This window comes from Rissa tridactyla, chromosome 6, assembly GCF_028500815.1.
Source record: "Rissa tridactyla isolate bRisTri1 chromosome 6, bRisTri1.patW.cur.20221130, whole genome shotgun sequence".
NCBI lineage: Eukaryota > Metazoa > Chordata > Aves > Charadriiformes > Laridae > Rissa > Rissa tridactyla.
In genome coordinates, this window is record NC_071471.1 from 5,079,013 (window position 1) to 5,367,370 (window position 288,358).

The 288,358-nt window shown below is 44.3% G+C and overlaps 3 protein-coding genes across 3 annotated transcripts; 1 reads left to right on the forward strand and 2 right to left on the reverse strand.

The window, feature by feature from the left end:
- The first annotated feature begins 695 nt into the window (after positions 1-695).
- Positions 696-4,932, forward strand: GHSR (growth hormone secretagogue receptor). The gene is made up of 2 exons (XM_054206504.1): positions 696-1,449; positions 4,470-4,932. Exons 1-2 carry the CDS (start codon positions 696-698, stop codon positions 4,772-4,774), a joined length of 1,059 nt encoding a protein of 352 aa, XP_054062479.1. The 3' UTR covers positions 4,775-4,932.
- A 12,192-nt stretch (positions 4,933-17,124) lies between these two features.
- Positions 17,125-230,927, reverse strand: FNDC3B (fibronectin type III domain containing 3B). The gene is made up of 26 exons (XM_054204807.1): positions 230,725-230,927; positions 191,427-191,565; positions 182,783-182,858; positions 129,602-129,678; positions 121,633-121,876; positions 118,779-119,066; positions 98,010-98,068; positions 91,446-91,603; positions 89,081-89,140; positions 85,636-85,774; positions 85,246-85,299; positions 75,642-75,766; positions 72,833-73,007; positions 72,195-72,281; positions 69,420-69,558; positions 68,763-68,834; positions 68,086-68,204; positions 67,161-67,266; positions 65,037-65,209; positions 62,728-62,841; positions 60,013-60,162; positions 55,608-55,888; positions 46,951-47,163; positions 32,929-33,095; positions 29,587-29,714; positions 17,125-20,748 (listed from the first exon to the last, which is right to left on the reverse strand). The coding sequence occupies exons 2-26, from the start codon at positions 191,535-191,537 to the stop codon at positions 20,437-20,439; spliced, it is 3,627 nt and encodes a 1,208-aa protein (XP_054060782.1). The 5' UTR covers positions 191,538-191,565; positions 230,725-230,927; the 3' UTR covers positions 17,125-20,436.
- Positions 230,928-277,946: 47,019 nt separating this feature from the next.
- On the reverse strand, positions 277,947-285,308 carry TMEM212 (transmembrane protein 212; the record flags this gene model as incomplete). Its single annotated transcript, XM_054205275.1, is given in 4 exon segments — positions 277,947-278,083; positions 279,730-279,906; positions 279,909-280,053; positions 285,246-285,308. Coding segments are annotated over 4 exon segments (522 nt in total), but the record flags the coding sequence as incomplete, so codon positions are not given.
- Between the last annotated feature and the right edge of the window lie 3,050 nt (positions 285,309-288,358).

Sequence of the window (288,358 nt, forward strand, 5' to 3'; positions counted from 1 at the left end):
GTAGGTGGATCACAGGGAAGAGGGTGACCACTGCGGCTTCACTGAACTGGAGCCCTACGGGGCTCCTGCCAAGATCCAAGGGCAGAGCAAAGATGCGGGAGGACGAGACGGCGACCGCAGCCGCCCCCGTGTTTCTACACCCGCCGCTGCCTCTCCGCCGGCCCCGAAGGACCGCGCACCCCCGGCCACCGGCGGTTTGACGCGCGGGGAGACGCCACCCCTCAACTCCCGACCGAAGGAACTTCCCGCCGCTCCCAGAGCACCGCGGCGACAAGCGGGACCCCCCCGTCGTCGTCCCCCCCGCCCAGCGCACCCGCGCAGCCGGACGCGGGGCCGATGGAAGGCGGGGAGCGGTGAAACCCTCCCGGCACCGGGCGACTTGGGAAGAAAGTTTAACAGACGATGCCGGTGGGGATTTTGCAGCCGCCCGGGCTTCGCCCTGCGGCGCCCGACCCGCGCGGCCGCTCCGCGCCCGCGGAGCCACCGCGCCCACGTCTCCTCTGACGCGCCGGCGAGTGCCAGCCCTCCCCCCGGGGCGCGGAGAGAGGCGGAGCGGGGCCGCTCTCCCTTCCCCGCCTTCCGCACCTGCCCCGGCAGCGCGGCGGAGGGCGCGCAGCGGCGCGGAGGCAGGGGCCGGGCTGCGCGGGGCGCGGGGGGGCCCGGCGGGGCGGTGATGCGCAGCCCGCGGCGGCAGGATGCGGGAGGGGAGCGCGGGCGGCCGCGGCGCGGAGAACCGGACGGGTGCCGAGCCCCCGCTGCACCTTTTCCCCGCGCCCGTCCTCACCGGCATCACCGTCGCCTGCATCCTCCTCTTCGTCATCGGGATCATCGGCAACCTCATGACCATGCTGGTGGTGTCGCGGTTCCGGGACATGAGGACCACCACCAACTTCTACCTGTCCAGCATGGCCTTCTCCGACCTGCTCATCTTCCTCTGCATGCCCCTGGACCTCTTCCGCCTCTGGCAGTACCGGCCCTGGAACTTTGGGGACCTCCTCTGCAAGCTCTTCCAGTTCGTCAGCGAGAGCTGCACCTACTCCACCATCCTCAACATCACCGCCCTCAGCGTGGAGCGGTACGTTGCCATCTGCTTCCCCCTCCGAGCTAAAGTGATCATCACCAAGGGGAAGGTCAAGCTGGTCATCCTCTTCCTCTGGGCCGTCTCCTTCATTAGCGCCGGACCCATCTTCGTCTTGGTGGGGGTCGAGCACGAGAACGGCACGAACCCCCTGAGCACCAACGAGTGCCGAGCCACGGAGTACGCCATCCGCTCGGGGCTCCTCACCATCATGGTCTGGACCTCCAGCATCTTCTTTTTCCTGCCCGTGTTTTGCTTGACCGTGCTCTACAGCCTCATCGGGAGGAAGCTCTGGAGGAGAAAGAGAAAGAACATCGGTCCAAACGCTGTCATCAGGGATAAGAACAACAAGCAAACTGTGAAAATGTTAGGTACGACTCTTCTTGCTGTGTTTTTCTGAGGGATGTGTGTGATTGTGTGTGTGTGTGTGACAGAGAGAAAGGCTGGGGGAGCACTGGCAGTTCACTATAAATGCTTTCCTTTGGAAGGAGCTACTGAACGTGTTTCATACGAAGGGCTACACCTCAAGGTATTTGTAGAATAACTCTCCCTCCTTAGATTTATTTCTAACTGGTTTGAGCTGGGGACTCTCAAACAGTCTAATAACAATCACTGACAAGGACAAATGCTACAGCTACAATTAGCTAGTGCCCGGGAGATTTTTTTTGAACGTTTTTTGCTCTTTGGTTGTGGATACCGATGTTATTTACAGAAGGAGAGTTTATGTGATTTTTAAACAAAACGAAACCCTTCTCAAGCCACAAAGTTGAGCCGCAGGCTAAGCAAGCAGGGTGGTGATGTGCACTTCGTTTTATATGAGAAGAGTATCAAGGTTTTAGCAAATTGGGGTTATTTACTGGGGTGGCTGTGTAAGCGTCTGAAAATTAATCTGCGTTTTTATATTAACAAAACACCGGCACATGCTGAACGGGGACCATCGTGTCTCCCTTGAGGTCTGTGATCCTGTAAATTCTCACTGGCTTTAAGAAAACAGGATCGAGACAACAGACGCTGTCGTTCCTAACTTTGTATATTTACGTTGCTGAATGGTTTGAACAACAGTTGTTGTTGGCAGAGGGAGACACAAACGTCAAGGTACAAAGTCAGTGCGTGCAGTGGGAGTTTGATGCACGGAACCAAAAAAGTTGTTCTCCAGTTTGGTGTCTGAAAACGGCAGAATCCTCCTGCTGCTGCCGCCACCGCGGACTTTTATTCCGGCAGAAGGTCCTGTGCAGCGCAAGTCATCCCGTGGATGTGAGAGGGGATGGGATGCTCAGCACCGAGAAGGTTTCACGGGCGGCAGCAGCTCTGCTGTGCTCGTTTCAGCCGGGCGAAAGCCATGGGCTAATGAGCTAGACGAAGAGGCGGCAGCGTGTCCTAACTACCTTAATTACTAAATGGGAGCCTGGCTGATTTTTTTTGTTCGCGTCCTGCTGTATTACTATGCAACAGCAGGCAGAATAATAAAAACTGCGGCATTCTTTGTGCCCTTTCAGCTACATTTTATGATCAACAGAATTACTTCAGTCTGGGAAGCGTGACCTTGGAAGTAATTCACCATTTACACTTCTAGAGTTTCAGGATTTCGAATCTCTACTTACAACAAGTACATTGCTAGCTTATATTACTACCGTGTTTATATTTCTGCGTGCTTAACCACAAAGAAATTTGAAGCAATACGTTTATTTCTGCCCTGAGGTATAGCCGCAGGCATTACAGTATTTCAGACACCTTTTTTTTTCCTTTTTCTTTTACAAAGGCTGAGAACAGCAAGGCTGGCCTCTGACAGAGAGCCAATATTCGCGAAGCGGTAACAGTCTGATGGAAAGATGGCAAGAAAAGAAGTTCGTAAGGGCTCAGTACCAGCAGATGCTCGGTGCTCTCGCTGGGGTGAATGTTCTGCTTAAAATTTAGAAGGCGCTTTCTAAGACTTTACCAAGTCACGGAACGTCGAGTAAATGGGATTAGCATCACCGCTTCTTTTAAATTGCAGAGAGGGGTCCTTAATTAAAGCCCTAAATGTGTAGCCGGACTTGCAAAGGAGCTATCGTACCCCGTTCCCATTGAAATCAATGGGATTCTGCAGGCGTGAAGATCAAACTCTCAAAAGCCTGACCAGGGCTGTGCATGCCTACATGTGGAGATACGGACCATGCCTAAAATCCTGTTTGTAATGACCATCGCGGTAATATTCATTATCCGGATTAAACTCCGGAGCACACTTATGAGCTAGGGAAACATTATCTGAATTGTTTACGTGAAGATACTGAGGAAAAAGAGGAAATGGTTGGCTCGGGAAGATGCAGAGCTGGAAATCAGATACTCTGAATTTCAGCTCTGCGCGTTAGAGTCCACCGTAAGTATCCATTTAAACTCGGGAATGCTTGTTCAGAAAGTTTTTAAGGAAAGGTGCCGACAATCATCCCCCTCTCAGCTCTCTGAATTTTATATCCATCTCCTGTGACTTGACGGGAGGAAGCAGGATTGCTAACAGAAGAGAACAGGTTAACTGGTAAAGAAATGCTTAGGAATGTTAAAAAAAAACCTTGCTTGACTTTTCTGTTTTTTCTCTTTCCGGTATATTAATAGATACACTCAAAGCAATATGACAAATAATAAAGGTCAATAGCAGACAGGAAATGAACAGAAAAAGTTTCCCTTTCTCTAGGATGGAAATTCAAATGTGTTCAAAGACACACACATTCCTTTTACTCTGCTTATATTATATTTACGTATAAATGCAACCACAGTGATAGAGTAATATTACAGATATACTATATAACTATAATCACGCCGTTATATATTTAATTTTACTCTTCTTGGAGTAACTCATATCCCAAAAAACGGACAAACTGGAAGGGTGCCCCGCTGTCTGTTCTTACCTTGGCCATACGCGCTCTACAAGTCCAAATTCTGGTGGTTTGTTTTGTTTTCAGGCCTTTGCCTTACATAATTTTGCTTCCCAGTGATTACATTCTTCATTATAAACCGCAGCATCGAGCCTGTCACGTTAGATGTAATTTGCTTTTGTTAAACACCGCAGATGGTAGATTGTTACACTTTTATTTCGCCACCCTTTTGGTCTTTAATTCTCTCTTTATGAAAGCACTTACAAGCGTCATAGGTCAGAAGCACGCTGCAGCAGGTTAGTTGTGCGGTGTCCGGGCAGCCCGTTCGGATGCGGTCAATGTGTGTTAGGCATTGCTAATTTGGACTCTCAGAGAATATCCTGAGAGACACAAACCCCAAAATTTACGGGATGTATTTTCGCGCTTTACGATCAATTTGGTATAGAAATAGAATTTTGCAGTAGAATTTTGCGGTAGAATTTTGATCACCCAGGTTCTAATACTCATCCTTAACACGATTTCTTCTGCTGTTTTTATTTCAGTTGTGGTGGTATTTGCTTTCATACTCTGCTGGTTGCCTTTTCACGTAGGACGATATTTATTTTCCAAATCCTTTGAAGCTGGGTCCCTGGAGATCGCAGTGATCAGCCAGTACTGCAACTTGGTGTCCTTCGTCCTCTTCTACCTTAGCGCGGCCATCAACCCCATCCTCTACAACATCATGTCCAAGAAGTACCGAGTTGCCGCCTGCCGGCTCTTTGGACTCAAACCCCTTCCAAAGAAAAGACTCTCCAGCACGAAACAAGAAAGTTCGCGGGTTTGGACAGAACCGAGCGTTATCACATGACACGTCGTTCCCAGCGCCGGAGCATCGCTTACACCAGTATTGCCCAGAAAGCCATAGCAAAAGAGAAAGAAGGGGAGAAACTCAAACCGAAAGGTTAAAGCCGTACTCGTGTCATCGTCTGGAGTTGCTGAAAGATGTAACGTAGGCAGTTAAAGATTTAAAACAAAACAAAACAAAAAACAAACGAAACTTTGAGACTATAAAAGGAGACGCGTGGCCACAGAATTTGCCAACACTCAAGTATTGTTTTTCTTCTGCTTTTGCCCATATGATTATTATTTTTTTTTTTGCACTGGCTGTAGCAGGAGAGCTGGGCTTTACCAGCCTTAACAGGCAAACGGCGCCCAGTTCGCCTGAGAGTTGGTGTGACTTCAGGAGCTGATCATTCCAGCCGAATTTTTTCCGGAGTTAACCTTAGTTTTGCTGAGAATCTTGCTAGCGCATAACCAGGCCCTAGGAAGAGCAAATGGAATTGCCTTTTTGGAGTGGTAACCACGGAATTTGATGCAGTTTTCATAATCTTGATTTTTAAATAAACTAATGTTTTTCTCCAAATGAGGAGAATGGTTTCTTAAAAAAAAAAAAAAAAAGTGTGGGGGGGGGAGAAATAAAATGGATAATTTTTAAACGCTTTAAAAATATATGACCTGCATGTCCTGTCTGAGTAGAAAGGCAATGAAAATAATACCTTCACAGGAGTGGCTTAGAACATGACTGTAATGAAATATTTTTTTTTTTTTTTTTTTTTACATCTATATCAGTGGGACAAGGACAGTGCTGACTTCAGGACTGCAGTGACGCTATAAAAATACGGAATGCAATCTCCCGCCAGAGTCATATATATATATATATATTTTTTTTTTTTTTTTTTACTAGCTAGATCATCCGTACTCGTTCTGTTCAGCTTGAGTGTGAACGACTCGACGCGTTTGAACTCGGAAGCTTTTAGCTGTTTCGATGTTTGTAACGAGTCTGTGGCTGCCTGTCCCTCTGCTGCGCACCCCCGTGCCCCCCGAAGGCTGCTAAGGACAGGTCTCCTGCCTGTAAAACACCACTTATTTCTGTTTAAAGCGTATCAACTGGTTCCCAGTACCCCCCATAAAGCCCGCCGTGCAGTTGTACCAGTTTGCTGCACTATCAAATCCAGAACGGTTTTTTTTTTTTTTTTTTTTAACCAACGTGACTTGACAAAGTAATAGAAAAATCTGCATTAAAACACACGGGCAGACGCATTCTCATGCTTGATCCATACAAATCTTAAATTCAATTGATTTTTATAACTCGAGTATGCCACTGAAAAGCAAAATAGAAAACTTTCCGTCCTTTATGCTACTGGGTCTGATGTTGCCTCTATTGTCGCACCGACACGCAGATTCTGTGGCCCAGCTAATAGAGCTTCGGAGCGCGCATGTGAAATGGCAGCTTTCTATTTATTTCGTTCTAGTATTTATTGCCAGGCTGGTCCACAACCCGTTCTCCATAACGAATTGTCTGTTCGCGAAATTCCCGCTGCCTTCAACCTCCTGTTACCGCCGACGGGCCATACTCCGCCGGTTACACCTTCAGCTGGCGGCGCTGCTCGGCTATAACTAAATAGAGAATTTGGCCTCTTCTGTAAATACGGTGGGTTTTTTATCACCCGATGCTTCGCTTGGGCCAGGGGGCCGGTGGCTGCTCCTCGCTGTGGCACCCGAGCCTGTCTCGCTCCCCGCTCGTACCGAGCACGGGTTTGATGTATGCCAGCCGATAAATTAAGGGACTAACGAGGAGCAGCGCTAGAGGATCGTCCCCATCCCGTCTCTAACCACCCTCCGCCTCGTTACCCACTTCATTCTCTCGCTCATTGTGGACCGACCAACCGATCCGATGGCAGATGTCGCGCAACTCAGGGAAACAAGAAATTTGGGAATCTTGAGAAGATCGTGAAGACGGGAGCTCACGCCTGACGTGTCTGTGTAAGTGAACGGGTCACACGCCTAGCGTCACATACGTGTTTCAAATCTCAGCTGTGCCTGTGGTATTAAACGTGAACAGAAAAAGAAATAAAGCGATGAGACCCTTTTATAACCCCGCGGGGTGAGTGGTGGTGGAGGATGCGGGATGGATGCGGGCAGGCTGGCTCGGCGCCGCCACGCACCGCTCCTGGCCCCGCGGCATCGGGATGGGGCACCAAACGGGTACCGAACGGGTACCAGCATCACCCACGGTGTGCGGGACTTCCCGGGCTCGCTCCGGTCCCTGCGACTCAAACCTGTGTCTCAGTTATGGGAAGCAATCCTGCATGGCCAGAACGGTCCCGCAGAGGCTTTTACCTGGCTGAGAAGCTGCATCGTTGGGTTTTAATTTTTTTTTTTTCCCCAAACCTATATAACTAACTTGATTAGGCTATGGGTTTTTTTGTTGTTTTTTGTTTGATTTTTTTTTTTAAAACCAGAATAACTGTAACATTAATGCCCTGTGTAGCCATCTAATTTCCGCGTATAAACTATAAACACACAAATTATTTCGTTTAACCTCACATTTCATCAGGAGAGTCGGCAAATTTTAACTCTACCAGCACTGTGAAATTGCAACAACTTTGTGCGTAGGACAGGACGTAAAAGATTTCATCCGGGGTCACCTAAGTCAGAAGGAAGGGGACTGGCTGCTCATGGCGAGGGAGGAGAGGACTTCTCCCTTCTCACTTAGGAAATGGACTTGTTTTTGCAAGTCAGGGAACATTTGGCCAAATCCAGCGAAATAAATGCATTTCTATTAAAAAAGAGTAGCCACCTTCCTGTGACTCTTGCACAAGCAGGAAAATATTTCAGATCCAGAAACATTCGAGCCTTTAACGCACGCTGCTGCTGTCGCTCCTGCAGCTGGCTCTGTACCATCCCTTAGATTTGTTTCCCTCAGTGCTAAAACCTTTCTACACATCAATGCTAAAATCAGTGGAGTCTCACTTACTGGCACGCGTTGACTCCAGGGTCCGCTTCTTCAAACAGGTACCGGTGCGTAATTCACTGCTTTTATATGGGGGGGAAGAAAAAAAATTAAAATCACCTGGATAACCTCTACTTTTGTATTGTAAAATCAACTATTGTCATACATCTCCGGAAAGATACATCCCTCCCCAGCAGCGCTGATGGGCGAATACGGCCTTGCTCGCCTCAAGAGATATTGCCTAAGCTGTAGGAAATAACCTCATCGGGGGGGAAGCACCGTCAGGATATCGACAGCGTTTTTTACCTCAGAACAGCCGAGTCAGTCCAAGATCGGTATCATGAGTTTATCTCGGGTAGTAACGTGGGGCAAGGCTCCTCCTGCCTTGTCTCCGCCAGGTCCCACCCGGGCAGAGCAGATGCTGCAGGCGGCGGCAGAGCTGGCGCTGGTGGAACCCTCCGGCTCACCTCACGTTCCTGGCGTCTTCTCCCCAAAACCTTCCCTATCTGAAAGGGCAGGGGTGTCTCCCCGGCTCCCTTTTGGGTCTGGACGTGGCTTTTGAGGTCTGTTTTACGTGCAGGGAAGACAAGAGCCCTGGCAGGAGCTGGGCTATCCATTCAGGGCAGCTCCGCAGGAAGATTTCTGTCAGCCATAGGCTGCATTTCTGGAAACTCTTCCCTGTAGGAACAGACTTTGCCAATTCTGACTGAAAAAAAAAAACCACCCATATAAGGGATTTATGAGTTAAAATTTTGCTGTCTTCTCACTGGCCTGTATGTGAGCAGCCCATATAGGAAATAACTGGAGGTTCATTCATTAAACAGCTCAAGTTTTAAAAGCTTTTCTGACTCTGCATTTTGCATCACAGCTTCACGAGTAAACAGGAACAATTTGCCTGCATTTTCTGTCTTGGAAACGTGTTACATTGGTGATGAAATAGGTCAAAAGCACTTTACCAGAAAGCTTCATTCATTTTAGAAAAGTACCTTTGATGGAGGCATGCACAGGCAGAAAATCACGTCCTATTGTATTTCTTGCCAAAAAAAAAAAAAAAAAAAAAAGAAAAAGGAAAAATAGGACTTACATGTCAAATTTTGAGTTGATAGGTAGTCAGCACTTATGTCAGTTTGTGTCAAGTGACATTTGCATAAGCCCTTTCTGAAGCAGCGGCCGTTAGATACCTGGAGAGACCCTCCAGGAGAACCTCCTCTCCACCCTGGATCTGCCGTAGCTGGGGTGCTCCCTCCTCGTCTGCTGATGGGTGGGAGGGTGGCTGCTGGTGCGGATGGTCCCTTTGCAGGTCTGAAGGCAGCTGGTCTCCCTCACCCCTGCCCGAGACAACCCCACGCTTGCTCGCATTGATCAGCGCGTTCCTTATGGGGCTCTTAGTTTCTCCGAGCCCTCAGTCAATGTTTTCTGATGGGCTTCCATACAGTCCGCATCATTTGCGGAAGACCTGTGGCCTTGAGGAGGTAGATTCAGGAGAAGAGGTAACGGGCACAAACGTGACCATAGGAAGTTCCACCTAAACACGAGGAGGAACTTCTTTCCTGTGAGGGTGGCAGAGCCCTGGCACAGGCTGCCCAGAGAGGTGGTGGAGTCTCCGTCTCTGGAGACATTCCAAACCCGCCTGGACGCGTTCCTGTGCCGCCTGCTCTGGGTGACCCTGCTCTGCCAGGGGGTTGGAATGAGATGATCTCCAGAGGGCCCTTCCAAAATTCAGTACAAAAACATCTACCTGACTGCTCGTATCCCAGTGATGCCAGTATTGTTACTTCCAGGCACCCTGAACCGCCCTCCTCACCCCCCGGCTGAAAGCACGGTGAGTAGATTTTACCCTCACAACTTCGGATGAACAATATTAGCCCCAATTTTACAAAACGGGAATTAAAGCACTTGGCGTTCCAACCCCTGGCTCAAACCGCGCTGTCTCAGAGCGATGGGATGCAGGATCCATCCATCTCCCTCCGGGCGTTATTCCTCGGGCTGTGGGCTGCTGCGGGCAGCTCCGAGCACCGTTTCTGTTCCTAAGCCGGAGTGCTCAGCACAATAGCTGGAGATAAGCGTTACATGGGAAATAAGTAACCCCTGGCTGACACCGCGGCCTCCGGAGAGCTCGGCCAACGGGAGCCTGAGCGGGGAAACACAGGCTGCTCTGGCAAAGCCCTGCCTCGGCATCCCTACCGTCAGTAACAACCAGCGAACACGGACTAATGGCTGCGGCAACATCTACACCCCCAGCGGGATTCATATCTACACCTGAACTCTTACACTCATCCCTGCGTCTGCACACATGCAGGAGCTTCCTGGAAAACCCTCTGGATAATCCAGCTGGGTGTATATCCAGCAGATGCAGCTGCAGGAGTTGGCATGGCTTGGGAAGTCCTGGGGTGACCTGCGCTGTTTTACACCATTTGCTGCCAGGCACCTTTAGCTGGAGTTACACACTGCCCAGCCACAACACAAGCGCCCCGAGGAGCTGGAAGCTCGTAGGGTGTTAACGTGAAGTCTCTCTGTGCGTTTCGGCAGGTCCATCAGCCACGTAGGGCAGTGGGACACACACGTACACCCCCCCCCCCCCCCATCTCCCCCCACCTGAGGTACCGCAGCAGACTCCATCCCAGCTCCACACAAAGACCAGGAACTTGTCAGGGGCAAAATAGTTTCCTCACGCAGACGCGCTCGCCAATGGCTTTTCACTCTGAAACATGATTTCTGGCGAGAAACAGGTAAAAACTCCAGGGTTTTGGCTTCAGGTCCCACGCCCTGGGCCAAATTTTGCCAAGAGCAGTTTGTTAGATGGCGGGGTCCAGCTTTGCCAGCTCTATCAGGTGGCGAAATCACAGTTTGGGTTTCCAGAAGCCCCGGCTGCTACTGTTTAGGAAAATAAATAAAAGCGAAAGTTTGACTGCAATCTGTCCTTTACCTCCAAATTGTGATTATGCAAGTGTAGTGAAAGCGGATGAAGAAAAGACAAATTTAATTCATCTTGTATTAATGAAGGTTTACAGGTTGCTGCACAGTAGTCACTTCTGCTTGCTGTTGAGCCTTCGGACGGTTGTCATGCCAGCACGCAATAGAGTACATCAGTATTATCAAACGTAATTAATACATGTGGTGGGCTTTTCACAGGCTTTCTCAGTGCTTTTCTCAGCAGAAGGGTCCCAGTTCCCTTCCAAGCCCAGCGCTTGCGTCCTACTGCCTTTCTCATCCGAGTTGCGGACTGGTGCATGCCGTGACTTGTCAAATGAGAGCAAAATTCAGAGCCCTTCATTAACCCAATACTTAAAAAAACCAAACCAAACCAAAAAAAACCCCAAAAAACCAACTCCCCAGGTACACCTGCTGTTACGGCGTTACCTGGATCCCATCACTCCCATGTTACAAAGGCACTCGCAAGCTGCTGGCCACGAGTAGGCTTGAGGAGCAAACTCAATGTCGGCAAGAGGACTATAAGCGTTGCGCAGTGTCCCAGCAAACCAGCTGGTGGGGTGTGAGCAATCACAGAATCACAGGGGTTGGCAGGGCCCTCTGGAGATCACCCAGTCCAACCCCCTGCCAGAGCAGGGTCACCCAGAGCAGGTGGCACAGGAACGCGTCCAGGCGGGTTTGGAATGTCTCCAGAGACGGAGACTCCACCACCTCTCTGGGCAGCCCAAGTCTCTTTAGTCTTCCCTATGGTTTTTGTCATCCGTGGACAATTACCTCTGTCTTCCCCACATGGGATCGGCTCCAAAAAGACGTCAGTGGTGAGACTGCTGCCCGGACCCCGGGACCATCACTCACTAGGAGGGTACCAACTCCTAAATAGCATCTCAAGTGAGCGCTGCGTGGTTGCCAATTTACCGCGTTCTTGTTCTGTGCACAAAGACATCCGCTTGAAAGCCTGCAGGCTGCTCCTCCAGCTGTGCTCGGAGGTAAAACACTTGGCATTTCATTGCTCTCCACCTTTGCTTCGTTTCCCTCACTGGGAGCGAAATGAAGGTTTGATGACGTGCACGAGTCTGCGAGACAAAATTGCTCTCAGAAATAAAGTACCCCATGGTCAACTTCAGAGGCTGCTCTGAGGGTACAGGAGATGCTCTGCCAGCGTTTGGCCCCATTTTGAATGCTGCTGGAGCAGAAGAGAAGAGCGTCACTCTCTCTTTTTCTCACGTTCTGATTAATTTTCACATGATTGCAGTGCTGTCCACAAGACAGGAAAGGCATGGCGATTTCCAAGCCTTTATTCACATTGTTCTTCTCTGCCCAGCCTCCTTCCATAACCCAGTGCTGCAAATCATCCTTCGTTAGGGCGGGCAGGCGGGGAATCTAACACCACCAGCCCCTTCTCTAATGAGCCCCGCAGCACGACGAGCTCCGAGGTGCAGAGATTTAAATAACTTTAACACGCCGACGTTACAAAAGACAGCAAATCCTCTCACTGCAAACCCTCATTGGAAGTTAAGCCAATATCCACGATCACATGTGGGCGTGGATTCCGCCCCGTCGATACCACCTTGGTATTTTTATCAAGCGGTGACAACGCCATTGATTTTTGTAACAGTGGCTGTGCTGTGCCAGGGGCACCCGCGTGGGGCTGCGAGAGGTGCGATCTCCTGAGCTGCTTTGGCTCGAACACGTCGTTTTGGACCCGCTGAGCTATTGTTAGCCCGTGAAGAGGGAAGCGGGTGGCCAGCCCAAGGGTTTCCAGCTCTGGTGGAGATGTGCTGGAGTGGGGCTCATCCCTCACCCACCTGCCTCGGGTGCTGCCCCAGCACCTCCGGTCTAAGGCCGATATAGAAGGAAACAAACCCATTTCAGATGTACTCAGCTCACAACAGCGGTTTCTTTCTCACAAAAAACCAGCCGACGCCACTCGCAAGAGCCGCTGCCCCCGGTTGCCCCAGCCTCGGCCAAAGCCGCTACTCTTGCTGCAATGTCAAAACCCACGAGAGGTTTGTATTTACCTGCTTTCTCTTCAGTCTTGTGCCTGATTTCCCACATCACAGTGTAATTTGGAGACTGCCACGTAGCCAGAGGAGTGCCATTGCCGTAGGCTGTGGTGAGACCTGCATCAAACGTCCGTCCCTTCCTGCAAGACGGGCTGACACGAGCCGGAGGAAAGGGCTTGGCACCGTCACTGCCCAGGCAGGGATGATTTAGAGAGCAACCAGAGGTTTGTACAGCTATGACACTTTCGATATCAAAACACTGAAGTCGATCGCATCACACTTTAAACAAGAAGGACACGAGACAGAGTCAAGGGAGGCGATTCTGCCCCTCTGCTCCGCTCTGGGGAGACCCCCCTGCAGTGCTGCCTCCAGCTCTGGGACCTCCAATGTAAGAAGGACGTGGACCTGTTGGAGCAGGTTCAGAGGAGGCCACAAAGATGATGCAAGGGCTGGAGCCCCTCTGCTGTGAGGACAGGCTGAGAGAGTTGGGGGGGTTCAGCCTGGAGAAGAGAAGGCTCCGGGGAGACCTTAGAGCCCCTTCCAGTCCCTAAAGGGGCTCCAGGAGAGATGGGGAGGGACTCTGGATCAGGGAGGGGAGCGATAGAACAAGGGGTGATGGTTTTAAACAGAAAGAGGGGAGATTTGGATTATATTTTATGAAGGAATTCTTGACTGTGAGGGTGGTGAGCCCCTGGCCCAGGTTGCCCAGAGAAGCTGTGGCTGCCCCATCCCTGGAGGGGTTCAAGGCCAGGCTGGACGGGGCTTGGAGCAACCTGGTCTGGTGGGAGGTGTCCCTGCCCAGGGCAGGGGGTGGCACTGGATGGTCTTTAAGATCCCTTCCAACCCGAACCATTCTGTGATAATGTGCAGAAGAAATGCCTAACCCCCATACTGGAGAGAAGGCAAAGACAGGAGCAGCAGCAGCTTTAGCACCACGATCTGGAGCAATCACAATTTTAGAACCACACCTAACACCACACAAAGTCCATACAGCAGCATCCCGCGCAATACTCAGCCCTGCTGAGCACAGGGACCCCCCTTTTTCCGAGTGTGCCGAAGCCCCAGCGCTGCAGCGAGGGCTGGGCAGGCACCCAGCAGCATCCCCCCGTGCTGCCCGGGGACGTTGACGTGCCCAGTGCCACAGAGCCCTCCGAGCCGAGGACACCGCGACCGGTTTGCAAGCGTTCTGGGGAAGGGAAGGGCATTTAAGCTATAAATTAATAAATACAGTATTTGCACTGGATTAGGGTGAGTTTCTCAACTCTATTGACATGTCAATCCTCACAAGACTTCTGCATCCCTACTCTTTGCTCCATTTTATTTGTAGAGAATAATGGCTTTCATATGACAGAAAGGGAGAGACATGAGCTAATAAAATTACCAAGAAATGACATTCACTGAGCACGCTGACCCAAGCAGTTATTTATTAACCGTGCTAGCAGACCTAAAAATAGCTTTGATTGCATGCGAGGCCATCTATGCCCGCAATTAGTACAATAAATATAACTACTCAAACTAATAACAGCACATTCACCTCAATAACAGCAGATAGCAGGCTAATCCGCTGTGCTTGAAAGCATCTTGTGAAACCTCTTATTTTTTTTCCTTTTGCTCAGCCAAGGATCTGCGCATTGTGAGAGCGATTGTCAAGAGCAGAAACAGATGCAACCGTTTAGAACTTATTAGATGTAATACCAATGAAACAGCCTTTTCAAGGGATCTCAGCTGGCTTTCTGCTCAGCCGCAAAAATACTGAAACAAAAAGTCCATATCCTCCTCTCTACTGACTTGTGGTTCTCCTTTCTGAGAAGAAATAAGGGATGACATTTATACCTTCACTCCGAGGCAGGTGAATATTAAGGACAGAGAATATAATCCTACACCCCTTCAAGAAATCAGAACACATCATATGAATTCTGCAATGATTCTACAGTTCTAGAATAAGATTTGCACAGGAAATGTAATTTATACATCACATTTCCACAATAATTTCCTTATAACTTTTCTCTAATACCTTTGGGTGCAGACAGGGCTAACAAAACCATCGGGTTCGTGTAGGCGTCATTGATGCTGGGGGGGAATCATCCCGTCTCCCTTATCCGTGAATTGCTCAAATGTTGCTGAGACCTTGAAGGATCCATTCCGGTTTGGCAAGAATGGGTTAAGATTGGGTTGCAGCTGGAGTTTTCTTTAAAAACATGAACTGGTCTGGTTTCGTACCCCTTGTTTAATCCCGAACAAGCACACAGGCACGCAGAAGGGAAAGAGGTTTTGGGCTGGGTCTGGATGGAGATGAGCCGTTCTGCTCCCTCAGCTTCCCAGCGGCCGGTGCTCCCCTCAGGCAGGGACTTGCGTGTGCTGGCAGCATCAGCACTCGTCCCAGGACCGACTCCCAAGTGTCACTGGAGTCTCCTTCTCTGGAGACATCCAAAACCCGCCTGAATGTGTTCCTGTCCAACCTGCTCTAGGTGTCCCTGCTTTGGCAGGGGGTCAGACTAGATGATCTCCGAAGGTCCCTTCCAAGCCCCACCATCCTGTGTGATTCTCTGAACCGCCACCTTGAACTTCAGCAAAAGGCCAAAAATACACCAGGGCCATTGAAAAATGGCAACTTAAACCATCCATTAGAGATGGACACAGGCTGGAGCTGCTTCCTCTCATTCGTCCCTGACCCACGGTCCCGAGGGACCTTCCCCACCGTGGGCCGAGGACCCGCTCTTTCCCTGCCACGCACAGCACAACAGCGTTCCGCGGTTGACAGCGAGGATGAAACACTGAGCTCCCACCACCACCGGCTCTGTCTACAAGGTGTCACCGTCCCTCCGTTCAGGGCAGAAAAGCGGCATTCCCGGGGAATGCTCCTCCAGCTGCAAGTGACCTCCCATGGCTCAGCCAAGCTGCCCAGGGCCTGGCTGAGGACACAGGCCCTGCCGAGCCCCCGGCCCCCCAGGGAGGAGCAGCCCAGGCGATGCTATTCGACACAGCATGCCCCGGGGGACTCTTGGAGCTCCCAGAGTATTTGATTTTCAGGGGTATTTTCAAATAGCTCTGTGAGGCAGAGGCAGGAGAGTCTCCGTCGCCGGATACAAAGGCTGGAGGGAAGATCTACCCCGCTTCAAGCCAGGGCTATTTATAGCAGCCTGAATTTGAGCACCTCCTAAAATTCAAAGACTTGCATGAGTCCGGGAGGAAAGGTTCCCCGCAGGAGGTGAACAACATGGACTGACGCTGCCTCCGGATCCCGTTTGCTCTCGTATTTGTCCCGGGGAGCGGCTGGCTCAGATCCCACCTCCTCTTGCTTTGATACACAGGTTCCTCATACAGAAACCCCCCACTTCAAACAGGGCTCAACTCTCCTCCACCAAACCAAACATCTCCCAACTTGCGACAGTGGCTGAAAAGTCAAAAGCAAAACAAATTCTCCCCATTTTGGTGCTGAGCAGGCTCGTTGATTACCGAGCAGAGAGAGAATTGCTGCTGCTATAGAAACAGCAGCCACCGACCCGGGGACCACGCGCTGCTGCGGGCAGACCCGGAGATTGCTCAAATTGCGAGATGTGCCATGGGCCACATCCAGCTCCCGCACCAGCCCAGAGGTGAGGTGCTTCGTAAGGCCACAAAAACATCTAAAAATACAAGCCCCTGCTCTTTTCAAAGCAGATACATTTTTATACTTCAGATACCAACAGCAAGAGGTGTTAAAATACAACATTTCCCGAGCCTGGTTAACAACTTGCTCCTCATTTCCTTGTAAAACAAAAATCCATTGGAAACTTAGTGCTACTTACCCCACTTCTGCCCAGTTTGGGTGCGGGAAGGAGACCCAGAACCTCTGCACCAAACCTGTGGGTTACAACACGACAAGACAACATCCAGAGCTCAAAAATCCCCAAAAATCTCCTTCCATCCCGTGGGCTTTAACCACCCTCCATCACCTCAGCGGACGCTCACGGCAATACCATAAACCAGAGACTACTGAAAATAAAAGATGTCTTCAGATAATAACCAGTAATTACTATTCTATAGACACATTTAAATGATTTTGTTAAAGAGAGATTGTTTTGGCAAGCACTATTTAAATTAAAAAAAGCTGACCAACGAAACGAAAAAAAAAAAAAAAAAGACTATTTCCTTCAGAAAACCCCACTCATGTTGCAAATGGCAGCAATTAAAGCAAACACACAAAATGTTGTATTTACGCAGTGATGTGAAGAAGAAAAGCTGTTTAAAAACCAAACATTAACGTGTTTGCGAAGAAACACGTACGCATACTAATTTTTTTATGATGACTAATTGATTTTTTTTTTTTTTTTTTTTTTTTTTTTTTTTAACGGACAACGCAAACTCATTCCCGTGACAAACCAGGAACGTCCCGAGTTCAATCTGGGGCTCCCACTCGCGCCTGAGGCTGCAGCAACACCACTGACCTGCTGCAAAGGGGCCCCACGGGCTGGAAAGGGCTGTATCCAGCTAAGAAAACTCCTGGTAATATCAGAAAGAATTAAAACATTTATTGGGCATAAATATATTACATATACACTACAGATACAGTTAAGTCTTACATACATAGTGTAGTATTTGCAAAATCTATACATTAAAATCGATATGGCAGTTTTAATACAATGCATATGAAATAGTCTAAAATTTACAATACAAGAAAACTTATGATTATTATTTTTTTTTTTTTTCTTTTTAAAGTTGAAAAGCTTGGAATGTATGTTCCCATAGTGAGGTAAAAACTTTTTTTTTTTTTTTTTTTTTTTTTCAATTTAAAGAACTGTGCAAGGATAAGATTCATACACATTCAGTTCGGGCACTTCTCAATCGTGACGCTGAATACCGAGCTACCGTAGCCAACAAACAGGAGTAGAAAACATTTCAAGTTCATAAAGAAAAAGGCAGAACAATAGAAAAAACATCTCTCTCCTTCCTTAAGGGTTTTAAATATTTAGTGTTTCATTCTACCTTTTTTTTTTTTTTTTTTTTTTAACTCTTGTTGTGATTTCTCTGAGAGCAGAGAGCCCTCGGGTTGGATTCAACGCCTGCTATTGCTGGATCCAAGGGCATAAAAAGGTGTAGGGGAAAAGACAAGGCATCAGCAAAGGGTGGGATAATGGAAGCGATAATGGAAATCAAACCGGGAATGGTTTAAAAATCGGTGATGCTTTATTTTTTTTTTGTTAATATATGAACGACAATCAAATCGCTATGGCAGAATACACAAACTAAAAGAACGTCAAATTAACGTATTCAGGGCCGGTCCCAACTCCGACGGAATATTTCCTCCGATAATCTCAGGGTTGGGCTGGGCGTTCTCGTTAGCATGATTATGAGGGACACCGGACAAATTAGCAACGACAGCAATGCTTCAGGTGTAACCGATTGCTTTTCGCTACACTTCTGCTCGCCGCTTTTAGTATCATTTCTATTTCAAACTTTCAAAATCCATCAAATCGTCTCAAGCAAAGCGGGTTTGGTTGGTTTTTTTTTTTTTTCTTTTTTTTTGACTGAAGCAGGGTTTTTTAAAAAAGGTGTCAAGCTTGGATTTCATAGCAGCACTGCTGAAACAATATCGAAAAATGAAAAAAAAAAAAAAAAGGGAATCTATTCAAATTTCTGGGTTTCCAAACTAGCGGTCTTTTCATCGTTTTAAAAAATACGCTCTTTTCCCCTCCATTGAAGACAGCTGTATTATGCTTTGCTCACAAAATACAGAGGCAAGGTCACAAAGTTTCATATCACAAATAAATTTAAATAAGATGTAAATAAATTTGACAAGCCATGACTTTGGCAAGAACGAAAAAAAAAAAATATATATATTTAGCTCAATGCCATTAGTTTGCAAGGCTAAATTAAACTAATTATAGTCAATAACAAAATACAGAACATTTCTAATATTTGCTACATCTAGAGAGGCACACAGAATAATTCATTGATCTTAGCACTTTCTTTCCAGAGATGATTATGTTTTTGGATACATGTAAACGTTTGAATCACTGATAATGTGGTTGGTTTTTTTTGTTGGTTTTTTTTTTTTGGCATTTAATGTACTAGATGCTCCCATCTTCAAAAACACAAGAAAATGTAAGAAGATTAATAATACTAGGAATGCTGCCAGGTAAAAAGTCGACCTAAAGTACAACAGTATAAAACAGACAAAATATAACATGCTACGGGGAGGGTGGGGAAGGGGATTAGTACATAAGTACACTTTTTATTTTTTATTTTTTTTCTTTTTACAATAAATAAAAGATTGCACTGTAATTGGTATTTAAAGTACTGTATGCAGTATATAGTATAAATAAACCTAAAACAAAAATAATGTTGTTTTTTCCCCATTACTTTGGTTAAGGGAATATTATGCTAGTACAGGACACTGAATCTTAGACGATGGAGACAGAGCACAAAATAGCCAGGACAAAAGCAAAACCGAGTAGCAAAAATATACAAAAACAAGAGGCAGGAAAATACACTGTGTCTGTTGCACCCTTTTGGAATCTATTTGCACCTCCAGCTCATTTCTGTCCCTGAGGTACTTGCACAACGTTGACTTAATATAAACAATCCAATGAGTGAAGAGTTAAAATTCTAGTATCTCGATGGATTAAAAGGTGTATCGTGGAAGGGGCAGGCAGGAGGAGGGGGGACATTCCCATCAGAGCGGGGCTCCCGTCTGAGTTTTGCCGTGTACCAAGTGATTTCAGTTGACCCTGTGGTAAGAATAGCACAGACGCCCACTGAAGGTATTGAAAATAAACACGCCTCGTTTCCGATACCTCCCAAAACGTTCCATAAAATGGATACCCCTCCGATAACATTAATAATAATAATTAAAAAAAAAAATAAATCAACCGACAGTAAAGTTTGCTTACATCGAAAGTAAATCTCACCTAATTCAGTAGAGGCAGTAAGCTGTCACCAGCTCTAATCATATAAATCAGGATGAACATAATAGAATAATATCTAGTATTAGATTAGGAATAGTTATATACAGTGACAAACAGACAAGTTAAAGCAGCTTTTAAACAGCTGAACATGGGAATAACTAACTATTGCACGATGCCCTCTTACTTAAAATTACTGCTAGGAATCAAAATGGTAAAAAAGAAAACCTATAATGCTTCATAATTTATATGCAGTTTGGTTATTCGATCTCTTATACAGGCAGTTTATAGTGTTGCAACTGTAAAAACAACAGATAACTAAAAAGGTTTTTTGACTGCAGGATATTGTTCCGATTTAAATGCGCTAGACAGTTAAAATAACAATTTACGTTTCGTCTTGAAAAAAAGGGGGGCAAATGTAGTGAATAATTGGTAGGAACATTGCTAATACTGTTCAAGGAAAACCCGGTACTGTTGACTAACACTGCATTCTAGTCTTACCGCTACACACACTCGTGACTAATGTTTAGGAGGAAAAAGAAGAGACAAAAAAGTGACTCATGATTAAAATTTCCTAAATAGTAAGATAAAATAAGAGACTGCATGAACTTCAGCGAAAAAAAACCAACGTTGAAAAGGCAAATTGGTGACAGTTTTGAAACCGTGAAGGAAAACAATCTTGCTTTTGGTATCTGGTTTGCTTGTTTCTCCAGTTTGACCACTTCCTAGTTTTGAATTTCAAAAAGGTGCATCAAAACACTGATTTATCTTTCTTCAAGCTAGAACTGTAAAAACAAGAGAAGTATATAAAATGCATGGTAGAACAAAAGGATTTCAAAAAAAGGAATATCTGAATAAATGTGTGGATTATAATGCGTAGCATTAGTTAAATTTGTATCTCAAACTTCCATTGAATTCTCTACTTCATAAAGAAGTATTGTAATATACAGGCGAATATAATTGACAAACTTGCAAAGCCAAGAACAATGAGGGCTGCAAACTGTTCATCAGTAGGAATCATGCTCTTTATCTTCGGGTCATCTATGCTTCCCATTTCTCCCGCAAGCATGATCTCGTTTCGCTGAAGCATAAAGGCAACGGATGGGCTGAAAGGTCCACTAAGCTCCTGTGAGGTATCCAAGCACCGGCGGCAGACGCAGACGCGAAACCGATAGTCTGTGTTGACTTGAAGGCCTGAGATGTGGAATGTGGTGTCTTCTCCCTTGTACACCTTCAAAACAAAACAGCAAGCACAGTCATGAACAAAGAGGAAGACAACCTCCTCCTCCTTTCGTAGCACCAAACAATTCTAAAGGATTTGGGCCACAAATTTAAATTTCAAGCAATTTAAAAGGACTTGCAAGGATTTGGGCCAAAAAGTTAGATCAAGCCTGAGCCTTGTAACTCAGCTCTCGAGGGAAGAACTCACTAACTCAATGCAGGTTTTGGAAAAACAGAGGCACGCGGAGAGCTACGGAAGAGGCATCCAACCATGAGAGGTCTCAATACAGAGCATTCAACAGAGCCAACGCACACAAGGACAGACACGACTTCAGACAATACATCAGCCGTAAGACGTACTCATCTTTTGTGGGTCTGATAAATACTACAAACGTAATTGCTCTTAAAACGTGGCTATATGCCTAAAACGTGTCTAAGACATAAGCACCATGTTTGGCCCCAAAAAGAAGAAAACCCGCAAACTAAGGTTATTGGAAGACATTCACTGTGTAATTGCAAAATTGGTTACAAATATTATTTTAATGTACTTTCCTCACATTTCTCTCAAGAGTCAGCAATCTTGCCAGAAATTACACTTTCAGAATTGTGGAAACAATAAAATATTATTAAGGTATATAAAAAAAAAGCTCCTCTTGGTTGCATTGTTGTTGGTTCCTTAGCAATCCAAACCCATCACATATTTATGTTAATCAAATGTAGGTACCTCATGACTCAGAGAGCATGAGTCACAATATGAGAAAGAAGAGCGAGAACCAAATAGCTAAGAGACAGTTTTGTGACTTAAATGGAAAAAGACCACTGGAAGCATTTACAAACTCTGAAAACAAATAACCGGTCAACAATTTATATAACGGAGGAGTGTTGAAACTGGTATTTTATGAAACGAAAATCGTCTCACAAAGTGCCTGTGTCTGCTGGAAAAAACCCATCCTCAACTTCAGATACTTCTTCTTCTGCTCATTTAGCCGGTTTCCTTCTCCTCGCTGCGGGAGCGGAAGGCTGAGAGCATCTCTGCCCGCCGGGAGGTAAGAACCCAACTTACGAGAGGGCAACAAGAGGGACATTAAACCTGAGCCGACAGAGGATTTCCTGTGCGTTATTCGGGAGTCAGACATACAGGAGGAAAAGGAAGAGACGCGCTCAGCTAAACACCACTTCAAGAGTCCAGCTCTCCTGCCCCTGAGACTCATCCCTCAGTTAAACACCCAGTCACTGGTTTCTTGAGAAGGTCTGGGACCAAAGATTAAGGCTTTTCTTTCATTCGTTCTCTCCCCTCCTTTTAAACTTCCACATTTTTTCCAAATCCAGTTTGAACAACGGTGACTCTGAGCTTCCAGACTAAGTAGAAGTCCTCGAACTGGCTCATGTTTCTTGCCCCCGAGGCATAAATCAAGAAGCAATGTTTAAACAAAATTACATTACCTTCCTCAAGTACGCTCAGCATCCAGAGGAAGCTCACTCTAGCTCAAGTGAGAGGAATACAACAAATTCATCCCGTAAATCTCTACATTACCCACAGCTATGCACCGTTGCCTTCCTTGTCGTCTTTGCTCGTCTTCCCAACGCCAAGGAGTCATTAAGTTACAGTAACACAGTAATTGCAGGGAAAACAAAAGTGCAAGTGCTGTAGTAGTTCCATAGAAATAACGCGAAACGTTGAAACATCCGTTTGCAAAGCGTACCTCATTCCTAGAATGACTCTGCCACTCCATTTTCCAAAGGCAATTCCATTTCTAATACCCACCTGTTGGGGGCAATTGTCCTCCACCTACTCCATCGTCAACGCTACATCTTGTAGGTGGTTAATACTTTAGTTTACTCCCAAATATAAGCGACCATGCAAAGAGAAGCTGCATGCATTTGGCATGCAAAGGTAGGTTCAGCAAGTAATTAAAAAGGGTTGTGCTCTTCCACGGGACCAGAGTCAGGATTCTTCTACTTGGAGGACTTACCTAACTCCCATTTCTTTAGACTTCGAGACATGGTGACTCAGAGCATCTATTCCTTACAAAACAACCCTAGTCAAGGTATGTTTTCTGGTGCTCTTGCAATTATTAATTTCATTTCAAAATGTATAATCAGAAGACCTCTACGTGCCTTTGCCAAAATGAACCTTTGCAACCAATATGACCACTTCTAAAACAAAATAAAAATCCAGTAAAGTCCAAATAATGACATTCAATAAAGCAGTTACAATCTAATCTTCATAAATTACATTTAACAGGTGCTAGGGATGGGATATGCATTGAAAAAACCTATCCAGTGAATTGTTTTTTCACTTGCTTTGTTCTGTCAGGGTGGTGAATACCAGTGTCATTGGAGGCTCAGTTTGGCTAAATCAAAGACCTGTATCTTCATTACAGTCTAATAAATACAGATGACCACATTCACTCAAGCCAGCTAGTCAACAGCACTTCTCAGAAAAAGGCCAGTCAAGTGAGAGTTGAGTGCATCGTTAAAGTTTGAGAAACAGCTGAATACAAGAATTAATATTCAGTAACGGTAAAGACAAAACATGTCCCACACTAGAGCTGGGAAGGTGGTGGAAACTGTCCTGCTTTCAGTGGTTTAATGAGTATTTACCACCAGTGGATCTATGTCCTTTCTCATTAACAGGTAAAAATTTATTGTGCTTAATTATCATTTACTCTGTATCCTCCACAAGCGGCTGCAGCGAGCACACCTTGGGGACATTACTGGCTCCAGCTCCATAGATACGTGCTTGGTTGACACCACAGTTACACCCTGTGAAGGGGCTTCACATGCACAACAGAGAGGAAAAAAAAAAATAAATTTGGCAATTATGTAGAAGGTCTTTAAATCTACTAAACAAATATTACACCAAAAATGACTGTATAAAGCAGCACACTTTTTTATATCTAGCACATTACGCTTTGGTGGCCAACAAGTCAAAGTAAAGTGGCTATCTAATTTATCACGTTCAGTGCCCAAAAACAGCTTTTCTGCTTAGGTACCTGAGAATATAATAAAAACATGAGCTTTTTCGCCTGGCTCCCTCAATGAAAATATCATCATCACAAGTAATAAACTGCTGCTGAAGCCTCTTAAGGCGTTTGATCCTATTGATCAACCCAGACAGCTCAGAGAATTCCTGTAGGCAAGTATTTCTCAATTTCACCGACGCCACTAAATACTTCAAACCCACTCCACCTTCTCCAAATAATAAAAATGCCAACCAAATAATAAAAATTGCCCTGTAAGCGACACACTGGAAAGCGCAAGATAACCTTACCTGGTTGTTGCCCTCCGCTGCAATGACCAGTCTATTTAATAATTAATAAAAGCCTATTTTGCATGGTGATAAGAAGATAAAGAATCAGAGGCAGGTTTCAATCTATTTAGAAACCACGCTCACTCGAAAGGTTTAATTTCTTCTAAGTCATTTGACACATTTCTCCTTAAGAAACTGGCTTATTTTTTTATCCAAACACAAAATCAGCTTCACTCACTCCACTGCTGAGATGCTCGTAAACCCTCGTTGGGTTGGACGGTCTTGTCTCCTAAACAAAGCAAACAAGAGCCCCTCAGACCACCTTCCGCGAGGTGGGCTGCACTGAAAAACTCTTAGCAAAAGGCAATTATTTGTTCCGTCTCGTGACACGTCAGGAGGCAGACAAAATACTCAATGCAGGTAGCATTAATAATAAATGCCAAGGCGTACTGTACAATTATGTTGTATTTTGGCATGCTACCAGTACAAGTGCCTTTGACTTGCTATTTAAAATAGAGAAGGAAACACTATTTTTTGCTTATTTACACAAATTAACGGTGTACTCAATGGGTTTCAGAGACTGTGTGTCTACAGAGTCTGAAACAAAGGAAAAACAATAATAAAAATTAGAGCTTGGTAAGGCCGACTGGGTTCTCCCAGCTGTCCACCTCTTGGTGCAGACCCGAGCAGGCTTCCCACTGCATTGCTGGGGGATTTCTACACACCCAGCGCATCTACCCAGATCTTTTCTTCTTTTGGAAAGCGTCAGGGGACAGTTTTCTTCCAGAAGAGATGTGGCAGGAGCCACTGAAACACCATGGCCTCCAAATTCTTGGAAATTTCAAAGGCAGAACGTTCTGCCTCACTGGCAAACAACTCAAGGATAAAGAAGCTTTAAAACTCAGCTCTCGTTTCCCAGGGACAGCTCTGATGAAGGGCTGGCTCCTCGGTGACTCCATCGGGAAACTAAAACTTGGGCTGCTGAGTGTCCCGACTGTTATCCCGAGCTCCAGCTCCTGCGCCGCACAGCCCGGCCCGCTCCCCCCGCTCGGGTTAAAGCTATGCAGCACTGGAGATCACTGGAACACATCTGAAAGCCAAGTTCTAGCTGAGTAGGCTTTGCTAGATGAAGCCACAAGAAACAGAAAACCAGACCCGGGCCATCGATTCCCGCGGTCTGCTGTGATTTACGTCCCGATTCGTAAACAAGGGAAATTTGATTTCCTGAAAAGAACTGTAAAGCCATAATGCCATTGCTTTTCGAAGTATCTGAACAGATAAAGCGTACAAATACAGAAAGAGGAACACATCGCTTAAGAAACAGGAAAAGGAATATTTAATATTTTTTTTAACATGCTATAAGGGAGCTAAAAACTAGGGAAACTGTGCTCGACACCGTGCCACTCTGTGTGCACAACTGTTCCACAAACAGTCATGGGATACAGTCACATTATGAAAAGTCAAACACAATCATCATTAAAATTTTCTAAGCCAGTTTTCACAACGATGGGATCTCCCTTTTCCAAACTTTTTTTTGGGCGAAAAGACTAAAATCTACTCTGTAAAGCATACACCATTCTTATTAATAAAACACCATCACACCCGTTTAAAATACATATCGTGGTATGAATGCTACGCCAGTATCACCAAAGTCATACTGTCACCTTCCCAATATGTTTGTCAGAATAACGGTATCTTTGTAAAATTTCCTGGGGGAGAAACAGATTTATATCAAACATTCTCCCGTTCCCTATATAAAAAAAGAGGTTGACACGCATCATCATCTTGATTTCTGCCGTGGAGAGTCGCTTCCACAGATGGCAACGCCAAGTAAATGCTTCACCCTTTAATTGGTTTGTTCTGCTCCAGGAGATACCTGCGCATGAACTCAGGCTCATAAGCTTTTACTCATTTAAACGCTGAAAGCAAGAATTAGGGCTTTAAGATAAAATGAGGAAACTGGTTTTGGTCGCCTATCAGCCGTATTCACCTGAAGTCAATCCACTGGGCGAAGACAGGGAGACGCGGCTCCATGGATTTGTAACATCTCCCTAGACAAAACTGTTCAACGCTTGCCTTAAATAGTTGCCTCAATTGCTGCAAATAAAGCGATCTATTGACAGAATTAAAGGCTTGTTACAGAGAAAACAGCTTTACGCGTTTATTATTTGAAGAGTTTCAATTTTAAGGTAATTTTATAAGTGGATTTTTACTCTATGAAACTCTTCTCATCTGCGTTTGGGCTGGTGTAAAACGTGTCACCGAACAGAGACAACTGTGTCCTGGAGGGGGAGAGAAGGTGAAAGCGCCCGAGGGTGAGTGACCCTACACGTGATATGGTGTCCTGCACTGCCCACAAATAGCTTGAAATAGCTATTTGTCGCATTTATTTCCATGCCAGAGGGACATAAAGAATTATTTCATGCAGCTATTTTTCTTTCCTTCTTGTCCAGCTGTCCTATCCCTGGCAAAACGCCCGTCACTTAAGACGCTCTTCTTTCTCATGGGTGCATTTAATAGGCTGAAAACCTACTATATTTTTCATTTGTGCAACCCTTCAAAACCATCTGCAAAGCTTTTCTAATATAATATGCCCCCTGAGATACATGTGCGAAATATCTATGTCACTTGCAGGGAACAAAACAGATTTAAAAGTAAATTTAGGATTTGCGCTTAGAACCTAGTGAACGTATCACTAAAATTACTTTTCAGCCAAAGAGTAGCAAGTGATCACGCACGTGCCACAGCAAAGGCCAAGTGAAATGCATTAGCCAGAAAAACAGTGAATATATTTAATATATTTTTATCTCCTATTTATATACTTGATATATTTTATCTCCCATTCACCCAACAGGAGGCAAGAGCACGTGCACGCAGCTATTGCAGATCGGCTAATGGAGAGCACGTCAGTGATGTGCCCCACTGCTGAGAAGACACCCACATTTGCGACGAAGCTAAGTAATTTTGATGGGTGAAACCGATCTCTGAGACCATGAAACAGCAGGACTCTCCCTGATTTCCACAGCTGGTTATCAGCCAGCCCAACTACAGAACTCACAGCGTCAGCTTTGAGCATCCCAGCCGGGAGCTTCTTCTAGTGAGTCACTCGTGAAAACTCAAACAGAACACCCCTCAGCAAGGTCACGCTTCGTGAGAAATGAAGACCTTCAACATTAAAACCCTGAAGGTGCTTTTTATTTCCTTTATTGCTGGGCTTTTTCATACCACAAGGTCCTGACTGCGAAGACGAAGCCATCGCCCACCCTAAAGGAAGATGAAGCCATGCCCAATTCTCCCCAAGGCCATGCAGAACATTTGAAGCACTGAAGCTATGCTTACCAAACCTGCGCCGGGAGGTTATACGGCACAGCTACTTTGCAAAGCAGGCAACAGCGAAATGGCTCCACTTATCCACTTACCGCTGACATTTTGAGGCCAACACAGTACATGGAGGTTTTATTACCGATAGCAGCACCAAAAATGTTTCCCGACAAAAACAACAGTTAGGTTTCTGAATCTTTAGCACCCACGTGAATTAATTTATGTTACTTTTGATAATTCATTAATTTGCAGTAACACTGAAAAGTAGATTGAAGAGGAGCAAAGGCAGTTTCAAAGTACCGCCTTATTCACATTTTTAAGAATTTAATTTAAGGCTTACAGTATCTCATTCCCTACGTTGGACTTATTTGAAATCGGTATGACAACGAAAGAAAGGACAGGGGGAAGACGGGCAGAAGGGACAGGTGAGGATGGAGGGGCAGAGGCCTTGTCCTCTACATCAACAAATGGATAGAGGGTGAAGAGCTGTCTCTGGAGAATAGCCATGAGCAGGCTGAAAGCCTATGGGTAAGAATTAAGAGACTGAGGCAACATGGGCAACCATGTGGTTGGAGTCTGCTACAGGCTGCCCCATCAAGGGGAGCCTATGGACGAAGCCTTCTTACTCCAGCTACAGGAGGCATGGTGCTGGCAGGCTCTCGTCGTGCTGGGGGACTTCAACCACCCCAACATCTGCTGGAAATGGCGAGCTCTAGGCAAGGCGGGGATGAAGGGACTTAGAGCAGCCCTGTTGAGAAGGACATGGGGGTACTGGTGGATGAAAAGCTGGACTTAGAATCATAGGGTTGGAAAGGCCCTCTGGAGATCATCTAGTCCAACCCCCCTGCCAGAGCAGGGTCACCCAGAGCAGGTTGCACAGGAACGTGTCCAGGCGGGTTTGGAATGTCTCCAGAGTTGGAGACTCCACCACCTCTCTGGGCAGCCTGTATGAGCCAGCAATGTGGGCTCGCAGCCCACAAAGCCAACCATATCCTGCGCTGCATCAGAAGCAGTGTGCCCAGCAGGGCAAGGGAGGGGATTCTGCCCCTTTACTCTGCCTGCAGTGCTGTGTCCAGCTCTGGGGCCCTCAGCACAGAGACATGGACCTGTTGGAGTGGGTCCGGAGAAGGCCATGAAGATGCTGGGAGGGCTGGAGCCCCTCTGCTGTGAGGACGGGCTGAGAGAGTTGGGGGTGTTCAGCCTGGAGAAGAGAAGGCTCCGGGGAGACCTTATTGCGGTCTTTCAGTACTTAAAGGGGGCTACAGGGAAGATGGGGACAAACTTTCTAACAGGGCCTCTTGAGACAGGACGAGGGGCAATGGTTTTAAACTAGAAGAGGGAAGATTTAGACTAGACATAAGGAAGACATTTTTCACAATGAGGCTGGTGAAACCCTGGCCCAGGTTGCCCAGAGAGGTGGTCGATGCCCCATCCCTGGAAACATTCCAGGTCAGGTTGGACGGGACTCCGAGCAACCTGATCCAGTTGAAGGTGTCCCTGCTCATGGCAGGGGGAGGGTGGTGGGCTTTAAATGTCCCTTCCAACACAAACTATTCTATCATTCTAAGACAGGGCACAGTTGAAGTGCACTGTAAATCACGCAGTCAGAGTTGTGATAGATGAAATATAAGATCTAGCTGTGACTGAGCTGTTCTCTTTCAGGTGCTGTGGGGAAATGTCCACTTGTGATCTCCAATCATGATAGACAAGGAACGAAGGATCAGCCGTACTTCACTCACTCTGTTCCCACATTGCAAGAACGGACAGTTTCTGTGGGGCAGCTGAGGAACAGCAGTTACACATCCTTGCATCGAAATCTGAGACAGGAATGGGATGGTTGAACAAACCAATTAAAAACCGCGTACTTGACTGAAATCCTTCATGGAGGGTCTTGGAATCGGCCTAGTGAATGAGGAAGATAATCTACCCACTTCATCTTCTCATCTTCAGACAACGGTTAGCACCAGCCAGTTCAGAAGAAAGCATGGGCCGACAGAATTGTAACTTTGCAAAGGTTAGTTCGGTTAGGAATAGTGATTAACTATGGACAGAGCGCAAATCACTTCAATAAGATAATGATGTTCTATACACTCCCTCTGGGGACAAAACAACCTATTACGGCCCTTAATTTTGACTCAGCTTTTTACCAAAGTTCAGGTTGCATCACCATAGGGTATAATTCAACACAGTCGAGAGAAGCAGCACAGCAAATGTTCAAAACCATTTCCATTAGATCGTCAATTTAGCAGTATCAAAACAAGACCATTTTCCTACCTGCTTGTATTCAGATTCTCTTCCAACCAGTACCTGCAGAACGTAACCGACGGGGTCTCCCTTCATGGGTGGGACAGTTTCCCAGGTAATTTCACAGGCGTTTCCTCCCAGCTGTGTCACTCGAGGGGCTACAATACAATTAAATGCGTTACCATTTAATATAAAGGCTGCATTGACATCTGGTTCATGTTCCGCGCATTGTGATATACAGGAACATCTTTAAAAGAGAACTTCAGGACATCACAGGGGTTAGCAGCACATAATCCGTACTCTTATTTACGTGGCCAAAAAATCAAATTGCTGTCACCACTGGATGGAAGGAATTAAAACCGGGGCTGGGTTTTTAAGTCACTCAAAAGTCACATTTATTTCAGGACAGTCTTGCCTGATTAAGCAGTTCAGGATTCTTGTGGTATTAAACAATAACAACCGCAGCTCACAGAACACTGCGTGAGATTTAGAGCTGATTAACAAGCTCCTAAGAAGCAGAACCCAAATCACCTCTGCAGAAGGACAGTTAGAGCATCCCTCATCCGTCAGCCGTGTGGGCTGCTGGAAAGGGGGAGTGGAGGTGATAAAACACTTTGAACTTCTAAAATTCAATTGCAACGCGGTGCGCTGATCTTTTCGAAGCAGAAGCCAACACACAAATTACACTGGCATTGACAAAAGCAGCAAGTTCATGAAGTTCTGAGCAAACATCTGTGCCAGTGGAGACGCCTGCGTATTCCTCCCATGCTACGCACCATTGAAAGAGAGGAATAATATAAAACATTTCATTCAGGAAAACGGGAGAAGGAATGTGAGAAGGAAAGCTAAATCACCTTCTGTATTAGGGATTAAGTCCAGCCTGGGAAGCAAAAGTACAAGCACAATTTTAAAGACTTGGACTCACAGCTAACTCTGAGCCTGAAATTCAGATGGTCAGACCTGGTATTTCTAGCCAGGCTCAGACCGGTGCTTTCACTACAACTCTAGAGAAATTCAATTTGTCGGCTGTTACAACGGCTGCCGTCCTTGGGAGAGGGTCCCTCACCAGCTGAAAGCCAGAAGACACCACACTGTGCCCACGGCAGCTTGCAGGTGAGGCGAGCAGGGTACCGACAGCATCTTTATAGGTACAACTAAGCATCTGCCACTGGACGGCATCAACACAACCTCAACAGCACCCAGGGGCCACCAGCCTCAAGCCAGCACATGACCGAAAAAATGAAAGAGGGAGAAAAAAAAACAAAACAGAGCTAAACACTTTACCAAGTGGTTAAACACGTGCACGTGCAAGGAGATGAGCTTGTTAAAGGCAATACAGATTCCCAAACCTACGAAAACAGACAACGGGAGAGTCTATCAAAGAAACAAATGCTTCTGCTGCCGCATACATTACATGAATTTTAGACTAATCCGTTACCACCCAAGAGGAACACATGAATCATATGCGGACCCAAATGTAATCAATACCCATTTGCTTCTCTCTGCACATCTGCCAGTGTTGAGAGACTGATAATAGACGCCTTCATCTCAGATGACAGCAACATTCTCAATTATTTCCCGTCCTCCTTCCCTCCCTTAGCCCAATACACATAGATTTTTGTCTGACACTTACAAAACATTGCCATTAACAATAATGCTATTTTAGGGTTGGCATCACTAAGTGAGCAATTTGGATACTTTATACGAGAATAAACACGTGTGTCTGATAAACTTAGCACAGTTGCTCGCGTATCGCCTACATTCCTTTGTATTGCTCCGAACACGGAAGGGAATCGGCATCATTTTGCCTCAACAGATCTCGCTTCCCTATAGCAGTACCCCCCCCAAGGCAGCGCTCACTAACGGGGTGTTTGTTGTGCCCTTTTCTCTGTGACAGCCAGTGTTTTGCGATGTACCCGTGGTCCCAGCCCACACACCACCCGGCGCCCGCGCCGTATCTCGACTGCTCGAGAGTCAGTCCGGAGCATGAGTCACGTTGAGGAGGAACTAAATAGGCAGACAGGGAGTACAAAACCAAACCCTAGTTGAGATCTGAATTGAATAAAATGGATTTCTAGCCAACGAAATGCAAGTGTGACTACAGCGCACGCAGGCAACCCTGAGCTAGCGTTACCCACTCAACGCAGCTACGAGAAGCAAGGGCAAGATGGGCTCGGGTGACAAGTGCCCGTGCCAAGGCACCGACACCTTGCAGACGATGCTAAAGCTGTGAAGCACATCCTCCCTGCTACCCTCACCGACGCCAACCTGGTTCGCCTAGCATGAGCTCCCTTGGCTTTGCTGGGCTGAATCAGGATAATTCACTGCTGGGTAAGTACAGTTACCCTTGAACATCACGCCAACCACACAGAGATATCTTTGTCCAGAAGCAGCACTGAAGCAAACGCCAAAAGCCAGGGGACAGCCAGATCCAGGTAGGAATGAAGGTGGGATCCTCGCATACGCTGATTTCAGGGTAGTGAAGCCGATGTCCCGATTCAGAGCAGGGACCAGGGAAGCTACACCCCAGCAGGGCTTTCCCTCCCCTCTAAATCTTTGACCATGAACGGTGTCAAAAATCACCAAAGTCAGGTTTTAAAGACAGCAGAGCAAACGAAACCTCTCTGACAAACTACCGGTTGCTGTTTCTCACAGTAAATGGTACCACTTGACAAAGGAGATGTAAGCAGACAGGAGAAAAAGGTGCATCTGGTCTCAGCTCAGCTTATCTTGCCGCCGATACACCGAATCCTCTGCCTTCAGAATAGTTCTCCTTGGAAGGAAGGAGCAAAATTACTCTGAGCAAAATTTACAGAGAGGAAAAGAGGTTTCTTTACAAAACTTCATTTAATTTGGCCTTTTACTCTTCTAGTGGAACACGTGCTAAGTGAGATAAAGAATCTAATGCTTTATGTATGTGACATATCGTTAATAATTTTATAAATCAAAGAAAAATGACTCTGAAGTGCTGTGCTGACCATCACCTACACAACTAAAAACAACACTAAACTTTACTAATGCTTAAATCGGTGTGTACACATATATACTACAGTTGTTACGTCCCTTATAGAAGCGCTGCCGTAATCCAGAGCAATCCCTTGGTAAACTTTATTGTTACCAGCAGCATTTTAGCAGTTTATGTATAATAAAGTGGTTGGCATAACATTTATATTGTTTATATGAATTTTTTTGGGATAATTTAGCTCCCCGCCATAACGTAACTTCACAGAAAAAACACACGCAGTGCAAACTGCTTTTTCACGTGTTAATGCACACTTATGCTGCTCCTTACAAACTCCCTGCATACTTACCAATTACTGAAATAATTACACGCTATTTATGCATGCGTAAAAAAAATAATCTACGACATACCTTTGATTGCCGGTGGGACAGACTTAGTTGTGCAGAAGGTACATATTTCTGAGAAAGGTCCCTCCCCAGCGTCATTGACCGCCTGTATTCTGAACGAGTAACAAGTGGATTCTGTCAGCCGCTGTATCTTGTACGTATGACTTGGTCCCCTATAAATCGGAATAAACCTGGAAACAATGAAAATGAGAACATGTAATTACACTGGAGTGGCACAGGCGCTCCTGGCTGTTACACGTATCGGTGCAAGGTATCCATACCGTGAAAATCGGCTTCGCAGAGCCGCTGAAGGCAAGTATAAAACCAGGGTGTCATTAACACACGAGCAATGATTAGCAGGTTAGGGAAAGCAGCTGGTTGTCTCCTTTGCAGCTAATACTTACCTTGCGAAATGATTACATGAATTATTAGGAAAACGTCTGTCAACGCATTTCTTACTACCCGCTCAGAACAGGTTCAACCTGTGCTCTGCTACAATACACTGCGTGCGCTGCTGGTTTAGAAGCGCGTTTAAAACCAGATGAATACTTTGAATCTTTCACGGCTTGATTTGGACTTTATTGGCACACTAAGACCACATCTTACATTCATCTGTGCCACCTTAAGCCAGAGCAGCTCTATTTAAATCAGAGCATATGGACTGCATAATGGATGCGTAATTTATTATACACAGTTTTGAAGAGTTTACAGAGCGAAGACAGCCCAACAGCAGAGACAGAAAGAGACCGAGAGAGAGCACGTGGCGGTCTACGGGTGCGAAGGCACAGGGGAAGCATGACCACGGCGAGGGGGATCTGGAGGACGGGGAAGGATGCCAGCTTAGGGGCGCTGGGGGACGCTGCACTGACAGCTCTGCTCCAGAGCAGGCTGAGAAGAAGAAAAAGACCCGACATGAAGGAAGTGACTTCCCAAAATACTTCCATTGACAAGCCCAAACATCAGCACACACAAAACTTGTCCAATAATGTAATGCAGAACAAAATCAATGTCACTTAATCTTAAAAAAAGGCAAACCCAAGTACAGTTACTAGAGATAATGTGACTTCTATTTTCAATTGCTCTGCTTGGATAAATGCTTTTCAGCACTAGTCCTGTGTTAGCCAGCAGTTTCTACCTGAGATCCTGACCCCCTGGATGCCGAGCAGAATGGGGATGAGGAAGCACCCAGCATCTTGCATCAACCTACTCGGCCTCCACAGGGGAACAAGGTCTTACTCACAATAGCCCCGAATCTGGAGAACATAAAATTCACCGCGTAGGATCACACAGCGGTTTGGGTTTTGGTTTTTTTTTTTTTTATGATTTAGTACATTTATTCAAATATCTTAACCATTTCAGCGGATTTGAAATCACCAGGAAGCCAACCAAGAGATTTGTTTTTGACCTCCTCATCTAGGTGCTAGCTTTATCCCGGATAAGTCCTTTGGCTTTTCATGAGATACACAGTATAACCAATTTGAGCATTTCATAGAAACTGGGTCTGTCATTAGCTCTCAGGGACAGAAATCAATTCGTATTACATTATGATTGAAATCCACGGAAATACAAACAGAGAGGTCAAGAATCATCTGTAATAAAAAAAGAAATGTTCAGGTAATTTAAATTGCTGGAAATGTACTCTGAGGACTAATGTGACTTACTGCACCCACCGAGTTTTAGTGAGCCCCTCACCTTGATTGTAAATCAAAGGTCTATGCCCACAAGTTTTTAAGAGGAGATTTTGAAGGCAATTTCCAAAGAAGAAGGTGGGTTTTTTCCCAACCTTATGCTCACAGAGTTTTGAGGACCGCTTGCTATCCCACATTTTTGAGGGTCACATAAGCAGCTGCGGCACGCTTCAATAGACTGTTCTCACGGAACAGACCTGTTCTCATGGAATAAAATTTCTTGGGATTCTCTGGGTGATGAAGAAAGCACAGGTATTTAGGACAGCATTAAGACTGAAGAGACAAGACTACCGTCTCCCTCTCCGCTCCTCGTCGCTCAATCAGGCAGCTGGCTCGGAAACCACTGCAGTACTCACAGAAGCGCAGAGACTTGTCTCTGAGCCTCATCCAAGGGCAACAGACAGCAAAAAAAGATGCAATGCAGTATTTTAGACTAATGACCTCTTTGTAATCATCTGCGGAGCTAGGGAAGCAAGGGAGGACAAATACACCTTACCAGCTAATAGACGAGCATACCCAGACCCCAGTTTGGGCTTACGGTCCACTTGCTAGACATATTTATATGGTGAATACCAATGAGTTAGTCCTCAAATTACACTTTCACCTTTTGGATATGACTTAGGTTTCACAAGACTGAAAAAGTGATGTGGCAAAACCACTCGAGCTCCTCCTGTCATTTGGGAACCGGACTAATACTCCCATCTGGTTTCCGTCTCCCCCCCTATTTACTTCTCTGTCTCCACCTCAAAAAGCACCTGTAATGAAAGCAAACATCGTTACGGAAAAGCCCGCATCCACGTTCAGTACACACGACCGTAATGGAAGCACACTTCAACTTCTGAGATTCAACCATCTTTGAAGAAAGAGGGCTTCCAATTTTGGAAGAAGAAAGGCTGATTACTAAGTCAATCAAATTCAACTGCTGTTAGGCTTTACTATGGCAATAATGCTGTGTGATTGTGTTTGAACATGCAGATCATGATGTAAGAAACATAATGAAGATGGAACATTTTAACTTCAAAATACCAGTGATTTTTTTGATAATAACGTAGTATGTTCCTCATGTCTAAAGTAGGCACTTTATACTCCTCCAGAATTATTTCTCCTCTTTTTAAAAATAGTGTAGTTATTTGATGTAGATGGTTTGGACCAATATATCCTACAATCTTTTTCCAGTCTCCTGGGCTTTCTGCTGAAGGACCGCAGTGAACTAAAAGTTGAATCAATCAGTATCATTGCACATTGCTACTGTGATGTGTGCATACATTAAAAATTGTCTAAACTAAGATAATTTGTTCATATTATTGGAAGTTTCATTTTTAAATCTAAAGATTTAGATTTAAATCTAATTTAAAAAGCACATTTAAACGTGAGCTCTATACACCTTTGCCTTGAGGACAAGAGGTAACGGGCACACACTTGAGCATCAGAAGTTCCACCTAAACATGAGGAGGAACTTCTTTCCTTTGAGGGTGGCAGAGCCCTGGCACAGGCTGCCCAGAGAGGTGGTGGAGTCTCCGTCTCTGGAGACATTCCAAACCCGCCTGGACGCGTTGCTGTGCCACCTGCTCTGGGTGACCCTGCTCTGGCAGGGGGTTGGACGAGATGATCTCCAGAGGGCCCTTCCAACCCTGTGATTCTATGATTCTTGGCAAGCCTGACATTGTTCACTGTGTTTTATCCTTGTTCCATACATTTTCTTACGAACAAGCCAGTTTTGAGCTTGTTTGCAAGGACTTAATCTCTTATGCCTGTTAAAGTTGACTTAATCTGCATATAGAAAAGCTCCCATGTTCTCCATCTCCCTCTCATCTTCTTCCAGCCTCTACCCAGTTCTCTGTCTGAACGTGGACAGTGAGTTTTCCTTCTTCACATGTTGCGGGATGTCATAAACACGGTCATTAACAAGACACAGCCATCAAAAGTCTTTCTGGCTTTTCATTTTCAGGGTGATAGATCAACTACGTTGGGGGGGTGGGTGTTTTTTTCTGCATCCCCCTTCACTTATCTAACAGAGCTTTACGTCATTCATAAATGGAATGTGAGAAGACACAAGTCCCAGACTCCACAGGGCAGCGACACAACTTGCACATCAGGCCATGGGAGCTGGGAGGCTTGTAGAGCAGGGACATGGCTCCGGAGAGCCTCCTCCATCCCTCCTCCCCGCACAGCGGGGCTGGAGCTGAGGGACGGGCACATGGTTGGACATGACCAAAATACTGCCATTTCTCGTCCCTTCAATCAAAATCGACGTGCTTTTAGCCGCAATGTTGAAAACGTTAGTTTAAACTTTAGTGAAATCATGCCCAAATACTAATGCCCTGATGTTTGCGGTGAAGGTCCCTTGGGAAGTGTGGCTGCTACGACTGCCCAGCCTCCCTGAGCTGCCTGTCCCCGTCCCTATGATGCTCCTTCAGTACCAATACTTACAGCGCTAAAAGGTGAACTGGATTTGAGAACCGATAGAGGTTAAAAATCTCCGTAAATTGGTAGTCTTATACTGGATTAGTTCCCTGGCTGGTCCAATGTTACAGTAGGACAGTTGTACTGGTAAAACTGTGGGGATAGTACGGGGACTCAAGTGGTTCAAACAAGCCCAAAACGCTCCCGTTCCTATATACTTACAGAAATACGTGTTTTCACTTTGGTTTCCTATTTCTCCATCACTCTCCCCTTCCAAGACAGACAAAACCAGAAGACAAAACATGCTCAGAGTGTCTCAGCCAAGATGCCCTCATCCTCCAACCCCTACCCGCTTTCACGCAAATCCCTAAAGCGTGCTAATAAGCACCAAGAAATTTTCAATTCTAAGAGCTCTGCCCAGTTGAATTTAAAGACTGCAGGCTGCATACCCTAAACTGGTACCCTGTCTTTGAAAAAAAGACTGCCTCTGTGCGTTAACATTCTCAAAACAGTTGCATTATTATTTTTTTTTTTTTTTTTAAGTTTGCACCATCCCCGAGTAAATCTGTATTATTCAAATGCAACGTGCTGCAGTGTTTCCTCTCCTCTCCAGTAAAGGAACAGCAGAAAGTGAAAAGAAAGCAACTTTCTCCAGGGATGGAGACACCCCCCAGAGGCTCCTGCCCCCTCATCTCACTCCAGCGATCCCAGCTCTCCCCTTCCCAGACATTCTCATGTCGGTCACGGATTATTCATTTACCTACACACAGCGGAGGAGAGAGAACGCAATGTCCTAGAACGATTGTTTGGGAGACACCACTGCTGTTAGTTTTTCATCAATACCTTTTTATTCTCAGCGAAGATCTTCTTGGAAATGTTTTACATGTTGCAGGTATTTTGTTTCCTCCACTTCAGTCACTTCCAGTCAAGCAGAGGAATATGAACGTACTCGCTCTGTCTCCGCTCATTAGTTCTCAGCACATTTTAATCAGCAGGTTCCCTTTCAAACTCTTGGGTTTTGTTTATATTTTCGTAACCGGTTCGTCCTCACAACAATTTAATTTGAAAGAAAATCTACCGTGCAGCGCTAAATACGACAGCAATCTTCAGCCAAGTGCACAGGCTAAAATAGCCATCCGAACGAATCTGTTACTGCCTCCCAGAAAAACGTGGTGATCTGCCACAATTTTGGCTGGAGAGAAATCATTAACACAGCACTGGTCTGACCTGGCGACCTGAGGCTTCGTTTCAGTGTACACGGGCAACTGCATAATTAGAAACTAAAGTACATGAATTTCACAAATCAACAGCTCTTAATATTATTACCGCGACATCCCTGTTATCTGCACAATTATAGCCCCCCCCTACTGTTTCAGGCTGCTCCTCTATTTTGTTTAAAGAACATTATCAGACACTCACTTATTTATGTGATTTTCCTCCCCACCAGCAGCTCCTTACATTACAGGGTGGCACCCAGGAAAGCAAAGCTTCAAAACAAAAACATCTAATTCATCCCCCGAGATGGAAAACATCCATTTTTTGGAAGCACTTGAGCAGAAAAAAAGGCTGCCCGGCCCCTCAGCTTCCCTGGCGTTACTGCACCTGCACTTTGTTTCACCAACTGGGCCCCGATCCCCAGAGACCACAGTGTTCCAGTACGTCCCTATCTCCAACGCCAACAGCAAGACCAGCGCTCCCTTCTCCACGCTCTCCATGTTGGAATCTGCCCCCATCCCAATCGCCCCCAGCCAAGGCAGATGGGGAGGTTTAACACCTCTTGGCTTTACGTTGAAGGTTGTTCCTGCTGACGCAAGAAAAAGCATCATTCATCTCTACTACACCGAGATGCCAGAAGTAGACTGGAATGAACTCAGTAAATGGGGAACGATGAGAACAGCTTTTGGTGAGGGTCAAAATGGAGCCATTTCATTTTTTTTTTTCAAGGGAGGCTGCAGAGGAGCTCCTGAAGCCAGGAGCTAAGTAGAAAACATGATGAACTAATACATCTCACAATGCGCTAACTTATCCTTCCCCAGCCATCAGCACCTTGAGATCTCTCCCTGATCCACATCTTGAGTACGGAGTGGACTTTTATTCTGTTAAGCTGGCAGAGATACAGGAAAAAGGTCAACACGCATTTTTTTTTTTTCCATTTGTGCTCTATTTCAAAATCTTCAGCTCGAAGAGAAAAACTGAACGTTTGCAGCATCCCTCACCCCACATCCATCAGGTGATGGACCATGACCAGTACCAGGCTGACCCAATGTTTTCTGGGTGAAGGCCAGCTTTGGGCCACCTTTCCAAGCCACTCTTCGACATCATCTTTTGCAGGTGGGTGCTGAGGGAAGGGAAACACTGGGACAGCGGTTCCCAAAAGAGTTTTGTGCTCCCCCAACCTCCCCCAAAACCTTACTTCCAGCCCTAACAGGAGGCATGGACCAAACAGATGGGACGCCTTGGCCCCTGTTATCCAAAGATCTGTTTTCTAGAAGATACCTTTTGGAAAGCTTATAATGTCTGCTTGTTCGTGGTATGTTTAGAAAGTAACCTCTGCAACGCACCGTCAATATAATCTAGGTTTATAGCCATAAGAATAATAACAGGACCCACAGAAGGGGGCAACTTTTCCTTCCTTACCCTTAGAACAGCAAAACTAAGTGGAGAGCAGAAAAAGGCCGGAAGAGAAGTGATAACAGTCAGATGGGAAGAGCTTTGTTTTCTTCACTGAATTACCTAGCAAATCCACAGGCTAGACAAAGACTACTTGCAGCCAAAAATCGATTTTTAGCTTGCTTCTCCCAGATAATCTTTCACCGGCTGCTGAATTTGAGCACCTAATCCATATTTACCACAGATAGTCACTTGTCAGATGGTTGCGATAATTGAAAATGGAGATGCCTTAACCTACAGAAGCTCTCCCATAGCAAGAAAAATGACGTTTTTTGGAAGGAGCTTCTGGGCACATCCAGGAGGAATGGAAGACAGACCAACAAAGAGCCTGACAGATGATTCCTGCACACAGGCACGTCAGAGGCCAAGGAGAAGATAGGAAGAACAATACTGAGCACAACTGAGTGCGAGTTAACAGCATCTGAATGAAAGATCTGGGAGAAATTAGGGAAAGCATCCAGTGGCCTGTCAAAACTATACAACCAAGAAGAACTAGATTACTAGGCAGATACCAGTACCATGGCTTGCAATAGTATTAATAATTAACAGTAGGTTTAAGTAACAGCAGGCCTAACAAAGCTAAAACCAACAAAATCCACCCCCAAAACGCTCTTACAGTCATGCAGTTTTATCATCTTTGTGCACCATTACAATCCCACTTCCCAGTGTGGCAGCGACTATGTGTCTTTGCACCTGAAAATGAATCTCACTCAGCACATCATGCTCAGAACTATTTACTGACCTGACAGTCCCGGTACTCCGGTTTGGCAAAGCTCACTATGGAAGCAGAGCCCGGCCTCCAGTTTACCAACTTCAGCAAAATGCAGTTGGAACCTAAAGTTGTGCTCTCGGAAAACCGGCCAACGTGTTCCTGTTGCTCCAAGCTGAAACCCATTTAGCACTTTAGCTATTAAGCAGTCATTACTCTGATTAAGGCATTATTTTTTCTTATGACGTTGTTACGGATGTACAGAAAATAGCTTTCATTACAGTGACAGTCTTCGGTCTGGATGCTGCTCTTATTTATGATCTACCATCTGGAATATTCAGTTACGGTCGTGAAGTCTGAAGTACCTGCAGATGTACACCGATCAAAACGTAAGAGCAAATTGCTCCACTGTGTTTCTATGTAGTTTCATTTAATTTCTGCTGAATTTCACACCAAACCAGCGATTCTTTGAACATACTTATGGAAAAGCACCTAATTCTGCACCTCACTAGATTCCTAACGTCTGAAACATCTAAACTCAAACATGTAACAAGGTTTTCTCACGCCTCGCTACTTCTCGGAAGATGACGCGCACTGAGTTAACTCATGTCTACCAAATATGTTGGTTTACACCGGTTTCTAGGAAAAAAGCCGAAATGCACGATCGAGTGAAGCTTTTTACACTTGGAACCGTTCTTCCTCTTTCATTCGCGCAGCACTCCCTGCAGAGCCCCAAGTACCGGCTCAGAATGCTCTCAATATAATATACCTAATACAATATATCCTTACCGTTAATAGCAATACTGCTCTACACAATGCAGCAATACGAAATGAAAACAGCCTACCTGAAAGGCTTTTCTGAGTGTTAACTTTATTTAGCCAGGCTTGCAGAGTCAACTGTAGCAGGCCATGTGTCTTGGCGCTAATTCTTAATTTCCTTTCATCGCCGCTTTACCCAATAGGAAAATGATTTTTCCTGCAGGTTTTCGCGAGGATATGTTAATGCAGCTAATTTTACATTTTAATAGAATTTCACAAGCCAGTAGGCCCAATACATATTAGTAATTGCTGAAGTGGGTGTAAATTGTCTTGATCAAATCATAAGCGTAAACAGTTTTTTTAATTAGACTGCTGGAAACTTGCAGTAGCCAGATAATGATTACGCTGGCCATCAGGCAGAGGCAGCGCGGTTAGCAGTTTCTCTCTCTGTGTTTCTGTTCTCCCTCTCCTCACATTAATGCAAACACACGTGTTGAGGCTCATACATACGACCACTTCCTAACACACAGAGACTGCACTTGGCACAGTCCCTCTGCAAAGACGGCTGCTCAGACCAAACGTCAGACGTGATGTTCCACTTCCGCGGCCAGGGAAATGGCCCTGGACACCGGGACAGATCATCTCCATTTCATTCGTGCCTTCCCTGCGGTTTGTTATACTTCTTCAAGGAGTCACTAGGTCACAGAAACTGTGCTGGAAGAAAGGGAAACCAGTTTCTTCTGCTATATACAACTTCAGGATGCCTGGGGAGAAAGGGTCTCCAGCACCACTGGGTGAAGAAGACACGAGGGTGGGAGAATCACTGGAAGACACGAGGGTGGGAGAATCACTGGAAGACACGAGGGTGGGAGAATCACCGAACCTTTCTGTAGACAAAAATGAGCCCATTTGCACCTCTGCATTGGTTTTACTGTTCAAAGCACATTTTAATTTATCTTGGAAATGACCTCCTGACAAGTGCTTTTTGATTCCTCTCACCTTGGAAAATATTGGCATAGATTTTTATAATATGGTACTTTTCTCTCTTTCTTAGAGGCTTTCTATAAACAAGGACATAGCTTACCGTGCGACTGAAATGACAGTACCGCCAGCAGCATCACTAACATCTGGGTTAGCGGGCACTGAAATGGATGAGATGATACGTCTCCCTTGGCAAACTGGAAAACGTTGCACGTTTTCCCTTCTCATCCCCAGGCTCTAAAGGCTCTGCTCACAACCTACCAAACAGGAGCCAGGGAAGACGACCTGAACCACGGGAAGGCACCTGAGAGCCTACAGCTCAGAGGTCCTCTGCTGCCTACACCAGGGTAACAGGCACTCCTGGGATAAGGAATGCGAGAGGTGATGCCTCCTAAAATAAATATTCAAGTTAAGGTAAAATTCCCCAAGTAGAAGAAATCAGTTCAAGGGATTATGTCATTTGGTTACAAATGTCATTCCTTCCTCGGAGTCATTAGCAGTTTCCAGGACTCCATCGATGTATATCTCTGGCCTTTGGGACATTCCTATCCTCCCCAGAAAAACAGTGTGTACACGATAACCGCACCCAATTAATATTTATAGTCTTTAGGCAAGTTCTGTTTTGTGAGCAATTTTTCATTTATATTACAGAATAGTATCTCCTTAAATGGCAAGCATGTCTAGTTTAGCAAAGTATTTTAAAACGATTTTAGACCCACATAAATAATCTTTCCTATGCTATGAAACGGAAATACTACTATTGTTTACCCAGTGATGTGAGGTCATATCTCATTTATTCAGTAAATAACCATAATAAAAGAAATTTCAGTTTAGAATGCCAGTAAACACCACCTCTGACAATTCGTTTACAAAAGCGGTCTTACTAAGAATTGTCAATGATCCTTCGTCGGTATTTTTAAAGAATATGTTTGAGTTGCTTCTTAGCCAACCTTACCAATGGCTCTCCCTTAAAATATATATTTTTAAATTTGGATTCTGTACACACACAAAAATCACGGAATTCATCTCAGCTGCAACATATATTCATCTAGAAGAAACACAAGCAACTGATAAATGACCCACTAATAACGTACTTGCTAATTCTCTTTTTCAGACTGGATATTGTAAGCATTTTAAGACACTAAGAGGTATAATTAGTTGTAGGAACAACTAAAGACTAATTACCAGTACAGGGGGGGGAAAAAAAAAAATCAAAAGCATTACTATAATTAGGTTCATTTGTTTCACTTGGAGAGGAAAAATCCACAGTATTCTGGATGATTTTCTTGACATTACTAGAGTTAGGAAATGAAGTCACAACGGATAGTTTATTTAAAAAAGAAAGAAATTTTATAGTCCTCTTTACATAAAGGTCAACTACCCTCAACTAACGTTCCCATGTACTGTGCTTTCTAGAAACAGATTTTTCTTCATTTCCACTTAATGCTAACACATAATTGAAAGGACAAGAGATGCTAATTTGATCTTCCTAAATGTCACACGCTGGAGAGCAAATGAGCGCTAAAGCAGGTACATTTCTGATGCGTGCACACCTTTCCAATCCCCGACGTTAATCAGTGTCAGGAGATTTCCAAGTATTTTGCTTCACAGCTCTTGCGATCAATGAAACATTTAGTCTCCAACAACTGGCCTGTTATACCTCATTACCGCATGGAAAAGTTAAAAACAATTCTTAATGACCAGGACACATTCAAGAGCACTGGCTGACCATCACTGCATAAAACCGGAGCGGAATCTTTACAGAAAGGCCATTAAAGCTATCAGGGGCAGAATTCAACTTACTAACTATTGCCTCTTTTAAAAGAATTTGCTCAGCTTTGTATTTCTGTTTGTGAGAATGCTTCAATGGCATTTTAAAGCTAAATCCTATTTCAAACCCCATCAGTAAGCAACGTTTCAATAACCAAGGGCCTGCTCAGATTCGCTGAAGAAGGGAAAATTGTAATACTGAGTTGAGGGATTTCAATATAAAGCTGTTAAAAGTAATTCCAGATGTCTCAGAGAAGACAGTAAGAACATCTGCTGAAAGACTAAGGATATGGCAGGGGTCAGTTCTGAGTTATCCATGTCTACCCCACAGCTTCTTCACCCCAGTCGGGTGCTATCTCTTCTCTAAAGAGAGGAGAGACCACGGAACCTTCCTACAACCCTTTCAAACCATGAAAGACCCCAAAACTTCCTTCTAGGTCATTTACCCAATGTCATTTTTTCACCAGAGATTAGCACTTAATTATTCCATCGGATGGCCACAGCATACCTGCGTGAGTCTGCTCCAGCACTGCACAATTAAAGAGGCTGGTGATGCTCAAAAAACGGTATTCCAGTATTTTTCCCAAGCACACACACATGACGGAGGAACCCTTCGGTCACGATGGGGTTTATTTTATGGGAATGATCTAAGAGAGGTCTCCTACCTCTGTAACTAACTGCTGTTTCGATCAGTTCAGGTGGGGGCTGTCATTCCCTGCTCATTAGGGATGACAGCATACTGAACGTACAAAACTTCGCCGCTGCATCCTGTCATCTCTCGCAGGATCATCGACGCACGCAACGGGGAGCAAAAAGGGGCCGTCAGACGGGGAACAAACAAACAGATCTCATCGCCAAGCCCTGCCAGCTCCAGCTGCTCTCCCAGACGGACCGCAGAGCACCCGTCCCACCCCTCCGCTCTGCCCACGCCGGTACCCACCTCACCCGCCGGAGGGCTCAGGGCTACAGCTCATTTCAGGTATTACCTGAACTAATTGCTACAAACCCAGCCACTTCAAGAGGCTGCCACCAAGAGAAGCCACTTCACGCAAAGGCTCAATTCAAGCAGAGACAATCAGTGCAATGTAGGTCTTCTCTGTTTCTCTGGGAGCTCACGTGGACTATAATGCAAATCTAAAGCTAGGAAGACCTAGCAGACTAACAAGTCCAAATTCCTCCTAATTAACAGCTCTTAAGAGACCACGTGCAGCGGGAAAAGTTGGTGAAAAAGCAAAGGATGATGCTAAAGCCTTATGCAAAAGCAAAGGGGAAAAATCCTTCCTTCTCTGCTGCCAGGTAACGTAACTTATTTTATTCTTACAAGGAAACATTATTTCCTCCAACATAACAACAGGTTTAAAACAATTTACAGCTCTTCCCCATTCCTACCTGCCGTGCTTCGTGAAAGCAAACAAAAGCAGGCTGCTGGATGTTTCTTTAGAGCGGGCTTGATCACACGCTGCTGCAGGTGATGGGCTCCTGCCAAGCATCATTGCGCTCCGAAGAAACTGTTTTCATCAGCCAGACTTTCGAACGGGCATTTATATTCATTGGACGCCTCTCAGTATTGATACAGGGGAGCGTGTACCTTCTCTGCATCAGTACAGTTGAGATGCTGGGAGGTATTTAGGCATTATTCACGGTGGTTTTATTACGTACAATTAAAGCTTTTGGGGCCAGATCTTCAGCTGGCACAAACTCCGTACAGCTCTATTTAAATTAATGGAATCACGCTAATTTACAGAAAATTATGATCTGTACTGAAGGTCTCTAAGGATTATCTACTTGATACGTCAGTTACTTTACCTAATTAAACTAGTTAAGAGTGTTTCTTACTAAATTATGAGCCATCTATGAAATTTATTCACCGAAGAGCTTAGACTGTTGGGCAATGCTCACATATTGTCTTTCCCTCCTTCCCTTTTTTAATTGAATATATCTCATCACAACTTTGGAGCTACATTATCAAATCTTCCCATAGGAAGTTTGCATGGGAAAATACTTTTTGCTGAGCCCTAACTGTTTAACGTTCATTTTTGGGTTTCTTGCACACCAAAAGCTCTCATGGCTTTGAAGAAAACTTCAGGGAAGTGAAACATGGTGGATGAGCTCTTCTGCACTCCTATTTCAGAATTATTGTGTAGCTACAAAGCTGATGCCAAGCTCCTGTTTTCTAATGCTCCAAATGATTGCAGCTGTAAAATCCTGACCACCACATTGCCCAAAAAACCCTTGTTCTGCTCCATTTTGCCTTCCCTAGACCTCTGATTTTGTAACCGTTTGTTTAACTAACACACACGGCACACTGGGTGCAACACCTTTGTTTTGTATATTCCAAAGGGTAAAGCACCGTGACCATGAAACTTGGTATTAACTTTTGTTGGCAAAGGGACCAGGGTTTTGCTAAAATTTCAACAGCGCAGCACTGATTTTGATTGTTCTATAATAACTTCAACAGCGTTGCGATATAATTTGCTCTGTTAGACTACAAGCAGAGAATCCCTATCAAAAGAATATTTTGTATTTACTTGTAGGTGGGAAGTAATCAGGAAAACAACGTTTTTCTTACCGTGATTCACAACTGCATTATGACGAACCAGAATTAATTTTCATCAACAGAAGGAAAAGATTCATAGAATCATAGAATCTTCATGGTTGGAAAGGACCTTTGAGATCATCGAGTCCAACCATACACACACCAAAAAAACCCAAACCCCTACAATCTCTGTCACTAGGGCATGCCCTGAAGTGCCACATCTGGACGTTTCTTAAACACCTCTAGGGATGGTGACTCAACCCCCTCCCTGGGCAGGCTGTTCCAGTGCCTGACCACTCTTTCGGTAAAGTAATTCTTCCTGATATCTAATCTAAACCTCCCCTGCCGCAGCTTCAGACCATTTCCTCTGGTCCTGTCATTATTCACCTGGGAGCAGAGGCCAACCCCCACCTCTCTACACCCTCCTTTCAGGGAGTTGTGGAGGGCAATGAGGTCTCCCCTCAGCCTCCTCTTCTCCAAGCTAAACATGCCCGGCTCCCTCAGCCCCTCCTCATATTGGTATCTCTTACCTTTTATTTCTGTCTTCTATCTGCAAGATGTAGACCATGTCATCGGTGGCGTGAAGCTTGGAACTGCTCTCTCCCCATTTCAGCTTCAGGCTCTGAGGACCCGCTGCAGCACACTCTAACCGAGGAGGTAAGGGTGGTAACGGCCTGGTTTTTGCTTTAATAAAGTGGCTAAATGGTCCAGCTCCAATTTCATTGACAGCCTGGATCCTGATCCTAAAGCAAACAACAAAAAGGTAAGCGTTAAAAGTGCTTTCATGAGGTTCTCGGTATAGAAAAGTCTCAAGAAACAAGACTGCCTTCTGGAGCTGACTGCTCCATCACTAAGAGTGCCTGCTCCCAGCTACCGGGCTGCGTTGTGGCAAATGAAAAGCTCTGTAAACATAAGTATTATCATCCTCTTTATATTATAAGAGCTGCAGTGAAGATATCAAGAACTGCAGCAAGGCGAGAAGATTTGGCTAAGCAATCTCAGAACGCGATGGCAGCGCATGGACAAGGGACAGCAGCATAGACACAACTGAAACCTGGAAAACATGAAGCGTGTAACTATGAATAAAGAAAATGCAGAAGTGTGCTGCAGTTTTCTAACAAAGGTCATGAACTAATTTAGGTGAAATCATTAAGTGAAAGCATTGGTGTCGCTGCCGTGAAACCCACCTCCATGTTGGTAAGTATCTCTGAAGACCAAAGAACAGCATGATTTCACCACGTCAGCACCTCACGAAGCGCACTACTTAAGCATGAAATTCTACCCAGGGCAGCTAACCGAGAAGAAGGTTAAATCCACAAACCTCCTACATCTCTTACACAAACTGTGGAATCACTAACCATCAGTGAACTTCTTATTAGATCAAATAGAAGTTGGACTCAAGTCACTCTCACAAGATGCACAAAGGCTCTCAAGCCATTTGACTCACATTAAGGACAACCAGAAGAAGAAAAAAAGGAGATCACCTACTTCATTTTTAATTTGGAAATATTCTTAAGACTGATCCAATCTTCTAAATTCTATTTCTTTCTTAAGATAATGACTCTCAGCTTCTGTTTTGTCACTCTCTCTTATCTGTCTGCACCTTAGTTTAAGGATTCGCAGAGCGAGAACCTGCTTGTAGGAAGGAGTGAAGAGTAGTCGTCTTTTACTATGGTAACATCAACAGCCACATCATAACAAAAATGTGCAATATGCATTTCGAAAGAGTTTTCACGATTTCAGATAGGAGATTCTGTGTAAATAGAAATATTGGTACAGACAAGCCAGAAAGATTTCCAAAGTTTGTTAAATCAAAACGAAAATAAGAGAAAACAGGACAGGCAAACTAATCCTTTTTTTCTTTTTTTTTTAGCTAGATCAACCTAATTTAGATAGCTGGACAGACGCCGTTTATTTTGGAAATCCTCTGCATAGCAGCCTAGTGTTTTCTCATGGGAAAAGCCTCTCCACAAGAAGCGGTGCTGCATCTCAAAACTATCAGCCACCAAGAAGGCAGAACTCCCCGGGGAAGGCGGCAGGGGGAGAAGGGAGAGGAGAAGAACCTGGTCCCCCCCTACGACTGCCTGCTTCGGAGAAAACCGAAGATAAATAGAACTGTCTTTGGTTGGCATAGCTACTTGTTTTGATTGAAATAGATAAAGTGATGTAAGTTCACGTAAACAACGTATGAAAAATTGCTTTGCTTTGAGCAGCAAGTTTTCCGCTCTACCATTAGAAGAAGATTAGGTGGAGTTTCAGGGATAGGGGATAAACCCTCCAGGGAACACGATTACTAAAAACCCCCAAAACATATTTTCAGCCATTTCAAGAACAAAAAGAGTTAAATGATAAATAAACAAAATTGCAAAATAATAGAGCCTTACCTACTGATTTGGCAGCTAAAGTAATTGCCCAGTGCAGGAATGCACCGTGTTCATACAGTCGAGTGTAAACGCGCGGTTAAACCTTTGCCTATTGACCTGGACATTAACGAGGGCAAAGTATTGCCTGGCGCGGAGCTGCCACTTTTCCTTTTAACCTTCCTTTTAGTTTCAGGAAACGCATCCTGACCACCTTACAAACACGATACGGCATTGATTTCATCCTCCTCTTCCTAAAAGGTGGACGGATAGGAAGAAAGTTCTAGTGGGATCCTCCTCTGCAACTGCTGCACACAAGCGTTTGACATAAAGAGAACTAAAAGCTTCTCTAGTGTCTTAAGAAGTGTAATGAATATAGGCATTGATTTTATTTCATATTATGGTATTGGTTTGCTTCAGACCGAAAAGTCATTACATTAATAGTTAATAGTCTTTCCAGTAAAAGAAGTGAAAACTGCCTGAATTTTTACTGGATTCTGGCAAGTCACCCGTTAGCCCGTACACATGAACAAGAGCAGCTACATTACAAAATGCTACTACCTTTTCGTAGACCGACTACAGCAACACGCTCTAGAGCACACAGCCTTTTTTTTGGGTGCGTTTTATTTTGTATTATTCTAAGTCCCAGTAACAACAAAGCCTCTCCTGTCCTCAAGCACCGCGACTTTAACTCATTTCCAAATGGCAGCCACTGCGCTTGAAAACAAGCAGCGATTGAAACGAATCTCTCTTGAATACCACGCTCCCGAAGCATAAGCCGACAGATGTGCTTTTTAGACATCTGCATTTACTTGTCTTCCCCTCGCCAGGTATTTGCACAAGGTAAAAAAGCGTCTCTCCCTCTCCTCTCATCTGATGCTGCTCCCATCTGCCGCACGGTGTGGCTGCTCCCACCTTCCGACCACACAAATACCCGCAACTCCCCCCCACCGCTTCTGACGGAAACTCTTATGCCTTAAAAATAGAGATAGGCATCTTTCCAAATGAATGAGGACACCGGGAAAGCAAGAATTGATTTACTTGACGGCTCTGGTGAGGCCCCACCTCGAGGGCTGTGTCCAGTTTTGGGCCCCTCACCACAAAAAAGACATGGAGGGGCTGGAGCGTGTCCAGAGAAGGGCGACGGAGCTGGTGAGGGGTCTGGAGCACAAGTCCTGTGAGGAGCAGCTGAGGGAGCTGGGGGTGTTCAGCCTGGAGAAGAGGAGGCTGAGGGGAGACCTTCTCGCTCTCTACAGCTCCCTGAAAGGAGGGGGTAGCCAGGGGGGGTTGGGCTCTTCTCCCAAGGAACAGGCGATGGGACAAGAGGAAACGGCCTCAAGTTGCACCAAGGGAGGTTTAGGATGGATATTAGGAAAAATTTTTACACTGAAAGGGTTATTAAGCATTGTAACAGGCTGGCCGGGGAAGGGGTTGAGGCATCATCCCTGGGGGTATTTAAAAGCCGGGTAGACATAGTGCTTAGAGATATGGTGTAGTGATGGTTTTTGTCAGAGTCAGGTTGATGGTTGGACTGGGTGATCTGAAAGGTCTCTTCCAACCCAGGCCATCCTATGATTCTACGACTCTTAACATGGCTGGATGTGGCTGGCCTTTTTTCTGCTGATGACATCACCACCAAACTCCCGTTTGTAAGTAAATCGCCACTATCATTCCGAGGTCCTGAGCTTTGGCAGACACCCACAACCAACCAGTTCTGGTTTTCTGGACACATGGAGGTGTAACCCAGCCCCAGCTCTCGCCTCCCTCTGACCCACAGCAGCGTTTCCTCAAGGGGTGTTAGGCCTTGGAAATGTCCACAGGGAAGGGGAGAAGGAAGGGGAGAAAGGAAGACCACCTGGAGGAGATGGTGGTGGGAGAACACCTTGTGCCGTAGCATCTCTGCTCCAGCTCAGGCCCTTTCTCACGTCCCTGTCCCAGCCTGGGACACTCTGAGCTCCTCCAGCCGTAGCGGGTAAGAGGACTTCCACAATTAAGTGGAAACCAATTACTGTTTACAGAACTGATACTGGGAAAAAAAAATAAATCCATTTCTGATTAACATAACTACCACACTTAAGTGGAAACCAATTACCGTTTACAGAACTAATACTGGGAAAAATCAATTTCTGAGTAACGTTTTTATTTTTGTTTAGAATTAGTATATAGACATGTAGAAATAGGTGCAATAGGGCCACTTCCTGAATTCCTTTCAACTTTTTCACTAATGGTTTCTAAGTTAAAACACCCCAAACACCATCTTGGAAAGGTGGTTTTTAAAATCTTACAATCACGATTTGAAAGTGAGTTTTTTTGAAAATGTAAAGACTATATTTAGGGATAATATCTAATTCTGCAGACCAATAATATTTCTATTCATTCTCACATTTTCCCACTGCATCTTTTAAATATTTAGAAAAAAAAAAACAAAACAGACTAGGCAAATTTAGAAACCATTAAAAGACCTTTAACAGACCATTCTATCTTATAAGATCCTTGACCCAGGAAAATAAACACACTAAACAGGATGCTATTTTCAGTTGGGTCACAAAATCCTTTGTATAGTAGTCTAACAAACTGAAAAATCACTTTTGAATTAATCTTAGAGTCTGACATGAGAAGAGTTTGATTCGCTAGTTCCCATAAGTGGAATGCCCCCGGCTGCAATACAGGCGGCTGCTGGAAACCTGCGGGAGTTAAAAATGCCACGGACTTCAAAAGGGAGGAGACGCGGGATGCTCCGCCGTCATCATCAGCCTGAACGCGACGGAGTGACGGAGTTATCACACACAGCCTCCAGAACAACCAGTCCCACAGGTCCCCACTCAGACTGCACCCTTCTGGGGCCGGAGCAAGACTTAGTTTTACACTTTGAAGCATAAATTTTATTTTATCACCCACTTAAGCACTGCTAACTTGATCATCCGTGTGCATTCCTCTCTCTCCATCTTGGAAGATCTTTCCCTCGATACAGTTTAGAAACTTAAAATGTCTAGTATTTTTATTCCTAAACCAAATTAAAATTAAGTTTTGCTATTAAAATTTAATAAGGCTATTATGTATTTCTGCAAACTATGTAACTTCCGAGGAAAATACACATTCTTAGAAGTCAGAAGTTGTCTTGCAGTGAAGCATCGCAACAGCACGGCGCAATTAAGTACAGAAAGCGTGGAGCAAAGCTTGGGAACGGCATGTAACAGAAAATTGGTATTTCTATTCCTGTTGAATACTTATTAAGTGTGGAGTATTTACTAACTCACTTCTAGTTACATCAGTTCAGAGAAAACCAGTCCAAGTGTAATTCCCCTAAGATCGGAGCTCCGTGGCTATGTCAATAACACGGAAAGGCAGCAGAACTCGCAGACACATTTCTGCAGCTGCTCGCCAGCAATCATGTTTACACAGTGCTTTTGCGAGGCATCTGCTTTTTGCAACAGGAACCCTGGCCTGTGTCTGACACTGGAGAAGTCCTCTTGAAATCAGCCCTACGCTGGCCATTAGCTCCACGGCAGAGGCATGCCCCAGTTCCTCCTGCCTTGAATGAATTTTGGGATTTAAATCCTTCTTGTGGCATCCCGGCTGGATTTGCTACTCAACATGGAAACCATCGAACTTGGCAGCTTGGAGCCCACCTCCGCAAAAAGCCCGGAGCTTGCTCAGTGTGTACTTGAGTTGCTCATCTCTGGCCATTCCCACGCAGAAGCTGGAAGCAGAGGAGCAATGCCAGACCTAAGCAAACAAGTCCAACGGGGTGGACACACGTAGACACGCTGTTAGAATCACACCGCTATCCAAAACAACGTTCCTTGCCAATTTTGGACTTGGTGGATTCGTAAATACCAAGATTTGCTTTCAATTTTGAGTTCCCACAAACAAAAACATTGACAGTGAAACTCCAACGCAACTAAAACATATAAGCCCTTTGCTGATTTACTCCAAATTCTGCCGAAACTTTGGCAAGAGAGTTCAGAGTCTCAAACCTAGTAGCGTTTGGCTTGTTTAGTCTAGGAAAAACAAGGCCTGGAAGAAAACACATTCACTGCTTTTAAACACAGCAGGGAATAAACACTCGAGAGAGAGAAGAGCTAGTTGAACTAAACAAAGTTGACCAGCAAAGCAAAACCATTGGTGAAGAAATTTAGAGAATGAGATCAGTGATGTTCTGAAACACTCTTCCGATTAAAACAGGGAGGGCAAAAAACCCACTGCCTACAGCTTGATAAACATGTTTCTTACAGATACATTTATCAGGGCACAGACATTCCCTGATGAAAGATGGGTGTCAAGATAGGCTTGAAGAAGAAATATCAATGAAAGAGTTAATGATCGATAGCAAAAACCCTTTGCCAAGTCTATTTTTCTTAGCAGAATAATACTTCGAACTATAGATGAGGTGCTTTTGCAACTCAACTGCAGTCGCTTGTGTTCCCTGATAGGCACGAGATGCAAGATTTGGGGGTTTCTTTATCTTGTTTAATTAAAGAAAAGAGCTTTCATATATTATTACTTCTTATTAGTCATCCACTGGTTTGCGCTCTTTGGAATAATTATTTTTTTGGGGTAGGAACTCAGTTTTGCAACAATATTTAGAATAGTTGCAGTTAATTCTTGTGTTTTAGCCTTTTCATTTCAATCAACGACAAGCAGATTCCCCGACTAAAAATATGTGATTTAATACAGTGCTTTTTACAAAAAAAAGAAATAAGAATGGAAAAAAAAAATCTAAAAAAATCCGGTATGATTTTAGTGTAACAATGCTTTTCATGGCAGCAGGAGTAAGAGCTTCACAGACAAGACTGCAGCATGGTAATAAAGAGTAGTGTCCTGCCCATCCTTCCATTCTGTATTGCCATTTCCAGGCTTTGAAGACAAGGACATTTCGCATAAGGAAGCTGTAGACAACTAAGAACCAGCTAAAAAAGAGACTGAAGAATGTAGATGGTTTATTCTGGCTGTCTTGACTGCATTGCTCAAAGCTCTTCGTCTTGCTTTAGCTGTTTTGACTCTTGATTGAACGTCCGAGGAGAAACCAGAGAGTATGAGACTGCACAAAATGATGCAGTTCCACAGCTGGGTAGCCAGTCAATAGACAAGCTCTTCCACTCCTTGTTAGTTTTACTGGGTTTTTGATTAGCCTTCCATCAGTCGGGTTCCCTGGTCTGGCTCAGAGTAAGATCACACAGGCACCAGCGTTGATACAAGGCAGAGGGTGAGAAACGTGGGAGAACATGGAGATGGAGGAAGGTCAGAAGAATGAGCAACCTGAATTGGCTCAAACCCTTGCGCAGCTTTATTCACGTGCTTCAAGTATGCAAGTATTTTCACAAACACCTTAAACTAGCTTAGGCCAGCACGTCTGCTAGAAGAGCTGGTCCTATCCTCTTCCACCCCCTCCTTTCTCTCTACCCATTTACAAGGTAAAAAAATACTATTAGTTTTCAAGACGACCAGTTATCCCAGTCTGGAATGGTGTGACAGCACTTTGCTGGCACAAAGGAGGGGACAATACAAGGAGGGAAGAAGAGACTTCCTTTGACAGCAATGCTAGCTTAAAGTGACCACAGAACTAGGATCTTCAATAAACAGTAGAAGAAAAAACTTGCATCTCGTTACTGCCTTTGCCATAAAAGATCCCAGTGTTACAAGCCACCGAAGAACTGGAGACAGCGATAATGTAGTCACATCTCCTGGATTTGAGTAATCTGGAATGGAGGGGTTCCAAATCACCAAATTCCTATTTCACCTTCTTTTTTCAGATTGTCAGAGGGAGATATATATATATGTATATATATATAAACCCCTACATCTTTTTTTTTTACTACACAGTTTTAAAGCCTAGATATTCTAGGCAAAGATCAGGAATCACTGCACTAGACACTGTAAGCAATATATGTGCCTTGCTTTAAATAACTTCTAGTCTACATATTTGTACACTTGCTACGAGAAGTTCTCTTTCTTTGGTACATGATAAAATTTGCGAAATAACCTTTCCATTTAAACTCTACAAGACCTGGAGGATTGCGACCCTGAATACAAAGGAAAAAAACAAGGAAGTGTTATAGTCGGTCTGTACCACGTCTAGTTTTACAACTGTGCAATCACATTTCAGTTTTTATTAGAACAGTACTTAAAATAGATTTTCTTCTGTCACATCTTCGGCTGTATTGCTGTTCATTGCCTGCATGGAACCATATTTTTTTGGTTTCCATTAGCAATTAGGAAAAAACCATATCAGCCCGAACATTAAAATAACAATAAAATTCTGGCAACGTCACTTAGAAATTTAGAATCTGAACCCATATAAAGAAATGGTTTTTAAATTCAGATTGTCTTTTCATTAATCTCCATATGCTAGAAATAAAAAATAGCTCTAGCTGTACAAATAAAAGTTCGCTGCGTGCAAATTGCTGTCCTCTCCCAGGGATCAATACCGTTAATGATATAAACCCCTGGAATAGAAGTGCTAAGCATCTGAAAAAACACGAGATGCCACATTCTAATTTTAGTTATTCCCCATTTTTAAAATTTATTTACCTACCAGTGTAACCTTGCCATAGCAGAGCAACTTAAAAAGAAGGAAAGATCAGAGATAACGGAAGGAGAGGAGGAAGAGGAAGAAGGGAGGTGAGGGGAGCAGTATGTGAACATGAAATACTGCAATTCATTCCATAAAGGAATTAATGCAGATTTCTATGCTCCCTAGCTGGTTTTGGGTGTGTTTTGGGTTTTTTTTCCTTACTCTATACGCCATAAACATTTCCCAAGTAAAATTAAGCTGTGTGATCTCATCCCGAGCGCCCTGCACCACACCAAAAAACCGCGGTACTCACCGGTATGAGGTTTCTGGGAGCAAATCATTGATAACATAACTTGTAACGTTTCCTACGGGAATGCTGACGTCACCCAGGTCAATGTTGTATGACGTAATCTCAGCTCCGTTATTGCACGGTTCCTCCCAGGTCAGGACAAGGCACACGGAGGGTGAGAGCTGGGAGGCATCCAGGTGCTCATCCTCCAGCACGGAGAGGGCACAGACGGCGTCGGGCACAGACGCGGGGATCCTGCAGGTCACCAGCTCGCTGTAGGGTCCAGCTCCTGCCTGGTTAATAGCCTGTGTATTAAAAAAAAAAAATAAAAAAATTTACAGGATAAATGTTCTTTCACGTGACTATCGAGATCATAATAATGAACTGTGCAGCCTGGAAGAGTCACATGGATTCTTCAGAGAATACGCACCGTTGACTTATTCTCCAAAGCATGATTGAGGCCCTCCACCAACTCATACCCCTACCTACACCAGAGCAATTAACATCTTCCTTTGTTACTCAGGAGTATCTCTCCGATCAATTGGAGAATACTTCTCTTTTCCCTAACAGCCATTTAATCAAACTTAACAGTAACCTTTTTATCAGCCGCAAACTTTGTTTAGCAAGGAAAAATGTCACGGTCACCACGCTGTCAGAGACAGGTGACATCATGTTGTTCAGCAAATTGGCTACCCGAAATTGTTGAGCTGGCCTTTAGAAAATCCTCAGCACGCTGCAGAGTGCAAGATCGAATGTTTTACGCGAGCAGGGTACCCCTAGACATAAGGGACACTTGGCTCACTGAGAGCTACGCTGGTTCCCAGCTCAGAGGAGGAATAGCTGATTTCATGCTGAAAACTTTCTGATATCAGAATACAGGAACCCAGCACGGCGTTGAGTCTATGACTCCGATTTGCCCAGGAGTCCCGAATCGCTAGCAAACCACCCCCAAAGCACATAGCTCCATGTTTTCCACAAGAGAGGAGAGCAACCAGTTATCAAGCTTCTCATCTTGGCGCACAGATCCAGGATTCCAGAGGAAACCAAGTTTCGAGATCTGGCCCACTTCCGCCCATTAATTACAGATGCCGTTGTCTTTGCAAGCTCGACGTTGCACAATTGTACAGACCCGGGTTTTTAGCAGTTGATGCTCCGTCAGCGGTAAATGCTGTTGCACTGGATTGGCCTAGGAAACAACTCGCATTACCTCCCCAGGATTGTTAGAAGCCCCTGTGCACACAATCACAGAGCCACGACAGCTGGAAGGGACCTTTGGACACATAGGACAGGCTGAGAGACTTGGGGGTGTTCAGCCCGGAGAAGAGAAGGCTCCGGGGAGACCTTATAGCAGCTTTCCAGTATCTGAAGGGAGCCTACAGGAAAGCCGGAGAGGGACTTTTTACAAGGGCTTGTAGTGATAGGACGAGAGGCGATGGCTTCAAACTGGGAGAAGGGAGATTTAGATGAGATATTAGGAAGAAATTCTTTGGTGTGAGGGTGGTGAGCCCCTGGCCCAGGTTGCCCAGAGAAGCTGTGGCTGCCCCATCCCTGGAGGGGTTCAAGGCCAGGCTGGACGGGGCTTGGAGCAACCTGGGCTGGTGGGAGGTGTCCCTGCCCAGGGCAGGGGGTGGAACTGGGTGGGCTTTAAGGTCCCTTCCAACCCAAGCCATTCTATGATTCTATCTAGTCCAACCTGGTACTCCAAGAAGGGTCAAACCTGAACGCAGACCAGGTTGCCTAGGCTTTTGTTCAGTCAGGTCTTGAAAAATTCCAAGGATGGAGACTGCACAGCCCCTCTGGACCACTGTTACAACCCGTAATTGCCTGCACAGTGATAAATTTTTCTTTATATCTCATCTGAACATCTCTATTTCAACCTTTGCCTGGAGCAAAATCGGACACAGTATTCCAGGTTCTCCTGAATGGCACGTAACAGGCAATGCCACCTTCCCTCGATCTGCCAGCTGGGTTCCTCCTGATACAGCCCAGCCTGCTGCTAGCCCACGAGGTACGTGGGGAGCTTGTGATAGCATATGATGGCCCCGGCTGAGCTACAGGAGGTCCAGACCTTCAAAAGCAGCTTTTTACATTGCTCAGCATTGTCCACCATCCACATTTCCTTTGCATTTGGAAAAGTGAGCTCAGCTCCAACAGATCGCAATTAATTAGAAAAGCTGGGTTTACAATGCTGCCACGAGGACTATGATGGCAGGGAAAGGACACGTCAAACAATTTGTGATTTCTTATCTACGCTTAACTGTAGCGAATAACTTATTTCTGTTGCGCACAACACAAACACAAAGCCGCGTTTCTGTTTTTCCAGGAGGCATTTTGTTCCATTGAAGAAAGAGATAATAAAGTTAGATTTGTCAGCCTTTAAAAAGCCCTTCAAAACAAATCCTGCTCCAGGGACATCTTCTATTTAGTGAAACGCTCCTAGAGCTGTTAGAAGTGAGCCTTGTTTTGTGGTCTGACAATGAAATTATTTGTCTTGCCTCTAAACCAGTGTTTGGCAATCTCTGTCTTGCTCCAAGCAATTTATTTTTAGCGGCGCTTTTAGCTGCGTTATTGGACAATCTCATCATCATAACTGATGGGAATTTCTTTCTTCGCTTCCTAGATACCTCCCCCCTTCCAAAATGACACAATATTTCCCTTTGCAAAAGCCACAATTTTTTTCAGGAATATTCATTACAGGGAAAAAAAGTTGAGCAACAGTAAAGACAAATCGTGTGCCCTGTAGTTATATACGCCCGATTCCTCAATTCTCTCTTTTTATTGAGTTACTGTAGATTGAGATAGCAATACTGTGTGTTTATTAGAAGGCAGAGTAAATGTGGTTTGGGCAATCTTTATTTTTAAAAAGTAAAAGAAAGATTTTTCTGTTAAAGCTGCTAACAGATAAGAAAAATAGCTATTATTCTCTCCTTTTTATTTTAAAAAAAACCTAAAATTTCTGAAACTATTTAACTTTCCTTCTTCGTCTGCTAGAGATACTCAGTTCTTTTTTTTTTTTTTTTTTTTGGTAATTGTTTAAATGTTCCAGTGTATCTTATAAAAAAAGTCTTCTCCATGTAATACACAGACCAGATCTACAGGATGAAGCCCTCTAGAACACGTGGGTCACGGAGGGACTTCAATAAAATGTCTTAGCGCTGCTGCGCCGTTTCATTTAACTTCTGCCTACGAACTAAATTATATTGGCTGTGTTAAAACCTGAGCAGATTTGTGCGACGCTTTCGCGGCAGGTAGTTTAGAATGAACGCCCACTTGAAATCAAGGATGCCACCCAGCTGGCTGTTTCCATTTTTAAGATGAAGATCTCCTCTTAGCGCTCTTTTCCGCTTGCCTCACCCATCGGTGCCGGAGCGAGGTATGACCCACTCACAAAATCCAGCTGAGTGTACTTAAGAGGTGTGGGGCCCTGGCTCCTTGGCTGCCGGCCAGCTGCTCGAAAGCTACTCCGTAAAAAAAAAAAAAAATTAAAAAAAAAATGCAACGTTTAAAAAAGAAAAAGTAAGAAGGAAATACTTGACAGAAGCATGTTGTCCCTGATCAAAGAAACAAGCCCGGGTGGTCCCACACGTTGCCAGCTGGGTGGGTACGTGAACTTTTTGGTTGGGTTACGGGTGGGATTCTGTCTTCACATACAAATAAATCTTGCGGAAGAGTATTTTGGGCAAAAATATTTTTACTTCACTCCCACTGACTTTGCTTTCCACTTATTTTTCAGTGGACATCAAGGAGAAAAAGTGCTGTATTGTTATTTTCATATATACGAAATATATATGTTAACTGACACTTTTTACTGAAAATAAAAGGAAAGAAAGAGATCAGAGAAAAAGAAATCATATGGAGACTATATAGGAGATCCGATCCTACAAATGTGAGAGACAAAAGGTAAAGATGAGAACTGACTTTCTGGCCCCTACCATCTCCTACGAACACAATCTACTACTCAGCTGGTTTGCTTTATTTGATAAATGAAACAGATGTTGGAGTTCATTATTTAAGCTTGGGGAATCTTCACCATCCAGTTGGGAGGTAGATGTTGTTTACATCTCATTACCAAGAAAAAAAATTAACTTTTTTTTAAAATTGTCTAGAACATTATCATTTTGGTTTAGGATCAGAGGGCAAGGTGGCTCTTTAAATAAATAAACTGAAAATAAACCACATGAGACATAAGAGCAATTTTTGAGAGCTAAAAGTTATACCAACCCCCCTGTTTATCACTTTGAATCGTGCAGAATCTGAACTCTTCAGTTACACAGCAACAGCCTGCATCATTTAAAATAAATGTATAAATTCCTTCTGACTTACAGAGCACGTAACTTCACAGCGGCTAATGATAACACTAAAAACACAGTGGAAAGAAACTGTTTACATGGCGGATTGCAAGGCATGCGGAAATTCCCAAGTCCCATACCTGTAGCCTACAGCAGTACTGCGCTGCCGCTGACAATTGGCTTATTTCAAAACAGGTGTCTGTGCCATTATACACAACTTGTAGAGATGCCTCGTCTTCTCCCCACTCCAATCTGTATTCAGAGATGTCAGCACCAGAACATTCGGGACTCTGCAACACAAATATTTATGCGGTTCAATTCGGGAACGAGCATTTGAGATCTCCGCGTTTCACTGGGAGTACTGGAATAAAGTACATGGCGGGGGCGGGGGGGAATCCAACATTCCTCGTTTTTAAATTAATACACCATTACTGCTGCAAATGGAAATGCACTGAATTAGTGTTCCCTAATGGGTTACTGAAACAGGCCAATTCTGCACAAAAATTACCTGATAGAAATTCAGAGAAACGAGAAAGTGTACACAGCTCCTTTGCTTTCATCAGGACACTCAGGAATAAATTGTCTCTCCACTGGCCTGGCAGAAGCACAACCATGAAGATGATAAAAAAAAAAAGCATCGGTCCAGCCTGGTCTAGTTGAGCGATAAAAACACAGCCCTGGAAGAGCCGGCCCAGAGCACTTACTCGTGTTACTGGGAAAAGAACAACCTCAACGAATGAGGAGCTCATCCGAGGTTTTCAGTGGAAGTCAGCCATCAAGCTAATGGTCCCAGTATGGGACATGGGAGCGCTGCCCTGGGTATGTTAACGTCCGCAAAAAGACTCCTACGGGATCCATATGTCCTCAGCAATCCTTTATAGAATCACAGAATGGTTTGGGTTGGAAGGGACCTTAAGGACCATCCAGTGCCACCCCCTGCCCTGGGCAGGGACACCTCCCACCAGCCCAGGTTGCTCCAAGCCCCGTCCAGCCTGGCCTTAAACCCCTCCAGGGATGGGGCAGCCACAGCTTCTCTGGGCAACCTGGGCCAGGGGCTCACCGCCCTCACAGTAAAAAAAATTTCTTCCTAATATCGGATCTAATCTCCCCTCTTCCAGTTTAAAATCGTTTCCCCTTGTCCTATCACTACAAGCCCTTGTAAAAAGTCCCTCCCCATCTCTCCTGGAGCCCCTTTAGGGACTGGAAGGGGCTCTAAGGTCTCCCCGGAGCCTTCTCATCTCCAGGCTGAACACCCCCAACTCTCTCAGCCTGTCCTCACAGCAGAGGGGCTCCAGGTGCTTATCACCCTGAAGTCCGGGGGAACACAGAATAAATACGTGAATTTGCTGGGGCAGAGCGTAACGGCACTGTTCCCAAACCAAAATATATTGTGTTTCTCCCAGAACTACCTAGAGCTGTTCTGTGTGGACCAAAGCAGCTGGGGGAATCGCTGCTCTACGTGCAGAAGTGTCGTCTAGGATATGGCAAAGACTTTGTGATCACAGTGCGCAAGGTGTTAACTCCCAGTAAAGGGATCCAGAGCATCGCAGCACGCCAGTGACCGACCTCCCCGCACCTGCGCGCCGGCTCCTCCAGCTCTGCCCCTCAGCTTTCGCAGCAGCGTGCGGAACCGCTAAGCCAAAGTTTGCAAACAACGTGTAAACACGGCATGGGAGGCACCACCGTGTGCTCTACAGGCAAAAAACCGCCACAGTCCTCTGCTGGTTTTCCTTCATGTTTTTGTCAGCCAAAAAATGATAGGAGTCTTTAAGAAAACATAACCACTGCCAACCACATTACTCCTTCCACGGCTTCGTTTTTTAGTTAGAATAAACAAATATATCCTGCATATAAATACGGAGCCTTCCAGAAATGCTGCCGTATTCGCTCTTGGCTGGGGAGAGCAAATGCCTGTCCATACACTCATTTAAAAGCTAACATTAAAAAGTTTAGCGTGACTTCTAGCTTAGCATCCCCAAATGCTGCAAGAAATATTAACAAATACTGCACCAAAACCACCTGTTTCATTATAAAATTAAACTCCGATTACGTTTGTTATCTAGATCTGTTGCCAGCACAATCAATGTGAGCACCTCGTGAACATCAATAACGTCTTTCTCAACAGGGACATCCCTTCATGGGTGGAGCCGACAGATGCAGGGCTGGAACGGCTGCGAGGTTTTCAAAGAAAGTCCATGGCAGAATTACAGCCCCACCGCTCCATATCACCACCTTATTTATAACATCCTTTCCTTTCTGCCTTAATTACGTAATTTTTTTTTTCTTCTAATGACACCAGTCAGCCCCTCAGCATCTCAGCGAAGAACTGTTTTGAGAGTCCGGTGTCTAAGATCCCGGAGAATGGAGAAGGAATGCACACAAACTAAAATAAAAGTAAATATTTGGGGAAGAGACAAACAATTTTTGAGGGGAAGAACCCGACGTTGTAAGCAGTCGTGCAGAGGTTATTTCATATCAGAGACTCCAGCTTCAGCCAAGAATCAAATATTTGCCTTCACGATTCCACCCCAGGACGCTCTAACACGCTAAAAGCCTGCAGAGAGCAGTTCTGAGCGAGCAGCGCTCTGTCACCCAACGCCAGCGTAGGAGGTCTCGCATCTGAATCCTGGCCTGGGTGACCCACGATCAACTTTATGCAATTCTTTGAAGAGGAAAGTAGAGAAGATGATTTTTTTCTGCAACAGAAGACTTTCCACAGATGGTTTTCTTCCACAAAATAAATGTAATTCTAAAGCGGTGAAGAGCTCTCAAGATGGCTTTCGAGTTTTGCGGTGACCACGTTAGTTTGGGAAAGAGTTAAGATGGAAATGAAACGGTGGGGCCAGCTGACTTACCTCCCAGCTCACAAGCACCCGCGCGTCGGAGAGGAAGGAGAGGGAAGGTGCTCTGCACTGCCCGGGCGGTCCCGCTGCCGTGGTCACTTCTGTAGCTTCCGAATACGGCCCGTACTAGAGGGGAACAAGGTGTCTGGGTGTTAATATCTAAGCCTCCACCCACCTCGCGTTCCTCAAAGGCTTTCCAAGAACAGCACGCCAACTTTTTCAATGCAATGAACTGTCTCAAAGACAGACTTCCATCACTCGGCACCGAATATCAGAGTTCTGCGCGAGACCACGTAAATTATTGCCAAGTTAAAATGCCAGGTAAGCTCGGGTAAGAGCAGACGGCACGTACACCCTCCTGCGCGGCCGTGAGCGCCCGTGAAAGCACAAACCACCTCCAATTTACCCAAAAGTGAGAACGTTCACTCAGCAACGGAGTCAGTGAGCAACAGTTTGTGTCCCTCTACCTTACCTTAAAGTAAAGCATTCACATCTGTGCCACAGCCCGGCATAACTCACGGATATAAGGAGGAGCACAGCAACAGTAAAGCACATATTGGAGTCCAAATCCAGCTTGTTTTATATAAAATGCCTGCCACGTTAATTATAAGCGTGGGATGGAGCCCAGCCTGGGTTCAACGTGCCGGGGCACGCTGCACACACGCCGTGCCAGGCTTAGCTCCACGGGCAGCTGAGCCAACAGCTCACGCAACTTCCGAGCCCTCGGTAGGAGAATAATTTAAAGGCACATTAGGAAAAGACAAGAACAAATCTCGAGAGTCTGAAAAACCGGCTTCAGCCAGCAGCGCGAGGGCAGGAGAGCAATAACGGGGGAAAAAGCCTTTCTGAGGCCAGTTGAGCGGGATAATGAAGTTTGTTCAGTACAACCCCAAGCTAATTAGAAATCATTCTCCAGAACAAAGGAACTTCGCTGGAAGCAATTAGAGGAAAAACACTGATATTTACTTATTTTGGAATGCAATACCAGCAAGTATGGAAAAAAAAAAAAAAAAAGAGCCACTCCAAAGGCTGAACGCCACTGAAATGAAGCAGCCCAGGAAACCCCTCAACAGACGTGTGTCAGTCTCTGAGCTATGGAGAAAGGCTAACGCCGATCGCTTTGTCCGAATTACAAAGAACGCACCCTTCAAACAGTCTCATTTATTGACTTCTGCTGTTTTCTTTACCTAACGGGAGGAAGAAAGGCGTTTGCATCTGGTGAAGAACACCTCCCCATTTTGTATCTGGTGAAAAAAAAAACCAAAAACAAAACAAGCAAACCAAACCTGGCCCCCTCATTTAACAACGGTGGGACTAGAAGCGCTTTGCAATTTTAAACACTGTTTTGCCAAAAAAAAGAAGAAAAAAGAAAAAAGAGAGCGGGGAAAAAAAAAAAGGACAAGGTATCTTATATCCAAAGCTACCATGTAGGCAACTGCTTTCATTCCAGCAGGCAAATCCAGTCTCTCCACGTGTATTTAACTGATTTTTCACAAAAATAAAATAGTGGATATTTTAAAGACAAAACAGCTCAACAGACTCGCATATTTTTCTAATACCTGAGTTAAGTTTTACGGGAACTTCTCCCTGTGAGTAACTTTAAACCTTCACGTTATGTTTGTCATCAAGATTTCCTGGGAACAAACACATCAATATTCACCTACTGTTGCTGGGACTGCCTTTATTAAAAAAAAAGAAAAAAAAAAAACAAAAAACTTGGAAAGGGGCAAGTGGAAACAACCCAAAGCTCACAGAATCAACAGGATCTTTCAGCAGATCTCCAGGACATCAGATAGAATTTCTGATGTATTTGGGAAGGCACGTTTCCAAGGAAATCTTATAATAAAAAAAAAATAATCATCAAATCTATAAAGCATGTTTTTTTTTTTTTCAAATTTAAACAAAAAAAAAATCATTAAGAATGCAAGCTTTCGCCAAAATATATCAGTACCTGAGTGAAAATTCAGTAACTGTTTTTGCATAGTTTTAAAACAAAAAGAACACGTGTGGTGGAAGGGGAATAAAGCGATTCCTCCTTGGAAGCAGGTAGGACTCTTAGCAGGGATTCTGCACATTTTGGTGCAGCTGATGTTGTCCAGTTGAATCACCTCAGTCCCTGAAATCCCCTTCCAAAAAGAGTACCAGATTCAAAACTGCAAGCTCTTCCTCCAAAGTTCCTTTAAACATTTCTCACTTTTGCCCATCTCCACCTTTCCGAGCACCGGCACTATCACAACCCGCTCTGCAGAAGGGCCGGTCCCGGGCACGGCACCACCTCCACGGAGACGAAGCCAGAACGCTCCCCGGCCCGCGGCACGTACCCCCCCGTCGTTCAAAGCTCGCACTCGGAACCGATATGTGGCTCCAGGAAGAAGGTTGCTGACGGTGCACTCCAGATCAGGCCCATGATACACTTCAGAAACAACTTCTTCGGGTTCTGTCATTTCCACGCTGTACTCCGAGACGGGACAGCCACTTTCTGATGGAGGCACATCTATAAAGAAATCATACAATTCATTAATAACGTAAGGAACAAATGCCAGGAAGATTAATTTTTTGCTTCACATACCGCAGATATATGTATACATATACACCCACAGGCACAATCAGCAACGATTCAGCCTGGAGAAGAGAAGGCTCCAGGGAGACCTTAGAGCCCCTTCCAGTCCCTAAAGGGGCTCCAGGAAGGATGGGGAGGGACTCTGGATCAGGGAGGGGAGCCACAGGACGAGAGGGAATGGTCTTAAACTGAAAGAGGGGAGATTTAGATGAGATATCAGGAAGAAATTCTTGGCCGTGAGGGCGGTGAGCCCCTGGCCCAGGTTGCCCAGAGAAGCTGTGGCTGCCCCATCCCTGGAGGGGTTCAAGGCCAGGCTGGACGGGGCTTGGAGCAACCTGGGCTGGTGGGAGGTGTCCCTGCCCAGGGCAGGGGGTGGCACTGGGTGGGCTTTTAAGGTCCCTTCTATCCCAAACCATTCCATGATTTTCCTCTTCAATAGATGCCTTACCTTCAATATCTCACCCATGTACATAACTGACATTTATAAAGCAAATAAATACCATAAGGTACAGTCTTCCAGGAAACAACATGGTATATTGGATCCAAGGGTGAATTTTTATACTGGTTTTGAGATCTATTTGTCAGTTAGAAATGGTACTGCCCTTAGCCCTAAACCTTCCCCAGGTCAGACCGTCACATGCGAGAGCAGCAGCTCCCCCAGGGCAATAATCTTTCACCCTGGGAAGTTGCGTTTGATGCCAGGAGGTGCCCAGCTACTTTTTAAGCAGGAGACAGTAGCTACCATCCTCTCCTGAGGAAGAAAAAAAGCTTCTTGGTTTATTTCCCCCAATATTAAAGGTGGTGTCACGTGCAAAAAAAAAAATTGGTCAGTGAGGGGGGAGAGAGAAAAGGTACAGAAAGCTGCACAAAGACTGGGACCGGGGCTGAATACGCTCTTTCTGGGGCAGAGAGAAATGAGGAGGCACACGGCGGCTGGCTACGGTTGGACACAGGCTGAGGTGGGTCATGTACTCTCCAAAGCTACTACTTATACATGGGATTTCTGGCAAAGCCTCATTAACACCCAATAAAAATACACACAACTGCCCTCCTCCAACGTTATTAGTCACACCGCTAATATTTATGAGATTCCGCATCTCTGTACGACGATCGAAACCCTGCGCTTCACTTGGAACAACAACTTTTTGGGAAACTGAATTTGTCGTCTGTGCCTGTATCTGTTTTATTGTGGGCACCTTTTTCCCCATGAAAACAACATATTTGATAATATTTACATGCTGTATTTACAAGCCTGTGCCACAGAATCAACCCGTCTGGGGTTCTGTAAAGCAGTGCTCCGCTGTAACGTACAGTCTTCCACAAACAACATGGTACCTTGGATGCAGTACTGGCTTTGAGATATATTTGTCAGTTAGAAATGGTACTGCTCTAGAATCTACCTTAATGAATGACACCACAAAGACTTTTGGATGCCGCAAGATTATCGTAGTAAAGAAAAAAATCTCTTGGATATCGGCATGTACCTTGTATTCTGAAAAAGGTGCATTTTTGGACAGTTTAGTGTCATGTCCACGGTCCACGTCCTTTGCAAAATTACAGGTGTCCAACAGATTGTGCGTGTTAGACTGTGCAGCGGGGTTTAAATACCAGCCAAAACGCTCAGTGAGTTCTGACGCGAATTTCTGAGAGGAGTCTTATATTAGAAGCACCAAACGCTTCTGCTAAGTCAATACTGCAGAGGAATAAAAGAGATCCTGCATCACGTGGTGTTTTTGTGGTAAAAGGGTGGATGTTCTAATACAGCTGATAGCTTCTAGTCCTGAGATGGAGACAGGTCCTAACTAACACTGAGGGGGGGAGCACAGTTTAGCAACTAGTCATGAAGATAAACGCCATTCGGTAGCGCCCTGCTCCACTGGCTTACCCCATTGCAGCTGGATTTCTTTGTGCTTCGGCTTCCCCAAAACTCTCGGTGGCCGGCAGTGACCCGGTGCAACGCTCAGCGTACGGACAGGTAAACTTTCAGAACACTGGAAGAGAAGAGGAGCCGACGTTAGCTCTCCATCACCGCCCACAAAGCGAGGCATGGCTAGAAAGTGCCACAAGAAATTGTTTTCTGCAACCAACACTTAATAAAAATCAAAATAAACGATAAAGAATAGGAGATGCTATTAAGCATGTTATTTACCAATGCAATTAAAAGTTCTTTCATTAGCATACCCAAAACTGTAGCACAGGAAATGCTGATTGCTAATTTTGTGGGGCTTTTTATTTTCATTTGCCTTGTTTTTAAAATAATAGCAAGGCCTAAAGTACTCGATTATTTAAAAAAAAATAATTGAAGTAGGAGAAGTAAAAGCGTAGGTACTGAAATGATTTTAAATCAAAGAAGGGAATGACAAGAATCAGCGGCTGGAAAAAGGAAGCCAAAAATTCAAAGAATTCAGCCACGTGAAAGGTAATTAATTGTTACAACAAACTACTCCTACTGCACCTTCGCTCACCAGCCTCGGTCACTACAGGCTCATGTACATGAGAGTCCGTGGCCTTTCTCGAGCAAGGGGCCAGAGGAGACAAACACAATGGTCTTCTCTAGTGTAAGTATAAATACCTACAGATTGGTTTTCAGGAAACAAAATCTCACTAAATTACAATTTCCCTGAAAAAGCCCTATCGGGTACACACAGAAGTCTTCCAAAATTCAGCAACTCGCGACATAAGATTAGCTGCGATCGGCGTAGCTTTACCGCGCCACGGGAAAAATACCCGCCTTCTTTTGGCAGCAGAAATAGCAGATAAATCTCTGAAAAATATAAACCCGACAGTCCTTGTTGTTAAATAACACTCACCTGACTGTGTCCGCCAGTGCTGATACAGCAGGCCCGGAGTTTATACAAAGTGCCTGGTTTCAAGTGAGTACAGGTATATTCTGTAGCCGATCCACTATATGCCACTTCCCATTGATTTGCTAAAAAATGAGATGTAGCCGAGTTTAGAGAAGTAGAATGCAACAACTTTACTAGGGGCTAGGAGGAAAGAAAATCCTTAATGCGGTCCTCCACAAATGATGTATTTCAGGTGAGTTGTTAATATTATTGAATATTATTAGTATTATAATAATAGTATTATAATAATACTAATAATAGTATTATTATAATAGTATTATATTATAATATTAGTCGTGAATATTATTCCTGCTTAAAGAAATACATAGACACATATACGAATATATAGACTTACAAATATAACTATTTCTAAAACGTATTAAAAATATAAAATGAAACAGTGCGTTCAGCCATATAACCTAAAATTCCACCAGTATTAGAGAAAAAGAGCATACTTTAAAAAGAAAACACAACGAAAACTCACCTAAACCCAACCCAAACCCTCCCAGGAACTCTGCAAGTACGTAAGTGGGTTGCAATCGTACGTACAGCATTAGTGCATTAATGATAATAACAATAATAGCCCAAAGGGTCGGTACTTCTTTATAGCAGCCGTAACGGACACCTTGTTTCAAGTTTACCTTCCGGACTTCCTTGAGAAATCTCTAATAGATACTTCAGGATTTCCGAACCACCGTTATCCTGTGGAGGATCTGCAAAAATAAGGCAAGTTGTCAGTAAATCAAGGTGAGGAGTGAAACGCTGAGATTACAGAACCTGATTCTGATTCCGCTCCTTCTCCTCCACAAGCTCCCCCGCGCTAACCACACCCTGGAATTTACTGCAGAAGCGGGGAGCAGGCGTTAGCTTTCAGCACGAGTCAGAATAAGGCAGCCGGGAAATGATGCTACAAACAAAACGCGTGGAAAAAGCATTGAAAGAGATGCAGCGCGGAGCCTCGCCCCATCGATAAAGGAAGCAGCTGGAATGATGGACGGGAAATGGAAGGTGAAAAGCCCGAAGATGCACTTGAGTGCAAATTAGACAATGAAGAGAAGCAACATTTTCGATTCTGAAAACATAAGTGCCTCCACACATCTTTTAAAATATTTTAAAAAAAATTAAGCTGTCAAGCCCTCCAAACACGTTCAACTTTGGACTGAGAAGCAGTGTGAAAAAAAAAAACCAAAACAAACAAACAAACAAAAAAATCTAAGTTCTAATACACATTTACGTAATTTGATTTGAGTTTATTGTGACCCAAAAAAGCTCTGCTGTGACAAACTGCGGCGGCTTACCCCATTTCACACTAAAGCCGTGAGATGTTATTGGCCCCTTAATAACGGGTCTGGTGGGAGGTCCTGGCCTGTCCGGGCTCGTCGTACAGACCAGCACTTCGCTGGGAGAACTCTTTCCTTCCACGTTAGAAGCAAACAGCTGAAACAAAACCACAACAAGTTTAGCGTTGTTCACTCCAACTGCTTTTCCTGACGGTTCTGCGTGAGACTTCTTTTAGTCGTTGCACAAATATCATTAAACCGGAAAGAACGTCACATCCCAACAAAGCGTGAGGGATTCTAATCACAGATATTAGATTGTTTCTTTACAAAACACATTGACTCTTCCCCTCCCTCCACTAGCAATAGATCATGACATGTTTAAGGTAAGAGCACTGCCGGTTTTCCCTTTAAAAAAAGAAATTCACATGGCAACTTGCAGTTATTTACTCATAAAAGATGAAAACGATGACAACAGCTATGCTATTTTTGTTTTGGAGGTATTTCAAACTGCTATTTAAAACGAATTAATTCAGAGCATCAGTAATCACACAATTAAAAGCTTAAGCAGTATGAAATGCAAAAGAAGAAATGCATCATCTACAGCCGCTGAAACGAGCGGGATGCGCACAAAATAAACTTTCTCAGCCAAATCCTTGGTCTCCACTCAAGAAAGCCTTCTGCTGACCTGGGGGAGAAGGTTGCTAAGCTGAGAGAAGACGTGAGGACCTGGCCAGGAGACTGAGCAGATCAGGACCGTGCAAGAAACCCCAAACGGTCCAGTGTTTCGTGGCTGCTGAGAGCTGTATTACCTCACGCTAGCCTCTGGGACAGAGGTCTGCTGCCAGAGAAGTGAGTAATAAAATATGTATTATAATTGCTAATTGTAAATATAAGCTAGCAGGAACTTTTCCACTTGGGAAGCTCTGTTATTCTCAGGAGCACTCATTTCTATCCTCTCTTCTAACACAGGCGTCTGAGGAAAACAATTTGTACTTTTTAAGGCCAAAAAAAGTAATCTGAGGTTCTCTAGCTCATACGCTTGCTTTAAACAAGTCACTAAAGCCAGTATCAACTCCTGTGTATCATCTCTTGGTTCTTCGCTGACTGTCCTCCCATTAAGACACCTTGCCATGAACACCAGATACACGGGCTCGACAAATACCCCAGTAACAGCTCTAGGGGGTCAGTGTGAGCTACAAATGTCATGCAACATTTATAAATCAGAGAATCATGGAATGGTTTGGGTTGGAAGGGACCTTAAAAGATCACCTAGTTCCACCCCCCTGCCCTAGGCAGGGACACCTCCCACCAGCCCAGGTTGCTCCAAGCCCCGTCCAGCCTGGCCTTGAACCCCTCCAGGGATGGGGCAGCCACAGCTTCTCTGGGCAACCTGGGCCAGGGGCTCACCACCCTCACACCAAAGAATTTCTTCCTGATATCTCATCTAAACTTACCCTCTTTCAGTTCAAAACCGTTACCCTGTGTCCTATCATTACACTCCCTGATCCAGAGTCCCTCCCCATCCTTCCTGGAGCCCCTTTAGGGACTGGAAGGGGCTCTAAGGTCTCCCCGGAGCCTTCTCTTCTCCAGGCTGAACACCCCTAACCCTCTCAGCCTGTCCTCACAGCAGAGGGGCTCCACCCTTCTGACCACCTTCGTGGCTCTTGGCTGGACCCATTCCAACAGGCCCACGTCCTTCTTGTGCTCCTATTTGTACAGCTACAGATTGCACTGGCCTGGCAGGAACTGAAAAGTCATATTAAATTGATTGTTCAAGTAGGGTCTTCAACACTTTTGCAGAGCCACGGCTTCCCCAACCTGGAGTTCCCCATCCTCTCACTAGGAATAAAAAAAATAAAACTTTATTTGCTTCCAGGCCACTGACAAAATTATGAAATAGCATACACCAGCACTGCTTTTTGTGGAACCTCACTAGAAGCAGCCACTGGTGATTCCCTTCTACACTGACACGTCAAACGCTTCAGAGAACGAGATTCTGCACCTCGCTGTGTTGTGTTTGGCATCGTTGGCCCTTCTGCGCCAAACTCTCACTCAGTACCAAACAAAGGCCTCTACAACCACGTATTACACTACCATTGGCACTTTACTTAATCAACCTTTATTTCATCAAAAGCGTTAGCAGGATGTCTCCTCTGTAAGCACGCGTTGTCTGGCATGAATTAAATCCCCCCCCTTGTGCTTGATGGTTTCAGTAGCAGCGAGCTGGATGTCTGAATTGTCCGATTGCAAAAAGAGTTCAGAGCATCTCTTTTGGGGGATCTGTATTTAGGAGCACCCAGAGAGCAGGAGATACCAACACCTGCTAAAAACACAGCTCCAAAGCCAGCCACGTGTACGTTTGAGATGGGAAAATCTTCAATTTCTGCCTGTCGGGCCCCTGAGCTGGGGAAGGAACCCGTGCTTGCTGGGCTCCTCACAGCGTCCGCTGCATCGTGTAGAAGCGAGGTGGGGTTTGTGACCACGGATCAGGTTTTTGGGGAGCAACGCAGGTGACTACAGCCACCTCAGGCTCTCAGCCACACTTCTACAAGACCGTACCTAACAGCTCACAGCACCAAGAACCATGCCTGTTTCAAAAAGGCTGAGCAATGAGCATCTTCTGTACTAAAAGTAAAAATACAACTTTGGTTTAATCTATTAGGTCTTACTATAAAATAAATTCGTGTTTGATAGCTTGATTTTGCAGGTAGTACTAAACGTTCCCCACAGTGCCTAGAAAAAAGCCCAAGACAGAAAATAGTATGCAATGATGAGAGAAAAAAAGATTTTTACCCTGAATTTATACTGCGTGCTTCTTCTGAGATTCTTCACAGTACAGGCTTGCTCCTCTCCAGTGTACTTTGGGTGAAACACGCTATCCTAGAAAAAACAAAGCCAAACAAATTCCCGTAACTGAGGAGTCTGAGGAATTGCTCTCTGTATTATAGTCTGTAGCTAGAACACGTTATAGCAAAGGGGCTTTACAGTCAAGTGCTTTTTTTTTTAATTATTATTATTGCTTTTAACCTGCAAGGTCACAATAATTTTCTTTCTAGGATGATGGTGCAACTGACCTGAATAATATAATTTTGCTGTAAAAATAGGCCCAAAACCAACCGTGACGGTTTAAGACACGTAAGAGAAAGAGAAGTGGCAGAGGGCAAGCACACCACGCAGGCTGAGCTGGGGAGGGACAAGCTGCCCGAGACCTTACAGACTCCTGTGAAGCTTTGTAAAGGAATCACGGATGACAGCACGGATTTTTAGCTAAGGATTCACAATTCTGCTGCGGAGCAGAACAAACCACACAGCTCCACCCTGCCCAATGCCCAGTACTCCTAAAAACCCCTCCAACCCGCAATCTTCTCGCTGATCTTGAATTAATAAATGAAAACGCAATCTAAGTTACTTTATAGTAACACAGTACTTACGTTATCCTCTTCCTGAATTTCCAGGGTGTAGGAAATCACTTCCTCTGGTGTACATCCTTCCACTTTATTCCACTGCAACGCGATCCACGTCACGCCAGCTCGAACGAGCCTTGGCGCAGAAGGGGTCTGAGGAATGTTACCCGCAGTGTAGCACACCACCTCCTGGCTGTACCCACTGCACAGGGATGGAGAAGGCGAGAGAGGAATATTAAAAAAAAAATAAAAAATTAAAACTAAAAACCCCAAACCTCAGTGTATTCAGAGAAATATTTCACGTTTTCAAAAAAACTGACAATGTTTGAGCAACCCGGTCTAGTGGGAGGTGTCCCTGCTCCAGGCAGAGGGGTTGGAACTGGATGATCTTTAAGGTCCCTGAAAACCCAAACCATTCTATGGTTCTGTATTAAGATTTCCCAGGTAGAAAAGATGAACACCCAGTTAGGAAATGCCAGAACTAAGAACAGAAAAAGAAATGCAGGATTATGCGTGTCCTCACAGTCATTTTTACAGATCTCATCACAGTAATATTGGAAAATATTTGATTGCCTGAAAAATATTAACTTACTATGCACTGTGAGGTAGAGGAAAATCTCATTTAAAAAAAGGGAACTAAAACATTGGAAATAAAGCCTCAAGTTTTCAATTTTGAGATGCAGTTTCACCTTTCAAACTCAAAACACAACTTCTATTCAAGCTCAGCCTCTGGAAGCCACATGCTCCAGCAAATCTAGGCCCACTATTTCAGACCACCCTCCTCCAAAGAAAGCAGGGGAAATCTATCTGGCCATGCCCACACATGCTCTGCATCACGCAGGAGCTGTCTGGTGCAGGCACAGACACCTTCCAACCCTCCAGGCTGCTCCTTTCCAACTTTCCCTGCCCAAAGCTCCTTGCATTTGAAGCTGAGCATAATTCCCACAGCTCAGGTTGGAACCAGAGAGAATATCCATGGCAGAGGAGATCCATGCTCTCATCTTCCCTAAATCCCAGCACGCAATGCCTTGAAACGTATTAGGCAGTTGTGGCAAACAAATACAGGATGAGTTCTCTCAAGATTCCAGGCAGAATATATTGCTTTCAATGGAAATTTGAGAACAAAGTTTAAAATGGACAGATTTTGGTGAATTTTCAGGAGGACAACACCAGAACTCTCAACTGAAGGTAACGTTCTTGCAATTTTCAAATCTCTGTTTCCAAAGTGTAAACGTATTTTGTTCCTTAAAGTCACTGCATGAATTTGATACACACAAGCACCACATCTCCTTTTTCTGAGTCTTTCTCAAAAATAACATATTTCTTGAAATATTCTTGTAGTTAAAAAAATGCACCTATAACTAACACCTGAACAAGACAAAAATCATCTCAAATGGGAAGTCTGCAAGCATTACAACCAACCAAACTCATTTTGTGACACGAAGTGTTAGATGACGTTATCGTGTCATAATTTTGAGCGCTGTCTATAAAAATAAGCCGTGTGCTGTTGGTGCTCATCTCATAGATTAACACAGAGCAGCTGACCGTAACTATAATTCTTTGTCCACTCCCCATTCAATAGCTTGAGAAAAAAAAAAAAAAGAGAGAGAGAGAAGAACAACAAAAAAGGAGGGAGGGTTGAAGCATGCCCTAAGATATCTTAAAAATCTGGGATCTGGCAAAGAGAAGAGATTCCAAAACTGGGAACTTCGCATAAAACTGGCAGTCGCCTCCCTTTTACACTCAGCAGCTCCGGCTCAAGGCTCTCTCTCTCTAGTTCAGGTATTATTTCAATAAGGAGGGAATTAATCTTGCAAGAAGTCGGCAAAAGGGACTCCGCGCATACATGGACAGCCCCAGCATATCTCGGAGGGAGAATACAGGAACATGAATAAAAGTAATTTTTAAAAGATATGTATTACTAAGAGGTTTGTGTTTTGGAAGAGAGAATAATACAGCAATCTCTCGCAGCAAAACACATCATTATATACCACTAGTGTTTCTTTTTCCGGCCTTCTTGTAATAATGATTAGATCCTGTTTAGGTAAGAAGGACAATAAAGGGCTACAACAAGAGCACGGGATGTTTAGTTGCTTCACAGCTAAACTTTTCCCAGCCTACATTCCTTCTGTGAGCACAGAGCCCCTGCAGCACCATGGCTCTTTGGGCACGCTCATTTTAGCCCAGTGCTCCCTAGGAACTCCCAGAGGATTTCTAATTGCTCATCATCTTCAGCTGAGCGCATCTGTTCACGCGCAAAGAGAAGGAAAACTTGAAACCCGTCTTGCAGGGCAGTTGGGTAGACCTGTCCTCTCTCCCCCACCCCAGCAGCCAGCCCTGCTGAAGAAGGAAGGGACTGTGCTGCTGAGAGAAAAAGAAAAAAAAAAAAAAAAAAAAAGACAGAAGGGCTTTGCTTTAAACCAGAAATACAAATATATCAAGATTCCTTTCAAAAATCTGTAACTCAACTTCCTCTTGCTTGTTTTTCTTGGTTCACAGAGGTCCCTAGTGGGAATTTTACATAACAGATGTAGTCTTTTTGTATTAGGAATAGACCACAAAACACCATTTAACACCTCAAAAGGAGCCTATCTCCTTAGGTTAGCCTCATCCCCCTGAAGGTGCACAGCGATTCCCTGGGAGCTGAATGATACCACCAGGAAAGGTGCGACTTACTCTAAAGCATTAATAATAGCGCAGATGTCAGATATTTAAATCAAAACCATAAAGGAAACAAGAAAACACACACACATAACCCCAGAAATTCCACTTTATGCTGTCAATTTTTCAACTAACTCTTTTTTCTCGAGAGAGAGAGCACCTTGGGATAACTTACCTAGTACCGATGTCATTCTGAGCTGCTAATCGGAAGGTGTAACCCAAAGCCGGACAAAGCTTAGTCAACTTGCAATGCTTCTGGCTTCCAAAGTAACATTCTCTGAAACCACTGTTCCTCTTTCCCTAGAAAGAGAGCAATCTGTAATCGGATAGCTATGAAACAAAACCACACCGTGCCGATTAAAAAAAAAAAAAAAAAAAAAAAAAAGAGTTGTTAAATGATATTAGAATTAGATGTTTTCACACAGGCACTGCGCAAAGCATGCAAAGAGCACTGACAGCATCGCTACGCTACCGAAAATAATACAGATCAACACCCTCACTCTGCTGTCAGATTCCTCCTCTTTTCAGATTCTTATCTTCCCGAGATGCAGCTGCAGTTTGTGTCATTCTGTTTGAAATGCAATTTACCCTACTCACCAACAAACAAGCGTGCAAATTAAGGGTGAAATTCATCTCTGAATCGACCGGGTCACGGGAAAGTTATAACCAGCGTTTCTTGCTGGCGCTACCCGAGCTCTGCACCTCGAATCCCCCATAACCCTGCTTGGTCCTTCGGAAGGACGCCGTATCCCACAAGAGGGCTCTCGCTGCCCGCCAGCCGGCCACCGTCACCGCCAGCCCCGCCACCCGAGAGGGACAAGCCTCCTGTGACCCTCTGCTCAGCCCCGAGCCCTCGAGGGCAAAATAGATCTACGCATCACGGAGAGGTATTTAACATGCCAGGTTCTGTACCCATCCCGTATCTCAGAGCACGCGGCACGTTATGAGCAAAGAGGATTTGCTGGAAAGCGTGTGACTTGGTTAAGAAACCTGGATGCCAGAAGTATGGTTTATGGGAGCTTCACGTCAACGTGACCTGGAGCGATGGTGAGCCCTGACAGCGCCAAGACGGCGCAGCAGCAAGAGAGGGCATCGAGACATGGCAGGGGGGGTTGGAACAAGATGGTCTTTAAGGTCCCTTCCAACACAAACCACTCTATGATTCTCCGACACCTCAACCTCTCAAGTCCTTCCTCACGTACATCAAACGCAAACCAGCATGGCTGAGGGCAGGGACATTCAGAAGCTCTCTCCCTTCCCACCACCTTTAAAAAAAACCCCAAAAACCTTTTCAATCCAACCCGCCTTGGTATGCCCAAGGGTAAAACCACAGCTGAGCTTTTCATAGGACAGAGCACCAAGACAATAAAGAATAACCAGCTTCATCGTACACCACACATGGGAAATGGTCACTTTGAAATCTTTCAGGAGAAAGGGCCTGGACTGCTCAATTCTACATAAATAGTATCTATTTGAGCTGTACCAGTTTAAAGGCGTTTCAGTTTCAATACCTGAATGCAAAATTAATGGACAATAACATTATAAAGCTCCTCAAAGTGGGGCACTTTATGAAGTACCCCATGAGCACACCCGTGTGCTCAAACCGGTGCAGGATTACACCCATCTCTGCAGCTTCTTCTGGTGCAAGAGCTCTGCATCATAGCTCTGCTACGCCGTTTATTATTTTTGGCACCTGTCTCTACCGTTTTTTTGTTTTTATTTTATCTCGGTAAAATTAACATCTGCCCATAGACAAGAGTACTTTTTTCACCTGATGTACACCAGCTTGACAGAAGACACGATGGTTCTACACCTAAGCAGAGTATCGGGAAAATGATTTATACGGGTGTCCCTCCCTGCGGCCAAGAGCCTCCCCTGCTGCTGCCTCCTTCAGCTCCGTTTCTCCTCCCAGGCACCGTTCTTCCCCCGTGCTCAATACATCACTTCATCACTGAAGATTTCAAAAATGCCCGAGCGGGACATACCTTTTTCCCTGGCCCGTTCTCCAGGCCCTATCAATTTCCACCTCTTTTCACCCAGCTTGCAACCCAGAAGGAAGAACTCCATAAAATGTTTGTTAGTGAATCTCCAAAATGTGTTTTATCAAGCTAGGAGCGCCCACGCAGACCTCCAGCACGGCACAACCATTTGGAGGCACCGCAGAGACATTCGGCACGCTGGCAAATGGCCATAACTCACTTTTATTTACACGGTGGGATCCTACACTTGTTCTAAAACTTGGTTTTATACACAGCCTTTGACCTCACCCACCCGCTCCAGCTGTATCATTCCTGTACGGCTCACGTAAACTAAAGCGTGGAATTGGAAGAGAATCATGAATCCTAAAGCAAAAGTCTCTTGTAAATGAGAAAACTTGTTCAGATCTAAAATGCCTAGATATAGTTATATGCTAAAACTCCTTTTGAACAAAAATAATAGGTCACCGTACTTCCCAGCTGAGCAATATCATATTTAAAATCCAGACTATACACAACCTCATTAATAATCCTATTTTTCAGTAAAATATCCATTCATCAGTGCAGGACTAAGAACAGATTTCCACCTCCCCCCCCCCCATGCAAACTCTCTTTTATAGGTTTAGATGCATTAAATTAATTTTTCTCTCACTCTTCAACGACTTCACTATTTGTAAACCATTTGAAAACATTTAATCTCTTTTTGTTTTCTGCTTAAGAATGTTTTGGTTTGTTGGGGGGTTTTTTGTTGTGGTTTTTTTTTTTTTATTGTTGTCGTTGTTGTTTGTTTTTTTTTTTTTAAATAATTTTGCTATGTTTTTTCTCCAAGAGAACAAAGTGCCCAAATGCTAAGCGTGTGATTGACAAACAGACGAGCAGTGATAGCTGTCACGGAAAATCTCCGCCGCATCACACAACGCCTGGCCCGAGAGCAACGGACCAAGGAAACGCCGATTTGCCAAACTGGTGGGTTAAAACTTTGCAAAGGTTGCCAAACATTTACGCTACCTTCAACTTTGTAACAGTACAAATTCTGATATTGTATATATTTTTCATCTAGAACTGGTGGTGTACATTCCCCAGACTCGCTCAGAGACCGACTGGTATTCAAATTACTCAGACTGGCTGGTATTTCGGATTCTATTGGCACTAATTGGAGAGGCTGGCCGATATTTCTAATTATCCTGGCATTAATAGCCTGGAAATTGTCTCTCCGCTCCTTCACCTCGCAAGATTTATGAAAGCACTAATGCTGGCATAATTATGGACGGGAACAACTGGCAGGCTGGTACTGGCTGCCACCCAAGAGCCTTACAGCTTTCCCAGAACCCTTCTCCCATTCTTTGTACGCTCGGCATCCAAGTTTTAATCCTTTCAATAACGTTTCGTAAGTTGCTTAAAATATACTGTATCCTTTCCGCAAATATTTCTAAATCCACAGATTTCAGAGGGAGAGCAGACAGACACCGTCTGACTTCTTCACTCGCCCTCCCGCGTTCCCTGTGATGCTCATCAGGGTCTGGCCAAGGAAACGAGAACAAGTCAGCTCCACAAATCCATTAGAATTTGCAAAATATGAGAATGCAGCATTTTAACGCTCTTTTTTTTTTTTTTTTAAAGAGTTTTGCCTATTTCAGCTATATTTCAAGGTACACACAAACTTAAAACAGGGTGCTTAAGTTTCTCCTGGAGATTGCATTTGAGACCAGGGGTTTGAGATTTTTAAATGGGGTTTGTTGACTGCGTTCCCTGCAGCAAACATAGTAAATAATCACGAAAGGAGGACGGGACCGGACCTTGCTGCAGAAGCTTGGACGGAAGGTGCCAGCATCAGCTCCGCGAGCAGGAGGCAAGATGGGAATCTGCTGGGGGCCACGCCAGCGCCAACTTCTGTGTTTGGCTCATGTTGGCAATAAAAAGCAACAGACTGATGTTCAATCTGACACGAAGCTGTGGAGCAAACTGTCAGCAATTACTCCAACACACCCCGACATCTCTGCAAAGCGTTTATTGCGCAAGCTTTTATACAAGGGACTGGATTTTCTATATCTACAAACATTTAGAAGACAGAACAGGACCTGCGAAACATCCCTAAAATACGGACAAAACCCAATTTTATCCAAGACTCTCCTGCATGTCTGGCAGGAGTGGTGTAGCCACAGAACCGACCTAGAGAGCAGGAAGGTGAACAAACGCAAACCCATGCACCATCCCCGTGTATCCGAATTCTGGTGGACCATCACTGAGATGCGCGGCCCAGATCATCAGCTAGTACAAACGAGCCCATCTCTGCTCGCCGCGAGAAGTTCAAAACTTTGTGGCAGAACAAAGTTATTTCCGTTTATCTCTATATAAACTTAATTATTAACTCTCCCATCACCAAATCACTAAAGAGTGTGGTATTTTATCTGCGTCTCTCTCGAGCAAATTAAAATGAGATGCTCACTGGATCCGAACTGAAGCTGCTTTTGAGTTATACGCAAAACTGTGACACACACCGCCCAAGAGGGATGTGCTTCTCTCTGGCTCAGGAACAGTCCTCCTCTTTCCCATCGGGAACGAATGGGATACTCTCGCTACCCATACGCACAAGACAAACATTTATTTACTACCACTTAATCACAGAACGATCATTTCACATCTAATTAGTAACAAAGGCCTGATTCTCACAGCAGCGCCAGCGGCATTCTGCAGCGCAGTTACAGTTTACTGACGCTGACGAATGCTGGCATCTGGAGAAAGCAGCACCTCCTTTACCGTGATGGTTTCTGTTTGGTGCATTTTTAACGCTATTTTGTCCAGTTAGCCTTTTGCTTACCCTGAATAATCCATCCCGGCGCAAGGTCATCAATTGACTAGTTCAGGTTTGTAAGTTCAAAGGGCTCAGGTTTGTAGAGTTCATGGAAAAAGAGCCAGAGGTGGAGTTGTCCTTAATTAGTAATTTTAACTGATTTTATTGCCAGACTTCTATTGCCAACCCTAGCACCTGAGGAGCAGGTGTGTTTGCATCCTACTGAATTTCAAAATGCCCAAGAAGAGGGGCTGATCCTGACTCCTTTGAACGCAATGGAAACTTTGGTAGCGTACGACCCATGTAACTGAGTGACACTTTGCTGAACTCATCTTTTGCTCTGCTGTTAAAGCACGAAGACCGGCCTCCCTAGATCTTCACGCATTTTAAGCTAAAACAGTTTATTAGCAAGGCATTACAACTTTAATTCTGACTACAACGATAACACTGACCTATGTCAGTACTGAGGAAAAGTATTTGCGTTTTCTAACATGTAACAGCAGCCACATTACAGGCTATCTAATCCAAATTGGGAGGGGAAAAAGTGGAATAGCAGGAATAGCTTTGTCTATTGACAACTCTCTCTCCCTGAGTCTGCAGGTCAGAAAAACCCCCCAAACTCAGACCTAAACTGAAAGAGCAGCTGGGTAGGACTGGGACAGTGACACATTAATATTTGATTACTGATGATCTGAAAGCTCCCTTCCAACCTAGACGATTCTATGATTAAGCAGAATAACCTTCTCTTCATCAAAGTAGGTCAGAATACAACACACCTAATTCAAATGAAGAAACACAAGCAACTCATGTGTGTTTCATCTAAAGCTCACCTAATGAGGCGAGAGAAGGTTTTTAAAGTATATAAGAGAAGAGACAGCCAAACCAGACAATGGCAACAGTACTGCATCTATTCTAAGCAAGATACGGTAAAATAAAAAACCCCAAACCATCCTCTAACACTTTTCTCCAGTCCCTTTGGTGACCCTAGAGAGAAGCAGGGAACCCGCAGGAGGCAGGTGGGTGTCCCGGGGCTCAGGGAGCAGCACTGCACCCAGGGTCCCAGGCAGCCCCCGAGCACCAGGCTGGCCCTGCAGCACCTCAGCCCTCGGGACCCCCCAGCCACAGCCACGAAGAGAGGAGATGCCGTTCCTTTTGCTCCAATGTACCACCTCACCTAACCCTGGGGCTGTAAAACATGCCGCTTCTGCTGTTGTTCTACAGCAATAATTTCTTTTTCACAGAATGGCGGGGGTTGGAAGGGCCCTCTGGAGATCATCTCATCCAACCCCCTGCCAGAGCAGGGTCACCCAGAGCAGGTGGCACAGGAACGCGTCCAGGCGGGGTTGGAATGTCTCCAGAGACGGAGACCCCACCACCTCTCTGGGCAGCCTGTGCCAGGGCTCTGCCACCCTCACAGGAAAGAAGTTCCTCCTCATGTTTAGGTGGAACTTCCTATGGTCAAGTTTGTGCCCGTTACCTCTTGTCCTGTCCCCAGGCACCACTGAAAAGAGCCTGGCCCCATCCTCCTGACACCCACCCTTTCAGTATTGATAAGCATTGATAAGATCCCCCCTCAGTTGTCTTTTTTCCAGACCAAAAAGACCCAAATGCCTCAGCCTTTCCTCATAAGAGAGGTGTTCCATCCCCTCATCATCTTGGTAGCCCTTTGCTGTACCCTCTCCAGCAGCTCCCTGTCCCTCTTGAACTGGGGAGCCCAGAACTGGACACAGCGCTCCAGGTCTGGCCACACCAAGGCAGAGTAGAGGGGAAGGATGACCTCCCTTGACCTGCTTGCCTATACAAGTGATGCCACCTACACTCCTGGCTGCATTTTGGATGCTATAAACTATGCCTCTGCCCTGTAAGAAGAGGAGGAACTAGTTGAGATACCATTGAGCACCTGACCTGCTCCAAGATCTGAACCGTCCCAGAGAAAGACAACCTGTTCCCCACCGTGTGGGAGCGCAGAGGGGCTGCAGGAGCCCTTCCTCCCCTTAGTGGGAGAGGGCAGCACGGCTGGGGGACATCTGGGACACAGCCGGACACGCTGACCCGGCCACCTCCACCGCTCCCCACATCCCCGATGCCACTTTTGCTTCTATATCTCCGCGGCTGCAGCCCTTGCCCCACGGCTTTCCAGGACCTGCGCATCACCTCTGCCTCGCGACGGATTGCCACGGCTCACTCCCACGCTGCCCTTCCCTAGGAAGGGACCCAACTTCTCCAGGCAGCCTGCCATTTTAGGGTGTTTTTCTAACTTTATCATGGGCTAGATTTCTTGTTCTCCACTCATGCAAAGCCCCCTCTGCTTTGCAGCCACAATTTAATTTCCTTCTGATGGCTGATTTTCCCATGTTTGTATTTTATTCCGTGCCCCGTAGCTAATGAATGTTGCTCTAGCTGCGATCTGGCAGAGCACACGCCGCCTGGCAAGCATCCCCCTCCCCCCTGATGTATTTATTTCTTGATTTCCCCGGGACACAGTGCGGCATTGTAACAGCCGGTGCTTTCGCTTAGGTGGAGTTTACACAACCAAGCGCGAGGGTACAGGGCATCGCAAGTGAATTCTCTTTTGTACCTGGGTGCCATAGCTCTGGTAGCTAATCGCACCCTACGGCGGAGGCACAACTCGCAGTGGCACATGAAAAAGCGAGCAGAACAGCTTGCCGAGCTCGCCGTCGCAGGTAGATGAGGCTCCTGCATCTCCTGACTTTTTCCTCGACAAGCCTCAGCAGCAAGCTTTAATTCAGCAACTCAAAATTGCGTTTCTGTCTCATATCAGAGGAAAAAAAAAAAATTCAGAGAAGCTACACCTGTGGCATTAACTATCTCACAACCAGACAACTACATTTCAGTCAGGGGTCACGCCAAACCACTGGAGAGGTATCGAGTTCATCTGTGCAGATTAATGGAGAATAATCTTTCATCTTTGCTGGCTCGCCAGCCACTGGGGGCTCGGCTTTCAGGATTGTTACTGACAAGACCAGCAAATTAAAATCAACAGACTGAGGGAATCAGGATGCCTTCCTTTTTCCCCATTGGTACATGAGTTCACCTAAACCAAACGACTTTCGCCCTGTGAAAAGCGGACATCATAACAATTCCTTCTGAAGAGAAACCTCTAGGTATATACTCCGCATTAAAGGGCTTAAAGGACAAGAGCATTTAAGAATTGCCCTACATATATTCAAAATTATGACTAGGCTCCATGTGAAGAAAACTACAAAATTAACATCCAAAGTATTTGCACTGTATTAATGGTCTATTGTTGGTGTTCCTTCTGACAAGACCTTCTGTTGCTTCCCTTCCCTTTGCAGGCTGGAATCATTCCCGTTTCCACCACTTCACTGCTCGGTGCTGTCACGTTCCCGTGGCTCCAAGTTACTGGAAGCCTTGCAAGAGATCACAACTGCACAGTCAAGGTGTCAGAGAAGATATAATGGCATCATTCTGGCCCATCCTTTTGGAGAAACGTCCTTTTAATCTCCTTTTCCCTGACCTTACACTCCACTTTTTTTCCTTCTTCACTGACGAGCTTCCCTCTTCCGTCATGCAGAGAGCGACAGGACGCAATTCCGAAATTCTTGTTTGGTTTTAGTTCAGTTCATAGAATCATAGGGTCGGAAGGGACCTCTGGAGATCATCTCGTCCAACCCCCTGCCACAGCAGGGTCACCCAGAGCAGGTGGCACAGCAACGCGTCCAGGCGGGTTTGGAATGTCTCCAGAGACGGAGACTCCACCACCTCTCTGGGCAGCCTGTGCCAGGGCTCTGCCACCCTCACAGCAAAGAAGTTCCTCCTCATGTTTAGGTGGGACTTCCTATGCTCAAGTTTGTGCCCGTTACCTCTTGTCCTGTCCCCAGGCACCACTGAGAAGAGCCTGGCCCCATCCTCCTGACACCCACCCTTTCAGTATTTATAAGTGTTGATAAGGACCCCCTCAGTTGTCTTTTTTGCAGACTGAAGAGACCCAAATCCCTCAGCCTTTCCTCGTAAGAGAGGTGTTCCAGTCCCCTCAGCATCTCGGTAGCCCTTTGCTGCACCCTCTCCAGCAGTTCCCTGTCCCTCTGGAACCGGGGAGCCCAGAACTGGATGCAGCGCTCCAGGTGGGTTTCTCATCACGTAGACCCCGCTCGCTGTGATACTGCATACAACAAATGCTTGCACAGCCAGCGGTTCCAAACATCCAACACGCAGCAGACTGATCTGGCAACGCGTTAACAGTGAAATGCAGGAAAACGATTCATAACAGAATATTCCCTTTCGGATATTTAGTTTTAGACGAGTAAAACCCTCAAGAGACATTTCTCGGACTGTACAGCTAAACACCCCGTCACACTCTTCATTTCCTGACTCATCACCTGTTTTCTTTACGTGTTGCCCCAGCCTCTTCTGTCACCCCAAACGTATTTTTTCCTTCAAATACGATATCCACTGAGTCAGGCTTTCTGCAGAAAAGCTTGCACAATGGAAGGGAGGACTCAGACAGGACCCGGCAAATCTGGCCTTTGGCGCACTCCCCAACAGCACGCTGCGTGAGATCTTTGGGACAAAGAAACTTATTTCCTTTTGTGTCTGGAAGGGCATTAATTGCCACTATGTAAAGGACAATACATCATCTGTAGGACAGATGACACCTCTTCTCCCTTGAGGTAGGAACAGTGCGCTCATTCTGCACTCAGCGTCCAGAAGAAGGAGATCACCAACGCAACTCTAAGATACACCACGAGTAACTCAATAATAAGTAATGTTAATTGACAAATAAACTATACCAAACGAGTGATAAAAAGTTAGATTTCAAGACTACAGAAGCAGAACATTGTCTCTGTATAAAATACACTGAAAAGTTTTTCCCCCACTGCCCCTTTCACCTTTCCAACTCTTTACCTAATGCCATCAGGATTTCATTTGCCTGCTTCGACTTTCTCCTGTGTTTAATTATTTTTCTTTACTCAGCAAATCCTTGGAAAGGCCGAGTGTCGTTTATTTATGTATTTATTTCAACTACTTACCTCATCCCACTCCAGAAGGTAGCTGGTGATTTTTGAACCATTATCAACGGGTGCCTACGGACAAAAACAAACAAAAGGTGATGTGGGGGAATAGAGGAAACTAATTCCCCCCCCAGGCCAATGACTACAGTTGGAAGTGAAACCAAAGCTGGGGTTTGCACATAGCTTGGCAACCTCTTAACAAATACCGAGAAGAAGCTGGACGTAATGAAACACACACATTTCAAAAGTCAAGTCAGTGCACGGGGAGGGATTTGTCAGAGTACAGCAAGTTCAAGTCCCTTACTGAAAAATGACTGTCTCCGCTTTCAATTATTTTCAGCGGTTACGCTCACTGTCAGTAAAGCGTATTTTTCACGGCTTTCTCGCCCGATCCAAGCGTTAACCTACCTTCCATTGTAAGGTTAAGGAGCTTTTGGTCCTGTGCGAGGGTTTGGGTGGGAAGGGACACTCTGGTGCTGAGCTGTGAGTGGTGAAGCTTACTGGCTCCGAGCAGGATCCCTTGACTGAGTTGTACATTGCATATACCCTGGAAACAACATCCAAATGGGATATACATTTGCTGACGGTTCAAGATGAGACAGCACTGCCTCAGCCACAGTATCGGCATCCCCGATGCCATCCACCAATGACAGATTTCTCACAGACCAGTGGCTACCATTATTCTACTTCACTTGATAACAAGTACGCAAAAAAAATTCACAGCAGAAAGGGAATATCACAATGCTTTGTGCAAACGCTCCCACAGACCACTAGTTATCGTCTTTTCCTTCCACCATTTCCTTGCCTATTGCCGGACTTTCACGCACCGTGCTAAAATCCTCTTTGCAATACAACAGAAAACATGAACTCCTGAGAAAAAGGTATAGAATTTAATGCCCGCTTTACACTTGATTCACGTGTACCATGTTGAGTGGTGGCAACTGCTGGTCTCCTTCCATGGGTACAAGCTTCGCCTCCATACCTCAGGTGTCAACGTAGTGGACCTCCACGAATTAGACCCAACACAGCTCAGGAACATTGCTCTGATAAAACTAAAAATCTTCAAAGCAAATTTGATTTCAGGGAAATCCTCCATCTAGCAAGCCAGAGGGGGATATACAATGCCAAATCATGTGGGAAAGCAAATACAATACCGCTGAGCACTTCCTCACGGAGTGCTTTTCTCTGAAAAATTAATGATGTTATTTTTTCCTTTCACGTTTTCCACGCAGCAAAAGAAAAGTGCAAATTGGAAGTTTTCTACTCAAAAAAAACCCCCCTGTTCAAACCATGACCAGACGATGACCTCGGAGCTGGCTGTAGCTATTGTGCACTTGAATGCAGAGTTTAAGAAAGGGCAATTTCTAATTTTGTTTTCAGCAGATAAGAGTAATTTACATACAATGACCACCTACGTAGAATCAAACCTTTCGGGGGAGGTTCACCAGAACTGCTATAGCACTGCTTCGCCCATCACCTGTTATAGCAGTCAGGAGTGAAAAGAAATGCAATTAATTAATTGAGACTGCGTCTAGCAAACGGTTTGTCCGTGTGCTGGGAATTAGCGTGGCCAAGCACCAAAGACACCACCATCGGGGAATACAACCATGTGAAAATGAGCTTAACGAGCATCTTCTGCACGTCCCCGAAACACCGAGCACAGGCATCTCTGAAGGTACCAAAACACCAAATATTGAAGAAATGCAGGGGGTAGGTTTGGAGGGACCCAGGTTGCTGTGGGCAAGGCAGGAGCAAGCGCCAGCAGCTTCTCGGTGCGGAGACGAAGCCCTGAGGGATGTTGCCAAGGTGAAGGAGACCCAAGGCGATCTGCCGACTAACTGCTGGCCCCAGAAATTTCTTTACCTAACAGATTTATTTCCTCACAGGCGTTAATACATAACGCAGTTTCAGTGAAGAAAAAAAAAAAATTGTTGTGGAAAGCAAAGAGCTGGCCTTTTCAGCGTCGGTTCCCTGCACTACAAATGCACATTGCTGCTTTTTAAGACCGACTTTTATATTTGGCAGTCACTTCTTTTTCAACAGAAGCTATTGCTAAGCGCTCACAGACAATTTCTAATTTGGCAGACCCGCAGGAAGGCGGAGGGAGCTGGAGGTAGGGAGAAAGAAGTCGTCCAGGACACGGGGCAAATACCTGCAACGCCCCTGAAAATGGCACAAGATCTCAACGCCCCGCTGCTGTTTGAAGCTGGCTTTAGAAGCAACGCTCCATTGCGTTCAGCAGGAAGCTCAGCAGGTGTTTTACAGCCTTCTCCTCCTCCCTCCCATCCATTTGCCACGAGGGCTGGGACTGCTGCCCAACCTGGGAGACCACATCTGTGACTTAGAATCATAGAATGTGTTGGGTTGGAAGGGACCTTTAAAGGCCATCTAGTCCCACCCCCCTGCAGTAGCAGGGACATCTTCAACTAGATCAGGTTGCTCAGAGCCTCATCCAGCCTGGCCTTGAATGTCTCCAGGGATGGGGCCTCCACCGCCTCTCTGGGCAACCTGGGCCAGGGGCTCACCACCCTCAGTGTAAAGAACTTCTTCCTGATGTCTAACCTAAACCTGCCCTGCTCTGGTTTAAACCATTGCCCCTCGTCCTATCCCTACATGCCCTTGCAAACAGCCCCTCCCCAGCTTTCCTGTAGCCCCCTTCAGGGACTGGAAGGCCACTATAAGGTCTCCCCGGAGCCTTCTCTTCTCCAGGCTGAACCCCCCCAGCTCTCTCAGCCTGTCCTCACAGCAGAGGGGCTCCAGCCCTCCCAGCATCTTCGTGGCCCTCCTTATTTACAAGAAGTTACTTCTGCTGTTGTACTTCTATTTGAAAAGTTCCTTTTAGGGCTCCAGTAGAAAGTATCCTTTAAAAAAAAAACCGCCACCGTCTATAGCATTAGAGCAAAGCCAGACACATTTTGGTGCTGGGTCATTTTTAAAGCTCAAAAGCAAAGCGTTTGTTCTCTCAAGTTTAACAAACAGTAGCAGCCTTGATGTGAAAAAGCACGCCAAACCTAGCCCTCGTCTGGAAAAACAGAAGGAAACAATAGACAGGAGTGAAAGGATTTATTTTTTTCTAAAAAGGATATTGAGCGTAAGTGAACAGGATGTGAATTTGCAGCCTCGGTTCATAAGCAAAGTCTTTAAAAAAAATGCAATGCGAGCAGATAACACCCACAGATGGGGTTTAAAACATCAGGGAGCAGAACGGAGAACGTGTTAATAGTTAATAAACACGTAAAACATGTTTTTAGAATCAAAAAGAAATACGCTCTGAAAATACCCAGACAGGCCAGTGTGAATTCATAATTTTTTTTAAATAAATGCTGATATTACTATGGTCAGATGGACCTGTAATCAGCAGGTTTACGACACGCAGAAGGAGCATTTATGAAGAAAGAGTGCTGGAGAACTTTCAGCGCAACCACACCTGTGCTACAATAACTGAAGAAAGTTGCTTGAGCCAAATTTTTAAGAAGCTTGAGGTATCCTGCTTTTATACACAAGCACTTTCAGGCCTATTTTTTTCATACATATTTTTTTATATAGATATATAAAAAAATATATATTAAAAATATATATATATAAAAGAATAGATATGTAGGTGTCTTTTTTCCTCTTACTATAGCGCTGGCAACAAGACAGAAAACATATTGTTCAAAAAGCACTCTCATAACTTAAAGTCCATGATAAAAATCTCTCGGGAAATATTTAGAAGCCACTGAAAAAACACCTACAGAGGTGACCATGACATTTTTGAGCTATAACATACAGTTAGATAAAAAACTTTCACATTTACTCTCATATAATTGAAGGGTTTCTATTTAAGCGAGGTTCATAGCCACACTTAACTCACCTGACGTGATAATCTGTTGCTGGCCTAAGGTCTTTCAGGTTATATTCTAATTCTTCTCCGCTGCAGGAAAAAAAAAAGCCCCAAACCAACAAATGAGTGAATTATGAAAAGCAATATGACACTTAGCACTGCTAGCGACTTTCCAGTGACTAGCGACGCCCTCATGTTACGATTTGAAAGAAGAAAAAAAACCAAACCATCCCACCACAGAAAACCAGTAGGAAACAACACACCAACAACTTGTCAACGTACTTCATGTTTCTTGAAAACTTCATAAAGCTCCGTATACATAACAGAAAAGTAGTTATCATCCCAATTTATATGGTAATTAGCTACACAGCTTTATTTCAATGCTATCCTTACATTTTGTTGATATTTGCATAAAACTCAAAAGTGTTTTTCAACCCTCCCAGAGCTGAAAGGAGAAGAATTGATACGTTACATCTGTACTTTCTGCATGTTCCCTATTTCAAAATACTTTATAAAAACTGAGCATCATTGAACTGAGTGTCACTTTCAGAGGAAAAATTGCAGTTTCTTGCACAAACGTTTCGCTTATTTGCTTTCTCGTCCAGAACCGCGTTCTCTGTGAGGACCACGACAAGGAGACGTTAAATTAATGCCCGAACAGCTGGACCCGGATCTCTTTCAATACCAAGAGAAGTAAAAGCACAGTATTTCAGACATTTTTAGGAAAAAACCAACATATAATCTATTCATTTCAAATGGAGCCAACAGAGTTAGGGCTATTCTTTTTCCTTCTGGTTTGTTTGCTGGTAAATGAACATTAGGCTCAGTCACGTGTTGCCAGTTCGGTGAAGATTAAGGTACGGGTCAGTGCTTATTAAGTAATAGCCACCTCATGTAAGTGCTTAGCTTACTCATGATTCTATCAAAATACGGGAAACAAGAAAATTCTCAGTTTAGCATAAAGAAATATTTCATATCTAGCTGGACAAATACAGGGAGACAGCTCAAAATCAAGAGAACAAAATCAAGCAGAAAGCGCACGCCTGCTGGGCTGCCAGAAATCCACTAAAAACCTTTTTTTTTTTTTTTTTTTCCTTAATAGTCCAATGCTCTGCAAATTCAGCTTTTTTCCCCTCTGAAATGAGCGCACCTCCTTGCAAAGACAAAGTATTCGACGTAATTGCAGGCTCGGTTTCGCCTGTAGTAATCAGGATCCGCGCTGCTCGTGCCGGAGCGTACCACACGAAGCTAATGGCCGTACTCGGGCCAGCGGCAGGAGGCAGATTCCTACTCGCCGCTTTAAAACAGATGCACAGCATTTCACAACCGGGAGAAAATGTGCAGCCATCACCCCAGCAAGCACAACAAGTACTAGGAAAGCGTTCTTCCCCTTTTAAGAGCTCCGCGGCACGCGTTAACCTACAGAGATGCTCGGGCTGGCTCACAAACAGCTAGTGTAAATACCAGGAAAAAAAAAAAAACAAACTTTAAAAAAAATAAATAATTAACCAGGCAGCATTCCCTGCTTAATACGCTCTTTTTATATTAGCCAAGACAGTTCACGCGGACCTGCCTTTAGCATAGCAGGAGGAATACCCTAATTCACAGGACGTTTTGAGAAAGGAGACAGTTTGATCTCAAGAGGTAATTCCATAAATGCTGTACCACCTGGAGTCTATTTAATGAGATTTGGGAAGGATTAGCTATTGCACAACAGCCGAGGTCACATCGCAAAATTTTCTATCCTCAACGTCATTAGCAGGGAAAAAGAAAGGCACAGGACCATATGTACTTGATCACAGACTGAGCTCAGAGGATCTCTGGAAGGAGAGATAGAGAAATCCCTCAGAATTTTTACTGAAGACTGCTGAGGGCCAAGAATTCGGGTTTTTCTGGGGAGGCTATAGAGCCTACCGATTGGCATGCTCCCTCCTCTGCTCCTCTAAGACACTAGGAAGCAGTAAAGGCCTCAAATTTTTGCTCGTTAGCTCAAAAAGCAAGCTTTACTGCTCTTCATTCTGCGAGTCCGCACAAACACAGCCCATTAGGAAGGCAGCCATCCTGCCTGCGTGGTATACTCCAGAGGTTTCGACATTTAGCCTAAGAGGGAAAAGTAACCTTTTCATCTGCAATGGGAGAGACGGCATCGTAAGCAGGATATGCCCCGTGCAGGTGGGAAGGGATGGCAGTTGGGGACCTGGTGACATGCACTCGACAAGGTCCCCACAGGCTCCTCCAGCCAGGGGGGGCTGATGGGGCAGCGAGGCAGCAATTACAGGGCATCCAAAGGAGCCTTTTTTTTCTGCCACTGCCAGACGTGCCAAAACACACCCTGAAGAACTCGGAGAATTCATTCCTAACAAAACCACAAGTGTAAAAATGACGCTGTGATTACCTGTAAATTATCTTGTATTTTCCATCCCTCCCTTTATCCGATAAGGCAACCTCGTAGGTACAGGTGTAAGGCAAACCGTTGTTGTGTCTGTCTGCATTTAGAAGGCCGGTGGGAGGTGACCAGGAAAGTAAAACTGTTCTTGCTTGAATATTCGTAACCTATAAAAGAAACAGCAGTTACTCTGAATTCCGAGAAAAACACTGTTCTCCAAGCATTTGCCTGTTGCTTGCATCTTCGCAATCGGTTTCTTGTAAAAAGGAAATTTCAGAGCTAGAGGTGAAAAGGGTCAGAAACGGTCATCGACAACAGAAACCAAAATACAGATTTATGGCATGAGCTAATCCCTAACAGATGCGGAACACGGAGAGGTGTCCCCCGGCAGCGAGCTGGCTCGTCACTGTCTGAGCATCCACCAAAGGACGCCTCGCACCATTCTGCAGGTACCTGCTGCCGTGGCCATTGCCAGAAGGCAAGTAGAAGTGGAACAAAGACACTATTCTATACATTGTTTTGTAAATAATTATTTTTCTAAAGCTTTTGTTAGGCAGGTTCTCCAATAAAAACTCTGACGGCTTTTTCAGTCATCCCGTTCCTTCTTGTAATTTGAAACTGCAATAATTCAACTGCAAGTAAGTAAAAAAAACCCCCAAAAACCCAAACCAATTCAGTCTGCAAGGTTGCGCTGACACAATAGCATAAGGGGGGAAAAAAAAAAAAAATCACAACAGAAGTCCCACTTGCCAATTAAAAATTACATTGCAAATCAATGACTTCGTGCCTGCATGTGTGATCTGTAGTCACCCCGGGGTGCGACGCCTCCACGGCAAAGGGGCGAGGATTCTCTTTTCATAAAACACAGAAAAAATACCTCAAACCCCTGCATCAAAACAATTTTCTCATCCCACCAGTGCAGCCGTACTCTTCTGGAACCACAGGTCCACGCAACCCTAGACTGCCCGCGCTTACAGAACCAGCAGCACCTTTCTCACCTGCCTCTGGCAGGGTACCGGCGGCAGCATCCATCACCGGCACGTACCCAACAGCAGCTTCCCCGAGAACAAGCCAAGAGAGAAGAAAAAAAAAAAAAAATCCCCCCAAATCAGTGTCTCAAAAGAAAAAGAAATAAAACAACCTAATATTTGCACTGGCTATTCTTGGAAAAACAGCACAGCGTTTTTATGCACGCCTTCCGAAAAAAGCCCAGGGAAGCCTCAAAGCCTCCACAGACACAAACTCTTTTCATAAAGGAATCGTCGTTTTTCTTTCTTAACAGTAGCAAAAAGGTAAAGAATATTTCTGTTTTAGCTAGCCCCATGAGGAGGAATCAAAGCATGAGGTGTTATAGTCTTTCTTCATTTCTCCTACGCATCACGTTTCACCGGTTCTATCATTTTACCAGATTTTTTCCAACAGACGGAGCGAAAGGTTGTTATTTCAGAAGGTGTAAGATGAATGATGCAGGTGCTCAGTTACACATTTCCTACGCTTTTCTTGAGACAATTGAAACACCTTACCCATAAATGATTTGCTAATGAAATATTAGCGATCAGCTTTCAGGGGCTGCCTGCTTACAAATCCGGCTTCTGGGTATCTTTACGTAAAGGAGAAGATTTAACTTCTCACGTGAAAACACCTTGCTTCCGCTGAAGAGCACTGCAACTGTTGTGTGCGATACCCGTATATCAAGCCGATTCTTTCTGAGCAAGTCATAAATCCGTTTTTAACGGCCCAACAAGTAGGCGACACCACGAAACGCCTCATCTTAACTTAAGCACCGTGCTCCCAGAAGTTCGAGATTTTCATTTATAGCGGCACACTCAAGTCTTGCCAAAAAGAAAACCTCTGTTCCACCTAATGTGAAAAACAAGTTGTAAGGCAAGAAGCTTTAAGTAGCACCAAGCCTTTTTTTTTTTTTTTTTTGGTAAAAAATATGAACACGCAAATTCTCGTATGAATTTTCAAGGGATTTCTTGCTCTAGTCACATTTTTTTGATGCTATGAAATCGATGTTTGCTTCCAAAGCTTGGACCAGTGATCTAATCTACTGGATTAGATCGTTTATAAGAATCTTGAATGACTGAAATAAGACAAATAAGTTCAATTTTTGAGATATACACCCACATGTACATGAATGCAATTGTGACAAAGATGTTTAGAGCTAGAAGTCTGTATTTTAAATAATATTTTGATCAGAAAACCGGGGAGTAAGATCCAAATGGACTTTTTTTTTTTTTTAACATACATTACTACTATGCCAGCTCAGCCCATCAACACGCAGTTTCTTTTAGTATGGAAATATGCTTGCATAATTGTTTTTCATAAATTCAGCCAGACTTGGAGCTGGAGGCACGATATCCTGCCAATGTTCTATCGAAATGTTTTTCTCTCCGACTACTCCCCAGGACACACGTATATATTCTGCATACGGCAAAAACTCTGGCCTTTCGTGAACTTTAGCAATCTGTGAAAAGTTAGGTCTTTCGTAAAATAAGAGAAAGTATCTTACGGACTAACCACTAGAAACTGTTCGGGGTATTTTTCTGAAGCCAGCGGGCAGACTTTTCCACGCCGAGGAGAAGAGTCCAAATTGCTCGGCTGCTCCAGCTGCACCATGAACTTCTCAGCGGTGCAGCGCTGAGAGAGGGGCTGCCCTGCCCTGGGGGTGTCACGCACGCCGTAACCGCCGCTGCGGCTTTCAGAATAAACACCAGAAATCCTTAAATACAATTCTTGGCTGCACCCAGTACACCCGGCAAGCGCAGCAAAGCAAGCGAGGGGTCACTGCATGATAAAGTCGGCAAAGGCGAGGGCATGGACTCCCTGGGTACAGAAAGCAGAACGGCACCGTGCACGTCAGCGCGAGCACCGCGACCGGATTTATTTGTACGGCGAGAGATAAACCTATCTGCGACTCGGTCACTCGATACCATATCACCTTTACCAGCCAAAGGCGTATCTCTCCGACGTCTGATTTAACAGCCAAAGCCACCACTTGACTGCACCGAGGAGCTCCTGCCCGGAGCAGGAAGCACCAGCTTTGCTGTGAAAAAGGGTAAATTAACGAAATGGGATTATGATACGCTCAGTAGCTTTAACTCCAACTTTTCTCACTTACACCAAGGCAAACCGGCACCTTTCCACAGATACCGAGCAGCTGAGCAGATCCGGACCAGCTCTTTTCCATGCTGCAAGGAACAGCACAGCTAACGTCCCGGTGGTGGCCTTAATGTCACTACTGAAATTGCAGACATAAACACTTAGCTGCAAGTAAAAAAAAAAACAACAAACCGGTTTATTGTTCATTAATGGTGCGCTAATTCCATCTGACAAAAATATAAGCAGCCAGAGCATCTCTTCACAGGCTGGGCAGGTAAATCTTTGCGCTGCTTTCTACTTACCCCAGCCTGTCTCATCCGTCCCCAAAATTGCCGTGTTCGCTTTGAACAGGACCCGCCTGGCCTTTTAGCCCAGACCTAACAAAAGATTCTCCCACAAGGCGTTTTGTACGGCCGGTGAAAGGCACAGTTAATTAGTTTCTGAAAACTTCTCCGTTTACACAGTGAACGCCTGCTTTCCGCGCTATCAAAACGCGGCGGTGTAAATAATTATTTTATAAAAGCCCCTGGGAAAGAATCCCAACTCCTGCACTACTTTAATAAGGTTACAAGACCGATGAATATCGGTCCTTCCCGTCTTTCAGGTAACGAACAATGTTTCTGTACAACTTTCATTATCTTTCAAATTCCGGGTTAGCGTTCACAGGCATCGTGTGGTCCGGGGTCTCATTGTATGTGTGAGAAACTCCACCGCCAGCAACATTCATTTACTCCCTCGAGGGCAACGCTTGAAAGACCTGGGGTCAAATGCATTCACGGTTATTACCGGGCCCAGATTTCGCTTTTAAACTGTGGCTCGAATCCTGCAATTTTAGGCAAAAAATCCCGACGATTAAATATGAGTTTTGCCGCAGAGCAGGTCAGCGGGAGCAGGCTGCCTTTTGGAAAGTCCAACGCGTGTCTGAGGTCCGACTCGGTGGACCCGCGGCGTTTGCCCGCGGGAGGTGACGTCCCTCGAGCCCCTCGGCAGCCCCCACCACTTCGGAAACTCAGAATCAAGTTTCCCTTTCCCTCCTCGAGGTATTTGCTTTAGAGAATTGCTTACTTTGTCTGCGATAATGTGAATTAGAAATATGTTTCCGTTTAAATAAAAACATGGAGGGGAAAAAGAGCAAAAAAGCTTTTTTTAACATTTTTGCTGTCAAAAGGACGAAACTACAATTACACTTACAGTTTGGGTGCACGTCTCTCAAACAGATAACAATATCTAATATCATAGAACCACAGAATGGTTTGGGTGGGAAGGGACCTTAAAGCCCATCCAGTGCCACCCCCTGCCCTGGGCAGGGACACCTCCCACCAGCCCAGGTTGCTCCAAGCCCCGTCCAACCTGGCCTTGAACCCCTCCAGGGATGGGGCAGCCACAGCTTCTCTGGGCAACCTGGGCCAGTGCAAACAAATCAAAACCAGACTTTTTAAAAAATGTTTAGTTTAAAAAAATGTGTATGTTTTATACTCAGAAAGGCGAGAGAGACTTTGTCACAGAGCGGTGCCTGGATGAGGTGGATTAAGGACGGCTCCGAGCGATGCCAGGGCTGCGGAGCCTCCGGCAGGAGCTGCTCAGAGGGTTCAACCCTTCCGACGGCGGAGAGACCTGCTCCCTCGGACACATCAGGACTCCAGACACAGCATCGCTCCCTTTGCCACTGACTTACTGCTCTGTGCTCTTTCGTTTTAATGTGTCATTTCTTTCTACGCAATTGTTTTTCTCTAGATCATTTTCATTTATATATGCATAAGGCTCACCAAGAAAAATGACCCAGCTGACTATTTATGCACAACATGATATATTTCTATCAGATATAATCACACATAATCATTCTTAGCAATTAATGGTTTGGGAGACTCCTATGAGTTTAATTACTCACAAATGTCAAAGTTAGAGAGAATAATAGAAAATCCCCAGCATCTTCTCATTAAATGTCATTATTATGGAACTAGCATTTGTCATGGTTTAGATTTCTATTTCCAAGAAAGATTCCCATTTTTTAAATGACTCAAGGAAAATTATTTTTGTCTATTTTTAGTTTTTTGCTCCCCTCATCTTTAAACGCTCTGGTTACCATAAATCTAAATTGTACAGAGCTCAGAATCCTGCAAACTACTCAAATAACTTCTCACCTCTATAGATAGAAGTATGACGTGACACATTTTTCATGTGAGCTCTCCAGATCTTTGTGAAAGCATCTAGCTGTGGCATTTTATCAGATGAGTGACACGCAGGTAGTCCTCAACACAAAAAACAGTAAAATAAACCAGCCTAATTCTGTGCTAAGCGCACCTTCTTCCTCTCTCATCTCCCAGAAACTCTTCTCTCAAGTCTTCAGCTTAGTCTTGTCACTTGTTTCTACATGAAATAAAGGAACTTTCCTTCTTGCGAACCGAAGCTGGGGCTGCAGCCCCCTGGTATTTATCGTCTCGGCAGGTCTGGTTTAGATTCTGGCCGCCTTTGAACCCGCTCTTGTAGATGCCCCCACAGTAGGATCCGACACCTACCGACCGAGCACCCTCTTGCATTTATTCAGAACAAAAGCATCTGAGAGAACAGAGCCTAAGAATAAATCTCAGCCTGTGCTCGCGCCTGAGCTCTGCCACTTCTGCACCCCAGGAAGAGCCGCCCCTCCAGCTCCCACGGCAGAATTGCTTCACGTCAGCCCCTACCAGCTACTATCCGACCCAGCCTGTAGACGAGCTTCCCAACCACTATTTTTCTTTATTTGCTTATTTCTTTACGAGCTTCCCAGCTGGACAGAGAGAGGCCTGAGCACTGACAGAGCGAAGGCGATAAAATCCCCAAAGCACAGGCGTCTCCCTTGCGAGAGCTTCTTCACAGGCTCGTTTGGACCGTTCATTTATATCCACAATACTTATTGGTTTTCGTTTGACACACGACACTAGAAAACCGTCACACTCGAAGGGCTTACAACCGGATTTATCCATAACCTTACCTGACCGCGGTCACACCCAGCATTATGGTTATTTACATGGTTATTTAATTCCATGACAATCCACCTGCTTTTATGGCTCGGACAAATGTAAAATATAGTAATTGCCATTGAATAATAGAATTAGCTTAATTTAATCTTGATTACAGACATAAATTGCTCGTGACAAATAAAATTAAACCCAGGGGAGAGGAGGTAGGAGCTGTGTAAATCACCCCAGTGCGCTGGGCTCCCCATCGCAGTATGCGTACTGGGAGTCATCCTCCGGAAACAGGCGACCGGTGCGATCCTTGCAGTCGGCAGAGCCCACAAACACCCACGAGCACAAAAAATGCTTCAAATTTATACCCCGACAAAACGAGTTAGATATACACAGCAAGAACCATCTACTAAGGAAAAAAATCAGAACTCACCAGTATGTCGTGACACAATCTACTTACCTCATTTGCTATTTTTTTTTGTGCATGTGTGTATGGTAATTTCAGTAATTTGGGATCACATACCTGTGGTTTCTCCATTCCAGAAAGAATGTCTTGAACCCTTTTGGTTTCTGAATCGAATTCTGTAAAACAGAGAATGTGGAAATAGGAAGAAAAATAAATAACTGAAATTAAAAATGTCAGCTACGTCAATAATTCTTCAGGAATTTGTAAATGGGAGCGAGAAACACGTTACCTGCACACGAGCATCAGACATTTTGCTCTTGTGAATTTAAGGTATGCGGTTACATGCATCAGTATTAAAGTATTATAAAAGAGAAAAAGGAGAGAATGAAAATTCCAGTAATTGCATATATTCAGGTAGGTGGGATTATCTGTAGAGGTGTCCTCCACAAACAACACTATTAATTGGGATTTGCTTTCCCAGGGCAAAACCATCCTATTTTCAAAGCTTGGCTGCGGAAGAGGCCCAGGGGTTTCTACAGCTCAATTACTGACGAACCCAATCCTGGTTTTTGTTAACCAAACACATCCTTACTCCATCAGCAGCCGAAGAGCTGGGCTACCTGCCTGCTCGCCCGAGCCCTGGGCTACCGGGGGGGATGAGCATCCTCGGGGAGGACGAGCATCCTTGCCCCGTGCGGGGAAAGCCCAGCCCAGCTACCCGTCCTCAAAACACTGTTACTGCGTAATGCTCAAAGCTCTTCTAACAGCCACCTCGCAACTACGGAGGTAATAAAGTCATGCCAGGCTAATTCGGATGCCTGACGAGCCGTAATCCATCCTCCCCCCCGCCAACCTCGCGCCTGCTACGGCAGCTCTTGCAGGGGCTACACACAGTTATCACTGGGCAGGGCACGAAATACTTCCCCTAAATTAGAGGGATTTAATTGAGCACAGAAAGTCCTGCGGAGGTGATAATCTGAGCAGTGGAATCAGCCTTTCCCCCACCCTCCCCCCCACCCCAAAAAAAGTCTTGAGGTAAAACATCAGCTTAGAGTAATGAGGTGACACAAAGCAGCTTTATTCCTTTTGGACGGCAGCACGGAGAGGCCTCACTTTCCACTACAGTATTCTCTAATGGAAAACCAGGAACATATTTTTTCTGGGGCTTTTTTGCTGCCCACCCCCCCCCTTTTTTTTTTTCCCCTTTTTAAAAAAAAAAGTTAATGTAAAAAGTTTGCTTGCCAAAGCAAAAGAACACATCGCACCTAAAGCAAAACGAGCAGGACCTCTTTCTAAAAAGGATAGAACTTTGGCATCGGAAGCAAAAACTACTAATGAAAAACTGGTAAGATCAGATCAACAGCTTTCACAAATGATTCCCCCAAAGCCTGACCTACTTCTTGTAGCCCAAGAATGTGTCTTTATTTTTGTCTGTGACCTGCTTGAAAAATAAAAAAGTACATCTTCTTTTTAAAAATTCCACGCGCTTGGCAGCCAAAAAATAGAATTGGCCGAACGCTGATGGCAGAACTCCAGTGTAAATGCCCTTCTCTCCCTACAAGAATGCACCTTGGGGTGGACTGGGAATGACAGAACTCCTGCTCCATGCATTCCCAGTTTCCTTTTAGCCTCAGCCACTTGGAAAAGAACGGAGTAGTAATAATTCAGGAGAAGAGGAGGATAGCATGATTGGTTTTTTCCATAGCAGATAACCCTTAGAGCGTATTATCAAGTGTATAAACTGGCAGCGTTTAGCCAGCGTAAGATAATACTGACTTGAAAACGACACAGACGGCCTAAAATGGCTACGGAAAAGGTTGAGATGCTGATCCAAGCGAAAATGTTGTTAAAGTCTGGGGTGTTTCAGAAGCCAGGGCTCCCTTCAGCATCGGTACAGAAGTAGGACTGCGCCACAAAAGCCGGGATCCAGGTCTGGAAACTGCGGAGGTCCCGTAGGCTTATCTCGAAGGGATGCTAATCAGAAGCAGCTTCTGCAGCTACAGAGTGTAACAAAAACGCTGCTACTATTTTATTGAAAGTTTATGGTTATTATGTCACCCCTAATTACAACCCCCAGAAGCTAAGCGTGAATCATTCTCAACCTTAAATCCCAAACATGTGGGCTGAATTTTCTTCCCTCCGTCTGCTTTCTAGCAAGGACGCTACCTCTGTCACAGCAGGCAGGAGAGGAAAATAAACCCTGAAGCCCCAAGAAATCTCACTTCCCCCTCCCGTGAAAAACGATCGCTTTGTACAGTGACTAAGTCCTCTGACCCTCGCAGGTCAGGGCTGGAGGTTCAAACTGTTCCAAATGCAGGAACTGACTTTAAGACCGAAGGGAGTTGGGTATACCCAGCAAATAAATAATTGGAAAAAAAACCCCCCTACATTAGACTTCTCAATGAAAAGCCTACTAAAGAATTTTTTATATTAGCTCCCAAATATACGGCTTGTTCACCAGAAGGCTCTGAGCACCAGACACACCGTGGCTTTGAGTTATGAGGACACGTGGATATTTATGTGGACAACGTGGATATTTATGCCACCGAGAGTTTACACATAAACTGGAGGTGGAAGAAGAGAAATCGCCTTCAACGACTTTGGAGAGAGGGAGAGAGGGGAACGGGACGCACACACAGACCAAAGGTGACAATGCGAGTGCCAAAAAATTAAGAACTGAATTTAAAGTTGATGAATAACACATGTACGAGCGGGCATTGCATCACATTTTCTAAAGAACAAGCTGTATCAGACGCTGCGCATGCGCTGACCGGTTCACGCGCCGAACCTCCCCAGCGTTCTCACCTGAGCCTGGGCAGGTACGAGCGACCACTTGGACACACGTGGCACACGCCCCCCGACCCCTCCAGGCGTGTAGAGCCCACATACCCCATGTCACTGGTTTGCTAATCCCGTGAACCCTTTTACAAAAACGACAGCAGCGAAAGAAAACTCTTCGGTACGAAGCGTCCCTTCATCACAAGCTTCGAAATCACGGCACCGTCTGGAAAGGACAGTGTGTGCCTTTGAGCCCCGCGCTGAACTCAAACCAAAAAAACCCCCATGAATAATAGGTAACGCCCCGTGAAAATAGAGAAAAACGTAAAATTAAAGACAGGGAGCAACAAATATCCACGAGTGATGCCTATAATAACATCAGAGAACAGCTCAGGTTGGAAGGGGACCTCAGGAGATGTCATCAAGCCCCAACCTCTGTCAAAGCTAGAAGAAGCCACAGTACGAAACTGCCCCATGGAAAAACTTGTTATAAAACTGAAGCTAATCTTTTTGGGAGAGAGAAAGCAGCTCACAGAATTGTCATCTTCTTACAGCATTTCAAATGCTTAGTTTCCCATTTCAAGAGCCATAAAAAAATTCTCAGGCTTCGATGGATGGCTGATCTCCTTTCACTAATAAACATAATTATTCACAGTCTCCTGAGCTAAGGAGAACGAGACCTGTCCTCGATCCCTCCCTCAATAGGAAGCTGGTCTTAGCTGCCAACCTCGCCCATAACACATTAAGTGTCGAGCTCAACATCTTTCTCCCAAGCCAAAAAAGTGCAGAATTCCTTCTGAAATAGAAAATGATGGACAGGAAAAAAACATCTTATACACTCGACACTGATAATACAGAATTGGTGAAAAGCTTCTTTTACTTGCTCGTTATTATTACCTTATTACCCTAAATTATTACCTTATTGCGGCCTTTCAGTACTTAAAGGGGGTCTACAAGAATGAGGGGGACAACTTTTTATCAGGGCCTGTTGCAATAGGACAAGGGGTAATGGCTTCAAACTAAACCAGGGGAGATCTAGACTAGACATAAGGAAGACATTTTTTACATTGAGGGTGGTGAAACCCTGGCCCAGGTTGCCCAGAGAGGTGGTTGATGCCCCATCCCTGGAAACATTCCAGGTCAGGTTGGATGGGGCTCCGAGCAACCCGGTCTAGTTGAAGATGTCCCTGCACAGGGGGGTTGGACTAGATGACCTTTAAAGGTCCCTTCCAACCCAAACTATTCTATGATTATTGTTACTCATCAGCCACTGAGGACTCTTCTACTACATGAGTTCGCTGGAGCATTTAGGGACGAGGAGCATGAGAATCTCACAGACATCACAGATGCAGCGGTGGAAAGGTGGGGAAGAACAGGAGGAAGGAACGGGGAAGCCTTTATGTAAAACAGGAGACTAAAGTTCAGAAAAATTACCTACAGCTGCTCGGGAAAGGTGATGGGTGGCTGGGCACGATCCACCTACTTGGCACTAACTGTCCTTGAATAACAGACAGCTGATTTCCTTTTAAATCTCTGTCCCTTCCTCAGCTAATTGAGCACCGAGTATCTGACAGAAAGACATCAAAGCTCTACAGGTCACCCCCCCCCGACACAAACACGTGCCGCTGTCCTCCTTTGCCATCAGGAACAGACGTTCAGTCACGTCAAGGAAGAGCCCAACTAACACTTCAGGTCGTTGTCCTGTTATAACTCTTCCTCTCAACATCTGTTCCCCGCATCTGCCATGGCAAAACTCTTCCTCCTAGGAGGAAGCTGGGGGTGGGGATGAATTCCTTGGGAATGCTCAATGGGTTCCTCCGAGGGACAGTCCAAAAAATCTGAGTTATCCCGTAGATCTCAGTATCTAAGTGATACGATGGCTGTCCCAAGCTACAGCACTAGGTTCTCATTCCCAGGCTGCGGGTTACCGGGGTCCGACGGTTCAGAGTAACCTTTCGTAGCAGAGGAGCCAGGTCTAAGACTGGGACCACGTCTCGGTTGGTATTTTGGTCATCTTTCTTTTTTCAGAGACGCAACCAAGAGTAAACGCTCCTAAAAATTAAATCCTTTCCCAGCAGCTGTTTGGTGCTAACAGGGTTTCAGCGCTAAGTCTTGCTGAACTAAAGCTTTTTATTATATGCTTCTGTTAGTTTGCATTTATGTTCCTTTCTGCACGTACAGTACAAATATAATTTTCAGACCTTTCCAACCATACTTCTGAAGACCAAGCACAGCTTTAAAAAACAGGAGGGGAGAAAAAAATACTTGTCATTTCAAGGTAAGTTTGAAGTTTCCATGAATAGTTTGCATGTTTGCATGAACAGCAGCTGTGTATGTAAATGGTTTGCAATAACTAAAAGCTCTAAACTAATTAAGATTTTCCCGCTGCAAATACTGATTTTAGGTTGGTTCTGCATTCTTTCCTTCGCAGAGAGGAAAAGGTCCAGCTCAAGACTTCGCTTCTGGCCACAGAAAGTATTTACTGTTTCAACAGCCTTTCCATTCCAAGGGAATGACATCAGCACTAGCACTTTGCAAACTTTTAGGTTAATTCTCAAGCAGAGCTCCGTGCTCCCAGATATGCCAGTCATAACACGACATGCTTCCTCAGAATTTGTTCCAGATTTACTGGGGCTATGACCGGCCTTAATGCTCAGAAAGATCTTTTATCAGGCACGTACGGCACAACCTGCAAGTCGCAAGAAAATGAGCTCTTCAAAACGCAGCCCAACTCTTTTGTGGACTGCCTGCCAGTGTCAAAGCTTAAGGCACAAAGAAGAACACGCACAGACTTTTTCATTTCAGAAAATTGTAGCAATATACGTTAAAGAACTCCTTGTACAAGAACAAACCCAAAACTGCAGATGCTGTGCTGCAGCTGATTCACAGAAACCAGGACGGAGGGGATGTGACACGGTCATCGAGTCCATCCTCCTCCGCTGAAACACGATCATCTACACCTCAACCATTCCCGAGATGTCCATTTTAAAAAAAATAAACACAAATCAAACAAACAACCTCCTGCCCCGTGATTGTGGCAATGTCAAACCTTCCTCGGCAAGGCAATCTACCGCAGTATCCAACTTTCCCCATCACTGGGAAGATTATCTCCTCAACTGAAGCCTATTAGCTCTTTCCAGCACACCCACTGCAGATGATTTCATCACCACTGGCTTTGTTGCAACCTTTCACATAATTAAAGGCATTTTCCCCTCTCTAAACGAAGCAAGCTCATTTCTTTCATATCCTGTATTTACCAGATCGCAGATTCTGCTTACTGCTGTTCTCTGGAATGATTTTTAAATTGGTCTCCATCCTTCCGAAGATGAGGTAGCCACCCTGGCCACGCGCTCCAGCCGGGGCCCCAGCAGCACCAAGGAAGGAGCGACATTCCCATTTCCAGAGCTCACTTTGAGGTTTCTTCTTCCCTTTTTCTATACAGAGTAACCCGATTCTTGGGTTTTGTAAGTCTATTATACCTCCCAGAACTACTGTGCAGAACTATTACACAGTAAAAAAAACAAAACATGCAGGTTTGAGAAAGGCTGGCTAAAATGTAATACTTTGCTCGTCTTGATCAAACTGCTTTTCTTTCAAGGCCATTTCAGTTCTCCTCCTGTCGTGTCCTCCTTCCCTCCTCCTCAACCCACTCTCAACCCTATCAGAACCTGACATGGACTATAATTTAATAAGAATCAATCCTTATTCCATCCTTCAGCTCCTTAATGAAAATATTGAATAAAGTCAGACCTAGGACAGATTCCTGCCTAACTCAGTTCGATGCATCTTTCCAGTCTGCCAGGGAGGCATTCCAGGGCAGGGTCATGGATAAACCGCAGGGCCGTGTGCTGGCCGACAGATGTCATGCTGGGAAGAGCAAATCCAGTGCCACCCTGTACACGCACCACCACGTCCACAAGGGGCAAAACCAGGGAGCTCTTCAGCATCAAAAACTTGTGAAAGAAATAGTTCTATTCAAACCGGTCAATCACACCGTGCTAAAGTAACACACCAAGGAAGATTATTAAGCCGACAAATACCTGGATAGGATCTCTAAATATTAAATATTTCAAACTCCTGCTAATTACATGAAAGCTAATAAAAAACGCTTGTGATAAAGCACGACTGGAGCTCCCACGTCCAACGTAGAGAGATCAACATTATCCAACTTCAAGAAAAGATCCAATTGTTGAAACACGTTCTAATTCTTAAAAAATTGCTATGCATGAGCATCTCACTTAAGTTTTCCATTTCTAAGAGCCTTCCCACTGTTGCTATCTTAATTCTCCTGCTAGAATGCCTTACTTCATCCCTATGAGCTTTATCTTTCAGCATTTGACCTTAAAGACCAAACCACATGTAGGAAACAAAAAACCAAGCCACTCCCTAAATAACTGAAGGCAAACAAAGCAAAAACCCTGCATAAACCCCAGAAACTCACATCTTCAGATTTCAAATAAGAAAAAAAATAATAAATCTTTAGCCACCCTGACTCACTGGGACGTAAAGCAAAGGGTAACTGAGGGGTTTGCCTCAACACCGCTGTTATTTAGCCATGAATTTAATCACGTGTTTCAGAGATGTCCTGGCTGTGGTCCATACCTACTAACCTGCTAGTTTTATCTATTAACCTACTAGTTTTACCTATTAACCTGCTAGTTTTATCTTGACTGCTTCAGTATCCTACTGTCAAAGGGGCAGGATACTCCAAAATACCCGGAGTGCAAATTCCCATCACGTGGTTTGTCTCTGCATCCTGCTTTAACAGAAGAGACCCGCTCTCGCATGGATAAGCATCAGATGTTCTCACATCAAGCAGACGTGGAAGCACTCAGATGTACGTCATGAAGTCACTTCTGCTAAAATGTGTTTTAAAGATAAACGTTAAGTGCGTTCAATCCTCCTTGCCCCCCAGGATTGTTTTGATGTCTGTTTTTCCTTGGGATGGAGCAAGGAAAAGAAGATCAGTAGTAACCTAACAGGGGAAATGAAATGCTGGATGCAAGGGACAAACGGAGTGCAAGTGACACGTTGGGTTTGTTTTTCTCTGCTTCTTTGCTGCTACTGCTGGAAGACAGCAATAACAGCTCCTACTTTACTGGCTAAAGATCTGAGTGAATTCCTACTGTGAACACGCGGTCGGTCCATTAGAAGGCAGAAAAGGGCTTTCTTAGTAAAATACAGCAACCCCCCCATCTCTACCACATACATTTTACATCTTAAGAAAGCTCTTTGTACATCTCGCAAAGAAGATAACCGAGGGAACGCACTGCAAACGGCTGCAGCTGGCTGGCTTTGAAGGGACACCAAGTTAAACAACGATATAACCCACAGAAACAGAGAAAGCCCAGGCTGGATCCGCTGCAGCAACAACCCCCTCGCACACAAGACCTCTTCTTGCAGTGCTCTCTTTCCTACTTTTGACTTGCTTTAGCTTATTTTCTGTGTCAAGATATTATTTTTTTTATTATTATTTTCGGTAGTTTCCCCTTTGCTATCCCATAGCAGCAGCCCGCAGGCTCCCTGGGCTTGAGAAGACAGCGAAAGCCTTGCGGATAAAACAAGGGCTGACTGGTAGCGGCCACCCCTCCCTCTTCTTGTCAAGTCCGCTTTTAGGAACGGCACGGCCGATTCACACAGAAGTAGCTCACCAAGAATAACTATTTAGAATTCTGTTGATTTTTATTAGCATAACGTCAATGCTAGAGGCTGCAATTTCAAAGGGTTCTTCTAAGCGGTGCTGGCAGAGGCAAAAAGCTCCCGTTTGCGCAGGCAGGCGAGCGCCCACGCGTGCAGGACGGGTGGCGATACGCCACGTGGTGATGCCTCCACGTTCCGGCAACCCCTCGCGTGTGTGACAGTGTGGCTAAAAATCTTGAGTCTTGACCTAAAGCTTGACCTTCTCATGCCAGAGATGTGGCAGGTTGAGCTCTTGGCCCGGAAGGGACAGACAGCGTTGGTTCCATGGGTCGCACGTTGAATTTGCGCCAGAAAGAGCAGCAGCTCAATGCCATTAGTCGCATCAGGCTGGCCGACTCCGAAAATAAGATTTTCTTCTCTAGTCTTGCCCCTCCTATACGAACATTAGGTATCACTACCCCGGAGCCCACTGCAGTTCACCAAGCATGACAGGATGAGACAGACTGAAGTAAACTGTTAAAAAATAACAACAACAACAAAAAGATACACGATCAATCCTTGCCAATTGAGGAATTATTTTAATGAATCATTGTCCTTTCCTACACCTTGCTTGAGGCGCAGGAAGGTGCCTGAAGACTGTTATAATGTAACTGAGATTATTTCTTTGCTTTAAACAAGCATTACCTCTCTTCTTTCTTGACTTTCTTCCTTTTCCCTGTCTTTTCTGATTTGGTTGGATTTACAGGAGCTATATTTGTATTAGATACAGCTTTGCAAACATTTTTCTACCTATTCTTTCGGGAGTTTGTCCTGTTTGTCTCCAACAGGTCTACCTGTTGTTGCCATTAATGCCTTTCATTTCTAACAACAAGACATTTTCTCGATTTGACAAGGAGACTGAAATGTCTTCCCAAAATTGTTGGGGAGCTCCCAACTCCCACTTTCTCAGTAAAAATCGCCTGTTCCTTGGGAAAAGAGACTGACCCCCCCTGGCTACCCCCTCCTTTCAGGGAGCTGTAGAGAGCGAGAAGGTCTCCCCTCAGCCTCCTCTTCTCCAGGCTGAACACCCTCAGCTCCCTCAGCCGCTCCTCACAGGACTTGTGCTCCAGACCCCTCACCAGCTCCGTTGCCCTTCTCTGGACACGCTCCAGCCCCTCCATGTCTTTCTTGTGGTGAGGGGCCCAAAACTGGACGCAGCCCTCGAGGTGGGGCCTCAGCGGTGCCCAGTACAGGGGGAAAACTTCTGCAACGATCACCACCTGACCGCCATTGTGACCCTGGGCTGACACAAGTGGCCTGGCCATGAAAGCCCTCCAGGTTTCTCCAGCCCAAGGGTGGAGGAGGAGGGGAGGGTCAACTGTGCCGCCAAGACACCCACGCTTCTTAACGTGTGAAAGGCCTCAGTAGCAACTCAAAAGGACGTCTGACGCCAGCTGTGAAATGATGTTATCTGGCATTTACAGAGGCAAGATTTCCTCTCGGAAAGAAAAGGTCCCCTTCAATCACAGCGACTGACTCTCAGCTGCCGGGCAAAGCCAGAGCCCGAGCGCCACAAATGCAAACAGTGAAAGGAGTCTCACGACTTCTCCTCCTTACACTGATGAAAAACACCAGCTTGACAGCACCAAAAACTACTGCCTGCCCTTCCCAGGAGGGTCACAGAGGACTCCGCTGCCTCTCACCACCAGCTCGAGAAGCAGCCGACAGCACGGACACGTCTCCCTGCAGAGGCGGCCAGCAGGACCTCCCATGGCAGAGGTGATCCCTGCGCCCTCTACGAATTGAGGTGAAAAGCACAATCGCCATCAAACACAGACTTGGACAAATCTCCAGTGTCACCAGTCCAGGGTTTTAAATCCTCTGACCGCTGCCCCATGCCAATCAGGAAATATTTTTCTCCGAAAATCTATCCCCAATGCAGGGGGACAAAGGCATCAATATTGAACCCAAAATAAAACTTGTTTCTCCCAACCTTCAAAAATACAACCATATAAAAAATGGCCAATAAAAGCCTTTGATAGTCTGCCCTTTAAACACAATAATAGCATTTTATTGATAAAAAAAAAAAATACCCTAGCAAAATAACCTGCAAAACTGTGTATTTGCACAAGAAAACAAGCAGACAGCACAGCCAAAACAGACTCCATAGGAGCCCCAAACTTGGTCGGGATTAAACGGAGCTCCTCAGCCAAAATTAACAACCTCCTTGGCAATGAACCTCGAAAAGCCACAGAATTCACTACAACAATCTGAAGGCAGCAGAGCACTTCCCCCATGCAAAGGCATAAGGCTGCCCGTTATAGTCTAAGAAACTTTAAGAAAAGAACCGTAAGTCAAAATTTGCCCTCAGTCACAACTCCTCAGCGCTGCTCGAAACAAAGAAGAAATTAATGGAGAAACGTCTTCGTTACCATAGGTAATGAAAAGTGTTTTGGGATGCTAGGTTTTATCAATAACCACTATTTAGTGCTCTCAGGAACAGAGCCAGAGCGAGCTATTCATCCTTTACGAGAAGGTAAGCAGGGAAGACTTTCTCTAAAGCAGGGCAAATACAGAAAACGTGTCATCTTTTCACTGTTCTTCATTTTGTCTTAAGATTTACATTAAAGCAGAAATCTTACTTCTCGTCACCACTAATATTATCTGCATGGTTTTTTGAAGAGGTTAGATTCCACATGAAAAGTCTGTTTTTAAGGGGCGGGGGGACCCACTCCAAATTATAACGCTTGAAATACAAAGATTTTTCTCGGAGCCTGCACTGGGATTTTTCACTGACAACCTAGCGAATGGCTGCAGGGTCACCATGCTTTTTTGAATGAACCCCCGTCTGGCTTTTCTGTTACAGACGTAAATTATTGACCTCTTTTTCCAGGTGAAAACTACGAGATAATCAAATTGCAATGAGTGCTGGGGGAGATCGCAGTAATCCAGGAAAAGGAAAAACACTTTTTTCTTTCCACTCACCTCAGGCACTTCAGCTCGGAGATGGGGAGGCGAAGAGCTCACACTCCCCTCTTTAAATCAACCCAAACATCTCTAGATTGACAGCAGAACAGAAATAAATTCTCTTCCTCATTACAGGTGACAATTGACTTACTCGACTAATCCCAGCCTAAACTGCTTTGCAGTTAAGTCTGAATGATGAACGACAATTACGTGAGCTAGAATTATATTAAAGAGAAATTTCATAAAGATCAAGTGCTACATTCCTACAACGCAAAAGTTAAAAAAGGCTGACATGATGTTATCGATGCCCACCCTCGCCTGGGCTACCAAGACGATGAGGGGATGGAACACCTCTCTTATGAGGAAAGGCTGAGGGATTTGGGTCTTTTTAGTCTGGAAAAAAGACGGCTGAGGGGGGACCTTATCAACACTTATCAATACTGAAAGGGTGGGTGTCAGGAGGATGGGGCCAGGCTCTTTTCAGTGGTGCCCAGTGACAGGACAAGAGGTAACGGGCACAAACTTGAGCATAGGAAGTTCCACCTAAACACGAGGAGGAACTTCTTTGCTGTGAGGGTGGCAGAGCCCTGGCACAGGCTGCCCAGAGAGGTGGTGGAGTCTCCGTCTCTGGAGACATTCCAAACCCGCCTGGACGCGTTCCTGTGCCACCTGCTCTGGGTGACCTCCAGAGGGCCCTTCCAACCCTGACCATTCTGTGATTCTGTGATATGAAGAATGTACTCAAGAAGGTTTAAAAAAAACCCCCGATCTACAACGTCTGCACCAATCAAATACTAGTGAGCTGGAAGAACTGCCTGTGCGATCAGCAGTCCTGTACGGGATGAGGGCAAAATACAATCTCAGATATTTGCACAACCAGTTTCACAACTGAGAATCATTCCAAATGTTGAAAATATTTCTCAGAAATATCCACCTGATTACAGCTCGCTGGGAAGCCTTCAACAAAGCTACAGGAATTTCAACTCGATCTGGATTTCATTGCCGAGATGAAATTCAGGCAGAAGTCACATGAATCACGGTAAATCAAAGCAGCTGCTTCTAAGCACAGCTCCTTACAGAAAAAAAAAATAAACAGAAAACCAAACTCAAGCTTCGGGACAAAATCTTTTCTAACAAACCTTGGAGAAAATCAAAACGGCTGCTTCATTTTAGAAGAACGTCTGTTCGTTCTGTTAATTGCATCGCCCTGCATTTCTAAAAACAAAGTTTCCCCCTCCAAGAAAAGAAAATATACTGAAGGTCACAAAAACTTTTGAAATCAAATTGCACCCTTCCTCAGAAAAAGAAAACTAACCGATAGGTTTTGTAGCCCAGCCTCAGAGAGTTAGATAAACAAATCCCATTAGCTTCAGCGGGACATGAAATTTCCTTTCACCGCCTTTGCAAACCCAGATGAATATACAGACGGACATTGTTCAGAACATCTGGGTATACAAACAAGGGTTGTTCATTAAATTATTAGACTTAAAGGTGTTTTATTTTTTATGCTCTGGAGGGAGGAAATGTTCTACCTCTTCCCTATAAATACCCTCTCCCTTCTGGCTCAGTGTCCCAGATATCGCCAAATAAGGGAAAGACGGTTCCCTTCCTTTGACGGTGGTCCACGTTATCTCCTCCAAACTGGTGAGAACACGCTGTTTATCTTGCTCTGAAGCTCTGAGACCTTTGTGTAACTCTACTCCCCAGCACGGGGATTTAGCCACTGAGCATTTAAGCAGGATGAAAACGGACTTGATATGGGTTTTTTTTCTGTTAGTTGGATATCTATAAATTACGTAAACTCCTAGGAAAAAGCCTCAGATTTCAGTCTTCTGGATTTGACTGTCAGTTGTAGCAGAAGCTGCAAATTCTTGAGATAATATGAAGATCCTCGAGGGGAAGAGGTTGTGCCTTACGTCATTCAGCACCAACTTCCTGATAAATCATGGAGCAGATAGCTTATCCATCTCCCCCCGCCAAGGAGATCCTGCTGGCGAGATGACACAAGGGAGGGATAAAAGCAGATGAGAACAAGAGTATGAGAGTCTACGGGGGTTGATCAGGATTGTGAAAAAACAGCCTTGGGGAAAAATCCCAGACGCCGTCAAAAGGGTTTTCAAGTCACCACTAAGGTCAAACAAGAGCCCTGGACCCAAATTTCCCCACTCTTTACTAGATATAGAATAATGGAATCATAGAATGGTTCGGGTTGGAAAGGACCTTAAAGACCATCCAGTCCCACCCGCTGCCCTGGGCAGGGACACCTCCCACCAGCCCAGGTTGCTCCAAGCCCCGTCCAGCCTGGCCTTGAACCCTTCCAGGGATGGGGCAGCCACAGCTTCTCTGGGCAACCTGGGCCAGGGGCTCACCGCCCTCACAGCCAAGAATTTCTTCCTAATACCTCATCTAAATCTCCCCTCTTTCAGTTTAAAGCCATTCCCCCTCGTCCTATTGCTACATTCCCTCATAAAGAGTCCCTCCCCATCTCTATGCCCTACACTTTCCCAGGTGGACGTGGAGCTGTGTTTCCAGCAGGCTAGCACACTTGTGAAGATTAGGGAGCTTCAGGTGAGGTTTATTTTGTCTGAGCTTCTGTCATGAGCCCGAAAAATGGAACCAGAATCGCAGTAACCCCCCTGCCCGATTTGTGCCTCAGAGCCGTGGACGCCCAGCAGACCAACTCTCAGAGCAGCTTACAAAGATGACTTAAAAGCTTATAAAGATGATGTATCCACAGCTACCCTGATGTTTTGTTAGCATTTCCAGTTACAAAAATTCTGGATGAGACCAGGTTTGACACATTTATGTTCACCTCTAAAAGTAGCTGACATCGAAGATGGGAGAATATTGTCCAAGTAAATTAAGAGATGATGCTCCCATTTAGTTGATGAAGAGACTCTCTTATCAACAGCTTCTGGTGCCTAAGTTATGACACTGGTTCTTTAGTCTTTCAAGATAAGTGCATAAAAATAGAGTGTGAATATCTCTTCTCTCCCTGCCCCAACCCCCCTGAGTTTGCAGGACTCTGTGCTAACGAAGCGATGCTGGTTATACATCTGAGCAATTCGTCCTGCTGAAGAAAAGACATAAATTGAGCCTCAACCGGGTAAATTCTTGCATGCATACACATTGACATGAACCTGGGAACGTACTTTGCTTGAAATCCGCATAATGTCAATATGTTTGTAGCATATTCATCAGTCATTATAGAGCTGGCTTAAGTGCTTACTTTATGTGATTATTAGGTAAAATAATCTTTAGTAAAGAATCTGTGTGGCCCAGCTAATGGAGTTGACCGGTAGACAAAGGTGTATTCTCAGCATGTGAACATCAGAATTATCTGAAAGCCATAACCGTTTTTGTTTTCTGCCTGGACAAACCATTTCACAGCCTATTCTTTTCGAGAAAATACAAAAGATAAAGAACGTTCAAGAAGCAGGCACATTTCCAAATCGAAACAAACCAACCCACAAGCTCGGTGATGTTGCGAGAGATAAGGTAGAGGCCCGAGAACATCACACTGGAAATTCCCTGGTGTCACAAATTAACTGTGGTTTCTCAAGTTCAGACTAGTGCCCTAATTAATGCATCCTATTTCCTCCCGCTTATTAAAACTTAAAGAAAAGCAGCATGCACAGAACACACAAAACATATTTCTAATTAGATATAAGTCTAAACAACTCAGCCAAATAGCGTTTGCTGAAACTATTTAAAAAAATGCAGCAGGAACAGTAACACTATTCAGATCTCATACGTGATGCTGATCCATACTCACAAGATTCAACACGTCTCTGTTTCCAGTAAATATTGTTTCACATTTCATTACTTGGTATAATACTAAAAAAAAATAATAAAAATCACATATCCTGACAGATATATTTTAGTCTTCAGAGTGGTTTTTTTTCCATGTTACTAATAACATCACTGTGTCAGTTTTGACGGGTTGTCTTCAGGAGACAATCTTGTTAAATCTCCGTATTTTACGGAAATAAATACATTTAGGGAAATGAGGAAAGCTGCACTGATTTGGTGTATTTTGGACACCATTTATGACAATTTTTTTTTTCTGCAGAACATTTCTACGTTGGTATAACAGAGGTCTTTATTAGTACATACCCAGTCACCAGTTCCTGGATAGAAGAACACAGAAGTTATGTATATTGCCATAGTGTTTCTCAGCCTCTGCGCTCACATGGACCCAAAGTGATGAAACTAAGCTTTAAAATCTATAGGATATACAGGCACAGATACATATACAGCCCAATAAGCTCACAAAACAGATTCAGGACCAAAATAGAAAAGAATTGACAGGATCTAGAATGAGTAAGTAGAGGAACTTCGCCTGGTTCCTGTCTGCATTGAATCATAGCTCCCTCAATTTCCCTTTAATTTGCAGGCTCTGGGTTCAAAAGAGCCCAACTTGATACTATTAAAAAATAGAAAAAAAAACCTAACCACTTTTCCTAAATATATTTAAATGCTATAAAGAAGAGAGACGCAGAACAGGACAGGGCTGTATCAAGAAAGCGTCGCCTCTATTTCGTTCTTATGTTGCCACCCCTTCTGCAGCACGTACTGACAGCTTGCGGAGCGTATCCCACGCAGCTCAGGGAGAGCTAGAGCTACCCACATCTCCTGAGAAACGCCCGTCAGCAGCGTGGGCAGGAATATGAAGCATCTGAAGCAAAGGTTGGGAGTACCTGCAGGCTCCTTCAGTGCACAAAATCCAATTTACAAAACCCTCAATATCAGGAAAGAAACATCTTTGAGTTTTCAAGCTGGTTGTACACATGTGACAAAGGTCCTCCAAAAGTTTATGATGTATCTATAGTCTGCAACAACTCCTTGAACTCTTGAACAATTCCAATCTTGTTTTCTCCCTTATCCGTATGTAAAGCATGCCAACTCCACATGTAAGAAACCAGCTGCTCAGAGAAATGAGGTGGACTCCAGGTTAGCGTTGATCACTTCGGGCAACTGAAAAGCAAGTCTGCTTTTCAAAAAACAGTTAGACGAGTTCACAGACAACAGGCCGACACGTGGGGCACCAAAGTGACTAGGCAGGACTCAACCCTCTATCATGCCCAGCAGACCTGGATGCTGGTGGAGGAGCAGGGACCGGTGCATGGGATGGTGCTGGGCTTGCAGGTTCTCCCCCAGCAGCATCTCCACCACGACTGCTGAAGACCGACCAGTGGGCTAGATGGGCCTCTGCTCTGACCCAGGGTGGTGAGCCCCTGGCCCAGGTTGCCCAGAGAAGCTGTGGCTGCCCCATCCCTGGAGGGGTTCAAGGCCAGGTTCGACAGGGCTTGGAGCAACCTGGGCTGGTGGGAGGTGTCCCTGCCCAGGGCAGGGGGTGGCACTGGGTGGGCTTTAAGGTCCCTTCCAACTCTAACTGTTCTATGATTCTATGACCCATTAGGGCCAAATCTTCTCAAACCACCACAAACAAAAAAAAAATCTTTATGGAACACTTATATAAAGATGCATGTGACTCCCCCCAGTGCTCCCTCCCTGCCCAGGCTGCTCTGTTTATTCTGGCACCCAGCTCCCAGCACCCACCCAGCTCCCGGACAGGATGCACATAACAATCCATCTCCCGCTTTCTACTTTTACCCATTTGAAGTGGTTTAGTTTGGGCTATCTCAGGTTCTTCAAACTTGAATGAGGATTAAAAAAAAAAAAAAAAGATTTTTATCTGATTTGAACGAAGAAAAAAAAAAAAAGAAGACGTTTTATTAGCAAATAGGGGAAAGCATTGTAAGAATGTTCACAACTGCTTATGTTCCCACAGTACTTGCAGCCGCACACAAAACTTCTCAAACTACCAGATCCCTACATGACCAAGAAATGAACCACTGAGCACATGAGAAGGAAGTGACTCAGACTGAAATTCATAAAGGACAGCATGAATGGGACAGGATTTCCGCTTACAGCTCTTTTTACATGGCGAGGTTCCTTTCTAAGAAAAAAAAAAAAAAATAAAATCCAACACAAAACCCCAACCTTGATCCCTCCCTCTCCCATTCAGTTTTTAAAACAGCTCTGCAGAAAAGCTACAGTATGGATTTTAAATCAGAATCCCTGCAAAGGCTTCTGCCTGTACAAGACTGCATCCATCCTACCAGAGCAATAATTCCTAACTTTTCAGGCAATTATAAGCCATCGGTTTCCATTTTTTGCCTTAAAATACCATATTTCCAGCATCGCTAGAAATCTTTATTTACAAGTGCACCTCCCAACACAAAGGCACATTGCTCTCAATGGAAAAGGGGAGAGGCAACGCACTTAAATAAATCCCTAATCTGAAACTGTGATTTCCCTACTAAAAAGAGTTCGTGATGCCAGGCTGCAGGGCCGGCCTGGGATAAGGGTTCATAATAGAAGTATCAACGTACGTTTGACGCACTGTCGTGCTGTCCAGAGCACAGAGCGGCAGAGGAGCACATGCTGGACCTGCAATTGAAGAGGCGACTGAACCAAAAGCACTCCCAGGGTCACTGGCTTATTTTAAGTGCTATCAATGACGCCATTACCCCATTTCTTCCACCAGTGCTGAATCAGCTTTTTGGAAAACCCCTGCTTCTGTTCATATTAGAAGGAGTCAGTAAATTATTGACCCAGCACAATTTTCCTTGAGTGCTTACTCAAATGTCATGGGCATAATACAGGCAAGTAGTGTATGTATTGATGGAAAAGTATGTTTTTAACTAAAGTATCTCCTGTCCTGTGATACACATCATGCCTTTTCAAGGAAAAAAGCAGAGTTGTCTTTGCATTGTACACTGAACTTTTTGCTCAATATTATTCTTACAGTATTCCATAATAACCCCAGTGCAGTGGCAGCAGAGATTGCTTGGAGGAGCTCAGTAAGGAGCAACACGTCTCCTATAAGGACAGACTGAGAGTTGGGGGGGTTCAGCCTGGAGAAGCGAAGGCTCCAGGGAGACCTTAGAGCCCCTTCCAGTCCCTAAAGGGGCTCCAGGAGAGATGGGGAGGGACTCTGGATCAGGGAGAGGAGCGATAGGACGAGGGGGAATGGTTTTAAACTGAAAGAGGGGAGATTTAGATGAGATGTTAGGAAGAAATTCTTGGCTGTGAGGGCGGTGAGCCCCTGGCCCAGGCTGCCCAGAGAAGCTGTGGCTGCCCCATCCCTGGAGGGGTTCAAGGCCAGGTTGGACGGGGCTTGGAGCAACCTGGGCTGGTGGGAGGTGTCCCTGCCCAGGGCAGGGGGTGGCACTGGATGGTCTTTAAGGTCCCTTCCAACCCAAACCATTCTGGGATTCTATGACCACACCCCTCAAAGAAATTACTACCAAGCACCAAGGAGCAGGTCAAGCATTTACTTAAACACAGGGGTAGCAGATCCAAGAACAGAAAAGCCTGTCTTCCACTTCCCCGTCACAAACGCCACCATGCAGATCACATTCCTCTACCGATTAAAACAGGCTCAAGTCGCCTCTCAAAGCATCGGCTTCGGAGCGGCTGGACCTGCCAGCAGCGAGCTCCTCCCCACGCTCCCAGTGCCGCCTGTGCGCTGCTTCCGAAAAGCCCAGTCCCTAAGGAAAAACAACTGGGATTTTGGCTGTGCAAGCGTCAACTCCAGCAGCGTACAGGGCTCCCAAAGCCCCGCTCCCTGGATTGCTCCGACAGCCAAACGCCCAAAATAAGCACAGCGGCCACCATCGCACAATGTCCCCGCCCCCAACCAGATAAGAACTGACAGGCTACAAAACACATCGCCGTCTCGATTAAGAAATTCATGCAAACAAACCCACCAGCTCCAGTTCTCCCTCACCTTACTCTAAGTTTCACTCTAACTTCCTACATTCCTACTTGTCTCTTAAGAGTTTTTTTGGCTAAGTGGTTTTCTAAATAAAGGCTCGTATTCTCTACGTATTATATAGATATTTTTATAGTTTTTCCAGGCTATTCTGCAATTTGGGAAGCAGCCACACAGCACCATCAAATTTTTAACTATTAGCAGGCTTGAATCGATACACGTCCACAAAACGTGCAAGTTTAAACAGCTTTGCTGCTTGTTGTTTCTGACACGTTCTTTTTCTCGGCTATTCTAAACATTTCAGCATTCTGTTCTGTCATTTTAGCAACATGAATTAAAATTATCAAGCGCTCCCAGATTGCTTTTAACTCTCACCCCAGTTACCTGTATGGCCACATTAGTCAGGTGTCAGGCAATAAAATCCCCAAATAATTCAAGAAGAAACAGAGAAGGTAAATACAAAGCAGCAGATATGATTAGAAGCTTATAAATATCAAGTGGAAACTTATTTTAGGGCGTTGTTTTGGTGGGAGCCATTACAAATCCGCTATGACAAAATCCATAAATAAGAATATTAAAGGTCATATACGCTGATTGACAAGGACTAGTTGGGAAGTCTAACGTAGTGATTCATTTTCTTGGATTAAAGCATTCCCAACCACAGCTCCTTGCTAATTCTGAAGACCCGGAAGCACAGCTGCAAATCCTCATTCCTTACCAAGCCAGCAGCATTTTTTTTCCCTTTTGGCTATCACTTGAGTTACTTTTCATGAGTATTTATTTCAGTTTTGTCTCACGAAAGTAAAAGTACACGGGCAAATAAATATACACAATATATAGATAATGGAAAAACTTGTTCATGCATACGTTGTATGCATGAATTCACATGGGAGATTTCAAAGTGCGCTACATTATAAATATCCTAGACCATGTGGATATGAGCTTACTACAGAAAACTTTGTTCAGCCTCCTGCAGTTGTTGCAATCAGCAAAGAGACAGGCAGAGACCAGATCAGCGGAAAGGTGTAATAGATTATAACAAGTTATTAAGGCAAATTTAGGTAGAACGGGCTATGTGTAGAATGGCTTGTGATAAATGAGAGCTGATGAGACAAATGACCTCATCTTTTACCGTCGACTTTCAATTTCTTAATGATAAGCCTGCAAAAATGTTGAGGAACATTATTTTCAAAGTTACAAGATTTATTTAACCACTAATTCCAACAGCTGAGACTAAGCATTTTCTTCTCAAATTTCTTCCGCATCAACTACTCTTACTTTCATATAAGCAAACTTTTCAGCGATCATCTCTAAATGTTTCAGTAAGTTTACTACGTTCACCTAGGAGATGCAAAGTAGTGCTATCAAGTGGTCACATTTTGGTTAGAGCTCAATTATCCGCAAGGATTTTTGTGAAGTGTCAAGATCCCCGTACGAAAAGCAAAATAAAACCAAGAACTTGCCTATCAAATGCATTTCTGTTTCCGATAGATAAAAAGAGAATGATGCCGCATCTACCAGGGAGTAGCCATCAAAGATGGGGAGGCAACTGGGTCGGCTTACAAAACAAATAGAGTATAGCAAGCTCAAGGTTTATATTTGAGTTCACACTGTATTAACACTGTCTTTATGTGCGGGTGGTAGTGTTTTTTGGCATAGTCACCAGCTCCATATACAGGCCGTCGTAAGCCGGAAAGGTGCAATAAAAAGGAATTAAAAATAAATAAAACCGTCTTTACCGTGTGGGTCTTGTTCATTTGACTTTGGGCTGCTTCTGGCTCTGCGCTCCGGCTTCTTCACGGCCGGAGCCCCCCCGCCGCCGCCGCTGCTTGCTCCATTGTGGCTCTTTGCATAACCATTATATACGGTTGCGCAGCTGCCTATATGGCTTTTGTAGATGGAGGAAGGAGGACTGTTCAGACGGTTTTGGCGATCGATCTGCCTGTCTTTGAGTTTTTTGTGCTGTGGTTTGCTGTACTGGTCTTCCCTGGTAATATAGCTGGACATCCCGTATAGTGGTATGATTTCTGAAATGCAAGGATTCACCCAGGTTAACGCAGAACAACAAAAATCACTGAATTTTTTTTTCAGAAAACCAAATTCCTGACCACCTCTAAATCAAACGGTGCCAGATTTTCTTGGAGATGGATTTTACAACCAGGGTTGTTTTTTTTTTCTTGTCTTAAAAAAGCTTTTCTGCAGGACTGATCAATTTTTGGTATTATATTAAGTGTGCTCATTTGCTCTTTGAGATTTTATAGCTCTTTGGATGAGCCCATATGAACAAGAAAAATACAGCAATTAGGGCCACATTTTTCCTCTCCTTTTCAGTCTTTGTTTTTCGGGGACGCAGATTTCAAGGAAAAACCCAGGGAGACCGATATTTAGGAAAAAGCCTTCATGAGTTCACAGCAATTTAGCAGTTTCTTCCCCAGGGCCCGACTGGACAGAATAAGCTGAGATGCCCTGGTTTCAAGCTGCCATCACTGATTACACATAATTTAATATCCCAGTATAAATAGATTTTACAATCGTGTCAACTGTGCCTGCCTAAGGAGAGAAGTGCAGCATGAAGTGGAAGCTCTGAGTAAATAAAACTGTCTAAAAAAAAGCTTGGGAAGTATCATCAATATCATGTGTACACTTCAGAACGACTTCATTAAATACAATCCTTCCCTTTCCTCTCTCCACGAATGACTCTCTCTAACCTAAGGCGGGTCAGCTTGCAGGAATCAGAACATTGTCTGCTTTTCTCTATAGTTCAGTCCTCCTTTTTACGCTCCGCTTTCAGTCTGAAGCTTGAGCAAATTCGTGCCCAAAACAACAATTTTACCTTTGTCAGCAAAGTAACCATTGACGCCCGATATATTCTTCATATTTTTTTCTACATCCATTCTGAAGTTATCGTAGAAACTTCTGAAGCAAACAAACACCCTGTTGGAAGCTTTGTAAGTTGAGATTGCCATGTATACTGTAATTATAATTATTTATATGCACATATATATAATTATATATGCACTTACAGTTTTCCAGGTTGTTTCCACTAGCCAGATTCTCTTTCTTCGCTATTTCATTGAGTCTTGGCCTTCACCTTTCCTTATCCAGCTACATGATCGTATTCGCATGCTCCCAGCAGCTAACTGCCTAAAACCAGCGTGCTACAAATAAATGCCATCTTTTTTTTTTACAAGTCATTGTATGGCAAACGGGCAACAGTGGACTGATACTCATCAGTACAATATTCGCCACTTCAATTATTTTCACAGAATCATAGAATTTGAGTGTTACAGGTATAGGGCATCCTAGTAAAGCAATCAAGGATTATTTTATTTCATTTTGTAAGTTGAATCGGCTTTTTGGTATCTCCTGGCTATAGAAATATTCATCAGCTACTTAGCTAGCAGCTCTATGTTCCCTTGGCACAGCAGCGTGTTTGCACGCAAGACTTTGTCTAGCAATCTGACAGGCCGTCCTGCTCCTGTTCTGCCTGTCTACACCATCCTGCTGGTTTCCTGAGCTTCCCACTTCCTCCTTTCCCAGTATAACAAAGCTAAGCGTCAGCTGTAAGGGGTCCATTCCTCATTAGCAAACTAGGTCTGTTGGTCAGCAGAACCTTCAAGGGGTAGCATCAACAGATATCCCCCCTCCTCTCTTTCTGCCTCTTCCTTCCCACTCCAGAGGAACCTCACTTCTGGTGATGGAACCTCACTTCTTCTGGTGGTATGGCTTAAACATAGTCTTTAGAAAGGCTCTTAACTGCAGGCAGTTCAGCACTAACGTAAACCCATGAATCCTGAACTGATTTCCATGTTAAACATCTCAAGCAGCTTTGCCGATTACTTTTTTGGTGAACACCCTCTTTCAGATTACAGAAAGATTTATCTCCAGGGTGGCAGAGACACAACAGAGCATAGTTCAGACAAAAATATGCCCCTTTCACTCCTTTTCTTGCAATTATTTACTCATGGCCTGATTAGGGTTGCCATGCTACCCTTTGGTGTCGGACAATGCTTTTCAGTGACTTACTGCAAGCCTCAACCAGAATAACAAACAGAAAATGCCTGCTATTTCTTGGAAAACCACTGTGGCCAGGAGCGGCCGGGGGGCAGAAAGCACATCACGGCCAACAGGAAGCGGTATCCGGCTTTTCCCACTGGAAATGACTGCGGCAAGCCCTGCTCGGATCCAGCCCTCCGTATCCATCCTCGTTCCCAAGCCAGGACTGACACATTTTGTCGCTTGGTTTTCTGTGCAATGCCTCATCGTGACACAGCAAGAGCAATCGGCGTGACTCACGTCCCTAGTTCAGAACACAGGATGAGGCATTTTTTCCCACTGTATTTACAAATTAAGTTAAAATTGACTTTGTTTCTGCAACCTAGTGCTGTGACACAGGATTGTCCAACATTGCTGCACTCTGGATGCGCTCCCCAAAGCTTTTCCTGCTCTGGATGTTAAAGGAGGAGGCTCCATCCATGTGGGTACAACCACTCTACAAGTTCTCCAATTAACTTCTTTCCACTCTTGGTTTCACTTGTCCCAAAAACTTGCTGAACAGAGGTGTGAAACACCCATATCTTCCTTCCAGCTCACCTTGTTCTCCATATATTGTAGGGGGAAGATGATGCTGTGGGAAAAACTGTGGTGGCATGTCCCCAGGTCCAGTGACAGGAGGATAAAAAGCTGTATGAGAGTTGTGAATAAAATGGGGATGGTGCGTCAGGTATGGAGGTAAGTGATGGGTTGGCGAGATGGCCGAAGGATAGCTAGGAGGGTAACACTCTGGAGATTGGGGGGTAACCACCACCCTCCGAACGCCGGTGTTGTCTTCTATCACCTGGAAGGGAAGGCAAGGAAATGAGCACATTATCTGAACCAAACATATTTTTAAACCAGCACTGTTTACGGTTTGTTCTCCCATTAGAAAATGGTGGATCCTCAGGTTTATCCATAAACACATTTCTAAAATTAATATCAGCAGATGTTGTCATAGTGGTGATGTGGCTTTTCTTGGAGACTCGGATAGCCACACTAATCACTGGGAGACTCGCTGCTGCTGGTGATAACTATGTGGCTAGGAGACAAAATAAATAACCTGTATTTAGGGAGTGAAACAATAGAAAGAGGAACACAAGGCACCAAAATAAGAGTACTCATTGGGACCAAACCTCCACGTTCTGCCCATAAAATTACTACCACTGATTCTGACAGCGCTCTGAGTGAGTATGGAGTCAGTAACGCTTGGAAATCAGCTGGCACTGCTCTTGTGGAGAAGCTGCGTGTGTGCACAGAGACGTGGACTCTGCAGGAACCCCTTGTGTTGACACACGTTTTCAAAAGAATCGCTCTGTTCACAACAGGTATCTCTTCAAGACAAATCATAGGGCAGAAGGGGTTTTTTTCTGCTGCAGAGCTGGTCTATACGTCCGTGCAAATCAGCTCTGGAATATGCATAACTTGGCCCCCGATGCCATAGTCAAAGCATGTAAAAACAGATGTAGGAAGGTGGAAATGTGCTTAGGCTGAAAAAAGGTTTTCAGCTTATAATTTTTCCAGAGCTATATTTCTGGAGAACAGTCAACCAGCCAAATATCAGTCCAGACTTCGGAGCCAAGCTTTTCTTGAAGCTTATTCAAAAAAACTTCTGACATTTCTGGAACTCAAAAATACAACCGCGTATGAACAATCACTATCCCTTTGATTCTGTACCTTGAGGTGCATAAGGTAGAAAAGCACAAAGGAAGCGTAATTTAGTTTCATACAACAAACAGGATGTTAAAAGTCTAATTTTTTCTAACCGACTAATGACACACTGGTGGAATAATACAGGTGATGAATGTGTTGTATGAGATAAGTGCATGTGCGTCAAGGGCACGTGCCATAAGATGCTGCCACTCTCAGCTGATGACCACCAACATCAGCAGGAGTTATCTACCCCCATAGAAGCATCAGCAGAAGCCCCTGCTATGGATCCCCACACTCCAGTGAGTCTTGTCACATCACAGTGTCAGCCTAAACCACAAAGAAAAACTGGTTTAGGCTGATATACTCTGAAGTGAAGCAACAGCATGGGCACACGGTCGCTTCTGCTGACTCTGCTGCAGAGGACCAAGCCCCATCTAAGAGGCCATAGAATCACAGAATATGTTGGGTTGGAAGGGACCTTCAAAGGCCACCTAGTCCAACCCCCCTGCACTAAGCAGGGACATCTTCAACTAGATCAGGTTGCTCCAAGCCTCATCAAGCCCGGCCTCGAATGTCTCCAGGGATGGGGCCTCCACCACCTCTCTGGGCAAATGCCTACAGCCTCCACTAAACACGAGCCATGGCCCAGGCATCAGCTCCGCAATTTATCACCGGGTAAAATTTAACTAATATTAGCAGACCCCGTTCCTTCCTTAGGCCATCCGCATTCTAAGGGTGTATGAATTTACGCCTGTTAGCTACAGGCTGCGACCACAGTCATGGACAATTTCTGCGGGTTGGCTGGCGTCCTACAGAAGAACATTTGCTGTAGAAAGTTAATTCACTCACTTGTAATTGACATTTTACATTAAAAAAATGCTCTGCTGAATAACCCTAACAGAAATAGTTTAGCTTCACATACTTGATCCTAACCTCTAGATTTACAACCTCAGCCCGCAATTTGTCATCTGCTAGCTTAAAATTTTGAATTTACAGAGTCCTCAGAAGAGGGCTGAACCTCGGAGATTCAGACTGTTTAGAGATTTAGATCGGTGTCACTCCTGCGTTTTCAGGCCTCCTATCTCTGCTACTGGTTCTACTCAACCTCCACAGCATCTCTTATCCTGGCGCCAGCTCTGAAACCCACACTCCAAAAGCCAGAGAAGAGGAAAATCCTTTTCCATTTAGCACACACAGAAGTACTTATTTAGGACTGTGTACAGAAATGTTGGACTTAACCGTCTTAGACTTGAATCATGCTCTAATTTGAGATAGCAAGTTCCTACGTCTTGATATGAAAAGTCTTCACCCATGGCTTTAACTGGTCCAAGCCCCAAAGACAACTTTAACTTCAGTCTTCCAGGTGGGTATAAGCTCTCATCTGTGCATCTAGACCGGACTACACCTGTATTTTGTGCCCTAGTGAAAGATGAATATGTTAAAAACCAGATTTAGACAGAAAGCTTGTACTCTGTAGCAGCACGCAACGTAAACTCGTATTTAAAATTTTTCGGATTTCTCTCCCTCAACTATCTTCTAGGGAGACGGGAAGAAAGCTCAGAGTTCCTCCTAAGACCTTTTGGATGAAATTATCCTGCTAGATGAAACCATAAACCACCAACGGTAGTGACAGAAACGCCAGAGACCAGGGGATGATCCGGCCTTCCCCAGGGCTTTCATCCAAAAGCTAAGAGACTAATATTAATATATTGTATTTGTTTCCTCCCAGGCCACTAATGGTGACAGCATTCTTCTTACTTCATGTGCACGTGTTCCAAAGAAACGCAGAAACACAGGGGACCTTGCAAAAAAATACTTTGTTTCCCTATCCTACAGGGCATTTTCTCCCTAAACTAGGAATTGTGGATTTATATGTAAATTTTTGAAGCTGCACATACCATCTTTAAATATGATATTCTCTCCTTAACAGATCGTAAATTTGGTAATCCAATGTATTATGTATTCTCTGCATTAGGTAGCTATAAAACCAGCACAGGTTAAGACTGTAAATACATCTTGATTTGTAAAACTCGCAGTAGGGAGATGACAGCGGTGCCACTCTGGGAGATGAGGCTCTTTCAATTCATCAGAAAGACGGAATTCAGTTCAAAGAGGAAATTAGGTTTGATCCATTAACGTAGCAGAGAGATTAAACTTCGCTATTTGAGGAAGAAATCCCCAATTCTTTGTATCTGCTTAAAACCGTTTGTCGTGAAGATCGTAAATTCATCAGGAAAACACATTCATCAGCTAAATGTCTTCTACTCCAGCGCCCGGAAGCAATGAAACCCTAATCCCCGTTGAGGTCTCCAGATGCAACTGGAATATTAGAAGTAATTGCTATTGCTAATTTTAGCAGTTTATATTTACAGAAAACAAATTATCTCTGGTCATTTGGCACCTAGAGCTAAACTTTCATTATTTCGTGTTTTTCAAACAGCTACTAGGTAAGTTGTCTTTTGCTGTTATTTTTTGCGCTGGCTGGTGTAATTGGCATGCCGCCTCAAGAACAATATTATTATAGCATAGTTCTGTGTGGGTTTTTCCATATTTTAGGGAGCTTAATTGCTGAGTGAGGTAGATAGATGATCGTGCAGGAGAATCTGGATGAACATTACTGAGACACAATAAAATTGCCTCCCCCATCGGTTGCCACATTTTGAGAATAACATTTTAAATGTTACTTGTTTTACATAAAGATATCACTGTAGCAATGGAAACTCAATCTAACTAGAGATAATTCACATATTCAAAGTACATCACTACTCCCCATTCTCTTATTTTTCTCCATCGAAATTTAAGGCTACACCCCCAGCAAAAAGACAGACATGGTAATTTTGCACCGGTAAACTCTGCCTGTATTTTGTCAGTTCCAGTTAAAGGAATAGAATCATCTCATTCTGTAACACACGTTTACTGAATGGGTATAATATGGTGATACAGAATTAATTCCCACTTGATTTCAAAGAGTTTTTCTCATTTCACTTAAACTTAGCGTGCTAGATTCAGCAAGGACATCTGGAGCATGGCCACTGGGTGGACCACGACCAATACTTTGGGGATTTCATCTACTAATTTGAAACTTCACTCATAGATCAATCTGTACCAGAAAACAGTACAGAATGAGCTCATCCACGAGGAACCTGGACGTCAACATTTTATTTATTGACTTCATTTATTAAGGATGCCAATCCAAGTCCAGGCCAGCCCTGGCAAGTTTGCCTCACTATCTTTGCCATCCATCACGTACTAACACCTGTATTAAATCTGCACCTTGAACCTGGAAAACAGACAGATGAACATCTATAACGCTGGTAAGGATGGTGAAGCGTTTTAAGTCTAGAATGATACAGGTCTTCAGGACCAAAGCTCACGAACTTAAAAGGATCGTCCCTTTATAGCTTGCTCTGTGTGAGCGTGAGATCTGCACGACCTTCCTTGTGTTCAGAGCGTTGGGGAGGATCATCCTCTTAAAGGATGACTCCATCGATCGCAGCCTACAAAACACACGGAGAAGCTCTGTGAGCTGTAAACCATATGAAAACAAAGAGTCTGTGGCTAAAAGCTGATGCTTGCCAAACATGATTTTGGAGAACACCTCTCAGTGTACAGGACCCAAGACCAAGATGACCCCGATTCCCAAGGATGTGATGGATTTTCTACCATTTTAACTGTCATTTAAAGACCTTTCTCTTTCTAGAAGTTACGCTCTAGTTCTGTCAAATGCTATATGCTTGATGCAGGAACTGCAGCACCATGGCTTGGGCTGCGTAGCTCAGCCTACGTGACCCCAGCGTTACCTCATGACAAAAGGAATGTTATCAGTTCTATGCATACTTCAAGCTCCAACCAGTAAATTAGTCCTTTAGCCTTAAAATATCTGTGGCAGAAACCACATATTAACAACTCTGATAAAAAAAAATAATAAATAAATAAATCAAAAGTGGGGTTTCATGCCAAATTTCCACATCCAACTACACGAGTAATTCCTCAAACTCCAGTGGAACTGCTCCAGATTTATTTCAGAGAGAGCAGCCCTCAGCCAATAGCCCTAGGCAAACAAGTTCACGATCGTGCTTTTTGATATTTCCATTGTCCCAGTTCTCCTCACTAGAACACCCCAAATCCTACTTCCCTCCTACCAAACATACACTGTGAAAAGCAGAAACAACAATCCATGAAGATGTCCCCAAATTTAATGGCTTGGCATACAAATAATGATCTTTAATCTTCAGATTAGGCTAACACCAGGGAGCCAGAGTGCTCTGGGAGCCAGGAGGAGGCACTGGGCCACAGACCCCAAGGCCACGCAGCCTCTGGTGGACATCCCAGAGGAGAGCATGGTCCCCGCCTGCCCCACGGGACTCGTGCAGCAGGGAAGCAGCTCCATCCACAGCTTGCAACTGGAACGGGCATTAACAGCTTGTGCCCTACAAGTCATAGGACCTGCTCCCTCCTTCTCCTTTAACATGCAACAGTTGAAACCAAAGTTGTTGACTTTGCAAGCACTGAATACAGATTTCTCTACCACGCCACCTTCCACAGCTAACTGTCACAGTAGCAATATTGTCCGCCGAGAGCACAGCAAGGAACTTTTTCCTCCCTTTCATATTTAACTAACCCTTAGCCAACAAAGAATTGCAGAGACATGAACTCTGACCTGACAGCTCATATCTGCCAGAGGTGCACAGAGGCTGGTCCGCTGCTCCGCAGAGGAAATGCAAAATAACTGGCTGTATTTCACCCGTCTTTGAAAGTAAAACCATAGCACGAAAGATCTGAACTGGCGGTGTGTGTTTCTCTATTATTTCCCCAGATTTTTGCCCACGCTGGCTAAGCCTCATCATTGGGAGCATCCTTAACATCAACCATCCCAGCTTCTAGTCACAACTACTACTAGAAATAGAGTCTAACTATTTTTCCGCTGCTTCCAGTGGAGCTGGCCCGGCAGGGCACACAACCTCTGGCCAATTTTTTGGCTGATCATTTTGACAACACCGAAGAGGTAACGAAGCACCATTTTAATCCAGGCTTGCAATCACTAGACAACTAATGTAATATTTAGGTCTCATACTCGCAGCTCCAAGAGGCTTGGCATAACAAAACGGAAAAAAAGTTGTCAGGCTTTTTTTTAATAGTCACCGTTACTTCTCCATGGGGGTATTTGCTTTCTGCCTGACTCTTAGATGTACACTTTGGGGACAAATCAAACAAACAAACAAGAAAATAATCAAGTATCTTTTGATTCCTATCTCAGAGTGCATTAATTTGCTTCATGGCCTTTCCCTTACCATTCTAAATTGACGTTGTATTTTCATTGTTTGTCATAAAATAGAGTTTTTAACTATGAGGCAACAGACAAAAGGAAGAGCAAATAAGGCAGGGACCTTTATTACAGTAAGAACTAATTTGATTGTTACACACTTTCAACTACCGCTTCATATGACACAGTCTGAAAGGCAAGAGTCTCGCTGGTCACACAGCACAACACACATTCTGCTGCCGAAAAGCACTAAATACAGAGCTTTCCCCTAAAACTTTCTAACATATTTCCATCTCCTTGGAAAATTTTTTCAGAAGAGGGTTGGTTGGGTTGGGTTTTTTTGGTTAAGAAATTACTCAAAGGCTTCTTTAGTGGGATTATTATGGTGCCCTAAAAAAAAAAAAAAAAAAAGCATTAAGGAGGAACTGGGGTCAGACCAAGATACAACTGGAAGATTTCACAATTCTGGTTTGGAAAGCGTTTCAAATATACCCACCGTTTATCTCAGCACAGGGGCTGAGAGGTATAACCGTATTAATGAAAAGAAGGGGTTAAAGTTATTTCAAAGGAAGGGTAAATCTTTAAAAAAAAATTCCTCCGTATGATGTGGGCCAATTTATTAAATTAGGTGAGGGCAGGAGGAGTATTAATCAGCTCTGCAAATGCTGCCTCAAAGCGCAGCCCAACCACCCACCGCGGGACGCTGGAGGAGGAGGAGGAGGATGAAGCCGGACCACCCTGCGTCCTGCCCTCTCTCCTCCCCTGGCGAAGAGCGTCGCCTGTACTCGAAGCATGTTTTCACTCTGTTCAGAAGTTAAAATACCACAGAGCGATTGCAGTATTTTGTGGGATTTAAGTATGACGCCATCCACAATTTTTCAGAATTACACAAGCTCACATGTTTCCTAGGGAGGGGAAGGAATTCCAGGACATCATCTATTTTCTGCTTAACCAGATGCCAAAATATATGTACCAAAAGTTCTTACGCTATTGATCAAGGATATTTGAAATACTTTGTATATACTCTTAATGAAGTTTTCGGTCTAATCTAGGTCTCAAAGTGGTGAAATTATTGGATTTATTGTCTTGTTCACAGTTACTCTGCCTTACATCAACTTTTTTTTTTTTTTTTTCCCTTTTTCTTTTTTTCTTCCTTACTTCAGAAGGAGACTAAGCTTTGCAGAAGATGGAAGGAACACAACCAACCCGGTAATCTGAAGCGGTTATTTACAGAGAGGAGCAGGAGCTGTTCAAGAGCTCCAAAACCTAACAGCTTTGTGAAAAGCCTTTTTTCATTTTTTCCATAGACAGATAATTAAATCACATTTACTCTTGAAAACAAACCAAACCCCCCAGTTCTTGATACGCTGCGGGATTTCTGCTGGGAAGATACCGAGGATCAACAGCACATTTTATTGCTACAGTGGCTCCTTTTCTCACTTCCACTGGTCTCCTACCCCTTCTGACGGTCACACTAGAACTTAAGGCATCACCCTAAGAAGGTGGACTCCTCTCCCTCTCACAAAGGGAGAGAATTCGCACAGCTCGGCTGAGTCCGTGTGCATCGCTTTTGCTATTGCTTTTATATACGTTTTAACTCTTGAAGAAGCGTACCTGTGAGATATAACCGGGAGGCACATGAATAGGGGGAATGGATCCATTGGGTGACATCATGGGAACCTCTGCTGGTCCTAAAAGAAAGAGAGAAATAAGATATTAGGGCTTTTTTCAGTTAAAAAAAATTGCACAATCGCTCAGAAAAGGCTAAAAAAAGCTTTATTTTTGAAGCCTGCAATAACGAAATGAGCAGCTCCACTAATTTCTGGTATATGGAAAATGCCTTGTGCCATCATTCTGAGAATAAGATCATTGTTCAACGACTTTACCATATATTCCGTTGAAATAATATTTTCATCATAAAACAGCGAAAACATAGACTTTATATTACCCACTGATCAACTTTTACAGCATTAAGCAGTAACACAATATGTCCTTTAGCAGCCCACAATTCCTATACTGAAATCTGGTTAAGTTATTCTTGTCGAAGGAATGGGAGCCGAGAACAAAGCAGAAACTGTGCAGCCTGGAATTAGGCAGCTCCCAAGGAAAGCGTCCAATTGTAGCCAAAAAAAAAAAAATAAAAAAAATCACATATGTGAAAAACTATCTATCTATTTAAGAATGCACAAAGACCAAATTCATTATCTCAGCTATTCAGCCTAACCTTGGAATGTGGTTATACAAGCAAGAAGCTTATGGTTTCCACTCCGAAATCCAGCCCCTGAACATGCAAGTTCCATTTTGAGGCACCGAGTACAAGTATAACAAAGCAAGTGCCATAAGCATTCGGCTTTTGCAAACGGAGCCTCACGGCTAAAAGAAATCGTCTAGATAAAATGGAAATAGTTCGCTCAATTGCTCAACGATTCAGCCATTAAAATCTGGAACATCACACAGAGAAGTCAATGAAATGAAGCCCCCCAAAATCATGTTGGCAATGAGAGTTTCCTACTTTGAAAAATTAGTTTAACTACTTCCTTATTACATACTAAAATGTTTACACTAACCTGTTCGTTACCCCATTTGCCATGGGCTAAGAAGATACTCATGCTGGAACTCTTGAGAAGAGCTCAGAGAGAACTCTGCTCCTTGTTACTGCAAACTGAATTTTAGCTTTGACCACCAATACAAAAGATAATTTCAAAACCTTCTCTGCTGGAGAAGCCATCTAACATCTCCACACCAGACCACCTTCTAGGTAAGGAACCTAAACACTAAAACATTTGAAGGACTTCAGGCCCAGACGGGATGTAATGGCCTTTAGGAAGGACTGCTCCCAAAGTTTAGACAAATCTAATTAAATCCCCAACAACCAAGCGAGCCACAGTCCGTTGCTTGGCATCAGCAAAACCAGTCCGCATTAAATTACCGAAAAGTCATTCCCTGTCCATCTACATTTTCACACCCCTCAGGCTGCTTATCGTACAACACGCAGGACTTCCCGACCTCCCAAAATCCAAGTGACACACAGGAATCCATCGCTGTTATTTATATCTCCTCTGATCTTGATTCGTTTTCTCTATGCAGTTATTTAGAGTCTAATCAGCACGTGCGGCTTCTACCAGTCACATCTACATTTGAAATATGGCAGTTTATCGTCAAGCGTATTAAGCACATGGGAACTCCAAGGTTTAAATTAAAAGAAGTCGGTTTAGGTGTGTGGTTCTGCTGCTCGTCGCACTTCTCTGTACTGAACTATGCAGGGAACCTCACCTGTACTACAGCGCCGATAAGGAAAAAAAAAGTCATTATTACTTCTCCTCATTCAGCTCACGCGGGTTTCCCCCCGCCCCTTATTCTACAGCTCGTTCAACATTATTTGTCTCCCCAGAGAGTCAACAGTTTTAGTGTGAATGGAAAAAACACCTCAGCATAAGCAGTAAGCGATTACTGGTGTGTGTGTGGGGGGGGGAGTTGCCATAAAAATGTCTCTACTTAAACCCATCAAAAATATGAAATGACAATTGGTTCAGAAGGAACTTTACAGGAATGTGATTTGAGTTAATGTGTTTCCCCTACCAAAAAAAAAAAAAATCTCGGCAAATTTCTTTTAAGGAATATGGTTTTTTTATTTCCTCTCTGAAACTACTTTGGCCTATAGACACCGCCAAGTTTCACTCGACAGTAAACGGGGGAGTGTATCTGTACGTAAGGGCCCACACTGGTAAATACACCATGACACAATCCACACTGGATTATCCAGGGCTGTGCAGTTCTTCAGGATGGAACGTGCCCGAGATTAGATAAAATGAATAGATAACATTGGTACGCGACTCATTCCTTGTCAGTGATTCCTCAAACCTGGAAAAGCTGCGAGAAAAAAAGCCGTTGTAAAATCAGAAATCCCGAGTTCACCACTAAGCAGACAAGAATTTCAATGTTACCCATAAACGTTGCCTAACAGAATAAAGCTTTAACGTGTAACCTGTTCAGCCCCTCACCAGAGTGCCATCTACTTATATTTGTATTGGGTCTAGCCAGTATTTCTCAAAAATAGGTACTCTGTCGTGGAAATAAATTTAAAAACGGAACAGTCTTGGAGTTTCTACGTACAGACCAGACAGCCTCTACACAACAAACACCTCGTATCTCTCCTTCTAAACCCTGTGCCAGTTGCTCATACGGATCTACGTGCAGGAAGAAATCAAGCTCCCACACCGCTACTGTTGACTGTAACGCTTCCATATCAATAAAAAAAAATAATATTGAGTTTTATCATCAAAATGTGCACCGTGCAAGATCATTCTTAACCTTGCGGATGCCCCACAAACTGTTAAAGTCATTCGGATAACAGGCTTTAAAAGAACGACAGCCTAGTGATTTGCAGCCAGATTTTGTTTCCAGCGCTCTGATTTCAAGGCTGGCCAAATGACTTTAGCACACGTTATTTCATCTCTCTCATCAACGGTATCAAAACAACTTCAGGCGGTAGCGAGTCAAATACAGACCCCGTCTCTGCAGCATGACGAGTCCCAGGAACTATTAAAGACTATTCTTGCAGCGAAACCGTTCCCCAATTAACACTAAAACGTAACTATACCTTTTGGGGGGGTTTTATGTTAGCGTTTTTGGTTATGTCAAATATTTTTGAAGTGTTAAAAAGTCAATGTTTAGAGAAGGATGTTCCTCTGTTGCTTGTATCCACAGGATGGCTGTAAGTAATGTGTCCTCTAGGGAATTAGAACTTTGCGAGTTTTAATTGAAGCTCGTGGCTCAATACAAAATTTAATTTAAATGGGAAAAACTCAGTCCATTCTAAGACGGATGCCATACACTGAAAGGAGCTCGCTTTAATACTTTTCGAAGCTGTTAACAAACTGAGGTTGTCTCCTGAGCTCATAACGAAACCGAGCCAGAAGAGCTTTGGCCACCTCTGCTGACAAAGCCAGAGGCCAAATTCCACCCCGAGCTCCGACACCATAAATACGGAGCACCGTCATCGCCTTCTGGAGGGCTGCCCCGAAACGCTGGGGCTGGCTCCATCCAAACTGCAGGTGCAAGGGAACGATTCCCCCTCCTCTGCCGTGAGAGGGAAAGCAGAGGAGCCACCAGGCTGAAGGCACCGAAGTCCATCAGCCGGGCAGGTGACAGACCATGCTTGTCCCTAAGCTGCAAGAGCACACAGTTTTCATATTTTTAACACATGTCAATAATTAAGGGACAGTAAAAGAGGCAGCTCAGTCTCATATTGTGGCAGAGCTAATTAACAGCTTGACACCCCAGCAAAAGCCTGTTCTCCTCTTCCAAGCCACATGCTCCCTCTTCTGTGCTGCTCTGTCACTCCTCTGACGCTGTGGCAGCTAATTATTTTAACCATTTTAGATGACCGAAAAAGGTTTTGCAGATCTATTGCCTTTTTAAAAAAACACCTGCACGTGTAGCCTAACAGAAATGACAACAATTATTCTATTCCTTCTTGTATCATGGTTAATTGTGCAAAGCCGCAGATCAAGGCAAGTCTCCTCCTTCCCATCTCTGTCTCCCGTGTCCCCGGCCAAGAGGATGCTTCTGTCGCGGAGAGATTGTCGGTTCTTCTGCCTGTTTTATTCCTTCAGGAATCAAGTCACAACCTACTTGAGAAACTTCTGTCCCAAGGTTTCCAAGGTTAATTATAGCCTTGGTTGCAATCCATGACACTTTCAAATTTCTTGTATAAAACCACTTTTGGAATAAGTATGCTTTTTTTTTTTCCTTGTTCCTGAGTGACCTTTTATACATGTATTAAAAATCGCTTTAGTTTAGTTAGGCTTTTTTCCTTAAACTATAGAAGCCAAAATTTGGCATTCCAGTTCCTCCAGCTATAGCACTACGTCTTTCTGATTTCTTTCTTTCCACGTTGCACTATAGGGCAAAGAAGTCATTTTACTACGCTATTTGACCTTCCCTACTGCTATTTATTAATACATTGCTTTTCTCGGTTTGTTACTAAATTATGTCCACTGTAGAATATGATTCAAATCCAGCTCCAGCACACGGGCACATGTTTTACTCCACGTTTCTACTGACCATCTTGCATAGCTTATTACTCAGAGCAAACCCTACCAGGCTTCACTCTAAAGTTCCCGTTCTGAGAGCAGTTCCTGAGAACTCCCCGAAGTTCAGGAATTTCTCAGCCCTGTTTCTAGCAAACACGGACCGACTTATAGTTTCGCACCGCAATACCGGCACTAGTAGAGAAACAATTTGGTGATTTGGGCACTTTTTCTTTGAAATTTAAGAATCCTGTACATTTTAATAACAAGAACCTACTGCACTAGCTAAGAGTGCAGTAGAAAATTAAATCCAGCCAGGTAAATACATTATATTTTATAAAGTTTAACAGTTATAAGTAATCCATGAATTCACAACAAAACTGGTATCACATCTTCCACATAAGTCATTTCTCAGGAAGTAAATCTATGGGGCAAGAGATGTGACCGAACGAAAAGGAGAGATAATTAAAGGGCAAACTGGCCTGCTTTGCTAAAACAAATGACCCAGGGCTTGCTGACCTTGGCCGGGACCCAAGGGTTTGCATTTTCACATGGATGAGCAGCTGTTCCGGAACAATTTCCTCAATGAAATAAGCACAAACAGGCTCGCCATCGCTGTCAGGCACGCGTGTCTTCTCCCTCCACTCACTTATTCTCAAAGTGGCCCATGGGCCAAACAAGGTGATGACAAGGCAAACAAAACCAAAACCAATCCTGGATTCTTCCATTCATCTTCCTTCCCGTCCAGCAGAGGTGCGGCGAGTGGTTTTCCCAGCCTTTTGGCCACAGCTTACAACTGCTCCTTAGCAACAAGCTAACATCAGTGCGCCAGAACACTTTATAAAAACCTTTGAAGTCAGATGTAAAGAGCTTTCATATATAAATATCACCATCATTTTGAGGTGCAATCTCTCCTAGATAAGAGCTAACTCAGATGCTCACTTAAGTCTGCTAAAAGCAGAGGAAGAGTCAACTCCTGGGTGTCTACTGAAGTTACCAGGACACCGAGTCTTAAATTTCCTGCTGGTCAAGATTCAAATACTTTGTCCTTAGATGAGTATAAATTTGTAGATTAAAGCAACTCCACATTGTGGAGAAAAGAGGAGCAGCTTTTACAATATGAAGTGCTTGAGGGGGTAAAATAACAGCTTTCAAAAATACCTTTGGAGAGGTCTAAAATGTCAGGAAAAAAATCCCACCTATGCTCAACCTGCCAAAGGTGGGGTCATGAAAGGTGCAAAAATAGTGTTACGAGTACAGCTTATCGAGGCACAGGGTTAACGAAAGAATCCAACACTCGGCCATCCCCATGGCACCAGCCCGTGCCAGAAGAAGGCAACGTATAGAGAGTTTTATACTGGTTATCCATACACATTTGTCAATTTTTTTTAAGACAACCTCATCTACACAAAAGGATGTGAATACAAGGATGCCTACCACATGTCCATTCACATTGTCTGGCACCTCAACTCTTCGTTTTCTGGTCGGACCACAGTTTAGTAGTACGGAGTAATTCCTTCACCTTGTAAGAGCAGTACAAAAACATTACCAAAACCCTCAAGTCGAACAGAAATGACTCCACGGATTTCAAATTATCTTAGACCCAGACTTTAATGACAACTTAAATGCAAATGAAACATCTAAAAAAAGTCTCTGGCACCTGCACGGCTTTGCCATCAAGCACAGTCACCTCCAGCTGTACATCCAAACACGGGCTTTGAAAGTAGAGAGCGAAGCATTTTTGATGGAGGTAAAACGTGTTTCTTAAAACTCCTCTGCAACTTCTGCGGCTGCTTTATGTTTTTTCGATATCCTTTCTAAGTACTGTCACTACCTGAGAAGTCACAAATCCATTCTACCAGTCCTTTACCCTCCCGCCCATCCCAGATGAGGTTGGTTTGTCATAAGGATTTAAAAAATAATTAAAGTTATACAAAATACATTGGTGTCTCCGCGTTTCGGTGCGTTATCGTTATTAACACGAAACTGCAAACGGTGTACACTTGTTCCCTACTTGGCTCTCTGGGCCACAGCCCCTGCAGTAACATCCAGGCCAAAGTCTGCCTCTGACTGATGTTTTCAACATGCGCAGACAAACTCACTCCGCCAAACATCAAATCAAAATACTCAAGAAATCTCTGCCAAATGCATCAAGCAGACAGGTCCTGGAGCATTTTCTGGTTTATTTACGTGACAGCAGCTTTGCTGTTTACACTCGAGGCTCTTGGAGAGGGTTTATTTTACCTGTGTTTGCTACTTGACCTGTTACACACAGCGGGAGGCTCAAGTACATTCAACTTGTAGTTAAACAACAGCACTCCGCGCTTTAACGTAAGAACCAAGAGATTCCTACTCAGCAGCAGGCTCTTTCTGCAATGTGTGTCTTCCACATGTTGAATTCTGCTTTGGGGCATATTCTAGAAATAATCCAGTAACCCACAAAACCAGGAAATGAACTAAAATCCATCAGTTGCACTGAACGTGCCCTGTCCAAAGCTATCAGGGTACCCCAAGCCGGGACACAGAAGTACTATTGCATCTGAATTTGAAGCGGATTTTTATTGCCTACAGAATTACGGATTAACAAATTTTCAAACATTTGACATTTGAAATAGTAAGTGTGTTGCATTTTGAGATACTTAATCCTGAGAGGGTAAAGAGTTGTCCCACTCCTCACCTGCCAGACGACCATGCCATCCTGCACCTTGCATCATGGGTTCATCACACTTGGCTAATTTAATAAGCAGAAGAGACTCCAGACGGGGTCTGTAACAGCCTGGGACATTGTCCCCTTGTGCATCAGCATCTTCTCCTCCTGCCGCGGGGCTGGAAGGGGAACGGGAAGCACCTGGGGACAAGGACCTGGTCCTGCAGCCACCCTACCCCAGGCACAGAGCGCTATCACCCGCCATCTGCAGCAGCGTAGATTAAACTTACACATTACAAGAACCTTTGAGATTCTAAAGCTCACTGAAGCATTCAGAAATGGTTAGACAAGTCTACTTGTTCAGCCGCAGAGAATGGAGACGGATGAGATAGATTCTTCAGGTGTCCTGCTATTATTCTTCTGCGTTCCCAGGTGGGGTTTGTTTCTTTTTTTTTTTAAATAGGCCCATATATTATTCTAGAGTTTCAATTTACAGGCAACATTTTGGAGCAGAACATTTTGGGTTTTGTTGTTTGGAATAGAAATGGAGGGCTTTGGTGCCCTAATCTGAACAAACAAGTCGGATTCTTTTGCTAAAATAAACCTTTTCTGATGGCTGGCGCATCAGCCGCTACTGCAAAAACACTTGCAAAGAGTATGTCGCAATACTTCAAGCATTGAAAATAAGCATACTCCCATGGCAATTCACCAGATGGGCTACAGATTGTAAATCATAGATGTCTAGACTAAAACACAAGAGACAAACATCTGTCTAAAATCAGTCGACTTGAATGGCAAATACTGTTAAATAAATTAGGACTACATTGGAAACAAAGAGAACAACCAACTATGTTGAAAACATCTGAAGTTAATCCATTAGCACACAAGCCGCTACACAATAACCTGAAACTGGAGAGACATTAATTTCATGATGAACATTAGCCCAAGATGACACCCTGACAACTGAAGCGGGAGCACAAAAGCGTTTCTATGACCCAGCGCCACGTTACCCTGCAAGGGCTCACGAATCCATCCCCAGAACATCTGGCTGGAGCAGGGTTGTTATTCTCCTCGCTTCACAAGTAGAACTGAGACAAAGAACTGAAATGCCTGATGCAAGGTCACACAGGAAGCTTGTGGGAATGCAACTGGACCCGAACCCAGAATAGGCTTTAGGTCGTATGACAATACTTAAGCCTGAATAAATCTTTGGACTGTTAAAGACCAGTAGGGCAACACATAGAAGAAGACTCGACTTTGAAAAAAATTCACCCTCCTTGTAGCCACTGACTTTTTCCTTTGCATAACCCTTTGTTTTATGATAGAAATATGCCAGGAAGCCTATGGATGAGCAGAGAGAACGGCCGTACCAAGAGAGGTGAGACAGAAGCGATGTTGCACCGAACACCGCAGCCTGCCTGACGCAGGAGGCTCCGCGAGAGAAAAGGAGATCCTAGAGCCGAACTCAGTAATGGAAGAAATTCAGCAAGGAACTATTGCCAATCCACGCAAACAATGGGAGAGCTCGGTCAGCATCAGGCTTCATTTTAGAACCAAAAAAATCTCACGTATCAAGTTTTCACGCTGCTAAAAAGCTTTGTCCAGCAAGAGAAGGATTAGCATCCTCCCGCTGCTCCTACAGCTCTGCAGCTGAGCTGGAGCTGTGTAACCACCGCACCAACTTTTAGGGGAAACAAATGCCATCAAATGAAAATTGTTTGCATTTTGCACCAGTTATTAACACCATTATCACATACATATGATACAACAACTATCAGGTGACATCAAGAAAAGTTACTTATTCGTAGAAAGACAAACAAGCCACAAGATCGTCATAAGGATGGAAGTTCAACTACAGACGTTATTTTTCCTTTGCAATTTTGAGGCAGCTCTTCAACACGATCTAATGATGTCAGTGCTCCTGGGGAGTGTGTGCACACGTGTTGGCTCTCTGGCACATTTATCAAATGGCATTCACTTGCAAAACGTTTTGTTGCCTGCAACAGGTTTATACAAAAACAACTTCCATTAAAGGTAGCGGTAATTATACAACACCAGTTTTCTGCAGCAGCAAAAGAAAACGCTCCGGTTATTCCTAATATAACTATTGCATTCCCATGGCAACACCAAAAGGATTGTACAACCAGCAACAGACCCAAACCCCAGCCACCAGTGGAGTTACACAGCACGTTCTCTTGCGCCTGCCCCAGAGGAGGCAGCAATTAGGCGACGGCTGTTCTTTACCTGTCCACCCACAGCGAGAAACATCAGCCAGCCAGCGAAAACTAAAGCAAAATTCCAATCCTACCACTGACACGGTGCCACCAGTCACCGTCACAGGGGCTGGCGAGTTCTCTTCCTGACACGTTTGGATCCCGGGCTTCAGTGAATCATCTAAACCTCCCCTACTTGAATGTTCTCACCAAAAACATAGCAATTAAAATCCACCTATCGCAAACAAGCACTCTTCATCACGTGGGGGCAGGGAGGGAAGGAGAAACATCATCACCGTTGGTACTCAGGTACGAGCCGGGCTATTTTGTGAGGCAGAAATAGTTATTAAAAACTGTATTTGCTGTTTCACACCAAGAAACAACTAATAGAGCCATGGTGGTAAATTGCCATCTCCCTGGGGTAGCGGCACATTTATTTATATATCTATACTTTTTTATATATATCTATAGATCTACATCTATTATTGAATAGATACTACTGTATCTATATTACTATATATTACTATATAGAATCATAGTATTGCCTAGGTTGGAAGGGACCTTTCAGATCATATGATATTACTATGTAAATATAGCTCAATAGATATACATTAAGAAAATCTATGTAGATCGATATATACATGTACATTCACTAAGTATTAAAAGCAATTTTCAAGATATTTAGTATTTTCTATCTCTCTGCTGGGGAGTTTTATTACAGTATTGCATTTACACCAGCGTAAGTTGGAAAAAACCCGCAAGCTAAAATTCCAAGTGTGACAATCAGTGCAATGCTCGGAGTTGCCCTCGGCAAGCCCAGGGTCTCCCAGCTGAGCTTTGCTCCATCACAGGGAGAGCCACCTCCTCCTTCCTTCACAGCAGATCACTAACAACTAAATAATATGAAGCTGCATCTTAAACCGAGAAGCCTCAAGCAGAACATCACTCTTCTGGGTCGGCAAGCATGGCATACAAATAAAACATCTCCCTGAAACAGGGAGGTGCCGGAGCACAGCTCTTCCCCTCCCCAGGGAGAACCAGCTCTACCTGAGCCTCTCCCGACTGATGCTGCCCAGTTTATTCTTCAGCATCTCCAGTGATCGGAGCGCCACAAAGTCCCTGGCCAGTGTCTTCCATTGGCCACCTGCATGTGCGTTGGAAGTGTGTCCAACTTCAGTTTCTTTCCCCTAAAATTTCTGCTTGTTAATTTTCCATCCACAAGAGTGGATGGAGGAACATTCCATTATTGTCTTTCCAACAACCTTTTATGAAAAACCCCACCCATCCCTCTTCACTTTGCCCTACCTGCCTTGAACCCTTGAACCTGCCCTTCCATAGACCAAACAAAACCCATTTTTCAAGCTTTTTTCGTAGCTCATGCCTGCCACTCACGCTTTGCTGCTGTGCTCAGAACCTCTTGCAGTCAGGGCCAAACCAAAAGACGGTGTTCAAATCCCACCGCAAAGCCCAGCAGGGCCACCTGAATCCCAGCGAGGCACGGAAGGCTTCTTGCATTGACTTTGGGTCCTCCTCACCTCTTCTACTCCAGCAGACTCTGTAGCTCTCAACTACACGGTGGCTGCCCCAGAGAAGGCACTAACTTGCTTTTTCACAGCCTGCGTTCCTTTATGAACACCGAAGGTGATGGGGAAGGCCGTGACTCACCAGGTTATGTTTGAAGGGCCCCCGTCATCCTCCCCTCATTTTCACATCATTTCTCATATTTCTACGCTGAGCCGCTGCAAGGAGCACGTTAGTTGGAGTTGTGTTTTAAAACATGCCTCTCTGCTAATGACAGCACTACATCCTTCAAAAAATAAACTACAAATTCTTTTTTTCCCCTGTGTCCCCAGATAAGCAATCCTAATCACATCGTATGACACAGCGGGGAGAATTAGACTCTTCCCCTTCTATATAGATGAACTGCTGATGAGAAACAAATACTGTATAATTAACTACATTCTTCTAATTATTAAAATAACACAGAATTTGAAAAGAATGGATCTAGGACAGTTTCTCCATAGCGCATCTGAAATATTCTCATTTTTCAAATGCAATAAAGGAAGTTTCTTGTTGGCTATAGCAACTGTGAAATTAATTGACTATCCGAAACATCCATCACGCAGTTTGATGGAGATTAAAAAACTCCTATCCTCCAGGGAGCAAGCGTTTCAAACATATGATAAAGTTCTCCTTTCAAGTGGCTCCCAGGTCTCCAGCGTGTCCATCCCAGGAGAGGAAGAAAAGCCCTGCCTGGCAGGAGAGCGGGCTGGTGAGGCTGCCTCCGCTCAGGAGGTTTCATGGGGGCAGTTGGGTTGGAACAATCCCATCGCTGGGGCCCTTCCCAGGCTGATGAAGTTCCCAGAGGGATTTACCCACCAGGACAACTCCACCCGCAGGGTTGGGAATTTGCTGAAAGCGAGCAGGGCGCGGGGAGATGGGATTTAGCCACTTCGCAACTATTCAAGGAATGCTCTTGATTTCCTCTTAAGAACCTTAGGTTGAAAAAAACTGTCTTCTGAATTAGTTGAATTTCTTGGTATTTCAACTCCATTGTTGGGATCTAACATCTAAGTTAGTAAAGTAAGTGAAGAGCCCACATTCCGTATTATACCATTTCTCCTTACAAAACCAGGGGAGGGAGGGGAAGTGGCAGCTAAGGAAATCTATATAGTGCGTTATTAAAAAATATATAGATATGATATTCAAAAGGTAAAATTCTGAGTCATAACTTTGGTCCCTGTGCCTGCAGGAGCACATGTGCTAACAAGGGCAAGACAGGAACAGGGAGGCACAATAGCCTTGACTTAAACTAACAGATTAAAACACAAATCTCACCCACCTTGCTTCATTTAAATTATTTTTGACCATTAAATAAATAAAGAAAAATCACTCTTCCTAGCATTTCTGTACCTAAGCAATTATCACACGCTCACATTCTAAGGTAGAAACCATCATTTCTGTTCAAAATCTCTCTTAAGTTTGAATGGTATTTCCATGCCCCCAAAAGCGCATGCGGGTACAACTGCGCAACCTCTGCGTTGCGCCCAAAACCAACGCGCTTCTCTCTCAAAGGAAGAAACCCACAGGCATATTCTTCCTTTTCTTTCTCCTCACTTCCACCCAAGCCATCTCTGGAAAGCTCCTCCAGCTTAGAGAAAGGATAAAAAGGATGACAAGCTAAAACAAATAAAATGCATCTGTCAAATCTAGACAGTATATACCGTCCCAACACTCGGCCTTGGAGGGGCTGCCATCGCCCAGCCTCCACGCCAGCCCCTGGGGCTCTTGCACCGTGGCCAACCCTTCCCCGTGGCCAGCCCTTCCCCATCCCTTCAGCTGCTCCAAACCAAATTGCTCATGAGGTCAAGCAGTGAACAGCATCTCTTTTCATTTCTAAACAGTTTGAGTGATCCCATCAATCAGGCAGCACTACCGACAACAGCGGTGGCGATGAAGGGACAGGAATACCTGGAGTCAGAGTTGCTGCACATCCAACGGTATTTGTCTAACAGTGAGGAAAACAACTCTCTGGGTCATATGAGTTTGTGCATTAGCCCTCCCAGCACACAATTTAAAAAAAAATAAATAACGAAAACAATTTGTCCTGGTGACTCAGAATCTCCACCGCTTGAAGAAAGGCCTGCTTCTGTAACACTGCATCATTCTGGCTTCAGATCTATTCTCATGGGTCTCAGGCTCATGACTCAACCGCTCTCCTCTGTATTTGCTCATGCAGTTACTCATCAAGAAATTACTGAAATTTGCATGCATCATAGGGTCTGGCTAAAAATCTAGAGAAATTAGCATCACTGAAGAATATTAAAAAAAAAAACCCCATTGTTATTTTCCTTGGAAGTCTACAGAAATTACAACTCGTCAACCTTTCTGGTTAAAGACAGCACTGTTTACCACAAGCCCTTCTAACGTTAAGATTACAATGATGTTCTCAACTGTTCTGCAAATATCAGAAAAAAGCATCCTGGAGAAACACACCTCGTGCACTGGCCACTTTCTTTGCTCGGACTGTTTAACAGGTTAACTTCATTACGTTAAACCCAGAGCAGTTTTACCCAATTTTTATCTCACTCCTAAGACTGCTGCTTTTATTTCAGACCTAGAAATGGGTTTCTGTCCCAGAAAGATGATGCCTTCAGAAAAAACATACTTCATGCCACTGACACGTCCTTTTTCGATAAGCTTCTTGCCTTTATGTGCAGCGTCCCTGAAGACCTAATGCTGTGATTTTTCTCAAAAGCAAAGAATTCCAGCTTTGTCCCTGAGCTCCTCACCTCCTTTCCTTTCAGCTGAACAACCAGGCAGGCACTGCAGGTTTTGGTGCTTATTCTCTGTATCACCCCCGAACTCTGAATTTTATGCCCAGGTTACCCCAGCCTTAGAAGGCAAGTTGGCCTTTGATTTGTAGGCATCACCACCACCTGCCATTATTTGTAGCCAGAGAAACCGAAGATGCGATGTTAAATATTTTATACTGAACCCCAGACGTGAGCTAGCAGGAGAGCCTAGCATAACAGAATGACTTCGTTTATTTGCCAGGAGAAAGCTTCGCATCAAAAATTACATCTCGCACATTAAAGAACCTCTAAACCCTGCCATACATTATCTCGCAAGCTATAATACCCCCTTTTATAGGAAAGCACAAAAAGAAGAGAAACTATCCGACACCGCCACATCAACAGCAAGAGAAAGCATCAGGAAAAGGAATAAATTGCAGCGATGCTCAGCTCTAACCACTCAAACACTCGCCCTCAATACCCGAGATTCAATAAGTCATAGAACGATCCAGACCCACGACGAAAGAAAACAAAGAATTCTCTGAAAAATGTGGTTTGTCACTCTGCGCTTTGCCCTGCATCTGAGTTACATTAAATCAATATCGTTTTCATTACGGAAATTATCTTTTCTAAAAACTTTGCTGTGTCAGCGTAATGGAAATATTGCTCCACACCATGTGTTTTAAGGATTTACCTCCTTTCTCTGTCTCGTTTCTATGTGTGCATGCAAAATATACATGTACTTGTATACACTTATGCTGGCACACGTGAGATAAAATAAATAATTCTGAAAAAAATTAAGAACAGTGACATTTTAACCCATAAATTTGTGATCATGAGAGATTTTAATCTATTCGGTGTGACAGTACACTAGCCATACCCAAGTCAGGTTCCAAAGAATGTAAAATGCCCTACAATGATACAAACAGAAAAATAATGTTTACAGCAAGTGGATGCAAGGTGAAACGTTCACATTTCCAACATCCATCCAAAACAATGGATAACGTTGTGCCAAATCAGTAAGCCGCAACTTTCAAGCAAGTTGAAAGTCTTCCAACAAAGGTTTTCCTATAGAAAACACAAGTTTGCCAGAATTCGAGTATCTCACGTGAAAACTCTGATGACACTGATGAAAACTCGACTGGCTTTCAAGTCCCACTTGCCACCAGGACTTTAAAAGACCTGACAAACTAAAGACACGTTCCAGGATCCTCTTGCATCTACTACAGCAAACGCGTGTCCAACCGATAGGAACCAGTTGCCTCCTGGAGGTTAGACTGGGCTGCACTGCCCGTGGGCTGCGAGACCTCTGAAAAAACATATGTTAGCTTCTGAAATGCCACATGGAGAAACTCGCACCTCTGTACAATGTGTGATATTATCATCTTTACAGCTGGCACTGCTGCCAGGCTGGGAGGAAGCCACAGCCAGCGTCCCCAAGCCCAACTCCACGTTAGCTGGCGGTACGAGATCGATGGGGACAATACATTGACTTGCACGCTCAGGTTTCAAACTCAGCCCGTTTTTATCTAAAAAGCCCAGGTCCAAATGAGATTTTGGGAGGATGTGGCCATAACTAAAGATTTCCTTATAGTCTACTCTGCTTTCAAATCGTGCTTTCTGATTATCAAGACATATATGATAAAACATAAAGAGATTGTCTGGTAAAAACTGCTACTGCGATTGGTTCTTCCCGCTTTAAGATAAATATAAGTTTCTTAACGTCATGCACTTATGGATATTTTTGTATCTCAATATACTATATTGAATCCGTTAATCAGGGCCATTTACAGGTATTTTATAGAATTGTGCACCATATCTGGATATTTTATCAGCGTCTTACAGTATAGTAAGCTATGCAAACCTCAGAGTGAACTAACTTCCACCTACAATCTATAATATACTGTGAAGAGCTCATAAACACTCAGACATGGTTAATTTTTTTCTTTTAAGTCTTCTCGCTATAAATTATTGACTACAGTTTATGTCAATACCGTCGTGAGAATGAGCTGTCACTATAGAAACAGTGACAGCGGCAAAGTCCTTCCTCCCTCTCCTGCACACAAAAGTCTACGAACAAACACATTCTTGTTATTTCTTCGGGAGTGCGTGCCCGCTGTGAAGTCCTGAGCAGAACTCAGCAAATTCGAGATTTTTCATTTCATTTTAAAACACATTTTTGTTTCCAGCCACTTGCGCTCTTCACGTCAGCTTTTCCGGCCATGTGAAAAAGCTCTCTAACTTTGGAATTGCAAAATCGCTCGTGAAGCATTTTGAAAACAAAAATAGATGAGCAGTGCACTTAAAGGAATTATAAGCCATGTTTATTTAAGTTAGATATAAATATAGTTGGGGAACGGCAGAACGGTTCTTGGGGGAGGGGAGGAAACAAGGGTGAAATTTTACTTGTGCTGCAAAGAGCCTCAAGTTACTACACTACTCGCTACAATTTTCAGATTGATTTACCAAAATCATGTCAAGTTATCTGTGCTATACAACTGAATATGAGATGTATAGAGTTAGGCTTGTACCAAATCCTGTGCTATCAGAGGAACTTGCACAGGTAACGGAGCCGCTCATGCAAGTGCTGCTGCAGAATCAGGCATTACTATGGTAATTTTCCACTACAGAAGTATGTTTACAAACTCCAACGGAAGGCTTAAAAGATGAAAAGAGTTATTTCATGGGCACTATTTTAGTCTCTTAGTAAAGAGTTACGATGAACTTGTTAGTGAGAGCAAACATTTTTTTCAAAACGAACTGAATGGTACGTTAAAAATGTACACTTACAACGTTCTTTTTCAAGAAGAAGTAGATACAGCAACAGTTTATTGTTAAACAAAAAAGTTTAAATCTAAAAATATAGCAACAAATGGTAAAAATCCCATCCCTTCTTTTTAACTTCCTTCCCTTTCTGAACCCCTGCATTAAGGCAATGCTCTCATATGGTCACTAAAGGTTTTTTTTTGCCGTTGCAGAAGGCTGAAAGGAGCGTTTCTCTCTCTCTCTCGCATTCAGAAAGCCCGAGCACAAGAGGAGCTATTCAGGCCGGGCTGGAGTGCCTCACAGAGACTGCAATATGTTCCCAGTTGGCAAGCAGAGATGTGTTTGGACAGTGAGCCCAGCCATCCCCTCGGCAAACACCGGCATTCCTGCCACTCCGCAGCAAGGAGCACCACGGGCCCTCGGCAAGGGCTCTCCCAACCCATCAGGTTCGGGCTCCAGAACAAACACCTCTTTGTGTCGAGCTTCCAATTCAATAGGCTTTATTAAAAAAAAAAAAAAAAAAAAAAAAAAAAAAAGCTGTCTCCCTCCACTCAGCACTGGGTTTGGATCCAGAAAAATAGTCAAAAGCTGAAAATCAGAGAGGAAATACCACGGAATTATATTTAAGTGTATCTTTAGTAGCTTAAACTTTTGGACAACGTTACAAATCTGTCTTTGGATACCGATCGGGTTCCTAATGCTAGGGCTTTTTGAATGTTGGAGCAACAAATAAAAGAAATCACTGAGTGACAAACAGAGGGGTAAGTACTAGTGTAACTGCAAGTTAGCAGTGGACATTAAAAAAATCACCCTCTGCCAAAGCAAGAACAAGCTGCAGCCTTTACACAGCACCACGAGCCCGCAGTGGGAGCCTCCCCCAGACCTGCAAGCAGCCACAGGGCTTCTGCCTCTCCTGATCACATCTGCTTTGCCATCAAGCACTAAGGTATTTGTAGACACTTGCCAACCTCCCATCAACCAGGGGTTAGGAGCTCCCCAACCTTCTTCTGGCAGGGTCAAAGGCACAAGGACTTTGCCTTCACGTCTGCTCTCCCTTCGCTCCATCTCACTGCATCCCCGCAGGGATGGACCAGGGCTTCATCCCGATCCCTGGTTATAGCGTCAGCTCCTGCCACAGGGAGCTGAGAAGCCTCTCCAATAAACAAGACCAACATATGGCACCAGGACTCCAAGCAGTCAATGGAAGTAATCAGCTTTCTCTGCCCGACGTGTGCTCCATCCTAACTATTGCTATTTTGTGCTTTTGGAATTCATTAATGCAACCCTAACAGAGAGACTCGCAACGTCTATGTACTTCATCAAAAAATCCTACTTCATATAGACTCATATGGTGGCAGATTCAGAAAGAGAAATTAAACCCAAACCACAGAATTCCAGGAGAAAAGCACTATTTGAACAGGTTAGGTTATGCCTCAAAGTCACCCGGGCATAGTCCTTCCCTCACCCTTCTCCCACCTCCTGTCCCAAGCCTGATGCTCGTCCCCAGCACATTCAGTAGATTGGTTTTTTGGTTTTGTGGTTTGTCTGTTGTTGGGATTTGAGGAGGCGAGAAGATTAAAACCAGGAGAGATTTTCTACTGGGATATACCCCAGTTCAAGAACAACCACTGGGCTTGACACAACCACCTTTGGTCCTATGGCCAACATCACATGGTATCAGATTTATGAATGAAAATTATGCTTTGAAATCTCCGAGTTTTTGAATCTCTCTGTTTCCTCCTCCATTCTGCCTGGGCAGCATTAAATCAGACCTCTGCTTCTGCTTCCTGGTTGTAGCCCACTCTTGGCTTCCATCAACCACGAGCAGCAAAGTCCACTCGTTTTTCACAGCCTGAAGTACATTCAGTGCACACAGTCTTTGGAGAACTGAGCTGTCAAAAGTACAAATCCCAGAAATGGTTAATGCTTCCCCCACTACCATCTCGCCTGGGCTGAGTGAGCTACAGCCTCTCCTCAAGTTTGATGGACATCTACGGGGAGAAGGGACCACGAGGACCTGAAGAGGGGACGGAGGCTATGCCCCCCAAGGGAGGAGGAGGAGGAGGAGAGGCTGCGGAGGGGAAACAGAGACCCAGCAGAAGCAGAGAGGACTCGAAGGGACACACACACAGTTTGGGGCACCTTCTAATGAACTTCTTGACACATTCAATGAAGAGGGGTAAATTCCATCTCTGAAGCTTCAAAAGGCAGAGTAAGGTGGAGCAGGGGGAAAAGGGTAAGTGGGAACCCTGAAGCTCGTGGGATCTTTTTTCATTTCCTCCCAATTTCCAAGGTTGCTCGCTGGCAGCGCTTCATCTCTCAGGTACGCCCTCCACCCCTCCGCAGAGCTCCATAAACGTTAGGAGAGCTTACATGTATGGAAAAAGTCTATATTTACACTGCAATAATACACCACTCACCGTAAGCCTAAAAATGAAGCCCAACCAAAGAGCTCTCTCTAGAAGAGGGGGATGGGGGTCCCTTTAAACATAAAGTGCAATGAAATTATACCACGGAAACTCTGGGACATTATTCAAACCATCCACATGAATAAAACATCCCACTTTTGCCAAGTTTTGTTCAAGCTGACTTCAGCTTTCTGCTTAAAGAAACCTCAGGCAACACTGACATCATTTGTAGCAGAGGCAGCATTTTATTTAAACTTGAAATCTGAGGGTGTTGGGTAGGTTACCAAATAAAGAGTTGATTTTTCATCTAAAGAATCTCAAATGACCTGACTTCAAAGGCTGGATTTAGATTTACTAAGCCAACGGAAAACAAACGTCTTTAATCTCCATACTGACATTAAACTCAAACAGAAAATAACTCTGGGGAAAGCCCTTTATCACCAGACATAGAAATAGGGGAAAGGCGGGGGAAAAAATCCAAACTATTCTACATGATTAGCCTGCCTTACAGGCAGGGTTACCTAGTTCCTCTCTTCCATCCCGTTTTACTCACCTCTTCTTCAAATGTTAAGTTATGCTAGGCATTACGCCTAGATTAACACACCTGAACACCGAATGCTAAGAATTCATTCTAGGGCAAACGCAGACATTTAAATACATATGCAAACCCCTAAGTTATCTGTATTCTGCACCTAGGTGCTACTGCACTTTAACTAAGAAAGGAGCTTTGCACACGGAAGAAGGGAAGTCTGGCAGCACAAAGTGATCATTTTTGGCCCTGGAGATGTCAAGTTATTAGACCTGAAGCCTTATTTCTAGTACAGGATTCAACACTGCTTGTTCCTCATTTTTGAAAACAGACCATGAGAACAGCAACCACGTGCCTGGCTAAAAAGGACACGCTAAGGTCAATTATCTTCTTCCCCATCTTCAAAACAACGGCCTGCAAGAAACACCCAGACACTCAAAATATATAATCCTCCCCAAAAGAGGAGAGAGGGTAGAAGAGGAAGCCACGTCCTTCTCCATAGGAATTCTGCCACCAAACGATGCGTGGTCCAGGCATATACAGGTGACCATCTGCCACCGAGATGAAACAGACTCTGGGTTTAAAGGCAGGAGCTGTTTAACAATGAACAATAGGAAAACAACATTCAAAGCAGGAAAGATACCATAAATTGCCTGAAATTACCAGATGAAATTTATTTGGGGGAATTCCAATACAGAACCCAAGACAGCACAAACATCCTTTATTCAGGCACTAGAAGGTAAGTGATCTAAAGAAAGCTGTTGCAAGCTCCACAGCTCAGACTTATAAAAACATACCCACAAGTAATATTTAAACAAAATCATTGCCCTTCTTTTGAAAAGGAACATCAAGTTTCCTGCTGGAATAAACGGAGGCAGCCTCATTATTTTTAGCACGCTAAGCGAACCTGTCAATCTGCCTACATCAATACGGACAATTAGTCTGATCCAGCAAGATGCTCAACACGTGTAATTCTCAGACTTTAGAAACCTGAGCGACTCACAGGGGTGCACGTAGTATCTCACAAGTATGGTATCTAAGCTACTACATACCGTGTGTAGCTTAAAAATACGAAGGGGCAGAAACATAGCATTTAATCGGGAAGTCCAAGTGCTGCCTTTGGACGTAGGCATCAAAGCATTCATCCAAGTTTGGGTTTACCATTCCAGCGTTGTCCAGCTGCACACATGAAGTCACACACGCTTTCACGAAGACGTGCAAAACTAGAATGTCTCCGAAGACCAGAGCACAAAGCCATGCTCTTTCCATGTGCCTTTCTACCTGTAACCCCGACCTCAAAGCAAAGCTGTGTCCAGACGCCAGGTGTTACACACGCACAGTGAAACTCACTCCCCTGCCGAAGAGGGGAACGAGCCCTGGGCACTCAAGTGGCATATGGGGCTGAACTCCACCCCTAGGTCTACGTCTTTGAGATGTAAACCATAAATCAGCTCAGTCTGATAAAACGAACAGTACGTTCTCTTGAAACACATGGGATGTTTGGTGAAGCTTTGGAAACTTTCTTCCAAGTCACCTTCCAGTTGTAATTGCAAGGAGTACCAGCCTCCGCAGCGCAGAAGAACACACAGAAGCCGTTACCAAATGCCATTTGCTCTCCAAGGTGACCAAGCAATGCACTGGGAAGGTGCCTCAGCAGCAGACAGCAAGAGCTTCTGCAGACCATTACACCTTAATTTAACCTGCAGGCGTGGAGACAACTCTGGGTAGATGTCTGAATTCGACTTGCCAAATCACGAGTTCGAGAACACAAAACACACAATGCTGCTAGGTGGAAAGCACTTAAAAATATTATTGAATGGAATTTTTGAATATTTATGGACAGAAGTAGATCAGCTGTAACTGGAATGGAAAACCACCCGCGTTCCAACCCCCTCCTTCCAAACATCAAGCTGGGAATTTGTGATGTGGACCTTCAGAAAGGTCTTCAAGGAAATACAGCCCAGGGTTTAACCACAAACTCTGCCTTTCTCCAGACGTATAAAATGGCCTTTGTAACCAAAGGAAAATCCATCACTACAGAGAATATTGAGGATATGGAAGAGATGGAGCCAGACTCTTTTCAGTGGTGCACAGCAATACAATGGGAGGCAACAGACACAAACTGGAACGTGGGAAACCGCAATCAGATATAAAAAAGAAATATTTTTTCTATTTTTTTCCTTTTCCTTTTATTAAAATACACCAAGAGGGTGATCAAATGCTACAACAGGTTGCCCCAAGAGGTTGTGGTATCTCCATCCTTGGAGGTGTTGAAGACTCAACTGCAGAAGTCCCTGAGCAACCTGCTCTATTTGGCTGGCTTTATGCAGCTGGTCAGACCGGGTGGCCTTTGGAGATCCATCTAATCCAAATTATTCCACAATTTAACTCTGCACTAAAAATCATTTAGTTTTAATGCTGAACATAAGCCTTGGAAGCGCCATCCATGAAGGCTTCTTGAAAATACAAAAATTAAAAACCAAACAGCATGAAATGTATCATAATAATCAAGAAAGTTTACATAATACAAGGTTTCTACTCAGGTCTGCTAAGTGACTTATGGTCTGTTAATTACTCCACTTGATGGCAGCCCGTTTCTTATGAATCCAGCAAGCATGAAAAGAATGCGAAGAACATCAGGTAGAAAACACCTGGAAATTTCTTCTGCCACTATTTGTTTCAACACTTACTAATACTGTGTGAATTATTTATAGAAAAAAAAAAAAAAAGAAAAGACAGAAATGCATTAGAGTACCAAGCAAAGTCCTGTAAGAATTATGGAGACATTTCAATTTTAGAAGCTTAATCCTGCTACCTATTATTTTTCCCCTGATGTAGGCAACATTGAGGGTAAAGCAGCTTTTCTCTTGAAAGCGTTACTTTTAAATACTCAATGCCATTAACAAGAGCTCCTAAACCTGGCAGGTCACTGTTGATATGATCAAACAGCCCACAATTATTTAATGAAGTCCATTGGATAAAAATCACCCGGCCTGCGTTCAGCTTTGAACAGTGAAATTGTTTTGGCTTTATTAAATTTTAAGACTGCCATGAAGAAAGCCTATTAAGAAAGATCTTTTTAAGCTCTCAACAGTATAGCTGGATACTTTGTACCACTGCTACTCATGATTAGCATTAAAATCATTATAATCAGATAATTTCAGGGCTTTAGGGAACCGTGCTCTACCATCTGGGGACAGACCATGCTGGCGTAAATCAGGCGCAACTCCATTGATGTTGAAGGATTTAGTATTGTGAAATTATCGAAACTAATCTTACAGGCCGTATTTTGCTGTGTACTAACACGAAAATATACCAGATGTCTTTATTTTCAGTAACGAGTAGGGGCCAAACTACTAAAGAGCTCTTAACAACCAGCAGACGCGGACCAAACCCAGTTTGCAGCCAACAGCAGCATAACAGCCGGGGGCCTGCAAGACTGGGGAGAAGCGGGCCTTTGTGAAGATCTAACTAGAGAACCTTTTGAAGAGTTTATCAATTCATTTCTGCAGTGCCTAAAAGAAGAGGACTTTCTCTATCAGCATAGAATCATAGAATTGCCTAGGCTGGGAGGGACCTTTCAGATCATCTAGTCCAACCATCAGCCTCACTGACAGAAACCATCACACACACAATTCTCACCCCGTAGAAATACTTCGCGGTTTATGGAGGTCCTCAACACGTGCATCAACCAAAAACTCTGACAACCTGTGCCACAAGAAAAATGAGATTTTACGAGATGGAGACCGGACTAAGAAGATCCGGAGAGTTTAAGAGTTTGGCGTTACCAAGTATCTATAAAACCAACCACCTTGAGATGGATCCAAATAACATTTGTTCAATTACTCCTGTATATAAAGATGTAATTTCCTACACTCAAGTTTTCTAATGCCTGGGACTGTTTCCAACACAAGCAATGCAAGTTCATCCCAGTGGAATAATGCACTAATTACCCTCAACTTAATTTTCTGGCTCCCATGATAACACTGTGAGGACTATAATTCTAGAAGAAGAGGTGCTTCAGGCAACTCCAGGCTTCAAAAAAATCAAACTTAGAAAGCGTGCTGACTGGATTGAGGCATCTTCTACTGAAAAGAAACCGTTACGGCCCCAGCGGTACAAGGTAGGGCAGGCACCCACAGGTTAAGCCAGAAGAAGAGGCATGCGTGTGCTTCATTTGAGTATTACGAATGTTAAATAGGTCAGCGGTTACTAAATAAACGAGGCATTCAGACTTCCAACCACTCCAACAAACCAACCCCCCTCTCAAGTGTCAGGATACAAGGGCAGCTCAGAAACAAATTTGGAAATCAAGACTTTGATCAGCACTTTCTCTCCAAGTCCCAGATTATCCTGGTTTGTATCTGTGGCTAGCACAAGACGATCGTTTTTTTTGTGGTAAGCAAAAGCTCCGTCAGAGCACTGTTTTAAAAGGTAACGCTATTTCTTTTAATGATGCGTCATTAAAATGGATGAAGCTACCAACAACTGCCTATACTGGGTTCGCACTATTCATTGCTGCCTGTGTGCGTGCCTATTCCAGCAAGAAGAGCTGCGTAAATGATAGTTACTTCCCTCAGCAAGAATATTTAATGCACGCGAAAAATATTCAGGTTTTTATAAACCACTTCTGTTCGTTTCCTGGGTTTTACCGAGAGATGGGAGAGAATGATTTGCAATCATCTTGCACAGGCAGCAGCAGGCACGTTTCCAAAGCAAACTGGCAAAGCACGATGCAAGGCGGGGGGAAATAAATAAATCACAGGAGCTTCGTTAGGCAGAGGCATCTCGATAATAAAGCTGCCTGCGACGGGCAAAACAGAAGGGCTGAGGATCTGGCAGGGCTGCAGGTTGCCCCCATCCTGCCATGGGCCCTTTGGCAGGGTTTTTTTTAGCAGGAAAAAAAAGAAAAGGGGGCAAAAAACCCCAGGAAGTAGCTACACACAGGGAGTAGTTCAAACTGATTATTCTTTTTGTAAACATGAAAAACAACCCCAAACAACAAAACCAGCTGAATTTTCAGTCCTCCTAAACAGTACTCGTCCTACAAGAGGTACCAAAGAATACATAAACTATATTTTCATATAGGAAAATGACTTAAAGATTAATTATCCCCCTAGATTCTATTTATATTAAATCACTGTTACTTTGTAAAAACGAGAATAAGTATGAAAACCACTTTTTCAAGACAAGACCACGTACTTTTGCATGTACACGCACTGGAGAGAAAATTATCTACACTTTTTAAAAAAAATAACTAAAGGCTTTTCCTCCGGTATTTAAAAATTAATCTTGTTTATTAATTGTTGCCTTTTGAATGAGCAAAGCTTTTAGTTGTGTCAAAGCTATTAACAGTGACAGTTACACATTAAACACATTAAATATTCAGCAGTCTCATTCCAATGCCCTTCTGTAACCCTGCAGAACGTTTACCAACCACCTTGTCTCTTTTGTAAATAAAAGAGTATTTCTGCATTTGTTTTAAAAGCTAGCTAATTTCAGATTTCATCAGAGATTTTATGCTAATATTTGTGACAGTAACGTAAATATCCAGGGAATTTTTGCTGCTACAGAAAATCATGGCAAGAGTACGCAGTTCCTAGGAACCTTCCCCACTCCGTGTTTAGAATTCCTCGGATTCTTGAGCACCATCATTTCAGCATCAGGGCGACAGTAACTAAAGTCCCAATTAGGGCTGGCTAAAATGTCCTGCAAGAATAACGGTCTGTGCCATTTTGTAGATAAAATATTATGAAATAAGGATGGTCTGAACAGCTTAGAAATAAACAAATTCCATTTCACAGCAAAATAACAGAGACTATTAAGTGGAAAGGTCTCCTCTATTAATAAAAGCTTGAATGTGCATTGAATTCTCACATTTGCTATTAACCGTGGGGAAAGACTACATGTACTTGTTTTCCACTGCGACCAGTGACCCATCTGGGAACAGAAACGAGCAGCACTTTCTCTGCCACTCACTTTCTTGCTATGGCAGAGCATCACCTCTCGCCATCCGCCGGCTGCACCCATTTCACTTATTTTCTTGAATAAAGCCGGCTCGGTCATTACAGAACTGCTCCCAAGCAGGAGGAAGGTGGTATCAGCACCTTTTTCTACAAGTTATTTGATCACCCCCTTGGGAAATGAAATACTTGAGGTCAGCTCCGTGCCAGGAGGGACCGAGAGCTCCCATCAGCTCAGACCCACCTTACACAAACAAACCCTCTCCGCTTGAGATTAGCGCCCAAATATCACACGTCGGTGAACACTAGGTAAAATGCTTCCGCTCTCTATATTATGTTTAAAAGGTCTGCAAGACAGAAAAAAATTATAATAGAGCAATCAAGGGAGAGGAGCTGCTCTGGGCACAAGCGAAGCTCTCACACGGCTATTTTGATAGTCTCGTGGAGGACCAGAAACTGCTGATTTTCATCCATTCTCTCTTCAATTCAGGATGGAGATTTTAGTTTTGGCCTTTTCCAGCCCAAATTAGCTGCCCAAAGATGACTCCCTGGACCCACAGACCACCAGCACAGCCTCCTGTGCGTTGCATCCCCGGCTGAAGTGATCAGCGAGGCGTGATACCTAACTGGAGCGCGATGGAAACAGCCACGCTGGTCCCAGTTTGCATTTGGTATGCGCTGTTTGCCAGTCAGGTTTACCAACCTACTAAGGGGAAAAAGATAAAATAAATCCATAAACATACACCAGCCGTTCTGAGGCACAATGCATCGTATTTTACACATTATGACTTACAAGAAGCGGTGTTTAATGGAAGAGAAAAACCTAAAGTCTTCAGAGTTCAATAGGTGTTCAAGCTCCCTTTTGTATTAATTAGCATGGCGCAATATTGTCATGATGTGCTACATACGTGCTGTGCATGCACACATACGCACTCAGCATGTATCGTAATTACACACATATTTCATACTATGTGCAGAACGAGAAAATTAAAAGCACTGTCCCCAAACCAAAAACGCGAGGATGAGATGAAGAAAAGCCCTCGAAACGATGCTACGTGCAGAATTAGAAAGACAAGATGGAAAAGCATCAAAAGTGCGTGATTTCAGAGAGCGCTTCAGGGTTACACACCATTACAGCAGCAGCTAAAATTATACTGTAACCTGACTTTTCTCGCCGTATCAAATAATCAGCTTGAATTCAGGTACTGTGAACCAGCCTGCTGAGATATCTTGAATAACAGATTGGGAAGGTAACACGCCCATTGACACAGGTGCAGTGAAAACCCTTTTTTTTTTTGTTTGCCTTCCCGGCCTTACAAAAGCTGGGCTTGCCAGACGCATTTCAAGCGGCCTGCACCATCTCCTACACCGGCACCGCACGGACGCACAAATCGGTACGTTAGCATGCAGATGGGACGTGCAGGCTATTTTTGGAGTCATCCGAACTAGATATAAATAGTTGTCTAAGGATTTTATAAACGATCTCCCCGGTGGATGGCACGGCTGAAGAGCAGATATCCTTAATCCTCACTACTCGCCCAAAGAGACCGGAAAGCGAGAACACAATCCCGCACAGGGCTGTCACCAAATTCAACAGCCTGAGGTTGAAAGCAGATTTGAAGATTAAAAATTAACAGGATTAACACACAAAGGAAGTGGAGAAGAAGTCATTAAAACTGTTAGCACTAATTTATTTTTTTTTTATTACAGAAGGCTGAATATATTACCACTGATTATTCCTCCCAGGGCTTGCACATGAATCTAGCAACTTCTCATTCAACTAAATGCATCACTGAAGATAGAAAGGTTTAATACACAAATAACGTTTGTAAATCTTTTATTTCCACAAATAAAGGATACCAAAAACTTGCACTTCCCCCTTCATGGGGAAGGTGAATCCCCGCAGGCATCAAAACCGCTTGGCACAAGCCTAAGCAAACAAGTGATGTTTTTTCAAATACAATGATTAGGGTCTATGATATCGAAATATTCATTAGCATAATATATACTATGCTAATAAACGCACACATATGCAGAGTCTATACGTAAAGTTGTACAACAGAAAGATACCCTTCTCTTGCCAAAGACTTTCTGAAGCATCTTAACACCCCATCCACTCCTGCACTATCGCCCGTCACAGGGAAAACGCAGCTCTCGCCCCAAAACCTCTTGCAAGTCTGTTACACCCAATGGTTTATTAAAAAGAAGTTTTACATATTGTCTGGAACACATGTAACTGACCTCGTGGCGTGCTCATCCACCCCCCCGTACCGCAGGCAAGACGTTACAAGTATTGCTATATTCTTTCTTTTCAGCTTTCAGTCACAAAACACAAGAAATCTCGACCCAGGAAAGGATAAACTGAGGAGCTCTGCCAACGAGTTCTAGTCTATTGGTCTAATGGTTTAGGTTAAGTATTTGTTAGAGCGCACAACTATGAAATTTTTATTATTTTTTTTCTTAAGGTTATAACAAGCTTCCTGAAGGAAAAGAAAAATCAAAGTTGTAAATAAATCTACAAATGTTAACTGAATGTCTGGTATTCTGAAGTTGGACTTGAGAGAAGGTATTTTTCCTTCTTTTCCAATCCAAACCACGATCCTTGATTTTTAATACTTACATGAATCTATAAACATGTATTTGAAGCCTCCACTTTGTATTCTGCAGCGATTACACGTCAGAGACACGGATCATGATTCACTGTCAGGATATAGCGAACTGCAAGGACACGGAGGGATAGGACAAGGGGCAACGGTTTAAACTAGAGCAGGGCGGGTTTAGATGAGACATTAGGAAGAAGTTCTTTACACCGAGGGTGGTGAGCCCCTGGCCCAGGTTGCCCAGAGAGGTGGTGGCTGCCCCATCCCTGGAGGGGTTCAAGGCCAGGCTGGACGGGGCTTGGAGCAACCTGGGCTGGTGGGAGGTGTCCCTGCTCACTGCAGGGGGGTTGGACTAAATGGCCTTTAAAGGTCCCTTCCAACCCAACACGTTCTATGATATAGTCTGAAGAAGAGAGTTGTAAACACCAACCTCATTGAACTTTTTTAAAAAATAAAGTAATTTCAGAAATGTAGTGGAAGAATCCCCCATTCTTAACCTGAGGAAACACCACACAAGTAACAATGTAACAGGCGCTAAATGCCGCTGTCCAATTTCCTTAATTTTTAGTATTATTTTGTCATTAAACAATTTCATTACCAGCTTATATTCCATGTCAAGCAGCTGTTATTGTTTAAATTCTTCCGTTATACTTAACACGAAATGCACATAAAGTTTGGCAGAATAACAAAGTAAAAACTGAAATTTGTGGTTCTTCTCTGTATATGTTAGAAACACCTAATTTTTATTTATTTTTTTTTTTTTAGAACAATGATTTCAGAACAAAATCGAAACCAGTTAAAACATCAAAGCTAAATAAACTTATTAATAAGGCTGAAACATAACATAGGCAGTAAACAAAACCCTAACAAATTTTGAAAAGGCACATGCAAGAAACAGCAATGCTTTTAAAGGAAAATAAAGTCTTCAAGCTCCCAAGGACTCTCATGGCTCAGAAGTTAAGAGTAGAATCATAGAATGTGTTGGGTTGGAAGGGACCTTTAAAGGCCATCTAGTCCAGCCCCCCTGCAGTGAGCAGGGACATCTTCAACTAGATCGGGTTGCTCAGAGCCTCATCCAGCCTGGCCTTGAATGTCTCCAGGGATGGGGCCTCCACCCCCTCTCTGGGCAAGACAACCCTAGCCGGGCATTTCTTTGCATCAGCTAGACGCAGCAGATTAGACAGCAGAAGAACACTAGAGCACCACAGACATGCTGGTTTCCAGTTGCACACCCCATTAAAACTTTCTATACGTTTAGGATGTCGACAACGCCATCAAGGAGGGGAACTTTAAAAGAAATGGGTTAATCCCAGCCCCCCAGTGAACGCGGGTATTTATTGCCTGCAGGATGGATTTACCATGACAGCTGGTCCAGCTTACTCATCTTCCTACTTCAAAATAGACATCTCCAAACCAAAACATGAAAGACCACATGCAGACATTCCCTATTTTCTTCCCTAACTTCAAAATGAACAGTTTGTTTGATATTGTCCTGTTTTGAAACAACATACTTCTGCCTCCCCGGCCGTGTTTATGAAGCCGAGGTTCAGTTAAGGAGTTTGAAGGACACATTTTTACTGCATTACTGAAGGAACGCAGCAAGTTATCCTGGCAACCTGAACATTAAAAAAAAAAAAAAGAAATGAAATGAAATTATAAAACCTGCAAGCAATCAGAAAAATATTTTCACATAATTTTGCTAACAAGTATCAAGTCAGGATTTTTTTTTTTTTTAACAAATATTTGCATTATTAAAACGTTATTAACATCTGCTGAAAAAGTTCAAGGTGAGGGAAAAATGACCATGCTGAAAGACAGTTTCTTTCACCCTCCCTTCTGAGAAGGCTTTCGGCATTCCTGTGCCAACGGCGTGTCTGACTAACGATCGCTATCTCGGCTGCTGCGATGAAAGCAGGCATCGCATTTGATCCGCTGAGAGCTTCACCGGGGTATTGTCCTCTTGATCCCATCGGAGCCAATGAAGTAACTGCCCGGGGAGTTCCCCTGCATCCCACCAGCACGTTCCCATGCATCGGCCGTAGGCTGCAATATGACTCCAGGCCTTGGCTGCCCAAAACTGTGACCTTTGTAACCAGAATACGTGTGTTTCACCAAGAGCTGGGCTACCAAAAAGCCCCTCTTAGAAAGCTCTTTGGTTTTCCTCTGTTTTGTACTCTCAAGGTTTTATATGCTACTAAGAGGAGATATTATTTTTTTTAGATCACGTACTACCAAGGACGCCCAAAATTATCAGCCTGTGAAATGAAAGTGTTCTTTACACCTTATTTAACTGATGGAGTATCACGGGTATACCCTTACCGCTTGAGCAGATGAAGTGCCTATTTCAGAGTCAGGCCATCGGAAAGCAGCAGATGCACATCCTTCCCAAAACACTCGCCCAGGCAGCATTCCCCAGCTCGTACCAAGAGAGCTCCTGTTAGATGAGCTGAGCATCTCAACCAGCTTCACACAAACCCGCTCTTTGTAAAGACTTTAATCCAAATCCATGCCATCAAACTTTTGGCTGCTGAGGTGCCCATGAAGACCCTCATCCATGCCTCCGGCTGCCTAACGCACCCTTTGGGATGCCCTTATCATTACGGAGGTAACCAAGGTGGCTGGATGTCCACTTTGGCCAACTCAACTAAGTGCCTGAAGTTACATGAAACGCTAAAAGCCTTTGGTCCTTCATCAGACTAACAAGCGAATCGGGCACAAAACCGTCTCCCAGTCATTTCATTTTAGGCTTCCTGGAGCCCACAGGATTCTTCGGATTTCTTACCTTCTGTGCACTTCACTTCTTTCCCACAAATACACTTCCAGTGAAACATTTAGTGACAACTATTGGTAGCCTAATATAAAAACAGGGTCTTAAAGTTATTTGCTTCTAAGGCGTGAAGACAAAATATCTGCGAAATCTCTCCAAAAAACCAAAAATCTGAAAAATTGAGCAAGTCTCAGCGTGTTAGCTGAGAAAAACATTACTGCAGGGACACTGGAAAGGAAATTACTGTCTCTGCGCTTTGATGTGCAGAGAGAAGTATCCTTCTGTCTTCTAAAAAAGTAACTATGATCACATTCTGCTGCTGAATACCTCGCATTTCAACAAGGAGGACTGTTTGTTATTTTTAACAAATAACAGAAATAAATCAAAGCTCTATTTCTGAAGTGTCTGAAGACTTGTGCCTCCCCCGGCTCCCCGCACAGTCCCTGCTGCTCTCCCTCCTCTTTTCCTCTTACTTCAAAGGCCAATGACCTCCCCAAGGCAATATTCTTTCTGATTCTATTTAAAATATTTAGGTGGTCTCTATTATACACTGGTTTAATTGTAAGCAAGTTATTGTAATCACAGCTGCTTCTGCTGAGAATTTAAACATGGAATAAGGGCGTGCATTACAAGGGCAAGACCAGGGGTAATGGCTTCAAACTGAAAGAGGGAGGATTTAGGTTAGATATTAGGAAGGAATTCTTCACTCTGAGGGTGGTGAGCCCCTGGCCCAGGTTGCCCAGAGAAGCTGTGGCTGCCCCATCCCTGGAGGGGTTCAAGGCCAGGCTGGACGGGGCTTGGAGCAACCTGGGCTGGTGGGAGGTGTCCCTGCCCAGGGCAGGGGGTGGCACTGGGTGGGCTTTAAGGACCCTTCCAACCCAAACCATTCCATGATTCTAATAACAAACTGCCTTATGTAGGTGGAGAATGAAGGGAAACAGATCTCACTGGCCAGAACCTCACACTATTTTGCTGTACCATATATATTTTCCCATATGCAAGTTAAGCAACAGTTACGGTGTTCTCAGGGAGAACCCAGGAGGGGTATAGCAGACTATGAATCCTTTATCGTCCGTTTAACGGCTGACAGTAAGGAAAAGAGAAGGGAATTTACATGCATTTAGTTTGCGTTGAGAAGCCAAGACACATTTGCATCCACAAAACATTATTATTAAGTAAGAAGCAATAACAAGGCAGAAACATTTTCTTCCAATTTGTTAAAATTTTCCAGCCGATGGATCCCAGTTAGTCACAACATAACTATTTCATCATACGGTTAAAATAAATGCCTCCATTCTGGCAGGCGATATGGCAACGCCGCACCTAGGAGCATGACATGACGCACAGATGCTGGCAATCTGGGGAGGCGGGGGGCGGCCCTATGCTCCACACATCTGTTATTGTGGGAAAAATCCATGTTGGTGTTTTGTCAAATTGCTCTATTAGTAATGAATACAGCTGTTTCGCGTCGGATAATCTGTGTTGCAACACTTCACTAAGTGACTCCGCGCAGAACTATGCCCCGCTGTTCATGCTCAGCTGTAATTCTGATTATCGAGGGAGATGCCACTGTGCTTTAAAAAAAAAAAAAAAAAAAAGTTGAACGCAGCTGTTTCTGCTTCAAGGAATGTCAAAAGAAGTCCTTTCTCCCTGCCATGTATGTATTTTTCACTGTAAATTGAAATGGGTTCTGGCATTAAGGCAACTGCCCACTGGCAAAACACAAAGACGTGCCAAGCCTTTATTCAGCCTAAGCCGAGAGCAAGGCTAGTGCTGACCAAGGTTTTAGGATTTAGGATAAAGACATGCAATGCTGAGAAGTTATCACCACCTCATGCCCCAATTTAAGACCTAGGTAAAGGAAAATATGATCATCCTCCCCTCCTCCCCTTCACAGATCCCTGCATGGAAATCACAGAACGGTTTGGGTTGGAAGGGACCTTAAAGCCCATCCAGTGCCACCCCCTGCCCTGGGCAGGGACACCTCCCACCAGCCCAGGTTGCTCCAAGCCCCGTCCAGCCTGGCCTTGAACCCCTCCAGGGATGGGGCAGCCACAGCTGCTCTGGGCAACCTGGGCCAGGGGCTCACCACCCTCACACCAAAGAATTTCTTCCTCATATCTCATCTAAATCTCCCCTCTTTCAGTTTAAAACCATTACCCTCGTCCGATTGCTACACTCCCTGATAGAGTCCCTCTCCACCTTTTCTAGGCCCCCTTTAGGGACTGGAAGGGGCTCTAAGGTCTCCCCGGAGCCTTCTCTTCTCCAGGCTGAACACCCCCAACTCTCTCAGCCTGTCCTCACAGCAGAGGGGCTCCAGCCCTCCCAGCACCTCCGGGGCCTCCTCTGGACCCGCTCCAACAGCTCCGTGTCCTTCTTGTGCTGAGGGCCCCAGAGCTGGACACAGGGCTCCAGGTGGGGTCTCACCGGAGTGGAGCAGAGGGGGAGAATCACCTCCCTCGAAATAAGCAGTTATCGGTGCTCACAGACTGACTGCAAGTCAGCAGTGCTCAAGGTTACAGCTTTTGTTTCCTACCCTCTTGTCATATCCGAGAGTGATGTTACACCAAATACGTTCCCTCTTAGGAAGTCATTTCAAACAGAAAATGCTAAGCCCTAAGTCTACCAAGATGGGAACTGTACGATAACGTCTACAACCAGGCTGCAGGTGCACCACTGCGCCACTTTGAAACACCTGACGTGCAATCCGAAGGTGGAATTTGGGTCCGTTTTCCCCACAGAGCTCAGCTTTCAGACTTTGTGAAGGCACAGAAAAAGCCGAGGACAGAGCCCCTTTGTGTGCAAGCCCAGGTGGGAGCCGGGTCCCGCTGCCGGCAACGTCTCCGAGGAGCCGCTCTTTGTCTGCGGGTAACAGGAACTGCAGCCTCCCGCAGGTACGGAACAGCAGTTAATGGGACAGGAAAGCACGGGCACCCCTGAAACGAAGCTGACACTGATATTTTACACTGAAAAAACCCAACTGGCTCCTCCGGGCAGGAGAAGGTGCTCACGCAGCCAGGTGCCCACCATGCACTGGTCAGTGACTAATTAGGAAGCCATTACAAATTATCCTGCTAGCTTTAAGAAAATAGAGCACAAATATAGGTGCAAGCTTTGTTTTTATTCTAATGGGACTGCCAGACAGGATACCCCAAGGTAAGAAAGGTTTTGTGAACACACATGCAGAACCAACATTAGCATCAGACTGAGCCATTAATGACCTAATAGACTAATGACCTACTGATTAAGAGATAATTCAAGTCAGCCTGCACAGAATAAATCAATGTCTTTCCTAAAATGAATCCACTAGCCAAGAATTTTTCACAGCTTTTAAAGCCATGGCAACACAGGTAACACTTGGGAAATGCATTGGAAAGAACATGGAAGGAATAAAAAGTTCTTATTTTAACAATGTAAATATTTGGATTCTGTGCCTTAACGTACAGCGACTTAAGACAGGTATTTATTTTTCACTCCAGAAACAAAATTGAAGCTAAAACCAGACATACGCCTTTAGCTGCTTTACGCATTTAAGGCACCAGGTTTTACTGAGGTCCCCTGTAGCAATAAAGACCGTGGCATGAACAGTCACCGACGCTATACTGAACACATCAGTTCACTTTCTGCAAGTGATCTGGTTACAGACTTTGCACTTCCGACAACCCCAGCATTAACAGGATACCAGCGAGATGGATTATGGTCACCTGAACAAGAGCTACAAGACATCCCGGACAAACCAAGCACCAGAGACACGTAATTCTCTAATGGAAAAGTTTTCAAGATTAAATTACGGTTATTAAAGATGCATGATGATAACCAAGGAGCAGATTCCAGTATCTTGATTCTCGAGCTTACAGAATCAAAAACCTCAAAAGCATTTGGCAGAATTACATCAAATTTGATCAAAGCTCAAGCAGACTAATTGGCGATGCAACTTAACGTGAAAGTTGTACGGATGAGCTGTTGTCATGTCATTCTTCAGCAAAAACACATTTTGGAGAACAACTGAGAAGTTACCTTGTATCTCGATAAAGCATCAATTCAGGAAGATGATGCCAAGTACCATTTCACTTTGGTGAAAACTGGCTATTTCAAGCAGCTTTGGAGGCTTTCCATGAACAACCATGTCTTTAGGAAAAGTAGAACATGGTCAGTTGTGTTTGCCTGCAACTCCACCCATCACGTAGAGATGACCATGTCAGAAAAAACAAAGCCAAGAAAATCCAAAAAAAACCCAACCAAACAAACAAAACCAAACACAAAACCACACCACTCAGCATTATCGCGTCTCAGGAATCCTAAAAATTCTAATTATTTGAGTTGATCACAAAACTTCTGCTTGTTGAACTTCAGCCACAGCATGGTGAGGTGCTCAGCAATTGAAAACGTGCCATCTGAAATGCTGAGGACAAAGTTCTCCCAAACTAATCGGGTGACTCTCGGTTACAGTTGCCAAAGGGAAAAGCTGACTTTTAGCGTGGCAAAATGCTGCAGGTACAAAAGCCACGGCAAGTGTTAGCCGTGGAGTGGGGGCACTGAGGCATCAAAATACAAAACATGCACATCAAGTTGCAAGAAAGTCAGGAAGATGCAGAGCAGGGCAAACTGGCGTTCCTCTTCTGAATTTGAAATAAGATGTGTCAAGCCCTCCTAAACCCAAAAGAAGCTGTTATTCTCCTGGTACTCGGACAGAAGAGCAAGACAAACAATAGACAGAGAGATCACTGCTTGTGAACTGAAGAATTTATATCGCTCTGAAATCAGGGAGGAATTTTCTCTCAACGCAGCACTCTTTAGTGAAAGGGCTCTTGAGTCGGGGCCAAGAAGGAGCAGGGACTCCACGTATTTACAATTTACTAGTCCATGACAGTTCTGCTCAATTTTCCTTGAAAATAAAGTAAAAGGTTCCCAGATAAAGAATAGTCCTGCTAGTGGCTCTCAGTAGGACCGAAGCACCAACTGACGGCCTGGCACCTCCTTTTTACAAGTCCCCCTCGGGCACCTAGAGTTTCCACTTCTTTCTGGGTGGTTCGGCAGATGTTCGATGCAGTTTGCAGTCGAAAGAAGCCTGAGGTGAGCCCAAGTATAATGGATGGTTTCTTTACGGGCAGGGTTTCAAAAGCCCCACAGCAAGAGCATAGGTAGAAGAAATAATAAAAAGGACCTGAAGGACAGGAGGATCCCAGGCTGCTCTTCTGGGTGCCCACGTGCTGGTGCCCCACCGCTGGCCAAAGCCTCCAGCACACGCACCCAACAAGCAGTGTAAGCAGATGCCTAAAAGCATTCGTAAGCCAAACAAACTAATTCAACATGTGGCTTTCTTGAATTCAAACCTTTGTAACATGCAGCTCATATTCCTAACTCACATTATTTTCCTACCGGGGTCTCTCCTATGAAGACAGACTGAGAGAGTTGGGGTTGTTCAGTCTGGAGAAAAGAAGGCTCCCAGGAGACCTTATAGTGGCCTACCAGTATCTTACGGGGGCCTACAAGAAAGCTGGGGAGGGACTTTTTAGGATGTCGGCTAATGGTAGGACTAGAGGGAATGGATTAAAACTAGAGATGGGATGATTCAGACTGGACGTTAGGAAGACGTTCTTCACCATGAGGGCGGTGAGCCCCTGGCCCAGGTTGCCCAGAGAGGGGGTGGAAGCCCCATCCCTGGAGGTGTTCAAGGCCAGGCTGGATGGGGCTCTGAGCAACCTGATCTAGTGGGAGGTGTCCCTGCCCAGGGCAGGGGGGTGGAAGGTTGGAAGGTCCCTTCCAACCTTAACAATTCTATGATTCTATGATAATTAGTGACTGCCTAAATAGGTTTGTGAGCTCATGACAGTGAAGTGGCAAGTCTCGTCCTCCTTTCTTCCTCCTTCTTACCTCCTCCTCTTCTTTTCTGCTCCTGAACTGTGGTAACTGACACTAAATGGCAGAGAAAACTATTCACTTTTTTTTCCCCCCCCAAATAGGATCAGTTTTCCCATCTGAGCAGGCCAACGGGTGAGGCAAATGCCAGCATCAGGCAAAGGAAACAGTGGGAGATGACGCAAGGGGTGGAGAGGACATCATGAGGTCATGTCTTCTGCAGCAGCTATCCATCAGGTCAGGTCAGGACACTTGTATCAAACCGCAACTTTTCCAAAGTCTGAAACAACTGCCTTGCATGGGTAAAAGCTTGCTCTCTTCCACTCAAACAAAAAAAGCAAGGAAGAGAAGTGCTTCAGAGTAGGAGAAAACAGAGCAGCCATTAAATTGTGCTGAAAGCTCCATGAGCAGCACCACATCCTCAATCACAGCAAGACAGGAGAATCATCATCCAGCTTTTGAGATACCATTAAAAAATAGTTTGAATGTAGGTTAGATATCCTGGAAGATGTAGTAATTTGCAGGTAAAATGTGAAAGAGAAAGAATCGGTGAGGGGCAGAAAGGGTTTAGTTTCTTTTGTACTATGAAACAGCGATGGCGGATGCCATCAAACCAAATAAAACGAAGACAGGGAATAAAATACTATTTTCACTGTTATCTCTGTCCAGAAATCCAGCACAGGAAAATACAACTAAAATTTTCAAGCATGATCCTCTACAGCCTCTTATCTTTGGAGCAAGTTACTTCAGAGCTGAAGCTCTCTAAGGTTTCTGGCATCTAGTTTCCCCAATTTACTCAAAAATACTCTTTAAAAAAGCAAGAAGTTGACTTACAAGCTCAGAAACTCCTTCTGAAGCGGGCAAATTTGCTGAGGCTGGGCATGGGCTCTCACCCTGCTGTGCCTACGACTCTTCTGGCCACCTTTCACCGGAGCACGAGGGACTCAAAGTGTCAGATACACACACGGCAACTACAACCATGTATAAAAAAAAGCCATTTTTCACTTGGGGGGTGGAAAACACATTGGGAGAGCAACCTCTGGTCCCGACTGCTGAGGACACGAGGAGCTCCACAATGCGGAAGCGTGTACGGCTTAAAACCCACATTCCTTATCAGCAGCACCGCACGCTGCCAGCTTTTAAGGGCTCTCTGGTTTGAAAGGCAATTTTTCAGTCTCTAACTGCATTTGTACTTAGAATAGAATTACTGCTGTCTTAATGACTCTCATTACATTTTTAATTACAAAAAGTTCCATCTAAAATTGTCCAGACATTTGCACAAACTGCCTTTAGCAACTCCCTAAACCCAGGCAGATGAGACTAACCACTGGCACATCCATCTTAAAGTAAAAATAAAGTAAGGAAAATAACGCTCCACATTGGATACTCAAAATGGTCTTTGGAACGTACCTTGTAAAATGATGAAACAAGGGCTTTAAAAAGCTGCAAGCAGAGGAGACACAGTAGTATCGAAGGAATATTGCAACTACACAGCTTGGGGTTAGAAAATAGCTATAGTTCTATTTCTAGCATAGCAGTTGGCTCAAATAACTGCCTAATTCACTTACCCCATTTTGTGCATAACCGTTTTTGGATATATATAGAATGGAAATAACTATGCGAACGAGTAGCAGTTGGTAAATGCCAGATATTGGCTTGTAAACCTCTTATTTCTTTCCTTCTGTGTATATTCCGTACTACAAAACAGAGCATCCAAACTTGATGCTCAGGTATCTGGGATGGCCTTAAAAACTGGAATTCACCCTAATTCATTTCATTTGCTGTGCTCGTCCACAAAACAGTTTTCGTCTTAGACCCACCCTGAGGAAAATGTAAGCTTATGCTATTTGAACATATAAAAGGCCATAGTTCAAATAAAGACAAGGCATCAATAAATAAACTGCAAAGCCTTTGAACACATCCCGCTTTTCCAAAGAGTTCAGCCCCACGTGCAGAGGAACTGTCAGAGTGGAGAGCAGGAGTGAGATTTTAGAGGGGGTTTTTTTGTGGTTTTTGGGTTTTTTTTTTTTTCCCCCGCTTTTATTAAACAGACGACTTACACCAAAACACACTCGGGATGCTTCCATATGTTCTGCAGGACAAGTATTTCTGCTTGATTGGAACCTCTGTAACACTATTAGCATTTACAGCCATAATTATTGTCTACCGCTTCCACATGCCTCACCACAAATAGTTCTTTCAATTGAATAACTTCCCATGTTCTGAGAGATAACTAAGTTACCAAAGACAACTTTAAACTTAACAGTTTGCTTAGAACTTCTGCCATTGCTTACAAGCTCATCAAAAGCAGCCCACAGCAATAAGCCCCAGCAGAGGATAAGTTTTCCAGTACACCCTCCTGGTCATAAATAAAACCCCCTCGTTAGCACAGCAATATTAGCCCCACACAAACATTCACATCCTCAATTGGAGAAATTACTCTCAGAAGTGTTTATCATTACAACTGGCTTCAAAATAGCACCAGGTTAAGTATTTTTTATATATATATATATAAAATTATATATATATATAAAAAGATTTATATTTTTATATATAGTGGTATTTACAAACAGCATTATATAGTGCGGGCTACCCCTGGAAACTGCAGGTTGCATTACGCTACCAGGTACGTGACAAGACAGACAATTAGGACAGGTTTGTCTAAATGAAATCTTAACTAGCACATCAATTAATTCAGCAGTCAAAACCATTTGAAGGAAAGGTATGGAATACCCTAATCCCAGGAAGGGGAGAACCCCTTTACGTAGCAACCGCGCCCTCCCCAAATGCATTTTGTAAGCCAGGGCTCCTTGGCTGGGAAAATATTAGGAAAACAGTCAATTCCTGTACTAAATAACGTCGCTGCCGAGCGGGGGACAGGGGCACCTGCCAGCCAGGCTGCACAGACCCTCTGTGAGCAGAAATTCCAATAAAACCCAAAGTGAACTCTAGTTCAGAGGAGAGAGTTTCTAGAAACACAGGTAATAAAAAAGAAGATATTGAATATATCAGTATTCTGGGGTGGGTGAACTTTTACAAAGACATGAAGACTTTTAAATATTATACAGCTGTTTCTTCTGCTATTTTCTGCAGGCTCGGGGCAGTTCCGATGGGCACACTGTTACATGCGATATGCACACAAACACAGGGAGAAAGTATCTTTTAAAAAATAAGTGTACGGAATGAAAATAAATAAAAAAAAAGAATCAAAAGAATCAGACAGTACAGCTTCCTACTGCTTTCCAAGTACATCACAGAATCCCAGAATGGCTCGGTTTGGAAGGGACCTTAAAGCCCACCCAGTGCCACCCCCTGCCCTGGGCTGGGACATCTCCCACCAGCCCAGGTTGCTCCAAGCCCCGTCCAACCTGGCCTCAAACCCCTCCAGGGATGGGGCAGCCACAGCTTCTCTGGATAAATACGGAAATAGATGGGTATACATGGAAGCTGTGGGTGTGCTGGAGGACAGCCGCCAGCTCAAGGCCGGGAAGTTGAAGAAGAGCTGCCCCACAGCCCCCAAGGATTCATCTCCTCCATCTCCCACCCACGGGTACCCTCGGCATTGCATTATCCAGGGACAGTCCTCAGCCACCTTTCCGGAGAGGGGTCAGACCTCACCTCTGGAGCTAGCGCAGGAACTAGAAACTGTTAAAGCATTTTCACTAAGTAAAATGTACACTGGTATTTCTGTCCAGAAAGGTGAGACACCTGGATGACCTTGATCCAATGATCCAGTCTGGATCATTAACGTGCACATTCATTCTCCAGCTGACAAATTCGTTATCTCTCTTACCTACTCTATTCTGACACATAGTTATTTGAGCAGCTCATAAGAACACAGAATATCCCAAAAGAGAACTTCAGGAGAAACTTAATTAAATAACCGATTATTCTTAATGTTTAAAAAATAAATACCCGCGCATACACTTCCGTGTGATGAGCTCCCAAGGGAAAATTTTGTGAAACAAGCATAAAGTGTTTATTTAACTCAGAGAAGCAATCAAACCATTAAGAAGAGCTCAAAGTAGACATTATGCTGATTATCCCTTAATTGCACGCATTCACGGCGGTGACATACAAACTGCAACAGTGACAGCTATTCCACAGACCAATTTTTTTCTGACCCGGGCAGACTGCACAACAAATCCATCAGCAATATATATTTAACCAAAAGCTAATTTAAGAGTGCTGCTCCGTAACTGCTCAAGTTTTTCCCTCCCAGCGTGGAGATATCTATGATTACTACTCCTCAGACCAACTTAAACCTGCTTAAGTTTGCTTAAATACAAATCGATGAAGCTGTTTATTTTATCTGCTTTTCACGAGAGACTACATAATGTTAATGAGAATCTAATTGCAACACTCATCTACTCTAATCATCTGCCCTAACTGCAGCCACGATGTGGCGGTACCTGACGGTGTCCCCTGCCACGTCCTCTCCTCTACTGGGGGTGTTAGAACCTCTCAGATACCACCACAGATGGTGGCAGGGAGGTCCGTGCGTGCTGTTGAGGTGGGACTGGCAGCCAGAGGCAGACAAACCACAACCTGAAGGAGCTCCTTCAGTGAAACTCCACTTAAAAAACCTGAATATTTAAGGAACACTGCTGAGACATCCCAAACCTTCCGTTTTCCTTTAGCTTGCAGACAGGCCTTCCAGCTGCACTTACCGACATGCGAACACGGTCTGCAAAATTACACCACAACCACGGAGCAGCTGAAATGCAGGAGGTTGAACGCTTTTTCCACTCACCAGCAGTCGCATCTCCCGCGTCCCACAACGGGGATAAACAAAGTAATTTTATAATTCCCTTGGCAGCGGCGGCAGAAGGCACCGCCGACAGGAACGCGCCCTGCTCCAACCGCGCTGGAAGAGGAAAGCAGCTGCCAAAGCATCTAGTCGCCAAGAAAATTACAATATGATAGTCTTAATTATCCTAATTGCATTTCCTGGTATTGAGGCAGGATTAATATAGTATTTCTTATGCTAGACTTCATAAACACAATCGGTTTCAGCTTAACTCTTCGTAATTGTATTTCACAGTTCTTGCAAACAATTAGCCACCAATTATGTTCATTCCGTCTTGCAGATGACTGATAAACACTCCAAATATCAGAATTCTCCCTCAAGGGAGGCAAATTACTTCTAACTTTTTAAGTAATCTTAATGAACCCTCAGTGAAAATCCTGCAGGCGAATCACCCAACGGCGCTCGCTTCCCAGTTCCACACTGTTACCGAAGACTAGAAAAACTTCCACCAAGATGCTTGGACCAGCTTTGGAGAACTGAATAACAGTTTTAAGGTGATGAAATGGCCATATACACATGATTTAAAAAGAAAAAAATACTATATAAATCATTTATGATCTAGCACATATAATCATCTCTATATATGTATAAATATAAATACACACAGATGCATTTATGCACATATACTTGTTTTAGAAATTAGCAAAGTGTTCGAGCTAATTTAAGTTTCAAGGTAATGGGTGCTGGAAACAGGACAGGACAAACTTTATTATTTTCTCTCTCCCCCCTCCTCTACTCGCCATGGCCTGGCCACCAAACTCAAAGGCTCACACAATTGCGAATGACGGCCATTGTGTTTCGGGCCCCTCTCCAGGCACGGCTCCAACCTTCAAAACAATTCGGCTAGAAATGTTAAAAAAAAACTTTCATGATGAGATAATATCGTCTGCTGCGATAAAAATAGTATTTTATACAGTTGCGCCGAGGTCAGCTGGAGCCACCTCGCCAAGATGGCGTTTGGAGAGACTGACCCTTAGCAGCGGCGGGCGTGATAAGCAAAAGCATGAGAGTTTCTAGGAATTTTAGGCTGGATTTTCATAAATAACGCAGCGTAGCCTCACTTAACACATACGTCACTTAAAAGGTGACATTTGGATAAACAGGACACATAGCTATAGGCCACATGGTTACTTACGCAACTTTGTTTGAAAGCGGTATGGACAAAAAACCCAAGTATTTTGAGCTAAAATAAAATGAAGACTCTTGCTTAGCCAGCACGGGCAATAGGGAAGCTTCCCCATAAAATTACAAGAATATACCTTGTGACAAAGCCTTAAGCAAGGGTTTCTGCAAGGGTTACTTGGGTTCTGCAAGGGTTCCTCGGGTTCTGCAAGGGTTCCTCCTTCCGTACCTGTGGGGTCACCAGCCCTTCACTTGCCAAGAGAAGAAAAATACACCTTGCTGACAAATAACGTGCAATACTTGCACACTGAGTTAACATATTCCTCTGCTACTACACATTTTTTAAAAACCTCCTATGGAGGGTATTTGCAGAGAATTAAGAGCGACCCAGAGGAGAAGGCACTGCTGCTGATGAGCCATGGACACTCTAACATTCCCCCATCCCACCCCCAACGTGAGGGACAAGCTTACAAAAAAGTAGCAGCAAGAAAAAAAAAAAAAACAAAACCCAAACACGCCACCAAAACTGTTGTTAATAATATAATCGAGAAGTCTTGAAGCTGTAAGCAATAATCAAACACAGCTTATAAACAAAGCATCTGCAGAACCCTGCAGCTGTACGTTGTAACATCAGGGGGTACATGGCTAAAAAAATAAACTGCACAAGTTATGACGGAGAATTTGGTCTTGTGCTGAACATTGAGAAAAAAAAACAAACGAAAGCCCCACTCGTCTCCAGGAGTGGCTTGATTTTCAAGTAGTATTTGATGGTCTCTGACCCATAGAGGAAGAAAAAAATTAAAATTAGGCTTTGCGGTGTTTAAATGAGGAAATCACAGAATAGGTTCATTTGTTTCTATTATATTGGCCTTAAGTATTTTAGAACACAAATTCAGATTCTACATTTACTTTTTAGATAACAATTACTGATACTACTGGATGGCAGACTACAGCCTTCGAGGCTGTCCCAAGTTAAGCAATTTCGGAGTGGACAATGTGGTTGAGGGGGTTTCTTTCTTCCCTTTTCGTTTTGAAGCCAGTGATGCTCTCATTACAGAGCAATGAGCAAATTGCTCATTAGTCAGCAATTTGTTTCTGTTAATAACATCTATTCTTCAAACCTGTATTCATGAAAATATTCATGATATAGAAAGTGATCTATTGACGTCACAAGCTCAGAACCCACCAAAACGCAGTGACTACAAGAGAACGCTGGTGCAGAAGGAACAACCAAGACCCTTCAGGATACGATCACCCAGACCATACCTAAATATCGAAGAGGTTAGACTTTTGGAGAGTGAAAGCTGCCCAACCCAAGAAATCCATCAACAGCAGAATCAACAGCTGATTCAAATGCAGCTCCCAAAAACCACTACAGATTTCTTTTTTTATGGTGGGAATAAATACAATTTAAACTTCAGCAAAACCAACAAACAACCCAATTTACATTTGTTACCATCAAGACATGGAAAGCCAATTCATTATTGCTCCTTATCCAAGTTATGATTTGTTTTAAAATTAGAAATAAGAAATGTAACAGTAATAAAAGCCCTCTAATGATTATAAGTGACAATGTGCTTCATCCACATCTCCTACCTTAGTCCCACAATTAATTGATAGATAATCTGCCTTGCTGCCACAAAAGTGAACGTAGTGTATCTTCAGCCTCCCTCAGGGAGGAACTTCCATCTACAGTTCCCTAAGTGAAATTCCCAGTACAAGTCTTCGGAAATTGTTACCAAGCTTCTTTCCATCTCCCCCTTCATCCCTCAAATGGGCAACTCAAAAGAAGGCTGCACTTAGAGCCGGCTGCTTAACGCCTGTTTCCCTGGGTTAACAGTCTGACGCCACAGAAGGAAATGCCCACCCCAGCCTTTTTATAAATATCATCAAAATATTCGCTGTGCCAATTTCAGGCAATCACAATGGAGCATATGAAGTTAATAAAAAATAATATATATATATAAAACTGGCAGAACCTGCTTGGTGGAGAATATAGTACTTTCCTGCAAGGAAATAGTTCTTGATACGCTAAAATACAGGCAGTGCCTTGTTAGAGGCAGGAGGAGCGCGGTTTTGTACAGCACTATGGTTCCCCAGCCTCACGCGCTTGGGTTTGAAGAACTCATCTGCCAAACACAAACCTCGAGTCCTTGCAAGGCAGCAAAACCTGGGAATAAATGTGTTCAAACAGAGATTACATCTTTTCCAGTGGAAAGGCTGAACTGAAGAATAGGTTAAACACAAGAAGTTTATAGCGCTGCAGCTTGAGGTCCGTCCTCAAAGCGATGCAAGGGTGTTCCGTCCATTCCCACGGACGGCCAGCAACGCATGCACAAGCTTTGTAGAAGCCCGTGCCAGAACTGACCTGGAGGGTTAATTTTCTCCTCTCATTTCGATAATATATTCTCTTTACATCAAGGTTAATGACACTTGCCACAACAGTTTCTTCTGGTTTCACCATGAGGAACAAGCAGGACTTCAATTTCCAGAATTGCGTCCTCTTCGGAGGAGTGTCCCACTGCATGTCACACCAAAGGCATGGGGACTCATCAGATCTGGTGTCCGAGACAAGTCCCACGCTATAACAAAGCCAGGATACCTGTATATTTGTCATCTTTCTTGGTGTCCTACTCCCTACTTCCTCTCCAGGAGACTGAAAAAAATGGAAAAGACTTTTCCAATAAAATTATACAAAGAGCTATTTCTGGCTGTAACAGCTCATGCTAGCTTTATTTTGTAAATGTTAACCTTTACCTAACACTGCAAATCATATTGCACGACGAAGAGATGTCACTACATATTCAGAACAAACCTGAAGCAAAAATCAAAGAGGGTAAAGGATAAAACGTAGAGGAAATCAAACACTTGCCAGCAAGGAGGAGTAATGGAATTTAATAAGGCTGATGGAATAGTTTCTTGCCTTTTCTAGCCAACAAATATAATTGCTTCAGATTAAGAAAGCTGAATATAATTGCTTTACTAACTTAGAACAATAGCTGCACTAATACACTTTAAAAAGACTAAAAGCCCTGACTAATGTGTTTGCAATGCCTGTACTCCGAGCAGACTGGGTAAAGAGTGGGCATCTTGGATTTTAAAATCCTGACACCACTGACTGAAATGTACTGGGTCCGGACTTGGAGGATTATTTGCTGACCGCCGCTGACAACCGGAGCGTTCCTGCAGAGCTGGGCTTGTTCTTACCGCGGCACTCAGAGGGGCTCTGCGCTTCGGGGAGAGATCCAGGGATACTGGGCGACATTTAAGAATTGATAGCGTGCTGGTACGAGACACTGCCTTTCCAAGAGCCCTTCAAAGTAGTTCAAACACACCACACCTACTGATTCTTTCAGACATATATATGTGTGTGTGTGCATATATATACACATGTATAGATGTGTGTGCGTATGTACACATATGTATGCATATGTGTGTATATATACATATACGTATGCGTATATATATGCATATATATACACACGCAGACGTAAACCAAGGACAGACACAAACCCCAAAGACAAGTCCTGCATATTTACAAAGCCAAAAAAAGTTCCAAATTATAGGCCAGACCATATGTTCTAACCTTTGTCTTCAAAGTCTGCTGCCCTAATTCTAGAGATAAATGCATTTCCCAGCAGTAGATTCTTAGGCATTCAAAAACAAACACACACACAAAAAAAAAAAATCTTCATTTTACCAAAGGACAAACTTCATGAATGACTTTTCTGCTCATTTACGTGTTATTTCGCTGTGAAGCGGCATGTCTCGTTTTTTATATACTTGTAAACTGGAACAGTCGGAGCGTAGGGACAGGCAGCAGCCCGGCCCAGTTTCCCCAGCGCAGGGAGAAGCTATGGCTGTCCCTCCCTGCGTCTATTCAGACTTTCAGATTTGGAAAGATTAAGCCACATCAAATTTCACTTATGTGCCAAGTTTCTTCTTTTTTCTTTCGCCTTCCATCAGGGGAGCTATATAAAATAATAACTACCAATTCATTATATTTTAATCAAAAGGGATTTTTAAAGGACTACAATATTCTAGACAGCGAATCTCCTACTGCGGGTGAATCTTATTCAAGATTTAATCCACACACACGCAAGAAGTTTCTGTGATTATTCTTAGCATTATCAGATTTAAAATGGAGAAGCTGAGATTATTCACACAGTAAACAAAGAATCCTATTGTTTAGTTTTTGGCTCCTCACACGGTTTCCTATACTTTATTGTAGTGTGCTAAAAACAAAACCTGTGAGATGAAAGAGGTCGGTGGTTGTGACAGTCACAAGGAGAAAAAAAAAATCTGCTCTGAGTTAACATCCCCTTTGCTCTCTCTTCTCGTAGCAGATTTCAACACAAGTTTCACAAAGGTACGGAAGCCTGAAAGTTACTTATTTCATGTGGAAGGAATAAATGACGCACCATCAGGACTTTAGTTTTCCACGGTGACCAAACGCTAAAAGGCCGAAGGATCCATGTCAGAAATGCAGATGGAGCCGCTACAAAAAGCGGAGGATAAAAGGTTCCACTGCAAATTCTGCTATTTTCTGTTTAATAACGGGGAGGTGCTCTCAGCAGCTGGCGCAACAGGTAAGCTTGCAACTTTATAAAAACAGCCAGCGACCTGAACCTGTATTATTTTTTTTTTGTTTCATCTATCTCCTTAGGCTCCTTTCATCCCCAATCTTTGATCCGACATCCACCGACCGGTTCCCTCGCGTGTCCCTTCGCTTCTCTCATCTTGGCGCCTCCGTCCCCACCCCGAACACGCCACAGTTGTCACTCCTTTGCTTAGATGACGCCCCATCTATTTTCAACTCTTTCCTGCCCTCCAAGAAACTGACTCACTTCCTCATTGCCAATCTCATACTAAAGGGAAAAACAAAATAAAGACTTTTTTTTGGTTTGCTCAGACTAGACCGAACAGCTTTATTTCACCGACGCACACACTCTCCCTACAGAAACCTACCGCTATTCAGCCTTTAATATTATCCATTCCTCTGCATTGCCACACCAAACCACACCCACCCGCCAAATTAAAGGAATAATAATTCCAGGAAATCTTTCATTTGAGAAACCACTGCTAGATTTTTAGCATACTTCTGACCTTTCTCTTGAGTTGCTCGCTCGTAGAGCCACAGAAAAAGCAGCACTGAAATTTAATCCAGGCATTCTTTGCTTTACAAGATCAGAACAAGCAAGGGCCCCGTAGTGCTCTAAGGTCAGCATCAATGGCAAAATACTTGAAAAACGTAACTTGAAACCAATATCAGCATTAGTAAACCGTGTGTATTAATTATCCTGTTCTCATTTCAAAATGTAATCGACCAAAGGCAATCTAGGCTTTTGCCTACTACACGAATACGCCATCGCACATCTCTCTCTCGTCCTTGAAAACCAAAACAAAAGCCCATTTAATGCAGAGCCTTGCTCACCTGGGCAATGCCAGAATTAAAGCATTGTTTCTTTTCATCAGCATATTTGCTTTCTTTGCACACAAATTTTGTGCTTCGCTATTCCAAAGCGAATTCAGTGACACTGAATAAAGACAAGAGAGAAGTTTCAAGGGGGTATTTTCAGCAGCATGGGGTGGAGATCCAGAGTACACCCAGGAATTTCAATTTTTATCACGCCAGGTGCTTTTCTGCTACCTGTTTTTTCTTCTCTTTGTTACAGGCTTTTCACATGCTACGCATACATACAGAAAATTACAGAACAGGAAGCTCGGTCTGGTTTGCTTCTGGCAGAAAATGAGCGCCAGCTTTGGGTATCATTTAGATGGACGGCAACAGAAAGTACATTTAGCAGTAATTGAGAAAATCTGCTACGCAGTCTGCAGCAAAGTCTCTGTGCGTATGTTTTTTCACCATGTGGGTGACAAGCAAGTTCAAGTGGCACCAGAATAATCATTTTGTCCGTATTATTCATACCACAGTGCGCACGACAATTCGGCACTACTGCCTTGCAGGATGAAAAAGCACTGAACAAATACTTGGGTACAGCTTCACTGCCCCAAACTATGCACAAACTGCTGTACTTTTAAGTAATTCAGTATGTGACACACTTCTCACGCAGCAATAGAAGTTCCTACCAAAGATCTTGAGCTATTAGCTAAAACCACCAGCCTTCAATCAGTCCCTAGGGACAGGGGAACTTCCTGAACTCGTCAGATTCACTCGGAATTTATTTATTCTGAAATTCAGAAAGCAAAACGATTTATTTATTTATTATTTTTTTCAAATACAGGGGGCTGTTTTGGTTCCATTCTGCAGTTGGTCAGATTCATGCTCTCCCCTTCTTCCATATTTCATTTAGCGTGGTTGCCCCAAAGCACCAGCTACAAGCCATCTTTCATATAAAGGAAATACAATGTCTACGGTTACGGCTGAGCAAAGAAACGGGTGAGGATATGCCTTGCCCTTGTCCTCTCCTTGCAGAGCAAGTCAAGTCCTGAGTTTGTGAAAAATTAAGTGGAAAAACGCAGAAAGGAAATGAAGTATTGACGTATTTATGAAGTATTTATTATCCGTCAAAACTATATAAAAAGAGCAGCTTTTAAAATACCGATGATATAGCACACATACACGTTTCATCGCTCAAAAATACTGAATTAAGATTCTAAATCAGTCCCCCGTCAACCGCCCACAGAGGGGTGACCAGAAGTGGGCCAGGGCTGGTGGCAGCAGAGGACGAGCGGGGCTCTGCTCCCCGGGGACACGGTGGTTCTCGGCGGAAGCATACTAATACTTTGTCATTAAGACGCACATGGCTGAAAAGGCACAAAGATCGGTCATCCTATCGCACACAAATAGAGGATGTGCTTTATGTTTCCCCTCCGCGCCGCGGGGCGGGTGGCCAGGCTCAGCGTTCAGCAAGCACCCAAGGGTCCAACAGCCCGGGCAGGAGAGCACCAGGTCCCTGCCCCATCCAGCGTCCAATCACTATTAAAAAAAGATTCTTCTCAATTAACCCCCAACATCCCCTTTCTGTATTCCTTTATTTGGTTGTTGTTATAAAAGCTACATACAGAAGTCACACACCACAGCATCTCATCTATTAAGTGGGATGGAGGAGGCAAACCCTGCGGAGGTCAGCAGGTAACACCAGTGCTGGTGAGAGCACCTGGAATCACTCAGATGCTTCCCCAGATAACCCAACCCGCGGACTGTGCCATACAGACCTGTGGTCAAGGGATGGATTTCTCTAAAACACCAGATTTATCAATCTCTTTAAACCCGTCCTCTCAAGGAACCCTCTTCGTGCCCACCGACCAGCTAAACCACCACCTCTGCGAGCTGCTCCATCCAGTGCCCACCACCACCTGCGGGGCTTAGGAACCAACCTCCTAAACAAGTCACCTCTGGCTACATGCGAACAGAAAACAGGGATGAAGACAGCTGCAACACATACCATGTTCAATTAAAAGCACCCATTTATTCCAGTTTTATAGAATTTCGGGGGGGGGGGTGGGGGGGGGGTGGTTGTTTCTCAGTTATGGGTATTTTTATTTTTAAAGTTTTCACTGATTACCTTATTGGTGAAACACTGAGGAACTGGAAAAAGTTTTTGTATTTAGGATTTCTCCACTATTCCAAGACATCAGAGACCTTCAAATGTGCATCTATTCTTTCTGTTTTAAACAATGATTACTCAATTAGTGGCTCATTACACTTCAGGGTGTTTAAAACAAATGATATTCCACAGAGGTTTTCCTCAAACAGGTGTCTTTCTTCCGACCTCGAGAAGACAAATGAAGATTCACTAAATTGTCGTCTTCTCTGCTATTTTCGCGTCAGTCCTGTAACACACATGATCACACCCCCCCGGACACACCAGAGCCACGGAGCCAAGTGGGGTCCCGGACACAAAGCCGTGGTTCACAGGACATCCAAAACAGGCTCCAGGAGCACAAACTGACCATTCCAAACCTCTCAAAAAGCCATATATTAGGAAAAAAAGCTTTCACAGAGATAGATATCACTCTACATAAGCAAAGCCAGCTGTCCCTGCAGAATGGACACATGCCAAAGGAAAGAGCCACTTTTGTATATCCTAAAGAATTCAGTGTTACCAAGTCATGACATCTTACATTTTTAACAACAGCATTCACTCCCTGAACTCAGGAGAATCACACAATTTATAATAAATTAGTCCTTCATATGGTGAATACAAAAGAATCCTATTTACCAGCACACCTTATGTCATAACACTGACTACGTGGCAGAAAGGAAAAAGTGAGCATCGTCCGTTCAACGGGGAGCTGCCCGATCTCAGGCCAAAAAGAGACTTTCACGCTGCCTAAACTTAACGCTGAATTTATTCCATAGCTTCCTAATCACAGTGCAATGTGGGAGCAAGGGAAAATGCATCGCTGTTGTCAAAGTGCTGCCGTACATGGCGGGAATGTATTAACCTTTAAAACATACAGAATGCTCTATCACAGGGGGGAAAAAAAAAAAAGACATAATAAGTTTTGTGGAGCAGGGCGGGGTGTGTGATTTCCAAAAACATTGCACACAAAATAAACCTGTCTTTTACAATAACCTCAGATCACCAGAAAAACAGAAATCAGCATGAATCCTAATAGTATATTCGCTGGCTGTCACAGTTTCTTCCACAATAGTTCACTGTTATCACAATATTTAAGTTCCACAATTGCACCATGAACACAGCTTTGCCCACAGAAAAGGAAAAAGCAACAGTAATACAGTCAGGTGCTCTTTCGCTTTTGAAGCACATACTTATTTCAGCAATATAAATATTTCCCAGTAAAGCAGGAGTTGAAGTTTTAGCACAAAAAGAGTACCAGGATTTTGAGACTGAACTTAAAAGAGCGTATACAAATAAATGCCTGTGCTCTAGCAGTCAGTGCTGCAGCTCTACCAAAAAAAAAAAAAAAAAAAAAAAAAAAAAAAAAAAGAGACAATCTTCTGCTACAAATCCTGAATCATTTTTATGAAAGGCTGCTGCTGAGCGCCAAACCAACCTCACTGGCACAAACACGTTAAATGGCTGGGAATACAGAACCAGGAGGTTTCAAGTTGCATTCATTTAAATACACTGGCTGAACAACACATTGAGCATGAAAAAAATTATAAATAAATGGTGTCGTAATTATATTTGTAATGGAAGTTTTTAATGTACTAACCAATATGAAACATTCACTTCAAGTAAAAGGAATAGCCGGCGTTATTCCTCTGTTAATTGCCACGTGGACCAATTTCTTACCACACAGCATGTTGGCCATAAATCTTAACAAGCAGTTTTAAATTGCAGCTATTATTGCTCATCGAGACCGAATAATCCTGGATGGTGTTCAGGGAAGCTTCTGTAGCGTCTATCTCAAGCAACTATTAATTCCTCATTTCCATGGGGATGAAATTTCAAGCAACAACCACCACCAACTGCACTGCTGAAATGGGGGGGCCACAGAAAAGACGCGAAGAAGAGTGCAAGATGGGAAATTTCAAGTATTTCAAAAACTCTTCCCTGTGGGAGCAGTGCAGCACCGGAACGGTGTGCCCAGGGAGCAACCTCCACCTCCGTGAGCTTCGCAACTCAGGAGGGTGATGGACAACCCCATCCACCTCTGACACTGCCCCTGCCTGCAGGAGAAGGTTGGATAAGGTGACCTCCAGGGGTCCTTTCTAATCCAAATTTTACTAAAAAGCACAGTTATCCCTGAGCAGTATGATTCTAGCATTTGACGCAGTCTTTCTTGAGTAGATTTGAAGTTCTCAGCCAAAATCCAGGGGCAATTCACCAGCTACGTAAGTATTAAACTGACTTTTACCCCACCATTACTATTACTTTTTTAGGAAAGGCTTTTGAATGAATAACGCCCTGAGATTGCTGCTTAATGGCATAAGACCTGGAAAGGATGAGGGAGGCAACACCACGAACCTCCCTTCTCAAAAAAAAAAATAAGATAACGGCATAAGCTCAAAAAAAGTCACTGAAAACAGTATTAGCAGTACAGCTATGCGAAGTTTATTCCCTTTAAATTTTGATTTAACCTTCCTGTATTTACTGTCGACAGTGTTATACCTAGGGAAATACCTGCTTCACTTCAAAGTCGTATTTGCTGCCAGCTAGAAACCCCCTTCACAGCACTTAATACACAATCTGAAAGGTCTTTTGTCGCTTCTCCCTTCAGACCTGTTAAAAGATTTTGTGGGGGCTCTCTCATAAAAAACACAAGCGCTGTTTATCATATTTGCACACTTTTACCGAGAGGTAAAACAGCAGTCAAAAGACTACTTACGTGCTTTTATTCAATACTGCATAATTAACTTGCTCTGCTTCTAAAGAAGCAATTTAAAACTCCGCTCCAACCCAAGCTGGCTTCTCCCAGCCCTCTGCAGCGTCTCTCATTTTCTGTGGAGACAGATTTTCTCTCTGCTCATTTCCTATCCCTCCCGCTGCCTGTATGAAAACAAAACGGTTTTTCCATAGATATCCACCTAATTTGTTACTATAGTCTAACTTGGGATCTCTCATTTGTATTTACTACGTGGTTCTAAGGCAATATGCTTCTATACAAAATAAAAAACGCTGATAAATAATTGAGCAGAGAGAGAAATCTCCTGGATTTCCAAGAAATTCATGACTCATTCCGAGATATTAAAGTCCTGTAACACGTACAGCAGCCACGTCTGCAACTTCTCACTCTTAAGTGCTTCACTGTATTTCCAGAACTGCGTATCACGTTTTTGTAGAGACGAGAGCACCAGTTTTCCATCATGCAAGCAATGCCCGTCCGCACGCTGGTGTATACCCTCTTACCTTGGATGCACTGCAGGGTTCCATCCTCAGCCCTTATTGTAAAGGTTTCACCTGGATTAACTTGAACCAAAAAGACCTGCGGGAAGAAAAAAAAAACAAAACAAACACATTTCTTTCACTGTCAACTTCAAAAATGAAATTTCCCCAACCCAACAATTGTGTTATCCCTACTTTGGGAGGGGTATGAGGGGCAGGGAGGGAACAGACTGGTACATCTTTGGGTACCAGTAGGGCCCAAGAACCAGCAGAGATTCAAAGCCTGCCTACTTTCAGAGCTGAAATAAAAATGTAACTGCGTTGTGGGCAGGTGAGAATTATGGCTTTGGGTTCCACCACTGGACTCTTGACAGCGTGTTTAGCTTGGCCAAACGCTGAGAGCTAAGGACATAAATCTTCAGCCCACTGGCACACGAGAGCAGACGGCACACAACCAACTCCAGCACGCAGCACCAAGCCGTACTGGGATTTCAAGCTCACAGGAATAAAAGGGGTTTTTGCAGTGTAAGGGAAGTTGACCCATTGAATTTTAAAAAATTTGCCCTTCCGTCCTACACATAACAGATGTCAGTTAAGCAACATCTGTAGACACACACACGCAGCTCAATAGTTGCACACAGGACCAGTAATAAACTCTTGATTTAGTAACAAATATCGTACTTTTTTTAAAATAATCAAAATATCACCCCAGTCTCCCATTGCTCAAATCTGCAGACGATGGGAATGCCACAAAGACCAAAAAGCACCACAAAGCATCCCAGTTCAGGGTACGCCATACTCATCTTTATTCGTTTTCAGGTGTCTAAAATCATGGTTTTAAAACTTATGATTTAAATTATTTCTTTAATGGCAAGTTTCACTGGGAACTAGTGATCATTTATCCCATGCTCTTGCTGCTTGTGAAACTTTCACTCAAAAATTTTAAACACACTTCTGCTAACTTTGCATTGTCAGAAGTTCAACCAAAATCTGAATTAATCTTAGTACAAATTGAAAATTTGGATTTATATCTTCTTGTGAAAACTCTCTCTAAATTTAGGTCTGTTCTTTATATTCTGGGACACCTGCATGCAGAATTTAATCACTCAATCTGGAAAGACCGAATTTGAATTAGTGTTGTGTTTCTGAATTCCTTAAGCTAAATGCATAAGATAATTATTGCCTAGATGACCTTTTGAATTACAGTAATCCTACAGAAACCCATTATTCCAGCAACATTTTTAAAGCACAAGCTGGGAATCAGAAAAACGACATATGAAAGCCATTATTTTGTCTGCAACAATAATTTCTCGGGGAGCACTGATCAGGATGGATCTGATCCAGCACAGACAGCACAATAAATGGTTCAGGAAAGACAAGAGGCACAAAGCCATTGCCATCCCTAATCTCCCAACAATCGACATTTAAGTGACCGTATTTAAGTGCTCCTTTGCTATGAATGGGCGTGGATTATCCACAACAGGATACGGGCATCAAATCAAAAGCAGCGCGGAGCAAAGCCGTGTCATTCAGCTTAAAAAGCAACCCAGAAACCTGAACACAAAGAGGCAAAGAATCATAAAAATATTTCATTAGCTCACTTGCATTATACGTCTAAACCGACGGCTCTAAAGCTGGTTACCTATTAACATGCTTGACTAAGGCAAACCAGATGCTCTAGCACACCATCACACCTTTGGAAGAACTTGGTCCAACTCCTCCAAATACATTCTCAAACTAGATTGACAGCTCCTATACGAAAAACTTTCTTTTCCCTAAAGCAGGGACTTGACTTTAATGGCAGATATAAGACTGATCGTGGGAGAGGGATTCCTCTTACTCCACGAGGCATGTGCCTACCCCAGAGTTATCAGCCAAGAACTGCATTGGAATAAAGTACTGCAGCTGCCATTGCCTAAAATGTAAAAAAAAAAAAAAAAGAGAACAAAAATTAAGTTATTAAGATCTTAAAATACATTCTTCTGCACTGATGCTCAAATTAGACAACTTTGAAGCAGAAGAAAACACTTGTTGGGGAAGGGCAGCTCTATCAAGAGCAAAGGCGAATAGCCGAGGTGTGAGTGATGTGGGTCAACGCTGGACGCAAAGGGAGGACGGTCAGGACATGGGCACATGTACCCAAGGTGGTCTTGGACCCAGCAGCAGCCATCAGGATGCTCCTGGGGCAAGACCCTCTGCTTAGCCCCCACCGCAGGCTGGAAGCCAGCCCCAGCCTCTCCTCTCCACCCAAAGCTGGGGTAACTGCGGTTTGTCCCCATAACCCACCCCAGCACACAAACCCCCCTGCACTCACCCCATGTCACACATAACCCCCTGAGAGCTTGCAATTCCAAAGCAGCGACTAACGAGCTGCAGAGTTGAGCTCAAACCATTAAAGCCAGCCCACATCGAGTATTAGATACTGGGCGTTTTCCAGCCAACGTCCCCGATTTGTCCCAATTGCCTGGGACAAATAATGTCAAGGCACACTGCGACTTCTTTTGTTTAGACACACTATGTCAAACTAATTCAAAGATTTATTTTTCCCATGTCCTCCTAAACTGCAAAACCATATCCTGCAGCCTGGAACACAGCTTTTCTGCTTCTTTTCTACACAAGGGATCTTCACGAGAACGCTTTGTTGCCGAAACTTTTAATTAAAATCCGAGGAAAGCAATAAAAAAAGTGTAAAGATAATGTCTTTATTTTAATGAAAACAAACACAGACAATCTCTAATTGCCCTATGTATCTTCCAATGTTCATCACCCCGAGTACGCACGTTGATGAGGCGGCGGCAGGACGAGAGTTTGAAAAGTCGCTCTGAGGGATGCCGCTGCCCTGCAGCATCACAAGGACGCGCTCCCAGGACACTGCAGCCCCGTTTTGGTCCCAGGACACTCACTCCAGCCCTGTTTCGGTCCCCTGGCCTTCTCACGTCCAAAAAGCTGAAACTTGTGACGGCTGTGAGTAGCGTGTCAGCAGCACAATCTCAAAGGCTTTTCCTTTTCCCTAAAAACTACTCGGATGTTTGCTTTCGCAGTTTAATCCAGCCTGTGCTGAAGCCCAGCCTTACCTGCTGCATCCTCAGAGAAAGCTTGCTCTCTCCATAGCGCACTTTTTTGGCATTTATTTTGCCTTTAAGAACATTATTATATCTTACTTAAACAACCATGTTTGTTAAGACTGATTAATGTTACGAAGTTGCATAGTTACTATAAATATTTGTAATCACACACACACACCCATTTGGCAATAATTGCTCTGTGTCCAGACTGAGTTTTCATGACAAGCCAAACAAATGTCATGAGTGTCCCCCTTGTTGCTATTATCCGACTCTCGTATCTATGTGGAGCAGGGGAAGAGGCTAACGAACCTGCCAGCAAAGTCTAACACAGGCTTAAAGCTCGGGTTCAGGAATATAAAAATATATATATTTTGGGTAACGGTCTCATACAAAGACAGAAAATGCTGCCTGATAAGGACCAAGGGCATGTGCTATTGCTGTTATCCATTTCCTATAGTATCATTTTACTCACACAAGTGCTTTATTAAGTAATAAGAAAACTCATGTTCAAAACAGTTTGTCACCTCGTAACTGCTTTGCCGCAGGTCACCTGTGAGCGCCGAGGCAGCAGCAGGAGGAAGATGTTCACCTGCATCCATGTCATGCAATGCAATCCAGCCCTCGCTTTAAAATATTTCCACTTTATAAGCACCTTTTCCTTGCTAAGGCCAATCAGCCACTTGCCCTGCTTTGGCGTATTAAAGCCCTGCCGTAAGTGTTTTCTGATTTGGTGAATTTTCCCTTCCCTGTTTAGATACCCCAGGCTCCATACAGCCGGGGGTGGGGCTCAGCATCATAGGCACCATCTGGGATCCAGCCACAGGTTCCTCGCAAATGCTTTAAATTATTAACATCTACTGTATTTACAATTTCTACTGTGCATAAGTTTTGGAGTACATTGCATCTTTAGGAAAAAAAAAAAAAAAAACAAGAACAAAACAAAACCAAAAAAAGACACCACCAAAACCCAGAATAATCACTTGACTCCTTTCTTGATTCTACTTTATAAGTCTGTGCCCCAGATCCTGATGATTTTCGATCTCCATCCCATAGGAAGGACCGAAAGAGTTCCCACCATTCTGTGTGCAATATTCTTCCCAGGAAGGCATTCCTCCTCACCACGCAGGCGTAGGGAGGATAAATACTTCCAACCTCTCTTCAGTAAGAAAAATCAGGGAATATGCTACCTCTTAAACAATAAAACAGCGCCTTTTAAAAATTAATACTTTGCTCATAGTGTTCTGGGCTTAAGTATCCTTTTTTCCATAGGCCAGAAAATAGAGGCAATTCCATCACAGAATCATAGAATTGTTAGGGTCGGAAGGGACCTTAAAGATCATCTAGTTCCACCCCCCTGCCCTGGGCAGGGACACCTCCCACCAGCCCAGGTTGCTCCAAGCCCCGTCCAGCCTGGCCTTGAACCCCTCCAGGGATGGGGCAGCCACAGCTTCTCTGGGCAACCTGGGCCAGGGACTCACCGCCCTCATGGTGAAGAACTTCTTCCTAACGTCCAGTCTGAATCATCCCAGCTCTAGTTTTAATCCATTCCCTCTAGTCCTACCATTACCCAACATCCTAAAAAGTCCCTCCCCAGCTTTCTTGTAGGCCCCCGTAAGATACTGGTAGGCCACTATAAGGTCTCCTGGGAGCCTTCTTTTCTCCAGACTGAACAACCCCAACTCTCTCAGTCTGTCCTCGTAGGAGAGGTGCTCCAGCCCTCTGATCATCCTCGTGGCCCTTCCCTGGACACGTTCCAGCACGTCCATATCTTTCTTGCAGTAGGGGCTCCAGAATTGGACGCAGTACTCCAGTTACTTTCAGTAACAGTCAGTTACGGTGAGTGCTATTGCTAGCGAAGCCCACAAGTGACACATCCTGAACCCCCTGATTTATCCCAAGTTAAACATTCTCCCAAGCAAGCAGTAAAAAAAATAAAAATAACCAAAAAAATTATCAGTATATCTGTGTAACAAATTGCTCTGATAAGAAATTTTAAGACCCGTGAAGTTTTTGCAAATTGTGTGTTTCGTTGTATTCATAAAGGAACATATTTGTGAGAACAGCTTCAGAGTTTGCCCACCAACATCCTTCAATTAAAATGCCTTCAAAAAAAACTCATTCTAGAAACTTCCTAGATATCAAATGCTGCCTATGAGTTAACTTTGCTAGTGTTACTTGACTGCCATCTGCTCTAGTTTAAATGCCTTCTCTAAGACTACTGATTCTGCTTTAAAATTCAGTATATTTAAACAGAAGGAAATTTAATCATCCGTTATCTGATAGTCTTTTATGGACTGATGCTTCTCAGCTCAGGTATCTTAGATATGTACCAGCTATAAAGCTTTTTCTTCTTGAAACAAGCCCCACATGTGCAACTATCCCCCCCCTCTCCACTAAAAGGACATTTATACCAGCATCTATAGAAAAAAAGGCAAGAAAGCATGAAGAAGTTAACTCTAAATTTCGGCACGAAGTTCATTCGCTCAGCTCGGCTGCTGTTCAGGTGCAGTATAAACCCCAGCCAGCTCAACGCTTTCAAGCTCTTCCAAGGTGCACAGATTTATTGTGCTACAGGAAGGTACCAAACCTTGTTCCTCATTCAGACATCCTCTCGTCTCCCTTATTCAAAGTGTGTGACCCTAAAAGACAAGAACGAGCAGACGCAGTGCCTGGGCTCCAGCCAAATACTGAAAAAACAGGATTTGGTAAGCACGCTTTTACAAAGAGCAGGCAAGCAGAAAAGTTCCTACACCATTGCAGGTGCAGCAAGCAAACCACACCAAAATAAAACTTCCCAAATTAAATTGCTCAGCTCTCTGTACAGACATCCTATGGCACAGCTAGCTGCCCTTCCACTTCATTCTCCAAGCTTTTTAGAGCTTGCTGTGGAGTACCTACAGGAAACCACGGAAATTCTTGCACCAAAAGGTTAATTATCGCTCCCTGAATCCCCACAGGAGTTACAAGTGGATTAGAAGCAGAAACAGAGTAAGCAGCAGCTCTGGAAGGGGCATGAAAGCATTAAATACAGTCAGCAGTAGTGGAAATTAAGTGTGGGAAACTTTAAAAGAAAAACAACAAAAAAAAGAAGCCAGTGCTAGAAATGCCATTTTGGGTAGTCTGGAAAGAGGGATTACTGTCAAGCTGGCAGAGCCATTCCTAGCTCTGCCCTGTGGAGCTCTGCAGCACTTACCCCCAGGAAGATAAAACAATTAAATGTTCCTATGCAATTGTCCGACAATACAGGAGTGTTTACTGGCAGAATTGCCTTTTGCATCACCCTCCAGCTGGCTGCTGGCAAAAGCGAAGGTGTTTTACCAGCTCCACTCCGCTCTTTTCTACATGTATAAGGACTTTTGAGAAAAAGCTTCTATCTGAGGCTGAGCATCCTCAGGTACAGCTTCTAGCACAGCTCTGCCACGGCTGAGGCTTCACATGCCCAGGAACACATAAGGGTGGGCAACAGCAAGTGCCCCCAGAGCATCTCATCAGAGGCTCCAAAGCACGAGGGACCGATCTGCGCCTGGCCAGGCTGCAGTCTGGAGAACCCCACGCGCCTCGTCTCTCACCAGCCGAGCTGGGACGCTTTCTTACTGCTAGCTTCTAATAGAGACTGTAATTACACCCTGGAAAAGCACATCTCCTTATAAAACTAGCACCTATTTATGGAGTAATAGGAATCACCTTTATTAAGGAAGTCATTCTTACGCGAATCAAATCTGAAGGCTGTTCCTGCCTGACAAGTAACTGAGATAAATCTCTTTCAACAAATACGTAAACTCTGCTTCTACAATACATAAGAAACCACGTTAAGAGTAATTAACGTAGTCCACTTGCTACTACTATATGCAAAGAGCAAGCGTTTATTCCAATTTCATTGCATTTTAGAACTGTACTTTTAAAAAGTGAAGACATCAACTAAAGCTTCAGGAAGAAGATGAAAACAATAAAGCATAAATGCAGCTAAGCTTTGCAACATACGAGGGCACATCCAGACTAGAGGCCAAAATATCTCACAGAAAACTGGCATTCCAACTAGAAGTACTCAGAGATTAGGCGATGAGGTCTACAAGCATCACCCAACAAACATCTGTGCAGAAAAGGAACCTGGCCCAGAACCGGTCCCCTGAGTCATATTTGCATAGCACGGCAAAAGCAAGAAGAAACGCACTTCCCACTACGTCGGTAATTTTTTTTACTCCAAAACATTAGATGAGAAGCTAGTTTAAAGGCAGTGGAGGCATCCGCCAAGCAAAGCTCCCGAATCGTCACTGATGGGGAAATTCAAAGACCGGACTTTGAGCCCCATCTCAAAGGAGGGCTCCAAAGACTTCATTTACTCTTTCTGTAATACAGAAGGACCCACTGAACAGTCTAACCTGACAAATGGTTTCCAGCAAGGAGGAAAAGGCATATTCAAGGAACAATTATCCTATCCAATATCAATAAGTAGTTCCTTCACTTAAGCATATTAATATAGGATTCGACTATAGAGCCATTAAAAGCTTGCTTTTATATTTTTTCAAGTTGAAGCACACTGCAGAGAAATGACTTCAAAAAAAAAATCATGGCATTGAAAATCTGTATCGTCCTGAGAACCCAGATAAGCAGAAGCTTAGAAGAAAAGCGGAAATTATTCTTCCTCTCGAGTTTGGTATAGCTCAAAACACAGCTTGGAGGGAGGAACAAATGACCAAGGGAATGAGAAGTAACAGAATGACATTTTAGATTAATTCATGAAGCACTGTGTATTGCTACCTTAGTTAAAATACTTTGCAGAAATGTCTCAAATCAGGAGGGAACGAAATTGAGTAACACAGAAAAATTGCTACGGTAGATGTTCTACAGAGAGAAACATTAACCCAAGATGACAGGTTCCGGAATCTACCGACTATCAGCCTGAACCTCCAGGCTGTATCCTGACAGGAAGGCATCGCTGTGGTCTTCTAATCATTCTACCTGCTTCTGATCAAGCTTATTAGAGAGTATCTCCCAGAAAAATACAAAAGCAACAATAAACTTGCTTTCCTTCAAAAGGCCACTCAAAATTCACTTCTGCTCCTCTGACGCTCATAACGAAGCGCAGGGTAATACACAGGACTGCCAGGATCAGCACACTTAGGTGAGCAAAGAATAGCAGGCATCACAGGACTCTTGTATTCAATTCTCCATTTCCTTCCCTTCCTCCTTTTTTTTTTTTTTTTTTTCTTCAATCTCAGCACTTTTGGTTTAAGTTTTTAAAACCTTATCACAGATACTAGCAAGATACCTGGACAACAGCTAGCACAAGCAAATCACAAGACTAACTTTGTACAAAGCTCTCAGATATGTGGCAGTTATAGTCATTATTTCAATCCCATTATCAATTGAAATTGATATATTCAATATTCAATGAACACACATGCAAATAATCACATTAAATTTAATCATACATTTAAAGCATTGCTTATAATGTCTTTCCAGCATAAAGGCAGATTGCTACCTTCCAGGAAATACTCTGCCCTCTCTATTCTTGCAGAAAGCCAGAATCCCCATCTTCAAAATCCCTTGGTGGCCCAGAAATACTTTCTTTAGACCAGCTGTTCCCTGCACAGCTCACTGACCTGCTGTGATCCATCGCCATTCACGATGTGAGGCATCATGGCTACCTCCCCGTTCAGCAACGGCGGCAGCTCCAGCGGAATTTGGTCGGTCATCATCATTGTGACGTACATTCATGGAGAATTTTCCTCAACGGGCTTCCTGCAAGAGAAGCACCAGTTAAAGACCCTGGAAAACCCACTTGTACTTTAGAAAGTCACCGGCATCCGTGTGGATTTTGCCGTTAAGGTGGCAACCTAAGCAGGACACCTGCTTTTGAAACAGGATGCACATGGGAACTCCATGCACTGAACAGAGGTTTTAATTGTTAGATCAAGAGCATGGAAAGTCAAGTTTCCATGCAAGGCTTCCAAAAACCAACTGGCCAGATTTCCACTCCTTCCCACGATTACAACCCCCAGCCCTCACCGCACAACCGAAAGGGGCAACTTCTGTGATGCTTCAAGTGAGATTTGCTCCCTTCCTAAAATTCATCATCCTGCTTGCTACCACAGCTCTTAGAACTACATCATCCGTGTGTTTAACATGTCACATCGGTTTCACTCAATATCCACAGTTCAAAGCCAAACACCTTTATTTTCTTTCTATGGCCCTGCCACCTGTAACACAACGAGAAGGCGCCTGACTTCCGCTTCATCACGATCCGAAGGAGAAAGTCTTCTGCTGGAGCAGCAGGGACAGCACATCCCCACACTCTGAATGCCTTGTGCCATACAGAGGACAACAGAAGATGATCTCACTTGAGGATTTGTGAAGAATCACACATCACTTCCAGCACAGCCTCCCCCTTCACAGCTAATTGATGTGATATGTAAGCATCACTAAAACCACAGGGAGACTGCTTCGTAAAAACAAGTCTTAATTCAGCATTAAGGGTACCGCCACACTGTTTTATGGGGCAATAATCCAGTTCTTTAGTGAATAAAATGGATGGCCTAATCACATTGCTTATCTGGACTCCTGCACAAGAACTCCTAAGCAAAGCAACCTTACAAGTCCAGCAGCCTCCTTAGTACCTCTCATGCCGGAGAATCCCAAAGCCCTCCCACATAATTTCACATACATCAAAAATTCAAGTTAGAAAAAAAATTTGCAGTATCAGACAGGTAATCAGCTGGCACAAGACCACCAGAGCATAGAGAGGGGAATTTTTGGCAAAGAGCAACAGGAAAACCCCTGCTCATAAGGAAAGAGTTGTGAGATCTAGCATTGACATGGAGCACTTGATTACAGAGCCATAAACCAGGAGGTTAACTCATCTGCTGCGGAGGGGACAAAGCGCTGGGCCATCCTCACCAGGGTTGGAGCATGCGGTTCTATGGATACTGCATGCTGCCAACCTAAGACCCCCATACTTGCTCTGCCCCCAGGTGCTGCTAGGCTTTACATTTAGATATTTATTTTTTTTCTTTTCAGTTTAACAGCTAAACCAATAGTTCGGTTGAAATACACTCTCTTCATTTTCATCAACCTCTTCCAGAGCTCATTGCAACTCCATCACCTGCAGAGCGACTTGATGATCAGAAACATCCACCTGAGCAGGAGCTGGTGCTCCAGCTCCTGAAGAGGACCACTTGTGTGATTTAGAGGTGATGGAGGTGCCCACACAGCCTGAATCACATCTATCCTTGCATTCTTATCACACAGGCCTCTTTCACATCTAAGTAGCAGGGGAAGACTAAAAGCATATTTGTTTTTCAGATGTGCAAACTTAGCCCTCTTACCTCCAGCCATACATCTCAAGACCAGTGTTTTAATTTAACTCGGTTACAAATTTAGCACGACTCTCACAGCTCTTTCCGATGTTCTCATCCGCGTGAAAACACCACTTTTCTAATCCTCACTTCACTGAGATATAAACAGAGGTATTCTATTTTCACCCACCTTTAAAATTAACTCCCTCCTTTTATTTCAGACTCAATTACAGGACAGAAGTTCGCAGAAAGCTTGAGACACAGTTGGCGAGAGGATGGTGCACCCACAGATGGGTTTCAAGTCCCATCTCCTGCCGGCATCAACTGCTTTGTCCCAGAGCAAGGCAGTGTTTTAGTCCTACTGTCACCTCCACCCTGCAGTACATACACCCATGGAGTAAGGACACTGGCTAAACACCCATGGTCCACAGGACCAAGCTCTCCGACCCAGCACAGGTCCATTGGTGACCAAGGTCTCCCTGGCTTAGTCATTCAAAGCTCGGACCCAACCGTTACACAGGCCACAGAAATCCATCCGACAGACCAGAAGCTTTGCTCAACGCATTTTCCCCCTGAAGTTTTGCAATATTTGGAGCTCCTTCCTAAACCTTTTGCTTCTCATTACTTCATAGTCTCAGGTTTTAATTTTGAGAAAGATCCAAGTCCACAACCCATATTCACAGGTATTGGGTTTTGGGGGTGGAAGAGAAGGAGTGGGGTAGTGGGATTTGGATTTTTTGAGATTTTGTTTGCTTAAAATTATTTTTTAACCATTTCTTAAATGCTTGGGATTAACAAAAGGACTGAAAAAGCCTAATACTGAACAACCACGAGAACATCGGAGTTCGCAGCCTTCAACGGAAACAGATCCATTTAGTCAATGGTCAGTTGCACCTCGAACTACATTGGTTATACACATTGTTATCTTTCTATAGTTTTTGTGTGTATACAGATATATATCAATATGTAAATACGGTTATTTTAAAAGAACACAACGTTCATAGGAACTATTTTAAACCTATGTAAAACAATATCCCCTCCCCCAAATAAATGACACATTCATCTAGTCTGAATCTGAAAGCCCCAGCTTTAATGGAGTTTAAGTGTCACGCCGATGCTATTTTCTTAAGGAAAAAAGCCAGACTGTAGCTTGAAGCTACATATTTTCCTAATAATATTTCCATTCCAGGCACAACCACCAATATGTTGAAATTTATTTGCTACATGTCATTATTTAAAGTTTTACAGCTGCATTCCTTTTGCTTTATTAATGGTTTGTCACTACAGCCATGTCTACACTTGCCTCACTTTAAAGGGGGGATGGGGGGGAAGGAAAAGAAATAAAAAGGGCTTCCTTTATTTGTCAGGTCTGGTACGACCCCGCCAGAGGTAACGCCAGCAACTGCACTGGCTACAAAGCACAGCTGGCCACAGGCATTTTGGTTTTAGCAGTATTTCACATAGATGTACGCCATACACGGTTAGATGAGACGGGGTTAAAACACCTACCATGGGACTGGCAGACTTCACGCCAAAGCCAAAACTTTTGGAAACTGGCTTCACGGACCTTTTCTTTTTTTTTTTTTTTTTTAAAGCTTATTTGCTCATCATCCATCCTACTTAAAAACAGATTTATTCGCCGCGCATTCACACCCCTCCTGAAACCTAGCGCTCCCCCTACCTCAGGGGATGCTCACATAAGCATATTTGATTAGTACAAAGCAGGTGAGGCCTGAACACAAGCACTTTCTTTTTCCTGTAAATTCAGGAACATCGATGGAAGAAAACACCAGACAAGGGCTCAAAGAGCCAGGTCATATTTCAGGATATGAGAACTCTTCCTTAGCTAAAATATGAACTGCCAAATACTAACCCACAGCTTTTTTTTCAGGTACTAACTCGAATTTGGGGTTTTGTCTAGAAAGCTGACTATATTTAAATTTAAAAAAAAAAAAAAAAAGATATTTCCTGTGCGTCTGCATTCCCTGGGTTTGGCTGGGATGGTCCACGGCAAGGCCAACATGGAGAGAGGCTACATCTCCCTGTCTAGCTGCCTCCAGGAATACGGGAAATCACAGCTTCCCATCTTGCTGTAGAGCAAGGAAGAAGAAATAACCATCCAAGTTTGATGTTTCTCTCCCCAAACCAAACTTCCAAACCTTTTGATGTTTTCAAGTTACGTTACAAACCTGATTTTCAATTCAGTGCTGCAGCCTTCTGCTGATCACCGAGATGACTCTGTTTCCTTAAATTAATTCAATATGTGAATTAGTAATACATAAATTAATTGCACATGGCACTGGTTATAAAATTAAAGCACACAGAAGAACAAAACGTAACTATCTAAAAACCAATGTCCATGTATGGTGAATTAATATGACCCAACGGGTTACATCAGAGTTCTTCTGAAATTCCAAAAGCGGCGTGAACCACATCAAGATACCCGAGTCCTACTTTTCCTAGAAGGTTTTACCCATGCTATTAAATGGGGCTATAAGCCAAGAACATTTTTCTTTGTGATTTTTTTTCCACCTTTTGTCTTTTACGAAGCCGAAGAACCTTTTCCAGCTACAGCAGGCAAATTCCGAGAACCTGGCAAAAGCAAGAGGAGTTGTGAATATTCGGTCCTGTGACCGCTCAATTTTTATTTCCCTGCAGCAGACCATTAAAAGCTACGGAACAAAGTGTTCTGCCTTTTTATCAAAATCATCTGGAATTACAAAAGTTGTACTACAAAGATGACAGTACTAAACGCATATTTGCGCCGTGCTTGCTTAGGGTTATTCTCTCTGATTCGAAAAGAGCCTCCTGCGCAAAGAGTAAGAAGCTGCACCACCTTCAATCCTAGCATTACTGTAGACAAGACTGGAAACACACAGGGTATAAAACTTTAGAAGGAAGAATTCTCCCTTTCCAGCTTAAAAAAATCCCACCCAACCACCTTACAATTTCAACATGATGAAGTTCACACACAGACGGTGCACGTACACACACAGTCCCAAACAGTGCGTGCAGCAATTCATAAACAAGCAAACAAGAACTCCTCAGATTTTTCCATGAGATTTGTCCTCAGGCATGACGAGCAATTTGTCCATGGCTCAGCCACCTCCCAGACCAGCTGTGACCACAGCCCCTTCCTGGCCACCAGCCACATCATTGACCAAGACAAGACCATTCATTTCCCAAGCTGCTTTCCATGAGGTTAAGCTCAAATGCTACTACTGGGCAACGGCAACCATCAGAGAAAGCCAGCAGCGCGCTGGTGCTCAACCTTCCCTTCCTAAACGTAGGATAAATGTCTAATTGTCCTCATCAGTAACCACAAGCTATCCTGCCTTTATAACAAACCCAGAAACTACATCTTATTCGCACGTATGGCACACACATCCAGTCCCACCCTAAAGAAAGTCGACCCAAAGCATTCCTTGTAAAGACAACTCAGACACTGAGAGTGGCTTCAAAGATGACAGAATCTGTAACCCACCAGAAGATAGTTTTCTTGAAACAGAAATTTTCTCCACTAATTCTTCAAATTCTCCAAAATTGTAAAAGACAACCCATTGAGGTTGGAGAAAGAGAGGCTTGTGTCAGAACCACGTATTTTAATTTCTTTCTTAAATATCAGGTTAGATAGCCTAATATGAGCTCCTTTCTACCATTATATTTTATATACATGTATGTATGTATGTATAAGAGCCTCTCTTCTACTATTCTGCATGTAACGGGTGATCTCCTCTTGCACAGTGGTTGAGGTTGGATTAATCCAACCCGTCAGGAAATTCCTTGCTAGTTTACAGAAATGGGAGAAGCCAGTCCAGGCATGATGTCAAAATCCAAGTTTCTGAATGATATAACTGATCTTAATGGCCAGCAGTCACATAAAAGGTGACTGCTTCTCCCCTCTACGAGCCATTTGCCCTGGCTGGTCTTGGGGCAAACGAGGTTCTGCAACGAGGATGTTCAGAAATTGGTAGTTTTCTGACCACAGAACGAAAGTATTTGTGATATCTGATCTGCATCCTCCAAACCACAACCTGACAGCACCACCAGCCCAAGCCCTCCACCGTCATCTGCACGGCTAGTTTGAATATAGATGGGTTCCCCCATCCGCTGTGCTCTATCGACCCTCAAACACTTGGGTTGTTATAACCGGGACAAGAGGAAGTAGGAGCTGCTTAAAATGGTTTTGTCACGGTTAAAAAAATATGTATGGAATCATGGGCTCACAGCAGAGGGAATCCCACTTAGCACCAAGAAGTCAAACACAGCTTTAGAAACACAGGCCCCCAAAACCCGGAAAACTCAAATAATAAGGATAAGGAATAAGGAAATTCTTTTGTATTTGCTGCAGCCATTACCTGCAGCACAGATTATTATTCCATAAAACGAAACATTCTGGGAACCATTTGCTATTTTCCAGGAGTTTGTAAGTCGAACTGAAGAATACTATCAAAAGCCTGGTATGTCGAATCACGTCACTGCTGATCATTGTTCAGTTGAAGAAACGGTCGCTTTTCCAGAGATATTTTGAAACTTATCTACCAGAGAAAAATAACTAGGGGAAAAAAAAACGCGTGTACGTACAAACAGAATATATATACACATACCCAAAAACTTATTTGTATGCAGACATCCTCAGACACTAGGAATTAAAATCCGTATCCCACGAGGAAGGCTCCAAACGAGAAATGCTTCTCCTGCACGTTATTTTTGACGCTGGTGTTTGTACGCAAGAGATGAAGGAGCTTACACGCAGCCCGGCTTTCCTATTGTATTTTGCATAGTACACGTTGAAATTTAACATTAATCAAGACATACATAACGCAATTATACATTCACTGAAAAGCAGAGCAGTAAACATAGCTGCTTTCAAGATACTCCTGCCATGGCTTGCCACTTGAATTGAAAAAGGAGTGGTAATAATTGTTCATGTAGAAAAGCCTCTTGAGACATGAGCAGTACCTGGAGGTATGCGCACAGATGGTTGGTCAAGGCACAAACAGTCTGGAATTTGTCTTGTCTGATGTGCGTTCATTAGTTTAGTTAAATCACATCCGTCTGAAGAGCGACTGCGACCTGAAAGCATTCTTTCCCTGTTTAACTGCAAACACGGTAGATTAATTTGAAAGCAGCCAAACAGACAGGCTTCTCCGTAACAATTTTGATGAAATACATGCAATTTTAAAAATCCGTTGTGACAAAGAAAACGGATTAGAGGGAATGCATACCTACAAAGCTGGCTGGCATTTTACAAAGAGGTAGTAAAACGTCTGCCGCTTGTTCTCTGGGCTGTTTCACAGACAACAAGGCCACCAGTAGCTGGATCCTGGCTCCAGCAAGCTGGAAAGCATAAACATCCTCTCAAAACTTAACCACGGTAATTATTCAGTGGGTTTATTCCCCTCTAATTTATTTTTGGTTTATGTAACAACACATTTCAACGTCCATGGTACATTCCATCTCTAAAGATGGAATCATCAGCAGTGTTCAATTCTATAGGAGGATCGAGGAAAGTCAATGGTGTTTTTCCCCACTCTGGGGCGAGATTATTAAAGCAGCTATCCGAAGGGTAGTTTGCAGTTATTTAGACCTATAATTTGACCTCACGTTTTCAAGACTTGAAACTCCATTATTTTAAAGAACAACAATTTTGACCTTTCAGAGGAAATTTTTATAGTTTTGGAACAGCAAACTTTTACATATTTTTATAGATAAAAATATATATATTTTTTTTTATATATATATATATATAAAAAAACCCTAATATATCTAAAAAAGAGGCCCTAGCTCAACCTTGGGATGAAATGGAATAACCAAATAACTTCAAACGGGCCCCAAAAGTGAGCATCAGGAATGGGAGATGAGGTCAAACGGCATCATGCAGGAGTGTCTTCTTTCCCAAGGCAAGTAGAACTAATCAGCATATAATAGCTCTGATGAAATACCAGAATAAAGCAAGCTGATGCACAAAGGAGTCTTTTACCAAAAGAAAACTTTACACCACCAGTTTGGGTTTTTTTCTCCCCTGGTTTTCCGGAGGGGAAATCTTGTGAAAACTTGCGTAGGAAAAGCCAGCCCAGCCTCCTCCCAGCACCGCGCACGTGCCCCGAAGGCAGTCATAGTCGAATGAAAACGTAATGGTACTAGATTGAAGCGAATAAATACACTAGAAGTGAAATAGATCTCCCAAAAAAATGGTATTAGGCTTATATTAGCTACAGCTGAGCAGAAAGCCAGAGGCAGACGAGCTAATCCGATGACTTCCCAACGTTCTCCCTCCTGCAAACAGCGTTACGGCAGTGAATTCATCTGCTGCTCAAAAATCAATTCTACAAAAAGCGAACACCCCCCCGTTACAGCTCGCACCAGGGACCGAAGGGCCAGCTCCAGAGAGGAGACTTGTACACAACTCACTGTCACCATCCAGGTTTTTTCTGTCCTTTTTCTTCCAACCTAAAAATTAAAGTTAGTCATTTTGGCTATTTATATTCCTTTCCTTCTTCCAAGGCTTCACACCTTTCTTTCCTCGCCTTCCTCCATATTAATCACAACAGAGAAAGGGGATTCACAAGGGATAGATCTGCAAAAATAGGAAAGTTTTCAGGCACACAGTTCTCCCAGTATTTCACAGCATTTCTTCCAAGCAGTAATAGGCTGAGGTTAACTCTTCTTGCACAACGGTGGCCAGTTTGTTTTGGTTTTTTTTTCTCATTGTTTTTTTGTGTTATTGTTTCTTTACATTTTCCGTTTTGATTTTTTACATTTAGAAGTGCCTGATCATAAAGTTTGCTCTGGCACAATTTGTTTTAAATAGCAACTACTTTAAACATTTTTGTTGTTGTTGTTGTTAAAGGGAAATTAATTGACGCAATTCTGAAAATACAAGCGGTAACGAACATTTCAAACTAATTTAGTCCTGCTTTTCCACCCTCGCAGAAACATTTGAGTAAAGAGTTCTGGGTGCCGATCAGTCGGCAGCTGTACAACACCCCACCACCTGCCCTCGGCATCTCTGCGCTTTCCTAGAAGGCCAGAAGCCACATCAAGCAGGATGGGCACGAAGCGGGACCTCTCTGTTTCAGAGACATCCCCCACTGGTCGGCAGGAGAAGACGGAGCTCCTGCAGCTGCGGAAGGTCCCTCCGTGTGCCGGGGCGAGGAGGGGAAGACGACAGTGCCCCAGCGGCTCTCCATCCCACAGCACAAACCGCTCCCCTAACGGCAAAAGGACATTTTGTGCAAGAGACAACATTGCACGTTTCCTAATTAAAATAAAGTGAAATTGTTCACAAATCTGAACTATGATGTTCCAAAATTTCCACCTTCCACCCCCCATCTGCCGATAATCCTTTTCAGGTTCCCTGCACTCTATATTGCCTCTGACAAAAGCAGTTTGCAAATTAACTTCACAGCATCACAGATTTTCATTTTCAGTAAGCTCAAACACTGTTTCAAGCAAACACCAAGTTATTCCGAGTATTTGCTTGAGGAGGAACAAACCTTTTCAAAGCAGACCTACACCAGTCTACAATTTGGCCTCTGATCCTGCCCACGTTTGCATTAGGGCATGTCTTCATGCACTCTTAATAGTTTTATTGGTGGTATGCGTAAGTACTGACCCCCCCAGATCAGGGCTGTGACCCCCTGCAGATGCCCAGGGGCACAAGAAAAACCTCTACACCAAGAGAAGTTCTCGCACAAAGGTGCAAGTCAGATAGTGTGTGTGCTTCATCTGTTTGCTTTCTTCCTCCCTTTAATAGCCAAAGTATTAATCACTGTTAGAGGCTGATAAGCGATTTGGCAATAAATACCCTCCCCTTCCACTCGGCGCTCTCAAATAATAATTGCTCCGCAATAATATCACAAAGACCTTGGTTATCTCTTCTAGAGCTCCTAAATCCACTGAAATCAATGGGGTGGGTGGTTTTGGTTTTTTTTAAACCACTAATTAAACTATGAAAAAAAACAAACAAACGAAAAAGAAAAGGATCTCTATCCTATCAATCTGCAGCGCTTGAAAAGCCCGCATACCAGAGTCCATTTACTACAAGGTCTCAGCACACCTTTGTGCAAGGCAAACTTTGTTGTTGTGGCCACTGGCCGCTAAACCTGACTCCGGGCTGAGGCTGGGCTGACAAAGTGGCTCATTGTGTTATTGTGGGAAAGGGCTTGGGAGAGATCTCCCACTCAGCGCCGGGATTCCAGAACAGGCATTCACACCGAGCGGCCGCTGCAAGGGAGCGCCTCTGGAGAGCCGCGGGAGAAGTTTCTCATGTAGAGGGAAAGCTGAACCCATTATCATCATCGCGCTCACAGGAGCTAGAGTGCCTAAAGTGCACGATTAACCAAAAAAGAAAAAAACACGAAAACAAAACAAAACAACACAACCCAAACCCCACCATCCAAACCCCATCACTCTAGAATTTTTCAGCATCAGGAGAAAAAGTTCATTTAAAGTTTTGTTTCGCCATCCCTTCACCTTCACAGAGCATCAAATAAATTTTGCAAGAGTTTTATTTTTACTTTTCTGAACTGCTTCATGAAAAACAATATAGTATAGTACCTAGGAAGGGTTCTCTTCATTTGAAATAGACAGGAATTTATTAAAAAAAAAAAAAGACAACAAAAAACAAACCACCATCCGAAACCCAAAAAACAAAAAAGAAAACCACACGCACACACACAAAATCATCAAATCATTGTTCAATCATTTTCAATGGAGTAATCTCGGTATGCAGCACCTTACAGGAAAGGAGCCTCTCCTACTCCAGGTATCTGATTTTTATCTCTGCTGACAATAATGTGTGAAGGAACCAAAACCACCCAATCTTTAAGTGCAACAGAGCACTGAGGGATTTTGTTCTCCTTAAGGTGGGAGGACACGGGGTCTCTATTTATCTAGACAGAACACACTGAATCTCCATCATGCCAAACATGCCAACGACGCAGCTGTAAAGCTCGAGTTATCTACGAAATGGTTTAAAAAGGTTTAATTTTGGTTTAATGGTTTAAATGGTTTAAAAACCTTTGGATTTTGTTACCTGTCCGAAATGGGACACAGTTTGGAGGAGAAATGAAGCTCTGTCGATTCAGGAGACAGTCCAGTGGGGTTACCAGCGCTGGGGTTCTCTGTATCCGATTTAATCCTGAATCCTCAACCCTTCTAAGTAAGTTAATTCCCACTCTCTGCCAATTCATTCAGGCAATGGAAGGCCAAAAAGTATTCTCAACAAAAATAAATCGGTATTGTTCTTTGATAATAAGCACCACAGTGAAGTACCAGACAACTTGCATTATGAAATGGGAAATCAACATTATTTTTAAAAAATGACACCAAACCCAGCAGCATTGGCTGAAGGGCACAGGGCCAGGGAGACAGGCGACAGCCCACATCCTACAGCTCCTACTTATAGCAGTTACTCATTAATAAGTTCTAACTCTCTGTTAATTAAAATTTCCTAATATTTCACCTATTGACCTTGATACTACAGCTTCCAGCGCCAGGAGAACACGAAGAGGTAACAGCAGTACTGAAAGGTTATTAACACACCTTACACTTCAGAAATTCTTCATCATGTGAAAAATAATTAGATTGATGAGAATTCTCCTAAAAACCTAGAACAAGCAGCACGCTCCTTCCAGTTCACAGCACATTGCTCATCAGGCTCCTTTGCGAATAGCCCCAAAAGGCTGAATCGAAATGTAACCCCATCACTTCTGGTTCTTTGGGGTTTTTAATTACAAAACAGCATCCACAATATCCTACCCTACAGCTTTTAGCTCCGAGATAGAGAAAACGTTACGGCAGCTTGGTGTTACTGTGAGCTTGGGATGAAAGGTAGGAAAATAGAGGGAAAAAAAGAGGAGGAAATGAAGCAAGAAAACAATGTGTTCTTAGACTAGGTCTGCAGATGGATACCCTGGGTTTCTTGTTTCCTAAAAGCTTGGAGGACATGACATAGCTGTGACCATCCAAGCCTGCGCAGACTCCATTGAGGATAAAACAGCCCGCATTAACCCTAAAAATGAACCCTGAGGGAAGGCAGCTCAGGTGCTTGATGAGACACAGCTGGACACCCATGGGGGCAACACCGCTGCAGGCTGGGGACATGGCACCACGCACTAGGAAGCTCACACAACTCTGCAGAAAATGAAGTTTTAAAGATAATGAATAATTAAGAGGCCTCAAAGAAAGCAAGGGAAAGTTCTTTTGAGAGAGTCAAGAGGCACATATACAAGACAACAGTAAGAACCAGAACTTGAGCTAGGTAAGGGAAGGTTCCCCAATTCCAATTTCTCCACAAACGGCAATATTTTTTTAATGCAAGCTTATTATTTAATCACAAAGGAGACAGTCATGCTTCTTTGTGTTTCCCTATTGATACAATCACACACAGCTCCAATGAAGTCAATTAAATCCTTGCAACTGAAGTTAGCTTTCCACATCCTTTAAATGACACAACTCTAGTCAAGCAAAAAACTTGAACGGACAAGCAGCAGAAAGCAAACCAAGTTTCAAGCTTCATTCCACATACAACTGCAGTTTCATTTTCCCTTGTTACACTTGGGAGAAATTAATTTCCACAGATGCGCGTCCAACTTCAGAGGTGGAAGAGACTAGAGTCAATATTCAAATACACTTAAGAAATCCACGGAAGGGAAGACGCTGTACTCCATAGAGGTGAGCCGTGAGAAGGTTGGTCTTACTGAGCATCAGTGGGGTTTTGATAGGAAAAAAAAAAGAGTTCCTGACTCAAGACAAGTGCAGTTTTATTTCTGCTCTGTAAGTGAGATTTCCGAGTACGTCCCTCCCTCTCACCATCTCCATGAGTGCATCCCCATGGATGCAACACACTACTCATTTCACACAAAATCATTTTGACTTTTATGATGGCTCACGCTTATCCACCCAGTGGTAAATCTCTAGCGACAACCATTCACAGCATTTCAGTTTTCTGGAAAGAAACGTTAAAAAAACCCCAAAAACTCATTATCCCACAAATATTTCATTTGTAACTCTAGCTGGAATTCAAAAATTAAAGTATCTGTGAAAGGCAGATTAAAAACGAGCTTGGCATCTTAAAAAGACGCAATTGTGAATCTCAAGAAATGGACTTCGGCTTGGTTTGCACACGGGGAGAGGAGAATGACCTTCAAAAAGGTAATGGTTTTGGAGAGTTGGGGAGAAGGTACAAATGATACGGAATTCACAGAATGCCAAGAGACAGATGACAACAAAACATGCAAGTCACACGAATATAAGAAAATCCCCCTCAAAACTCCAGTGGGATGTGTCCAAATTAGACAAAGACTGAACCTACAAGAAAGGCCAGTTCTTTTAAGAGTCTGTTTTTACAGTATCTTGCATAAATACAAACCACTTCTTCACCACCACGTTTCCTGACAGTCTTCAGTATTCAGCTTATCCTGAACATGCACTTCACTTTGCCCATTGCAAGAGAAGTTAATTCAAATCATGCTGGAGCAAAGAACGTTACACTACGTTTATGTCCTTTTAGAAGGAATCCCGCGTCAAATATAAATAGGGGTTGAGAGCATCTTATCTGCGACAGCGGAAGCAGAAATTTCAAAATATCAGCAAAACCAGGTGTCAGTCTGCAGAGTTCTGCCGACAGCCCGACGGCATTAGCGCAGGAACCAGTTTTCCCAGTGAAATTTAGTTGTGCTCAATTTTACCTGAATTATTTAACTGACACACAACCCAAAAAGGTTTTATTCCACCACTTTGACAGCCAGGGGAGCGCTATCAGGGCACGCTCACTTTGTGTGAATAAGCTGGAACACCCAGGTGCTATCACCGAAAGTACGGCACAATCTCCATTCTTTAATATTTACATTCTGACCCAGTTCAGTCACATTTTGGCAGCGCACAGCAGAGCGGAGCCCATACCGATACCCACCTTAACAATACTGTACGCGGTTAATCAGTGACAACAGTCTACCCATTAACCCCAGTTGTTCTTCCACCAAAAAGCTTCACAGGTCTCACAGATTCAGGTGGGTTGCAGTTTGTTCCCTAATTTCTAGGGGGAGGATACATATTTTCTCCATCATTTGACATCTGCTTTAAAGAAATAAGTAAAACTAACTGGTATTATTCACTACCTACACCATACCATATTCGTCTCGGGGCAGGGGAGGAAGATGACTTGTCTTTAACAAGAGTCTCGATAATAATGGTCCCATGTAGAAAAAAGCGCTTCTGCTCTCTCTCATATTCCTCCTCCAGTCCTTAACCAGAACGCCAGGATGGTACAGACGAACAATTGGGGTGTTCAGAGTTGTTTTAAGCTGCTGGTGAATACATAAATAAGGGAACGTGCTGCAGGGAAACCCCAATATCAAACAGCTCTTCAGCATCCCATCCTCCTCCTGATGCTCACTAAGGAGATTCCCTCATTCTTAATGAATTCTGACTAATGTTTTCCATTGCCCCAGATTAAACTGCAACTGTAAGATTTTTCTCTAATTTTGTTCTGGGGGCATCAAGCCCTGTTACAAATAATGGAACTCGCAGCTTGCCGGGTGTACCTCCTCGCCACACCACGGGTGCCAGAGACACCTTGCACTTCGTAAAGCAGCTGCTTAGAGCACCCCGTACATCAGTTGAGTGCTGCAGCTCTACACCAAGAGGTAATCGCTGCCCATTACAGTTTTAAATACTCAAAAGTCAGTAAAATGAAATGCAGCACCATTACAAGTCACTTTACTGTCAGCATCCTCTGTGTTCAAGGAAGAGCAGAACAAGATTTGTTATCATGTCAATCAGAAGCTCAACTGGCTACAACTTTTGTCGCTAAATTTGAACTCTGGTAGCTGAAGAGCAGGTGGATGCTCTGATTTTCCTCCTTCTCATGCATATATATTACTGGTGCAGAAATCTTGGAAGAGTACTTGATCGAAAGTAATGAACGAGATATTCACTCTCACCTAAACTGAGCAAATGATAATATGTTTATTATTACGAACACGCTGAAGTACATCCGTCTTGAAGGCTGCTTCTGAATACTGCTTGAATTGATTCAATTAAAAGTCATTTTGCTAGTAGTAATTTCCTTCTTGTGACAACCACTAGTGCATTGAGTCTCTTTTTTGTCAGATATCAAGGAAGTATTTATGCGAATAACAAATAAAGAGAAAGCGTTAGTGCAACCACCAGCTGCATTTACTTATAGTGTAAATGCCAAAGCATCTTTGGGTTGTAAAAGGATTAAGAATTCCTGAAGATTAACAGCAAACTGATCAAAAATGCAGAAACGTGGTGGTATCTAACAGCAGAGCTACTTAGCCAGTAAACTGACAGAATTTTTAGACCAGCTAACAGACTGGAAACCCACTCTCAGAAGCCACCCTTCCCTCTCTAGGAAGGATCACTATGGGAAAAACATGATTTAGTGCAGTTTAACGTTATAGACCAGCTGTCAGATCTATAACTGAGACAATAACCGGGATCTACATTTGTCATCAAGTTACTTACCCGCTGGGAAACCGGTCATGTAGAACTAAAGCAAGTGAGCTCCCTATCCCAAATATAAATAGGTATGGCAGACAAAAGGGTAAAGTCTTTATTTTAGACTTTATGTTAAATTTAGTAGACCAGAGTCAAACACAAGGTAGAGGTCACAAAAAGATTTTTTAAATCATATCAAAAAACCCAGTGCTGGATCTAAACTTTGGTATTTAAAAGCATGCCAGTGCCTCAAAAACAAACAAACAAAAAAAAACCCAAACCAAGAGGTGGGCTCCGTTTAATACAATAGTGTCAGGCCACCATTCATCAGTACAATAAATCTGATATCTACTTTTACAGCTTCATCTCCTATAGTCTACATTCATGGTCTTACTCTTCCCACACCTATCACAGAGGTTTGAGATCATCACGTAAGTCGTGAGCTATGTATGTATACACACATATATACATGTTCATCTACATAACGGCTATAATTACCTTATTTTATCGCAAGATTCTTAGAACACTTAAACTATATGCAGGAACAAGTGAGTTCAAAAGTATTGCTAAAGAATAGAAAGCAAATTGGTAAAAAGAAGAAAAATAATAAAAAAAAAAAATCTCAATTTCTCCTGGATTTAAGCTGCTGAAAAAGCCTGTAGGCTGTCAGTCGGAAAGCACAACACACCGATGCCCCAAAGCCTTACACACACTGCCTTCGGGAACGGCGTAGCGGGGAGAGCAGCTCCTGCCACTGGCACATACCAAAGATTCCACATCATTTTTGCACCACGAAAATGTTCTCACTGACTTGGATTTCTGTTATAACACGTTAGTCCAGCCTCAAAAAGTGCAATCTCAGCGTGGTAAATTGAGCTGGTTTAGGAGGCCTTCTCTTGGGCGTTGAGGATGCAGAGAAAATGAGTTAAGAAGTTTAACACACACCATAATCCTCCTATTTCCAAAACAAAGTCCAGCTATAAACACTGAGAACGCCACACACCTACCAAATTCTTTTTATTAGCATAAGGAAGACAGGAACGAGGATTAATGCTTCACCTCTTCGTTACACTGGCTTCTTTCTGTAAGTTTTACTAAGTTTCTAAATGCATGCTGCTAACCTTCAGATACGTCTAAAGGCAAAATAATCCTTTATGAAAGTACTTGTTGCTAGGAACACACACAAAAAAAAAAAACACAAAACAAAAGGAAACTATGGTAAACAATAACTTATCATTGTATTTAATAGCTGTAGGTCTTTGTTAGAAACAGCTATCCCAGAATACACAGCCACGTTCATGAGATCGAGTGAATTCTATCTGAAGTTTACAGAAGGAAGCAAATACAAACACTCTCAAAGGTATTTTCATAGCAGGAAGCTCCAAGCACTTCTCTGCTGCTCCGGCGGCTGCCTACCCCGGTGGCTAGTGGCCCAGCAGTGCTGCAAGCCAGCCCTGCAGGCAACGGGGAGCAGGCGGCAGCGGTGCTAAATATGCGTTACTTTCACTACAGGATTAACCAGCTCACAAATCACCAATTAAACCCTGCTTTCTGATTTAGGCTTTAATTCATTACGGATGCAAAGGCAAGACACGCAAATAGAGCCTGGTGGAAGTGAGTCTGGAGTGCTTCGCTCCAGCTGCCCCCGTCCCGAGGCTCAGCCCTCCTTGGAGATAAATGTCTTTTTAATCAAGATGTCCAAAAGTCTCTTTTTTAAAAAAATTAATGGCTAGTTGCTGTACATAAATGCAAATCAGTGACTATTCAATATGCAACTAGGCATGCTGGTGGTTTACCGCTAGAGAAAAGGTCCATATTTTCCAGGTTTCCAAAGCTTTCCTATTTCTTCACTTAAGATGAGAAAACTAGAAACTTTTCATCTTCCGCAACACGTGAGTTTCCCTCCCCGCTTCCACTTTGTGGACTTTCTGCCAATAGCATTGTTGAAAAGTAAATTCTTGTGGACAGGAAATATCCTAAGCAAAGGATATCCAGCTTTATGATACTTAAAATACTACGCATTCCTCCTTATCTGCCACTGCGCAGGCCAGTTGTCGGGTGTGTGACGCCTTTGGGCGGCCGGGAAGGGCCCCCCACACATCCCCCCCCACGGTGGCTACAGCCTCACACCTTCAGATAAACCAGCTCCTTCAGATTTTCTTAAGATTTCCCCTTTCCCCGCACTCAACCCCAGCCGTCCCATTGCAGTCCAAAGAGACGAGACGCAAGACAAGCAACGCTGGCTCTCAAGAGCACACCCTCCCCAACCTCTCCTGATAAGGTGCTTTCAAAATATGCCCACAACCCTCATCTTAACAGCCTCATCTGACGGAGGTGGCTTGGCCTTTCAAGCGATCCCCTCGTTTAATTTCCTCAACAACAGCACTCCACAAAAGCAAACATCCTGCCCCGTTTCCAGAGCCAGATCCCAGTTGGGGCAGGCAGCAGGAGGGGAGCGGGGACCAGCAGCATGACTCCAGCTCCGCCGGACACCCTCCTTATGGAGCCGGTTCATTCACTGGAATAGACCAAAAGTAATGGCGATGGAAACTTGGCTGTAAATGAACGTTTGACTGGTCTTCAAGGAGCTTGCGGGGTGCGGGCGCTGCAGCTCCTGGTGTCCAGTCCACCCTAAAGTTGGGCTCCCCGTGCAACCAGCCAGTAGCCAAACAAACGCGTTTATGAGTAGGCTTTTGGGGGTAACAGTGACTGTACAGAAATTTAAGCTTTTAATGAAGTCACCTAAATTATATAACGTAGATATTGGGGGATAGTCATCTTAAAACCTTACTATGCAACTCTTCCCTGCTTGACCAGCTTCAAGCCCCATGAAACAACACCCAAGCTGATGATTCATGTCTAACATTTCCTCAGTAGTCAGTAGCTTACATTTCTTAACCAAAAGCAGACTAACGTTAAAAATCGCTCATAATAAAATCACGATTCAAGCCCTTTAAGGCACTCTGACACTTCAGTAGTTTCCTGCCTCTTCCTACGAGGAGGACAGCCAACATCCAAAGCTAAATGTGGAGAAGCAGCTGAGGTAAAGCCAAAGCGGCCATCCCAAAATGAAGGTGGCTGTTGAATGAAAGAAAGCATTTCAAGAAAAAAAAAAAAAAAAGAGCAAAAATTGTGACTGCACAAAATTGCAGCCATGACACTTGGGTCTTTTTAAAATACATTTCTCTGTGGATTTTAAGTGCCACTTTATTTTCTTGTAATAAACAGACATCTAAATCTAGCCTCAGTAATAAATAGTACCTCTACTTTACGTCTTTGCTATTCCCTCTTTAAATATCCCTTTTCTTTATAAGGCCACCAAATCCCTGTCTGTGGATTCACCGGAGGGGGCTAATGCTTCATTTGTAGAAGACTTCAAAATAACACCAGCAACTATTTTTAGTACCCCATAAATGATCACACTTTTCAGAGTGCTTTAATACAGCCATAACCAAAGAATATTCTCATTTCAGTCAATTTTACTTGCAACACCAGACACGCTTATGGCTACAGAAGACCCATTAGAAGGTAAGGTCCCCACGCACTGACCCTTGTGTCCCGAAAGCACGTAGAGAACTCAACACCCAATGACCACCACCCTTAACACAAGCTCACGGGTAAGTATTTTAGAGGGATTTTTCTTAATACAGTCCAAACACAAACATACAGATATAGTTTTAAACAGCTACATAGGATCAAAGAGAGAAATCACCACTTTGACGAGAGAAACCTCCTGCACCTCCTCTTGTGGCAGAGCACCCCCAAAGATATTTACTCGGCTATAGCCACAGATCCAGTTTTTATAAAAGTAAGCATTCCCTTTGAAAAACAGCTCTACAGAAAGAAGTACGTATCTTGTCTGAATGCCAGATCCTTGGACACACTCAGACTTCAGTCAGCATTGCGGCAACAAAAGTAAAATTGCGATGTTTTTTCTCATTTCAGTTGGCTCCACCTTGTTAGCTGGCACAGGTCAGATCCTACTCGGTGCCTCGCATCAATAACTGACGTTTAAATCCAAATCCAAACAAACTACATGCTTGCTCTGATTTGTGAGCAGATCACGATTTCACAATAAAGTCACATTTACTCCAGAGCACTCGATGCCTTGGGGGAAACTTGCTTCTAGAAATATTACACTCATAATAATTTATAGCCACATTATTTCTTTGATGCTCAATACCCACAATCACTATTTACTCAAATCAGCAGAAAGGATCACAACTGCCCGCTCATCTCATGATGGCTCCCAGATGGAGCCTACTGGTTTCCAGGGATAACTCACCCCGTTGGACACTTTGGATCTCCACTCCTTCGAGATCACCCTGCTGTCCCACCACCAACCCTCCAAAAATCACTGCACTAGCGGGTCTGAACATTTAAAAGCTGAGATCAAGCCATCTCCAAGGGCGAGGACCTACGTTAGACATTGCCAACAAGCTTTGACTAGACTGTAGGAGCGAGGAAGAGAATTTGGAGAGCGCAGCGTCTGCGCTGACACATCTGCCCACGGGGCATGGAGGGAAGAGAGCCAGCAATGTAAGCAGAGAAGTCTTTGTCCTTAGGTGACACCGAGGCAACCTACACATGCCAAAATTGTTGTGCAATTAGTATGTTCTTAATTTTGTACCCTTAGAGAAGCTAAGTAAGTGTACTTAATCAGCTGAAAATAAAGCTGATGCAAAATAAAGCAACCCAAGTAGCTAATTAGTTAAAGGACGTCAAATGGAAGCAAAATGAAGTGTCTAATTATATACCATCAGTTCAAGTGCACAACACAATACAGAGCTATTAAAAAAAAAATGCCACTTCCTAATTTAATCTAAACAATCCACCTAAACACCACTGCTGGCTAACACTGAAGAGAAAAAAAAGTTAAGAAACTAACACAATGGTTAAAATCTCTCTGGTGAGGTTCAATGAGATCTTTTCAGTCCACTGAAATTAATTGACAAGCCTGAACCAAATTCACAAGATTCAAGGCTTCCTCCAAGACAAGTTTATGCCACAAAGTGCATTTAAAGACATGACATGAAAAAAATTAAGGTTTCTGGGTTTTCTTCCAATATTCGTATAAAGTATAGGCTCTCCTGTGTATCTTATTCTCAAAGCAGCATCTCAATCTCCAAAATCACTAAACCTACTGAGAAACTGGTGGAGACAGGTATTAATTCATCAGGGGAAAATTTCCTCAAAAACCTCCATCCCCATTATTGCATTTCTTTGTCCCTCAAAGGATTCTCCAGCGCTATCAGCCGACACCATCAGCCATGAAAGTACAATCTAAAGGCAAGCCATTGAAGCTTATCACATCACTGACAATGTCATTTTAACAGCCTAAAGACTTAAAAGTTTTAGGAACAAACACCTTGAAAACAATGAAGCTATGCTGATGTGCATCAGAGAAAAAGCTACCGATATGCTTGTCGAATTCCCATTTTTATTCTAACCTGAATAATCGCTACAGAAAATAAGCATCTGTAGGAAGGGGAAAAATGACAGAGCATTCCAGAGGATATCAACTCCCCTCAGATGTTTTTCCAAATTCAGTTTCATAGAACCTAAACACCAAATATAATGGACACTCCCCATGTCTATTTCTGACAAGTTGGGTTGGTTTGTTTGCTTTTTAACTATAATTTGCCATCGCTACTTCGGTAACAAAAACCTAGCACACAAAATCCTTCTGCGTGCCCTGGAAATAGCGGTATATTTTGCAGAAGAATGTTGGTGTAGCGTTTGCAAATATTGTGGAAATATGTTTTTTCCTTATAAAGTCAAACCAATTGTTAGGAAAAATGAGGCATTTTCAGTACAATATATAAAGCATGGTAAAATTCAGTCCTTGAGTAGGAAAGCGTAAGTTTAATTGAATCAGATGGGATCAGGGCTCTTTTTCATTAGCAGTAAAATAGATTCAATGTTCAAGTATTTGCCAAGGTATTATTAGTACTTTCATGAAAGTAAAAAAGGTAAAAAGATTGGGCTTTTTGAGTTGTTTTGACTTAAGTACAACTATTGGCAATTCAAAAACATTTTCAAAAAAGACATTAGAGAACCATTTTTAGAAATAATCCAGAAACCTTAAGCTGCACTCAGCGTGCAAGTTCCCATGAAGCTACATTAGCAGTACTCTAAAAAACAGAATTAACCAAAAAGATGCTTGGAATTCTTTCTGCATTACACAGACCTTCCCATTCCACGTCCGGCATCCCAGCTCGCTCTCATGCCTACACTGAAATCATTCGCACACCCTTCGGCAAGACAAAGCCTCCACTGAAACCAAGTCTCCGATGATGCAAGTGAAGAACAACAGTGAGAGTAAGCATAGCCATAGAGTAGGTGAACCTCCATTAACTCAGCTGAACTCAGTTAAGTTAAGCCCATCGCTTTAAGGGTAGAGAGACAGACAGACACATATATGTATGTATGGGAAACATGACCCAAGGGCTACATTCTTGGGTGGAAAAACCAAACAGACTTCATTAAGCATTGCTCCATCTCTCAGGTGCATCCTAGTAGCCGAGATTTCCAACCAGGATATTACTAAAAGAAGGTATTAATAATCTGATAGTTCTTTACACCGCCTGGAATCCAATACACAACAGAGATACCTCTGTCACAGAAACCTTTTGTTACTCTCTCATACCTTGGTATTTCAGCATTACAGCTGCGCTTGCCTTCAAAGCTCGCTATCCCTTCCCCGCTAAGGGCAGAAGTCAAAGATCCATGGACAAGGACTTCAAGCCAAACACACCCTTTGCTATTTCAGGCTTTAACATAAGCAGATTACAGCTCAGCTGTTCTCCATCTGAACTTTTGTTTATCTCTTACCAATGCTGCAGTAATTATCCCTGACAAAAGCCAGACTTTAATTAACAAGCCATGACCAGCCTTCACCTATGAACTCTTTCTTCCCATACAAATTCTGCCTCTAAGTAGCTATTAAATACCAAATTTTAGCAGTCAATCATTAGGAGATATTCTTACCATGCAGAGTTAATATGAAATTCGAACAAGGCAAGAGAGACACAGGTCGTGGGGGCTGCCAGGGATGCCCCGTCCCCACAAGAAGCCACCTCTGCTTGTGGGACAGCCTTTTTACGGAGCCGGGATAGCTGTGCCCTTGCAGCACAGGCTGTTCCAGGAAGGCAACGTGGCTGCTATGCAGTGCAACACGCTTCGCAGTGAGTAAATATAAAGAGAGACAAGATCTCCGCCTCAAGCTGTTGAGAAAGGAAAGGGAAGATCTTCCCTGACACCCTTTCGTACAGAGGACGCGAAAGCCCGTCTCTTCAAATAGGAGAAACAAAAAGCAGAGACAGTTTCAAAGAAGGAAGAAATTGATGGATTGGGATAGGTAGCTAAGACGAACGCTGAAGGAGAACAAGTAATTTAAATCAAAACCAGGTAGTCAAGCTCTTCTTTTAAGTGGCACATCGTGTGCTAAGGTGTACTACAGGAACTCGAAGGAGAGACCTGCCCCATATGTGGGGACCAGGAGATTTCACCTTAACGCTTTAGTCCTTACGTTCTCTTAACCCTTCTCCTTTGGGGTAGGAGGTGGTGGTTAGGTGACGAGACTGGTGGATGGGGAGAATGATCATTGACACTTTGATTTCAAACAGCACGAGTACTAAGAGACTAAAGGCCAAGTAAAACACACCATTTGTCCATCTAACAATGACGATTCCCCCTCGCTCTGTACCTCAGCAGGACCATCCCTGCCTGCTGGGGAAGGTGGCACTGGGACCAGGACGGGCGCAGGAGAAGGGATCACACGCCATCCTCGGCTTGGCTTGAAAGCCCCAGCTGGGCTGTTTGGGCCCAGGTTCAGGAAACGCTGATGGAAGCCCAACACCAGGCCAGCACCAACAGAACCACACCGGACCCTGCTGCCCCTCCGGGCCAGCACTTGTCCAGCAGCAAGGCCAGTCGGATCTAAGGTTAGCTTCCAGATCAACCCCAGGGTCTAACTGGTTGAGCCAAACCAAGAGAAGCAACAGGAATGAAGGGAGCTGGAAGCAGGAATGACCTTTCAGTAGCAGCACTAACTTAGAGCTGTGTAATCAGGCCACGAACTTGCACTTTGATGTACATCTGTAGTATTTTATCTATCAATACACCCATGGAGATGGATTGCAGCACCTCCTTTTTTAATATCGTGATATTTAACTACTTAACCGAGGTGATACACCAAGTTCTGTACGGCAAACACTTGTGAAACCGTTTCCTTCCCCCACTGCCTACACCGTATTTAGAGAAGGGAATTCAAACACAGCTCAAGAGCAAACAAAACTTTCCTACACCGTACACGCACAACCTATATAAGATGGGGGGGGACCAAAAAAAAAAAAAAACCACAAAAAAAACCCCCACTCAGCGTTTTCCTATCCTTCTGGCTTCCACACACTCAACACCCAACAGCTGGAAGTTTCATCTTCGCAGGACCAGTCAGGATCGCCCCGTGAGAGCTTTTGAATCGCCACAGCAATCAAACGTTACTAGAGGGAGATTAACTGGAGTCAGTACACGCAGTTTAGGTTTAAAACAACAAATGCTCCTTTCCCCAAACTGATGAGAATTGAGAGGAAAAACTGACTTGAAAGAAAATTTATGTACATTACAATTTTAGGCTCACTTTTTATTTTTTTAAAAAGACATACAACTATGAAAGAGAAAATATAATCCTCTCGTTTAAGAAAGAAGGAAACTTTCGCTAAAAACCTATACTTATTCCTTGGTAAAAGGAAGATTAATATAAACATGATGCAGTATAAAAAGGGGTAAAGGAGGGAAAGAAAAACAGCCACTGATGAAAGTGAACTAGAACTACAGAAAATTGGTAAGCGAAATGAAGACTGAAGTCAAGACAAGTCAGTCAAAAAAAAAACAAAAAACCAACAACCAACCATGACTTGCAGGACAAGAGAAAATAAGCTGCTTTTAAAAATAAACCACAAAGGACTGAAATCTAATAGTGGTATAAACCCACTGCAAAACAGAAGTGATAATAGGGTTAATGGTGCAGGAAAAAAGCATTTAATAACTTTTTTCTACTCAATATTTGGAAAGCGGGGCGGGGGGGAAGCATTTGTATCAAACAGACTGATGAATTTATCTCAGTGACCAAGTCAGCCTCAAAAACCTTACAATGAAGTTTTGATTGAGCCTTTGAGGGAACGCCTGATCGACTGTCAACGACGGGACATGCTGATGCTGCGGGATGGAGGGGAGACCATGCTGATCCAGTAACCAGTAGCTGAGAGGGAAGCAGGGTGACCAGTACAATCACGTCCCATCAGTAGGGCGCCGCTTTCAGATAAAACAATCTAAAGTCAATGTAGGATTCCAGTGATAAGGAATTCAAAGGTATGAACGTAATCAGCATCGCTGTTCTATATGAAACAGGTCCCGGCAAACAAATCCAAGCGCTCTCCCTGACGAGATTACACCTTTGGTTGGAGAGGTAACTGTGTTAGCACGTATCAAAATGAAATATCTTCAGCGTATTAAGAGCTGGCCAGCTAACTGACCACGGTTTAATCTGTGGGCTGATAACACCGTGAATCAGCCACACCACGGTGTGGGCTCGATGCACAGCACCCCAGCAGGACCTACCAGCACTGGGCAAGGTCTATTTACACAGTCCCAGGGACAGCGAGGATCAGACACGAGACAACAATAAGAAGCAGTGAGCAGAAGCAGGAGCCAGGCAAAGCAAAGTTGGGCACAACATTAAAAACAAAAATCCAAAGATTAGCTACTGGAATAGATGGGATCAGCCAGGGGAAGTGAACAGTATTTCCTCCTCTTAAGGAAATATGACTTTATGTGCTCACCAGAAATAAAAGTTACAAGCAAGGCAGGATAACTTTATCCTTTCTAAAAAAGAACTATAACCTTACTAAATTAAGCGTATGTTGTACTGCTTACTGACAATTTTACTAGCTTGCAAAAACTTAAGTTGGCATTTGTAAGAAAACTGTTTTTGCCCCCTTTACCCATAACGAGTCAGCCTGTTACAAAGATTTCCTACAGATAGAATAGAATATACTAAGCAGAAGGCAAATAGTTACTGCCCTCTTGCCGCATGAAGCTGTCTGCATTCCTCCTCCGGGAGAGACTTCCAGAGGTACTCGAACCACGCGCAGGCGCTACCAGGAGGCTCGTCAAGTCTCATGTTGGGCAGAGAAACCCCCAGACGCTTGCAGACCACTAATAGGATTTCTGGTCCAGCCTCAACTGGAGCAAGCCCCAACAAACGACTATCTCCAGTTGTTTCACCTCTGTGTCTTGTTTTCTCAGCTGTAAAAGGGGGATAATGAAATGCATTGCCTCTGTATCTGGTATCTCCCAAGAGCAAAAGAACCATCACGTTGGTTATTCTCCAACGTTTATTTAATGATTTCCTACTAAAGCTGACAGCCTGTCCTGGTCAGTAACGCTAATTAAAATTATCAGTTCACAGCATCTATTTGGCAGTCCATATTAACAACTACAACTTTACACAGCAAATTGTTCATACAGACCTTCCTAAATTAGGAAATGGCTCAGCAAATCATGGGTGGGACTGAAACTAAACCACTAAACCCAGTCGCCCACATACAGCCGCCACAAAATAAAACCCCACCGCTCACTGCTGCTGCCTGTGCCCCAGGTCCCACCAACGTGCCCACAGGTCCCCTGCCCAGCCCAGGAACACAGGGACGTTCCCTCTGCCCCGTCTTCCCCTCCTCCAGCAGCTCCTGCCCTCCCACCAGCACTTCCACCCCTGACACTGGATTATATGATCAATTCTCATTACCCAAATTAACTCTTCCCTTGCCATAGTGGGCTGAAATCCCATCAGAACAATAAAAACCAACTCTGACATACGTTGCACCAACTCAACCATGATTGAGCAAGTGGCCACAATGCGAGATGCCGTTCCCAGTCGTTTCATTAAATCCCCAGCCAGAGACTTTTTCTTTTTTAAATTAAACAAACAGAAACCAAAGACAAAAAAACAACCCCCCCAACTTTTAAGTGCACTGGCTTATTGTGATTTTTAATTACTGACAGGATTTCAGATAGTGCACACCCAAGGCCCCAAAAGGGGGGTGTGAGGGGAGTACGTGTGCCTGCTTGTGAAACCATTGTTCCTGCTCAATACAGCTCATCCTCTGGCCCATCCAAGTTCCCAGCTGCCCAGTCACACAACTGTGAAAGTCAACAGCTGGGCGTTTTATAACCCGGGAGAACTCGCAAGCCAACCCTTACGTTGCTGGCAGGGACTCTTGGCCAAAGCCCGAGGACCCCACAGGGACCATTCCAGCCCCACCACGCTGCTTCACCTTCCTCCTTCAAGCAACTGCTAACGAAGGCAAAAAAATCCATGATTACAAGCCGGGCAGACAGCTGTTTTGTAAGCAATTAAATGAGAGAGGCAGGCGTACTGAATTGTGTCGGGCAGTGGCCGGGATCCAGGATCTGCCACCATCTGGAAGTTTGCTTGGCTTTTGTTCCAAGTCTCCAGCACTGATGGATGGAAACAAGCTCCCAGTCCTTCTGCATTAACATAAAGACAATTAAAACAATTTTTCCCCCTGCTGCCAAGTAGCTCAGAAATGAAAGCACATCACATGAGTTTAAATGAGACAATGTTGATAATATATTTAAGTAAAACCTGACAATACACAGCAACAACAACAACAACAAAAAAAAAAACACAACACCCAACCCAAAACAAAACCTCAGTTCAATCATGGCAAACAGCTTTGTCAACAAGTTCCTGCGACTCCTTCTTGTCAGAGGAAAACGCGCAGATGAAAGAAAACCTGCACCAGGACTCACTGCATCCTCCTCTCTCCAAGAAACATTAACTACTGCCTGACAAAAGCATTTCTGCCGAGAAAGGGAACACCACAGGCCAGTATTAAAGCAATTTCAGTGTAGCTACCAAGCAATTAGCTACATAATACCTTCGCTACATGCTGATTTTTCCTTTTCCAGAGGACTGGTGCAAGCATAAGTAGTAATTTGTTGTTTGTACAGCCACTTCTGAAGTTGCAGGTGACCCAATTTAGATTTTTCTTTCCAAATCACTGAAAATATGTCTACTCTGGCACTGCACATCTGTTCCCTAGTTTATTTCACTGTTTAAAAAAAAAAGGACACAATAAAACAAAAAAACCCTTTTACATTGTATTTGAAGATAACTTCCACCTTATATCAGCAAATATAAATTCAGATATTTTGTTTTTTAAATATTTAAACTCACATTTGTGAAAGACTGATCTTGTTTCTTTCCCCCCCTCCCCCCAAGACAAAGCATAAACAAAGTTTTATCTTGTTTTCTGAGTTTGCTTTGAAGCTTGTGATTATCCCAAAGTTAAGATGCTCCTTCCTACAGATTATCATGAGTACAGTTTTGGATACAAACCTCCGGGCTTTACTCTGCAAGCGATCCACCACTTTCACAAAGCAGTTTTGGAAAGCACCTTTATCATTTGACCTGATGTTCAAAGCTCTTTGAAAGCTACCGATCTCCTTTTCTGGAATTACAGCACATCAGGATCTTCTACCAATAGCAGTGAGTACCAGGAGCAGGGTATAGGAGTGAAATTCCACCAGGACCGCAGCCATATCAAAGTTTCGTCACCAATACTGTACAGCCCTGCACACACACAACTTAAGCACAAGCAGACTTGAAAGAAGTATTTCAATTATGTCAATTCATTAAAAAAAAAAAAAAATCAGGATCAGGTTTATAAAGTTTGCTGCTGCAATGAATACCTGGAGTATTTTCAACACACGATATTCCAGGACAGAAGGTCCTTTTCTGTTCTCCCGCTTCCTTGAAACCACTCTGCCACTTGGGCGCTCCTTATTCATAGCTAAAAATACTACAGCCACATATTCTTTCATAGCCCTGCATATATGTTCATGGGCAATCTCCTTGCCATTCAGATGTCCCCTGTTCGCACAGCCGGACTGGTTTCGGACTAAGCTGTTGGGTGAAATTCTGCAAGAGTTTTTATTTATTGACAGCTTGCATCCATGCGTTCATCTGCTGACACTGGCTTTTGGCTTCAACAGTCCTATATGCCTTCACTGTGTTTACATCTCTGATGGATTTAAAGATAGCAAAGTTCATTGGAACTTTTTTCCTGTTAAATATTTCTCCATCTCATCTTGCGAGAAAGGCTTTCTACACTTCCACTCAAGCTTGTAACCCCACTCTGCAACTCTACCACTTCCAATTTATCTATCTTTCACCAACGCAGATGATCAGAACGTACATATTTTCCAAAAGAAGTCCCAAAAGGACTTGCAAAACAGTATTAATCTCCCTTCCCATCTCTATTAAAAGCAAAATAAAAATCCACCCTTTGGTGCATGCCTTTTTTCACGGCTGTATCACCACCACCAGATCACACTCACGCCCTGGTCCGGCAGCGCAAGGCGTTGCACAGCAAAGTCTCTGTATCTGCTTTAAAAAACCCACAATGCTTATATTGATCACAAAGGTCAGGAAGAGATGATGTTGGCAGAAAAACATACAGCAGGCATGCTAAATCTTCATCTAACATACTAGAAAAGAATAGATAAAAGTGGTATTTTTCTGTCTCTTCCTCCCAACTGTGTATTTTGCATATGACGAGAGAAGAGTCGGATTCCGTCGCTCCCCCCTTCCATCTGCGAAATCCCTTCGCATTTGTCAAAAAACACACAAGTTGTGGAATGTTGAGAAACATTTTCTGCAAAAAGTAGGGACACGCGAAAAAGCTAAAACAGAGATACTTTATACAGTAGAAGAACCAGACAAGCACTCTTTAAAATTTTTTGATGGAAAGTCAGCTTATAAGATTTTCTTCATTTAAATTGCTCCCGCACCCCTGCCCCAGCGGCCACAAACCTTCTGCCAGGAGAGACCCGTCCTGGGGGCAGCACCGCACGTGAACCCCCAGAACAGGGTTAAACCTCACTTGCTCTACAGAGCCAGAATAGATATGTAATTAAGACACCTAAAAAAAAAAATTATATATATTTTTTTTTACATGTACATGTATAAAATTAATAGAAAATAACTCTCCTGAGGACAGAAGAGGAGGAAAGTCGACAGATCCAATCTGCCGTCCCCATATACTTGCTAACTTGAGTACAAAACCTCCTCTCAGCATCCGAGGCCAGTCCAGGCACGGGGCCAAAGCTTTGCATTTCCCTCCCCAAGCGAAAGGGCAGATCTCTGACTGCCACGTCGCCAACCCCCAGCCAAAAAAGTAGCACCTCAGCCCTACCCACAGTCTTGCAGCTGCAGTAAAACCACGTCACTGCCCGTAACGAGGATTTATCCAGTTTGCTCAAAAGTGGTATTATCACAACTCAGGTAAACTCAATCACACAAGAGAGCATACTGTAATATTTGCTTATATTTCATTTAGAGTACACTACAGCATCTTAAACGATGGCAGGGCCACAAATAATACACTCGATCTACTTGCAAACTATTCCCTTCATTACTGTTTTCATTGTCTTCACATATCCATATTTTCTACCTCCCAACGCCCACATTTCAGAAGATGCTACAACCACTTATCCACTCTCCTTTGTCCCCTTACACTAACCCAACAATTCAGGATGCACTGAAATGAATACATTGCAGTCTAGAAAAATCTACGGAAGGAAGAAGGGAAGGGAGAAATAAGGATTTATTAAGACAGACGAGAAAGGACCCAGACCTGCTAGCAGGGACAACACTGCAATAGTCTAGACGGTCGGAGAAACTGAAAAACTTTTTACAGCAACTTTTTAGAGGATAATATTCTGTTTGACTGCATGATCAAGAAATGCCAAAAGGAAGCGAAACCGTTAATGTCTAACTTCAGTGTTTTATACAAACAAATATTGCCTTTACAGTAACATAGCGGCTCTCACACATCCACTGAAGCAACCTATTCAGACGCATAAAAATTAAAGTGTAGCCGTCTTGTACGTTAAATAGATTGCGGTTACAGAAGCATCTGAATGACCTGACTCTTATGTTTAAGCCAGAAGTGGCTGCTGTGGAAGAGATCAGAGACCCTTTTGGTTGCGCTCGGTCGGATTGACTAATTTCCACCCCATCACCATTTCCTGCCCATGGAACAAGGCAGCTGGAACATCTGGACAAGAATGTCCAGCTCTGTTAACCGAGAGGGGAAAGGGTAAAGATAAAACACCGCACACATGAGAGCTTGTAGAGAGAGACACTTAAATTAGTTAACGAGAGCGTTCCTCTCCGTTTCAGATACCCAATTAGTCGCGGGCATACAGCGCCCCGGCTGCTGCTCGCGATGCACGCTGACCTGATGAACGAGCTTCAAATCAGCAACAAGACGTTTGCGCTGCACGTCTAACAAAGTCACAGAGGATGTTTATCTTTCACGCGGTCATTAAAAGCCCCAGTGAACTTAATAAGCAATAATAAAGATCTGCTAGAGCAGCATATGGAGTTGAAAAATAAATATGTGCAGAGCAGATGCAAACAAGTTAATTTTGCCACCAGCTGACATGCAAGAAACAAGGATTAAGGCTGACTGTACATAAGTGTGAGCAGTATTAACAACTTGGATCACTTTTGTCCGATTTTACACAGAGATCTGTAGAACTTTTGCTGTGTTGAAAATCTCAGAATTTTACTTTTTCCCCTCTTTAGCCATAAGATTTCTCGTCTATCCATTATGGTCAGCTATCAATAACGTAACCCAACCCACATGTTCCATACCAAGGCCTCTAAGACCGTGGTTGTAGACCTTCATGAAGAAAAACTCGAACACAACGTAGTAGGAAAAATGCAATGAGCCACAAGCCGCTACCTTGTTATGGCACTTTACCTTCCCAGCGTGACAGGACCAGCTTCGTGCCACACGGGACTCTGCCAGAGTCATGCAGCAAGATGTCACCCGTGTCTCTGGGGGCAAAATCCACAGGACATTTCTCACTTCTGAACATTAAGACACTAGTACCTCAACAACATTTGAAATTAACCAGAATGTGAAATACGAAGTCATTTTGGTTTGGTCCTTTAGGGGTTTTTGTTTGTTTGTTGGGTTTCTGTTGTTGTCGTTTTGAGGTCTTGCTGAACTAAAATGTAACATAGTTTTATAACAAATAAGCCCAGAGGACAACATACAAATAGAAAGTTATCTAATGAAGCAACATGGGTATGAGCTACCCACCTGCTTAAGGGTAAGTGACACACAAAAGTATCAGAAAATGATGCTTCACTTTCACTTGTTCTGAGAGTTACTTTCATCAGTATCACCTGAGACCAGGAGAGCAGCTCCAGTAACTTAATTCACTAACTTCTGATTAGGCAACAGTGAGAAAACGACTGTGTCAAAACAACTCAGACTTATGAATGTATCAACATATTCATTGAATTGCTATAAAATTAACCCTTTATCCTCAAAACATCCCACATACATTTCCCGCCAGTACAAGATAGAGCGGAGCTGAACACCTGCAGGGTCACGGTGCACAAAGCAAGCAGCAGATCACTCTTTCAGCTATCAAGTCGTTTTTGCACCTGATCCAGAAACTTAAATGTTGGTAGACTCCGGAGATTATACAGGGGGATTATTCGCGACACTGGTGCCATTTTCTCTCCTTCTCCAAACCACATAAGGTCACTCATTGAAGAGGAGACAACGTATAGGCATGCTCAGGTATCAACACAAACACAGTGAAAGCACCATTCTCTAACAAACTGACAATTTAGACTGAAAGTTATGATTTATTTTGAATTGAAAGATTATTTTTTGCCGGCCCTTTCTCTTGCCCATAGATACCAAGAACCTTCCGGCAGCTCAGCCTGCCCTTGGGTTAGTCTCCAAGTGTAGCCTGTTCACAGTGCTGTAAGCCACCTGCAGCTGTCCAATCTTGCCACCTCTGTGCCTTAACGTCCCCTCTTATACATGGCATCCAAAACACGAGGCCACCTCACTACATTTCCTATTTCTCATTTCCTTCCCTATCACTCTTGATCCATGAACGCCCTTACCGAGCAAGCCAGAAACCTCCTGACCCATTCCTCAAAACCCGCTTTTGAAGACACCTGTGGATTTTTCTCTCCCTGCACGAATGGCTGGCAGGTACCACCAACAATGACTCAACCTATGATCCAAAAGCAGTGCCCTGTGGTCCTGCTAGGTCAGACAGCTTCAACTCTTCTGAAGAACTCCAGGACCATATACCACAGCTTTCCTGTGTCATTTGTACCCACCTGGAAGCCAAGACACAGCCACCTGGCTGTCAGGCTGGGCACACCCCCACTACACATGTGGATGGACACGTTCTGCCCATACGACAGCCTCTCGTCCACATGCCTGCATTTTTAGTCATGCGAAGGCCACACGTCACACCCACTGCGTGAACAAGAGCATGAAGCAAAAGGGAAGAGGACAGAAAGGAATGCAGCGTGCCACAAACACAGATCCGCAGCCCCTCCCTCGCCCACATCTGAAGCATTCAAGAAAAGCCAGCAAAAAGTAAGCATTGTGCCAAATTAAGTATTGTGCACGTCGCTGCTCAGCTCCTCAGACACCCAAGTGTCAGACAGCTCAGGGGGGACACTTCTTCTGCAACACCAAACGTGGCACCCCAAGCCTCCGGTCTGGAGCGCGAGAGCAGCAGTAACCTCGCTGCATGGCCGAGGATCACCTTTAACAACCCTGCAACCAACAGGCAAACATAAATCATGTGGAGATATAATTAAAAGGAAAACCCTGTCTTAGTATTGGAAACCATGGGCGGTTAATGAATAAGCGTGCTGAAGAAAGGATGGGCAAGTGGGACACTGAGAAAAGCAGACGTCCTAGGAATGAGAGATCTCATTGAAGCAGAAGCCAATTCTATAAAAATCCAGTGTAAGAAACAGTTGTTTTCTTTAATTTGCTTTTCTTTGAGATGCCACATCTTCTAACGCTTTCCAGCACTAGAAAATAAAGACATGTAGCTCCCCCCCGGCCTCCCCAAAGCAGGCTTTGAAAACAAATTTCCTAGTTTAACCTGCCAAAGCAGAAGACATGACAGCAGCCCTCTGCCCAGCTCAGGGGATGACTCAGTGGAAACTAGCCCTCAAAAAACGTGTTGTCATCCTTCAGTCACTGCAACTGAATAGGAACGAATTTCTCGCCTTAAAAGCCGTAGCTTCCAAGGCAGCCACAGTTAAAGACAGCATTGTATACTAGAGGAGCAGCACCAACATGTTTTGGTGGAAAATGACAGCTTACCTTTTTATTAGTTGTATTAAACATTGAAAAACAGAGGTAGAAAGTATCTACTGGAGTTAGACTATAAAATCATTTCCTTGGAGCTTTAGAGTATCTCACAAAAGAACAGGATAGTTAAGTAAAGTGGATTAAGAACCGGGGAAAGCAAGACCAACATTTTAACTGTTTAAGCCAACCAAATACACAAGTCAAAGCAAAACATCAGCCACGTAATCATCCTTCTGCTCCAAGAACAGAAGAACGCACACATGCACGTGTTCTGCTGGATCTCAAACTTGCATCCAGTTGAAAGAGATCTAGAAGAATCAGGTCCGTGGTATACATTTTTTCCCCCCCCACTTCACTCTAAGCCATTATTCCTGATACTAAAACATCAAATGAAAGGCAAAATACTAAGTCACACGGAACAGCCAGGCAAGCCCAAGCTGTGCTTTTGCTTTTCAATCTCCCCACCTCTATCGGTACTTGCAGACAAAAGCCACTATTCAGGCTTTTGAGTTCAGGCATTACACACCCCGAATAATCCACAACCTCTGCCGTTCCGACTGTGTCGCTTCTGCTCCGTTAATTTATTCTAGTAGAGCGATGCTTCTGTTTGCCATACGTTTGCTAACAACAAGACACTGAAAGCAATTCTTTCTCCTCTGTGAGCTGACATTACACGAGTCTGCAAGAAACACAGGCTCACCAGAAGGAAACTCATTCAATGCTCTCATTATCCACAAATGCTATCATCTTCTTTTTCTCTGCTGCATTATTCCACATCAATAAATAAATAACGAGCAAAGAGCAATGCATAATACTTAATAACATACCTACACCAGCTCAAGTGTCAGCAAGCATAAGGTCACTTATGGTATATGAATTGCCATTGAATAGGCAAGTACTTCCACAATAAAGGCGACTTATGAAGCAGAATAAATTCTAGCAGCTAGCTAATTTTTACACTAAAGAAAAACAGTAAGGTGATCCTGAAACAAATCAGGACAACTCTAGTCCCATGCCGTTTCTGCTACCAAGGTCCAAAACAGTCACACCATCTTACTTCACTGCAGGTTTGGACTTGACTAAGGAATCATGCAGAAATACCTGCGGCAAAAGGCAACACTGGGATTTAAGAATATAAATGTTAGCATTTTATTCATGGGTGAGTGGGGAGCAGGGAGCAACCATGTAAAATCGACACAGCTGCACAGAGGCTGAGAGAACTAGCTACAAACTAAGCAGAACACACTTGATATTTTGGTAGTTTCAGTTCAAAGCATGGGGAAATCTGTCCACAACATCCCAAGGATCTTTGAGGGTGGCGAGGGTCATTTAAAATTGTTGCTTACTGAAGTTTTTACTAACAGCCTCTTGAGAGCAATTTCTTTTTTCTCTTTTCAAAACATTCCATATGAAACATTCCTGAAGGCATGAAGTAGATGTTTAAGTACATCTATATACACACATTCTATTATTAGAGTCCTTTGCAAGGACCTAATAATAGAAATGCCTATAATTACGTATAAGGCAATTACAAGACTTACATACAAAGCATGCTTTAAGGTCTGCATGTTGCTGCCACAGAATAGCTATACACTAAGTCAGCATCCAGAAATCAGACAAGCCTATCGTCTTCATTGCCAGAGGATTCGAGTGTTTTGATTTCAGTTATCCTAAATCCAACCAAAAAAAAAACCATACCAAAACGCAACAGCAGAAACTTCGCTCCTGAATGCACGTTGTTTCTCTACTGAACAGCTTCTAGAAGAACTAGAAGCAGATGCCAGAAGAAGCAAATGCCACGTATCAGCATTAGCTGTAATCTTTGTCCTCTTCAAAAAATAATATGAACTATATACTCAATTACTTTGGAATTGTTTGTTGTTTCATATTACATAAATAACATTATACATAGCTGCAGTTTAATAAGCAGAGTATCCAAATGGTAACTTTCAGTATATAGCACCATTATAAACTGTCACCACTAGAAACACAAATAAGGAAAGTTTCTTATACAGTTGGTGTTGGAGTTGGCTTTTTGGTCTGTTATCTGCTAATAAACAACACAATTTACTTGTAAACAAAGAATTCCTTAGATCAAACGCGGAAAGCACGTCACTGGAGAAGCGGCATGTTTTAACCTCTAAGCTCAAGGCAAGCCATCCTTTCCCAATTAAAAGCACCGTCAAGATTTACCCAAAGCCGCACTACCTGGGACCTCCAGGGAATATTCCCGCTCAGGAACAGACTTTAACACAGACTACGCTTTCCTCGTGTCCTTGCTCAACAGCACCGTCATTTTTCATCCAGAGCAGAGCACAGATTTAACATCCGCAGCAGCATTTCTGAGAGGCGACTAATCTCGCCAACACTGCTACAAATTCCACAATAAGTCACGTTTAATTAGTTTGTGCTTTTTTCTCGGCTGGCTGTAATCCAGCGGGGGGCAGGGGGAGCTTCCAACTTTAATTTTGCAAAGAGGTGCTTAGAATAGATCAGTAAAAATGCAAACTACCGCATCCCCACTGGAAACTGTTTGGAGAGTTATCTGCTTGCTGACAGCCCAACATTCCTGCCTGTAGATGGCCTGTTACCGTTGTGTATCCAGCGTCTCCTATTTCCACTGCCTTGTTTGAAGAACTTCCCTCTTCCCACATACCTTCCATCTCCAGGGACAGATCACACAGGGACACTAAACCTTGGCCGTAAACAACATGACTTTTGATATTCCAGTTTCTAAAGGATCCCCCACCGCTCAACTGCTACCGTTCAGCAGCGCAGAGAAGATCACGGAGGCACAAGTCCTCTGGGCAACTGGTTTGAGGAACGCTTTGCCTCGCTGGTATTTTGCACAGCTGAGATTTACACAGGGTTCTGCTGGCTTCCTCTGCTATTTATTTTATTTGCTGTACACTAAAGGCTATTGCAAACAAGTGGGACTCGGATAACTTGCAGTACACTGCACAAAACCATCCCGATGCATCGGGACACTCGATTTCCAGACTCAGCACCCGCTATCACAGCATCCTTGGTGGAGAGACAGGAATGTCCTCCCGCTTCCCACAGGTCACCCCATCTTCCCTCACGTCTTTCCTTTTGAGAGGAGTGGAAAACTATACTGAGAAGAAAAGCACTGTGGAGAGTTAATGTCTTTTATTCAGCTGCACAAGGGCTCCGGCACTTTTATGTAATTATATGTATTTTGTAGGAATGAAGATACTCACACTACAAACATTTATTCATACTGCAAACTTTGCTTCCGCACTAGCGCTCACCAGACTGACAACCTACATTTTTGAGGGGAAACCCAATTACACTAATTAGAAAGTTCATGAATACAACCGCACACATGCAGAAGTTTGCTGCATGTTCTGTATATATTTTCTTGCACAGATTCATGAATTGTAGAAGTTTAACTGCCCTTAACCACTTCTCTCTCTCATCAGAGAACTTAATGGAATCTATAAAGTGAAATGAAAAAAAACTTACATTCTCTGCTAAGAAAGAGGTTTGATGCAGAAATCTTTCAGTTCAGCAAATACCATATGTAGGGAAAAAAAAAAAAAGTGCCAGAAAAAACACACTTCAGATTGGAAGTTACACACTTCTCCGAGAGTAAAGATAAAAAGCTTGCAGTATGGGGTTACGGCTCCGAGCTTCTTGGCTGTAGTAGAATATCAGCTTATTTTGGATGCTAGCTTTCTTCATTTCTTATCCTTTGTCCAACTATAGGCTAACAGTATGAAAAACCCCTCTCATCGCTGTCCCAGCAGTGACCTCAAACCCAAACCAGATGTGTCCCAATGGTTTAAAAAAAAAATAAAATTAAAGAATTGTAGAATATATCAACTTCCACAGAGACTCATCCCTGAGCTACATTATAAGCATAAACTAACTAAAAGATACTGAGTGAGAAGAATAATATGCGATGCTTCTGGGGCAGCAGACATTTCTGTCACAGCAGGGTCCCGATACAACCACAAAGCACAACTGCTTTAAAACTAACGAGAGGGAACCACAAAGTGCTGAAGATTAGGGAGAAAAGCACTAACAGACCGCTTCTGTGCGAGACCTGAAATGACCCCAGGAACACCGCCAAGAATCATTTTCTTACTGGTAGCACCGGCAGCATGTTCTCTTACTGCTGAGAAAGACACACGGGCCGCAGGTGGGTGAGACCAGAAGAGATGAGCAAGATGCCTCCATCCATAGGAGGAAGCTCATCACTGACTCCCCAGGTTGATGGAAGCAATGCCTTTATCTGGATTTCCAGCCAAGCACACACCATGTCATCCACGTCCAGACCAGCAGATTCCCATCAGAAAGGAGCAGAGCCCCAGACCCGTACAAGCACCAAGATACTGCCGAGCTTGGCAGTCTCAACCTTTTTTTTAAGTGAGCTTAGCTGCAAAAAAGGTTGAGAAATAGCGTTCTAGACTTAAAAATGCGTGCAAGTTTGAAATCCCATTACCTAGCACATTGTTAAGCTCGAGTTAGACTGGTTTGGCACCTTTCAGGAACGTACTGGTTGAGCCCTGGGTTCTGCAGGGTAAGCGGTTAGGGGATACAGCACATGCGATTAGGGCACAGGGAACCGGGATACCTGAATTCTGTTCTCACAAACCTAGCACCGAGTTCAAATAATAATAAAAAAAAAATAAATCCAAAATAACCAAAACACCAGCAAACAAGAAACTTCATTTTTTCCATATCTCATTTTCCCCATCTGTGATGGGGTAACTACCACTTTATGGAGTCAGGCCAGTACTTTTAGGTACTCACACAAAGAAACGCAAATGAAAAACGAAATTACTAATATGGAGAAAGGCAGGCTTGCCCCCCCCCCTTTTATTCTACAAATATAGATGGGATAAACGGTTCATTACATTTAACTTCAAGCCGCACTACCTTAGCCAAAACCTTATTTAAATAGAACATTTCTGAGAACCGGGAAGGGCGGGGGAAAGGCAGAGGGGAGGGATGCAGATGTGGTCTTAACCTAAGAGAGGTTAAGCTTTTAAAAGACTTTTTTCTTTTTTCACTCCGTCTCCTGGTAGCATGCCATTTTAAAAAGGTGTCTGGCAAGCAAAATAAAAAGTTTCCAGGGTTTTCCTTCCCAAAGCCGCCCTCAGCCAAGAGCCGGGCGGGGAGGACGGGGCCGGCAGAAGCCGCTGGCGCCTTTTCTCCAGCTTTTTCTCCAACATTCCCCCTGGATCCAGACATTTTGGGTGGAAGAGGAGGAGCCCCCCCACACACACACACCCTGGGATCTTCACCTGCCCGGCATCTCCCGGCCGGGCAAGCGGGGCCGCTCTCCCCGCCGGCTCCCGGGCACCCACCCGCCTCCTCCCGCCCCACGGGCACGGCTCCTCCGGGGGGGGGGGCGGTGGAACCGCCGCCAGCCGCACACCCACGCGTGTCACCGCCGTCCCCACCACCCACCTCCCCCCGCATTTTTGTGTCCGTGGCCCCCCCCGGCCCCGCAGCCGCCACGGGGCGGCGGCGGCCGGAGGCGGTGACAGCGGCCGGGCCGGCCGCCCCTCGGGATCGCCGGGCGGTGCTGGAGGGCCCGTCCCGCCGCCAGCCCCTCGCAGGGCCGCGGCGGGGCTGCCCCCGCCCGCCCGCCCGGCCGCCCCGAGCTCCCCGCCGAGGGGGCAGAGCGACCGAGCGGGGCGCCGCCGCCACCGGGGACCGGAGAGGAAGGACGGGGAAAGACGGGCAGCGAGAGAAACTTTCCGCCCCGTCCCGCCGCCGAACAAAAGAGCAGAGACCGGGAGCGGCGCCTCGGGGCGGGGGGGACGCGGCTCCCCGGGGCTGCCCACCGAACCGAACCGAGCCGAGCCGAGCCGCGGGGCTCCCCGCCCGGCTACCCCATTCCCCCGGCGCGTCCTTACCTGGCGGAGGGGTGTTGCGGGGCGGCGGGCTGGGCCGGGCGCGGCGGTGAGTCCCGGCTAGCTGGAGCGAGTGCCAGGAGGGCTCGGCGGGGATTCCGCCATGTCAGTGATGTCGGCACCACATGGGGCCCGCCGGCGGCCCACGCTACCGCGCACTCTGGAGTAGAGGCTCCCGCCGAAAAGCCGGCTGAGGCGGGCGGGCGGGCGGCCCTGCTGCCCCCGCCCCGCCGAGCCGCCGCTCCGCCCCGCCCCGCCCCGGGACGGCCCCGCAGCCACCGCCCCGGCCCGGGCGGGGGGAGCCGTGAGGGGCCGGGGCGGGTCCCGGCCGCTGCCCAGTCAGGCGGCGCCGCATCGCTGTGAGCCCCCGCTGGCGGCCCGCGCCCGGCTCCTCCGCCGTTCCCCTCCCCGAGCTGCCGTTTCGACTCGTCCGCCCCCGGTTGCTCACGATTCATGCGTCGGTGCTTACTGCCAGGTATCGCCCCTGGAACATAAAGCGCCCACCGAGCCTGCCTCCCGCCCGTCAGCGGCCTCCAGGGTCCGGGCAGAAGTTGGTCCCAAAAATGCCATTTCTGACAGGGGAAGTCCCTCGTCCAGATAGTTTAAGGCTGGGATCTGGGTATGGTTCCTACGCGGTCCTGTGTGTCAGAGTCATGGAATGGTTTGGGTGGGAAGGGACCTTAAAGACCAGCCAGTGCCACCCCCTGCCCTGGGCAGGGACACCTCCCACCAGCCCAGGTTGCTCCAAGCCCCGTCCAACCTGGCCTTGAACCCCTCCAGGGATGGGGCAGCCACAGCTTCTCTGGGCAACCTGGGCCAGGGGCTCACCACCCTCACACCAAAGAATTTCTTCACAATATGTCATCTAAATCTCCCCTCTTTCCGTTTAAAACCATTCCCCCTCATCCTATGGCTCCCCTCCCTGATCCAGAGACCCTCCCCATCTCTCCTGTGGCCCCTTTAGGGACTGGAAGGGGCTCTAAGGTCTCCCCAGAGCCTTCTCTTCTCCAGGCTGAACACCCCCAACTCTCTCAGCCTGTCCTCACAGCAGAGGGGCTCCAGCCCTACCAGCATCTCCGGGGCCTCCTCTGGACCCACTCCAACAGGTCCATGTCCTTCTTACCTCAGGGGCCCCAGAGCAGGACCCCGCTAGGGGAGTACCTAGGGGGAAACTGTCCTCCTCTAGGCATCTGCTGTCGGTTGCTGCAAAGGCAAGACACCGATCTAGAAGAACCCTGGGTCCCATTGGTGTGGTCATTCCTATCTGTCCATCAACTGGGAGTGAGGAGGAGAAGTTTTAGGCAACGTTTTTCAGAGATGCTCTGACATATTAAATTGATGCATCCCAAAAGAAGAGAAGTTTATCCCCTGGCTCTGGAAGAAAGCCCCGAGGAACCACGGTGGTCATCTACCTCCCAGCACTGCATCCAAGCAATGTGGGAATCATGACTAGAGCTTTAATCTGGTTACAGGAAAAGCTTAAAATAGGACCTGGCCTCACCCACACCACAGATCACAGCCACGCTATGAAGGGTCTTTTGATCTGGCCATAGTCCTTTGGGTAGCTAACCTTCCTCAGCAAAAGCTCATCACTGTACCACTTGTGCTCTGCCTTCTCTCCATCACTATATTCTTCAATGTTATTTTTCCTTACAGCTTTTCTCAGCGGTTGATCTACTTTATCCACCAGAGCAAGGTTTCCTTGCAGAAGCTAGAAAACCCCACGGAGTCTCAGGCAGCCCAGGTGTATTTTCATCAGCTTCCATTAAAATATCAACAGAAACATTTTTTTCCCATAGGACTCCTTGATGTTCGACTTGTTGAAACTCACGCTACAGAAAAATGGGTTTGGCATAAAAGTTTGGTAAAACAAAACATCATGCCCAGCTAGGCTGTTTTGTTGGTTTTTTTTTCAAGTGATCAAAGCACAGAAAAATGAAAATAAAATTATCTGAAATAGGTAATTTCTACAAAAATAAATAATCAATATTTTCCCGTGGGAAAGATTTTTCAATGTAAAATGGTCAGCCAGCACTGAAGTATTGTTCATCGTTAATTGCAAAAACTTTTGTAATGAGTAAAATCTAAAAGTAGAAAAATGTTTTGTTTTATTAGTGACCCAAAACACGCAGACTTTTTGATGATCCTGGATTGAGTTACGGAGTCAGATGAGATTAATTATTCACTAGGGTGGTAAAGCCTTTACTTGGTCCTGCAGACTGTTTTGTGAAGGAAAAGACTGAGAAAAGGGACAGAGGGAGGGAGCGAAGACATTGCGTTAGAAAGGAAAAAAAGTCACTGACCCGAGTTGGGAAATGACAAAAAAAGATACAATTTAAATGGAAGAGTAAACAAAACCAAACCGAAGAAAGCAAAATGAAAAGAAATGGAGGAGAAGAAGGAAATGAAACACAGGACTGATTTGTAGCTTTTCTGTCAGATGAGCCAGAGGAAGGTTAGGGCTGAGCGTGTTCCCATTTGGAGAGTCAAAACAGAGGCCCTGGGCACAGGGACATCTCCAGTCTCGCCTGAAACCGCACAAGTGGCCATACTCATGAAAAATCAATCAATGGCAGCCTGGGCTTGGAGCAAACGCCTGCCTTCTCCTTGGAGGACTTTCTATTCAGCCGCTCTGCCCTGACGAACTGGAAGAGCAGATGTGGTTCACAGCAACTGTGAACTGGTTCCGTGGAAATTGGGCATGGCATACAAATCGAGGGAGAGGGCAGGGGAGAGTGGAGCAAGGACCACTTTTCCTCAGAAAGTTCGTACATAACGTACATAACGGTAATTTCTTTAATGGTTTATACCCTGAGCCAGCTCATCTAGGAAGGGCATTAATCAGATCAGGAGGAAACGTCATCGTTTGCCCCTGGAAAAGGAAAAGGATTAGGTTAAGTGGTGACACAGCAGGAATGGACCCTGGAGAAAATGACTGACCTAAACTGTCATCCAAATAAATACAGACCGAAGCCATGAACTTAACTTTTCTGTTTTGATGAGTCTGGGTTTTTTTTCAATAACACGCATATTTTTCTTTTATCACGGTGAGATCTTTCTGTTTATTCAGGAAGCAAGTGGCGTCAGAAACGCAATAGCGCGTCTCATCCGGCTCCCTTCCCACGTGTGCCTGTTGCAGAGGAGTGGGATGAAGGGATGATGCTGTCTCCGTCTTTGTCCTTTCTCTTGGATCCGTATCCCCAGGACAGTCATTCCCAAGCTGCAGATGCACCAGGACCAGGCAGAAACCCCCAGCTCCTCTCCAGCAGGAATTGTTTAGCCATCACACAGTAACACTTTAAGCACTAGTGACTGGGGCTGGATCCAAACCAATTCTAAATCCCGTATTCTGCCATCATCCCTGTCGGCCTTCCTGTCCCATTTGGTGACAAATTCCAGAGGGAAGCCTGTGCAAACTCTGTCCCTACAGCAGGATGTGGCCTCGGAGATCAGACACCATTGACAAGGCTGCGAAGACGGTCTTTATTCTCACAGGATACTTTCCCTCAGGTTTCTGGTCGGTTTCGAGTTAAACTTTTACTGTTCCCACAAGCTGCATGTTGTGTATTCCAGAGGGCAGGCAGGCTGAGATCTTGGCATCGGTGCTGTTTGACAGTATACAGAGAATGCTTTGATTGATTTATTTGCTGAATACTGGTGGTTTTTTTCCCCTGGGGTGTACTGCCCTCAGTCATTTTTAATACCACGTAGCACCGGTATATAGGGTGGATGGTTCTGCTCGAACACTGGCTGGACTGTGGCCGCAGGAGTTTTCTCTCCATGTGCATTATTACGGCTCTGAGCATCTGTAGGGTGGACTGGCTCCGGACTCAGTCTCTAATGGGTTGCATTTACCCATAGCAAGAGCTCCAGGCTCAGGCTGTTACTCTGAGGGCCACCAGCATCTTGGATGGAGAGCGAGAGACGAACTTGGCAAAAACCACCTTCGGTGACCCCTCGGCAGGCTGAGAGTGGGCACTGCAGCATTCTTCACCCGGACCTCGCTCTGCCAGGGAAGGAGTCTGCGAGGTGGGAAGGGCAGGATGCTCAGAGCAAACGACTGGGTCTTCTCCTTACCAAAACATCTGGAACAAAATGATGTAGCGCCTCTCCTCCCTCCCCCTTGTGATCGCGTAACTTACACTTTCCACAGAATAAAGAAGGGACTACGTATTCTCTTTTTTCTTGGTAATAAACCCTTTCGGGGGCCCTTGTCTTTTTATGTATCATAAACCGTTAAAGTTAGTGCAGTTTGAACAATTCGGTACTGAAAATCATACAGTCCTATCTGGTCACGGTAGTCTTCTCTCACTCTTTTATCTGAAAAAATGAAAGCTAAAGGCAGATTAGATTGTACACATTAAAAGATATTGAATTCCTTCAGTCTTTACAATGTTTTATTTCCTAGATACTGCCCGTGGAGACTGGCACAAGCAAGAAGATCTGGGTAAGCACAGTTCGTAGTTCATAACGGTCACTTTTTCTGCAGGGAATCCAAAATTCTGCAGGACGGTCTTTTTAAATAACTAGGGCATGTAAACATTAGCACGAACCAGGATTTCTATCTGTACCTCTCTATTTAGAGGAAATGAATGCCAGTTATTCACTGAGCATATATTCATGTTTTTGCATTCATGAACTGACCGAGTTTGGGGAGCCGTTTGTATTCATGGTATTAATTAGAAGATTTTTCCCTTTTTAGGACACAGGTCTGTATTTCCCATGCTCAATAACACGTGCAGAAACTAAGCTCCAAAAAAATCTTATTCTTGGGATAAGATCAAAGGACTAATTGCTGTAAGATTCTGAAATAAAAATTATCTGCCTCTCTTGGTATTGGAGTGCATGGTAACTTTGCATTGCCCATCAGTCTGTGATAAAACCAGTTACCTACTGGACATCCTTTTATTATGTTTAATGGGCAGGTCCTTAATTTGGTCTTTGAATCTCTCAGACTACTACTAAGCAATAAATACGCACAGTCAGACTCGGCTAGAAGTCACAAAAGACCCAGGGACTTCACCAGGAGCTAGAAGAGGCCCTCTGAACGCCAGTGCCATTATTCTAAAGCTGTGATTTCTGACACAACAGTTGTTGTTGTTTGTCAGGGATATTATTCTATTAGTTGTTTCTTAAGCTTTACAAAGGCATCATGGAAAGAAAATGTTCCTGTTGCCCTCCCTTCCATGGGAAGCACCATTGTCTTTGTAATTTGTCTGCTTGCAAGCTGAGGACTTACACAGGGCATTTTTGACATTTTTTCATCTACGTTGGTTTTATAAGTTTAAATAAGTTCCCATCTGCCAAGAGCTTCCAAAGAGCATTGGCACTTAACCAATGCAAGAAGCTTGCCATGAAGATGACACACCAGTTATGCTTATTCCAAACAATAACTTCTGACCACTTCACCAGAAGAAGAGACTCTCATTTATTGTCTCATAATCACGCATCTCTGCAGTGTTAGTTCCAGTTTTGCCAATGAGAAGGATGTTCCTTTGATATTTTACAAATATTTCAGTTAGATCTCCTTAACACTGTGCAGTTCTTTGGCTCGTTACGTTTGCTTTGGTTTTGTTTTGTTGAAAGCTCTTGTTTCAGTTCATGCTCTAAAGAAAACAAAGCAGTATTGCTCGCATTGTTAAAACCAAAAGTAGGGCCACAGAAAAAAAAATAATAAATGTTCTTCTTGGAAGATTTTGTAGATTGGTATTCATGAAACAGCTGGAGATGAAACATACAGCACTAATCCTGTCCAGTTGCTCCTGGTCATGTTGCACATTCAGGAAATTCATAATTAGGTGGTTATATCCCCAGTGTTTCCCCTGCAGCACTCTTTACAACTAGCAATTTATCTTCCATCTTCTTGTTAAAAAAAAAACCAAAAACCAAAAACCAACAAAAACACAACTACAAAGGAAGAAGTGGGGGAGCAAATACAAGCAGGAATGACTTAAAAGATCCTTAATAGTTTGTTCTCACTGGAAAAAAGAATTAAAATTCAGATGTTGTCATTTCTGCACATACCAGCAAACTTCTGCTGATCCATTGCCCTTTTCTATCACAGCGCTTTTCCTCTCCGCTGTATCTCCTTCCTCTTCACAGGATTTATTTTGCCAGTTAATTTTTTCTTTTTCCTTGCCAGTCATGCACCCCCTTTCCTGTAAAGGGCAGCCACACCTGACAAGTCAGAAATAAACACTTTAGTAAGTAAACATTTATTTTTCTTTCCTCATGGAAGCACTATACATGGGGGTTTTGTTCCTAGCTCCCTCCGAGGTTTCTAGTGAATTCCTAAGTAGTTTCTGCTCTTTGACTTCTGTAGTGGTACCATGAAAGCCTTTCCCTGCACACTGGGAATCCTCATACTGCATGCTATAGACAGTGTTTTGTTAAAAATTCATGTTCATTTTAAATCAATCAGTGTACAACTTGAAGGATTTATCTTCTTTTCGTAGCTTTCAAATAGAACAGCCTTATCTACTGTTAATTACACACATATGCAATGTGGAGATTTTTGTATAGAGGGCAATCGATGAGAAATGTCACCAGCTTTGGAATTAAACCGTTACCAGTGACTCAGCAGGCTTGCTCTGGAATAGCAGAGCATTAAAAATAAGCTTTATAAACAATCATTATTACTGATTTTTCCCCAAAGTAATTTAAAAAAGCACCCGGGAAAAAACAGAAAGAAGACTACTTAGATAACACTGCTAGTTAAAGTTCAGGAGTTTCCGTGCCTGTGATTAGGAAGCTCGGCAGCTCAGAAGCCAGGCTTTTCAGAGATTAAAAAAAACCAACCCACACCAATTTCATAATGCGTACAGTGAACGCACAAGTCATTTTAAAACAACAAGAGAATCATAAACCCCTCTGGTGCTGGAATGGCAGTTCCAGACCCTGGATCAGGAGATGACCAGAAATGCCAGCGAGAAGTTAGGGAAGAGCTGACCCTCATCCTAGCCTTCCTCCCAACGCATCTTATCCAGGAGAGCCTCAGCCACATTGTGATTTCCTCCTCCTTTCAGAGTTTTGCCAAGTGCATTTCCAGTCACAAATGCAGCAGAAACACACCTAGAAAGTGTCTTTTTTTTTTTTCCCTAGCCGTCAGGAAGCATTTCCAGTTCCCATTCGTGCCCACATACAAATCCTCTTTGAGCACATCACAGAAATGCCTGATGATTTTCAAAGTAAGACAGAGCTCCTCAAAAGCTTTCTATATTTCCAACAGAACAAGATCCTTTATGCCAGGTGGGAGGCCCTTCTGAAAGAAATATCACCAAGTTTCAATATATTATCCCAAAAAAATAAAGCGTGGAATGATTTAAGAAAATTTTGCATCTGATTCCTCTCCATCAATGACTCTTCCCGGAGCTTCCCCAAAACTGCATGCAAATAGGTAAAATATTGCTTTGAAAAGCAGGTAAGTTTTAAAAATTATTTACCAAGTCACTAACTTCTCCAGGCTTAAAAGGTGATGCATGAGATAATGTATCTATTTCATGTTGATAAATAATTGAGTCCAGAATATAAGTGTTTTGGTATAGCCTTGGGAAAATCTCTTCAGCTAACTGTGCCTCAGGCTAGAATGATTTAAAGAAATAATGCTTATTTTACAAGTCTATTACTGCTTTTATCCACAATAAATAGCCAGGCTTAACCTCTCCATCATACTGTCACACACACTATCACACCCAAATTCACCTTTAAAAAATTTTAACAAAGTGATGACCTAAAGATCCCCAAAACCTGGAATTATTTTTGAGTAAGGGAGGAGCAATCGCCCGTATCATCGCGCTGTCTCCACTCCCGTCTCACTCTCTGCGCCCTGGCGGACCACAGAGCTGTTACAGAGGTGGAGGAATGATTGTAACATGTTAAAATAAGAAGGCAGGTGGATTCTTCACAAGTTGCTGCTGTTTTTTCTTTTAAGCCTTGAAGATTCTTGTGATTTAAACTGAAGTGACAGGAAGGCAAATGGAATAACTTTCATTACCCACACAATGATTATGAGAGGCTTAACTGACATGTATTTATAAACATGCTCTGTGATCTCCAAAAGAAAGTTGTTACAGATGAAAGGTGCCATAAAAATGCCAATTATTCCTGTTATGATATAAATCTTATGCCATATACAATGAAGTTAAATATATATGATAGGCATTTTAGAAGGATTGACAAAGCTCTCATTTATGTATTTCAGATGTTTCTTATTCCCCTCTCCCCGCATTACTTCAGCTTTAGAAATGGAGTTGGAAATAAAGAGCAATCTGCTTTGGGTTGCACTCTTCACCAATTCATAGAATAGTTTGGGTCGGAAGGGACCTTTAAAGGTTATTTGGTCCAACCCCCCTGCCATAAGCAGGGACATCTTCAACTAGATCAGGTTGCTCAGAGCCCCGTCCAACCTGACCTGGAATGTTTCCAGGGATGGGGCATCAACCACCTCTCTGGGCAACCTGGGCCAGGGTTTCACCACCCTCAGTGTAAAAAATGTCTTCCTTATGTCTAGTCTAAATCTTCCCTCTTTTAGTTTAAAGCCATTACCCCTCGTCCTGTCGCAACAGGCCCTGCTAAAAAGTCTGTTTCCATCTTTGCTGTAGGCCCCCTTTAAGTATTGAAAGGCTGCTCTAAGGTCTCCCCGGAGCCTTCTCTTCTCCAGGGTGAACAGCCCCAACTCTCTCAGCCTGTCCTCACAGCAGAGGGGCTCCAGCCCTCGGAGCATCTTCGTGGCTTCCAACAGGTCCATGTCCTTCTCATCTTGGAGGCTCCAGAGCTGGACGCAGTACTCAGTTGGGGTCTCATCACGGAGCATGCATTTCTGTTTCCCTCAATTAAATTCCCTACAAGATTTGCAGGGCTGATTCCTGGTGCCCACAGCCAGTGCTCTATCTTGCACATTTGAAGAAGGGCACAGCAGTGCCTCTTTCCTGCATGACCCCAGCCTAGAGCCCGGGCACAGCTCCCAGCCCCACCATGGCAGTAGATGTGTCTAATGCTTCTCCTGTAACTTGACTCAACATGGTGCTATCCCACACATCAAAGCAGAAGAGACTTAAGTCTTCAGTGAAGTTTATACTCTGACCTATAGGGTTGTTAAATATCTTGATTGAAACCAGCTTAACGATGAGCGCTAGCCGATGACGAAGCGTACATGTGTGTGGTTAACACTGCCTCGCCTGTGACAGCCACACGTCTCATGGGACAGTTTTGCAGCTCTCACAGCTGCAGCACTACAGTGCCTAGGTTTCTGTCAGGTTTTACACTCTTAGATACTTGGGAATGCTAGTAAGAGAATCAAATAAAGGGATTAGCTCAACATTTCCCCAGGAGTCCAGCTTCCTCAGGATTCCCATATCACCTGGTTCTACCTCCCAAGCCACCTAACATGTTGTTTTTCAAGCTGCCTTAGTCTCTCTCTCCACGTCTTCACCAACCCACTTTGGTCCATTTTTACTACCGAGCCTTTCTTACTGTCCCAAATTCACAGACATCCTCAGGCTCTCACAGTCTGTTGTCCGCCATGTTTGTAACTTCCCTGGTTTCTCCAGGCTCTGCTTGCTGCTGAATGAGGGTGGGAAAGGGCAAAGGTGCCCCAAGAGCCATCGTCTCTCACCACAGACTGCGCCTCTTCTCAGCCGAGGTTGTAAAGCCACGTTTACTGGATCTGTGTACTTCTAGATTTCGTCTCAGCATATTTATCCTGCCGCGGGCACATCTGTTGAATTTAACAGAGCACGTGGTACAGGTCATGTCAACGCAACACCTTTATGCTAACCCTGCATCCCAACATGTAGTGGGATGGAAGTGACGGACAGTGCCTGATCTGGCATAAAGTCTGGCTGTTCAAAGTTAAGCCGTCAGAATTTTTAAAATAAACTGGAGTTGGCAGAGAGAGTTTAGACCGCATAAATACTTGGTCTCATATGGCAGCACTTCTTAATCCTCTCCTGTCCCTGTCCAAAAAACTAATGTATTATGTCATCACACCACTCCCTTAGTCCTTTGGTGTCTTGGTTCTTCTATAAAATAAGGCTCCTAGCATTTCCATAATGGCATTCACATAAATTTCTCATGAAAGTGTGCACCTGCTTGGAAGCAATACTGAGCTGGTATTGATCATTTCTTCTGACTGGCCCTAAAATCCTCAGAGATTAACCCAAAAACACATCAATCCTTCAGAGTGCTGGGGGCGTGTATTTATATTTAACTTTACCCTGTGATTAACATATTCAGAATAGACTTGGCTGTTCATTATATGAGACAATTATGAGAGTACTCTGAAGTATTTGGAATAATCAAGTAAGCACACACAGGATCAGGGTCCAAGATGGAATAATGTGCAAAAAACGTAGTTCTGTCTGTCACAAAGAAAATCCAATGGAGAACAGAATGCTAATTTCAACAAATACTCGAGATATGCCCATATCTTACTTTACATTTCTTGTATAACGGTACAGCTGTGAAGAGAGAGAATGCGCTGCAGTTATTCGTGATGAGGAAAGAGTTGAGCTTTACATAATTTATTCTTTTTAAGCTTTAGTAACTCGTCTCCTTTTACGAGCTTGAACTCGACCCTGAAAACTGCTCAGTTCCATTCATTGATTGACTTTGTGACTCCATTTTTAGTAATAAAAAAATGGCACCTGAGTATTTTACATATAATTCACTGAATTTAAAAGAGAAAGTTCTTGCAATCTGTAAATTATGCATCCAAAACTTACAAAAACTTAGCTACGTTAATAAGGGGATGGAGGAAACACATTTTAAGTGAGCTGGTGCAAATGCTACATTTTAAAGAGCCAAAATATAATGCTAAAGAAGGGAAAAACAAGTACACTTTTATTTTTTGTGATAAATCAGTCAAACAATCAGGTGTTTTTTTCACTTGGGACACAGGTTCAGAGAATGAAAGCTAAGCAAGAGAGCAGAAGAAATTTCAGGCAGGTAAACTTCACGATAAGCTTGTTAAGACCTGATTGCTTTCAAAGACTAACAGACATTATTAGTGGGATTTCTTTAAAGAAGATGTGCTATCACCTGTAGCTAAAAAAAGAGACCATATACTGCCCAGAACACTCAGCAGATGGGAGAGTCTCAACAGGCCAGGAAAGAGCAGACAAATGGGGTTTGAAATCTGGGATGAAACAAAGTGATCTTTTGCCATGTCCTGATTAATTACATTGGCAGAAACAAGCTGCTTAATGAGGTTTCTTTGAGTGAAAGATGCAATCCCAAATTCATTCAAAGACAGAGGTAAAAACCAGCTAAACCTGTGGTTTTTCTGCATTGTTCAGCATACAAATTGGGTTAGGCTGAGCTTTGTTCCCCCGACTGCAGCTCCAGCCGTAGGTTCATGATGCAAAGCCTTTGGCAGCAGTTCCGACTTCAGCTGCTGCTGCCCCTCGCTGCTGGTTGGTACCTCTGTGCTCTGCCCCCTCAGTTGCGCTGGTCCTCCTGGGTTTTGCATTGGTGCTGTGAATCAGGTTGGGAAACCGATCTGGCTGAAAAACAGCATTCCTAGAAAAAACAATTTTTTTTTTTTTTTCCAGTTCAAGCCAGGTGTTTCCGTGATTGGTTTTACACAAGAAACAGTGAGCCAAAGGCAAGGGTGGTGGGCTGCAGTACAGAGGCAGGCACGGATGGAAACGGGGGACACCTATGTGTTAAGCACCCGCAGCAATATGGTATTGAACTACATCTCATTCAGCCACGTGTCCCATATGGAATTCCAGCAAAGGGAGACAATTCTCCTTCAGTTCAAATGCAAGGGACTTGTTGTTTAGAACAGAAAAAGCTGTATTATTTCCTCTCTCTTGCGAAATATTTTGGAGCAGCTATGGTGTTCGCCCTGTTGACAGGCGTGGAACCCTACCTGGTCACTAATCCCTTACCTGCTCCCATGGATAATTGACTACTAAGCACAAATGTTGCCTGCAGCATTTTCCTGTTGGGAGGTAGCCCAGCTGCTGCAGAATGAAGATCCAGACTTGCTGATAATCCAGCAATACTGGGGTTATATTACCAATCTCGCCCACACCCTGAGTCATGTGTCTGCTGCCACAGTTCCTCCTTTTGCTCCCTTTAGACAGCAAAAGCTGCATATTTTCTGTGTACTTCATAGCATCATAGAATATTTTCGGTTGGAAGAGACCTTTAAAGGTCATCTAGTCCAACACCCCTGCAATAAGTATGGACATCTTCAACTAGACCCAGTTGCTCAGAGCCCCGTCCAACCTGACCTGGAATGTTTCCGGGGATGGGGCATCAACCACCTCTTCCAGTGTTTCACCACCCTCATCATCTTTGCTCCCGCTATCCATTATTTGTCTTTTTTTTTTTTTTTGAGAACTCTGCAAATTCCTCCGGTGCCTGTTAGCCCTCTGCTCAGCTTCTTTATCCTGGTACTTGGCAAGTTCTCCATCAATCCATTATTCACCCTGCCTTTCAACTCCCCCCTGTCAAGGGTCAGTCTAATTATGAATATCTCTTCTGCTAGCATCAATGATGGAGCTATTTTATATTAACTGTCTTATATATTTGTGAACCATACTGCACCTAGTAAGCTGATGGTAGCACCAACTGGTGACAGAGTGGTGCCACAGCCAACTGCCCTGGGGTATGGTTGTGACCTAGGAGGGAAGGGTCCCCATGCCACTGCTGAGAGCCAGCCAGTTCTCATCATCTCCTGCTCTGAAAGTTTGGTACTTCTGTCTCTTAGTATTGCACTTATGCTATCGTGATCCTTATAACAAGGTCTTTTTAGGGTATGTAAAAAAAAATATTTGCTTTCCACTGCTGTTTTCAGGAACATTCATTTGCATTTGCTTGCTTTTTCTGCATGCTGACATGCAAATATCCAGAACAGCCTAACAGATCTCCATTCAGAATTGCTCATGTTAGTGTCTGAGAAGCAGCCAAGCGTCCTTCACTTTGTATACAGTTCTGTTTCTTCTGCAAGTAAAGCTGGAATTAATTCCTCATCAGGATAAATGCTTTGCAGGTGAAAGCTTTTCAGAACTTGAAACATCTGAGAAAATTAATATAGCAGCTTCCCTAAACATCCCAAAAATCTTCAAAAAGAGTAAAGATGAAGAAAAAAACACTGAGAACAGCCAACAACTTTGAAAGAAAGCCCATGTGGAATGCTGGAAGTGTTTGGAAGGGAGACTTCCCCAGGGTGAAGTGTTGCTTAACTGCAGGACTGTTTGAAATGACCTGTCTGTGCTTCAACTCCAGATTCAGTTCAGTGCTGTTCACCCAGGCACGTTCGTAGCCAATGTCACTCAGAGCCAACATACTGACTTCTCAGGAACTATTATTTTTTTTTCTTTTCCTTTTATTTTTGGAACTAGTTCAGAATTAGTTGTGTACTTAGAGCTTAAATTATAAATGACCAGCAGCAATAAGGGACATTCCTTACTTCTCCAATACACACGCCTGTTTGAGCTGTTTCCCTCTGGGTATTGCCCTAATGTAAGTTCTCCTTAATGTCCAGCACCAAGGTATTTGTTTGTATGTCTCAGAGTTTCAGGCAAGGTAGAATCTGGCTACCTTATTTCTCTGTGCTTTGCAAGAAAGCACAGAAGGAAAGATGAATAGTCTTATTTTCCTCGGATGGTATCAGTGCTAGTCGCAGACTAGGTCATATTTTATTTCTTCTTTGGGACCTCTGCTCTTTCTTTGGCTTCCTCATTGCATACCTAAACTCCTTTCTGGTGCACGTGGGTTTTCTGAGGACTTCAGTCATCCCACCTGGAGGATGAAGTATGACAGATTGGCGTTTTGGAATGACCCTTCAAGGCATCCCTTGGTCACTGCTGGGCTGTCAGGACACACCATGCAAGCTCAGCTCACTATCTCCGTTAGGATTTACAGAAGACAAAGCAAGTCTGTGAAGCCAGAGCAGTGGGAAAGTGATGAGAGGATGTGATCACTTGGTAGAGTTATCAACTGATGGATGTGTTCATCAACCGGACAAGGAACTACTTTGACTGGCAGGAGTCAGTAAGCATAGTTATGAAGGCAAAGAGATGGGGCAAAATTGAGTTCTCTCCTTTGTTTTTGTTTTGTGGAACCAGAGGCAGAAGCCTTGCTGGGAATAGGAGTTTCTCCTTCCTGTTCCAGACAGTGGTCTGACAGGTGAGCTTTCCTACCGAGCAGAGATCCTCCCAGGCCTTCCTCTTGCTTTCATTTGCAGCTTTTCTGACCCTTGAGGGTTTTTCCACAGTTCAAAAGCCAAAAAGAGAAAAGGCCATACAAAACCCTGCTTTTCTACCCTCCTTCCCAAATTCCACTAGCTGGGTTAATTTTCTTCTTCTTGGTTTTACTCTGGCATTTTCTCTCAAATTTCATGGCTCCTAGAGGCCCTTTTCCTGTGATATTACCGAGATCTTTTCTACCAGTATTGCATGTATCCAGAGCTGACATCTTTGATCATGTTCTACTGACCTCAAGCAGCAACGCACCCAAATCACCCGTGTTGTTTAGACTCCCACCGACTTGTTTGGGTGTCCCAAGTCAAGGAAAATCTGCAAAAGCAAAGACAGCATTAGGAGAGTTCCTCTTGACCTTCCCTTATCTGTAGGCAGAGACATGGGTCCATAAACTCAATGTTTAGTTAAAACATAACTGCTGGTACTGTTAAGTTCATAATGAGGAAAATGAAGCAGGGATCAAAAGATTCGCTTTTTTTGGTGGATTTCATTTTCTTCCTCGTCTTTGCACTTTGGTCGTAAACACTGCCGTTCCCCCTCTGCCCTCCTGTTCCATATACTGAAGATTAAGTTGGGAAATATTTTTAGAAAAGACGTGAGTATACAGAAGAGAGTATTAGACTGTGACCTTATAGCTGCTTTTGAAGCTTTTGAAGGCTACATGGCAAACATTCTCAGTATTTCCAAATTCTCAGAAAAAAGCAGACTCATAGATTGCTCTTCATTAATTTAAGTGTACTAACTAATTGGCCACATGCATGTTTATTCCCCCTCTCATGCATGCACACACAGAGCAAAGCCAACACATATATTCCAAGAGGCCTCAAACAGATAATGGACCCACAGTATTGCCTCGATAGCTACTGGCATGGAACGAAAAGTAAACAGCAAAACAGGAAAAGGAAGGCTAAAACTAGATTAAACAGATTGCTGCATTCAAGAGTGTGCAGTCATCTGGGAACTTAATGAAAAAAAAGTTGAAAGGAAAAGTTAAAACAAATAACATACAGGCCCCTCTTGTATTTTTGCAAATCCCTCACCAGCTGTGTGGTAAAATGCCTTTAACAAACTAGCATGCAGTATAAAACTTAGATGTACAGAATTAACCTTTCATTCACTGAAGTAAGCAAAATATCAGGTTATTCCTCATCACTGGAATTCATATTATGCTCGGACTGTTTGACAGAAGCTGGAAGGAGGATGACAGGAATCCCAAAAAGGAGCTTCTTTGTCATTTACGGGGGCGGAGGGGGAAGGAATTTCTCAGGATAAAGACATGTTAGCAATAGAAATTTATGCTGCATATATGTAACAAAATATGGCTTCAATTAGCTGTAAGAGGAGGTGTGCAAAAATCAAGGTGATTTAAAAACCTGGCCTATCACCAAAGCCAGCTAGGTCTCTCACTGTTTCTGTCATTTCAAAGGCAAAAGTCTCCTGCTGAATACTCTAGTCCTTTTTAATCCTGATTTGGATTTGAACTTGAACCCTAGGTCCTAGAATAAATCAAACCCAGTTCCTAACACATTCTTTCCACACTGTTTCTGATAACACAACCTCTATAGAAATAACCTGGCTTTGCCTCTGCAGCAATTTCCAAGAGCTACAACCAAGAATTTCCCTACTTTTCTGACTGACTTTCAGGTTAGCTGATTAAGACAAAAAAAAACAAAACAAAAACAAGCCACCCCTAACCTCTTTCACCACTGTTTTAGGTTTCTACATTTGGAAATACAAAAACTATCTTAAGATAAAGATTCTGTTGGGACAACCCATTGTGTCAATTAGGCAGTCCTTTTCTTCTTGTCTGATCTTCAAGAGAGGGTAATCAACTTGTCTGCAATATTTCTGAGTTCCGCCGAAGCCCCATAAATTGAAAAAACTTTTTTTTTTTTTTTGAGTGAATCATGTTGCTGCCCACTAGACAGAAGGCACAGAAAGAGACTTTTCAACCAAGTTAAGCAGAAATGCATCCGTTGTTGCCCTGATGGGAACACCTGTAACCAGTCCTACAGACCATGTTCACCACAGACCCTAAAAGCAAGAAGTTCTCCTATATGCTACCAAGGGTATTATGTTTGGGCACGTGCTGTGTTTCTGATGGATTGTGTAACACAGGACACTTCTTCCTTAACCATGAAGGAAGGACGTTAGGCTGGACATTAGGAAACAATTCTTCACAGAAAGAGTGGTTAGACACTGGAATAAGCTGCCCAGGGGGGTGGTGGAGTCACCATCCCTGGATGAGTTTAAGACTCATTTAGATGTGGTGTTAAGGGATATGGTGTAAGGGAGAACTTTGTAGAGTGGAGATGATGGTTGGACTCGATGATCCCAAGGGTCTTTTCCAACCTAGATGATTCTATGATTCTATGATGTCTTCTGGTCCAGACCAGAAAATATCTTTTCATTTGATTAGCCCAGCCTGGGCTAGTGAATCCCACAAGTTCACCTGCAAATAACTATGAAAGAACTTACTCAAGAGCCAGATGCCTCTCCTGAATTCAAACTCAGGTAGCTAAACCTACATTTTACATAGGACATTACATTTTGACTATCCTTAACTAATGTTGTGCAGCAAGCATTTGTCTAGCCCGTTTCTAAAAATTAGCTGTTATTTCCGTTTCCAGGCAATGGAGAGCCAGATAAAACTATGTGGTCTCCAGTTCTTCTAAGTGAAAGGAGTTATACCAAAATGCAAACAGACTCTGGAAGGCAGCGATGGCCATTGGTTGTACTGCCAGCATCTATAGTCATGAAGAAAAAGGAGGTACTTGTAGAAGTCAGCACTTCTCCTAACAAGCCAGTCTTGCTGGGTTTACATAGCAAAACATTTCTTGTATAAAAGGAGCTCTTGATATATCCATCTTTATGAATGGTTTGACTACTGAAAGCTGTTTACAGCATAACTCTGGATAGAAGATAGTAAAGCAGAAAGTGGAACTTAAAACTGTCGTGGAGCTCTGAGTTACTGTGAAGGGGGAGCAGGACCTCCTGCCACACCAAGAGAGCCTGGATTCCTGTGGGCAACTCAGCCTTACATTAGCCCAGACTCCATTGAATCGCATCTTGTTCCGGAGCACTGGCAAGCTAAGGTCAACGCTAGGGTGGTTTGTGCTGCAGATCTCTCAACTGCATCTGACCTGTAAATAAACTTATTTCAAGTACTAGTACAGCCAGTATCATAACTTCCATCTGTATAAATATTCATCCTGAAAAGTAGAAAACCTATTTTTAAAAATATACATTACAAATATACATGTTATATATCCATTTTTATGAGCCATAGACACCAGAGATCGTTTCATAGAACTGGAAACATCCTGACTAGATATGAAGCCATGGTAAGACAACAGAGGGCTTCTATATGGAAGTAGGGCAGTGGCTCCCTGGTTGCTCTAATATTATTTTTTTAATATATGTTTCGAAGATTCCAGGTATGGTACCATATAAAAAAATATTAAGATATTAAAACTCTAAGATGAGGTTCTCATTGCTGTCTCTCCAGCATTAGATATTGTGCTTCACTGGTAGGGAACTGTGCCTATTTTAGCAGGCACATCAGAGGATAAGCTTGCAGCTGGACTTGCCCCTTTCTTCCACCCACTCCTTCTGGTGCCTGATGGGTTTTCGGGCCCTGGTTCATGGATCCTCCCACATTCCCTGCCCCAGAAATGCTTAAAGATCTGAAAGTTTAGGAGAATATTTCTCCTTGTGCTCACTGCTGAGCCTTCAGCTGCAATCCCTGCACCCAGTGGAATGCAGGTGGTAGACAGCCGTCTGTAATTACTTCAAGGACTGCAAATAGAGAGGGATATAAGCACTCAAAGAGATGAAATCCTGGTCCAAATGGAATCAGAAGGAATTTAGCTGTTTACATGAACGGAGCCAGGATTACCCCTCTAACCAAGATGATAAGACCCTGAAGTTTATCTATACATTTACTCTTGTTTTCTGCCAGCAGTAAACACAGTAAAAAGTAAGATAAAGACATATCAAAGAAGCTGACTGTGCTACAAGGGATGTTTCTCCTAGCTTCAGGCCACAAGATTATCTTGCACAAAGCAGTAAGTACGAAAGCTGTTGTGCAAACACTACACACCATTGTTTATTTTGTCATATCACAGCTAATCATAACCCTTTCAAAATGCTGAGCAGATATTATGGAAAGCACCACACTGTCATTACTGTGGAAGGTAATCACTGGTAGATTGGAGAGCTCACTTAAACCACTTCAGCTGGGATTTATATTCATTGTTGTACAGGACTTTGCAACTCATCTGCTCTTGAGAATGAAGATTGATTATGGGAAGAAGTGCTCTGAATATGAACTTTGACATACTCCTAGATCTGACTTATTTATTATGCTGTACATCACACTGCCATAGCTTTGATATACCGTTTCTCTGTACTTTGGCAAGGGGAAAGGACTTTTCCCAAGTGTGGTATAAACATCATTACCACTACACTATTCTAGTGGAGGGCTCTGTCAGAAAAACCGGTGATTTTAAGACCTTGCTGGTCACAGATATCTGCCCTGCTTAGGGCAAACACTTAGGCTGTCACAGATGACCGGGTGTATCCCAGAGATACACAATTCACTGCTTATGAGATAACATATAGGTGAAGCATCCATTGGTTTAAGGCTTTCTTTTACCTGGGATCATCCCAGCTCTGACTGTCATCTAGAAATCCCAGAGAAACAACTAATTGACCTCAGCCAGCCATTGATGATTTACTGGTCCAAAAGAATCATCAGAAGGAGAAAAGTCAGAGCTAAGGAAGCCACAAGGACTTGTGCTACCTCCTTTGTGGCAGAGCTGGCAGCTCACGAGCACAGCCTACAACCCGGCGTATTAACCCAGACCATCAGGAATTTGCACCAAGATATTACACCAGACTGCACAGCAGGATCCTGGTGAGGGGCCGTTAGCAACAGCAGGACAGAAGAGCAGCTAGAGATTTCAGCCTCTTCCTCCACGAGTATGACCTACAGGCCATTGATTGATGCGGTGCTCCTTTTCTAGCAGGATGCTGACAGGGTTATGGGGTGGTTTTTTCCCCCCCTCCATAAAAAAAAAAATATGCATTGACATTTTGACAAGTAAGGCTTTTCAAAAACTTCCTCTGTCGTGAGATTTAAACTGTACTTGATTTGTTTCCAATTTTGATTTCCACTTGTTGCAAGCGCCACAGGTTCAAAGGCACCAGGAATAACGCTCACAGATACCTCATCAGAGGCTAAAAGAGTATCAGCTTTCCTGGTCCTGATGGACCTGACATGTTGGAGGGTTCTTCCTTCCCATCATGTGGCCTGACACAAGGGGAAGAGACAGAATTATGCAGCTCTCCTGCTCCCCCCACATCCTCCTGGAGACCTCTCCCATGGGCACAGCACGCTGGACACAGCCTGTGTGTCAGCAGAAGCCAGCCCTGTTTCCCTTCTCCTCCTCACAGTGAATAATCTCCAGCTCATACCGGCCAGCAGTAGCTAAATGGAAAAGTTTACCTCTTTGTTTATCCACCACCAGTAACATAAGGTTTAATCATATATCCCCAGTCATTCAGTGCCCTGAGATCGGCAAGTTCAGGGCTGTTGTCAGCAGCATCCATTCACTTTATTAAGTTCAGCAGGAGCCGAGCCTGTGGAAGCAGGGTCATTTTTCAGCTCTTGTACTCTTCCTTGAGCAAGTTCCTGTCCTTGATTTTATGGCTACAAAGCCAGGCTTCAGCGTGTAAGTCTGCCCACTTCTGCCTTGCAGAGTCTGCTAGAAAAAACTCCCAGCAGAGGTGTGAACTTCCCCAATTAATCTTAATGAAGTGTTAACTTCAAAGCTGAGCTGCAGCCATTTATAGGTTAACAGAACCTTACAGAAGAAAAACCTCCCAGCTTGACTCGTTAAAAAACAGCTCCAAGGGGATGGGATTGGTCAGATTTGGGGGTTATTCTGGGATCTGGAAGAAATCCCACTTCACTGGCAGCCTTTGCTCATGCACCACTTCCATTGCAGCTGCATTGTTAGGAGACCAAAGGGTCAGGCAGCCAGACTGGAAAAACTGTACAGTGAATGCATGCTAAAAATATCACTGGAATAGAGCAGATGGAGCAAGATAAGGAGGCCTGGATGATAAAGGCTGTAAGGAACCGTGTAAGCTTACTGAGCCAAGTGACAACCTTGCTCATACTGTCTTTTACCCTATTCAGGTCAGTGCCAAATTCGAGTCCTGAGCCCAGATTTAATCTCTGTATTTCCAGAATCCTCAGGTACCCAAGGATGCAGACCTTTTACCCTGAAAACAATAAGACATGTGCTTCAAATTGGTTTGTAGATGCTTGCAGTATTAGTGTCACAGTTTTTGCTAGCACTTCCAGCCATTGCTGTATCAGTGCTTTTGAAGGCCTGAATCCACATCAGGGATCCTAAATATAGGTCTCTCGGAACAAGTCCTTCATTCGGAAGGGTCATTAACCTCATTTTCCTGATACAATGCCACAGGAGTGGAGCCTTTGCAAGGAACTCTTCCCTGACATGTCTCTGCCTGATTTGCAGCCAAGGAGCCTAAGAACTGGGGGTGGAGAATGTAGTTTGGGGAACCAGGCTATGACCCATCAATACAGATTCGCTTCCTATTCCCAACACAAACTGGTCGATCTTTGTGCTCATTTTTTACCCTAAATTAGGACAAACGCATTGAGCTGGTATAGTTGTAGGGACCATATAAAGAGACTGGTAGCACCTTCCCTGGGGGTAGGTGTCACCAGATCAGACTTGCATGACTTATACACTCAGGTAGTCCAGCAAGTGAAAACTCAGGTACCTCATTTTTAACTGTCAAAGGCAATAGGAAAAGCATCTCCTTTGATAAAGCCCAAAAAGGCAAAGCCGCTGTGCTGAGCAATGCAGATTGCATTCCGGATACAAGAGCTTAAATGTAAAAGAGGAAGATCCTTCCTGGTGCTTCATTACAAGCTCCCTTGAAGACCTCTGACTCAGCTGATTATTAATTGCCAGAACATGCCCACATCTGCCTGTGTAAGCTTTTTAAATATAAAAACTGAAGAAAGAGGCTAAATTAATTATTCCTATTTAGAGAAGTTCAAGAGTAAACTGCTATGTTGCCATGGATGCTGTTTGGTTTATAGTACTGTTTTTTCCTCCTTATTAGCCACTATTAACTAACAAGAAACAGGAGTTCACTTCCAGCACCACAACACGGCTCTGACCTCCAATGTACTGCCAGCGGTAGTAGTGGGGCAAAATACTTGAAGTTTTAGTTTGGCTGACGGTTGGATGTTGGTCAGATGATGCAGAAACAAGCAATAGTTCTTCCAGATCCACAAGATTTTTCTGCAGAATACGTCAAAACCAGCTGTGCTCACCAGGGTCAGAAAGCAGTTCTTTTCACATTGCAAAGTTACTTCATGCTAGCAGTCACTGTGCGTTCTCCTCCTTCCTCTGAAGTGTCTCATTAGAGAGGACCAAGTAATAGCCTGAGCGTGGCAAGAGCAGACACGGTCGATAGTGGGGCAGGGTGAGAGGTCCCACTCCTTTTAGGAGCTGTGGGTCATCACCGACAGGAATAGGAGGCAGTTGTTTTAACTTACAGCAAGTTTCCAGATAACTGGGGAAAAAAGGGTCTTTCAGCAGCCTCAGGCTGTGAGATCTGTTGGGCTGCTGTGACACTGCTCAGTCATGAAACCAAATCTACAGCTGCCAATAAGTTCTTTCCTAAACCACAGAGGCTTTTTTTTCCCCCTCTGTTGGAATGGGAATGTTAGTGGATATTTACTATGACACACAAGCTGCCCAAGCTGACAGAGCTCTGCTCTGCCTCTCTTGTTCCATGCCAGCAGGAAAAGTGTTGTTTGTCCCCACCAGGAGCACGTTGCTGATTGCTAACCCGTCTCCCATCACCTCCTTCCTGATGCCTGCATTTAGGTGGAACATTTTGGGCTGCGCAGATTCCACTGCCATTCTTAGTTCCTTAAGGACAAGCTCCAGGGAGAGCTAAGCATACAGCAGCTCCCAATACACCAACTTTTCCAATCAATTCAGGTATCCAACTTGAAAGTCTGGGCTGTGCTGCATTCTCCAAAAACTGACCTGGATATGCATATGGGAACACAATGGAATAGCTGTACTTCAGCTTGATTTGTCAGATACAGCCTATACCCTTTTTAGTTTTAATTGCGCACCCAGTATGTTCTTCACTTAGAAGGCTTTGTAGAGACCAGAAACCAATTACTAGCAAAAATAATGATTCTGCATTTTACAGATCAATTATTAATGTTTAAAACCTTTGTGCTATTTCCCGTCCAAATTATTTTCACTTGCATAGCAACAGTGGAAAGGAACAATGCATCTCACAACAGAGCAGCCCTATTGACTGGGGAGAAACAGGTGCTTCCCTAACTGCTGCTCTGCAGGGCTGCCAAGGCATCTGTAAATAAGTTATGCTGTTGCACTTTTCTCAGTCTGGTTTGCGTAACACAGCTTGCAGGAGTTTAAACCAATACCAATTAATATATCCTTATATGTTCTTTTGGATACCAAATCACTAAAGCCGTGGAGGCACAAGTTTTAAGGCATCCCTCATCTCCTAATTAATTTCAGTACTAAGAAGCAGAAGGGTGCGCACACATATGCTCATGCCTACATCCATTTCTGTGTGTAAATATGGAATAACTAAGTAAGGTACAACTCTTTGGCCCCAAAAGAGACCACTAAGAAAGGAGTACAGTAGACATTTACAGTGTAAAGTGACACACAGAAGGTGAATAAGAACTGATAGGTCACATTACATCACTTCAAGAAGTGATGGGTGTCATACAAAACCATCAGGTACCAGATTCAAAACAAAGAATATGTTGTTCTTCACATCGTATATTATGCCATTGAACTCCTTGCTACAGGACACTGTGAATGCTCAAGGTTTACAGGGGCTCAAGGGAAGACTTGATAAATTCAGATAAGGGAAATCCATTGACAGTTATTGAATATAAAGGCACCAACTCTGGTTCCCTGAGCTGCAAGTGGTCAGAGACTAAAGGAATACATTGGGGAAATATCACTTCACGCTCAGCCTGCGCCCACTCAACTACTCTTCCACTCTCCCAGTAGCAGTTGCTTTTGGCTACTTGCCAAAGGGCCTACTGCTCCTTAAGGGATGGGCACCAAGGAGGACAGCAGGACAGGGGGAACCTCTCCAGCCACAACCCACTCCCACAGTACCTGAAAAGAAAGCAGGGCAGGTTCCACCAAGAGTCCAGACCATAAGGCAATACCATGGTGAAGAGACAAGTCCAAGGTCAGTAAGTCAATCCACATGTCAGGGCTAGGATCACACCCGGTGGTTGCCAGGTAGGACCATGACAACAAGACAGGACTGAAGTCAAGTCATAAGATCCATCTGCAGGCTGAGGTCGGGACTAGTGAGCTCTACAAACATGCAGAGGCTTTGCCAAGCTGAAGAACAACACCTCTCTAACACAGCTCAGGCAGGGGGTGAGGGTCCCCAGGCTGAGCTTAAATAGAGCTGCTGGGGCCATGGGTGTGGGTGGAGGTCCCAGGTGAGGCCAATGAGGGCCAACAAAGCTTAATAAAGCGCTCAGAGCCCTGTCACTACTGCTGGAGAGGAGGATCTTTGGTTTTATTGTTTGGTATTTTCCTATATCATGTAAATCCACATCTGAACGTGTACATTAACAACTTACTGGCAGTGTGGAGCATGAGCCTCACCAACTATTTCAACGGGAGGGACAGTGGTACGATGAGATCATTAATATTTAAATTGATGAGGACCAAAACCCTGAAGATGAATACTCAGCTCGACAGCTCAATAGACTGCAATTGTAGCACCAGTAGACAGGCGTAGTCCCTAATTAGCACTTTGCACAGGTCCACATATTCGTGCTTCTGAGATCCAGTAAAAGACTAATGCCTTGGCTGAAGTTATGCTGTACAGTGTTAACCTCTTCCCTGATAGAAAATTTCCAAAAGACACAGTATTTTTTTTCTCCCACTGGTATGTTTCCGGTTACATTAAAAAGGCAAGGAAATATTGCATGATTTTAAGACTTGGAAAAGAGTCTGAGTTGCCTCTTACAGTTACAGAATATGTATTATATTAATGGTCTTCAGCCTTCCTAGATTTTAACAGACTATGGAAAGCCAGTCTTAGTGTGATTCATGGACAACCATGTGAATCCCTTCCCCTTGCATCTCTGATCACACAACATACGCTGGCAGGGACAACAACAACGTTTATGGAAAAATAATGGCGGTTATATCATTAATGTGTTAAGCTGCTGAAAATCGGAACACCAACAGCAGACTATCCGTTCTCGCTCTGTGGATCACTAATGATGTATTTACTAAGGTTGCTGAGCCGTGGAAACATACAGTCTTGTACTTAATAATGTGAGTCATTCAAATGGAAATTTTCTACTCTGATATTTTTTGACTAATTAAGACCGTTAAAAAAAGTCTATACTTGCTTCATACTCTTTTGTTACATCGTTGTTTTGAATATTACCTTTGTGGTATTTCCATTTAAAAGAATCGTGAAGGCTAAATGAAATAATAAGGGTTCTACTTGTGAAAAAGGAAAATTTATTGGCCTAAATTCATAGGTCAATATAGCACACCACATTTCAAATTAAGAAAACAAGTCTTTTTTCTTTTTTCCTACTGATGCAGTAGTGAACTCCCTTCTTAATTAAACGTGCGTTGCCATAATGGCAGCCCAGGGTGTCGAGACTTTTGTTGTATTATGAAGTTGGGTAAACAAAGTGCTTAGAAGGGTTTGAGGACTGAGCATTCCGGGAAATGCGCGGGTTTCTATAATACTCAGCAGAAATGGATGACAATCGTGACACTGTGTATCCTACTATGGCAAGCTGTCCGTAAAAAAACGGATTTGGCCCATCAAATCCAGCACTTCATCTCTGTTCTGAAAAGTCTCACAGAATGGGCAAGGAAAAAAATGGGAGCGATGGACTGCAAGTGACAAACTGCAGAGGCAGCAGTGACAGCGAGTCTAAAATATGCTACAGAGGACATTGCTGCATTAGCAGCTCTTCGATGGAAATGGCAAGGCCAACAGCTACCTAGAAATGGAAGACTCGTCTGGGCAGAAAGTGAAATGACCTGAATTTCTACCCACAATTTGATCTGCAGCCAAAGCAAAAATGTATTCGAAACAGTCAGTGCCGTTACTGCGGTGCGTTTGCACTTCTCTGGGCTTTCGGTCCCAGGCTGATGTTCTATTTCCATAGAAAAATCACTGTGCTTCTACAGACCGCTGCAGCTTCCTCCCCAGCCTGCCTCGGTGACCCAAAGAACGCAGTGAAACCCAGTTAAGATTTTTATGCAACGCATTTTTTCTCCCTCAGCTTGTTACCACCAGCTCCCTCGGGCAGACTTGAACATCTCAACTTACTTTCCTCACTCTGTACCAAACTGTCTACACATTAAAAAAAAAAAAAAAAAAGTTTATTATTTTAATCTACTATTGTACCTTAATAATTTTATTATTATTCTAATATTTTTTCTTAATGACACACACTGCATCCAGACAGCTTTGCATGGGACAGCGTAACTGAAGGTAGATGCGGTGGGTTAGCGGCTGTGGGTGCTGTCGTGTGTTGTCCGCGCAATTAGTGATGGTAAGACGATGAAGATAACTCCAGACGCGCATCATATTGTATCTTGCGTTATGCCCAAGCTCACTCTTTCTGTCAATCGATAGTTCAATACTATTTAGTACTAGCTCAGTCAATACTTTTTCTGGCAATAGTTTTATACACGGCGGTAATGTACCTCTCCTTCTTTTTCATTTTTCCCTCCACCAGTTCCACCCATCAGCTCAGTGTTTTATTTAACAGTTTCATAGACATTCAAAATACTACTGCCGCCGTGCCATGCTCAAACAACATAAACCTAGCGCGCTCTGTTCTGGTTTTCCCAAACTGACCTTTTTCAGGCTTTCCTAATACGCCTTGCCTTATTTGCACGAATCTCTCAGCTGCTGAGTTCATCTAGGAGGTGACTTCTGATTTCTGTGGGATTTAATCTCCCTGTCTTGGAGCGTGTCTCGGGCTCCTCAGGTTTGCGGCAGGGACAAGGGGTTTAGTGGGGATTAATGGGATTGGATGGGAAGAGAACTGGGGCAAAGTGGCAGGGGATTGGAAACCGGGTTTTATCACGTTAAATTGTGTCGTGAATTTAAAACTTCATTGTTTTTACCATTTTCCCCCTGTATTAGACTTTCTATAATTTAAAGACATTTAATACATGGTATATATATAAATATGAAATACTAACATCTTGATTTGTCATTTAAATATAGGCCCATCCAGGGAATCGAGTTCTGAAAGGGGCCTCTTATTTTCCTACTGAGAACTGAGTCTTTCTTTAAATTTAAAGCCTTTCCATAGGTTAGCTGCTATGGAAGTGGGTCTATAGGAGAGCTCGTCAGCTCAGCGGCACTGCTCACACACAGCATCCCGCGTCCCTACTCTCCTTGTCCGCCGCATTTCACTGAACACCAAAAATGTAAAAAGTCTTTGCTTTCGCCCTTCGTTACACGATATCGGCCTCCCGTAACATCACCCGTGTTTCACCAGAGCCCTGGTCAAGCCAAGAATAAAACTTATCCTTTACAGGAACATTTTTCAAGGGAAGTGAAAATTGTATATAGAAGGCTCACTTAAGGAGATTAAATTAACTCTGAAACTTGTCACCTGCAAATACAGCTCAGCTGCTTCTGCTTCATGTATTCTTACTGTTTTACAAATTATCTATAGGCATAACCCTTGATTTCAAGAGATGATGGGCTCGGATCAAGTGCCCGAATCTGGGGCGAGACCATTAGAAACTCCTCAGCCCCAGTCTGAGCCGCGAGCAGCAGGGCTGTCCGGAGTGTGGATAACTGGAATTCATATCAGGGTGGTGGTGATGTAATTTGTACAGCTGGGACATCACACGAAAGCCAAAGAAAAATAAGAAACAACACATCCCCAAACACAGACACACACAGATTAGCGGGAAGTTTCACCTCAGGAAATCATTGTGGCTCTCTGTTCCTGTCAGTAATGTGTCTGCAAATGTCACCCAGCAGCCATGCATCACCCCACGGGCAGCCCCAGAACACAGCGGCAACCCAAAGGGTGATGAGAAAGAGATTGCCAAATTCTTTTGAAACAAGTCAGGGATTGGACCCGTCGGGAGAAAAATTACGCAATAAACAGCTTTTGCCAAGAAAACCAAGACTCGGGGAGGAAGTTGCCTGTGCCAGTCCTGGCCACAGAGGAGAAAGCTGTTTCTCTGGGAGGGACAGCGAAGCCGGATTCAATATTTGCTTCTCCTCCTTGTCGACTTCCTTCTCTCAGACAACTAAGTTTGTCCAAGCTGGTGCTCAGACCCGAAGCTTCCCCTGTGAATGCTGTCTGGCTGCACACAGGCTGCACGTCTGTGTGAAACCGCTCAGCCAAATTTTAACGGGTATACGTGGCATGGGAGAAAAATTTCTCTACACCAGAGAAGCCCCATTTTCTTCTTTGACCTCACAGCAGAGCTCCGTGGTCTGCCATTAGAAGAAAGACCTCTTTTATCTTTATTGTAGACCAACAATTAGAGAAGGAAAAATTACAGGTCCAGGAAAATTCTGGATTTTCATGGATTTTCCCAATTCCATTCTTTGTTCCCTGTGAGCACATCTTCGCTGCTCACCGAAATCAGAGTAGGGTTGGTAGCCACCAAGCCAAAGGGTGCACCTTTAGATGAATGTAACAAAAGACGCAGAGATCCTCGTGGCTCTCCCATGAGAAATGAGAGGCTGCAGGGACCCACCGCTGGAAAAAAAAGCCTCTGGAGTTTCCTCTGCTGGTGTCCTGCTGTTTGTGTCCTGAGCTGGAGCCTTCATGCTGGAGACCCTGCCTCTCTTCTGGGGCCCGCTCAGCCTCAGCCACTCTGCTGACATTACCGGCCAATTTGTCAATCACCACGGTAATCACAAGTCTACGAGGAAATGAAGTCACGACGGTAACTGGAATAACTTCAGAAAAGCAGGGACTGAAAACCATTACTGACGAGGGCTGAATCAGAAACAGCGGAAAACTCTGTGTCTCATTACAAGTTGCCACAATATCCAGATTAAAAGGATTAATCTGGATGGTGGTGCCATATGCTGCTCCAGGTGGGCTGAAGAAGGGCTTGGCTCCGTCGAGTACTCCGAGAGTTTTAACAGGTTAATACTGGCAAGTTTATTTAATACACTGAGCTCAGTTCCTGTTGGCTAATGTTAATGTTGGCACAATTAGGCTGATGAAAACACTGTGCAGATGTCCTCTGGTGATCCAGTCCCTCCCCAACACTTATAACTATCAGATAATAAACTCTTTTTCCATGGTTGCTCCGGTTGGTGATTCACTGAAGATTACTTACACTAGTTCTCCACTTCCTTTTGTAATGTGTCTGGGCTTCTTACCTAATTCAGTACTTTCGTCTCGGCCGTTCTTGTTATTGGCCGGTCCCAGTTTCTCCGGGATTCCTTGCTGCCTGCAGAAAGCCAGGCTGTCTCCGGGGCCAGAGCCACCAGCACGTTTCTCATCTCACTGGTTTATTTTGAATTGCTGCAAATACGTCAGCTTGCTGGATTTTTTTCTTCTTCTTTTTTTTTTCTTCCTTTTTTTTCTTCTTTCTTTCTTTTTTTTCTTCTTCAGGAGCTTTTTCTCCTAACTAAACTCGTCTTACTCCTATGTAGCTGATTCCCTGTTAATATTTACTAAACGCGATGTTGAAACAGAATTGTAAAGTCAAGCTCCTGCTTTATTTAAACCTCCATTTAGAATATTCAGCGCAAACAACAGTTTTCCTATTGGACTTTAATTAATTCTTGTCCATTGTTTTTGCTTCTAACAGGTAAATTTTGCTATCTTACTTCTACTTTTAATGATGCTCACCTTTCCTATAATCATTGCTGATGGAAAACGAGAGGTAGATGATGAAAAAACAGTGGGTCCTTATAGGTGCTTATTCTTCAATATTCAAGTGGAGCTATGAAAAAAGCAATCCAAAGAACAGCTACTGGCCATAAGAGCTTAAAGGCATGAGGAACGAAGGCAAACCTTTGTTCCCTGAAGAATGGTGGTGTCACGTGGTGGGAATGCTCCTCTGGTTCTCTTGACAGCAGCCTCTAGCATCCACATGAAGTCCTTAGTTGCTCTGCTTGCCCCCATACCTGCTCTTTTCCAGCTCAGGAAGAAGTTCTGAGATTCTGGAGCATTTCAGCATTTTAGCATTGTTCTGCAAAGGCCTGTATCTACGGGGTGGAAAGTGGCCTGTAAAAGGATGTGTTGGAAGCAGTTTTAGTCCCCTGGCTATGTCTGGGAGGAGTAACGTGGGTTTCATGGCATTCAGACAGCTCCTCAGCCTGGGCGTGTTCTCTGCTCAGTGCCCAAGTTCCAGGCTTTTCTCTGTGTTTTCCTTTTTCTGGGAAGGAAATTTGTATGTGCGGGCCAGAGTAAGGTCACTGCGTGGTCTCATCAGATTCTGGAGCAGGATAACGAAGGACCAAGACGCCGGGACATCCACCGTTATGTCCCCACAGCTCAGCTGAATTGTCACCTGGTAGCAGTCCACACTGCCTGTGGGGGACGAAGCCCTTGATGTGATCTGCAGAAACCAGGCTGCGCCCGTGGTGCTGACTTTTCTCTTATTTTCAGCTGCTAGAGCATGTTAAAGAAGCCTTTTCCCAGCATTTCTCTTCCATGCAAGCCCCTGCTTTAGTTGCCATAGGGATGGCTTGTGACTGCGACTGGCAGGGATCTCAAGGCCATCTCTCTGGTGATGTGGTGTCTGCTGTCAGCCAGTGAAAGCCCTTACTCATTTGCATTTCACAGCTACAGTGATGTTTATTGCCAGCATCAGAGCAGATGAAAAGAATGATTTGTTTTCCTTAATTTATTTTTTCTTGCAGGCCAGTTACAATTCTATTTTATATTCTCTTTTGATAGGAGTCGGCATGAATCAAGGCTAGAAACTCATCGTCGGAGGCAGGGAATATGTTGCTGACCTTATCTCCAATCTAAAGATGCCATGCAGATTTTCAAGGAACATAAAGCCTAAGGAATTGATCTGTGCATGGGGGGAATCAGAACTGATCTGTGCTTGGTGGGTGGCAGTGGTCAACTGTGCACTTCAAAAGGCATTCTCACAGAATGGCCTCAGTCATTTATATGCGATAGAAAATGAGGAAAGCAGCCTTTCTTCCACGGCATTGTTTTAGTTTGCAAAAAGACTATGTTCACAGCATTGTTGCTTAATTAAAAATATTTTGAGCGTGAGATGTGATAAACATGAACCTCTAAGAAGAGGAATAAAGCGAATATTCTAAGAATAATCCAAACTATCCAACCTAGGCAATTCTGTGATTCTGTGTGAGATTTGTGTTTCAGGAAACAACTCTGGGGAATTTGTCCTTATTTGTTAAACCGTACTATCTAGATGGGAATATAAATGAAATACCCTACTTTTCTGTAACACTTCTCGTTATAACAACTCATGAGTGCTGCGTCTGGCACTATAAGCGCCAGGTACTTTCCCGAGGACCTCTGCTGTCCTCTCTTGCCGTAGGATGGGAAACGGGAGGTTTCGTTTGGGCAGTCTTGAGGAAGGGAACGAATTTCCCCTTGATGCCCCCCTGTTAAGTGGAATTCCCTTCTGCAGAGCCACTGCACAGGGGAAGGGCAGGGACCGGGGACCAGATTGTGAGGCTGAAAAAGGAAAACCAAGGATGAGTTCTTTCAGCATGTGACAACCCTTCTCCACAGGACGAGGGGAAGGAGAGCGGACACGTGCCTACACGCCCTGTGGCATCCCCCCGACGCTGACTTTGTAGGCATTGTGAATGGGAATGCTGGAGAAAGTAATGGATCATAGTAACGCCTAGTCCAGGGAAGGCTGAATGAGTTCTGCAGCTGAGGGGTTTTAGCTGAGCTCTTCCTGCAGGAAGAGGAGTGCAAATTCACATGCACTTTTGATTAGGAGTTTGTCTTCCACGTGAGTCTCTGAGATGATGGAGAGGACAAAGTGTAACTGGAAGAATGGATATTGTTAGTGACCTCTGAAACCACCTTGAAACTTCTTTGAGATTAATTCTGCAAATTAGCTTGGCAGGGAGTAGAGCTGCCTTCTACGTCTTGTTCATCTGAGCATATGTTTAAGTCAGGCCATGTCTCAACTACAGGACCAGCAGTGCTTTCTAATTGTGGATTACATCCAAGCATGCAACTTTCTACTCTCTTCCCCTATATTCTGGTCTCCATGGGAAGGAATTGCAGGGAATTACTCTCCATGCAGATTTCCAGCTGAGCAAGACTGCACAAAAAATCCGTAGAGAATATTTTTCACGCAGTCTGCACGTTACGGAATCGGCACTGTCCCGTCCCCCTTGTGAAAACAGTTGTCATCATCTCTCTGTCACTCCCCGCTGGTCTTAATCTTTGTATTCCCCTTGTATCTTTTCATTGCTTTCCTACTCCACTGCTATCTTTCCTTTTTCCTCTTCTCCACCTCATGTCACCTCCTGCTCCACCCTGCTTCCTCCCTTGCTCCCCTCAGTCTTTGCCATGCTACTCCCCACGCTATCAAAAACGGGTTCTACTAATTGATTTAGAAACACAAAAAGCTTTCAGGCTCGACAAATCGAAATGTAACAGCTACATCCCCGAGAAATGACACGGCCGAGTGCAGTAGTTGAAACCTGGGGAGACGTGCCTGTCCGGCTCCCGGTACGTCTGCGTGTGCTGCCTCCTGGAAAACGGCGAGGCCCTTGTGAAGCAGGAGACATACCGCAGAATAAACATTTGTACAGCGTGTGACTCACATAGAAACAAATCTGGCCTTGCAATTAAAGTCCAGGAAAGCATCCTAAAACCCCTTTGACTTAAGCGTCTTAGGACACCCAGTGCATGCTCAGTAACTGATACACGGCTGCTCACCGCAGGCTCTGGGCTGTTTTCTGAATCCAGCTTGCACAGTGTTTGAATAGAAAATTTGGTAAAGGCATTACAACTTTCCATTGAGAGACTTCACATCTCGCTGAGAGGGCGATTTACATTTTTAACCCTACCGACTGTTGACGTATTTGCTCTAATAGCGTTCGCAGAACAAACCGGGGTAGCTCTGTGGCTAATAATGCCTCCTGATTTCATGTGGATTGCTGGCGCTTTGAGCAGACATTTACCAGCAGCTGGGAGCTTGGAGATACAGCGTCTATTCTTTCCTTTCACATTTGCCTACAGAGCTGTAAATGTCAAAGCCTTTCAAGTGCCCCTCAAACAAAACGAGTTAGTAAATCAGCAAACGTGGCACCGCACACACTCATGCGGTGCATGTTAAGCTACTGTACTTCATTCACTTCTTTATCCGATGGCTCCGTGAGAAGAGAGGGCTCGCTGAGGCGCCGAGATGCCTTAGTCATTTTGTTTGTTTTTTCACATGGCTACTGTTCTTGTTTTGTTTTTTTTTTTTTTCCAAAAGCTGCGTCAGATGTGCTTAGCATTCAACTCAACTAGATACATTGGATGAAAAGGCTATTTTCTCTTCACTGATGAAATATAATTGAGCCCACTTATAATGAACTCGCATACCAAATAATGAAACTCCATTTGTGTGACCAGGGCTCTTTTCCGAACCCCACAATTCCCATTCCCCTAAGGGGGTGTTTTATGTGCGTTTCCACCAGTTTCACTGAGATCACTATTTGGCACATCAGCTTTGCTTGAAAACGCGAGTTCTTCCTTGTCTCTATACCAGAGAGAAGCAAGTTTGTAAAAAGAAAATACAAAGAGTAGGAGCAGTTTAATTAGCAATCAGTGTTATTTGCAAAAAAGCCCCAGCCTGGCTTTGCCGAAGAAACCATTTCTTTAGCAAACAGTTTTTCCCAGTCTTCTCTTCTGTTTTATTATGCCATTTCACTGCGACTCGCGGTTTACTGGGGGTCCCCTTTACCTTCAACCTGTTTAAAGTTATCTACTGCAAATTCTCCAGGAAGCTGCCACTTTTGGCACAGCCCTGCAATCCGTTCCCTTGAAAGCCCTAAGGGCCTTGGCGAGGAGCGAAACGGCGCAAGGCAAACATTTGTATTGTGTCTTTGGGGCTCCTGCAGAGATAAAGCTCTCCCTTTGGTTCAAATACGGGAAGATGTCCCCAACCTCCTTTACGTGCAAGCGGTGTGGATAAGCGGGGGACTTAGCCAAAAAGTCTCTGCGTGACCTCATGTGCGTATCTGGAGAATGTCAGAGCTGCTCGCTGAAGATAAGGAGGAAGACTCGGCCCCAGACAGGGAAGATGTGGAAGGAAGGGTGGGCTATGCTGTCTACACGTGCTGGATTTTAGGAAATAAATAAATTTATCATGCACTTGTTCAAATCTGACTGCCTAAAGCCAGGCATTTCTGTTCCTCTGAGCTCTGCCCCAGGGGAGCTGCTGTGCGAGAAAGTCAAACCAGCTGAAGGGGGCTTTGTTTTTAAAGTGAGCGATGCGTTTTTACTGAGGTGGCATCAACCTGGGAAATTTGGGAACTCAGGGGGAAAAAAAAAAAAAAAAAATATCACTTAAATTTGACCACACTGGCACTGCCTGCTACCAGCCCAGCGTTTTCACCAGCCAGGGTAAGGTCTGACCTGGGAGGGGGCTGTTCATAATCAGAGACCTGTGGAATAGCAGACTTTATCGTGGGATCGTTTGAAAGAGGTCAGGGTCTCACATGGGCTTAATGGCACTGAGCAGCCTCACCTGGGACCTCACCCACACCCCGATCACGGGGCTGGACCCTATTTAAGTTCAGCCCAGGGCTCTTTCCCTCAGTCTGGGCTGTGGGAGTGCTGGTCTGTAGCCTTGTTGCTGCCTGTGCCCCTTGGGTGGGTGCTGTAGGTTGGCATCTCCTGGATGGTCCCTTGCGTGTGCGTTGCAGCTCTTCTGGTCCTATCTCCTGTTGCTGCTTGGGTGGCCCCTGGACCTGTTCATCCCTTGGTGGCTCTGGGGCTATTGGTGGCTCTGGCTGTGCTCAGGCTCTGTGGGAGGTGAGGCAGTGCCCTCTCTGGGTTGCCCTTCGTTCCCTTCCCTCAGGCAGCAGCTGGAGCCCTTGCTGTAACAGAACTAAACCACCTTATGTGTTGTTTTTTCAGGAAATGAAGGAAAAAAAAAAAACCAAAACAACCCACCTTTTCCTTCATGAGCTGGGAGATGAATTGCTTAAATCAGTGAGGAGTTCCTCCAGGCTGTCATGTTGGTGGTAGCCCTGCTACTCCTGGGAGAGCATCTCCTCATCCGTGTGAGTAACAGCACGTGAACCGACACTGCCTGCCTCAGACCCCAGGCTCGGAGAAAGGGTGTCAATGTTCTCGAGCTCTTTCTAAACCAAAAGTAATAGATAATGGGTTCTGACTTATATGGCACCTCTTTCCTGCTCTGATATGGTCATTCTGACACAGGCACAACATCTGCATATGTATTTCTGGGACTGTCACCCTGCTTTCACTAAAAAGCAGTGTTTGTTGCTATCTAAATGATTATTTTTCTGTTATAAAAATTACTGTTAGCAATTGTCTCCCTTGTAGGCATAGACTTTAACTTCTGGAGAGAACAAATAATTCTAGTTCCCAGGAAATTATCGTTTTACCCACTGAAGCAGACAGCTATACGAGTAAATCCTAGCCGCTCATTAAACCTGTGCCGTGGGTCTACCTGGTGACAAACCACATCTGTCACAGTAAAGACAAGAGTGGCTGTGCCTTTGTTAAAGCAATGTGCAGGCTGAGGAGGGCTGCTGCTAGTGTATCTGTGCTAATCTGAGAATGAAATTCAGCTGGAGACAAAGAAAGGCTGGGAAGGTGTCTGGGAGCTCCCCACCCTTTCTAGGGATCCTCTGGGAAAGCCGATGGGTTGCTGGATGCTGCTTCCCCCACACTAGTGACCACGGGGGAGGCAGCACCAGGGAAGACCTGCAAGACTCACCTGACTTATATTTCTTAGGCTCCCTGGCTTTTTGGAAGCATCAGTTTATTGGAGCTGGTCTCTAACTGACCCCTCATCATGTTGGGTTTCAGATGAGGTGGAGGCAGGTCAAGTCCCTTATTCCTCCTGTCTTCCTTTGGGGCTTGCTTAGAGGTTAGATGAGGTGAAATGCCCTGGTGGAATCCACTCTGGTAGGTGATTTATTACTAATATCCAGGGAAGGAGCACTTTGGAGGTCCTGCTGAGATGATACAAATGGTGTACAAAATAAAGTTGGAAGACAGGACGATGCCTAGCAGGATGCGGTTACCCGAGAGCAAAAGTCCAGTGAGGTCTATGCCCTGGAGTTTCCCGGTTTCTGTGTTTTACTGCAGTTAAATAGAGCTTTGGTAGAAATCCTGACAGCAGCTAGTCTAGCTTTGGGCAAGAGCAAGGCCAAGCTTCTTTAAATCAGTACTAAAGAGGGATCCCAGCTGCTGATCATCAATCAGCAAAGAATTAATGCGTGACGGTGAATAAATATTGCTTGCCTTTTAAGATGAATGCGCTGCCGTGTCCTGCAGCCCGGCTGCTGAGCCGCAGACAGGTTTCCCTGCAGACGCGCAGCTTCCCCAACGCCTCGGCAGGGGCTGGGAATTGGAGCGGCAACTCTCACTTGAATTTCACAGAAAATTACAGAGCACTTCAAACTAAGCGTCGTGAGCGAGGATGAAGGGCTGTTAGTTATCGCCATGATGAAGCTAATCCAGGCCTAAGGAGGATAAAGGGTTGCTTAGCAATACTTTAGCAATGGCTAACAATGCTTTACCAGGCTTTTACTGTTTACTAAGACTTTAATACTAGCTCAGTGGGTTTATTAGTGCAATGCTTTTACTATTTTTGTAATGGTCTCCCCTCTTGAGAAACTGTCAAACTCATCACATATAATGAACAGGCAGCAGTCAGCAAGCATTTGATTGCTGATCATGTGTTGATTTTTGGCCTGACCTCATTAAGATTCCTTATCTCTTCCCTCTCCTTCCCTAGGAGTTCTTAAATTAGCAACAGAGATTAGATTATTTAAGTGCTTCTCATATAAATGCCTCCTAGTCTGTTTATTTTTCCAAAGACACCCCTTATCCATATGGAAGCTCATTTCTGGTACTTAAAGGAGAGACGTACTGGGGAAGAGATCATCTGAGCCAGTCCAGAGTCACATCTTGCAGAAAATTTTATTATGATCTTCTGTAAAGCCTTTTAACAGGACAAGGTGTATTTTGTTCCATAACTCTTAAGAAAAGATGCCTTCTTGGTGGTGAGAGGCTGCTGTGGACTGTGCGGTATATTCATGTAGCTTCCATTAAAAGATATATTGAGGGCCAAGTGTTCTATTCATGTTTTTAGGTATTCAGCTGAAAAATTCAAGCATGCACCAAGTACCTCAGCAGAGAAGAGGAGGATGAGTTTATCTGAGTCACGGGTGTCACTGTAGAAAACGTATAGTAATGTTTTGGGGAAAGGAAAACACATTAAAGCTGAGGAGTGCGTCTGGATTCTTTAAGCATTCCCCTTGGCCGTATCTACGCTCTGGAGCTGATGCTATCGGGGGAACCCGTAACAACGTGGTAATCCCCAACAAAACATAGCTCACCTCTGACTGTCTCCAGAGCCTACTGTGCAACCAGTGCCTCTGCGGGACTGTGGATCAGTGTATCTCCGCAGCTTTGAGTATGTTCCACAGTTACACCCCTCCTCGTAGCAGTCAATATTATATCTCTGGCCTTGTGAACACCAGTACAATTTCCAAGACTCTGGGGGGGGGCACGATGTCCCTCCGTCACTCCGCTCCCTTATCCGTGCCAATTGCAATGAAGAAGATAAACTGAACGTGTTACCAGAAGCTCCTGGCGCTTGCTTTGTGATGAAATTCTGTTTCTAATTGTCGTGGGAATTGATGTATCTCAGATTATTCAGCTGAGATCCTGAATTTCTTTCAGCACTGCTAGTTCCACTGATTTCTTAAATTTCAACATACTTAGAAAAAGCGCTGAACCAAATGTCTAGGAACTGAACTGGGAGAAGGCAGGACAGAGTGGTCACCTTGGTTTGAGATGTGGGGCACGGCCTGGTGTGGTTTCGTGGACCTGTGAGGAGGACACAGGGGCTAAGACCTTCCCCCGCTGGGATTCAGTGACCCAAAACCAGTGCTCTTGGTGTGTCCAGCACTGGGCCAGTTGCACTGTCACCGGTTTGTCATCACACTGGATCACCTGGGGAAGGTTTGGTGGCTATGTGCTGTGGAGCACACAGTCAGCTCTGCTCCTCTATGATCCTAGAGGGGCAATGAAGAAAGCGCGTTGCCTTCTGAGTTTTCTCTAAATTCATAGTCTAGCTGTAATCTCAATGGCACTGACATGGAAAGGAAGAAGGGGAATGGACTTTGAAGTTAAAATGCAGGTTTTAGTTGTTCCCAGCTGTACTATGAATATCCCTGGAAGTTTTTAAGGCCAGGCTGGATGGGGCTCTGAGCAACCCGATCTAGCGGGAGATGGAACTAGATGATCTTTAAGGTCCCTTCTGATTCTATGATTCTCCCAAAATCCATTTTCAAAAAAAACTTTGGATTTAGCAGACATTACTTGAAATCTGAATGTTGTCCTCTAAAACCATGGCTACGCAACAAAAGTGGCTCAGCTAAACGTCATCTTTGATCATTTATCCTTTATCAATGCTGTCAATTAGAACCTAGAGGACAGCAGAGAATTAGTGGTGACATTTCTAGTGAGCTGTGAGTATCTGGGTCTCCCAAAGACTCCTTCAGGCTGCTTAAAATAGGAAAGACCTCTTGCATTTTAGATTTAAACAAGAGAATCACTTTACCACTAACCTCGTGGCACTGTTACTTAATGATGTGAACTCCGTGTATCGATGCAGCCATTTAGCTTGTATTTTATTGCTGGTATTTTTATAAGGTATTTGTCTAACTATCTGTGGGAATCCTTCAACGCAGCTGTTTCCGCATGTCTGCTTTTAGATGGCCTCATGAAATCAGTATTTTGGTGCCTTCTTGGTACATGTAGACTAATAAAATCCAATATATTCATCTCTTCTACTCACTTTTTCCAAGCCTGTCTTTCTCAATGGCCCTCAGTGAGTACAGATGTCTGACACTGGCGGTTTATCTGAGGCTTTTCTAATAATCTGCTATACCTGAGTGTAATCAGTCCATAATATTTATTATCTGAATGTAAGGCTTCCTGAGCTTAGTAGCTGTGAGAGTAAGGGAAAGCCACGCAATAACAGCAATAAGTGTGAGACTTAGCACATTCCCACCAACCCCCCCCTGCCCCCAACTTGGGAAGAAGGATGATGATGGCACACCTTACAAAATTAAAGCAAATTTGGGGTAAGTTTTCTGGTATGAGCCTCCTGTTGGGCAATAAACTGTGGTGGTTTGGGAAGTCTCGCTTGGCAGAGCTCAGGCACAGGGGTATCTGCAGCAGCGTCGAGCTCAAATTCCACTGGGGATCTGAGCTTTGCTTTTTTCTGCTGTCTTTGCCCTCCCTAGAAATGTAAAGAGAAGAGAAACGTCTGCACTGAGCACAGGGGTAACAAAAAGCATCACTGAACTTTGGTGGTTTGCCCAGGTGGGGTACCCAGGGACAGTGCTGGAGGCTGTCTGAGGGGCTGGCCATCGCCTGGTGCTCCTCATCCAGCCTCACTGGCAAAAGGGTTGGGAGGCTGACTTTGAAAAGAAAAAGGGGTTTTCTCCCAAGTATTTTTAGGAAAGGGGGGAAAAAATGTGTGTGGGGGGGTGATCTTTTCAAGAGAAGCTGGTAAGTGAGGGAGGAAGAGACAAGAATGCTTTCATAATAAAGTATTCCTTTTTTACAGGGATCTCCTGCCTACACAGGGAGGTACAAGCTTCAGAGCAGAGGGCTAGACATGCAGGGAGGGATTTTAATCCCACAAAGGTAGGGAAATGTGCTTGAGGTATGTATTATTTGTCTAGCTTTTCGTATTTCGTGTGCTAGCCAAGCTGCGTTTGTTTTGGAGCCGCTCCACCGGCTGTACGCGTGTCACATACCTTTGCCCTGCAGCTCGGAGCGTGGGCAGGGTGGGAGCCCTCCCAAAGCCCAGGGCTGAATAGTTCGGATGGTTTAGCGTGCTGAATCATCTTGCCAAGGGGTCAGACAGGCAAGGTGCAAGGAAATTGGTAGGAACATTTGGCTGGGACCGGCACCGTGTCTTTCGGTGACACTGAGCTGTTAATGTGACCCAGGTACCTCATGACACCTCACCCTTGGACACCAGCGCTGGGGTGAAAACAGAGGGGAAAGGCTAAGACAGAGGGGACAGTTTCTGATTCAGACCAAAGGGTGGTATTTAGTCCCAAAACAGGCAGACTCGCCGGGAAGTTATTGCATGAACCCATTTATCCAGTTACTTAACAACTGCCCGTCTCTACGTGTGCTTCAGCTATGTTTGATATTTTCCCATTCCATCATGTAACTGTTTTGGGAATTTTACCAGTCAGTGAGGTAATCCAAGTTAAACTGTGCTACCTTCCACCACCCTTGTTTTGAGGCTCTTTTTCCTGAGGATTTTCTCAGACTGGAGCATTTCCGTGTTGGTGCCACCAGCCCAGACGGCTGTGGACTGTGGCAGAAATCATTAAACTGGCTTTGCGCTGAAGAAACCATTCTGTGTAATTATATTCTGGTTATAAAAGGTAGCTAGGACACATCTGCTGACGTTAACTGTAAGTTCAACCAGGGCAGACATTCCAGCCTGAGGAATTTTCCTAGAGCTTCATGAGATCAGTTCCCCTGTGCCTCCAGTCAGCGGGGAGGTGGATCCCTTCGGGGGCCGGCACATCTGAATTGTGGGTAGAAATGGGATTACTGAGGGTTTATTGGGCTGCGTGTAGGAAAAAAGATATATTGGGTTAGTTCCACAGGGCAAAACCCCAACCCAGACAGGGAATACCATCAGCAAGGCAATAGCTGATGTTGATATTGTGGAAAAGGTCCTGTGTGTCTCCTTCCCTTTCAAAGCAACCCTGTAAGGATCTATTTAAGCCCTCTGAGGTGGGCCTTGAGGTAGTCCTCCCACATAAGAGCTAATTTTACTTACGGTTCTTGTTTCGGCTTGCCACTAGGCATCTTGTGATAAGAGCGGTGACACAGTTCGAGGTGTAAACTTCTCACCTTGCACCATCCTTGTGCTGAAGATAATCATTACTGAGCCTGAGGGGAGGTTTCCAATGAGGACAGAGGTACCGATGTCCCAAAATAGCCTTTCCTCCCTACTCTATAAACAGAATTCTGCTGCTGGCACCCTCCCCCTCCAAGAAACTGAGGGTGTAATGCTTGTGTTTCTCAGTTTCTTGGCTTTAGCCTCTAGCCTGTGGCAAACCGTGGCATCATCAGTCCCTCCCCTGGCAGTCAGGAGTTAAAAGAAGAGTTAAGATGTACTTAGTCCTCCCCAAGAGCAGCTGTAAGCACCCACCCAGGGAGGGTGCTGGGCTCTGTTTTCAGCCAGTGCCACCCTAAAGCGTCAGTCCAGGTCTTAAAGCTCTGGAAAGAGCCAGGATTTCAAACTCTTCCATCCTTTACCTGCTTTCTCCTCCTTTGTTCTTGCTTCTGTCTGTTGCCTAGCTCAACATCTGGGGCTTTGGGCCTGCTATGGAGTACACGACTTCTGCTATGCATGGAGACTCCAGTAGCTCAGCGTTACTGGTGTGGATGGGAATTCACCCTGGGAGGCAGACACCTAACAGCCAGGCACTCTGGCAGCAGCTATGTGGGCATCTGAGTCTTCTGCTGGGTCCCAGCTTCCGTAAATGGGCCAATCATTAGCTCAACCGAAGTCAACGTAGAAGATTTCAGTAGGATTGAGGTAAATCTCACGGCTGGTAACTCACAGGAAAAAGAAAATGTTACACCAGCTTTGCAATCGGATTGTTTATTTAATCTCTGGAGTAGGTTTTTCTCCTTGAAGGTTATTCACACAATAGAGGTTACTGTAACTAAAAGACTTTTCAGAAGACGTGCATAATAATGCCACTGTTTTGAAATAATTTTCTTTCTGTGGGTGTACACCTTGTTTCAAAGGAACCTTACAAGCATCAGCTTCATCAGATTCTTAGTCATCAGCTGTTGCCTTCAAAGGAAGGGCTGCTTGTTTTAAGAAAATATGGCTATTAACTGATGCCTTTACTTTTCTTTGATGTTTGCCAGCAAAATTTTTTTTCCTGAAATTTTTCTGTAGTCTTTCTTCCATATACAGTTTGCGGCACGCTCACTTATTTGTTCTTGGATTAGTTTCCAATTAATTATCAGAGCCGGTTGCGAAAAATTGCCATCCAATATGATAAAAAGGCAATTTTTGTGGAGCTGTTAAAAGCAGGCAAACACCATCACCTTTCATGTGGTTTGACTTTAACCTAAAATGCCCTGAAGGTAAAAGATGAGGAGATGAACTGCTCCTTATTTCTGCCGGGCATTTGCAGCCGTCGGATGTTAAAGACAAAGCAGGAAGCACTTTGTCAATAATAAATCAGGTGTCCTGGGGAGGAAAGGCTTGATGGGGGCCTCAACGATGTTTTCTTCTCTGTTATTAGTACCTGCACGGTAGGATTAATGTCGGATGTTTCCTGAGGTGAGTCGAACACAAAAGTTTGAAGTTGGATGGCAGCGTTGGGGTTTGCCGGGGACGGAGCGCCGCGGCCGGGCGGGCAGCGTGGTGTGGTGGTGGAAGGGCAGATCCAGAACCTCCTCTGAGCCGGGGCTGGGGAACGTGAACTCCTGTAACCTCCCTGCGCACAAAGAAACACAATTGCGCTTCACATGCTTGAAAATAGGTCCATTAACTGCTGGGTTGTTGAGCCCACGTTTCAAAGCCCTCAGTAAAATCTGTGAGCGCTGCACATTTGGTAACCACAGCTTCCTTAGTGTTTTTCCTGTATGAGGACTATTTGGCTTCGCTTATTTACATGATGTATTATCAGAATTAAACCCCTCCGTCTGTGCAAGGAGCAAGTGGTCTCGGGTCAGGCTTCCGCACTGAACACGCGTCGGGGCAGTTGGGTCCAGTCCTTCCCTTCCCAAGCCCTCACACCGTTATCTCCCTCCCCGCTCTGCCACTTAGAGACATAGAACAGCCGGGATATTTTAGTAGTCTGGTCAGTCTCCTTTGTTCTGGTCAAAGCGAGAGTTGACAGCACTTCGTTTTTACTTTCCTGGTTGCCGCATGGGTGGCAGCGGTGGCAAGGCATCCATGAAAAACCATCTAAAGCAAACACCACCCAGGGACACGAGAGCAGCCTGTGGAAAGCTGGGGCGCTGCTGCTATTGATTTCCTTCTGACTTGATAAACAGAGGATTTTATTGTCTAGAATTACACATCTGGTGCTAAAGTTATTTTTTTTTTTTCAAACAAGCAGACTAACCTGTGTGTCAGTGCTGTAGCACGGTTTAAATCCTGATTTGTCCTGCTAAGGAGGCATCGTATTTTTGCAGGGCTGGAGAAGGGTGGCAGACTGGTAATGTCACCTGGAGCAAAATCTTACATGGCATCTTCGTTAGAGCCCCCGCAGTATTAATTACTCGGAGAACTCAGTTTGCGGACAATGACAGTTCAATAAGGAAGTGTGCTGAACTGAAATAGAAGTTATAACACTTACAGAGAAAATAGCTTTTGAACGCTTGCTGCCCACACGAGCAGAACTGCTGACTAGAAACCCAAGAGATTAAAAAGGTTATCGGGCAGGAGTGTGCTGATTGCCTGCCGTAAAGCACCCAGTTCCGCTGAGCACACCGTCACCCACTGTAATTTTGCCTGACTAATGATTATAGGTTTAGGTTTTAATTCTGCTGTCGGCTCTGCCTGCAGATGGACACCTGCACCAACTGCGGCCAGACGAGAGGTGGAACCTGTGCCCAGGAGTGATTTTTGGGTTTCTAAAATGCCTCACAAAATTCTTCCTTTCTATTTTGGTAGAAATGTCTCTAAGCACCTCTAAGCTTTATCACACGAATGGGATAGTTCAAGACTGTGGTTAACCAAGACCACTGAAAAACAGCATTACTGTTCCCAAAATCTAAGTAACCTTAATGTTTCCATAAATACCGTATAGCATTTCCACACAGTTTAGAAACTGTAGTTGAATTATGGAAAGTGAAATTGTAACACAGGCTTACGTAGGTCATTAGCTATCAGGGTTGCCAGACTTCCCTCGTCTGGAAGAGATAGTATCTTGGCGTGAACCATGGTTATTGTCTCTCTGGGCAGAAAGGCCTTAGGAGGTTAGGTTGGCTGAAGCTGCAAGGAACTTTCCTTTCTATTTCTCGTTAGGAGCTAGTGGATGAAAAGTGTAAGCAGCAGGACAAAGGATTATGCTGACCCCGAGCCACAGGTTGAATGAAGATTGTGGAGTAGAGTCTGGGAAAGGACTGTGCAGGAGGCAGATGGGGAGACCGGGTGAACGGAGGTGGTGGGCTGTCGAACAGAAAACGAGTCAAAGTCAAGAGTGACCCACAATCAGGAGCGATGTTTGGAGCAATGCTGTGAGTTGCAGGAGTCAAGGACACAAGTCCATGGTCTCACGCTTGGAAGGTCAGTGCTCAGATCTGTAGAAGCATCAAACGTGGGTCAGTGTGCTGGGACTCCAGCGTGAGCGCCAGCCTGACACACAAAGATAAAGGTTTTCTTCTTAAAAGTAATGTAAGAGCCCAAATAATCTTTCTACTTTGCTTTTGTAAACTACGGTGTTTTCTGGTGTAACTATAAGCTATATATATAGAGAGAGAGCTATATATAAGCTATAAGCCAGTGTCTGAGCAGGCAATGGAAAGACTGTAGCTTCGTCACTTGAAGTGATGTGCTGGCATTCACAGATTTAAAAATGTGGTTTTACAGCACAGTCGTAATTCAGATCCCATCCAACTTGTAACGAAACCTGATTATCATTAATGCTAGTTACAGCACTCGTGTCAGGCTGAGTGCAACGGCGTCGTCTGCCTGTCTGCTGCTAGGTACGTGCTGAAGTATTTTGTTGAGTCAGGGCTTTTATAGCCTTCTATATTTTTAGGTCAAGCATCTCATTTTAGAGCAGTGTCTTACCATTACCTTCCGCTTTTGCCTTTGCATATATGCACGATGCGAGTTTGGTGTCGCAGTGAAATGGACACCACCCACAGGCAAATTTAATTGCAGTGAAATCACGGCACCGCTCAGACTTAATAGCAAAATAAACTTTTCTGGTTCTTGAGGGCTGCTGAGACCCCTGAACAACAGGGGGAGATAAGACCCTGCGTGCAGCCTCTTACCCAAGTGGTAGGTGAGGATTCATCCATCCATTTTGCATCAAATCCAACTGGAAGGACAGGTAGGATCCAGAGAGGCTTTGCTGCTGGAGGACAGCTTTCATGGTGGAAGCAGACACCAAAGCCCATATCTGGAGTCTGTATCAGCTACTATCGCTTTGATTTGAAAATTTTCTCCTTGTTGAGGGCAGATTCTTTACATTTATGCTCTGTTCAGAGCGCCCTGCAGCCCGCGCTGTCCTGTGCAGGTGTTAACGCTGACGTTAGGCTTGGAGATTTCCTTCGTTGCCCAGCAATACATGTTCTGCCATATCTTTCTGACGCAACCATTAAATTGACAGCTTCCTTTAAGTGCGCTGGAGGTTAACAGGACGTCAATACATAAAACAAATTTTCTTAACGTCAGCGTAGAGCCTTTGTTATCCCTCTTAGTCATGGTGCCAAAAACAGGAAGGTGTTTCTGCTCACGGGGGATCCCATCCCTAAACCGGTGTAATTGGTCAACACCCTTCCACTGATCCCCGTGGCTTTGGGGTCAGCCCTTGAGCATGGAACAACTTGACCCTCCTGGCTAATCTAGAAATCAGATTTGGAAAAGCTCTGTATAGAGCTAATTCGATGTTTTGGGGTGGGGTTTTCTTCTGGTGTTTGTAGTTATTGAGCAGATTAATACGGGTAAATATTAAATAGGGTCATCTGGAAAGGGATAAGCACTCTAGCTTGTGCCAACAAACCACTTAAGCACATGCCTAGAGATAAGCACACACATTAAGGTAAACGGAGTTGCTCGTGAGCTTGGTGTTGAGCATATGTTCAGCGTTTCTGGATTTGGAGGAACTCGTTTGAAATGATCATCTCTTGTCCTTAATGAATGGAAATTAGATTCTAGTATGAGAATTAATTTTCATTTAAAAAAAGTTTAAAAAGTACTAAAAGGTAAAAAAAAAAAAAGTCGGGATGGAAAAGGAAATGATCTAATTTGAATGCCATGAAATGGAAAGAACACAATTTCAAGAAACATTCCAAAAGTTCTTTCCCGTCTTCTGGTCTGCTTTAAAACTTACTCAGGCCCCCGGATTGCCTGGCAGGGTTGGCTCGGTGCCTTGGGGAGCCTGTTGCCGTGCTTGGTGTCTCCAGTATCGCTGATGGGTGCCATGCTCAGGTCCGGCCAGCCCAGGGGAGGACCATGCTGGAGCAGGACGTAGGAAGGGCTCTTGCCTTGCGGAACTGGATGGAACAAGGTAGAAATAAGGTTAAAACTTCTCCATGCAAATCCTTAGAGTGATGCCATTCGTTAGGAAGCAACGATCTGCAAGCAGGGACCAGCTATTGCGTGTGCACTTCAAAAATCTCAGTTGGGGCTTAAAATACCTAAATTTAGAATTATAGACCTGCTTTGAATGTTAGAAAAAAAATGTTTGGAGAGACGACAACTCACATTAAAGCCTATCTGACCTTCTCCTGCCAGGAATACTGCAGAGGTGTACAAAGGCTGATATGAAGAGAGCTCCTGGGTCAGCTTATATGCCTTTGTCCCGAAGAGGAAGATAAAGAAAACGGTGAGCAACACTCTGAATCCTGCTTTTTTTTCCCTTGAAGTGCCGTTGAAAATTTTTTTTGCTGCGCTGAAGTGTGTCAGCATTAAAACAGAGGGAAGATTTTTCCAGAGAAATCCAGCACAAACTGAGAATTCCCACTATGCTCCGTGGGGAAACTATATAACCCTGGCCTTGCGTTTGGCAAGTATTTGACTTTTTCACAGGGTGGGGTGTCCCCAGCTGGGGTCGGGGTGGGGGGGGACGGGACGGGCGGTGCATGCTGGCGTCTCCCCGTCAAGCAAAACCAGCATAAAGAGAGGGGGAAATAAATTACCATCAGATCTGTGGGACGTGAATTCTTCCTAACATTAAAAATGGATAAGCCGTGCTCTTGAGGGGAGGGCAGAGGAGGGAAGGGAAGCCGGGGAAGGGCTGACCCTGCGGTGGGTTGAGGAGCGTTCCCGTTAATAGCCATCTGCAGCATCAGGCTTTTAACCAGCTCATTAAAAGCTTGCTTTGCGCTGCGCCCGGTGCAGGAGTGCCTCCTGTTTACCTGCCCACGGTGAGGGAGGGAAGGGCCTGCCCTGCTCCCACGTGCAATTGAGGATGTGAACGGCTAGAGCCGAAACGTTTGGCGAGTGGGTGCATGAAATTTAAGGTTACCTGTAGGCAGCTGCTGCTCACCCTGTGGGTGTTTTATATGGCTATTTAATTGCACGTTGCTCAGTGCTAAATGAGTCCGACTGACGTGAATTACCACAGCAGCACAAGTGCTGCTGCCTCTGAGATAAAGGACCATATTTGACAAACAAATGCTTTAACTAATAATACCATACGCCTCATGCACTTTTAAAAGTCTGTGCTTTATCTCTGATAAAAAGGAAAGAAATGGTCTAGTTCTTAAAAATAAACCCAAAAGCATTCTAAAGGCTACTTCCCCCCCCCTTTTTTTTTATTCTTTTCCCAGGTTGCAAAAATAACATCCAATAATGAAATGAAAACAAGCTGAATAGTTACATTCAGTGGAGGAGGGAAGCGGTAGTCGCAGACAGCTGGAGCATGTCTGGGCCAGTGTCTCAGTTCTTTTCTTTCTGCTAGTTCAGTGCCACTCCAAGAATGCAGACAATGCTGGCTACGACTGTTTCATATTTGATTTCCACACTTAAATCTGCGCTTGTTAAACGAAACCCCATTGTCAGGTTGGCACGCATCCACGCTGCCTCCTCGGGTCCCGCTTCGGAGCCTGCCGCTGTCTGCGTTCGGGTGTCCCGCCCGTAACCCTTCAGCGAGGATCAGGTATGCAAAGAGCATTTTGCTGGTTTAGTGCTGCTTGCGGCACAGCAACAAAAGCTTTTGGACTTTTTCTTGCCGCCGCATCCATGGATAACCCTCATAAATCTTGGTCTGAGGGCAGACAGAAGTGCTGCGGGGAAGGGATGGGGTTTTGGATCCATCTCAAGAGCGATGGATCAATTGGGCACTCAGCTGGAGCCGGTCTCTGGGCAAGGTACCGGCTGTGCCGCCTGCGGGAGAAAATGCTTGGGCAAGCAGGGCCTGATCCTGCAAGGGGCTGGTGTCCTGCCCTGCTGGAGGAGAGGATCTTCTGGGGACGCTTCTGGTCTTGGTGGGGCCCTGCGTGTGCTTTGCTGGGTTGGGACCTGAGGGTTCACCAGTTGCAGGGCTTTAGCTGAAGCGGGGCAGGAGAAATGCTGCGTATTGGAAGCAAAGCAGTGATTGCGGATCACAAAGGATCACTTCATATCCTCTGTAAAATACCAGAGAGGACATGAAAATTATGAATCTTACATAAAAAGCTTAGAGAACTCCAAAATCCGACAGCCGTCCAGTCCTTTAGACGGCAGACTCTCTTGGCTTTTCTCCTGCCCTATAAGCGGGTCCCGTGGTGTGATGCCTGCTCGTACATCACTTGTGCAGCGGGACTTATCATGCAGCAAAGGCCAGGGATGCCACAGCAGACAGAGCTCTGCCCACAGTATTTTGCAGGCTGCGCCAGCAGGAGAGGAGGGAGAGGCGAGAGGATGGGGCTGTGGTACCACGGGGTGTGATGCTGGAGCAGGAGGGAGCACTGGCTGTGTTCTGAGTCTTCAGATGCCCCGGAGGAGTCTACTGCTGGGCTGTTGTCATGGAAACACTGTTATTTTTTTCAGGGATGTGAGACTGGCTCCAAACAAAGGTTAAAGGGAAGTAAAAAAAAACAAACCCCAAGGGATTGGATGTGCAGAAGGTGAGATTTTCCTCATCACGGCAAAACTTGCGAATATCTGAACCAGCAGCGAGCCCTCCAAGGCGTGTGGGCCGGAGGTATGTCGGGGCTGGAAATCGATGTTGTGCCTCATACGGGAGCTGGTCGGGAGTGGTGGTTCCTTGAACCCAATCCTCCTGCCCTCACCTCTCGTCCTCCCACAGTCGAGGTGCTGCTGCCTAAGGCTCTACCTGGAGCAGAGATGCTACGTGCTGGACGGCCGTGATTTTTCACACCTCTTTTGCTGTTCAGGTAACAGATCCACGTCTGCACAGGTTTTAACAGCTCTGTCCATTAATGGCAGCGCAGCCGTAAGGAAGAGCAGAAAGGCAAATCTTCAGGTTCTGCTCTCTGTAAACGTCAAAAGCAAATTGTGTAATGTCCATAAAAGTTTGCCTAGCCTTTAAATTTAGAGGCCCAGGCTACGTATGCTAAAGGTGTGTCCCTTTAGTTGAAACAGCACTGGGATGTAATGGGTATGAAGGGCCAAATTAGTGGTTTATAAAGTGATTTAATGGAGTGATGCACGTGGCTTCAGGGGCACCACTGATCCTGATGCGAGTGCGTTCAGGCTCTGCCTGTCCTTGCGCAGCCACGCCACCCTCCTGGCTGCCGTTAATGGCATTACAGATGGCAATCCACCCTCCCCGCCGTGACCGATGCTCATGTTTAAGTGTCCAAACTGGAGCAGTCTCACAAAAGTCATCACAAAACCCAAAGATGCACAGCATATGGCCGAACTCAAGCCCAGGTCCGGTATTTGCAGGGTGTGGTGGTACCGCTCGTAACGCGACGGGTCGCTGCGGGGGTTTGGGAAGTCAGCGTAGGGAAAGGGGAACAGGCTGCCTGGCCCAGGTAGCTGGTCCCAGTGATCCCAGCAAGCGAGCAGCCGCGGTGTGGGCCAAGGAGAAGAGACGCAATGGCAGCAGCAAATTGCACTGAGGCACCCGTGATGCTCAGTATGCCGAAGGCAAAACTCGCCTCCCACTGAAATGGAGACAAAAGCATTTTATCACTTTTCTGACCTGCTGAGAGATATTTAAAAAAAAAAAACGAAAAACAAAAAACAACAACCCAACTTTTTAAAACTTAAGAGCTCAGTATTTTTGTATTTCTTCATTTCCAACTTGGAAAAAAACCTCTTATTTTTTTATATTCAATATCCTTTATTCTGTGTCCAAAAAGGGATGTGATGGTAAGGAAAATTAGTAGCTTGAATGTCATGAACTTATTAAAGAAAAATGTGGATTTTTTTTTTTTACAGGGAAGACAAAGTCATTGAAACCATATTTCACTAAAAATACAAGAAGAATAAATTGGAACAGGTATGCTTACGCAGTTTGTCGTATAGCATATAAGTACAGTGGGTGGCCTTTAAAATTTAAACTGCATACTTGAATACTAACAAATTTCCTCATTATAAAACAGAAAACGCGATAGGAACTGGCAGAACTACTGTGCTAGTGGGATATTTAACATGCGCCCTCTGAAAGCCCTGCACAGCGCATCTGATCCATGGTATTAGCAAGAAAAGTGCTTTCCCCTTCGAATGCACTCCGGCTGGATTCATTAACTCTGCTGCTCCCTTGCTGCCTCCCGCCTGTGACACCGTGTGGACTCCGTGACTTGTCACCCTGGCTGCCGGGTGCTCAGCCCCGGGCGCCCGCTCCCCGGCTCTCTCATCCCCGTCTTGTCCCAGCACATCCCTGCCCCGCAGGGGTTTGCTATGGAGCCAGCTCCATCCTCTGTGCCAGCTGAGAGGCTTTTCCGTGCTAGGGGAAGCCTTAGAAGCGCTTTTAGGAATAATTTAAATTTCCTTTGATCCAACAAACTCTGCAGGTAAAGAGCTAATGCTGTCAGAGCAAGCAATAACTCGCCGCTGCGCCTGAGCCTCTTGGGGAGCGGAAGGGGCTCTCCTCCTCCGCCAGGCTGGGATAACCGCTCCGCGTCCCTCCCCGGCCCGCAGCGCAGAGGTGGCTTTAAAAAAGAGGGATGGTGCGCAGCAGAGGCAGGACCAGGGCCCTGCTGGCGCGCATTCAGGGCCAGTGGGAGCGTCCTGGAGGAAAAAAAAAATCTAAAATTCACCTTTTGTGGGCTCAGGTGTAACGTCGCCTCCTTCTTGTGCACAGCGCGGCCACAGGCGGTGGCTGCTGTTTGTTGACAAGAGGCCAGCGATAACCGTGCATCTCCTGCGTTTGCCATTCTCATGCTCCTGAGCTATCTTGGGGCGCTTAGGACACGGCCGTCCCCAACAGAGGACACCATCCAAGGCACCGCGCCGGTGCTGGCCACCACTGCACGGTCACTTTAGTTGCGATCTTCACGCTGAAAACAGGGAGCAGGGAAGAAACCCAGGACGCCACGACTAGGAGCGCCCAAAGGAAACCCCAGGCAGCACAAAAAAGACGGTTATTAAGGTTATTTTAATGCCCGCTTCATGCTGCTCTTGTCACTCTGGACAAGGAATGAGTTTGGATTTGGTTCTTCTTCCGAAGTGCTGTCAGAAGCACGGTGTTCTTCACCAGGTCCCCGTCAGGGCGGGGTGCATTTCGTCACCCCCCCCTTATTTCAGAACCAGTTCTGGCTGGGGAGAGTGTCCGAGTTGACGATGGGGAGCTGACATACACAGGCGCGTTTTCATTGATTTAAATACACCAGCAGTGACTCCGGCTTGCTGTGAGTAATCTTTTTTTTTTTTTTTCCTCCCCCCCAGTGTGAGCATCTTGGACCCACATGTATCTTTGCTCCTAACTTCAGGCTGGTGAATGGGAAGAAGAGCTGAAGATGTGCTGAAGGCAAGAGCCTGTGTCCGAGAACACAGAAAATAGCACGATCTGGGCTGCAATCTCTCTTGCGACGTAGCAGACTGTATCGACGCATATCCAGAACCTTGAGCGATATTGTCCTGTGGTTCGATTTCCATTCTGGCACGCTAAATGCAGTAAGGCCTGGGTTTTTCGTGGCACTTTCCATTTTTGATTTACGGAATTTGAAAAATACTTGTCTTGAGGCTTAGCCTGAAGTTGCAATCTTGGCATATCCATACCATAAAATTCCCGTGGATAAAAGCAGAAACATCTGGATTCATGAGTGGATGTTGGCTAAATCCACCAGGAAAAAAAAAAAAAAGGCTTCAAGGGATCCTAGAGGGTTCTAGCCAGAATAAATAATACAACAAAATTAGAGTGTTATTAAGAGTAATTGTAATACTGAAGCTGAATTATAAGATGAGGGCCAGGCCCTTTTCACAATCTGCTTTTCTAGCTAAGAGCCCTTCAATTTACACTTAATGCACATGTGGCTGATGGAACAAAGAAAAAATTGAAGAAGGATGAAAGCAGTGCAGAGATTATTCAGCCTTGCTGGTTTAGCTCCAGGCACATCGTTTAAATGAGTAGATGATCAGTTTCCAGTTTGTTTTAAATTCTCTGGCAAGAAATTTTATGCTCTATCCCAAAGTTGAATGTGCTTAAAACTTTTTTTTTTTTTGAAGGTTCTGCCATTTTGTTTCTTAAGGCAAGACTCTGAAAAGTGCTCTGCAGGAGACACCTGGGTGCTGGGACTGGAGGGGCAGCCTGGCTGCGTCACCGAGGGAGCCGTGTCCCTGCTCCCAACCCTTGGGGACCCTGGAAACTGGGAACAGTTGCTCCTTTTCTCCCTCACCCCTGGGATGTTGAGCCCTGCCTTGCTGAGCCAGATGCCACCCCCAGGCTCAAGCAGCACCCAAAGACAAGGGAAGTGGCCAAAGCTGCTGCGTCCCACGGACTCACAGCCTCTCCGCCTGGTGTGAAGCCTGGAAAAGGTTTGTACTGCTTCCCCTTTGCATCTCCTCGTGGTGTTCTCAGGGTTAAGAGCTGCTGAACAGCACATCTTCTTGCCACCCAGCCCCTCCTGCGTGGGTCTCCTTCACCAGCCTTGTGCCAGGTCCCCAAAGCTGCCACGAGCACCAGGTGATGCAGCATCTCTTCCCCTGCTGTGACGGGGTGAACTACACCCGCAGCCAGGGGATTAAAAAGCTGCACGTTGCTGAAAATTCCCTTAACACACCATCCCTCCCCAACAGACGTAGTCAGCATTTCTCATTACCTGTACTTTGTCCACGCGGATCTGCCTCGCTGACCTTGCACGTCCCGATTCCCGGAAGGCCGCTGGCGTTTGCCTGCTCTGTAACCTCCAGCCAACACAGCTTGGGGTGAGTTGCTTCCTTGTGGAATAAAACCCCTCTTGGTCAGTCCTTGCCCTGTCCTGCTTTGTTGCTCTCATATTCTCTGCCGTCCGTGCCACAGCTGACCGGTGGAATAGCTCCTGAGGGAGCTGCTCTGTAGGTAGTAGGTCCTCCTCCATGGAGAGACTTTAGATTTTCCACCACAGAGGCTCTTCTTTTTATGCGCTGCCAATGCTTAATGCTCTCTGCAGACTGCCGCTAAGCTCTGAATGGTGGGATGCATGTTTGGGCTGAGGCAATACTTGAAGTATGACTGGAAATACCAATGCTACACAAACGGTGACATTTACACTGCCTTATGTTCTATACAAGGAATAATCCTGTTTATGCTGTAAGGAGTGGGAGTCCAATTGGCCCTAAAGTAACCTCAGCACAACTAGGAAATCCATAAAAAGGATGCCCTGGTGTTTCTTAGGATGTTGTTTTCAGCTGATCTTATTTAATTTGCTGCCAACATCTGTCACTTCCACCACTGCGTATTGCCCAGCACCCACAGCCTGGGTCTGAACCAAAAGCTGACAGGACCTAATGCAAAAAAATTGAGTGTCACTTCCTATTAGCACAGCGTAGCATCTCGACCGTCAAAGCGAAACGAGGAAATACATCTGGCCGTAGATGCCACAAAATACTGGTTTTAGATTAGCTGCTGTCACCACTATTGTCCACGCTCGCAGTTGTGTTCTTCCATCCAGGCAATAGGAAGGTCTGCCGAAACTGCAGGGCTCTTGGATAGGAACAAACAGTTTGAGAAGCTGAAGAATGAGGGATGAAGCAGAGCTAAACTTAGAATCTCAGATAAGAAAATATCTGTATCTTCAGTGCTCTGTGGTTTTATTTTGCTCTCCACAAAGCGCACCTTGGTTTTGCAGATTGTACCGACTCAGAGAAGGCTTGTGGGGGGGGGGGAAAAAAAGGCTTTGATGTCTCTGGTAAACAAATATCAGTGTTAAAAGATCTTCAGTTCTTGTTGGCGTGCTGCAAACAGCGATGTTTGGAGAAAAATAAACATGCCAAGGTTGATGGAAGGCTAGGAAAGCCATAAACTACTCTAGTCAAATCCTTGGTATGAGGACATCAGAAATGACAGTGCCGTGAAAAAACTTTCTCTCTCCTTTTGGGTTAAAAAGAAAAGAACAAACTGGTATATGGTTTACCATGGCTAAATCATTACCATCCAAATCACGATACTACCCAGTCCACTGGAAAACCGCAGGTAGGAGTCCCCTGGAGATCTTCCTCTCCAACCATTGGGGTGAGGGGGAGAGGACTCGCCCTTCTCCAACCCCAATTTTGACTCAGCTTCCTCAAGTGCTTCACCTGCTGCCACAGGGCCACCAGCGCCTCTTAACCCTGGCAGCTACAGGACCTCGTCCCAGAAAACCTCATCGGCTTTTACATTGTGCGACCAGGTGGTTTCTGTCGGGAGACCCCAGGTTTCCGTGAGGAGACACCGGGTCCCAGGGAGGAGGATGAGGATTTCATGGCCCCGCACCTACCTGAGCTTTTGCTCTGCAAAGCCTGGAGTACTTGTCTTGTTGCATCACTTACAACATCCCTTTGGAAATGCAAAAGCTTAGGAAATGAACCAAGGGGAAGAGCTAACCAATGATCTCCATTATACCAGCATAACCCTGGGGATGTTAATTTACATTTATACCCTTTTAACAATCCAAATTTCGTTCAGAACGAGAAAGTTTGGGATTTCTCTGTAAAGGGAAATTAAAAATCAGTAGGTCATGATGGTAATCAATATAGCAATATTTACTGCAAATGTAAAACTTACCAAGAGCCTCTAGGGAGCCTCTCGCTTTAGTTTCATGTAATTCCAAGCATTTCTCTGCTTAAAGAGAGTTCACAGGAGCTAGGAAATAAATAATTCAGACGTAGTTGACTTTTCAAAGTCTCTGTAGCATCACTAACATCTTTTCTTTGATAACACTTTTGTTCTGCCTACCAAAGCTCCATTCCAAATGGGACTGGCAAGGCAAATACGCCATCCAACAAACCAGGGCTTATAAGAAAAAAAAAAAAAAAGGGGGAGGGGGGGAGTTTATAATCCCAAAGGTAATAAGTTTCCCTCTGGTAACTTCATACAAGGCTTTCACTTTCATTGTGAGCCTCTCCCCGCCGGATGGACAGCGAGGGTTTGTAGCTAAAGCTGAGGCAGAGGCGGTTCATAATAAACTGAAGCTCCTTAGAGACCGTAGCCATGGCATGTGGGAGCTGTTTACCTGGCACGATGAAGCACTATATTCTGTTTATCTTCAGATGTTCCTACAGAAACAGAAGGCATTACAGTGTAGTAAATAAGGCCACTTCACCCCTGGGAATAGGTTGGGGTTTGTTTGTTGTTTTGTTTTTTTTTTTTTTTTCCCCAGACTTGCTGCCCTTCACTTTCAGCTGCAGAAAGCCCATCCTGTGATTTCTGAATTACTCCTTCATCCCACTTCCCAAGAGGACGGACCGCTTCCCGGGGCAGGGAGAGCCAGAAAGTTGCTGACAGCAGCCGGGGTTGTTGTTTCCATCGCTGACCTGCCCCTCGCTGCCAGCAGCCTCTGCAGGACACGGCTGCGTCCTCCGGAGCGGGACCACCTTCTCCCCAGGGAGAGTTATTCTTGGTGTGATGTGTTTGTAGCAGGGAATAGGCTCCAGCCTGTGATTTGAAATCTAGTGTATGGCGCAGCTAATGCTGTTGGTGTCTTTGATTGCCCCAAATGCGAGAGATAAGGGCACGGAGAGCTTTGAGAGGCGCTTTGGGGGCTGGAGGTCGCTCCCAGGATCTGTTCCCGGGCGTGAAGGGGGAAAGGCCTTTGATTTCAAAGGGATTAGGGCAGGGAGCCTCCCACTGCTCATCAGGCTGGAGCCCTGTTTCTCCCTTCCTGCCACAGCAAACATTTTGATGGCAGGAGGCAAAGCAATTGTGCTGTGTACTTTTATCACGTGCAATCCCCGGGGCACGCTGCTGATAACCACCAAACCCATCTCAGACCTGCGGCCTCCCCGCTGGAGTGCTGCCACCGGCCAGGGTGGCATTGGGTACCCTCCACGTACCCCAGGACACATCCCAATTCCTCCTACAGGAGACTCAGATGGGACGGTTGCGCTTTGGGGTAAGCCAGCTCCCGCGGTGGTGGCTCCTCAGGCCACCGCAATGACAACGTCCCCTGTGCACGGCAGGGGGAAAGCAGAATGGCGCTTCTAACAAGTGGCAATTTTACCATTGAACTCACGCCTTCGATGATGCTCTAATGCCCAATTCACCCCCTCGGGGAAATGGGGGGGATTTGGCACTGAACTGATTTATGGCGCAGCGCAGCAGGCTGTGTGGAGCGTGTTTATTCCAGTAACATCAGCCCTCTTCATCAAACGCTGTTCGAGTTTAATTAAAACACAATTAGCAGGGCTTGCAATTTCCTTAAATGTGCCCAGTCTTCTATGAAATTAATATTAATCTCTGTTTAATGTGCAAGTCAGTAAAGCGACACGTGGAAAATTACACATTCTTGACTCGGGAACACAAACTGGAGGATGACTTCATGTTCCTGAAGGAGAAGATCGGCCTGCCAGATGTGCCTGACCCCTTTAAAGGCTCTGAAAGATCACACGTAACTCTAAAATGTCATTTCGTGCATGCAGAAGGAAGAAAGAGAGCCCCAAAGCTTTATGTTACTCAGCTTCCCATCTAGTTTGGTCAGGGCAGCGTGAACATCTCAACAACGCGGAGCAGAGCGTGTTTCCAGTAGACACCCTAATGCCTTTCTCATGGCCGGGGTGGCTAACAATCTGTATTTTCTTCCTATTAATTAGAAGTCGTATTTCATTTTCAGATGAGGAGCGAGCCTCGCAGCGTAGCTGACAAGTTTGCAGCCCCTGCTTTGAGTCGTGCATTGAATTTTACTGAGTTTTACCCGGAGACAAAAGCAACAAACGTGAGTGTAGAATGAATACCTTTCTAAGTTGTAATTACATTTTTAAGTCCCAAAAATCAGGTGGCATTCAGTCTCTCCCGCTCTCGCCATTTCCCCTGCTATGGACTTGAATGCCCTTTCTTTTTCCTTGCCCAACTCCTCGCTCCCAAAAATCCTGTTGGGAAAAAAAAAAGCATCTGGAGAATGATGCGGGTCTCTGTCCCCGTAGCAAATTGTATAACAGCATTTTGTACACTTGTATTTTTCCTCTCCCCCAGTGCATTCCACGCACCTACACAGTCATGCTAATTAGATCATGTAATAAACTTAAACGTGGCAAAAAATCTGTTCACGGGGTGTTGCAAGACAGAGCTGGATTTGGAAAGCAGCCATTCATGAGTTTTGTTTTGTTTGAGAAAACCCAAAGGATGTTATTTTACTGAAGATGAAGCAAACCCCATGTAATAGGAGCTGTAATCTAAGGAGGCAAATTATTTTATTTAAACAGTCCTCAGTGAGCCCTGATATAAGGGCTTGCTTATGTGAAAGAAACTGCGAGAGTTCAACAAAGCCATTAAAAATAATTAAACCTAAACTAAAAACCCCAACTAATGTGAAGTTAACTAATCAAAACTAAACTAATGTTAATCCATAATGTATACCGTCAAAGGAGCTAGGAACTTTCAGCATCGGGTGTCTTGTAAATGAAAAGATGGGGTATGGGGAGGGATTTAGAAGGCGCCTCCATCAGTTTTTCTATAAATGGTCTTTAACTGTGCATAAGGCAGTAATCCCTGAATCCACGGGGCAGTGCAGGAGAGAGGAAACCCAGCCTTCTCCTTACGCTTGGATGCTCGTTCCTAGGGAAAGGAGTAATTCCGAGCGCTCTCCCCATTTGTCAGCAATGTCTAATTGGTCCTGGGTTTGACGACACAGTCGGTAACCTGATCGGCTGTGGGGTAGAAATTGCTTTCTTGTTACCGGTTCAGATGCTAACAGTTTTGGCCGTTGTTGCGCTGAGTCACATTTAAACCTGTAGACCTACTGAGTCGGGCCTTAGATATAACCACAATAATTTTCATAAGGATCTAGGCAGACTGAGAGCCTTACCAGAGGATTGCACTTCTGCAAAGGCGGTGACACGGAGCGCGAAAAAAAA

Excerpts from the sequence above, each read along its gene's own strand:
- FNDC3B (XM_054204807.1), bottom strand. The coding sequence starts at position 191,537 with ATGTACGTCACAATGATGATGACCGACCAAATTCCGCTGGAGCTGCCG. Across the intron at positions 98,069-118,778 it reads AAATGAACAAGACCCACACG|AATTCGATTCAGAAACCAAA; the intron begins GTAAAGACGGTT and ends TCTGTTTTACAG. Across the intron at positions 62,842-65,036 it reads GAGCTTTGAACGACGGGGGG|TACGGGCCGTATTCGGAAGC; the intron begins GTACGTGCCGCG and ends GTTCCCCTCTAG.
- GHSR (XM_054206504.1), top strand. The coding sequence starts at position 696 with ATGCGGGAGGGGAGCGCGGGCGGCCGCGGCGCGGAGAACCGGACGGGT. Across the intron at positions 1,450-4,469 it reads GCAAACTGTGAAAATGTTAG|TTGTGGTGGTATTTGCTTTC; the intron begins GTACGACTCTTC and ends TTTTTATTTCAG.